A 288358-nucleotide genomic window follows, 5' to 3' on the forward strand; every position below is an offset into this window, starting at 1 on the left:
TATATCATTCCTGCCTTCTGGTTTGGGGTATTAATATTAAATGTCATTTTAGATATCAATTCCATTTGCCCTAACACTAGTGGAGAGAGATTTCCACTGACTTCAGAGCTTTACTGATGCTGAGAATTTCTCCAAATTCTACTATTTTAGGTAAGACTTTCTAGGGAAAAAAATCCTAGGTATACATTCTTAAGTAATAGATTTTCTGTTGGGGTAGAACACTTTTCCCTCAGTATTGAAAAATCAGGAGACAAACATGCTTTGAAAAAGAATGTACTGCAAAAACTTAGTTTTGTATTTTGAGGTGAGGATGGTTTTTGCTGTTGTGTTTGGTTTTTTTGGTTTTGTGGTTTGGTTGGGTTTTTTTGGTGTCTTATTTTTTTAATATATAGCTGATCATGTTCACTGGAAACTGAAGTGAGGTATATTCAATGTGCTCAGACTGCAATTTGATCTAATCAGGGTTTGGACTAAGAATGTAATAAATTGTCAATGCAGGACTTTTGCATTCATTTACACTAATATAGAGTGTCTCATTTCTGAGAAGTAAATCACAGTGGCTTCAGTACTTTATTTTCCATCTTGCGTGTAAGTAAACTGCAGGATCAACTGGGAGGTTGAATCAATCTGCTATTTATTACCTCGAAATGTGACACCCTATTTTAAGTGCCTTATTCCCTTATGATTTAGACTGAGTAGTGCATTATGTTTAAACAATATAGAAACCAGCTTTACTGTTAGTGGATTTTTCACTTTAGATGTGATGGATTTACATTTGTAGAAAACTTTCAGTGCATCATTATGTTATTACATAAAATGGAGTTTCAGACTGATACAGAGAAAACAAGGAAAGTAATTTCGATTACTTTTTCCTGTCATCTAGTAAGTATTAATAATTCTATAGGGGTGGGATTTTTAGGACTTTATTTAAATACACTTGAAAAATATGCTATTGATCAGTTGTTTCCTTTTCATTTTTTGTCTGGAATAGTTTGACATTTCTTAAGAAAATATTTTCCAAGAAAGCTGTGGCTTCTTGCAGAGCATAGGGAATTTCAAACCCTTTGCCCCAACAGATTCTTTTGTTTTAATACAACTTTTCTTCATTAATTTATGCAAGTATAAAGGTAAGGTTTATTTTTTTTGTAGTAATTATTGTGTTTCGTGGAGATTATGGGATGAGAAGCAGCATTTTCCTCTTCTTCCAACATTATGTTCTGGGGCCATACACCACAGTGATATCTAACAATGTTAACTTACGTCATTGATTTTCATCATATCTTTAAACTGAATTTTCATATGTTGACCTACTTTTTAAGGTACTGATGGCAACAGATAGTAAACTTATTATCACATTAAAAATCTTACAGATTCAGTTGAATTAAAAGAGAGCAACACCCATAGTAATGAATGTTTGGAGAATTTTGACTTCTTGGTCTTATTGCACATGACTTAGTTGGGATAAAAGTCTCTCTGATTTGTTTTATATCTCTGCTGATTTTTCCAGTAGCAAATTCTAGTTAAGTTCCATCAACTCCTGCTTACAAAATGAGTGTTATATTTTTGAAAATATTAGACTGATCAAATTAAGGAAAGATGTTAAGATTTTTCTCATGCAAATGGAAAAGTAACCCATTTTTTCAAGTTAAGCCTTTGGACCCTAAGTCAGAAAAAACCTTGAACGTACACTTTTTACTACAGCATGTTAATGTGAGGTTTTAGTGAAGTTTTGTCAAGTCACAATGACTTTTTTTACTATATACTAAAATGGAAAGTGTTTAAAAAATAGTTACTCTTATAAACTTTAAGAAAGTTCTTATGCATGCACTTTTTGCAGCTATGATCTTTGGTCTGTGTTGTCTTCGAAGTATATCTTATATTCAGAGTAGAAAATTTGATGTAAGGAGGAAATATACCCACATTACCAATTTCTTCCATTTATTTAGTAATTGAGAAATACCTGCTATATGGGAATAGTGGCAAAGGACTAACTATTGTATTCCACGAATGACCACAGCTGATTAAAATTTTAGCACAGAGGTCAAATGACTAGATAAACTATATTCAGGCACACAAAATTGTAAAGATATCTTGAATCATTACCTGGTACTTGAGTCAGTTTGCTTTGACTAGCTTTTTTTCCCCTCCCTGTTTTATTACAGGCATACTGTATGCTCAATAGTAAAGACGGGGAAAGCATATGGCCTCCTGTTTGAACTTCTGTAATTAATCCTTCCAAATACTATTTCCTTGGAAAGTTATTTTTAATTTTATTACAGTCTGTTCTTGTATTCTCCCACACAATCACTTGAGCAACATTTGTATCGATGAAAACAACATAAAGCAGCTCTTAACTAAAAGGAGACTGCTGTTTTACACAACATGTAAATGATTAAGTGATAGATTTTTATTACTGTTTGTGTGCAGAGTGCACTACAGCATTTGAACATTAACCCTCCCCCCACCCCAAAACTGCAGTCCTGCAGGGTGTGTTTAGGTTTTTTTGGTGTTTACATTCTTATGGCTTATTTAGATAGCTTTTTAAAATGCTAGTTATTCCCTTAGAATTATATTGATGTTTCTGTATATGTTGTGTGGATTCTTACACTCATGCAAAATAAATACCTGCACTGTAGAATTGGTAAGGAAGAAGCTAAATTAAGAATAAAGATACAAGTCATGGCAACACTGGCAAAATGTCATAATAAAAACTGATCAGGTTGGTCCCGTCCCAGTCAGCAGCTTGTATGAGAAAAAGAAAAAAGAAAAAAAAAAAAAAAGTCCGTCCATTCTTAAAGCTTCCTTTGTTGCTTGCCTACGTACAGGATTGCAGATGTGTGCAGTGAGTATGGCTCTCTGTTTATGGGCAAGATATTGGATGCTGCAACCCGTTAAGGCAAATAAGATGATATGATGATAGAGAGCAGCAAGGATTATGCTTCTGAATATCTTAAAATATTTTCCAGAAGTCCATGCAGTGCAACCAAGATGAATTCTATGGTGTCTTTCATGTAACAGAGAATATGTTAAATAGTCCTGATTACAGTTGCCTACAACGTATGGAATGGTGACAATTTAATAATTTACCTCACAGTGCTTTCTAGATATTTTCTGAGTTTGTCTTGAAATGTAGGTTGAGAGGATACCTTTCCCTATTTTAGTCTTGGAAAGAATTAGCGTTATTCTAAATTTCATGCTTTTGGAAAGCTTATAGTAAAATCCACCCATTTAAGATATCCCACTGAATGTTTCTTTTGTCTCTTCCATCCTCATCCCTACTCATTTCTCATAAGATTAAGTGAGAGAGCTTTCTACAGCTATATTAGCCTGAATGCTGTTGATTTTAAAGGTTGTAATTGGGAGCATAATTTCAGTTAAGAGGCCTACTGGCAAGAAATAAGACTGACTAGAAACAGTGGACATAAAATATGGTTTTATTCAAATAAACTAAAGGGTGAAAGCAATGTTTAAAAGATATCTCTTAGCAACTTAATTCCTATTCAAGGATCACAGTAAGATCACACTTCCAGAAGCCTGATCAAGGTCTGCCTCTTAGGAATGTTCAGTTGTTGGTTTTGTTCCTTGAAACTGAAGTTGCTGCGTTGTACCAGAGAGGACAACACAGGCTTGATTTACATAGACACAGCCCTCATTAATTCAAGTGGAGTATTAGGTCAGCAGCTCTGCAAAACCAGGATTAGATAGTGCCATGTCTGCAAATTCGGCTGCTGTTTTTCTTTGAAGATATGCTTTTCAGTTCTGTCACATATAAACACAAGATTTAAATGGAGCACTTCTTTGCGGCTAAATGAAGTCATGGTTTTGCTGAATAGTAACGCTTTTTCCTAGGCTACATATATGAATTATATATGTGAAATGGAGCTGTCTAAATGTCAACTTTAAATTCAGGTCCTTAAATAATGTTAGTTAGTGTGATTAGTTCATGTATTTTTAAGTAACTGACTAGAAGGTATAATATTTTTAGGAAATTATAACTACTTTATTATAAAATATGCATGTATTATTATGTTCCTTAATTATGGAAAAATCATACTTTTAGCTTTACTCTAGTTTTGTGTCTTGTTTCAAAAGATTGTCATGTCCTTGCAAAAGTTTGTAAAATCTCTGCCATAATATAAAGCTTCACAGCATTTCAAAGCAATATTCCATTTATTTAGGATACACAGACACCCCTGATTACCACACTTGTTGAGAGCCTTAGTCTTTCATGTCATTAACATCAAAGCACACGATGGTCTGTATTTGAACCAGAAGTAGATATCAAGTTAGCTTCTGGAATTGTTAGGAAACAGTAAGATTATGTAAGATTACATAGTAACAGCAAACAGTAAGATTATTAATACTCTAAACTGTCTAAATTTTTTTTCATTTTCATTGCATTTTATTAATATTCCCTTGAAATAGGATTCCTTATAGCTGTAAGTGTTATAGATTTATGGTAAATTTGCTTGTCAAATAGCAAGCTTGGTCTCATTGCCCCAAGTGAGGTGATCTGAAGGGCCTGATGGAGAAAAGTTCCTGAGCTTATGTGTTATCAACTACTTGTTGTCCTAGACAAATGAAGCACTGCTAATTATGTGCATTATTAAATAAGCGACAGTCTCAAACCTTTAGACAGTGCAAAGTGTGACTGTGGACTTCCATTACTGCAGGGTCGCTGTGGATGCTAAAACTTTACAAAAACTCAAAAAGCAAATACATAAATTTGCAAAATTAAAAACACTCCCTCATCAGGGAGTGCTGATGGCATGAAATTGATTTTGAAGATTACTGGAGTTAAGAATATGTATCATTTTATGCTTTTCAAAGGAGTCCTCATTGAATGTTTTCTGCTGGTAACCGTTGCAGAAGGGATCACTCATTTCGTGTGTAGTAGCTGATTTGTTTGCATGGAAACAAAAAGCAAACAAACAAAATTTGTGGCTCTTCAACTTATATCAGATCAGTGCTTTTGAGTTAGCTGCTTATCTTTCAGTGAAATAAAAGTATGTACATAAAACCAGAAAAGTGTTTCTTAGCATTAGCATTTCCTTTGTGTTTGAAGTGCGGATGGGTAAATATTCCTCAACTCTGAGGCCTGACCTCAAAACTGTCGTTTAATAACTAACTATAGCTTTAGTAAATTCCGTCCCAGTGATCTCTCTCACCTGCTATGTCACAGAAGCAAGTCTAGTGTTTCTTTACTATCTGTCCTTCGGGATAACATTGTCATTGCTCTCCATGATAGTTCTTTTTCTTGAAAAGTTCTTTTCTTTTTTCTTGTGCTTGGATTCAGTTTAACTCGCGCCTAGTGTTCACACTGCAAGAGTAAGAAAGAGATAATCCAAATACATTAGTTACCTTCTGTGACTTTTAATTTGCTAGAGAAATTAGATGAAGGGAAATAAGTCTTTAGAATCAGATCTTGAGAAACCGTATGCCCTATTCCTAACATTCGCCAAGAAGATTTTTATCTAACAGCAGGAATGGAAGACAAACCCGCCTAACATGTATTCATGTTTGGCTTGTGCTTTCACAAATTCAATCTGCTACAAAATAGATGATGAGTCTGGCTCTAGTTACAAGCAGTGGGAGGCTTTACCTTTTAGCAGGTGAGTCGTTAGAACAGAACATTCCATTTTAATGCTGTTATGCAAAATCTTTTTTGATGTTTTCTTATGATGTATAGATTGTGCAGAATTTATGAAAGGAGCGATCAATTGGGTGGTGCCTCTGAATCAGGATTGTGTTTAAAAGTATGCTCGTTTACTGGAGTAGTACTATAACTGGAGTAGTACTTGTGAGCTAACAGCCTTACAGGAGATAAGACATAGGCGTATACTGAATGCACAAATATAATCCTGTATTAAAGCTTTCTGGAGACAGGATTCTTGAGAGTGTGGATTGGTTTTCATTGTTTTGCTTTTAAAAGACTTCCTCCAGCCCACCTAACACAGTTTGAGTTCTTCTGTATTGGAAGACTGTTTTCAGTAAACTGTGGGCTGTACTATGCCATCTTGAAATGAGCTGTCAACTGTATGATATATAAACTTAGTCATTCGGGGAATAGTGCTTAACTTCTTCAATAAAAATGACCATCATTGTTTACCGAGCACAATATATTTGTTAATCATTTATTCTAAAATATTTAGTTATAATTTGTAGCTCTAGTCTGCAGTGCAGTTGGAAGATTTGCATTATAAAGTAAAACATTCCAGTTAAAATAAGATTTGCTCATAAATGATTCATTTGGCAGTTATTAAATCACATTCTAACTGCCACCTGCCGTAAGGAGTTTATCAGAGTACTTTAATGGCATGGCAAACAGCTGGCTGTCTATTAGCCATTTAAAGTTGGAAAGCCACTGGCCAGTTTACTATGTTAGATTTGTTCTTTACAGGGAGTTATTTTACAAGCTGGATGGTGTTGGAAGGCATTTTGTTTTTAGTTTATGAATACTTTATTTCTGTGGTAAAGGAAGGATAAACGAGGTTTGCATACCAGGAAAAGTTTTAGTACCACATAACTAGATGAAGTGGCAGTTAGATGGCCAAAGGCCACTTCAGAATTAATGTGCCATTTGCTCTTGCTGTAAATGAAACCCAAATCTGCTTGCCCTTCCAAAGCTAAGAAAATGAGCTTTTTACCTGGGAGTACAGCATGGAATGGGAAGATGACTCTGAAGCAATCAGACTTGAATTCCTTCAGAACTATGCTTTGTCCTCCCCTGTTCTGGTGTGCGTGGAACATAGTCGTGTCTACACTACCACTATGTCGTCTTTTTTTTTTTTTTTTTTTTACATGTCTGAGTACAAGCAGAATGTCAGCCACAATTTTGAGAAGACCATGAAGCATGTGCAGTAGTGTGCCTGTATAGTGGATATAGACAGTAGTATCTTTGTCACTGAAACAAAGAGGAAAAGTAATTGCCCTAAAAAGTAGTCGATAGCTGAATAATGCAGTATCTTTTGGTTTAGGAGTTGTTCCTTGCCTGGATAAAAGACAGATAGGAGCATATAATCTAAATGTTGGTTCTGATCAGTACTAGGGTTGTTATATGGTTAAACACAGCAAAGATATAAAGCATTTCATAAGACTTCGGCTCTTGGTTGGCTTGTAACTGGATGTTTTCTCTCTCTTTTTGCATAATGTCTGTGTTTGTTATGGATTGTCAGAAAATTGGTGGGTTTGTATGCCACCAAGGTAGTCCATAGAGCCCTGGGATTGTAACTGTACTGCTTGTAATTTTGCAAGTGTTTAAGAAATAGAGTTGACTTCAGTGTAGTTTGCAGTTAATTTGTATTGGCCTGGAGTTCAGAATAACCCATAAATAAGAGATTGAGTTTATCGGTTAATTTAATTCCTCAGATAGTATCTGCACATGTGACTCGCACTGTTGGTCCCCTGGTCCCAGGCAGAGTCCCTAAAGAAATTGCTAGGGCTGTGCAGGGATGCAGTATGCTATCTGTAGAGATCTAGATTCAAAAGTAGATTCCAGACTGAAGAAAACAGGTGCTTGATAAAGTTGGAGATAGTTCATAGATAATACAGATTTTCAAGTGTTACAGAAATACAGGCATTTGTGTTTGCATTCCTGGGACAATTCTTCAATCCTGCTCTGAACTGAGAGTTTTTCAGAGCAGCAGGAGGGCTTGTATATATGACCAACTTTTAACATTTCTTCCTTGATGAAATTCTTTGCTATCGGGAAGAACACGTTCCTGCTTTTCCCTGTCCCTGTATACAGATACTGTGCTTCATTCCATTCTGGCTTATTTTCACCTTTTTTTGTGCTCAGGCAAGAATTTTTTGACTCTTTGCCTTTTGGGTTTGCTGGTTTAGGTTTTTTATATTCTGGAGGGAAACTAGATCTGAATTCTGTACTGCTGTTTATATATGCATGCAGACAAAACTACGTACCTGTGTGGCAGTATGTAGTGTGGCTTTTAAGTACATGCTAGGTAATAAGTAGCATGAATACAATAAACAATTTGGGATAGATTATGAGATACTTTTTAATCATGATCCTTTCCAGATGTAATCCTTAGATCCGTGACTTCCACTGATAAGATAATAAGGAGAATTACACTCAAAGAGCCTTCCAATGTCACTTAAATCAGTCACTTGTTTTTAGCATAAGCTCTGTGGAAAGAGAAGCAGAAGGACTCTTACGTAAGACTCATTGCTAAACACGGTATTTAGTTATACATGAGACACATTCAGGGAAAATCTCAGGTGACAAAGGAAGATGCTTCAGAGCATTAATCCCAATATAGTAACATGCTGTATACTGACAAATATATCCAAGCTTAAGTAATTAAATCTTTTTTTGAATACACACTATGATAAGGAGTAAGTGTCCTGAGCAGATTAAATTTCTTTTTCCTCTCACATACTACAGTTCAGCAGTGATCGTTTGAAAGCTGTTTCTCCTTTCCCCCTTCTGCTGCTTTTTTGTTTTGAGACCACTGGAGATTGCTTGAACACTTATAGTGCCCTAGGTATAAAAAGTAGATACTACTTTCTCTGGTCTCTTAAATACGAATTTAGCACCTCCCATTATTTATGTGCCATGTTATCACCGTAATTTAATCTTGTTATCTTGTTTTCCTTTCAGTATATCCAGCTTCTTCAGAATGACAGTCTAACTGTACCTTTATTTACAGCAATAGTATCCTGTCCTTTATATCAAAAATGTTTAGTTCAAAGAAATTATCACTCAAACTGTTGAATGCCTCTGTCTCACCAGTGCAATAATTCCATCAATATTTATATTTAAAAGAATACTGAGACTAGTTTAAAACTCTAGAAGTTCTGTTTCATTTCATTTAATTCATTTACTGATTCATTCATTCTGTGATTTTTGGTTTACTCTTGTACAAGTCAAAAGATCAAGCCCAGATCAGTGTCAGTGGAGCTCTGATGTTTTGCCTCTAGCTGTGTCCATGCATTTATTACAGGACAGAATTTCAGTTGAGCTGAGCAGCCTCTGGAGAATTCTTGTTGCATTAACAGTGTGAGAAGGAGAGTTAGCTATGGGGGTTTTGGATTTTTCTTCCTTTTCCCCCCCGCTACTTCAGTGTAATGGCTGCTTCTCCTCTGCCTCAAAAAGTAGTTGCTTCCATTTTTTTTAAGAGGCGCTTAAGGGCAAAACTCTGCATCTGATTGCGCGTACACATTTAGTGGTCCTTGTCTTCTATGTCCTGTATTAGGTGAAGGAATGCTGAAAGGCAAGGATTCTGTATTGTTAAAACAAATCTGATTTTTTACATAGTCATAGGCATCTATATGGAAAAATAGCCAATAGTTAAGATTCTTTCCTTTTACAAAGATTTTGAAATGATTGTGTCAAAAATTGTAATTTTAGCATGTTTCTATAGCTTTCCCAGAACAAGATAAATACTGGAGATTGTGGAGTCTCCCTCCCTTGGTATATTCAAAAGCAGTCTAGACATGGTCCTGGGCAACCAGCTCTGTGTGATCCTACTTGAGACAGGGATATTGGAGCAGATGACCTCCTGAGGTCCCTTCCAAACTCAGCCATTCTGTGATTCATGTCATTTACCTTGAAAGTTAGTTAGATGGAGCTAGAGTATACAACAATAAGCTGCTGTATATAGGTACACAGCTGTTTACAGTATGGCTTTATTGTTTCTGTGCACTTGGGGTGTGGGGGGAAAGTAATGTTCAGTGTCATAAAGAAGCACATAAAAGGCGGTATGAGGTTGATCCTCAATACAATTGAATGATTTCATACTACTATGAGTTTCTCCTACTGACAAGTAGGAGAAAAGAAGATATTGATTTTTTTAAAGATGGAATAGCGTGATTAGAGCTGTTACAGGTAAGAGTTCAAAAATAGCCTCAGTTGAAGATGTTCCACTGGATGCATGAAACTGTTTTTCTTCTGTTTTAATAGGATGGAACATAGATTGTCAAAAAAGATCTCAATCCAAGAAGTAGTAATGTATTTTCATGTTTTGAAACAGGACATTAGACAGGGCTGATAATTCTGATATGTGTAACGCTATTTTCAAATGCATCCTTTTTTTTTCCCTTTCTTCCCCTAGCTGAGATCTTGTGTCTCCTAATAATTTCCCATGATGTAGTTAAACAACAGATTTCATCCAAAAATCATAGCCAGCACAAATAATTTCTCAATTTGAAACAAGTACATTACTAGCGTGGAATGGAAAAAGAAAATGTCTAATTGAATTAATGTAGACGCTGTGTCAATGATACGGGCATTGTGATTAATGAAGATTAATTTCCTTCAGAATGAATATTCTGTGTAAGGGCCTACTCTTGTCAAAGATGAAAAATATCAATGAATTTAGATTTAGTAGAGTAATACACAATCTGAGTAAATTACTTGAAAGTGCGAATCGCCATTTGTTATTTGTATTTTTGCTACTTGGGTTAGGTTGTAGTTTAAATGTCCTGCCTAGACTGCTGTAACTGTGGTTCTAGGTATGCAAGACTGAATTAAGCTACTACCCAAATTATTCCATTGTAATTGAAGGAAATGGCTGATGAAAATGACTGATGGAATGGGGAGGATGTTGGCTTCATCTCTTCCTCTTTGTGAACACAAATGTATGCTCCGTGTTAGAAAACTCTACTTGCTCTTGGGAAGCAGCCAACAGTGAGTTCCTCTGGTAAAAAGAGCTATTCTACCACCGTGGAATGATTTCAAAGTGTATTATCGGTTAGGCTGAAATGTTGTTGAGAAAGGAGTGAGAAGAGTGATTTATGTTTCACGTGTAATATAAATGGTAGGAAATGGACAGAAGTTATTTGCATCAGGGTATTGGGCCATGAAGGTATTTGAGGAAATGTACCTATCAAATACATGTTTGTGCCAAGTAAAAGGCAGCAAATATATATAATAAGAACTTTATATATACTTTTTTTATTTTAATTTCACATTGTAGTTTATCATATAATTATACAGTAACAAAATTCTTCTGTAAGGGTCTTACAAACTTTTTGAGTCAATGATATTAACCTTTAATTAGGAAAACCCAACAGATTACTAGATTAGGTAGAAAATACTGAAGGCTTACTGTGTTTATTTATGATCCCTTTTATAAACATTTTGAGATTATTTTTTTTTTTGAAGAGACGGTTGTACTACCCAGGGTGGTGGTACTCAAACGATACCTTTTTTATTTATCTTTTACCACTATTAATAGCTGCAAGAAGAAGATTATGTCTAATAAGATGACCCACTTCCCATTCTTGCACAACAGTACTCTCTAGAATTTCACAACAAAAATCAGTCAATGTATTACTGAGTTTGTTTTACTACATTAAAGAAATCATGAGTATGTTAAGGAGCTTAAAGATTTAGGACTGGTATCTTGAAATGTTTTGTTTTCCATCGAAGATTTCTTAATCAAATATGAAGCTGCTCTCTGCAGCTCACTAGATCTAGGTTGCTAGTTGCTGAAGAGCCGTTAAAGGAAAACAACTTTGGTATCAAGTTTAACTTCCTGGGTTTATGAAAGGTGAGGAAGCAGTACCTGTTCTTCCCCCTAGTTTCAGCAAGAATAAGCAATTATCTTTTCTGCACTAAGAGTATTATTAAATCCATTGATCCTCTTTGTGATTCAGTAATCTGGATAATCATTTTAAATTTAATCTTTCATGTCATAAGGAGATGTCTAGGCTTTCCAGGTAATATCAGTATACAAGTTTTTCTTTGATATGCTGACATAAAATGCAAAGGGAGATGGATGTTGATCTCGCATAACCAAAAGGATTACTTTGCAAAAAATAAAACAAAAAAAGCAAACACCTTGGAAAATAATTAGGACTTGCTGATGGGTATTTATAGGATTTTTTTCCTTTCCCCTCATCCCCCTACATAATGTTCAAAAAAACCTTTGAAATTTAAAATACAAATAAAACAGTCAACAACAACAAAGCCCCCTGCTGTGCTATACGTTTACCCTATGCAGTTTTAGTTATGGAGATGAAAAAAACCCACCTGCTTATCTTTCTGTAAATACTTCATTGTTATTAAAGGACTTTTATAAAAAGCTGCAATTAGGAAATATTTTTTTAAAATAGTCAATTTATATTTAATGTAGGAGATTGATTTCATCTAAAATATGCTTTTTGGTTTGTATCTTTAGCTGAGAGGAATACCCAGAATACTCCTACTGTATCTTCTAGCCTACAGATTGTCCAGTTTGAATAAATTAATTAATTAGTAATAATAGTAAAAGACGATGTATTATTCATAGCAGTTTCCATTGTTCTTCTATGATACCAGAAATTATAGATGTTTGAAAATTACTTGGGGAAAAAAAAATCTAACAAGGATTACAATGTGATAAATTCTCTTGTCCTAGTTAATATTGTGAACATTAGGTATACGTACATGGACAAAATTGCTCTCTATGAATTTGTCTCTCTTGTGTTGGGAAACCTAAGTTTGTTTTGCACATCAAACAGCATATACTTACAGGGTTAAAAAGATGTTGAGGTTCCTAGTCCTGTTTTATTGCTTGTTAACTGTAAGAGTTAACGTGATTAGCTCAGGATTTTCCATCAGGATTCAGTGGTGACGGAGCTATTTTATTTATAGAACATTAGAAAATAATGTCCCACTTCTGCTAGTAAAAGGCCTAGGAGTAGAACAAAAGCTGTACTGTGAGACAAAGTATTGGGAAAATTGGAAGAGACTAAAGTTTATGCTGATAAATGTAGAAAAATTATATATACTAGACCAGATTTGAGCTATGGGTCCAGTTCTCATGTGCTGCTTTCAAGTGTGAAGGGGCTGCATCAGCATGGAGGTAGGGCCAGGTTAAGAATAAAAGAGTTGACTCTCTCCAGCAGTCCTAGAGCACAGGGTGAACTCAAAATAGACTGTTCTGAGACAAGGCATAGGAGCAAAGCCATTGGCAGTGGGAAAGGCTCACTGAATTCAATGGTATAGGAGTTCAGTACGCTGCTACTGAAGTATAATAAAATATTTGGTTAGGAAGCTCATCAATTAAAATTGTAAACCACTGAAAAAAGTTATAAAACCAGCAGTGAAAGCTGCTTTGTTCTTTTATCTGTACTTGAAACATGGATATGAAAGGAGAAGCTTTTCCCCTGTGCTTCAGGACTTCAGTACCACAATTGAACCTGGGTTGGATTGTTTTCCTCCAATAACCTATTGCAAGTACTGCTGGAAAAGAGCTTTAATTTTGGAATTCTCTTCTTGTGTTGTTCTGAGAAAGTATCTCCTTCTCAGAACATCAAAATGCACGGTGACTTTCCGATGGCCTCATTCTTGAGGCATGGCGTCTAGTTTGTTTTGTGGCGAATCTCACATTTGACTGTTTGTTTCACAGGCTGTACTTGTCTTTTTTAAAGTATGTCTTTTTTATTAAAAAGATAAAAAGCACAGATGAGATAGTGGTTATTTCATATGTAATTAGAGGAGGGATGAAAGGCCGGTGCTTTTATCTTGAAAAAATTTGGCAGATAAATTTTGGTTTTTCAGCTCTTGTGCAGATGCAACAAAATCCAGAGCTCAGTGAAGAGTTCATGTTACCTTATGGAGAAAATATCTTGCCTTCTTTCTCCAAGGAGTTAACTGGAAATATATTTTGTTGTGTGAACATCTTAGTATTCAAAGTATTGCTTTATTTTTCAATCCAAAACCAAGAATATGCTGTTGATATGGAAAACGTTATCCAAATTACAAAATACATACACCAAAATTTCAGTTTATTTCTAATTAAATTGTGGGTGAAGTAGCGAATAATACCATGAAAATGTCTGGAAGGCTAGAAAAGAATGATCACAGCTTCAGAAGGAGGGGGGGAGTGGAAAGAACGAAGAAGGGAAAGTCACAGAAGTTGCCTCAAAAAAGGCAAAAGTCCTTTCTGTACTAATTGTGTTTGGGTATTGAGGAGATGGAATTTTGTGACTCTCTGTTGACTTCCACTATTAGGTGAAAGGGAGCCAGGGATTTTTTTTAATAGAGACTCTCCTGTAAAGAAAGAGGGAAACAATAGCGAGCTGTCACAACAAGCTGATATATACCTTTGATCAGCCAAATGAATGTTGCAGGCATTTCTTATAGAAAGGAGATTGCTTATCGATCTATATCAAAATATGCATGCTAATCCCAGGCAGCAGAGAGTATTTTCAAGTGGAGTTAATAATCTGATTGCTGTCCTGTCTGGTGCAATTCACTGAACTCGGAGCTCTAATCAGTCTGGGGTCTTGCAGTCAAATGTATTTTGCTGTTTAAATTTGGATTTGTGACATTGATTGAGGAGTCCTTGTAAAGGTGTTGACAAATCAAATTGTTTGTTCCAGTAGTGTTTTGCTAGAGATCAAGTCCAAAGTAATAAGCAGTGAATTTGTTCATTACTAGTAGGGTGAAAGGAATGATAAAATTCACCTGCATCATTATCACAGACACAGTATCAATAAAAGATATGTTTTGAGGGAAGAAAATGCACTAGTATTTGTGGTTAAATGTGATGAGTGATGAAAACTAAAATACAACACTGTAATTCAAGAGTTAATAATAGCTTGGAGAAAAATAATAGGGTTTTTTTTATAACAGCTTTACAAAATGAGGAGAAGAGATAAGAAAAAAGCTAATTTTAAAAATTCTTTTGCTTGGGACTTAAATTAATTTCTCACATTAAAAAATGTTAGTGAAGATACACAGTTTACAATGCAAGTGTTCGCATCAGTGTTATTCAGGTAACTGTGGCTATTCTCCATGCATGTTAATTTTGGTTTAGTTAAAATACTGAGAGGTGTACACTGAGATTTGTACAGCATTCATTCAACATGCTAGGTTTTGCATGATATTCCTTGAAAAAGGAATTTGGAACAAAGGATAACAACCGTGTCTTTTTTGGTAAGTCTTTAAATGGGATTCTCGGATAATATATAATTCAGTTAATGTATATAGTATTAATTGTGCATTGTTACTTTATCATTTTCTTCAACAGTTCAACAGAAACATGTTAGCCTCAAATATTATTCCTGTGGCTATTAGATTTCCTTATACATTCTAGAACATGGAATTCTCTATAAAGAAGGGAAAACATTCAAGTTGCACACCTTCCACGTGCATGCGGCAAATACCTAATTAGTTTGGTTACTTTGACTCTTATTTTTGAGTAAAGTAAATTTAGACGTGACTCTTACTTCCATGTTGTTCTACGTAGGGTATCAAATAGGTGAATCCAGTCAGCACAATAAAATTTTTTGTAAACTTAAGCATCAGAACTCATGAGTATGAGAATAGCTTTGCATTTTCTGTATTCATCCCAACAAATGGTAATACCTCATGCATGGAAACTGAGTTTGTGTCTTCCTGCTTAGGTCTTGGCAAAAAGAATATCCAACCAAACATATTTTTTTTTTGGCACTGTTGTCTCCCAAACATGTCTCTTTTGTCTCCACCCAGAACTTCTGTCTGAGCAGGATTTAAGATGTGGTAACCTGGACGGGCTGGAGAGCTGGGCAGAGAAGAACCTAATAAGGTTCAACAAGGGCAAGTGTAGGGTCCTGCACCTGGGGAGGAAGAATTCCAGGCACCAGTACAGGTTAGGGGTGGACCTGCTGGGAAGCACTTCTGAGGAGAAGGATCTGGGGGTCCTGGTAGATAGTAAACTACCCATGAGCCAGTAATGTGCCCTTGTCGCCAAGAGGGCCGCATCCTGGGCTGCATAGGGAAGAGTGTGGCCAGTAGGTTGAGGGAGGTCATTCTCCCCCTCTACTTTGCACTGGTGAGGCCACAACTGGAATACTGCATCCAGTTCTGGGCTCCCCAATTCAAGAGGGATAGGGAACTGCTGGAAAGAGTCCAGCGTACGGCAACAAAGATGATTGAGGGATTGGAGCATCTCCCTTATGAGGAAAGGCTGAGAGAGCTGGGACTCTTTAGCCTGGAGAAGAGAAGGCTGAGGGGAGACCTTACCAATGCTTATAAGTATCTGAAGGGTGGGTTGAAGGAGGAGGGAGCCAGACTCTTTTCAGTGGTTGCCAGTGACAGGACGAGGGGCAACGGGCACAAGCTGGAACATAGGAGGTTCCACTCAAATATGAGAAGAAACTTCTTTCCGGTGAGGGTTCCAGAGCCCTGGAACAGGCTGCCCAGGGAGGTCGTGGAGTCCCCTTCTCTGGAGATCTTCAAGACCCGCCTGGATGCAGCCCTGAGTGATGTGCTCTGGGCAACCCTGCTTTAGCAGGGGAGTTGGACCAGATGGTATCTAGAGGGCCCTTCCAGCTCTGACAATTCCATGATTCCGTGAAGTGATCAAATCTAGAGCAGTCTAAAATCAGAGCTGAAGTAATAGATTTCACTACGTTCGGTCGGATGGATGGCCTCTGCCTGCGAATCCTGGCATGTGTGCATTTACATGGCCTTGGATGCCCTAAGCTTGCTATACCTTTGGGGTTTACTTGTGTGGAGCATGTCTCTATCGTAATACATTATAACTAAGATGTGTGGTGTGCAACAGCCTTACTGGAATGATGTATTTCTTTCTAGTACAGTCTAGACAAAAGAACAGCAGTGCTCTTTTCAGTGAAATAAAATATTTATAAAGCTTAGTGAAATGGTTAATTTTACCAAAGGAGAGAGGAAAAAAGGTAAATTTTGCTAGGAAATAATGTGAAAGTGTTTTACATTTTTTAAGAAGGATTTTTTTAATGGCTTTTTACATTTTTACTGACACCAGAATAAAACGTCATCTTATAACTCACTAGAATTTGCTAAAAAATCCTGATGCAAGGATTTTTTTATTTCATGTCATATCATCGATACAAAATTTTTTCTTAATCCTTATTTTGAAAGAAATTTTGGAACTAGAATTGTTCAGAAAACTTCCTTTGGAGAAGGTTTGGAGTGTTGAAATTTATCCATGTTCTGTGATAAAGGGAAAAATAAAAAGTCAAAACTTTTTTTTAATTAGGTTTATATACAGTAAAATAAAACCTAACCTTTTGAGAAAGTAAAGGATTTGTGCTTGTGGAAGCCAAGCTCAAGGTTTGCTTTTCTAGAGCAAAAGTGTGTGTTAAAGAATTGGATTGAAAAGGATTTAAATGTTGTTCATCTCTGACCAGCTTTTTGGTATGTCAGTCTGTTTCTCTGTGAACCTCTTTAGCTAAACATATTGTCAAAATATCTGCCAAATATTCATGCTCTGATTTAAAAAAAATATGTATTACTGTGTTTCAGTTTAATTTAATTTTCATCCCCATATTTGTTATCTGCCCAGTAGGCCATCCGCTGACAGTGTCTTGTAATGATCAGTCACAAAAATAAACTGACTTAAGAACTGACCGTGCTTGGGAACTCTCATGGTTTCGGAGTAATCATAGGATTATCCAGGTTGGAAGGGACCTCCAGGGTCTCTATTCCAACCTCCTGCTCAAAGGAGGATCAGCAACAAGATCAGGCCAGGTTACTCTTGGGCTTTGTCCTGTGAGTCTTAACCTTCGGAGGATGCAGGCTGCACAACCCCGCTAGGCAGCGTCCTCACGGGAACAATTGTTTTTCTTGTATTCAGTCAGAACCAACCCTGTTTCAATGCATGTTCACTGTCTCTCGTTTGTCCCCCACACGCCCTGGCTTCGTGCCCGGCTTGTAATCTCAGCAACTTCCAGTGTGTGACTTGGTACAAATTCCTGTCAGTGCCAGGTGGGTTGCTTGCAGCCAAGAAGCAGACTGTATAAGCAGGGGTATATCACGGGACTGGCAACTGGTTTGGGGAGGTGGGGAAGAAGTTTCTATAACCAGAATCCCCAGGAAAGGGAGAGCCAGGGAGGCATGCTGGGCTGTGGTTATAAAATAACACTGGCACCTGGCTTGCATGTCCCACTTACTAGGTGAGGAAGACTGGCCATCCAAATCCCAGAGTTCTCAATTGCCTCGTTCTAGTTGAAAATAATGTCCTAGGAATGAAATACTTTTTTTTTTTTTTTTCTTCTTCAAAACAAAAGGTTGTCATAGAAAATGGCATGATAAACAGCAAAAATACGAAATACCAGAGGCGGTCATGGATTTTTTTCTTGCAGTCCTTCCCATAATTGGTCTTTGAGTCCTTTTATATTTGTGCTTTCCTCCTACTGTGTATTGATTTAATGACTAGCCAAATGTTATTAAACATCTTTCCTTTTGGAATATGATTATGTTCTCAGTTTGATAGACTGACCTTTTTCTTTTTTTCCTCTTGACATGCATGTAATTCATCCCATCAAATATATTTCTTCTGATGTTTTGCTATTCTTTCTGTTCCCCTATTTAATTTGAGTGTCTAGGGCCCCCTTCTGTTTCAGAGAAAGGCAGTGAAATGCCTAAGACTGTGCAGTCGGGAAGCATTTTTTTTTTTTTCTTTATAGTGGTAACTTTTTTCCTTTGTAGCTGAAATGTTTCTCTTTTCCTACGAGAAGATCTCCTAAATTCAGTGACATGGATAATTTTACTTTCTTTTTGTATCCTCAAGTAGTCCCTCACTCTCCCACCCACATACCCCTTGGGTTTTTTTGCAGGAGTTTTGTGTCCGAGAACCATGCCACCTCCCACACAATCCTTTATGAAAAAGAAAAAATGTAAACTATATAACCCTTCCAGAACATGTTTCGAAACCACAGCAGCCATCTGGTTTTCCAGAAGGCCTGCTGTTCTTTTCATGTTTGGAGGAATAGTTTGATAACAAACTTGTCTAATAAATACAGAGCTGAAAGACAACAAATAAGTGTTCGCTGCCTTCTGACATTTTTGATGTTTTCCTAATTTATAACATTAAAAACTGTTAAAACAGATGGGGTTTAATATATTCTCCTGTACAAACACATGGCTTAAGTTGTGTACAATATCAGCGTGTTGGATTATGCATACTCTATCAGATTTCACTTCATCCGTTTATTCTGAGTTACTCTACAAGAACAATGTTTAACTGCTAGCAAGCATTTTTTGTAAAGGTAATCTGTTAACCATCATAAACAAAGTTGAATTTGCACACAGTGTAGCAAAATCATTAATTATCTGTGTAAACAGATTTTTTTTTTATTTGATTTTATGATTGAATTAATCCTAGAAGATAACTTTGCTGGTCAAGTTGCAAATATTTATTTGACCATATTTTGTATTAACTGGATTGCAGGAACTTCTCCTTAAACCCAACATGCCCGATCTGACTAAATGCTTAGCTGAAATTTGTCTTGAAATAAACAATAGTGTATCAGATTGAAAGCCCATATCCATCACTAGTAGGTAGGAATATGTTAGAAAGTGTGGCTAGTTCACAAAACTAACCTGGTGCAAATTCCATTTGTGCCTGTGCACCTTACCCTTCTCAGCTTCAGCTCATTGAATGCATAGTCTTCCCAACAGCTCAGAAATGTTGGAATGAGGAGAATCATCGTTTAATAGCCTGAGTGAAGGCTGCTGTCAGAGATAAGGGGAAAAGAGTAGATGTTATGAAATCAAATTAGAACAAATGATCTATCCAGTCATCGAGATAACAGCCATTCAATATATTTTTATGGAAAGTTCCACCCATATAATACTGTGGCTCATAATGTTGGAGACTTATTAAGATATTTAATATTTCTAAGCAAATTTTGAGATGTGGAACACAAGAAAAGGTGTCTATGCGTCTCTAGGGAAGTGGTTGAGGCACCATCCCTGGAGGTATTTAAAAGACAGGTTGACATAGTGCTTAGAGACATGGTTTGGTGATGGTTTTATCAGAGTTCGGTTGATGGTTGGACTAGATGATCTTGGAGAGGTCCCTTTCAACCTAGACAATTCTATGATTTTATGTTAAAACCTGGGGTAGATGCTCTCCTAATTTGAAAATATCAGTGTGTAGATCCATACCGTAGCTTATCTTGTCACTGAGTCTTGAATTTACCTTTTTTTTTTTTTTTTTTTAATTTTACCATGGTAGAACATTTTAAAGAACTGCTGCTTCCCAGAAGGTGATCTGTTAAGTTCTGTGAAGATGAAAGAAATTTTCCTACTTGGGGATGAGGGGGGAAATTCCTGTGGTGCTGAAAACTCTGGCTCTGATCCAGCAAGACGCTTAAACCACCTGCTTAACTGCTTGTACGATTAATGTTAATGAAATACTGAACAAGTTTGTGATCAGAGCAGTCAGCATCTATTGAAATCATCAGAAGCTTTATGTAATCTAAAATAGCAATTGTTCTAGTCTTATTTTTCAGAAAGATGTGTTCTGGATCGACTTCGCAAAAAAAAAAAAAAAAGGACTATAAAAAAATGGCTGTTTTCAGCCTGATTTATTTTGCTTAAAAATGAGGTTTTCAAACAATTCGCTATCTTAATTTTAGCAGTTTGACTCTTTTGTGTGCTAACAAAAAGAAATATGCAAATGAGCTACCACTTTGCTTTCTAGCAAAATATATTTCTGTGCAAACACTTGACTTTATAACATACTTCACAGTTCCTTCTTGTAATTAGATGTTAAATCTGCATTTCACTTTGACTTAATTGTTGGATTGTGTGAGGCTGCTTATATTGGCATTTCTATTTAATCTACCTCTGTCCTAAATATTCACTTACTGTACATTAGACTTGCTTAGTTTGGTTTATTTTACAGTAAGAAAAGTTTATATATATACACATTAAAAAGTCATCCTTCTTCCGGTATCCTTAAAAATCTGTAAGCACGTATATTATTCTGTTACTTAGAAGATAATTAAAGAAGGGTAGGTAAGAATTTTGCCTATATAGCCTAAAGAATCAGGTTATGTAACTTCTGTTATTCCTCATCTCGTGTTGGTTCAGGGAATTGACTTTGAATGCACCAAAATGCTTTTCAGAAGGAGAATACCCAGGACTGGACTTGTAACTTTCTTCTCTGAACTATTTTGTTTTTATTGAAAGCTTCTTTGGAAAGCCTTATTTAAGGAAAAGGCTTAAATATGTGTTACTAAATCTTAACTATAAAATAATTCCAAAGGAACTGTGTTTTATGGATATGTAGATGGCTTTTTTTTGGACCAAAACTGCATCAAGATTGTTCAGTCACGCAGGAGGCACCTCGTGTAGTTCACCCTGCCTGTCAGGAGTGTTTGAAAGTTTGTTATCAGCACTGACCTAATCTCTGCTACAGAGTTTCGAACTCTGGGGTGCTGGAGACAGGATTTTACATATGACACATTTAATGTGCTTAAGTATTTTGCTCAATTGTGGCTATAGTGTGATGGACAGAACTGAAATCTGTGAACTGAAAAGTGCCTAATTTTTGAAACTAAACTTTGCCATAATAATTTATGCAAGATGTAGTTCATATTGGAAATGAATTTTTCTTACGATGTTGGTGCACAGCTCAGTTATCTAGCTATGCTTATGCATCTTTTAAAAAGACTTGTCACTTCTGAGAACTTGGCCCTCAGCCTGTACCCGTGCAAAACTCCAGTAGGTATCAAAAGGAAGCTTCTCAGGACTGCAAGTTTTGTGATCTTAAATAACTTTATCTTCTCTCTTCTGCTATACTCTTAAAAAAACCAAACCAACCAACGAAACAGCACCATCCCCCCCCTCCCCCCCCCCCCCAAAAAAAAACCAAACAAATGAAAAACAAAAACCAACGAACCAAACAGAAAACCAAAAAAAAACCCCCAAAAAACCCCCTTAAAACTGATAAAAAGGGGCACATATTTAAATTTGTGCTTTGAGGTTGAAATAGATCAAGCTGTGTAATCTTTAAATGTTACGTGATGGGATGCCTATTTATATTCATGTATGGGAAACTGTGAATTGATATTAAATTTTGGATTCTGGATGTTTGGGAATAGATAATGCTTTCTTATGATTTCTGTGTGATGGGATGGATTTTAATTTTCTTGTGTGGCTTTTTTTCTCTTATGTTTTGAAATCCTGTCAACTGTGCAACCCAACGGATGCCTAAAGTTATGCTGTGGGTAGGAGTTTTGCTAGGTCTGTGTTTACCACGTTTGTACTTAATGTGACCATATCTTTTGGCTGCATGAAGGTCTTTTTTTGTGTGTTCTTTGCAGCTTTTATTATCTGTTGGAAAATGTGTAATTATCAATCCATAACTAGCAGAAAGAATATATTAATTCCTAAGCAGCGTAGCTTTGATTTTAAATTATTCTGCAAGTTTTCATAGTTTGCTTTCAAATAAAGTATGAGTATTTTTCTCAAATCTTACTCTTTACTTTCACTTGGGTACTAAACTGTAACTGTTCTTAATTGTTGTATGCGGAACAACAAATCTGTAAGCTGATTCAACTTGGGTCTACATTATAGACCACCAGCAAATGTAATTGTATGCTGTACACTTGATGAAAAGTACAATATATATCCTCTCAGTAAGGGTTCTTTATTATAAAAGGACTAGGTATTGCTTGGGTATTAACTATACTGTACTAAAACCCATAAACACCTTTTTACACATAGAGTGCACACTTCAATGCAACAATCAAATGCTTTTCTATAAATAACAAACTTATGGAAAAAAGAGGCCTTTGATTGCTTTCCAAGAATGCATTGAAACCTTAGAGGAGTTTTATTTGATTCCAGGAGTTGAGTGCTAGTTGGTGTGTATCAATATTACATCTCTCATAATTATTAAAAAATAAGCTTTTATTTTAGTATTGGAATCTGCAGTGCTTACAAATGGGAGTTTAGAATACTCTGTTAAATTTAAATAATTTTCACGTAATGCTCTAAATATTTTAACGTTGTTAGTGAAAAAGGCAAGTTTTTCTGAAAATGTAGTATACCTACTAAACATACAACTTGAAGTAGTGTCTCAAATACGAGGGTGAGGGTTGGAGGGCAACTTCAGTGGTTACTTCAAGTCACTTCTGTGCTGAGCTTTGGGTGAAGTCTCAGACTTTTTCTCTACAAATAATTACTGTGAAAAAAAGCCCATTTTATTTTATGCCTGGAACAGGTGACGCCTAAATGCTAAGTGCACATTTGGTTGAATGTTAGATGGGAGCTGCCCGTGACATCAATCATTTAATTTCATTGTCAGGCTGAGTAAACAGCAGTTGTTTTGTCTAAAGGTGGGACTGAGTTATGCGCGGCCTCACTGCACGGCAGATGGAATGGGGTTGCCTTCTATGTATGAATACTATCATCTAGCTATTAACATACATGGTACAGATGGTAATTTGTAACCGAGTACATAAAGCTGAAAACTACAGCAAAGTAGCGTAATCCATGAAAAGCAGTTTTCTTGCTCTGCACTGCCATATATATGCTCTTCGTGTTTATGTGAACGAATGAAAGGTGGCTAGCAATGATAGGCTTCTTTATAGGAATTCTTACTCATACCCAAATTCTAAAGCTAAAATGGTGCAATTATTTCTTTAAAGGAGATGTAGAAATCTTTTGTGCAGTAAAACATAAAGTATTTATTTATCCTTGAAAGCTCACATTTTTGAAAGAGCATCTGTTTTGCATTGAAAATATATTTTTGCCAAACTGTACATCTGGGAAGCTTGAGGCACAAGGAAGTTAGTAACTTGCACAAAATGACAGCTTGACTTACATCAGGAGTCTTGATTTCATATTCTTGATGGTTTTCTCTGGTTAGTCAATCACATTGCTTGCTTCTGGTTTTGTAAAGCATACAATTGAGAAATAAATCATATTTTTGTGTCTTATATCCTTATTAATGAGTACCACTTGCTGGAAGAACTGTTTGGCAGATTTGTATTTTATTGGAAACATGCTGGCTTCAAAGTACTTTTGTCTGGCTATAGGAAAACCTTTATGGTTTTCCAGCAGCTGATCTGGAGGGTGAAGGAAGCATCAGCTTCTCTGCCTTCTCCTTGAGGTGTGTCTTGGAGCATGGAAGCTGTGGGATTTCAGTTTTCTGTGTTCTCACGATGTCTTGGGTCCTTGCTTTAGTGTGTCAATACTCGGATAGGCTTTTGGGCATATATAGCTGTATCACTACTTGGGAATGTGCAGGTTTCCAAATTGCTTCAAGGTAACAATTAGTTTCTTAAGAGCTCCTATAGGAAGTCATTTTAAAGACCTAACTCCCCAGGGATGCCAGATGTTGTTGTCAAAACTAGAATCGAATTGTTTTGGTATAATGACAGTGATTTCACTTCAAATTCCTTTCTTATATGTATTGTGGCTTCATTTGTGAAGAGCTGACTGTAGTATTTATTTTAGTACACTAATCCATTCCTGAGAGAATTGGGGTTTTTAAGGTTTTTGTAGTTTCAACAGCTTTGCTAGATGTCTAACGCTACTTAAGATATTTTAATAGATGCTTCATTTTCAGAGAGTGACTCTGAATTATGGTATGACTTTGGTCAAATAACTTCCTCTCTGTCTCTTTCCTCTCGCTTATCATGTAACTTGTATGTTGAGATTATAAACTCCTTCAAGAGGCGTATAGATGTGGCACTTCAGGGAATGCTCTAGTGGCCGAGATTGTAGGGGTTGGGTTTTTTTGGTGTGTGTACGGTTGGACTCAGTGATCTCGGACGTCCTTTCCAACCATAACAATTCTGTGATTCAAGCCTGGCCAGCACATCAAAGGAGGTGATTCTCCCTCTCTACTCTGGTGGGACCCCACCTGGAGTCCTGCATCCAGCTCTGGGGCCCCCAACATAAGAAGGACATGGACCTGTTGGAACGGGTCCAAAGGAAGGCCAAAAAAGACGCTCAGAGGGCTGGAGCACCTTTCCTATGAGGACAGGCTGAGAGAGTTGGGGTTGTTCAGCCTGGAGAAGACAAGGCTCCAGGGAGACCTTAGGGACCCTTCCAGTACCTAAAGGGAGCCTACAGGAGAGGTGGGGAGGGACTCTTTATCAGGGAGTGTAGCGATAGGATGAGGCGTAACTGTTTTAAACTGAAAGAGGGGAGGTTTAGATTAGATATTAGAAAGAAATTCTTTAAGGGTGGTGAGACCCTGGCCCAGGTTTCCCAGAGAAGCTGTGGCTGCCCAATCCCTGGAGGGGTTCAAGGCCAGGCTGGATGGGGCTTTGAGCAACCTGGTCTGGTGGGAGGTGTCCCTGCCCAGGGCAAGGGGTTTGGAACTTGATGATCTTTAAGGTCCCTTCCAACTCTAACCATTCTATGATTCTATGAAGCAAAATAAGCTCATTCAAACCCTGTTCTTGTTAATTGTTCAGTCTACTTTTTGCATTATAAGAACTCTCCTAGAACCAGGATTCTGTTCTCACGTCTGTAGACTTCCATGGAAAAATCTTCTTACTAAGGCCATGTTGCTAAGGGGTGAGCACCTGAACGCTTTTTTAGAACCTGAAGTAATTTGAAAGCTATGCATGTGCTGTATTGGCTATTTGTAAGGAGGCAGCTGAGAAAAGCAAACTTTTTGTCTGAGGGGCTTACGCTCATTACCCTGAAGGACAATAAAAGAAAACTGACAATGTACAGAAAAGTGAAAATTCCTGATTGATAGGTAGATATCCAAAATAAGCCTTCATACACCAGAAGGAAATATTTGGGGAATTGGAGAAAAAAAGAGGTATCCTCTCTCAAATGCCTCAGTCTTTAAAATGTTTTAGTAAGCATATCTAGTCCTGTTTTTTTGCTTGATCAGTAGGTGGAAATATGCACACACACGATAAAGATTATAAAAATTTGTGTATCTGAATTTAGCTTTTGTATTTGTTTCTAATAATGGTAAAAATTGTTAGTTTTCCTAAGCTACCATAAACAAGAGCTGATGCAGTCAAGTCAGGGAGGAACTTTCTGATTTTTCAGTCTTATGCTACTGTAAATATTTAATCAAGTTTTAAACATTAAAGGAGCACTTGGGCTTTCCTTATACTGTTTTCCCGGTAGAGTTGTAGATCTTATTAAAAACATTCGTTATGTTGGTAGGGCACTCGTAAATGAATCAAGCTTAATACCCTAGCTCTTCATCTTTGGAGGAACGGGTTCAAAAGTCTAGCTCGGGTCACAAGGTAAATTAGCTCGGTAACCCCAGCATAGCCCCTTGTGGATGGACAAACTGCTCCTTGCAATTCTCCCCCTACTCCCAATAAAATAAAAAAAAGTCAGCATTTTCATCTTTACCCAGCACTTAAAATGACATTGGGTTTGCAAAGTCCAGGCATGTTTTGGCATTAAAGATAATTCTATAATTGTATGTTCTGTCTTAAGTAGTCTTAAGGATCCAATTTTTATACAGGCTTTTTTAAAAAAAAAAAACAAAAAACAAAAAACAACAGACTTGAAAGTTTTGCAAATTTCTGTAAGTAGTTATCCATGTTCTGCTCCTATCCTTATTTATTCTGATAGAATTCTCAGTCTTTATAGCAGACTGCAAATCTGTTCAGTCTGATGATAGCGTAGAGTAGCATTGCGGTCAACCTCTATTAGTTTTTAATTTTTTAAGTTTCCTATATTTCTGGGTAAACTCTAATTATTTAAATCTAAATTCATATTAAAATGCTGAATATGCAGAAAGCTATTGCTTTTATTTTCGGTACATTATTGCAGGTATTTTTTTTAATGGTTAAATGAAATGAAATGATTCCTATCATTTTCAAAACTTCAGTGTGATTTTTCCCATATTAGAATTCACTCTAAATGCATTCTTTTGGTTTATTTTAATCTTTCAGTCTTTATACTTTCTGCCCTGATGCTGTTTAAACCCTCTGATCAATTTTGTCATTTTTCATCTGATTATTTCCAGCAGTAATTTTTTTTTGCATATTGACTATATGTTGGTGTTGTCTGGTAAGTTCTTTTGGGTTTTATTCTGGGTGGGTTTTGTTGTTTCAGGTTTTTTCCCCCCAAAATACCTTTTTATAAGTACATATACATACACACAAGCGTACATGCCCACAAGCATGTAAATCCTTTATACGGGTTCTAATACTAACCAATGCTGACTAGCCAACCTCCTCCTGTGTGTGTGTGTGTGGTAAATCACAAATTGCTCTACTTCAGGTCGTACAAAATGCTGCTATAAGTAGCATCATCTTTCTGGCTCATAGCCTTAACAAGGTGTTTGCCTCCACTTCTGTTTAACTGTGCTCACACACCATTAACTATTGTGTCAACAGAAATTACTTATCTTTTCCTTTGAAGGACCCTTTGAGTTTTTCTGTTTTACCAGTTGTGTCTTGTAGAGTCGTCATCCCTGACTTTATTGTGGAATGGTGATGCCCAGCTTTGTTGCAGACTTGATGACAATAAGCTCTTTTGTCCTTTCTCTTAATTCTTCTTTTCATACTTTCTGTTTTTCTCACAAAAATCTCCAGATATTAGCCCATAGGTTGTCTGACTTTCTTCCTACCTGTAGAAAAGAGGAAGGTTTGAAGCTTTTTGCTTGGTGAGATTGAGGGGCAGTCAAAAGCGCACTCCTCAGTTTGAAATTAAATGAGTAGAGGAGGACATTAGGGAGGACTCATTTCAGTGAGCTGCACTGGAAAGTAAGTAACTATTTCTGCCTTTGGTACCACCTCTGAAAATGGCATTTTGAGGTAAATTTTAGTGATCATACTGTTACCCGTTGTGCTTTTTCACACAGTGCTTGACCCATCATCCTGAAGCTTAAAAGCCTTCCTAAGAAGGGGATATTCTCTTTGCTTGTTTGTAGGGTGCTAAGTGCATGTGAGCTCTTTCCTGTAGAGTCTGCTCTAATACTTCATACTAAGTTTTTATTCATTTGAAGTGTCTTTGTTGCAAAATGGCTATAAAATAAGCTATAATAAATGTGAATCATTTGGATGGATTCTTGATTTTAGCATCTAGTCATGTGCTCAAGAGAAAAATTATCTGGAGAAAATGTAGACATACCTGTAAAATTGCACCAAAAGCAGAAAATGAAACTGGTAGTATATTCTTTTGCAGTTTATTTCTAGCTTTGCTTGAAGTTCTTAATTTTATTTAGTTGATGTAAAGACTTTTTTTTTCCTTTTCAATTGTGTAACTCTTGAAAGAATGTAGAAGAAATAATTGGCTTCTATCTATTCTGTACTGTAAACCACAACAGGCTCTAATAATATTCACGGCCAATAAATAATGCAAGACTGGCGGGCCGTACAACCCTGTTTAACAGCAAAGACTTCGGGAAAGCACACAGAAACTTAAGTTCTTTCATCATTTTTGACATTGATTTGTCATTAAGAAAATATATTGGTTCAGGTTAAATTGATCCGAAACATCCATCAATATAGGTGATAGATTCCTTTTTGTTTGTTTGTTTAATTTCCTTGATATATCAAATTAAGCGATGGAGAAAAAGCTAATTGTACTGAATATTTTTCTTTGATAAATTTTCTTCTGAAAATAAGTCTGGAGATCTAAGGTGGTAGGTAGATACAACTCTGTATTAGGCTTGCTGCTAATAAGGTTAGGTATAGTTGACATCATCCATCTATAAAATGGATTAAACATTACTTACCAAAATGTACCAAAATATATTCACAACTACGTCGAGAGAATTAATGACCCCAAAGTGCAGAAAGGGGCTTGAATGGAAGGACATATTTCTTCTCACCCTTTTTGATATCCCACATAGATTTATTTCTTATGCTGTTGCTTATCCGTGTAATTTGTGCCAGCTAAAACTACTTAGTGTATTCCACATGGAAGAGAGTCTTCAAATACTCTCATTTTTACAGTTGAAAGCCATTTTTAAGTTCACCGTTTTCCCAGAGCAGATTTCTTTCTCTGTCCTTTCACTAAACTCCTCCTCTGCTCCTTACCTGCTTCCCTCAAAGAAACAATTCAAAACCTTCACGCTGGCCTGAGATAAAGACAGTAAGATGCTTAGCTCTTTCACAAGAGGATGCAGGTCTAACATTTCATATGCTATGTTTTGTTCTTTGCTAAATGGTTATTTTGGTTTCTTCTCTTTATTTTTTTAAAGCTGTATTAGTAATTTATTTTGCTCCATACAAGAAGTTTTATCAATGAAATGGCACAGAAAGATGGGACGGGAAATCATAGCGAGTTCTGTAAAATGTGTGGTATTAGAGTATTAGACACAGCTCATCTATATGCTCTCCAGCACGTCTGTATTTGAGGTAGACACTCCTAAAAAGTGATTCTTTGAACAACTCATTTTCAGGGTCTACTTTTATCTGTAATTTGCCTGTTCCAGGTTCAGTTCTGTAGGTGGCTTTGCGTTTTGCTGAATGTGAAACGGACCTGAGAAACTGAGAAATATTCTTAATAACTATCAGTCTTGGAAGAATTCTGTGCTAGCTCTGAACAAGAGCTCTGTCAATATCTGAAGAAAAAGCAGGTACAATGGAAGTGAAGTGAAGGAAATAATATTTGCCACTAAGGGTGTTTTTGTAATGATACCTTTAGCCCTGCTTGTCTTGATTGCAGTGTTATGGTTCAAGCATCAGTGGTAAAACACAAAGAGATACCGAAAGGGGGATTCTTCGCATCTTAATGACTGCCTTTGGGGTGGGAGGGGAGAGGTGGAAGTCAAGATGGGAGAAGGAAAATGCTTATAATCAACCCCAGGCAGGTTGTGCTTATCAGCCCTAGTGAAGTTCAAAATAGAATGTGGGGTGATCTTCGTTACTCTTAACTACTGTTCTTAGTAATCAGAGCGAGCACTTCTTTTAGAGTTAAGAGCTGTGTCTTATTCATATTCAGGAGCATGGTAAATAACATCACACTCAAACATTTATTGTCTTTCATTGGTTTATTGTTTGCTTGGTGTATTTCTAGGTATAAATCTTCTTTTGGTAGGAAACTTTTTGCTATATGTCCAATGGTTCTAAAGTAAATCTGTTGGCTCTATTTTATTCAAGTAAGGTAGACTTCCTGCAGAAAATATTCCTCCCTAAAACCGAAGACATAAATAAAAAGATCTCAGTTATACCAGGCTGATGTCTGCATGTTGAATTTAGGTGTAGGTTAAAAACAACTGCTTTTTACTCCACTCAGCTTACTGCGCTCTAGGAAGGCTCTAAGGAACAAAAGTAAGAAAGCTCTGTGTTTATGAATAACTTCCCTTAAGCTGTACCTGATTGTCTACAGGATACAGCCATACATTTTGAACTGGGAGAGTGAAGTGCTGTACTTGACATTTTGGACCATATTTTAAGCAGTTTTAACAGGACTTACGTACTATGGAGGCTATTTGTGCAATGTCAAAGTTTGGAGATGTTTCATTGCAATTCTTTAACATCTGGGTGTAAAAAGCTATCAGACTTTACAGTTTGTATTTCATGCTCATATTTCAAACTTCATAAGACATGGAGATGATCTAGATCTGCCTATTCAGATTCCTTGTAATTCTCCCAGGTAAGATGTGGGAGGAGGAACACTCAGGAAGTTTAGGGTTCTTTCTGACACTCATCAACTACAATTACAGAAAGCCTGTAAGCATGGTATGCCATCCACTAATGCATAGGCACTTAGTAACTTTGATTTAAAGTAATTTTGGTATCAGTAGGACTGTGTATGCATTAGGCATATGCTTAAGTTCCTCCCTGAATGAGTGTTTTTGATATTGCAAAGGTAGACAGGGAGTAACCAGTTACAGCAAGAAGTGGTCTGTCAAAATAATGTAGCTGTTTAATTTAGTATGGCAAAAATAGGCAATATGCACTATACTAATTTTCATTGGTGTACAAAGATGTAGAAGTTTGTTTAATGTTGACTAAACAGATCTTACTGTACCAATGCTGACTTTTTTTTTTTTTTTTTAATTTTAGTGTGATTAGCAAAAAAACCCCAAACACATACCAGGAAAATGACCATATTTCCTAATTATTTTTCTAGATGATGTATAGAGGACTTGTTGTGTTGGAAAAAAGTTTCCAGCAGGTTTTCAAGATGTTAGGAAATATCTGTAAAACCATCTATGGCACTGTAAATGCTATGGAAAACGTTTCCCAACATCAGCAAGCTTTCATAAAGCAGATTTTTCAAGTACACTTTTGAAATGAAATAATTAAAATGCATTTCTCCGTTCTGTTACCATTTTATTTTAAATCAAAGAATGTCATATTGACACTTCATGATTTTTTTTTTTAATAATCTACCATTTATAATGACCATGTTTAATTGCTCTAATTTAAAAAGGCGCTATCTGATTGCCTGCATGCATATAACAAAAAACGTAATTGTCTTGTGCAAACCACTGAATAGATTTAGGAATCTTCAATAACAAAATTACATTAATAGCATATGCTATTAAAGATGATTGATGGCAAAATTGGAAGCATACTGGTTTTACACCACACAAAAGCGTACGGTGCTTTGAAGATGGTTCTGAGAGTGTCAACAACAGTACAAAGAAGAAAAACAGTGTAATACTAAAAGTCTCACTTTACTAAAAAAATGGATTTGGTAGTGGGGTAGATCAAGTTCTATTTTACTTGAGATGACAATATTTCTCTACTTTTTTTCTGAATATCTCTTGTATATGTTAATACATATTTCAGTGTGTATTGTGTTTAAATCTGTTCAAATACATACTTTATCTCACAGAAGAGAAAGAAGCTTAACTTATGGCCAGGTTTTCAGAGAAAAAAAAAAATCTCAATTCCATATTAACCTGTCATTGGTTTAATCTGTCTTTTACTGCAGTTTTTCCTATGAATGTATAAGCGAACATCAGTTCCATTAATCAGTTTGCAACATTCTGTACTTTGCAAGTCTGATGAATTTAGAAGAAATCAAGACTCTACAGGAAAGAGTATGGGGAAAGTGATGAAGGATGTAGCATTCTTAATGTGCAAGTTGGTTTGAGAATAGCTTCTGGTTTTATTGGTAGCATGCTTGTAATGTGAAGATCTCTAAAAGTCCAAGGTTTTACAGCAGGCACATTTTTAATACATATATTACTTCTGCAAGGACATGAATATAAATTATATCTACCCTACTGCAGTTTCACATTATGCTTCTGGTTTTTATTTTTTAATAACTTTTAAAGTAGCACTTATTTTTCCGTGTCCTGAGATTTAGAGCACAAATTTTAAAGGACCTTTAATATTTATCATTTTTCTAAACATTAGCATGTTTTCCATTTATATACATATCTAAAGAAATTCTTGGAAGTGGAGATGGCTTATTTATCAGGTGCCTTAATCCCATTTTTTTAGTCACCTTGCTTAGTAACAGTGTAGTCAGGAACACCACAACTCTGAATGGATTCCTTCACAATCGCAATTATTCTTACTTTGCCCATTTTTCAAGGGAATAACTTTTGAAAATTATTTGACTGATGTTTTTTATTGTAAAAATATTTTGTAGGTACTGTACATAAACATATTTTCGTATGTAAAGAGTACGTGTGGAGGTGGAGCCATTTTAGAGAACGGCTGGAATGTTTTTCTTTTTTCTTCAAAAGCTGGATAAATACTTTAGCTTTCCCAGACGATACCTACACCAGTGAAACATCTCTTTGCCAGTTTAGCATTGGTATCTGCATCAACGGTGGCAGAACTATAAATCCAGTTCGAAAAAGAAGCACCATTGTAATAAAATATTTGTGTTAAAGTTTCTGAAGCCTTCTACAAACATTTTAGTTGCAAACTGTTGTTCATGATTATACTGGAGGAAAATTCTTATTGTTTCCAGTTCTGGCATATAAAAGTTGTGGGAAGAGCCACGCTAAGAACAACTTCTTCAGTACAACTGGCTCCCTAAAGCTGCCTCCGTGTTCTTCCTCTTGGAATTATAGCATCTCTCAACTTTGCAGGCATCTCTTCCTCTCCGCCCATCTTTTGTGTTTGGAGTTTATCCAGGGGACAGAAGTTACCTCGTAGCCTTGCTGCCCATTATATAATCCATCCCCAGCTTCTCTTTTTCTGCCTACTTGACTGGGTTAACAACTGTTTAACGGTATTCTGACACACACACAGTTTGGTTATTAAGGGTTATCTAATTCTTACTGTAGCACCGGCCATTTGTTATACTTTGTTGTCAAAACATTCATGTGTAAATGAACGCAGAAATTAGGTTGACTGAATTCAGATCACTTTTTGTACAATAATTTGCACGATGTATCATATTTTAAATGATATTTAAACCTAAAACTGAGTCAAAGTAAGTTTATTTTTTTTAATTTCCGGTGTCTCATATTGGCAATTTCAAGCTAATGAAATTCTGTTACAAACATCTAATTAAGAATGCTACTGTTTGTTCTTTGTATGTAGTGCATACCGTTACCGTATGTAAACAGACATTTGTGCCATTTGGAAAATAATGAGAATTAATAATTGGATTTACAGTGGTGGATGCTTCCAGGAGCAGATATTTAAAGTGACTCCTTTGTTTTTGTCTGGTTTATTGCTTTATTTTGTTTCTTATGTTCTTAGATAATTGCCTGTGTGTGAATCAAACATTTTGCATGTAATAGTGCATAATATTTCTGAATATGATAGTCCCTTATCAGAGCTCAGGCTGCTGCAGTTCTCCATTATAAGACTGCCTTTGTCCAATCTGGAGGAAGATGAGCAGGTATTCTTACTTTGGTCCACATGAGTTGAATTCTTTGTCTTAGTCTTTGTGGTTTATTTCTGCATTTTATAGTGTGCTTACAGTTTAATAAAAATTATTTGGGAGGATTCAGTTGATATTGTGACCTCACTTGTTACACATATTATTGATACATCTTCAAGAGAATTTTCCATCTGTAGTAATAACTGATGACAAATACTATTTTTGATTTCTTCAGAAAATTTTTTTGTACCTTAAAAGAATTACTAATGATCGCAAAGATGCACAGAATCCTTTCAGTTTACCTATACAGTTGTAGCTGTATTTTAATACCTCATTAAAAGATTTTTAAATATTTTGAAATAGAGGATTTTTCCTTTTCTGGCAGGCAGGTGGAGGGGTAGTGCCTGCAGGACCCACTTTGCCAGCATGAAACCAGTCTCATAAATTTTTATTGAAATGAGCTCATTACTTTTAATTTTTACCGGCTCTTTAGTGATTCAAGGAATAGTTTTCAGTTTTTGAACTACAACTACTCAATTGCTTCAAGATATGCATTATTATTAGATGTGCCAGTTCGCCTTTTCAGGGATGGTACTAAACAAAAATATATTGTTGCCATTTAGACTATTGTTGAAGTGTGGTTTCTGTGACTAATTAGGACTAAGAACATTTAGGCATATGTTTTGCCTGCTGATTGGCTGGCTGTTCCCTTCTCCACCCTGCTTCCTCCGTTAAGGTATAAACTTTATTCAGGACGTGCTGAGCATCCCTTACCTATAATTAGCATTTCTTTGAATGTAACAGATTCAGTTATCAACTTCGAGGAAATATCCCTTCAGGTGGTAGAGTTCATTAAATGTGTAACTTTTCTCGTAGCTGCATGGTACATAGCATTTTTTTCAGTGATATGGTGAGAAAAGTACTTTTATAATAGTAACTCGCTGACAACATTTGAAGTGAAAATTGCCAGAGTTCTTGAATCTTTACACATTTCCGTGACTGATCATCATTTCCTTAGAATTCCAGAGACTTGTGTGAATCATGCCTACAGGGTACATATGTTAGATGTTAACGAGAAAATACTTCCCAGAAATCAAATGTAAGATTCTTAAAGCTTTTGAAGTGCACCTACAAGGTTGAATGATTAGAGCCTTGGTAGAACAGAACGAAGAAATAATTCATTTGAGAACTAAAAAGTTGGAATTACATTAGTCATCAAAAAAGTACTTGTTATTTATCAAACAAAATAACTGTTATTGCTTAAGTGTAAATCTATTTTAGGTGATATGTACTCTAGAAATGCTTGGTCATTAATGTATAGAACTAAGGTCTGCTGATAAGTCCTTTCAGTAACTTATGTGGATACAACTATCATACGCTATTCACTGCAACTTAGAATAAAAAATATATATGTAATAGCTATACAGTCATAAGAAGCACAATATTAAGCGTTCATCTAAGTGCATCAGTGAAATAAAGGTCTAATTTTATATTCAGTGCAGATAATTCTTGTTGTATATATCATTAAGTTACTCACAGTTACAGGCAATCTTAAACTTCTCAGTTGTAAATATTTTTATTAATTTCTTTTTCGCCGTGTTCCAGTCTACAGTTAGGATTGCATAGGGCAGTGGTCTGTCCTATGTTAATGTTCAGCATCTTTGGGGTTTTTTGCACTAGGGTTCAGTATAATACATCTAGTGCAGTCTTTTAAACTTTCAAGCAGACCACTGAAATTAAAACAAAAAAATCCCATAGTAAAACATGCGTTCATATATGTATGTAAAATTAGATTTTATGATGCTGACAATTTGTGTATTATGTTAGACTTTAAAGTAGGTCTGGCCCTCACCCAGGGCTATATTGCTGCCCTTAATCATGCTATGTAGGACTTTTTTCCACAAGTGAACTAATTAAAATCAATACACAAAAGAATTTACCTCATTAGTGCGAGTGGTGGAATAGGGCGCTACCTCGTTATTCAAACAGGGGTATTTAACAGACTCACAAGATCTGACTGTGTTGCGCTTCTGGTGCGGTTACTCTAAGCATTGCTAGTATCTACGGCAGGACTGCATTAAGCTGTTTTGTCACTGCTTAGAAGAAAGGAAGAAAATATGACGTTAAGGATGTTACAGTCGCTTTAAAATGTACCTGTATGTTTCCTGGCTCCTACAAAATTCTTAATCCAGAGAACTATGTATTGCTTGTTTGAATGTTCTTCCATAAGTTTTGGGAACGCTTGAGAATGTATTAAGACAAGCTGTCAAAGAGTTAAGTTGATTTAAATATAGATGCAGTTGAAAACTGAAAAAATAACTGTAAGCTTGCTGAAATGACAGAGTTGGTTAAGATTTTCAAAACTTATTAGTCACTCTGTGTTTGTATTGGCAAATGAAGTTATATATAGCCTAAATTTTGGAAGAATGGTCAGCAGACACTTAAAGTCTATTCAGAACATCACTAAGAGAATTTGCTATGGTAAAGGACTTAGCTGAAGACTGAGGTCTGATTTATTTTAATTTTTTTTTATGTATAAAAGATGGCTACTGATCAGGACATGCCCCAAAATTGATGCTTTTTCCCTGTAATGTGAACAATTTGGGTGTCTTAGTGTTCACAGGACTCTGTTGGCTGTGAAAAGTGAAATCTTTGGATACGCTGAATATCTTTAACAGAAATTCTACAACACTAATAACTCAGAATTTCTGAATCTAAACAGTGGAGGAAAGCTACACGATTAATCTAAACTACTACTAACTCTCAATTTTTGTATTCATTGGGAACAGAAGATGACTTTGTACTGTTTGCTTAAGTCTTTTAAAATCTCAGTTTTCCTACATTATTTTCAAAGTGTTCTACAAAAGACTGGGGGGGGAGGTCGTGGGCAGCATTTATATACTTTTAAAAAATTTGTCTAAGTCTGGTTATAGATATCCAGTATACTGGATATGACTGGGTTATGATATGCTGTTACCTTTCACCTTGAGTGTTCCATCTTGAGACAGGTAACTGTTCTCCAGGGAGAATATGGGATGGTTTTGTTACTCAGGTTAAGGACACAAGCTGATGTTTTAGAAGTTCTCTGTCTCCAGCATTGGTGTTCTGAATGGGTGCAGAAGAGCAAGTTGTTCGAATAGGTGTATAATTGCCATCTGTTGTTCATGTTTCAACCAAAACTCCAAAACCAGTTTTGAATCACTTCAATTCATTGCCAACCTATTTTCTTAATGAATAAATTCCATGATCTTTTCTCCTGTTTTTAATATTCTCATGACAAGAAGCATCTGTAGCTTGCTTGCTACTACAAATTGTTAAACATGGTTAGGTGTCATGGGAATAGTAATTGCTACTAAAAAGTTGGATCAAATTTTAAGGCCTGTGGTAATATCTGGATTCTTTGTTTTTTTCCTGGCCACGCATAGAAGACTGTTGAACTAAATTAAGAACAGGAATCCAATATATATGTTTAGGCAGAAAAGATAAAGTAACATTGAAATAGTCCTGATTTTAATTTCTTATAGAAAAAAGATTAGTGCCTTGGCGTGCTCAAGTACTGTAGGATTGTGCTACAATTCACAAAGTCATTCCTTTTCTGTAAATGATTCAGAGTTTTGCTAAAATGTTTGGTGAAAATTCACTCACCGGCTTCCTTCACACCCTCTTCCCCCCCACCCCAATTTTTGGCACAATTAAAATGCTTTGTCAGATAAATTAGTTGAATGCGGTGTATATTAATTTAAAATAATAGTTGCTCCTACCAGAAAATGTAGAAATTAGCACTGACTTCTTCTGTCTTAACACTCCATATGATGTAAAGGTTTGTGCGGTACAGAGATGAATCTGGGCTCTCTCAGTCTTTGCACCAGCTCAGTTTTCCTTTTATGGAGTGGTGACAGGGGGAGATAGTTAATGCACTTTAATCTCACTGTTTTGAGGAAAATAAATATTTGTATGATATTGTTAAACTGGTTTCTTCCCTTGATTTGTTCAGGAGACTAGAATGTGAGATTGAATAATGGTGGTGTCTGAACATATTAGAGGAAGCCAACGACGTATAAGAAACTTTTGTCAGGACCTACCATGAAGATTTGTCTTTCAAAAAATAAAAACAATAATAAAGAAAGTCTCCTACTAAAAATCCTATACAAGGAGGTTAGGTGGTCTGCATTATGCAGGAGATCAAACCTTATCAAGAGGTTTTCTTTCTTAGAAATGTGAGACTTTGTATGTGACAGAGGCACCTGTACAGACAGTGGCAGCTCCCTTGAGAAGCGTTAGCAAACTTCTCAGTCTGTTTTACTTCAACAGTGATAATTCTTAGTCTGTCCTCGTCCTTTTAAAGGACTGGAAGTCTTACGCTGAGTTTACAAATAAGACAGTGTTGATAGATAACTGAAGCATTAGAACCTTTTGAAAAGTGAGATTTCTATCCTTAAAATAGGATCTAGCACTACCTTCTTCTGTTGATGTTTCAATAACTCCAATTTTAGATCTGAGATACAAATTTTGCTGTGTTCTTGACTATCATTTTTATGCATTTAAGACATTTTTCTTTATAGATGACAACATATACTTACATAAATAGTTATATGAATAAATTGTTGTTTTACAAATTATTTAAAATGATGATGCTGCAGTTCATGTGATCTTAGTATATTTAAACTCTGCCTCATGACTGTTGCACTGTTCTCTAGATATGTTCATATGTTTTGCAGGATGTAGTTGCTTATGATTTATGAGACAGCAGTTTAGAATCTGTCTTCAGTTTCAATAGCTGCTACTGCCTTCAAGGGACTTCTAAAAATGCTCAGAAATATTGAGCTTATTTCAGCATTTGTCCATATCAACAATTGCCTTGGATTAGGAGAGACATTGTAATGGTGGGTTTCTCTGGCTGGAGGTGGCCTGACTTATCTTTGAAATCCGGCTGGTGTACTGCATCTCTATTGGAAAATATTTCACATAGGTGTTGTGGTACTTCCAACAAAATCACCCAATGTGCAGCTATAGAAAAAAATAAAAAAAAAATTGGTTCCTTTTCCACAGTGTCTTTCCCACACACAAGAAAAGGAAAAAGTTTTGAACATCTTGGTGATTGTAAAACTGTTGAACACCTTAGTGATTGTGGAAAAATTACCAGGCAGGAACACGCTCATTTCACACCTTCTGTTAAGCACATATATCTGAAAAAGCCATGAGAGATTTGGCGGTGTGATCACTGTTGTTTAACACTGGGGTCACAGAGTGTAAGAAGAAAATAAATCTTAAATATACTTATTATTTGGCTCACAGATACATTTCAAATGTTAAGGAAGATGGTGCAACTGTTGATGCTCTGATCAAAGCAGATTCAAAAACATAGGGAGCTATAAGAAACACATATGCTTAAAGAGTCTGCAAAGTTGTTTAACTGAATAAATTCAACACAGTTTCACTACATTTAGGACCAGCTGTTAGGCACAGACAGGATGCCAATATAAAATCAACATATATAATCTTGGCCAAGTTGGGTTTTTTCCCCTCAAAGAGGATATTTGTGCCAACAGCATATGCTGCAAAAGGACTAAAGCGCAGTCCCATTACCACTGCAGGGCACATAATTACATGAATTTACCTAAATATGGAAAAATTGTAACAAATAGGGGAGGCTTGGCAGATATTTTGGTTTCACATTTGGTATTTGGCATAACACGGTGTCCTGTTTAATTCCCATTGCTGCTACTTAGTGTTTCCTTTAATTGTGGAGCACATGGCAGCTCTTATTCTATTTAATTTTCTCATAGCTGCTCTCACATTTTGGCTACAAGCACTTTACATGAAAAAGCACATAAGTATAGATTATACTGTACTACACCCCGAGGGTATAGCGTATAAAAATAGTCATTTCTGATACATAAAAGCTTCTCGCATATAGAAGTTAATCAGTATTTTAGAAAATAAGAACAAGACGCAATTTGTATGTATGCACATTTTGAGAATAGTTCTAGTGTCTCGTTGGTAGAGGGGAAGAAAGGAGGGAGAAGATCTATTCCAAACCTCAACTAGTAGCTTTTGGTCTATTTGGCATGCTTTTGCGTCTGCAGTGGGGACTAATGTTGCTTTCCTTTTCTAGAAAAAAATCCCTTATTGCTCTTCTTTACTACATATGACTTCCCATGTTTTAGAACATTAACTAAATATCCTAAAATATCTAAGATTTTCAGTGACCTTGGGGATAGAGTCAGGGACCTGGTACACATTTAAAGCAGAAAATTAGATATGCAGATCAGTGGTACATTGAATTTAAAACATGTGCGTTGTTACAAAGTCAGTTGTTTGTTTTGTTTACTATATAGATATATTTTGCGTGTTGCATTAAGCATGTGGCTTTTTTTGTCTGAAAGTTCTCACAGGTCTATAAACACTATTACATCTTTCTGAGTGTTTGATAGGGCAACGGAGCTGGTGAGGGGTCTGGAGAATAAGTCGTATGAGGAGAGGCTGAGGGAGCTGGGGGTGTTCAGCCTGGAGAAAAGGAGGCTGAGGGGAGACCTTATCCCTCTCTACAACTCCCTGAAAGGAGGGTGTAGCCAGGGGGGGTCGGTCTCTTCTCCCAAGTCACAGGCCATGGGACAAGAGGAAATGGCCTCAAGTTGTGCCAGGGGAGGTTCAGATTGGTGATTAGGAAAAATTTTTACACTGAAAGGGTTATTAAGCCTTGGAATGGGCTGCCCAGGGAAGTGGTTGAGGCCCCATCCCTGGAGGTATTTAAAAGATGGGTTGACATAGTGCTTAGAGACATGGTTTAGTGATGTTTTTTTATCAGCGTTAGGTTGATGGTTTGACTAGATGACCTTGGAGGTCCCTTCCAACCTAGACAATTCCATGATTCTATGATACAGAAAAGTATGCCATCTGGTTACCCCTTTGTTTTCATCTTCTTCTGTCTCCATATGTATATCTTCATGGAATCCTAGTAAAAAGTTGTGCTGTAGTACTTACGGAAATACAGTATGAAGGTCTTTATTCTCAGTTGTAGGGTTCTGTGAGCCCTTATTAACTGTGTTACCATTTCACTGGTGTGTTCAGTAGCACGGATCTGTTTTAAAGTAACGTTAAACTGTTGGGAACAATTTCTCACCGTTTCAGTTGCATGGAGAGGTTATCGTGAGTGATCTTTCAGCTCGTGTGGACAATGCTATGAGCCCCAAAGCAACCTGCTAATGAAGCTTGTTAATAACGTTCGAAACAGACTACATTGTAACTTGTTTGTTGTTGGGTTTTTTCTAATTACTTATAAAAAAAAAAATATAGTGCTTAATACAGTGATCAGCGCACTCTTCAAAAGTAACAGAAAGACACAGAATAGAAAATGTGGCCATTACTTAAACCTCCAGTGTTTGAAGCAATCTGAGCATTTATAAGTTGACAGAGCTCTGCAACAGTCTCGTATATTAGACTTCGTTTACTCGCATATGAGGAGGACGCCAGCAGGCTGCAGTGGCATGAGATTGCACTGCTCCTGAAATTAATGTCCAGTGGGCCCAGCTTATACATAGCCTTGAAAGAATGAATGTAAAATGAGCATAATAATTGAATAATTATGACATCTGTTACTCCAGCACCTCTTAGTGGGAAATTAACTGAAGAAATAGCAGGTTCAAAGATGTGTTAACACTTCAGTAGAATATATAACTGAAATATGAGGTGGAGGAAGGGTAATGGAGATGAAATTGAGCTCTCAGATAATCATTTGACACACAGGTAATTGAGCAGCTATCCAGTGCACTCATGAACACTTGTAAGGAAATGTATTCATTGCCATGTGAGATTTATGCGGATTTTTTTTTGGTAGCTATTTAGAATCTGCAGTCTCAAATTAATTAGGGTAATTTTGAAATGAAAGGACTATTTTTTAAAAATTGAGAAATAATTCTCAAATATAATGCCCCTTTTATTGATAAATGCAGAGAATCTTATCTACGTTTCATCCGATAAATAGCTTGACAGGGGTGTAGCGATATATAGGTAGTCACATTAACTTTGAGGTGGCTTGTCAATTTGGACATCTTGTGTGTTAAAAAAATTACCAGTCAAGTTCCCTATGTACTAATAGCAGCTTAATCCATAAAGATACCTTTTTCTTCTTCATTATTTATCTCTAAATAACTTGTAATCATATTTACTGATTTCACTTGGAGAACGTCTGCATGCGTATGTTTTCAGAGTGAGGGCTGTCAGAAATATGAAGGAATATGTAATCTGTGACAAAACAGTAAACCTCATTAACAAAGGTTATTGCACCTATAACTACTTCTCTCAGTGCTCATTGATTAGAGATTAAACATTATCCTTTGTGCTATTCAGATTGGGATTTTTAATTAGGATGTCATTATTACACAGATATACTAAATGCTAAATTGATTTTTGAGACCTTTTGAAATAATGGCACTACTTCTGCAAAATGAAAATCATAATAGATTATTGACTTATACTTGGCTTTCGGTTCAAGGGCACATCTCCAATGTCAACATTTTCAATATCTTTAGTTTTATGCAAAGAGACACTCATAATTAGGTTTATATTAAAAGTTTGTGCGTATTGATTCATTTTTTATTAATGACAATAGTATAGCATTGATTGTCCTTGAATTATAATAGCTAGCAATGATGCCTGTTGATGACTTGTAAATACAATATAAACTTTCGACTTGATTAGTTTATTTTATTTAAGAATTTTTTTGCATGCAAACAGTATTATGAAATCTAGTGACGTTTTTAAGCGGATGTTTACTTCAGTTGGAGGCTGCTCTTTGATAAAGAAATTCTTGTTCCCGTACAGAATGTCTTAGGTGCTTGGGTTTTAAAATGGGTACTTAAAGTAACTTTAAGGGTAGACTTTCTAAACAGAAATGTAGCCTTTCTAAGCAGGCAAAAACCGTTGTGTATGACTGCCCACCTACTTAAATTAGGTCCAAATATAGTTCTTAATCCTACTTACATGATCAGACCCATTCAACCATTGGGTTTTAGTAGACTTCCAAACAGGCTTACCTGTCTTGCTAAAGCCTTTTGAATTGTAGCATTCATGATAGCTTTTGTTTGTAGACAGGCTGCAAATACGAAGAGTGCACCCTTTTCAGAATGTTTTGAAAAGTCCAGTTCAGCAACTGCCAAAAGTGTGCAGGAGTTGAGAGGGAACAGGAAAGGAAAAGGTGATATGTGGAAATGTTTGATTTCTTTAAACTAATCGTTATGACATTCAAAAATTTTATAGTAGTACATATTTTGCTTTTTGTGACCTATTTAATTAATCTCCATTGAGCTGTGAGAATGTTTTATGATGAATTTTGTCAGGATTGTTAGCATCTGATTAAACAGAGATAGACCGGACCCAGTTAACACTTGCTAGTTTCCCTAGATTTGGCTTATTGCATGAGCAGGTTTACTTTAGCAGGGAAAAACTTCTCTACATTCTTTCATATTTAGAATCAAAGAATCACTTTTAGAAAGCAAATTCTTTCTAGCAGTTTGTTTGCATTGTCAGAAAAGATGTTAAAGATATCCTAAAGAAAAGGCCCTAGCAATTCCTCACCGATGTCCTTTTAAAATATAAAAAATAAGGTACATTTTTATTTTAAGCTACACATCATATATACCATACTGCGTTTGAGTACTTCTGGTTAAATTGGTTAAATTCTTTTTTGTTACATTTATGTAACTTAGACTTTAGTCACTTCATGATTTTCTGAATATCTTAACAAAATCTTTTGTTTTGGAGAAATCTAGTTGAATATCATCAAACCTTTCACCCAATACTGAGCAGTCACAGGAAGCTAGCTTTAAAACATTCCAGAGCAACAAAAGCTTTTTGGGTTTTCTTTTTTTTTTTTTTTTTTTTTAAGTAGCAAAAGCCAAATGCGTCTTCATGTGCCAAAGGTAAATGAAAAATTTGAAAGGAAATATTTACTTTTCCTTTAACGATGCAAACAACCTTGGAGGATGGATTGAGCCATTACACGCTATAATGACAGGTATCCTACAAGAGGAAAAAGGGGGAGAGACATACTATTATAACTAAAGATACGTAGAGCAAACCAAAATCAGCACAACTATGTTTAATAAAGATCTCTGTCTTAATAAAGCTGTATTCCTTTTATATAAAGGAATCAGTAAAACCAGCGACAGACATAAGCATAGTAAGTATCAGAAGACATAAGCACAGTAAGTATTAACGACAAGGGAGAAAGGTAGCTGAGAGCAGAAGTTCTCAGGAACTCGGAGCTTTGTATTAAGACATAAAAGAACGCCATCTGCATGTTGTGTATGTACTAGAGGAAATAATGTCATTATTAAATATGACATCAGTGGCCATAGATGGCCAGATGCCATAGAATGGCGTCAGTGTTTTAAATTTCTCAATAGACTAAATTTGATTTCTTCTTGAACCTAGTCTGCCATTAAATGTTACCCAAATTTGGATGAACAAACATACGTTACTCGTCAAGTATTTATAAGTCCATTGAAGAGGTGGTGTTGAAAAATTTGTGTTTTAAGGTTGGAAATCATCAGAATATGGACTTTATTTCCTAGTAAGTTGCAGTGGTTGGCTGGTGCATTTTTAAGCTTCAAAACGCAGAGAAAAGTGTCCCTGAAGGCAAGGCTATCCAGTATCTGTCTTGAAAGGGACAATTAACCTGTGAGGTGGGACATGCCCATAAATTTAACTTCTCCATGGCTATCCAAATCTGTCTGCTTTGGTTTTCAAAGCTTTTAGCTAGGTAATATAGTTCATTGATCTCAAGGTATTCTTCTGTCCCTGGAAGAGCTTCAAAATGAGTTTGCCAAGAATCCATTTTCTATCTACCTTCTTTTGCCCTTTTCCACTTAAATTTCCTGGGGCCTACATTTTAGTCTTGGGATTGCCTATAACCTCTGTATGTCTGGGGGAGATTAAGCCATTCATTCTTTGAGGATGCATGTTGCAAGAATAGAAGGGGAGTTATCATGTGTGCTTGCCTTGTTTGTGTGCTTTTCCCCATGATCACATTCAGTGATCACTGTTAACTTATCAAGTGAAAGTGATGGATTTCTGATCTGACTCGATGCAAGTGTTCTTATGGAAATACCTTTAATTTAACTTGTTGCAGTCAGGTGTGAAAATGTCCAATGAAACCCTAAAATGCTTCAAACGTTATATAGCATGAAAGAAGTGTTTTCATATTCAATGGAGTCCTTGGTAGTTTAAATCCTAGTCATCCTTAGATTGTATGAATTGAGGCCACAGAATGGGCTCATCCCTGAGGCAGTTAATTTTCTCCTGTTGGTCTCATGGGTATCAATGGTTCCTGGCCAAGTGCTTCATTGGAATCCTGAAGTATTGGTCCTCATTGGCTACCACTATTCCATGTTGGTTCCCTATAAATTTTGACATCAGAAAAATACTATAAATTATTCAGATTATTCTTTTGGCAAGAAAGGTTGGACCAGATCATCCTCGAGGTCCCCTCCAACCCGGTATTCTATGATTATTCAATTACCTGTAAGGAAGACGAGGAGGGGGGTGGCGGCGGTGGTGACAGGGACAATAAGGAATTTTTGTTAATATTTAGCAGTTAAAGGCTCTCCCTCTCAATGTGTGATTGCTTAGATCATGCCAGGATGGATTAAAACAGTTTGCATGGTTACAGTTATCAATAACCAGATGTAAACCCCGCGATCAGGTCAATGGGAAGCTAGAAGAGAAACACATTAAATCTGAGTTTTAATTAAAATTTTTGAACTGCTTTCTTTCTGAAGTGAAAACGTGTTCAGACTCTTAGAGGTGTGGAAATCAAGGTTGAGGGGAAATGTCACTTCTGTCAGTTGTGCAGTTTCTGCCTCTGTCAAGGGCTAATAGTAACTATAACATCTAATGACGTACCTTGTTGCCTCAACAGCTCTTCTCGAAAAGTGATCTTTGTCCTCTTAGAAAGAGACAGGCATGTAGGAAAACAGCAATACCAGTTACTTTACTGTGTAAGATGGCTTTCTGCATATAAAATCTGTTGTTGCTACAGCCCTACATCTCAGCTTAGGTGGAATTCTGTGTATGCTGTCAGCATCTTACAGAATTGTAGAATGGTTTGGGTTGGAAGCGACCTTAAAGGTCATCTAGTTCCAACCCCCCTGCCATGGGCAGGGACACCTCCTGCTAGACCAGGTTGCTCAAAGCCCCATCCAGCTTGGTCTTGAACACTTCCCCCCAGGGGTGGGGCATCCCCCCGGGGATGGGGCATCCGCAACTTCTCTGGGCAACCTGTTCCAGTGTTTTTACCTATTCAAGAGCCAGGAAACATCTCTTCTACAACTAAGAATAAAATGCACTGCACTGAAAATGTATAGACATGCTTTCCTTCACATGGAACAATTTGTGTCTCCTCTTTGCTGGCCTCATGAAATCTAGCCTTCATGCACTGCTTGTCAGGGAGACTGTCTGGACTGAGACTCCTGGCTTTAAACCAGCATTAGCCAGAATCACCATAAACCAGTCTTCTGCACAAACCAGAACAAAAATTGAATCTGACTTGGAAACAAAGCCATGGAGAACATTTTCATCGTGAGTGTCTTCTACACTGGCCTTTCTGATTCAAATAGATGCACTATTAAAATTAATTTCTAACATGCACTTGAAGTTTGAATTTACAACCAAATAATTTCATATTTATGGTTGGACTCAATCTTAAAGGTCTTTTTCAAGCTGAAAGATTCTATGATTCTAGATATGTAGTGGTCTAAAATGTGAGTTCAGATCTACAGTTGAAGATATATACAACTGTGTTAATGGGGGAGAAACTGCACGTTTCCCCTTACTAATACAGAATCTATATTCTCTATTCCTTTTTTAAATAAAAGTGTACCAAAGTAAAATGGTAGTCTGGAAAAGGGGGCAAAGTTTTTTCTTTTCTTTTTTTTTTTTTCTATTAAACACTTAGCAAATAGCATAATTTTTATTGATAGTAATTTAATGTGTGATGTCTTCCCTGTGATTCAAGTACCAACAAATGGTTGGCATGTATTTTAGAAGGATTTATGATAACTTTGATTGTAGTGGACACGTATTCTTGAATAAGGCTGTTTCATTTCTCAGGGATGGATTAAACTTGGTTTAGACATAGGACTTTTAGGAAAGTTGCCTGTTTACTTATTCTTTTAGAACACACATTCCTTGAATTGATTTAATCATCTTTTGTATGGTATTCATCCTGAAATAACTACAAAAGCAGGAGACAGTTCTTTGCGAGTTTGTTAATGCGTCTCCCTATTTGGTAATGCGAGTTGATGCGATCACATGAGGCAAAAATGGAAAAAATCCTAAAATACAAACCACAGAATCATAAACTAAGATGAGGGCACTGTTTACAGTTCCCGGGCTCTCTTCATCTCAAACCAATAGTCATCTAGAAGAAAACTGGCAATGCTCGTTGATTGTCATTTACAGCATATTCTATAAACATAATTATGCCTAGTCTTCATCATAGGTCGCTAACATAACTGAAAGTACCCCACAGCAGGTGTATTTCTCTGCAACAAGAGCACATGAAGTCCATATGAATTCACTTGCCGACAAATAAAGGCATATATTACCTTGCTTCAGATTAAACCAATCTCTTTTCAGTTACGTAGCTGCAAACAATGGAGGGCTCTGTATTTTATTTTTCATAGTTCTAGTAGAGGGTGATTGCCTGAGCAATTTATGTACTTTCAAGCTGATCAATATTCAAGTTCTTGGCTGTCACCATTAATAATTAATTAGGTTTTATTTATATGTAAGTACACAAAATATGTCCATCTCAATACAGGTAGGCATCTATATAAGAGATAGGTATTTCTCAAAAGAAGTATCTATAACGTGATATTTCAATACCCACAACTCTGAAGAATTTAGCAATGATCCTGTGCGCATTCACAGCTATTACTTTTTTGTAATTATGTTGTGCTCATATAAAATTACAGAATGGGAGAGTGCTGATACCACAGTTGATGTATTTTTCCACTTTGTATATAGAGAACTCAAGCTAAGATAAAACAGCTTTTTTAGAAGGTGCTGAAGAAGAAAATTCTGCAATACTGTACTGGTACATAGACATCTCTTATTCTAAAGATATACACGGAGGGGAGAGGATGAAGAAGAGACTAATATAATTCAAGAAATATTCAAAAAGGTACCACTAACAATAGAAACAAAGGCATACAATAATTCTTCCCGTGCTGTAAATCCACCTCAAAGGTGCCTTGGCAGAGCAGATCAGCTGGTCGGAATGCTTCAAGTATTCTATAGAGACAAAAACTTTGGGAAAGGGAAGGTGATTCTTCCTGGTAGTGGATTATTACATAGAGTTCAAATCTGCTGGTTATCTTAGTAAAGATTTTCAAGTATTTCAATTTTTCACATTGGCCACTATCATAGCCTCTGAGGTCAAAAGGCTGTCGAGTATGAGCTGCTGCACATGTGCTTTTGTATACATTGTCGACTGTCAGTGAAAAGGAGCTCTTCAGTCATCTTATAGTCTACAGTAAAATCTTAGAGCAGTTTCACCAATTAAAAAAAATAAAAATAAAAATCAACCAACCAAACCAAAACCCCAACAACCAAAAAAAACCCCAAACAAATAAAAAATCTCCACCACAGCCCAAACTTAAACAATTAACTATCCAAGCACTAGAATGTGCCAATCTGTTGATAAAAGGTTAAAAGATTGAGATTAAGGTGAAAGTGACATCAATGACCTATTCATATTTAATGAAGAACATTCCCAAGTGCTTACCTGAACCAGTGTTCAGATTTTAAATAGCACCCAAAACCTTTCATGGGTGAGTGTTCATTTTTTATAATTATTGAACTTTGAAGGTGGAGGTGCAGCTTCATAAGGAATTATGAGATGTTATTGGTATATGAAAAGATTTTGTGGAAATGTTTCATTAATTCTTATAAAGAAGCCCTTTTCCTTAATTTTTTTATTAACATCAGCATTTACTTGCAATTACAGTTGTTCAGTGAATACAGTGGCAGAAATTAATAAATCATGGGTTTTGTCAAGGAACACACAAAGGGTTATTTATTCTATAAAATACAGATTTAAATACACCATCTATATTTGAACAAGTATAGAAGTGTAAGTAGTGAGGTCTGTTTACTACTTAATAGACTTTTTTTTTGTTTGCTTTATTGGATGACTGGTATACACATAAATTTTAATTATTTTTTTTTTATTCTCAGTAGACACCTAGTGCAGATCCACAAATGTATTTAGACATCAAACTCCTGCTTATGGGTGTTGCTGACAATCAAACATGTCTGCTTCCGTTTTCTTAAATAGTTCAGTGCATACCTACACAAAACAGTCTCTCGGAATCTATCATAATGGGAGTTTGTAGGCGCTTCGTGGAAGTATCAAAATACGTGTTTGTTGTCTGCCCAAAGTCTTACAATCTTTAACAGGATCTTTAACCGGATAATGGAGAAGTTTTTCCAAAGTGACTCATTTTATTTGGCCAATCTGACCAACCTGAATAGCAAATACTCTCAATTAGTCTTCAAATAATTATAATATACATTCTCATATAGAGAGTTTTGTCTCTAACTATATTCTCAGCTAATCTTGTTTTCTGTTTTTGTATAAAGTAATAATAAGCTTAGTTCATTGAAAGAATCTGCCACACTTTTGTCTTTCAGAAGAATCAATACACAGTATTATGGAAACTGCATATGTTTGAATTCTGAATTATTTATATTAGATATAGCCAATTTTCACTTTTTTTTTCCTCAATGTTTAAGCTAAAAGTTTAAGTGTAATTCATAAGCAGAGAGCCTATGTTTGAAATTTTAATGAAAATGTATCTGTAAATCCTTTTGAGATAAATTCAATTTTTTTAAACAAATATAATGTTAATTTTTCTCTGTGAATTGAAATAATAAATGAACTTGGAAGAGGGAAAAAAAAAGATAAATCTGTACCTGTTCTGTTTTAGAAAAAGTAAAGGAGGATATATCACATTTTGTTTCCCCGAAGTCTTTGGTAACATTTTTCCGCATTGTGCTGTATTTTGATTTAACTTCCTTTGGATCAACATAAAAATGTGTGAGTATAGAGAGGTACCCGAAGGATGAGGCTCTTAATTCAGCTGAAGTAAGCGTCCTTACCTACGGGACAGTCTGTGAAGAACCCACCATTAAAAATAAAGTGTAAAATTAAAATTCATGTATTGGAGAAGGTATAAGAAATTGTTCAGGAAGTCAATTTTACTAAAACTAGTTTTAAGTACTCAGAACAGGAAACCATTTACCATGGACGTTAGATCTTTCTAATGACTGTCTAACTAGAAACAGGCTATCTTAATTCTCAGCCCCGAGCAAGTACAAATGGCCTTGCTTCCAGACTTCATTACAATATTTATTGCGATTTGGATGGAAGACTTTTGACACCGTAGTCATAAAAATTACAGGGGACCACTTATCTGTGTTTGATATGAGACAGAACGTAGACCTGAAAGTTCCAGTCTCCAGCAGGCTTTAACATTACTCTTTAATGGTTTTGATGGCCAAAGGCCTCTCCAATTCAAAAGCTAGTGGTGGTCCAGTAAATTTCCTTCAAATGTATAATTTTTCCTCTCTTCTGCAGAAAACTGAATGTGTGTTGTTCCTATTGACAGCAAGGGATGTGTAGCTGAATCTAAGCATAACTAAAAGCAGGCAGTGAGTATAGTTTGTATTTTCAGTTTAAAAACATTTCTGTGATATTTATTACATTTTGTTATTTAGTCTCACAAAATGTTGATCATTATTATAACTTGTTCTACAAAACAGAATCACAATCATTAGCTTTAGAGGTTCGTAAATTTGTACGCCCTTTAGACATGACCATAATACTTTCTCTTGTAGGACTTAAGTGCAGTGAAATCTATCCAAATAATAATAAAAAAAATAAGTGTTCTGACTATAACATTTTATTTGACAACTTCCAATCAATATGAACTAAGACAAATTAATATATACATATGTTAATATACATTCTTCTTTTCTAGCTCAAGAGAATACATCCATCTTACTTCAGATCTATGTGTATAGCTATATACATGTGTTCTTTTTGCACATGTACATGTAATAGCAAGAGCAAAGAAGCCAGTTTTGGGGGGATGAGTAATACCTATAATGAGTTCTACCTATAATTCTGTAAGTCATGGCAAATTGTTTCCATTCTGCTAGTTTTAAGGAGTCAAAGGCATCGTAAACCAGGAGGATGTTACTTTCAAAGCTCTTGTACACAGAATATTTTCAATTTTGTCTTCTAGGCATCCTCCTTATTTTCTTTCTATGTACCTCAAGATATGTGTTTTGTGAATTAGTGTGTTCTTTTAAATATCTGGACTACTTGGACAAATATATGGTCATGATCTTTTGCTGCTGCCACCATGAATCTCCATGATAGTTGATGTAATGCTGTGATGCAAACAGAGAGAAAGTATTTTCAAGGCAGGCCTGTGTTTTTTGCTTTCAAATTCAGATTCCTGAGTGGTGTTTGGGAAATTATTGTCAATCACCTAAAGGACCATTGCTAAAGATCTACTAGATAGTTCATAATTTTTGGACAAAACTGGTATTTTTACGAAATGTGATAATTAAAGAAACTGAAAAGGAAATTAATAACCACTTTCATCCTTAGAGCTTTGAAGTTTGCATTAATTTGGTTTTTTTTGCAAGTGTAAAAGTTAGTTTTCTTGGGTAACTTGTCTGCAGTTTGATCTGTGCTCCAAATTCTGAAAGGTTTTTTACAAGTAGCTCCATTAAACTTCCATGGGAACATTTTTTTAATTTTTTTTTTTTTGTATAAACGTAGGCCGGATCTTGCATGATATACTGTATAAAGTGAAGACATTATGCTTTATTGGACTTGTCATACCTGATCATCAGTGGAAATGGTGATTCTGTTGTTAAAATTCACTTACATGAGAATTAGGACAGCTATGTGTCATTTAAGCTACAAAAATAAGTTACTTATTTTGGCCTGTCGCATGTCCTATTTCAAGCTGGGTTTATACTGACTAAGTACAGAGGTGGTATCTGCTCAATATTCTACAATCGTCAGTGTTTCAAATATTAAAAAGAGGAAGGCTCCTCTAAGCAATCTGCTTTTCTACTGCTTTAGGCTATTCTTTTGGGCTACTTTGGACCAATTGTCACGTTGTTCCTCAAACCACAAGATACTAGTTCTGGGGGTCGTTCTATGAAGAAAGGTGGGGGGGGGGAAATCCTCATTATTGGAGTAGCTCAAAAAGTAATAAACCTTTAATAAACAATAAAGTCAGTAGAGAAAGCACAAGCAACTATGTTAACAGAAAGCAATGAATTACCTTTCCTTTTGTTTTTTTCTCTCACATTTTCCTCCATCTTTCTATTACTTCATGTCTTTTAGGTAAAGTGTTTAAGTTCCTTATACCTATGTAACATTAATGATAGTTTAACATGAGATAACCAGGGGCAGTTCAGTCAATTTCAGAAAAATGTTTTGTTTAGATGCCCAGACTCTAAAAGCAATACACTTACTGTTCATGTATAAATTCAAATTAATGTTTTTCATTATTAGGATGACCTATACTAACAACAACTACAAACTTGGTTAAGAGCGTATGTGATCAATTTCTAGTTTACGGCTGTAAGTCACCAGTATATGTTCCACATATACATAGGACAATAAATATTTATTCACTTATACAAATAGCTATTCAATAGCAGAGCCAGAACACTATGACCGCTGGTGTGCTGAGGTTAAAAGTTTAAAGTTAACTTTTTTGACTGTACCGGATTAGTATCACAGAGTTTGGAGTTGTCAGACTTGGTATTTGACATTGATCTATCTCAGGTTTATCCAAACATGTTTCATAACACAGTGACCAGTTTTAGGTTATTGAACAATGGAAACAGAATTATTTCATAGTTAATCTCTGACTGGGATCCCTTGCTGTTTGTTTACTCAAATTCCTGAGTTAATTCTCATCTTAGAAACAAACTAGCTAGGCAGTTGATATTATGTAAACTAGGCCTAGTCTCTATTCCATAAGCATCTTTGGAAGCTTGTTATGCTTCATTTATACTCTGAATTTGATGTTTACATATCCCAAATGTCCTGTTTTGCTGTTTCTGTTTTTTAAATCTACCACAAATGCCTTAACCTTACTCTACCAAGCATTTTATTTAATAACTAAAGCTGATTTTTATTTCTGAATATAAGGAGCTCTTCTGTAATGTTTTCTTTTAATAGATCTCAGACTGCTCTATAAAGGAAAGTACGTAAACTTTCTTCTTCCATGTGGAGCAACTGAAGGGAGAGGAAGTGGTATTAAAGGAATTTGGGAGTAGAGCTGAGATCTAATTAATTCCCATAGTTAAATTAGGAACTTAGAAATACTGTAGGAAGTTTAATTAGTAGCAAGAAATGCTCTTTAAACTGGGCATAAACAAGATAGATATTTCAACCAAGTTAAACATGCTTATAGTGATTTTGATAAATCGAGTGCATGGCATCTATTTTAGACAAGCTCTGGAATTTCGGAGATTTTAATGAAGAGTCTAAGTTAGTATAATTTATAGTTTTAGAAGGAAATAAGGCCACATAGTATCCAACATAAGAATACTTTTGTTCAGAAATAGACAGCAAAATCAACAATGGAGTTTTTCTTGAAATAAATCTACTAATTTGGCTTGACTGGGATTTTAAAATTTAATATTCAGATTGCTCTGTTTTGGCCGGGTCTGCTCATTCTTCTTTCCTCTAATGTGATTTGAAGAAGCATTCAAGAATTTGTCACTAAAGAAATATTTTCATCAAGTTATTTACCAATTAATGGGGACATTTCATGGCATTTGCCATATCTGTTATTACAGTCAGCAACAGGACTGTTACATTTACTTGCTCCGAAATGCCTTTTACTTAATTGGTCAGTAGGATTAAAAACATTCTGATGTAGTGAATGCATTTAACGGCCTCACACCTCACTTCCCATAAAGCTGTATTTCTATTCCTGTTCTGCGTCCTTTTAAAGCACTCACCCAGCAATTTACTGATGTAACCAATTAGACTACAAAAGAGGTGAGATTTCAGAAGCTGTTTGAGAATTACTGGCCCCTTTCAGATCTACAGCAAAGGAAGCTTATTTACAATTTTAATTATTATTACTTTTATATGTTGTTTAAAAGTTTGGTTAAAATTAATTTCATTTGCAGTAATTTATTTCAAGATGAGAGTTTAAGTGGAGCTCAGGATGTACACAGATGTTTTGCCTGGACTTTTTGAGAACTGAATTTCACTCACGCTAGCATTTGTCTTAAACCAGTAAATAATTATGTAGATTCTCTCTACAGCTACATGGTAGGAAGGTATTTTGTTGATGGAATAGTTGGTTGGATGACACATCTGGGTTAGGATTATTTAATTCCAGCAATCATTTTCCATTTTTTCCTTTATATCGTTGCCTACTGATTGTCAACTTCTTGAAGGAAATGTGTATGTCACTTGTGTTAAAATCTTCCAGTGTATCTTTCAGCTATATCACATTTAAAAATGTATAAAGGTACCAGAAGGTAGTATCAGTGTTACCCCTAACAAGTGAGCAAGGGGAACTCCGTTGCCTAAAAGTGACAGTTTCTTCTCTCTAGGCTTTGCATTTATAAGAGAATTTACCTTTGACTATTTCAGTCCCTTTATTCAATTTTTAGTGATAAAGTACCGTGAAGTACCTGTTGTTTTATAGAATAAGCATTATAATAGTGTTTAGAATTAATGGCTAGACAAGTAACAGAGCAGATTCTTCATGGTACTTACGCATCACTGCTGAGATACAGTCATTGCAATGTACTTTTCTTTAGGTACATAATTGTTAAATTGTCTAATCTTCCATATAAATTAGATTTCCTCAGAGATTTGAGATACATTTTTAGTAATATATTTCCCTCCACACTTTCCTCTGCACAGCTCTCACGTGTATCTTAATTTTGCAATAAACTGTAATGCTTTTTCTCCGCTAAATCAGGAAAATATTTCTGGAAAAAATACCTGATACATACAAACACCAGCAGAAATGGTTTAATAGCTGTATTTTTCCCTTGTTGCTTATGTTTAAAATGAAAACCTAGTATTAATTACACTTAAGCTGATGCTAGGATTATATTTGAGAAGAATTTTAAGGACTAACAGAAAAAAAAGATCCTTTCTAATAGCCTGGGAAAGTAAAGGAAATGCAGGTGATTGAGTGATCATATTTCGCCAATTCAGTGAAAAGTATTGAATATTATACTATGAAGAAAATTGTTTTCTCTAAAGAGAATTTTGAATGAAATATGAACATTCAATTTCATGTGCAAACAAATGAACCTGAGATGCTCTAAATTATGTAATCTACACCTTCTTACCTTTCTGCTTATTCATTGAAGGTCATTGATTCACAAGGGGGATAAAATCAGGTGGTTTCACACTGCGATAGGCTGTTTATTTGTTTAATTTTAACTGACAAATCTAGTTAAAAAATTATAACATTTCATTAATAAGAGAAGGCTGTAAAGGGTACCTAGTTATAGTCAGATGTTCAAAAAGTTTCTGATTACTAAGCCCCCAGCTGTCTCTCGTCTTATGCCTGCAGCAGTCCTTCTTACTGCCCATGCAGCCTTTTGTCAGTATGTACAATATCAGAGGCATCAGCTTACTGAAACTACGCATAACCAACATTGTGTTAACTACCCATTTTGTTTTCAGCAAGAGTAAAACTGGGATTTCAGTAGCAACTTTCTGTGGAGCTCTCAGAATGAGCAACAGGCAGAATTGCCTTAATTGATAATATATTTTGTTTCTAGTTAATTATAAGGTGTGTATTACACCCAGACACTATGCTTCATCTGACTTGTGGTCTTGCTCTGTGCATTGCATTTATATCATGTACTTTTCTTTCAGATCGCATGAAATACATTGTGAATTTTTGATGGGATAGAGTGAAAACAAGCGTAAGGGCAACGAAGCTGGTGAGGGGTCTGGAGCACAAGTCTTACGAGGAGAGGCTGAGGGAGCTGGGGCTGTTCAGCCTGGGGAAGAGAAGGCTGAGGGGAGACCTTATTGCTCTCTACAAGTACCTGAAAGGAGGCTGTAGAGAGGCGGGGGTCGGTCTCTTCTCCCAAGTTACAGATGATAGGACAAGAGGCAATGGCCTCAAGTTACGCCAGGGGAAGTTCAGGTTAGATATTAGGAAATATTTCTTTACTGAAAGGGTTGTCAGGCATTGGAATGGGCTGCCCAGGGAGGTGGTTGAGGCACCATCCCTGGAGGTATTCAAGAGAGGAGTTGACATAGTGCTTGGGAATATGGATTAGTGTTGGGTGATGTGGTGGTGTGTGTGTGGGTTGCGTGTGTGGTGGTTTTGTTTTTGTTTTTTTGTGTTGTGTGGTTTTTTTTTTTGTTTTTTGTTTTTTTTTTTTTTCCATTGGTTGGACTAGATGATCTTAAAAGGTCCCTTCCAACCTCTGTGATTCTGTGATTCTGTAATCTTAGTAAGGATTTTAAAAAGATACGTGTTTTTATGGGGTATGGTTCGGCATAGGTACAAGATGTGTGACATCTTCCTAATGTGTAATGAAGACCCAACGGTATTCTGTCTGCATAAGTGTCTCCTTTGGTTCGCTGGTTCTAAATGGAGCCATCTTTTTTGATGCTGTTGCTTATACCAGGGACTTGAATGGTCTCTGGCTGTTCTCCGCATCTGCCTTTCTTCTGGTGTGCCTTCTATCAAATGCAGTTGTGTGAAGTCCAGTAATATTTCAGTTTTTAATTTAACTGAAGTCCCGCATAGACAAAACTGCCATTTAATGGGCTGAGACTGTAGATAGTCTATTTTTTCAGTCCCAAGTTGTGAAGTGTGTCTTAAAAAGTTGCCCTGACGGACTTAAAGAATCTATATAGTGTTTATCTTTATTGAAGGTGAAAGATCACTTTGTACTTGGATTGTTTTATACAGGAGTATTTTGTTGTTGTTGTCATTTTGTTTACTTCTGTCATTTGCTACAGGCCAGTGTTGAGACATGATATTGTGTCTGGGTGATATGGATTGTGACCTGTGTTGTGATCTGGATTAGTAAAACATTTTCCATATTGACAGTATTAAAAAGGTATTCTCCTTTGTGCGCCATACGTGATATTTTCCCCATCCGATCTCTACCACATTTTGTATCATTTTGTATTTTTCCTGTCAGTTTTAGGTGTCTCCGAGCCTGTGTTTGGAAGGTGTTGATCGAAGTGTTCATGCAGGAACCTAAGCAGATGCTTTACTGCTTTTATTATATCTAATACCAATCAAGTTCATCACAAAAATATTCTAACCCCTTCATAAACAAAATGTGGAGAGAAGGCTAATTTTGTAAATAGGAGTGTTTGCTGTGAGTGAATCAGTATTTCTAAACCTGTGAATTACTTCATATTTCTAAAGCCATATATACTTAATTGTATATTATGTCTGTACAATACATTGCCATGGTAAACAGTCTAGTCCTCAAGAGAAATTTTTCTCAAGTTAGGTCATAAGCCAACAGTCTGACTTTTGAAAATGTGCCAAATTCAAAGAATAAATGTCATCTCTGATGTGATAGTTAAGGTCTGTCATGAAGCAGAAACCTGCAAGTAGTGATTCAGTTCCGTGTTTTCTTTTCTTTTCATTCTCCAAACAGCCTCTGTTTCTAGTGGCAGATTTAATGGTATGATTTACAGCTCCAAAAGACTTTTATCAGGGCCAGAAAAATGACAAACAATAAATATATGGAGCATTATGTTAACAGCCACCACACAATACCTTGTCAGTTACAGCTTGATAGTGATACATTTTAATTTTGTCTTTCATAAAAAATCTTGGCATGTATGCCTCATTTGAACACAGACTTGGAAGTCAAGTGTGTCATCCAACCATGCAGTTTATCACCCTCTATATTTTTTGTCCTTTTCACTTAATGTCATCTCTATGGCAACAGGCATCGCCCTGGAAATAATTTTCAAAACAGCTTATTTGTTTGAGGGGGACTGACTGAAGTTCAAAGATGTTTGGTTTAGAGGAGCAGGTTTAGTTTATGTTTAATAATAATTCTGAAGAGTTTCATGTAAGCAATACCACACTGGATACAGAGACAGGGTTAGGAAGATATCCTTGCTAATACGCTTGATGTTTTTGCATGCTGCGGAAACTAATAGTAAGAAGAACAATTTGACCTTTGAACTTCCATTTACCCCAAAATAGCTATCCCTCTGAATAGACTAACATGTGGGCCCTTTATGGGCAGAACCTGGAGCCGTTGCGGTTGTGCTTGCAGAGTGGTACAAGAGCTACTGTTGCCTCAGAAAGGAACCCGCTTCAGTCCTTCTGTGGTTCAGTACATGGTCCCTGACCAGAGGTTTACTAAGAGCTAAATACAGAGGAAGGATTTACGGTTTGGTCCCTTTTACTTAGGAATGTGGTTAGGATTTAGCTCAGTTGGTGTTAGTTATTTTGATTGGTATGGATCTAAATGTGTGTTTCAATAGAAACCATCAATACAAGTAATAGCAAAATTGAATCTTTCATGGATTCTGTTTGAATCTCCTAGCAGCCATATTTAGATGGCATGAGTTAAAGTCCTAGCTAGATGATCCTAACAGTGTTAGGGGTTTTTTTTCATAGATAAATAGTACGTTATAATTTTGTTGGTCTTTTAAATACCATGAGTATTTAACTGGGTGAATCCTGCAAATAGCATCTGCAAATGCTCAGTTACCTACAAAGATACGAAGGTGTTTGCAGAAAATAAAGTGAAGAATATCTTGAAGGGAACAGTGGTTTTTAGAAATTAGTAAGTAAAAGACAGCATGTAATTGGAAGATAGATAAATAAATCACAATAATTCATATAATACTTGCTGAACTTCACAACTTACTTCTAAGGTCACACTGTTTTTACCAGACAAGGGTTGTACCAAGTTATGCCAGGTTTGGTAGATTAAGGTGATAGTGGTTTGCTTGTGGCAAGTACACTGCCTATATGGGCAAGGGCTGGGAAACTGGGGTTCCTCTGCTCCCATGGCCACACAGCCAGTACACCCCAGTGCTGTGGCACACCACGGGCTGCTCCTCTGCTCACAGCAATTGTAGTAGGAGCTGTAGTGGAGAAGAGGTCTTTGCTGTGTAGGTGTGTAGTTCTAGCTCATAGGAGCCAGCAATGAGCCATGTACACATCCATGTTCTGTAGAAAACAGAATTTCATGAACTGTTCCAAGCTGCAGATTGAGTTGGAGATAAGGATGAAGAGGTCTTCATGCTTTTAAATGCCCTTCTTCCTAAAAGCTTCCTCATGTAAGTAGGAGTCTAAGACAATTTTAAGGACAGATAAGCAGGTTCTTACCTACAAATTCTGCTTTGTTTCCTGTCTTCTTTAGTGTTCTGCTGTGAACCAAAGTTAATTAGGAATATAAAGCTTGGGGAGGTGGCTGTTGGTTTGGGGTTTTGTTTTGTTTGTTTGTTTGTTTGTTTTTACAGAAGAGGTAATTTTGCAAGTATTGGTTTAAGTTATATCCCAACTTGGGATATTCTCTTGGTTTAGATTATATCCCAACTCTGAGCATAGAAATATATGAATATATGTGATTTTTAGTTGAATTCTGTAAAACAGCAGATTAATTATATTGCTTTTTATTATTGGTTTATTAAAATTTTTTTCACTTTAAGGTAAATTACACTTTTTCCTCTCAGACTTATCTAAATTGCATGACGAGTTTAGTTGCATTGTATGATTTTTACTATTCCACGGGCCAGGCTAATTTATTTGTAAAACCTCTTCAAATAAGGAAATTCCATTTTAGGCATAGGGTGGGTTTCTGTTTGCTCTAAGTAGTGGTGAGCATATAACAGGTTTGCTTTATGTTTAGAAGTTATGGAGGAGCCTTAATTTTTTTTTTAATCCTTTTTCTTTCACTGTGATCTTCTGCAGCTCACAGGACAGTCCAATGTGAGCAAGGTTTGCCATCTGCAATTTAGCATCCTTGTCTTGTAAAGTATCATATGTGCACAGTCATGGTTATGAGCACCTGAAGTAACCATTAAATCAGCCCCCAAACTTCTAAATGTTATATCAAAACCAAAAATTTAAAAAACAAGCCCAGTTTCATTGTTGATAGAGGAAAGGTTTGTTTCTTTTAACTGTCTCTAGGATGAGCTGTCATTTTCCACTCTAACCTTGGGGCTCTGACTCTCCCCAGGGCTGGGATCAAAACTAGCAATTGCCCGGATCTTGCTCCCACATGGAAGGTGCTGGGAGTTAAATGTTGTGGTTGTTCTCACTGTCTCTGGGAACCACTTTCATAGCACCGTCACCAATGAGGCTTTAACGCTCCATAGGCCAGGGCTCAAAGCTAGCAATTGTCTGGAGTTTTCTTCTACGTGGAGGGAGCTGGGAGGCTAACGTGGTGCTTATTCTCACTGTCTCTGGGAACCGCTTTCAGAACCTTTAATACATAATTAAATAAAAATTTAAAAAACTAGCACAGCCCCATGCATGCATTTGTTTCATTGATGTTCTGCACTGGAAAGATACAGAAGAAAGGTTGGTCTTAAAAACTCATTCTTAGTGATGATGCTCAAAGGCTTAGAGGGAGGGAGTCTGTAATTCCCCTTCCAGTGCCGAGCAGGTGAGCGCTCACAAATGCAGGCACAAGTCTCCGTTTCTTAGCACCTGGTAAAGGGAACTTCCCTTCAAACCATACAGCGCGTGAATTCAGGAAAGGAGCAGATGAAAGAAATTATAGCAACTTTCCACATCATCTGGGTTGATGGCTGTTACCACTAGCAGCTTGCTGTAGAGAACTCCTGCAAGAAGGGGATTATATGGAAAATGGACTAGTGAAAGATAGGGGATAAAAAACAACCCCAAGGGAAGACCTCTTTTTTGGTATGTTGCCATTACATTAACTAATGGAGTTTAGCAGTTTCCTTCCTTCACCGTAAACAGACACACACACATAAACACACATGGATATTCAGACTTCTAAAGGAGGGGGAGGAGAAGTAACAGTTTTCTTTGCAATAATTCAGAGCATATGGTAAAAAAATATTGTTTGTTATAGCTCATGGGCTTACGATGTTTAAATTAAAATAGATTTTCCTAAATAAAAATAGTCTTTATGACATATGGCTATTAAAATGGTACCATTCTGTTTCTCAGCATTGTTAAAAAGTAATGTTTTTTAAATGTTTTATACCACCTTGGATTTTTGGCTGGCATTCAACAGAACTGAAACTTGCCATTCAGAAAATGAAAAAAAAAAAAAAAAAGGCAACATAGATAATAGGGTATCTCTATAGCCCAATTACAGCTTCTCGGTATTCCCATTTTGAGGATTTTTTCCTTCCTTTGTAATTTCTTAGACTCTTTTCTCTTTTTTTTTTTTTAAATTTTTCTTTGCATAAAAATATTAAGTCAATACTTTAAAAGAAGAAAAATCAGCGAAGAACAGCTAGTTGTGAAATGATGGCAGAGAATGTTCTGATGATGTCAACTCTTGTTAAAATGGAGCAGATTGTTTCCACAGCAAGCATCTAACAAAGCAGAAATCCAGGTGCTTTCCTACTTTCCGCTCAGCTCTCTTTTTTTCACTAAGTTGGATTTTACTTTCCCTTGAAAAATTAATTATTCCTTCATTAATTTGGGGAAAGCAAAAGTGCTATGCACTTAAGAATATAGTAAGTAAAAATAATTCTGTAAGATTTTTGTGTCGCTGTAAACAACAGTATGTGCTATAAAAGTACAATAAATAATGACTCTAACCTCTTTCAATGTTCTCAAGGCCAGAATTTTCAAATGGGCTGAAAATCTGAAGTTCCCACCGATTTTAACAAGTGTTGAATGCGAAGCGTTTCTGTTAAACAGATGCAGCTTCTAAATTTTTGCATTAATCAATTTTTTTCTATCCAATTTATTTTCTCTTTATGAGTATTAAAAGTAATAACTGATTTTATACCTTTATTTGAATGGTAGGAAGATACTTCATCTTACTTTTTATATGCAATGTGCACATAGACAAAAGTTTTAATGCTTTGCAGTCTTAGGTTTACTAACAGTAACACTGAAACTGTACAGCCAAAAAAGAGCTGCTACGTTGTTTTAATAAAAAATTTTGAAGTTTGCGTTTATGATGCTGGGACACAACTCTACCTAGATACTGTAACGCTAGGACTCTAGGACTCTACCTAGATACTGTAACGCTTGTGAAATGTTCTGTTATTAGAATAAGGCAGAAAAAAGAATGGATGTTAGGAGATTTAGATTAGATATTAGGAGGAAATTCTTTCCTGTGAGGGTGGTGAGGCACTGGAACAGGTTGCCCGGGAAGTTGTGGCTGCCCCATCCCTGGAGGGGTTCAAGGCCAGGCTGGATGGGGCTTTGAGCAACCTGCTCTAGTGGAGGTGTCCCTGCCCAGGGCAGGGGGGTTGGAACTGGATGATCTTTAAGGTCCCTTCCAACTCTAACCATTCTACGATTCTATGATTACCAAGTAGTCATTCATCCTCTTTCATTTGACTAATCGAAGAACAACACCTCCTTTCCTGAGCAAAACGTATCAGCACGGGAGTGCTGAAACAGTAGTTTACAATGCATTTACCTCTCAAGTTAGAAATCCTGCTAAAACATGGGCTCACCTTTTTGTAGTATAGTATTTTAAATCACCTGAAAACCGTTCAGGTGACCTAAAGCCTTGCATTACGGGGAGCTTTTTGGATCATGGTTTTTTCCCAGAAGCCTTCTGTGTGAGAGCTAGGTGGCACGGAACAAGTCTCACAGAGATGTTGTTACTTTCTGTCTTTATTCAGCCAGATGGAAGCTCAGATAAAGGGACAGACTGACACATTGGCCAAATATAGCCTTGGGAAAACTCTGTCTTCATCTGACAGGCAAGGTATTAGAGTTTCTCAGGCACAGATTTGGCAGGCATATTGGCCTATATAAAATCTAATGTTCATTCAGATGGATTTACAGTAAATTTTTACTCTGCACCTGCCTTCCTGGTTCTTCAATGTGGAAAACCATTTTAAGAAGTTAAAGTAGGTTGGTCTTCAAAGCTAATTATTAGCATGCCACTCTAAGCATTGTAATTAGTTTGCTATAGACAGGTGATTTTTGAAGACTAATCCCAAAAACTGTCTCTGGCAAATTTTCATTGAGTCTTTGATATTTTCTTGAAGTGTGAGTGCAAACAGATCTGTTCTTCAATTTTGCAAATGCAGAACCTAATGGCTACAATTTGCCTAAGCAGAAAGCAGTGCAGCAAAACTGTACCAGTAAATGGGGAGCTGGGGTATGGCCATGCTGAAAAAGACGTGGACCTGTTGGAATGGGTCCAGCGGAGGGCCACAAAGATGATCAGAGGGCTGCAGCACCTCTCCTGTGAACAAAGGCGGAGAGAGTTGGCGTTGTTCAGCCTGGAGAAAAGAAGGCTCCGGGGAGACCTTATAATGACCTTCCAGTACCTGAAGGGGGATACAGGAGAGATGGGGAGGGACTCTTTATCAGGGAGTGTAGCGATGAGGGATAATGGTTTTAAACTGAAAGAGGAGAGATTTAGATTAGGTACTAAAAAGAAATTCTTTACTGTTGAGGGTGGTGAGACCCTGGCCCAAGTTGCCCAGAGAAGCTGTGGCTGCCCCATCCCTGGAGGGGTTCAAGGCCAGGCTGGATGGGGCTTTGAGCAACCTGCTCTGGTGGGAGGTGTCCCTGCCCAGGGCAGGGGGTTTGGAACTTGATGATCTTTAAGGTCCCTTCCAACCCGAACCATTCTATGATTCTATGAAAAGGTAGAGTGAGGTGCCTGGTCAGTGGTGAAACTCTCAGCATGTACTTTTACCTTTCTTTTTTTCATGAGAATAAAGAGTCTTTGAGACAGACTGCTTTGTGCGCTGTACGAAAACACGTAGAAGGGATGCTAAACTCTAACAATGCTAGATGATAACCTGCCGGAGAGGAGACAAAATGGGAGGAGATAAACTGGATGGGCTTTCAGAATGAATCCCCCTTTTTCCAGGGGACAGGTTCGGAACATCAACTGTTGGTGAGGAATTTAGAAAAATTTAAAAGTTTGGAATCTTGCTGGTAAACTGAGAAACCTGCAAAAACAATTTCCACTTTGACTACTTTCTTTAATCATCTCTCTTTTTTTTGAGCCACTTAAGGTATATCCTTTCTAAAAATGCTGTTTGAATGGGTTTCAAGTTTTGAAATTTGTTTACCTTTGGTACGGTACATTTTCCATAATTTTTAAAAGCTGCTTAGGTTCGCTGGAGAAGATACCTACAAAGTGAGAAGAGTCTGTTATATAGGAAAAAAAAGAGGAGAGGGAGGTACATGGTGGTTTTTTAAGTGACTACTAACATACCCTAACCTAAAACAGTTTACATTGTAGGTTTAAAAAAAGTTGCTAGTAACATAGAGAAATAAGATTTTATGATAAGATTTTCACTTAAAAGCAAACTGTATTCTTAAGATTAATATAATTTTGTAGAGCAATATATACACAACATAAATTGTATTTCAGAACCCTTCATTGTAGAGCTTTTTTTTAATTTTATTTCAGCCTCAATTGCTGTAGGGGCTATTTTCATACAGAATCACAGTCAGCTGGAAGTAAGCACAGCTCTTTAAATAGCATGTGTCTTGGATCAAGATATTCAAGTAGTTAACTGTGGTTTTAATCACAATGAGCTTGAATCGTCATTTATTGTGTTTTTATGGTAATAATTTTGCTCCCTTAAAAAAGCAGCCTGCATTTCCATGAAATAGTGCTAAATAGTTACCATTTTTCCTTCATTGAAAAATGATATCTTCTTGAAGATATGGCATGCATCAGGGATACTGATAGGAAAGAAAAGGTTAATTTGGCTCTAGTTTTGTTTACATAGAAATCAAGAAATTTTGTCTATTTTGACAGGAAAAGAATACTTTGTTTGTTTAAATGCTTTCTAAGTAAATAATCCTGTCTTAATTAGGTTTAGTTTGAATTTAGTTACTAATATTGGACTTGTACACCAACTTCTATTTTTTGATTCTCATAGTATTATACCAGTGTAGTCTATTGATAAAAATTGCTTTACTGGTAAGAACATTTCATGCATCTCATATTGCTTGAATTTATATTAATACTGGTATTAAGTTCTGTTAAAGGAGCACAACAGAAATAACAATAACAAATTGTTCTATTAATGCCTTAAACCCCCAAAGTATTAGGATTAAAAATTCAGTCAGGTGAAAGGGCTAAGCAAACATTCCTATATAAGAGACCAGACCCTGTTTTAGCAGATGGCTAGGGTTTGTTGTTTGGGGTGGGTTTTTTTCTATGTTTGTAATTCTAACATTATAATGTTGTAAAATAATTTTTCAAGTATTTTGTATGTCAAAAGTCAGTTTGAGCCTTAATCCATAACCAACCTGGATTAGTTTATAACATCTAGATTAGTGCTTCCATTTATATTTTACAGCTAAGAACCTGGCTGTGGTCATGTAATTAAGGACATCGCTATATTATAAGTGGAAACTGGGTTTTTAAGAAAGAACTACACTTGCACATCTGCTTTAATAAAAAAAATAAATTAGCATTTTCAAGAAGATTATAACTTCATTAATAGTTAGCCTGCAAGATTTCTGTTTCACAGAATGTTCTTTACTTTTTGTATATGATGTGTGTGTACTCATTCTTTGTGTGCACATATAAGTACATAAAAGTAGTCTTGGCATAAAAATAAAACCAGTATGGAAATTTTTATAGAACAAGCTGTAGGGATTTTGTTGTGTGTCTGAACAACAGCTCTTCTTTACATAGCTTAAAGAAAAACATACATTTACGTAGATGTAAATCATAGGAACAGATTTACACTAATGTCTTAATTCTCCGCTAAGTCAAAGCTGCTTTGCACAGCTTTACTTCCTACTGTTGCTGTAACTGAATGATTAAAACAATTTACCTCCCACTATAGCCAGTGAGGAGCACTCCTGTGCCTAATGCACGTGGTGATGGCCCAGACAGTGCAACTACTGGGGAAAAGATGTGACAAGACCCTCCCTGCATCTCAACCACGGTAGCCTGCTGCAATGGCACTGTGATTGATGGTTTCGCTGGTATTCACTGGGAACTAGCCCAAATTTGTGGGCAAAGTAGTGAACAATGGGCATCTTTGTGCATTTTTTTTTTTCCTTTCTTGTTGAGCCATGTTTAACTTTTCCTCGTGTAGTGAGTGGGCCTGGGAAGTGCTGGACAGATTTAGACGAAACACAGTCTTTAAATAGAATCATCTTGGATTTTTTTTTTTCTCTCTCATAATAAAATCAAAGCTAAAATCCACATATTCGTTTGGAGCGGGGTGGGGAGGGAGGGAGCAAAGCATTCCCTTGACTTAATTGTTTGTGCTTTCCCTGGATTTTGCGCGCCAGTAATACTACTTGAAATATTGTGCAAGAATTTAGTTTGTCTTTAGATTGTCTTCTGACAATCTTGAACAATTGTAATTCAGCAAACTGCTTGATAAAAGGCCATGAATAAGTTGTTCCCATGGCCATTTTTTTCTTTTGTTTATTTCTGTCTGTAAAACAAATTTACAAAATTGCATCAGAATATTATTTCATAATGCACTGTACTGGTTGTAACCTTCCTGTTTGTTTCGTGGTTTTCATTGTTTAATTCACTGCAGTGAAACATCATTAACCTAAAGACTTTGGGATCCTATGAGTGTTTGGACTCATGGAAGTTTCTGTCGTTGCAGTATGACTATTAATAGTGGAAGTCTGGAATATTTTTCAGATAAACAAGCGGAATCTCTCACTGTCATTTAAGTGTTTCAATATAAAACAAAGTGTAAAGCAGCAGATGCGGTAAGAGATTTGTATTCAGCCATCAAAGTTTTTCAGTAAAGAGAGTTTCAGAATAGTATGGTTAGATTATATTTCTAATGCCAATGTCGTAGCAAATTCCTCTAGCGATAACGAAAGAGGAAAAAATTTCTCTTTGTCAATTTATCCATAGGATTTGGATCTACTGCATAGTAGGAAGGAAATAAAATACAGTACGTGTGTAATGTAGAGTTCTGAATAAGCAAGCTTAGGTGTGGAGACCAATTGCGGTACATTGTAGCAGTGTCTTTTTCTTGGGGATAAAAGCACATGCAGTGTGGTTTATACTGCTTCTCGTGTCCAGGCTAGCTCAAGTATCTCTGCTTAGTACTGTCTTGTACTTGATAGACATAACCATTCCAAGGAAATGTAGAGCTCCTCTAAATATTTGGGTAGTTTGTGATCAGAGGGATCTAGAGCCTAGTTGGAAATACTCTTTAATGGTTTGAAGGACTTTTGAAAGTCACTAGGGTTTACTTCAAAATAAATAAATCAAAAATCAGATTAATGAGAAGTATTTCATCTTCTATTTTCCATGGAAAAGGAAGGGCAAAATAATTTCAAAACATAATTTTATTGTACTTTTTTCACTGTAGCCAAGTTTTACTACCAACATAACCAACAGGGCTCTTCAATCATGGTATCACTGTCTATGGTAAAGTCCCAGGAGACTGCTGAACACAGGCTGGTCTAGCTGCTTTCTGCTCTTTATTTAGAGCATATCTGTGTATGATTATTTTGCAGTGACTGCCATCTAATTTGTGGTTCAGAAAGGAAAATTCTTTTTAACATTGAAATATTAATAGTGCAGCAATGGCTGTAACTCAACTTGCAAGCATTTCCTGCTTTTTTCTTGGATTTTTCTGAATGTATCGTACATAGAGGAGAAAATCACGGTATCTTTTAGTGTCTTTATAATGCTCTTTATAATGCTAACCGTATACTTTCCTATCTTCATCCCTGCCAGATGATTGCCAACATACCTTAGAACTGTAAATTTAGCAAGCGGAGAATTGTCAAAAATGTTAGTAATTACACTGTCTTGCATTTCATTTTTGTATGTGCTTTCTGTTCTATTCCTCTTTTTCCTGCACATTCTTTTTTTTTTTTTTGTCTAGCATGAACTTTCAGATGAGGGTAGTAGGTTATGATTTAGTTTGTTTCACTAAAATATGGATATATTCTAAAATTCTGTGGGCTCAGCAGGCTTGTGGGAGTTGCAACAAATAGTAGCCAATTTGGATACATACTTGTAGCAGGCTTTTGGTTACTGGTATGAAAAATATATTTCATGTGCATAGATTTTTTTCAATCACTGTTTTGTTCCACAAACCTGTAATTTTCCACCATAACATTTTGCTCTATACTGTATTTCCTTTATGCTGGGTAATCTGGGTGATCTACATGAAATGTCTCTTCCTGTCCTAGACTTAGCAAAATTTAGACCCAAATTAGAGATTTTGAGGCAGGTTCTACTGAGTTGAACTTGTATGGTGCTACTCACTTCTGAAATTTCCTGAAAGACGTCACCTTAGAATCTTACCCACAGAAATCTGCATTACTTAGGGAATTGTGCTGCATGGAAAGGCAATGGGCAGGTGTGTATATGTTCATGGCACATATCAATGTGTTGAGTCATCAATGCTGCTCTTTTGCAGGGGAGGCAAATGTCATGTTTCTTTAAAAGTGCATTTCTTAAAATGCGTGTTATTTTGGGGCATTCTGGTGAGCCTTGAACAGAGATGGGTTCCTGCTCTTTTAAGTGTGTTTGCAGAGAAAAGGGTAGAGAAGACACAGGACACCGTAGTTCAGTAATTTGGTTGAACATCTACTATATAAATGATAATGAAGCCAAATAATTTTTTCAGGTTCATTCAATATAACATTGAAAAGAGTGTCAGAGTGGAACACGCTGTCGGTGTATTTCTTTCATGGTGCTAGATCCTTTACAGCTTGACATGATCACCCTTATATGTGCGTGCTTCCTTCCTGTAGGAGGATGAAGAATATAAAAGAGAAAAGTGTTTAGAATTTATAAATATGAGGGTGGGTGGAGGTGGAACTGATTTTTTTTTTTTAATATGGATATTTTTTTGGAATCACAAATATATGAAAAGGTAACAGTATGAAACGAAATTGCTGAAAACTCTCATTAAGTTCTTATTCTCTGCACTTTTAGTCCATTTCTAGTACTGTAGCACTTTGCTGAAAGGCTTGTTTTGTTCTATTGAGAAAGGTAGATGGTGCTGAAAAGAGCCTGTGGGTGTTTAATAAACCTTCACTATGAATTAAAATTAGACCTTGAGATAAATTATTCATTGCTTTTTAATTATGATTTCTATTTACATAAATTTTTGTCTCTTCAGAAAACATTGGCGTGTTTAGACTACTGTCTGTGCGGCCTTCTGAGTATATTGTTAACGTGCCGAGTGGAGGCACACACACAGTCCATGAACTGAAGTTTGCTTTGAAATACCTGAAATTAACCCAATCAAGTTCCAGTACTCTGGGAATTATTGAAATTGAAAAAATAGACATTTATTTTGGTTTTAGATGATTCATCAATCCCTCCCCTTTCAACCCTGGATATCTAAATTTCAGGTTTTTTTTTAAAAAAAACTCCATAATGGAAACTGGCATAAACAGGTTTAGGCCAAGAGTTAATGTATGATGCTGCCAGTGCTTCCAGTGGGACAGCAATCGTACCCCTCCTCCCGGTAAGTGTGCTGTTAACAGTTGTTCCTGCCCTGATTTGCAAGAAAAGAGATGAAAAGGTGGAGGAGAAAATTTCAACCACCTCAAATACAATTGTTCTTCTGAAGTACGTATCTGAAAAGCTCATTTGTCTTTCTGAGGAGCTCAAGTGGAGGAAACAAAGGTATTTCATCTTCCATTCCTTAGTTGAAATAGTTAATTGTAACACTAAGGATTCAATCCTGCTGATATTGACAAAACTCGTAATTTATCCATACCAAATAATCAGTATTCACTGTGAAGTCTCTCACCTTCTCCACCATTAAGGATATAAAAAAATTCCTTTTTTCATAGGCAGAAGCGACCCACCTTACTGTGTTTAATAGGAAATTTCCAAGTAATGGTATGTTGTCGGTGAATATAGTAGTCTTCATAACCTGATTTCTTACGCGTCTCATTTTTTGACCATTTAAGTATTTTACCAATTAAACTACTATAATTCCTTTTTATCTTTCTTTATAATTCCAACTATAATGTGGTGATGAGATTTTTTTTTTATATAGATCTCAAAAGGCTATTGAAGCTTCTGTGTTTAGAAGGTTAGGGTCCTGAGCGTTAGAAAAATGCAGAAGTATCCCCAGTAGACATTTGCGACTGCTGCGTGTGCTCATGTGCTTGAAATTCAGACATTAAAAATAATTCTATTTCACTGTTGGATTTAAAATCTGTTGTGTTCCTTTGGACTGAAATGCAACAAAAATATATTTGATCTGCATATTAATTTCTTACTAATGGATGTTTATGAATGGCAGATTGACAGCTGGAAATTTAATTTCTTTTTCTTTATAGAAGTGTTGTTGAAATTTGAAGAGTGCGATTTTTTATTAATTTCTGAATTATGTTTTTTTGAATTTTTTTCTTTGCATCTGTCAGATTCTAAGCTCTTTTTCAGATAAAGCATTTTTTACTGCCTCCTCTGTCTTTTGTTTTCTGTGTTGAAATAATACCTTGAAGAGCTTACAGAAGAAACTTTTACACCTGGCAGAATGAATTATTGACAATTAGCCGTGGATATGTGGCCCAATTGAACCAAGGGATGCTGGTGCTCAGTGCAATACAATGACCAAATAGCACATTGCTAGGCAATACTGCCATGATCACCTGAGGAAGGCATTTGGAGATTCATGAAAAAAAAAACCAAACAGGTCTCTCGGTAGCCTTTTGACTGAAAGAAAGGGAAGAACAACTGAAGAGGTCAGAAGCAGAAAGCTGAAATCTCTTTCTTCCAGGGCAGGAGGGTATACAGAAGGGAATCTCTGAGGTCCCTTCCAACCACTACGATTCTGATTCTGATTCTGACAAGGGCTCCTTAGTGATGCTGAGGGGAAGTCAAGAAATTATGAAAATTGCTGGTGAAAAACTGATTCAGGGAATTGGGTTTTGGCTTCAAATACTTACTCAGGTTCTGTGTATTCTGCTAGCTAGATAGGATGATCATCTGGAAACCTTTAAATACTATTTTATATTACTGCCAAGTGTAAAAAAAAAAAAAAAAAAAAAAACACAAAACCAAATTTTAAAAATCCTTGCTTTCCTTGAGGAGAGGGTTTTGAAGGATCCTCTATTTTTCGAGGCAGAGATAATCTGTTTCTGTGAATTGGCAGCAGGAGAGACTTTATGGTCAGGATGTAAACCAATGAGACCAAGGAAAGAGGGATTTGATTGTCATCTTTGCTGATTAGGGTGAGAGACAAATGAGCTTTGGGACTCAGTTACAACAGGGATATTAATATTTGGGCTATAGAAGTAATGGTTTCTTAATATCACTGGCACCTGGTTTGGAGAGTCCTTTAATTTCTCACCTAGAAGACCATGTGGATGTTTTTTTTCATGTGACGCTGTCTCCATAAGCACTGGATTCTTCATCAGAGGCAGAACAGAGTCTCCTTAAATTACTGTAACTCAGACTGGAATCAAACCAGCAACTCTTGGGGTAGACAAAAAGTTGCTGGCCAGTCAGGCATTACAGTATATAATATGTTAGTGTGCAAGTGAAGGTGGTGTTGAGTCTCAGAGCATTGATTCGCTATTTTCCAGTACCCGAGCAAAGCCAGTCTCAGCTGGCCGTTTACATTTTGTTTTACAAAATGCCACCCCAAACTGTCTACTCCAATCTCCTGCTTGAGATTACTCATATCTCAAGGTGCAAGGGAAATGAAAAGTATAAAGGCAGGAAGGAAATGCGTACAGGTGTAAAACACCAGTTTTGGGTTGCACCAATGTTGCAGTTTGCATACTGGGAAATGTCCATTTATTTCTTCTTGCTGTACCACAGACCAGAGGTAGGCTGTTTAGCTGGGCTGGTAAATTCAAAAGCGTCCAGCACAGCTTACTGGAATTCGCCTGACAACGCTGTTTGAGGAATCAAGACTTCCATAACATCTGCTTTTGCCACATATTTCTTGTATTGCACAATATAACTGGGCAAAAAAGGTTCTTGCTGGCTCAAACCAGTAATTTAAGGTTGTGTGTTGTCATGCTATGGTTCTATACTGGTACATCTTCAAAAAACTACACTGTGTGAACTTGCTGGCTTTTGTGGCCAGTAGCTTTGGCATCTGTGTTAACAGGCATAGTTTAATATAAAGAATGCACTGGAGATATAACTGCTGATAGAAACAGAGAAGCAGTGATCCTTCTTCCATGCTTGTAGGAGGAAGCATAAGAGGTATTTTTATGACTCCTCTCATCGCCACCCTACTAGGCTTTTAATAAGAGGGTGTAATTATTTCTTTTAAAATATTGTTTAATTCTATTTCCATTGAACCTTTTTATCACATAATGTCTGCTGTTCCTCTATTATTTCATTTACATTCCTTTAGATTCTAGTACAATTCTAGAATATCTAATAGCAAGTAAACATCGGTCACATCATAAAATAGGATTTGAGCCATTAGCTTATTGTTTGGCAGCACAATATATTGTTATTCATAGCAGCTTATAGGTGCATATAGTAAAATTCAGCTTTATCTGTTGGCTGCAAGTTGATTCTTAAAAATAAGGACATTTGGTACTGGGTGTCTCAAGGCAATATGTTTTCAAGTTGACTGACTCATCAAGAGAAGATGAGCAAGTGTGATCATTGTGAATTCCTTTTATCACTGTCAGTTTAATGAATGCAGATGAAACCTTCATCATTGATGCTGACATTGAACTTGAGAGATGAATCCAAGTCCATTTCAGATGACTACTCACAACTGTGCTTTGTCAAGACTCACTGCATCTGAAAACCATTGTACAAGTATACAAGTCTTGCTGCTTTAATATAACTTATTCTCTAATTTGTGGTATTACAGAGAAGACAGTGATAGGTTTTAAAAGGTTGTAGGTTTTCAGTATGTATATCATTTTCATTAATACCATGTTAGACTAGATGATCAATATACCAGATAAAGTCACTATTTACTCATGCACTCAACATTCTTCCCTCTGTGTACGCATTCTCCATACACAGAGGGAAGAATCGCACTAGGAAGAGTTTTCCGAATTCTGCAGTATCCATATCTAAATTCTGCTGGATGTCCTAAGACACACCTGGCTGGACGTTTCTGTGCAGAATGTATGATTATGACTGGGAGACCTTCTTGCTCTCTACAACTCCCTGAAAGGAGGGTGTAGAGAGGTGGGGGTCGGTCTCTTCTCCCAAGTCACAGGTAATAGGACAAGAGGAAATGGCCTCAAGCTGCACCAGAGGAGGTTCAGATTGGATATTAGGAAAAATTTTTACACTGAAAGGGTTATTAAGCCTTGGAATGGGCTGCCCAGGGAAGTGGTTGAGACACCATCCCTGGGTGTATTCAAAAGCCGGGTTGACATAGTGCTGAGTGACATGGTTTAGTGATGGGTTTTATCAGAGTTACGTTGATTGTTGGACTAGATGATCTTAAAGGTTTCTTCCAACCTAGACAATTCCATGATTCTATGCAAAAATCATATACTGTCATCCACTGTGGTTTTTATTATGTTGCTGTTAATTGGGGTTTTATTTATTCCTGGAGCCTAGACGGTGACATCTGTAAGTCCTATTTCTAGCTAAAGCTTAGAAAAAGAGACATTGAGAACATCTTTACGTATTAATCGTTTTACATGCACAGAGTTAGCAAAGGAGTTCAAACAACAAAGGAAAGTTTAGTTATATGTCAGTAACATCAGTTACTGTGGCTCTGTCCAAGGGTATTTGGGGGTTTTTGGCTTTGTTTTGTTTGCAAATGGCATTTTGAAGCTATGTTAACTCATCAGAAAAGATCCTGTGGTAAAAGCAGTGCATATGTTGCTATCTATATTGAGACCTAGGTAAGCCCATTGTACTAAATCTGACCTTTATTTGCATAAATGCAATCTAACTGAAGCCAATCTTGCAGTTTTAGTGTGTCCCATGTAAACTGATGTGCCTCTTAAATTCCAGTTTAATAAGGTAAGTGTTCATAGGATCTTACAAGCTTTCACATAAAGAGAAACAAAGAGCTGTCTGGTTGATCCACATGATTAGGAAGAGCTAGTTGTGACCTGAATGTACCCTGAGTGCTCAAATATAGAAAGCAAACTAATAAAACAATTTATAACAGATTTCATAATTTGGGAGGTCTGATTAATTATTATCTTTTGAGTTGACTGTAGTATGTCTTTTACATAGCAGTTAAACAAAATTCCTGTATAAACAAAAGATGTAGCTCTCTGGTTCGGTAAGAGAAGCAGCAGGCTGTGAACAAATAGAAATTTAAGCCATTTTTATTTTTTGTTGAAACATATCACAAAAAAAAACTTTTATACAGAAGGGTTTGGGGACCTTTCTCTATGTTACATACCAACTGTATATAAAAGTTCAGATTTTCCTCCAGAGGTTTGTTTTGAACTGGGCTGTTGGAAATTCTTCAGTGGGATTACATGTGCTTGTTTACTAAAGGTTTAGTAAAATTAGACAACATTTTGGGGCATGCCAGTTTAGGGCCAAGAGGGTTTTTTTTCATGTGCGGTGGCTGACTTTGTGCATTATCAGCGGCATCTGGTGACAAATCTGTGTGCACAATGGGATGTTCACGTTTTGGAGGCACAGCTAGAGCAGGTTTCAAAGCATGTACGAGATAGGACAGCACATTGATTAAAGCAAAGTAACAACGTTCTTATTGTTTGTTTCAAGTATAGTTCTGAATGAAATGATCTGTTGACGTTAGCAGGCTGAGGAATTTATAGTAAGTCTCATAAAAAATCAGTAGCAGGTTTGGGCCAGTTCAGATTTTTTTGGGCAGGAGGGATGGTCTCAGGATGATTAATATAGCTGAGAAAAGTGGGGAGCAAGAGGACTTCACAAATACTTATTTGGAAATATTTCTCTGGACTGAAAGAATAAGATGGGGTGGGTGGGGGTGGAATTGGAGGCTCCGGGAGAAACCCCTGAGTGCAAGCTGTAATTATCCTGGCCAACTTCAACTTTTCTGGATCCTCTCCAGGATAAGTTTTAGCTCATATTTAAGCTATAGTGCTTAAGGACATTTTGAGTTAGTTCTGAGTTACTGTTGCTGCAGTGGAAACAAACAGTTGTTCGGTATATTTGGAAGGCTGTATTTTCTGTAAGAATTGGTAGAAGAATATCCTCTACTTGGAATTGTTAGTTTGCTTTTATTTTGCATTATGTTAACCACTTTGCTTTTTGAAATGCTGCAGTACATTTAGTTTAAATACTAATGCAATTTCAACTTGTTGGTTGTTTTTTTTTTCTATTTGAGGATAAGGAATGTTTGAATAAAAAAGAAGAAAAGAGTAAGCAACAACTTTTTTTTTTTTTTTTAGTACAGGTTTTTTTCCAAGAGCTAAGCTCCCTGTCATATCCTCCTGCCAAGAGTTAGAAAACTAAAACTATTTATTACCTTTTTCTGTTTGTTGCCCAGGTTCTATGGCTTTTGAACTAACCATGTCTCCTTATCTTATGGTGAATTTTTAATGATTGTAAAGTACCAGATTGTGAGCAGTAGAATATTACTTCTCAAGCACAATAGAAAAGAACTCTAATGATTCAAATTTGAAGTCTAAGAGAAATCACAATTAACGGTGCTTATATTAAATATTTATATAATTTCAAAATGACACTTCATCTCAAAATGAGATGAGCACATTAGGCAAGAAAGGCGTTCAAAACAATAGACAAAAAAGAGACTTTTATTAAAATTTTCAAAGTTTCAACATCACTCTTATCAGAGTCCTTTTCTTTTCAACAGTGCTCCTAAGAACATCATCATATCCTCTGTATTTGATACATAATGTTACACATTTCTTTAGAACCCACTTATATGTTGGAAATTCATGGCAAGCTCTACACCCTTCGTTGGTGAAACAATATCACTATGATTAGGCTCAGATACTTTGCATTTTTTTATATTGAGTAAAAATATATATTATAGCATTCAAAGTTTAATGGCAGCCGCTTCTTACAGTTGTACCATCATTTGCCAGTACAAGAAATCATCATCGTATCACGGCAAAGAACAAGTGACCTTTGTAATCTTACTTCTAAGAATGCACCTACCTTTGGTGCTCAAATAATTCCAGTGACTTCATGTTATTTACTGACTTTAAGTATGTGAATACATGCTTTTTTCCCTGCAATATAGTAGTAAGAGTGTATTGTGTGCCCCCCATAGTTTTTTCATGTACCTTATGCACATTTCCAGCCACAGGGACAGGACGAAAACATGACAGCTGTTTAGGGTTTGTCTGACAGTTGGAATGGTTTGTTTTATCTGAAAATGGGTACCCCCTCTGACGCTTCTTCCTGTCGAGATTCAAGTGACTCTTATTTTCCAAAATAAGCTTGATTAAATATTATTTGACAACTAATGCTTTTGCAAAGAGTTGGTGTTGTGTGGTGATAAGTGGTATTTTGGATATTTTAAAAAGTGAGCTCTGTAATTTGTTTTAATATTCTCTTCAAGGATTTGTAAGAGTAATTCTGCAAAAACAGATTTTATACTTTTAGGCTATAATGTGTAGCTGAAAGAAACGTATATCTTAATTTCAAAAGAATCTAATTAATAAAACATTTTTAAAACAAAAAATATAACTAATCAAAATAATTAGAATGTACAATAGCAAAGTGCGGTTGTTCATGGGTACATATTAGCTGGAAAAAGAATAATTATGTTTTTTCTGAAACTAACTGGCAAAACCCAACTGCACTCATGTTTTATTAAAAGCCACTTTCATTGCACTGGCTGTTTTGTCTGAAATGTAATTTACATTTCCATCTGCAAGTACTTACTTATAAAATTCTGTAGATAACTTCCAGTTGTCAGTACTTTTATGCTATAAACTTTTCCTCGGTATATGCTGAGAAATTGAATGTCGATTAAACATGCTTTAAATATCTGTCTTTGTTAACTTACAAGATTGTAGCACAATGTGTTAATGAGATTTGCTAAATTATTTTCTGCCAACTTACTTTATTTTGGCACTCCCTCTATGCCCTTTTACAACTAGATTCTTTGCATTTCTAATATACTGGTTATTTATAGTTCCAGCTACAACATAGCTTCCAGTCAATGGGTGAAGTACGTAAATACAAGTTCTAAATCAGAAATACCAAATAGCAAAGCTGGGTCCACTCCTGACCTGTGCTGAATTTCAGCACAGTTTAACAGCAACAAACTGTTCAGCAAGCAGATACAAAAATGGTGAAGTACCAGAATGGATTACCCAGAGAAGCTGTGGAGTATCCAACTCTGCAGACTTGTGGCAAAAAAGTTCTTGGTCTCATCTCCGTTTTGCAACAGTTGACCTGAATAAGCCCTGCTGAGCTCACCCTCCATGAGGTTTTGGCAAAGATGAATTTTCTACCTCCTCTGATGTAGTAATTGGTTTGGGAAATCCCAGCATCCCTGGGATATGACTGTATGATGTGTAATTTTAATTTGGGACTGGAATCTAGCTCATTGTAGGACGTTTAGATATTTCCAGTGGTGTTTGTAGTTAGGCAAGCTGACTCTCTCTCACAAACTTTATCCCTTGCACAGAGCACAAATATTGAGGGGTTTACCTGAAATCCCGTAAGAGTTGATGGGTGTGCTTACCTTAGGTGGCACCTGGCTTAGTTTCTTTATTTCTCCTGAGAGGCTGGCGAAAAGAAGGAGGGTCATTTTTTTTACAGTTTATATCCAGAAGATGTTGCTCCCTTCGTTTTCCAAAAAATATTTTGCTCAGGTAACTCGCTGAATAGACTCAAGATGAGGCTGTTAAATGGAAACACTTCCAGACATTTATCTCTGAAATTAAGACAAGATTTTAAGTCATTCATTCAGAAACAATTCATGAAGTAGGGTCATTGAGGCATGAAAATGCCTCCAAAAAATCTTACGTTGTTACATCATTGCTGGAGGTTTTCAAAGTCTGTGGCTTAGAGCATAACTGATCCTTGTCTAGGCAGCAGGACAGATTCGGTTAACTTGTAGAGACCTTCCAAGTTCCTGTTTTCTGCAAAAATGCATAGAGGAGTTATCTGGACCCAGAGGACATTTCAGGAACATGGTATGATCATACATGATCCCCCATGATCAAGGGAGGGATTAGGTTAATTTATTTAAGCATGGAAAGCAAGAGACTGATGGTTCCTGTTATACATTTAAAAGTGTGTGGTGGTAAAGGGAGATATCTTTCTCTGTGGGCTCTAGATGACGAAGTGTACACTTATATATGTTAAATGGAATCTTAATTTTTTCTACGAAGGGTAGACAGTATTATTACTGTTACGAATTCTTACATGATGAGCAGTTTTTTAATCTAAGTGATGTTCCAGTAATTTAAACTACTTACATTGGGAAACAGATAACTAGAAAGTGCTTAATTATTTACAAAAATAAATTTATGAAATTAAATTTTGAAATGCTCTCTAAGGCACAAGATCAAATAAGCACAGGTGCCTTGAGCTTGTTTCCTGTTCAGCAGTATCCATTTGTGTAGATCACTGCTACCCAGAAGGGAATAATTTGCAACGTGCGGCTCATCTGTGAGATTTCAGGTAAAGATTGGCACGGAAGCATCCCTTAACAGATTGAGGTCTTTGGGATCTTGAGGAGTTTTCCAGATCTGTGTTTACTGTTCACAAATGTCACTGAAAACAATTGTGATCTAATTATTAACCTGACACACTTCTCAGTGCGAACCGTACATTTGTGAATTGTACATAATGAACCATCTAATATGACCTAAAGAGATTTTTTTACTTTTTTTTTTTTCATTTGGCTTTACATAAATACCACCGATTTTAAAAAAGGAAATGTAATAAGGGGTTTTCAAGTGCCCTGTCTCTCACTGGAGAGTGAGGGAGAAGAAAAGCCATCTTCTCGCTCAAGTTGGTTTGAAAATCTCACCTTAAAATAGAAGGCATAATAATGAACTCGCTGACTGTAGAACAAGCATTTGTTTTTGTCACGTTGAAGTTTTCTGGGTTAACAGTTGCTGCTTTTTTTTTCTTTTTCTTCCTGCCCCTCCCCACCCCGCCCCCCCATGAAGCAGCTCTAAGAATCCACATTCTGTGAAATGCCTGGTTATACATCCTGAAAGTTTAAAGTTTGTTGTATTTGTACATACTTAGCATTGAGCTCTTTAATTTGGACAAGGTTTCTTTGCATTTTGGTGATACAGATGTTTGCTTCTGATACTACTACTATAGCCAGAAAAAATATGACTACTTCGTCCCCATATTGTTGTTATCAGACAGGGATACATTTTTTTTTATGTTTACTTACACTGAATTTTTTTGCCCAGAATAGCATCCTCGTGGTTTTTAGTCATGCAGATACTATGTCATGTAGGGAGAATGAACGTTTGGAAAAATCCCTAGAAACAAGATTTGTATCATTTCACTGGTGATAAATATTCTCAGTTCATTCGGCCTCTGTCTGGCTCCTAAATGTGACAGGATTAAAGATTACAAAGATACTGGTTTAGTGAAAATTGGGAGGTTGGTGAATTAGCAGCCCCACAAAAGGAAAGGTGGGCAGACTGTGAGCAGCCTACCATTTCCGAGCCTGAGTACTTTGGTCATTCCTTGAGCATTTACTGGCCAACTCATCAGCACGTGTATCGCTTTTGGTTAAGTACAGTATGTGCTGCCACTGGCCCAGACAAATAAGTAATAGGTCTGTGGGAGGATGCTGGGCTGGGGATGAGGACTACAGAAAGGAAAGTAGTAAAAATCAGACTATGGATTTTAGCTGGGAGTAGCAGGAGCAGGCAAGGGACTGATCAGAAAATGGGAATACAAATTCAATCCATCTCTCTGTTTAAGTGAAAAGTAACTCTGTGAAACTAGAGATAACATACTGCAGACTAAAAGCTCAGTCGTATTCACAGTGAGCCAGAATGAGGTTGTTTTAGCCAAATAGGGCTGAATTAAATGTTCGCTTAATTTCTTCAATATAGTGCGATCTTTGGACGGCAAGAAGCTCACCTTCCATTCATCGTCTATGTATCGTCTCTGATATTTCAGCAGCCTTTCAAAAGGGAATAGTGGCATCTCAGAGCATGCTACTGGTTTGAGTTCATTAGTTGTATAGAAATATTTGTTTCAGGTCTTCGTATGCAGCTATATTGTAGATTAGTTGCAGAAAAATAACTTGGGGGAACAGCGTATACTTTTGGGTAGCCTTTCTTCAGGTAAAAGTAATCTATTCTGTATGCAGACACATTCTTTTGCATTAAGTGACTAAACATACTCATACAATGAATAATTTTCCCTATTAGGGTTTAGGAAGTCAAAGGATATAGAATCTAATTTTACCAAATGAGAAAACATAAACCTGAATAAGCAACTGAAGAAAACCCAAAAAACTGTTTTGAGAAGGGTACTGTACGTATGCTTTTGATAACTCCATCAAACTGCATTTTTTGTGGTTTCATCTCTGTATTTTATGGATATGGTTTGCTGGTGGGCTGTTCATTTATACCATGAAACAGCTTATAAACTAGCTTTTCATTTTATTGCCTTAAGTGAGCTGGGTTTCAAACTCCACAGATAATTAGATGATCACTAGCAAAATAGGTTGTTTCTTTTCTGAGTTTTTAGTCACTTTTAAGATGTGTAGTGTATACTCAGAAGTAAACACGTATCAATGTAGAAGAAGCACAGCTGCACTTTGTAGGTATCATACATTAAAATAAAATCTTTAACTGGCTTTGAACCAGTATCCCTGTTTGCTTTACTCCCATCCATCATGGGACTAGTATTTCTTCCCAAGAAATAAGATAATTTTAGAACCTATTTTCCTTTCACAATGGGAAATCAAAAACACAGGTTGTCCCGGTTTGAGGGGGCACAGGTGTTTCTATAGTTTGGATGAAAGAGAGGAACATATATACGTATATATATATAGCCTTGAAAACAGTAGTTCCATCTGCTTACAATGTAGCTTTGGGATACGATATAAAATAGTTAAGTTGCCTGGCTTAAGCTGTTCTAAAATGTTGAGGGTTTTTTCTGATATTATTGGTGCTCCTTTGTTCATGTACGTTTCTGGATTCTCTTTCCCTGTGTTGTAAAAATAACTACATAATTAATCGAAAGCTGGTGGAAAATTTAGAAAAGCTGTCTCCCGAGATAGACTGCAGTAAAGGCAAGACTCCGTAAGATGAGTATGGGTCAGGTAAACACGTTTTAAAAGTTGTGTAAGTTGTAAGATTCGTTTTTATATAATTTTCCATAAGGAACCTGCACATTAATTTTTGTTTAAGAATACAAATGTCAAGCAAGGGTACCTTTGCAGATTCATGTCATCTACATCAATATATATTTATTTTATGAAGATATAGAAATGCATAACAGTAAACTTACATAAACCTTTTGTATGATTGAAGAAAAAAGGAAGAAAATTTTCATTATGTTGTTTTGCTCTAAGTACTGTAGAATTTGGTAAACATTTCTGTGGAATTATTAAACTGACGTAATTAATTCCATGGCATGAATTAGGTTTTGTGTATTTGCAAATAATTACTGCAGAATAGATCTGTTTTCCTCTCCACCTGCATCTACAGATACATAACAAAGTATATCCTCTTCTGAATTCTTTTAGTGAAGCAGCTCCATCCTGAAGTCAGATTAGGTACACAAGTATTTTACTTTTGATTTGAGATGATACCAAATTTAGAAGGTCATTAAACATGTAAGTTTATGCAAGTTGGAGGTTTTTCTTTATGAAGTTTGTGACTTGCTCCTACCATGTGGGGACTTTCAAGCGTGCGTTTCTCTGGGTATTTGAGGGCAGTCAGTAAATGAAATAGTTGTCCTATTAATGGCATGGTTGTGATATTAATGGCAGTTATACAAGCCTCTCTAAAGCCTAAATGCAACTTTTAAAATCCAATTTAAAAAATGTAGTTGTCTTTCAAACAACAGTGTTTGGTTTTGGTTTTTTTTTTTCCCTTCCAAGGATATCAAGTACAGGATGGCACTGGCAGACTTCTGATGAGTATTACTCTCATCTGTCATTTCTGCAAAAATACTTGTATGGCCTCTTGCAATAGAAGTGACTTCTGGTTACAGGTCAGTTCCAGTGTATTTCCAACTTGTGAAAAGTGGATTTCCTGATATCAGCTAGATCATGTGCTTTGTGCTGCAGCAGGATTACACATGTGCTGCTGTGAAATGTGAAATCAGAGCAGAGCTAGACCTCCCCTGAGAAACACAGGCTATAAATTGTAAAACCTTTAAATGAAGGGCTAGAAGAAAAAGGCTTGCCTTAGGTTAGGGTTAATTGGTTTTGGTACAAAGAGTTTTATGTCCATAACTTACTGTCTGTCTATCTATCCTCTTCCTGATTTCTCTAATGTTGTTTTGCTTTGGGGCAAGTTTGTATTTGTTTTTCCTGACAATGATACGGTTGAAGTCGAACTGTTCTTCAACTGCTATGAACTTGAACTTATTTACTCAATATTTATCAGATCTCTGCCATGAATGCAGATTCAGTTTTTTCTAAAAAGTTTTTCTGAATTAAATTTCTTCCCCTCTTTTTCTGTTTCAAAGAATAGTACTTCCTCCTATCACATTAACAAGTCACATTGTTTCATTAATTTCTTGCAAAGTTCAAGTACTGCAAATGTTCCTACCATAAATCTTAAAATGACAGAAAATTGCTTGAAAAATAGCAGTTCACCCAAATATTGGTTAACACAAATAACTTTTAGGGTCAAATCTGCTGTTAGTGTGAATCAGGACAGCTCTGTTTTCTTCAGTGTGGTAATACTTGATAATTGACTCTAAAAGTATGGTTGGGTTAAGTCTTTCCATGAACCCAAGAAACCTAGAAGTGTTTTTCAATCTAAAGCATTCAACCGTTCTGAAACAAACAACAAATAGCTTTTTTTTTTTCCTGAAAACTTTAGTTGCCTTGGCAAAACTCTGCCCTCTGACAGGTCCACTTAAAAGCAATTCAAGTTTGCTGAGAAACATGAGCTCTTCTGTGTAAATTAGCAGGCTATCCCACAACTTTTAGATGAAATGATGCCAAAGAGGTCAGATCTCTCTCAGTACTGTACTGACAGTCCAATAATTTGTTAGAAAAGCACCAAAATGTAACATTTGGGAAATGTTACTGATAGGGCAGAAATCAGGTAAGTCACCATTACTTTGTGCTATGAGTCAGAATTATCCATTATCATCCCTTGAAGAAAAAGTCTGTTTACTTTACACTAATTGAAATTGGCCCAACATATTAAAACTACAGCATGTTAAAAATGTAAAACGTTCCTGAACACTGCTCCATATACAATGAAAATATATTTATAATTGCCCTGGATCTGATACCTCACAGCTATTTCACTTTGAGATGGCCCATGTAGTCATGAGAGTCACTTCTGCTTAATACAGATGAGACTGAGATCAGAAAGAGACTAAGTGAGCTGACAGCAAAGGGGGAATAAAATGCAGCAGGCTTGAGTAAACTGGTTACAAAGGCTAAAAATTAGATGCATCACCTGTGGGAAGAAAATGGTTTTACGTTGCCCTGGAGAATTGGGATATATTTGTTCATCTGCCATATAGACTACATGGCCATGTCCATATAATCCCATCAGATTACGTTCAACACCAAAATCATTGATTATTCCCTGAGTTTGTATACATTCACTTTCTCTCTCTTGTGTGTCCAGATGAAGAAAATTAGATGTGGATTTGGGGACTGACTTAAGTTTAAATATCTGTTCATACAGGTATTTTGAAGGCAGTTAACTAGAACTAGATGAGGTGGTGCATTCAAGTTCTTCCTTGGCATAACTAATACTCATTCTGTAGACATACCCAGCAATGCCACAGAACTACACTATGATGCTAGAAAAATCAATTTATGATCATTTATTGTTTAGTGTAAGCATCTTGCCATAGGATTTCACAGTGCGTTCGAATGCTGAATGTCGTTGTTGTTGCTTAGAGCCTATGGGCGCACATGGTACCATATACCATGTGTTAAGGAGTTAAGTCTCTGGGTTCCCAAAGCAGGCAGTTGGAATTACTGGAAACTTTTCACCTTAACTTTCTCTGCTGCAGTTTTCTATCTTTAAAAGAGATGTGATTGTTCTGATGTATTTGCAACCATCATTATAAAAAGAAACGCATGAAGGCTCTGGGAAGGACTCAAAAATACAGTGGGGATGGTCACAGAAAAGCTGTTGAGAAATCAGCAGCTCACTTGTCAAGTAGGAATTACAGAGCGCATAGTAAATAAAGCATCAATTCATAATTTGAAAGAGGAGGTAGAAGGAGTATAAGCCAATGTTTCATTTGGTGATCTTCTTCCACTGTCCTGATGGGAAAAAAAGAAAAAACATCAAAACATTGAAACCAGTAAAGACTGTAGATATGGTTTAGATATTAAAGGTCTGTCTTCAGCCTACCGGGACTATTCATCTGTCCTGTGCATCAATTCCCCATAGTCATTTCTGGTGGAGGCATCTTCCCTTCATTTCTGTTCCCTAGGATCAAACATAACTTTGCTTAGAGCAAGCTCGGGAGAGCTGATCTGCATCTCTGCAATGAATGTGATGCTTGTAGGAAGTGTGTGAGGTACTGTCAGGGGCAGAATAAGGAGATGAGGCGTGCGGTGTGTCTGGACAGGAAGCGAGCCACAACATAGGGTCCTTCCTTGCCATGGGCAGAAAGTACAGAGCCTGCTCTTGCATAAGGCTTAGCTCTGTTGGCATAACGTCTTGGAAATATGGACTTTCTAATTTTTTTATTTTGCTAATTTCACTGAAATTTTTATAAGTAATATGCCTTTAAAGATAAATCTTTGCCTGTAAGAAAACTGCAAATGAAATGATGGAAAGAACAGAAAAAAAGTTTTGAAAGCTGCAGATACTCTAATTCCCTCTGGGTTGTTATTACTGAATACTGTAATGTCTGTATTCTTTCATATTTGCTGCAGCAGATTGGATTTATAAATACTCCCACTGTCTTTGATTGCAGTTAGATTGTTGTGTTGATTAGATGAATTTGGCAGGCACACAGCAATAAGCAAAGTACAAGCTGAGCAATAAAATGGATAGCAGCATTTAATTTAAAAGATGTTTTTGACTAAAATCAGTAAATTAAACTTACGAAACATACGTGGATTGTGTGCTGTGTAATTTGAACCATGTTGGCAATAGGAAAATTTAAAAAAAAAAAAAGTAATAATTTGTTGTAGATAACTAGTAACATTACAAATTAAATTTATGTTGATGACAGAGAGGCTTAGAATTATTTCCAGGAAAGGATTTATTCTTTATCTCAGATTACAAGTAGGGAAACTGAGGCATAAACTGCAGCATGAAATATTCCTAATGCTCACTTGATGAATCCAGCAGTTGAGAGAGACCATGAATCCTAAGAAATTTGATTTTTTTCCCCTTTTTCTTTTTAGCCTTATGTTTAGTGTCCAATGCAAATTATAGAGAGTGAGGCTGTTATTGCTCGTTGAACACTTAGCAGCAAAATCCTTATTAAGACAGTTGCATTATTACTTTCTATTTGTATGAATATTTCTCAATTCTAAGGTTTATTTTAATGGGGCTTTTTGGTAGAGGGTTTACCCTGCTTATTACAGCAAAAGGGTTAAATTCTGACCTCTAGTTTTATATTTACCATTTCCAAAATTAGCGCACTGTGTTTGCACCACATGAATGAAGACTGAAGCTCTCCTGTGATCAAATCCTCTGTCAGTAAAAGCATTAGACATTTCATACCAACTGAGATGAGAATTAGGTCTCGTGCATATATTAAACACTATAAATTGCTCATCTGTTCATCATGATTTTGGAAATGTTTGGGGAATTGCTGCTGTCTTGAAACACAACGTGTCTGTCCATTTTGCAGTTTGACGAGTCTTTTTGGCTTGATCCTGGAAGGGATGTGCTGATACTGCCCTAGGCTGCGGTTCTGTCTCCAACAGCAATCTCTTGCAGGAAAAAGGCTTTGGCTAATGTAACGCTACCTAGAAACTGTTAAATATTTAGGACAAGTTCTTTTAATGTGATACTGGGTTTTTGTATTTCCTTTCCTGCAAACACTTACTGGAGAGTTGATATAACAAACATGAGACAGACAGAAACACTATAGTGTGAAGAGAACTGAGAGGAAATCAAAAGGTGTCTTCAATTTGTTATCAAAACATATTGCACATGTGGAGAAGAGGAAAGGAAGGGGACAGAATATCAGTCTTCTGGAACCATTATCAGCTAGTATTTAACAGGCTTTTTTTTCTGCTATATATTGGTCTTCCATAGAGTGACCTCAAGACTAAGGAAGTGGTGGGGTAGTTGATGACATCTTTGTTACATCTTGCTTTCCACTTCAGCTTTAGCGTTTGAAAAGTCTGCAAAAGCTTGTGAAGGCCAAATTAAATTTAGAAGAAGAGTAATTTTGCATCAAAATCATGTTATCTCTTCACGTGTGAGATGTTTTACAAACAACTGTTGGAAATATTAAAACATATGACAAAGTGAACGGAATCTAAAAAATCCTATCAAACGTCAGACATCTGTGCCGTGGTTTCCATCTGCAGTCTGTCTGATTTAGCTATTGATTGCTCCGGTGGTGACTGAAGCGGGAGCTTCCAGATCTGTTAATGTGTGCATATCTCTTAGTAGAGACTCAGCTTGTATCAGATTCACATCCTCTGTGGATTTGACATAAAACGTGCATCAAACAATAGGTTGAATTTGTCTGACAAAGCCTCCCATTTTGAAAATAATAGACTTGTGCAGCGCAAGTTTAAGCAAATGAAAAATCTGAAGAGCACAGGTTATGGTGAAGTTAAGTACCTTTCCTCGTGTCGTCATTGCCTTAAGGAGAATGTCAACCATTGACTCTAGCGAGCCTGAGTTTACAGCATCAAAATACAGAATTTCAAGCTGTTGATATCATCTGCCATAAGCATTAATTTCACTTGGAAAAAATGTATCGGTATTTTCTTATCAGTAACTGGAAATTTTATTATGTAGAAATGTCCAGTTAGTTCTCAGATGTTTAATAATTAAGGGAAGCTGTGCTAACTTGGAATGTAGGTGAGACGTGCCCTTCTTGGAGCATGAGCCAAAGCCTGTTAAAGTAAATGGAAATGTTCCTGTTTATGTAAGTGGGCTTTGGATCAGAGCCTGCACAATCACCTGAGAAGCAATTTGCTACCTGGCTTTTCCTCTGTATACTGAGAAGACTGTTAAAAATGCAGCATGCTGGTGTGCTCAGCTGGCTACGTGACTGCACTGAAGGGATGCTTACAAGCGTTGCAGTTTTATGTTCAGGGCCCATTATTTAAAGTCATTTTAATTATAAAGGAATGTGAAATAACTTTGTTTTGGGGGGAATAGACACTACTTTCAGTATTTAAAATACCGCTTGATGGAATTAGAGCTCTATGAAGCGCGCTACCATAAAAGTGATCATTAATTTCTGAGCTGATTCTTGATTACTAAGGCATTATAGTGCACATTCTTAAATCACTGTTTAAAATTGCACTTTATAAATCATTAGAGTATCTTGATAAAATTGCTCTAACTAGCACTTCAGAGGAGCATCAATTAACTCATTTTCTGTGACACCTTTACGTAACCTTTAGTTCATATGCTCATGGAGTAGCATATATTTCACAAATACTTGCCCTAAAATGAATGTGTATGTTCACGTAGCAAGGTTGCATGCAAAGTTTTCCTATATTCCAAGAAATCTATGGTTTTAAGATCCCTTTAAGAATATAACTTAAAGGTGGACCTAAAAATGCGTATACGGAACCTTAAGACTTAGTTTTAATATCGTATCATTGGTTTTATAATCAGAGCAGTTCAGTCTAGATTGGTGGGGGAGTCTGCTATGGGAAAGGGATTCACCTTTTGACTTTCAAAATTGGTCTCATTTATCCCTATCAAAAATGTATAGATAAAACTTGTGACCTAGGCAGTTTGAAAACGCTTCATGTGGCACTGGGTTTTCTGCCCTTCTAGTCTTTCAGTGAAGCTTATTGTAAGAAATTATGCTGGAATCCTCAGTATGTTCTATCCTAAAGGGCTGCAGCCCCCTCAAACCTTTTGAACTTTTCCAGGTGAAGATATTTCCCTTGAAGCTCTTATCAGTGCTCAATTTAGCTATTATACTACTTCCACCAAAATATAATCATAAACGTATCAGGGAATTCTCATGACAATTCAAAACGCCAAATTAATTCTTAATTAATTCAGAGAATCTGCCAAGGACAAACAATATATTTTAGCACCAGCTAGTTTCTTCTTTCCTGACACTATATTTAGAGTCTGTTGTAAGGCAGAGTCCTTGCTTGGGCAATTGGCCAGCTCAGAGTTTTGAAGTACAGTTTTTCATTAAAATTTGCTTTTATTGTGAGGCTTATTTGGGGGGGGGGAGGGGGAATTCCTTTTTTTAATCACTTTTTCTTATTAGCACATCAGATACTGACTATTGGAATAAATATTAAGCTGAAGGATCACATGCTGGATCCTACAAAGTGAGAAGACTTTTAAGATTTAAGTACTTTGTTTGCCTAAGCGATACTGAAATCTAAATGTTCATCTCATTTTGGGCTAGTAGCAATGAGGAAGGCTGTGCAAGTCATAGAAGAAAGTAACTGAAGGCAGACTTTTTTCACTCTCCCCCTCCCCAGTATTTTAGTTTAAGGTCTTCAGGTCATGGTGTAGATTTATGATTGCTTTCATAGTGTGGCTTTCAATTGTTTTACTGTAGAAATGCAATTGTGTTAGTCTATTGCCTTTAGTCACCTTTAGCAGTAATCCTTCTGAATGCATAACTGAATCCCACCACTTACCATTTCACAGAATTAATGATTTATATTCATATTCAAGGAAAAAAAATCACCAACCGTGCAACCTGATTGCAATCCAGAAAGAGCAGGCATGCTGTTAAAATTTCATTGGAAATCTAGACTCTTGTCTGTCTACATCCCTTCCACTGTGTCGCTACTGATCTCGTGTGCTATCATTGTACTCTAGGTAATGCCAAGGTACAAATTTGCTGAGAAGAGTAGGTTTAATCAGTGAGTTACCGAGCTCTCGTGAAATCTCTGGCTGCTCATGATAATCTAATTCATGTCTTCAGTGACTTAAATTAAAATGCAATTGCAACCAAGTATTATGCACAGTCGCCCTTAAGTTAGTATTTTACTTAAAAGGTTTGGCTCAGGAGAAGTCAGATGAAGTACTCTCACTTACGTTGAGGGGAAAGTTCCCATTGACTTCAATGAAAGCCCCAAGAACTATGCTACCTACGTGCACTGCACTTCTGAAAACGCCGCATGAAATCCGACACAGTGTCAAACTCTTATTTTTAAGATCTGGCGGTCTTTTAATGAACTAAAACCTTTCCACTGCAAAAAATGTTGATGACTTCTTTTGGAGAGTAAGGAATAGAATGGATTAGTAAACGTCATTAAGGCAGCGCAAGCACAGTATGTCTGAAAATAGTTGGTGCTTGTGGAGTAATTATAAAATATTTAGGACCATGCAAACAAAGCAAATCGCTTTTGGCCTTTCCTTGAAAGCATCTGACTGATTTGCATTGATGTCATGATAACATACTTCAAAGGTTGATGCCTGTGAAAAGTCCAAGGACACATACCTTGTGACTACTACATATTGCTGGAGGCCATTCCAATTGTTCCCATTGTGATGTGGGGAGTCTTCTACTTCATTTATTTTTTAACTGTTGATCTCCAAAGACTGTTGTTTGCATCTGTTTATTAAATTACAAACTCAGCTGTGAAAATGGTTTTTATGGTGTCGTTTTATTACGGTCCCATTTAGAATTGGAGCTGAGCACAAACATGATAAATATTTTTCTTTGTGGAGGCACACATTGTTGGAGGGCCATTGAAATAACATGAAACTGGAATTGTTTGTTTACGAGATCAGATTCATTCATTACTTTGGTGAGGAGCTGTGAAATGTAAATCTCACATTCCACTGGACAATAACAGCACCAGCTTGAACTCATTTAGAGGTGTGATATTCCATTCAAAGGACGGCTGTTAATTTTATTGACCAAATTTTGGAATTGGGGTAGCATTGATATTCAGGAATGCTTCTGAATCGCTTTACTTCTATACCGTTTTGCTTATCTTTGGGAAGGAGAAGTGGTTCAAACTTTATCTGAGAGTATTTCTGTTTTGAAAAATATGTAGGTTTATTGTTCTTTGTCAGCATTCTTCTGTTTCACGTTTTCCCATCTTTCTCAGAAAGTGTGTGAATGTGTTCGGGGACATAAAGAATGGATATAATCATATTCTTTAGAACCAATGTTCGGTTTCTTACACAGACCTGTGCTTGTGTACATTTTACACCGGTGGAATTTAATTATTTTTATCAAGGTTTTGATCAATTGGAGACAATAGATTTAGTACTGGTCTATAGATTTTGTAAAATGACAATTTAAACCATTTGAAGTAACATTTAGGAAATATTTTTAACTTAGTGACTGAAACTTTTTTAAGGAATGTTACGGAATTGAGTAAATTCTTTAGGTAAGACTATTTAGAGCCAAGCGTATGCATGAATAAGATTAGAAGCCAAATATGCATGAATAAAATTCAAAGCAACCAAAAACCGGAGACTGACCTTATAAAAATGGTTACCAATTTCAGCTAAAATTACTCAATGGGACTAATGATTTGGTATGAAACGTTTTAAATGTATGGGTTATTTAACAAGTGGCCACTCAGCACTTTTCTAAAACTGCCTGGTTTATTTTTGCTGGTTTTGATTTGGCACCTAAAAACCAGGTACACAAAGCCTCTAGTTAGATAAAACAAGATCTGTAATAGTGTCTATATACCTATGTGTTGCCACTTCCAACTATTTTACTTTATGAAGAAAGAGAATAAACGTCACTGTGACCCCAGAGCTGACTTGTCAGATCTTAAATAGGAAACCCCTCAGGTTCATTTTGTGACTGCTGAATTTCCTTTCCTTCGTTTTCTTACTGTGTACGAAACATGCTGCTCTTTGGATGTGATATTGATAGAAGCAAAGTAAAATCAAAGAAATGCTCTCAACTGCTACTGCCCAAGTAGCCAATAGCGGCCTGAGTTTATCAAGGGATTTGACACAGTGCTAACCTTGATGTATTCCAGATAATATGTGTCTTAAAGAGAAACACTAGTAGCCTGGATCCCTGATTATTTGGAGAAAATGGTTGCAACTGGATCTACCTTAGTGTGTGTGGATCCTTATTGTTAAGTTTTTCTATTTATTTTTTCTTTTTTTTCTTGAGAAAGAATATTTGCTACGATGTTCTTGGGGAAAAGAATGTGAGTTTGAAGTATTGAAGAGTGGCGTATAAAAATATCAGTGATGTCACAAAAGCTCTGTCATGAAGACATTTTATTGTTGATGAATTGTAAGAACCATCTGGGTACTATTCTAATGATTCAGAGGGGTCTGTATGGATGGTACAGATGCTTCTTTTGTTATTGGTGTGATCTTGTAAATAGTTAAAATATTTACCAAGGCACCTCTGAGCCAAAGCTATACCATTTTATTATTTATACCTTTTCAGAGGGACAAAAATGGAGGTGTCCACTAAATGTGATGGATTAGGCTTATAAACAGCTATTATTGCCATCAAACCTCACATGTCAGCTCCCCCTTTTGTGTCTGTGCATTTCTAAGCTAACCAGTGATCCATGCATAAGATAGAAGGTTAAGAATGTGCAGAGAGAAAGGGGGTTGACTCCAAGCAAGATGTATCTTCTGCTGATTAGAAATACAGCTGTAGAAAGGGGAGAGAAAAGAGTTTTTGCAACATGACACTCCCCCTTTCATTTCACACAACTCACTGTTTAGAACCTGCAAATCACTAACTAGCAGAGTCACTTTGCTGTTGCATGTAACTTAGTGCAGCTGCCTTTTGTTTTCCCAAGATAAAAATCAGGAAATGCAAAAAATTAAACAGGACCGGGGAAGAGGAATAGCAGAGGGAATGAGAGGAAAAAGGTTGAGCAAGTGACTTCTCAACTTGTTGACAGAGCAAAGTACCATTTTGTTATAATTAAGTATGCTTTAAAAGCGAGACAGAAGGGAAAGCTAACAGAGCTTATTCAATATAATCCCCGTCAATACCTTAAAGCTGAAAAAGTTATTCCTACTCCTAAAGATTTCTGAAACTAGTAACTTATCTTTTAAAAATGTTTTAATTCTCTCTGAAAACGTAGAGCTCGTCATAGCAGCCTTTCCAAATGTGCCTACCCTGTCGCATGACTTTGTTTTCCCTTTTCCTCATGAAAAATTATTTTTATGCTAAAAGCTTTATGAATATGGAAATTCTTTTTAACCTTCAAATAAACGTTGAATACAGTGGGTTTGTTAATTTTTGGTGTGATACTGAGCAGTAATGTGCTACAGTCCCATAGCTTGTGATTTATTTCTTGTTGTTGTTAAAATTAAGTTGTTTAATGTGGCAGTGTGTAACTCCTGAAAGAGGAGAACTGATTTAAAAAATCAGATTTGCAGTTTCGGAGGAATTGCATAAGTGCAATGGTGATTTGTTTAGGCTTGGGTTTATGTTACTACATAGATAATTTCTCTTTTGTCTTAACCAGAAACTGATTATAGCAAACTACTAGGTAATTCTTATGCACGATTGCAAACCAGAGTTGTATACTCATGGGCTACAGGAAAAAAAAAAAAAAAAAAGAAATACAGGATAGAAAATGTTTGTCTTCTTTCTGATATATTGTTTGAGAACTTTAAATTTAATGCCACTGTTAGAACAGCTGAAAACTTTCAACAGTGCGTTTACAAAACTGTTCCTTAGAAATAGGTGGTGAGACTGGAAGTTATGTTTCAATCATGAAATTACGTGCAATGCGATTTTCTGACATTGAACGGTGGTTTTACTTTAATTTATAAAATGCTCACAATGGCCAGTTTAGTAGTCAGATACATTAGTATGCTGGTGCACTGGCCATCTCGTCTCTATAAGTACTGTGAGCTGAATTGCACAACCAATGTGGCAAAGGTCCAGATTTCAGTTGCCACTCCCACTGGGAAAGAAAAAAAAAAAAAAACACCCCCCCCCCCCCCCCAAAAAAAACCAACAAAAAAACCACAACAAACCCCAAGCTTGTATGCAATTTATGTCTGCAGTTGGTTCACTGTATACATTGAAAAAAAATCTTGTCAAGAGAATGGCATTCAACCGCGTTTTGATCAAATGTAGTCTGTATCAACAGCATTCAGAAATGCTTCAAGGAAAAGAAAAAAGGGGTTTTTCTCAAACTTACCATTGCAGTGAAGTGGATGTACAAACGTAGATGCTTTTGCATGCAATAAGCCAGGTCTAGTCTTCTGTCTTGCTGTTACCTAGCATCTCCCACAAGAGAAAAATAACAGTAAAATGAGAAATGCCCAATAAACTTGCATCTAAAGTAAAGGAATATTCTCATCTCTGACCTTACAGTTTATAGACATTTCTGCAGGCTTTGATGTAACTCTCCGGAATTAGCACTTGGGAATGTGAAATGAAATTACTCAAAGCAGTGAGTATGGGAAGAATTTCAAGTCCCAGTTAGTCTTAATTAGTGTTTTTATTTTTCTGAGAGTTCTGCTGGATAGCCTGATAGCTAAATAGTAAAGGTAAGTGCTTTGCCCCTTTAATCAGATTTTAATTTAGGATACAGTCAGATTGCAAGAATCACAACTATGTAATACTGTATTACTAGTAAAGCTTTAACTTTACTGTGTACTCATTTTGGTTCTGCAAAACATGTAAAGATGTTCTTGAACACCCTTCAGAAGGCCCCGGAACCGTGGTGAATACCTGCAGGTAGTTCCGTGCAGACTGTCTCCTGTTAGAATCAGCGATGGGATATGAAAATCCTGCCTGCATGTTGTTTTGCAGGATTAGGTCGTGAGGGGCTATTGGATTTTTAGCCTTTTTAGCTTCAAGGAATTGAGATATACGTTTAGCTTCTGTGTGTGAGAAGTGTTTTCATTAACATCTCCTAATGGCTAGAATGTTCAATTATAAAGAAAAAGTGAAGTACAAAACAAAAGTCTAGGAATGTGCATTGTGGTGGTATTTTCATATTTTATTGTGTTTTGTGAATGAAGTGGGGGGTTGTTTGGGGTTTGTTTTTCGTCAGGTAAAAGGCATACATCACTGCACTGATTTGTAGCTGTGCTCTTTCTGAGAGCTTGAAAAATGTTAAAACAAATCCTTCACCATTGTCTGTTTACGGCCTACAGAGCGAATGTTGGGTTATTCAGTGTCTTAGACCTCCCATTAGCTGGGCAGAATCTGGAATTCTTCTTGGTTATGATTCAGTGATCATACAGGCAAAGCGTATGTTTAACTGAAAAGAGAATTTTATATACTTCTCAGCCCTGGTGCATTCTGAATATATGAAGGGGAAGAGGAAAGAGTTTTTTAAAAAAGAAGCCCGAATTCAGACTTTCTTGTAATCCTGTAGGTACCAGTGACTAATATCTCATGCAGACAAAAGCTAGTTAAAACTGACTTGAGATAAGCATTCTTCTGCAATGACTCATCTTCCCTAACAATAATGGAAATGTAGCCCCTGTTTATGAGATAGCTGAAGTGCAAATAGTAGTGTCCATGAAGCTGAGGTTAATTACAGGAAGGACTTTCATGGTAATTGCTAATAAACAACACTTGTCCTCCTTTGAATCTGTATTATTCTCTGCAGAGGAAGTTAGCTTCTGCAATTTGAATAGAATTTTGAACATTTGCTCAGGAGGTGTAGGCAGTAAGAGGCAGGAGTGAATAATAAAGGTCAGCCATAAAAGGGTAGGAAGCTTGACCACATCTGACATTTTCTCTCTTATAAAATGTAGAATTCTGGACGGGTTACTAAATTCCCACAGATCGTCACTGTCTCAGCATGTAATGTGGTATGACCAAAAAGAAACAAATGCCTGCATCCATTCAGAGATTAAAACTGAAAACTAGTCAGTTTGGGAGTGATCGTTTCCGCAAACGGACAGTAAAATATTCTTTTAAAGGCTTTAAAATATTCTTTTAAAGACACCCCACGTTCTTGGGGTGTCTCGAAAGCTGATTTCAGCTTTAAAGGGTGTGTTCTATGAGAGATTAAAATGGATTATAAATCCACATAGAAGTGAAATTGTAGCAATTAAGCTTGGAAACATTCTGCTAGTATTATTTTAAACTGTGAAGAAAGCAACTATGGAAGTGTTTTGAAAGTTGTATGATTGTGATATTAACTTTATAAAAGAACTTAAACTGAAACCTCTCTCTCTTGTATATCATCCTTCTTAAATTCCTACATACGAGCTGTAAAATCTGCTCCTCTCACAAGAGGTGCCCACAAAGGTCTGTACTGGGAAGCTGCAGAAGGTGACCAGGTCTTAGTCTGTGCTTTTTACAATACCACATAAGTATCTTTATCTTATCTATATTTGTTAAATCAATTAAAAGAACATATGGAAGTTAATCCATGGCTGACTTACTTTTGTAGTGTGACACAGGACGAACACATGGGATTTCTTGTCAGTACAGAAAATACAAAGTAGCTTTTTTGGTAAATGTCAGCAGGTCAGATTTGTAGCTGTGTGGAAAACAAATGTCCGTTCTCTTTGATAAAGTTATTCAACATTTATTTTAGGTGGTTAATGATTTAAATTCCTTTTCACCACAAGTATTACAACAGTAAAACAAGAATGGTATGCAGCCTTTTTGAGAGATGCAGAGTTCAACTGGCTTAGTGACAGAGCTCTTGGAACTTATTGGAATGTTACAGTAACTGGAAAAAACATAGAATCGGTGGTCAAAAATTAATCTGCTATAATTCTTATTTCTTATCAGTTTGTTATTTTCTCAAAAGATTGAAAATTCAGATTGCTTTTGTTTAGGCGGATTTGAACATGCACCTCTTAGCTCCAAGGGGTTGCCCTGGGCTGGAGATATGGGACCCTCTTTTATTTAATCGAAATAAACATTTGCTGGAGCAGGCACCAAAATCTGCAAGAGGGTGGAGCTAAACACCACAACCGGATAATTAGGGCATTCTCAGGAAGTGGGAGATTTGGGCATGTGTTCTTCCAGGGAGAAGGGAAAAAGAAATAAGAAAAGATGACAACTTTCTTTTTTGCCATCTTTGTGGATGTAGTTTGTCCTGTCCCTTGTTTTCCTTAGAAATATCTCAAAATGAAGTGTTTGGCTTGGGTTTAAATAAAGAATTTGATATCAAATATTTACTATTTCTGTCATTGAGAAAATGTAATTTGATCCAATATTTCAGGGTGAGTTCAGTGTATCTTCTAGGGGGTTTTATGGCCTGACTTTTCATAGTGATGGTAAAGTAATAAATGAATTTTTGTAAAAGTATTAAGCAATGCAGAGCACCTCTATCAGGAGGAAATTAGACTGCTGAGCGCTTTGAAGTCTGGCATACTCCTAAGAAACAAGTTTTGCTGCAAGCCATAGATCTTGTTACATAAAGATCATAAACATAAACCATAGGTGTGTGTATGACAGGAGCTGTGATAATTGGTGGGGAAAACCAGGGCTATATATGCAACGAAGTACACAGGATTCAGTATTGGTTTGGATCCTCTATGTGCCTGGATGCTCGGTGGATGGAGGAAAAGGAACCTAACTTTATCTACATTAAATTCAACAAATGGCTGATGTTTTGGTAGTTGTCCTCCTCAGATTCCCAGAGGTGTGTGCAAGGGTGAGCAGATATTGGATAAAAGACAGGGAGAAGCTTCCTGCCTTTGCCTCTGCCTGGCCCGCTGCTGGCAGTGCTTCCCTGGGTGCATCAGGCACCCCACGGTACAGGGGACATGGCTCCCAGCATGTGCCCACAGGGCTGTACTATTACCAAGGCATGGAGGCAGAGAGAATCTCAAGTATATTGTATTAATTACCTCTATAATTGTAAATTACCCTCCAACAGGCTTTCAATTTTCGAATCATAGATAAATCTTTTCATTTAGTGAAGGCATCCGTCTTATGCTAAACACTAACATACCGTACCCCTGATTACTTTAGATTTTGTAATAATATTTAGTTGTTCAGGAGCGATCGTATAATTGGCCTGTAATATGCAAAACTTTGGCTTCCTAAGCCATCAAGAAGTTTCAGTGTGTTCTGCCTAAACATGTATTAAAAGTGATTCACAAAATTACAGCTACACAATTGGCTAGAGCTGCAGAGTCTAAGCAAAAAAACCAAGATCAAGAATAATGTGCAAATATTTATTTTTATTGTTGCCTCCTTAACACTACTCTATTTCAAATATTTTCTCAGGTTTTTGAAAGGAAAATTTTTTCATTAAATTTACATTATGTGGCTATCTTAATGAAATAATTCCTGTTTCATAGAACTGAAATGAAGTGCACGCAGCTCTGTAAAAGATCTAAGTGGAAGCTTCAGCGTGAAGCTTGGAAAAACAGATGTTTGTGAAGCTGTTGCTCACAACTGATGGCATGTATCTTTGAGAGAGACATGCAGAGCGTGTCAGAGTCCTGAGCAGGCAGTTCTAATGGAGTTTGAGACAATAAACTATTTTTATCCCTTGAAACAGGTCTATAATCATCTTGTTAACATAGTTTTACTTAAGAGAAATGGAGAGTGGGCAGAACAAAAGGGTAATTAATAGTGACCTTGTAGAAAAAGCTTCGGTTTGTCTTTGCCCTAGTCGCATACTGGACCTGTGTCACACAGCAGGCCAAAACTCCAGGTGGCAGAATACTGGTTTCATACAACTTAGGTGACCGAAACATTCACACACTTGAAAAAAAATCAGACTTCCTCAGAGCATAAATCTGGAAAGAACCTGAATGTAAAATTTCCTGGTACATTTTATGATGCAAACACAGAATTGTCTCCTCCAGTAATACAAACACCATTTTTTTATCTCTTTTGAATGGAGTGAATTGTTTGGTACCTGAATAATGCACCAACAGGGCCAAAATTAACTCCTGTTTCACCAGAAAACTTGTTGCTAAGAAGTTGTCATATGACATTTGACTGTCAAATAAAATGTTTTGGGAATTGCTTTTTCCTTTTCCATTTATAACATACATTGCTATAAAAAAGGAAAAGATTCTGTTAGACCAACAGACTCGAGAAAACCCAGTTCCTACTGGTTCCATAACAATTGGATTCCATTATCGTTGATTTCAATAGGTCAGTGTACCTGCATCTCCTGGTTGAAAAACCTAGAGGGACTGTTTGGGAAATGAGTTAGAATTCTAAGTGAATTAGAACCTTTAATTTAACCGTCAAGTTTATAATTTAAGCAAATGCGCGAATTGGGTAAAGTGAAATTACAGGGAAGTTCAAGGTTAAACATTTCAAAATAATTGGAAATCATTTCAGAGGTATCAGTTTCACTTTGTAAAATATCAATATTTTTATTAAAGTAGTTATTTTTATGAAATGTTGGATTCTATGATATTTTTAATAATTATGGCAGAGATTGCAATTATGAGGCTAGCTTGCACCTCTTTCTTATATTCCTTTGAATCCCTTTTTCACCTTTCTGTGACTGAGGTTTGATATTTACCAAGAATTTTAGGTAGTATAGAAAAGCCAAGCTGCTCACATCCGTGCTTTTCAGTAGAGGATCTCATTAGCCAGAGTTCTAGTTGGCCATGCATTATTACCACACTGTAAGTGCTTAGTAAACCTATTCTCCTCTACATATGCCCTAAATTAATTTATTTATTATGAAGGTTCTGAAACTACTTGAAATTTAAGTGCAAAACCACACGATGAAATAGTCCATCCTCCCATGTTTTTCTTGGCGGTGATTGTCTCGGTCACGGCAATGCAATCTAAAGATGCTGTTTCTACCACTGCTGCCGTCCTGATGAAATATAATTTTCTGTACATGATAACTGAAGCTGAAAAATGTGAGTCTTGGAACCCAGAGTCTGATTTCTTCATTCAGCTTTTCAGAAACTGTTTTTTATAACTGAGTTATGAACATCTCTTAATGTTGACCACCACACTGGGTGTGCAAATATCCAGGCAAGCGTATAAACAATATAAAAATACCCAAAAACATGTACTCACCACTTACATGAAAGCATAGATGTAAACACATTTTTTTTCTTTTTTTCCAAGCATTTAACATGTATCTTGTCTTCATTGTAGTCTCTAATCCCTTTTGAATTCTCTATTACACTGATGTACTTTCATTTCTAAATGGCTTCCATTGCTCACAACCTTCTTGTTTTCCTAATTTTTCTTCACTACTTACTTTTTCTAACTTGTAATATTCATATGTTTTCTTTTAGGTAGGTACCTAGCTTCTTTCCTCTTTCTACTAATTATTGCTTTCATTCTCACTAGTGGAGGTAGGTAGAGGAAGGAATGTTCACAGGAATGTTCATTTTTGCTTAGCAAATATGTATTCAACTATATCTGTAGCCTCTCCCCACTGTCTCTCATAAAGAATAGAATACGTTTATTTCATTTATTTGTGCAAAGCTGCATAGAATTGAAGGGGAAAGAAACCTTACTCAAAGAAAAACACGAGACCATGGTGTGCAGAAAGAGAATAAAATTTGATCATGTTTTCTCCACCTACCTAAACACGACATATAATCTCTAGTAGAATAAAGCCTCACATGGAGCTACTAATGCAAATTTCTTCTGCTATAGCTACTATTATTTCTTCTTTTAAATTGTGGTCTCAGCTTGTTTGAGACTATCCAGTATGAATAATCCATTGATAATTTTAATGCTGTGGCCGGTGTATATATATTAGATTCATAATCAATCAATAAGAAAAAAAATCTGCACTGTTAAAAATAGTTTATTTGTTTAAACTAATCATCATTTAAATAAGCAATAAAAGGTAGTTCTAATGTCAGGGAAAGCTATTAAGCACCAGTTGGGAGCCCTTCTAAATTTTAAGATGGCCATGAGGCCTGGATAAATTATCAGTGCTTTGGTTTCCCCTCCTGACATTTCATCTGTGTGGTCTTCAGGGCAAAAGAGTACTTGTTTGTTCAAACTGTGCCTGAAGTGATGGGATGTTGCTTATTTACCGTAATGCAAACAAAACAAAACAAAAAATTATAAACAATTAAAAAGATCAAAATATAGCTGTTTAGTTTCACATGCTTAGGCATACTGAAGGTTTTAGGGCAGCAGAATGGGTGTGGAGCGGGAATTTCCTGAGTTTCAGTCCTGAGCTTCTCATTGCTTTGGCTGATAGCCCTAATACAAATGACATTAGAAACCAAAGCGAGCAAGCCCCTGTGTTATGAGAACGCGAGGCAGGCAGAATTCCACGTTGGGATGGAGCTTCACTAAAGGGCAATCAGGCAACCTGCATTCTGAATTTATTTTTTTTCACATACTTACGCCAGACTCTAATCTAATTAAATTTTTCCCTGTTTTTCTGCAGGACTTTGAAACTTTTAGGGTTTTTTTGAAAGGATTAGTAAGAACTTTCTACAGTAAGTCAAGAGATAATTTAATTTGTGTTACGAGATTTTTATGAATTAATATATTTAAACCTAAAAAATACAGTTTCCATTTAAATCTGGGATGCTCACATTAGACATTTGGTAATGCCTTGAAAACAGTTGCCTTTGATTATTTAGAGAGTAGTGGTGATTCTTGAGGTCTGTGAGAGATGCAAGGGCACATCTAAACTGTTTCTCATGAGTGGCTGTACACTTTTTTAAGATCAGTCTTTGCTATTCTGTGCAGTGTTATTTCCTTAGCTTTAGACTGGCTTGATCTTCAGGTGCCGCTTTTCTGTGCCGCTCTAAAAATAAAATAAATAAATAAATAAATAAAAAAGAAATGGTTCCATCCGTATTTGGTTTTGTTGGCCTCTTTCTGAGCTGTTTAATGGACAACTGGTTTGTTTTATTTATCTGACAGGGTTTCTTCATATTGTTTCGGGTTATCAGCACTCTTGCAGATCATATTACAGCTTGTGCTCGTATTTGACCCTCGCTAGGGTTCACTTTAAATCAGATCCTTATCATTAATGCAGTGATAAATAGAGATGCTTTGGAAGCAGTATACAGATTATTTATTTAGTGCCTCTCTGTATCATGTTTTATACAACCAGGGATCAATGTCAGACCTTTATGGATATAGCTTAGATTGCATTCAGCAACTACAACCTAAAGCCCTTTAAATAATGCTAACTTAATAGCTGACATTTTTATGAAATAAGTCTGCAAGGGGGGGAAATGTAATATTGCTCTACAGTGAGGAAGATTTTGTTTTTTAGTTTCATCCCAAACCTAGAGGGATGTTTTTGGTTTAACAACTGCCTCTGAAGTCCCCACTTTAAAAAATAAATAAAAAGGGAGACAAATGCTTTTAAGGAAAAAATTGAGCGCTCTACCACAGGGGTGACCCTGGGTTATTGCTTTTGTAATGATACTTTTTGGGAGGCTCTAAATAATTTTGTGTTTTAAGGTCTCTCATTCCTGCGTTTTTCCCCTTGTAAGTCCTGCTGGTCCTCTTATGTCGCAAGTGATTTTCTTTTTTTGTTTGATAAGTTTAGGCTGAATTAAAACATATTTTCCCGGTTTCAGTGTTAATTTGTTCGTAGTATTATAATTTTCTGAAATACTTGTTTTCAAGTGTCCCTGCAGATTTGTTGTCTGGGTACTTTCTGTCTAGGTTGGATTTGCATTAAAGTCTTCTTCTAAGCAGATAGCCTGTAAACTTAAGAATGAAGAAAACAAGTTTTTCTATTAGAATTATCAAAAATTTATTCTGTGTAACAAGCAAATTGAACTATTGCTAGATAAATGAAATCATTTACTTAAGCTTTTCTATTGTTACAGACCAATTTTAACAGAAGACTTTTAAAAGCCATTTACAAGGCATATAAATAGAGGAGAGGTACCCAGTGGGGAGATGTTTAGGTACAAATTTATGTTTTGCCAAAAATCAGATACTTAGATTTGAAGATGTATCATGGGTAAAATTGGATTCAGGTTTGGGCATAAATACAGAAATCTCAAGAGTTATTTCGATAAATTTTCAGCCTATTCAGTAGAAATTCTTAGTATTCAGTGCATTGTTGAATATGTTCTTCTTGTTCTTGTGATATTTTTTCCTACTTGGAAATAAAATCCGTGTTTTGTAGTTTCAGTCTATCTTGAAAAGGATGAAGTTATCCCTTTCAAAGGGATCCAAGGAAATATAGGAATATTTTACAATATAATTTTTGAAATCCATGAAATACATTTCCTTATAAATGAAAAAAGAACGGCTGGAATTGTGCTGATCCATTCAGATACTGGGGATTTAGTTGATATACTTTATTCCTCCTAAATAAGAAAACTGGAGGTACATGATTGATATGAGGTGTTTAAAGACAATGTAAACAGGATGCATTCCTATTAAGCAAAGTGTTAATTCATTTATCTGGAAGTCATTCAAAAGAAACAGCTCTCAAGTTTGGTCTGATACTGTAAACTGTGTTGTTGCATGTTTGTGAATGAGTTTAGTAGCTTACTTAGCTGGATCCCGAAAATATTGAAATTACTGACTTGAAATTTCAAAATCTCTTAAATTGTGGTGTTTTGGGGGTGGTAGTGGGTTTGGAGTTTGTGAGGTGTTGTGTTTGAGGGGTTTTTTGTGGCTTGTTGTTTTGGTTTGGTGTAGTTTTTGGGGCTTTTTTGGGGTTTTTTTTTAGAACTTCAGTTTTCAGAAGTACTCCCTTGCCTCTTCCCATCTATATTGACCCCTCTAATTAATTAAGGTATTAATTAATTCACTGTGGTTCGTCTTGCTTGCGTCCTTTAAAATTATGGTTAAAACAAGACTGCAGCACTTACTTTTAGTCATCAATGGTTTTATATTATGTTGTTCACCTTCATACATCTCCACGTAAAGCTAAGAATTATTCCAGCGATTGATAATCCAAATTTCAAATACTGCCTTGTATAAACGTCACTTCCAGGTCATTATTAATAAAGCATGTACCTCCGTGGAAGTACATGTGCCTGTCTCTGCTGCTGGCTTCTGTGCAAGTATGAAAGGGCTTTAGATGGATATTTAACTGTATTATCTATACTTGTTGACATGTTAATTGGTCTTAATGGGTCTTGACAAATACTAAGTTAATGATAACTGAGTGCAACAGATGGATAATAAAGGAGTCTAAAAACCTAAACCCAGATATTCTCAGTAAAGACTGTTTCTGTTACAGCTCATTATTAGATGAAATGTTACTGTTCGCAAAACTGCTTTGTTCTATTTTTCTTATCATATTTTGTTCATTTGGAGGTGAAAAGGATCATACATTTTATATAAGGCAAGATATTTTAAAATTCAGGGGAAGGTATAAATTCAGACAAGGGTCTTGTGAACGTTTTGGGTTTGAGTATGTTTCTTGTGAATATTTGAGAACAGTAAGTTTGCACAAAGAGCTTATTATGATGTGTCAGTTGAAGTCTTACACAGTGAAATGAGAGAACATCCTTAAACTTTCTTGTTTCCAGTCACCAGGAGTTGTGAAACTGCTACAACATTAAGAAGTGGGAGATACAGTCCCAGCATGCAGGGTAGGCCTGTCTGTAAGGTGAAAGATGTATTGAAGGGCTTTAAATCCCACTGTAAAGAGGATGATGTATTTAAATCTGGATGCAAGGGGGAAGGGCAAGAACTTCCCCTGAATGACAGTTACTGATATTCTCTCAATGTTATTAGTGATTACTTTTACTCACCCACCCCTGTGAGAATGTTAATATCGCTCTGTTGGCTTGCAACTGAAATACCCATAAATCTCTGTTTAAAGGAAAATTTCTGAACAACAAAATAGAAAAAGCTAACATTTCATGGTGTCTAGCATGTTGTTTACAGCGCGGAGCTAAACGCTGAAACGCTTCACAAATTCACCTTATGGGCTCTTATGATTTGGGGATTGGAATTAAGTGCCAGAAATCCACGTTTAAATAGAATTAGGGATTTGACGGTGGTTGACAACAGCCAGGCAATTCCACATTATCCTACGTGCTGGCCCACATCGTGCAGTCCTTGTGCCATCAAAACTCTTCCTCAGCTCCACAGAGAGCCTGTCTCCTTAAAGCCCAGCCTGTCAGACCGTCTCGGGCTGGGATTTTTACAGGACTGTATAAGACTTGATTAAAACCTTTGAATCTGTTCATGTTTCTGCTGACATTGGTACTTACTTAAAGTGTCAATATAAAAGGTCAGCGCAGATTAAAGATAACGCAATATAGCATATGTGGAGGGTGTTTGTTGATACGTCTGCAGAAATTTTAGAGCGCTTATCCAGCGTGCTAAATTAAACCTAGTGTATTTCTGATCCATTATCTTCTGTCTGACCAGAGGCTTCAGAAGTAGGTGAATGAAAGGCACAAGCCCTCTTACATCATGACAGTGGCATAATCTCCATATGGAAAAAGGGAAAATCTTTCCTAAACCCTAAAAGCCAGTTAGATTCTACCTTGATGATTATCTGATGACCCAGATCTTACATTCTCAGCTTACACCATATGAATTCCAAGCAGGTCTTTTGGCTTTAAGTTACTCTTGGGCATACTTACAGTGTTGTGTCTGGGTTTTATCAGCATCTCTGGTACATTTTTTGTTTCCTAGTCCCTATTGTTATCTCTTCTGGAAGCAAGATCTGCAAATTCAGCTTCCCAAGGTAGCCAGAATTTGGTCCTGAGTGTTACATTCCTCTACAATTCACAAATCCACAGTATCTTTGGCCAGTGTTGGCTGTGAACATACTGATTTATGGTTTATCTCCTGCACTGTGAGGGTGGTTACAATATAGACTCAACCTTAGCAAAAGCATTTCTAAGAGCAGTCACTTGATCACCAGCCCACAAAAAGGGGTCTTTAAGGTGATTGATTCTGAGCAGAACATTGCTGAAGTTCAGTGATTTTTAATCTGATGAATTTAAGAAATATTAGGCTACGGCTAAATAAAATGATGGCAGATAAAGACAGCAGAACAAAATTTAATTTTACAGCTGAATTCTATTTGAATAGATGCACAGAATTTTTATAAACTACCCATGGATTTCTAGGATGTCATAATCCTAGTAGTGCCCTTCGTGTTTTCAGTTTACAAAAAAATTTGTAGGAATCTCACTTTCTTTTTCTGTGAATGTGACGCTTTTAGAAATACAAATTCTGAACTTTTTCCCCTTTCCCTAAACTTATTGCTAAAGAAACCCCAAACAATTAATAAATTTCAGGGTGTTTTGGGGTTTTTTTTTTGCCAATAAGGATACAGTAAATCTTTTTCTATCTATAGGTTTTCTTTTAAAAAATATTAAAATTAAAACTCAAACTTTAATGGGCTTTCTTGCCTGTTTCATGAAACCAAAGTTTAAGAAAAAATGCAACTGCTTTATTGGGATGAAATGAAACCTTTCAGTGTCTCGTGTATGTATGTATGTACATTCTCTGCTCCATCACTCACTGGATTTGCAGGGTAAACACAGTCAAGCCTCCGTTCTGAACCAAGCAAAGTAATTATTCAAAGGTATTCCTCCAAAAGCGTGTGATTATCCAGTCCTAGCTGGTTTGGAGGTTGTTTGCATCTGACTGGACGCCGGTGCATGCTGAGAGATTTTCCTTGATTAAAATTTTATTTGGTCTGAATAGGCAAGAATCTTCAGGTTTTCACTTTCCTTTGGAAAAAAAAATATGTTCTCAAGGAAATTATTGAGAAATTAAAGCTGAAAGTAGTATCTCATTTTAAAGACATAGTAATTCCTCCTTTAAAGTGGCTATTAATGAAAGGATTGATCTTTCTAGTTCCAGCTGGCATTCATGGATATTGTTGCAAAACAAGTTAGGTGCATAATATTTGGGGTGTTATTTCAGCCTTTCTCTGAACAGTGTATGAAACTAATCTGGAAACCAATTAATTGCCTAAATGATCAATTTTACATTGATATCAGTTTTGATATGAAAAATTGTACTTTGTTGCATCTTTTCTAGATGCTTTTGTTTGCATTGTTAGTTAGTGTTAGATTTTTGTATCTCTAGGAACAGATCTAACCAATACATAAACGTTAACTTATTTTATGGAAGGGAAATATTACATATTACTTTAACAGCTGTATATTGTTGACTCAATCTTCATATTTTTAATCATGGTTTGTATTTTATATTTACATAATAATAACAACTTTTTTCTTAATAATTCCTTATCTTCCTTTAAACATTTCTCAAACACAATTGTGCTACATACATATACTTTATTTTACCAAATCGCCTGGTTTTTTATTTTACATTTTTAATTATTTCCAACCTTAATTTTTTCTTTCTTATTCTCTTCTTTCATATTCTTTCAGTTTCTCTAAATGAGGCCACCTATGAAACTGCTGGCAGGTAGTGAGAAAATAAGTGTTTAATGAGTAAGGAAACTATTATAGCAGTCAGGAAAGGGAAATTACAGCATATGTAATAGGACAATCATTACTTTTATAAAATACAGTATGAAATTGTAAATGTCTCTTGACAGTTCTTTAGTAATTAAGATTTCATCTTGATTGTCTTTCTGTTAACATGAAATGATATGATGGTTAATATTGTTTAAATCACAATGTTAAGTGAATGAAAAATCATAGTGTATAATCCTCTGGATAGTATTTGTTAGAGGCTTTAATGTTATACTCAACCCAATTTAGAAAAATGGTTTTTCATTAAATTGTGAATGTAAGTTTATAAAATTTAACTTTCCTCTTGGTAATATTGCAGTTATATAAAATATATATATGAACACACATTTATATACTTTTGTAGCTTTTGAAAAATATATGAACTGTATAAATTAAGGGTAATTATGAGGTATGACTAAAAGCTAGAATTTCAGACTAATTGATAATCCAGTGAATCTCAGTATGTGTTAAAAACTTTTGTAACAAATGTCATTGCTCAAAAACATATTTATGAGACAAGTAGACAGTTATTTTATCATTATTGTAGCTGAGATAGCGTTTCACATTAGATATAATCTAGATAAACATCAAGGCAATAATCAGGCTAAGCAGGTGCTTACTCGGAGGATAAAGGATGTCATGAAAATCAACCTCCCACAGAGCTAGAAGAGAAGGGTTTACAACTATTGGGTCTTTTCATAATGATGCATGACAGAAAGACACTGCCCTCCAAGCTAGAAAATAAAATGGAAATTTACCACTGCCCAGAGAACTATGAAGGGCCCATTAACAGAAACAATCCTAAAATATGAAAATGAGCTAACATCAACAGAGGAAATTGATTCAATTCATTTCATAAAGAACAAGACAAGCAAGGTCTCTTGGCAAGCATACTGTGCTTAGATTTATCCAATGAAAGTTAAATTTCTGACGGTTGTAAAATTCTAACATCATTTAAGAAAGGGAGAAGAAAAAGTCAGTATGGCAAACTGAAAGCATTCCTAAAAGAAAACTCATGATTATCTGATTCAATAACTTTATTCCTAGGATTATTTAGTGTTATCGTATCTGAGGCGACCCACCTGTCACGAATCACACTGTTGAATGCTGGTTTATGTTCTGCTCGAGCACTTTTCAAACATCGCTGCCGTGTTCTCTCCAGCAATACCAGAGTATACAAATTATTTTAAAAAACCAACCCCCTAATCTTGATATTTTGCATTTCATTGCAAGGTTTTTAAGAAACTTTTCCATGACCTCATCCAAACACTCTGTTACACAACAGCGAACGCATAAAAAGTGGAACAGATAAAAAGTGGAAAGCTATGAATATTTACAGTATGTAAGGTACATATGTATAAAAATCAGCAGGGTTACTACCAGGAACGTACAGACTATCGCTATCAACCATTTAAAATCAATTTGAAGGCATTTGGAAAGCATTTTAAAGAGCAACTAGGCATCAATAAAATTTAATTAATTGGGTCTATGGATGCACACGTAAATTGAGTGTTAATTGTGCTAGCAATGCTTTTCCATTAAAAATTAAACTCATGATTAGTAACAAAGAAAAAAACAAGCCAATGTTGTTCCATAAACAAATCTCATTTTCTTTAATTGTGCCCCTACTGTAGATAACAGTCATAATTCTCCATTTGCGTTTTTAAATGTGAGCATCACTACAGGGTGGGAAATCATATCGATTGCCAGTTGTTTGAAGATAGCACAGAAGTATCATTCAAAACTTTTGATGTAATGTTTTTGTTTCATTTGCCTTATCCCTCCTTTGAGCAAGAATGGAAAGTTCTTTTAATATCAGGCAGACTACTTAGCGTATTAAGGAGAAAAATGTTTGTCAACCATATTTTTATAAAGAAGGATTTAATGGTAATGTGGGGATTATTGGGGTAATCTACTTTATTTACCTGTAGGTCTGAGTACACACAGATGGGAATTAATATGAGTGTTAATTCCATCCAGGATGTAGGTATTTAAAGCTTCAGTTCCACTCCTGCTTCTTCCACGAGATCTGCTCCTGTAACTATTCTTAATACAAGAATTATTCTTATTACAATATTTGTAATACAAATCATGGAGGGAGGGGGGAAGAATGTGCTCAGTTCTTGGAAGAACGTCAGTAGATTTCAGGAGTGCCTGATGGCATCTAGTGCTTGTCCAACAGAAACGAACTGAACCGTCAAACAGTTGGGCTGAGATTTCTGCAGCGCAAGTTTTAAAAGCAGGTCCTCTCCTTGTGCAGTGCTGTAATATCTCCATGGTTCTGGATTCTGTTCCGAGGCAGGCAGCTGGGAATTAGGAATTGGAGACCCTGAGTTTCATTAGCCACGTCCTCTGAATGGTTTAGGCACTCATTCTCCAGTTCCTCCACCAGCAAAATGAATATGTCACTTCATTATCTCACTGTTGTAAAGATAAAACTGCAAAGTACTCGGGGATGAGGTAGGCATGCTATATAAGTAGAGAGCAATGGTATTATTGTCTTTGGTTATTATATGGAGGACAATTATAAAAAGAAATATTAAAAAGACTGGAAGCATCCATTTATTCATACTAGCTTGACTGGCAGAGCATCACTTGCCTGCGGAAAAGCTATTCTTAGTTCGCTTTGTCCTTCCGTATGAAGAAAAAACGTTAGGACAAATCAGCTCGTGACCTCACATTTTTTGTATTACTTGTTAACTCATGCATTTTATCTAGAGCTTGGATTGCATGTGGACTTTAAGATGATACTATCCTAAAACGAAAGTCCAAATAAACTAAACCAAAGTAATGTCTCAGTAGAACGTAAGCAGATAACAGTGAGGAGTCTGTCATGTTCTAGGTTTGCAGATAATCAGTCAAAAATATTTAAGTAGCAGCAGAAAAAAGGACATGAATAAAAGGCTTAGGAGTAGCAGGAGAGTATTTTACAGATAATGCAAAATCAATCCAAAAATGAAGAGAGTATTTTATAGATTCCACAGTGAGCCTTGAAATTCCTCATTGTCTGTTGGACTTGGGAAGTGCATCTCTCTGTGTAGCACTCTCATTCCTCAGGAGCTTCTTTGACAGCGTGGAGTAGAATAACAGGAAAAAGAAATTTTGAGAAATATCACAGCCTTCCTTCTGTGGCCTTGTGTGCCTTCTCACTGGTCTTAACAACATAGTCTGACAGCTGGGAAACAGGGGTGTTCCATGCTTACATGCTAAACAAGGCAAATCCGGTTCAAATTCTTCGTAGCCTCGGGCTGAAAAGCAAGAAAACTTTGTTAGAAGCAAATTTTCAAAGGCAGAGAATTGATTTTCTCTCTTGTTCTTGAAAAATCAGGAAAAAATGTATACTGGTGGTGACAAAGCCTCTATTGCCTAAATCTCACTGTCTTAAAAGATAAGTATGTGCTTGAATTATTGATCAGCTTCTGTCACCTTATGCGAAACTTTTGCCACTCGTATGTGAAACTTGGAATTTTGATAGGTGAGTGCAAATATCCTACCAAATGAAATTTGTGCTCCGAGGATTTGTGGGTTTCTTCTTTCTCCACACTGTGTGAAGGTGCCCTTCCCTTCCACCACCAGCCTCCCTCCTCCCTCCCCTCAAACACTCGTGCCCCTTTGGTTGAAGTGCTCTGTGGTGCCTGTGCTTAGGTTGTGACTCACATATTGGAGATGCTGTTTACTATCTCCGGTGACAGAAACAATAACATGGAGCAGTGTTCCAGTTCCATAATTGCTTCAGGACTAATTCAGCATGGATTGATTTGCTTTTCCCAACTGCTGTGTCCTACTCTTCCCAACAACGTCTTCAGACCAAACCAAGGAGGTCGTTGCACAGATTTAGTGGAGTAAGCAGCCAAATCACGGTCATTTTGTATTTATCCATACATTTTATTTAAAACAGTTATAACAGTGTACTTCTCTGAAGCACATAGAGAACTATAAATTGCTGGGTCTGATAGATTTTATACGTTGAAACGTGACCAAAGTGCTTAAAGGTAGTATAGTGATTATGTATTTCATGCAGACAACGAGTCTAGGAAATTTGTGTATCTGGCTGTTAGACGTGGTTTGTGCCTTTTCACTGCAGTTTGAAGGACAGAGCTCACAAATTCCATATGAATTATTAGAAAACAACACAGGAGGCAGCGTCAAGAATAAAGTGAGCTACTTGAAATCCTGGCAATCAAGTCAGCCCTGATCATTTGTCTGATCCCAGAAGTGTCTGTCCGCTAGAAGATGTTCGGTGCACACAGATGTTCAAGCAGGACTGGACTGTGTCTCTGTCGTACCTGCTCAGCCGGGAAAGTAAAGGCTCTCCATACTGCGCGCTGCCTTGCACCTAAGGGTGCAGAGCAGGTCCTGCTCATTTCCCACTCTCCTGTGATTTAATGCTGTCGTCTGCCGTTAGGTGGAAAAGAAAGTGACTTTTGGAAGGTAGTCATAGCTGACTTTGTTAGGCCTGGGGTGAGCAAAGAAGGCATTTCAGAACAGGCTGAAGAATACTGGGATCCTCTAAAGAATCCTGCTTGTAACTGCCCCCTGCTCCCATGTCAGATGAAGTTTGTGAGTGTGCCTTCAAGCAGCTTAAGTCCTCTCCTAATCTTATAAGAGAAATGGGACTATTTGCTGTTGCTTATACCTACAGTGCTTTCTGTCTCTTCTGTCTCTCATGTGACCCAGATCTTAAACCTCTTTGTAAACTTTAATTGAATGTTTAGCCACAGATTTTGGGAGGTTGGGGGGGTGTTTCATACAAGCTCTGGTCAGTGTACTGGGTTTTGAAGAACAGTAATTTGAGATGATAAAGAAACTAGACAAATTTTTTTTTCTGTTGGACTTTCAGCTCACGTGATAAGTTCCTGTTTTCACACACTGACTGTATTTTTATGAGTTCAAATGATTATACGCTCAAAGCTCAGAACACAAACTTAAGTTTCCTTTTTTGTGAATGTGAGCCTCATACTCATTAGCATTCAATCAGAATGGATTAAGAGGTGGGGAAAGAAAGTGGGACTTCTGATTGTGCTAAATAGCAAGAAAGAGATGAGTAACTACAGCTTTGGCTTTGGGTTTTGAAGTTTTGGGGATTTGGTTGGTTTTGGTTTTGGGGGGGGATTTTTGGTGTCCCCCTGTTCCCCCCCGCAGTCTTTGAGTTGAAGTATCGTTTCCCTGGGACCTTGCTGTCCTGCCTGGCATTTGTCCATTTAGAGCAGATTTACAGCACAGGGAAAGGCTTGTGTTTGAACTGTCAGGTAGCTGTTAGCTCTGCTGCAACTTCTTCAGCTTGAACAAGTTCTTGCCAAAACCAGTTGTATTGATTCTTAGACAGCTGTGGATAAGCAGTAGTTTCTCTTTCCTGCAGACCTTGACTGTTTGTTTTTTTTTTTAATTATTTTAAAATGCTGGTAACTGTGTACAACTAGATTTGGCAGAATGTTGTGAACGGAGATCTGTTCTCTTCTCTTGGATGTTAGGCAAGCAGTTTTACACAAGTTGCTCTGCTTTTTCATGGTTATTTTTACTTTCCATTAATTGTGAGGGCCCTTATTAAACTAGTAGTGATAGATAAATAAATCTTCTGTTTCCATTTCACTTTCAAAGTGCTTTTTTTTAGCAGAAATTAAAATGCCAATTGTAAAATTTTACACTTTGTAAAATGCAAATATTAGTGCATATTGTGAAGTTAAAAAATAGTTTTCCTATGGCAATAATTACTTTGTTTGGAGTATATACTATCCCATTCTTACTTCCATCATAGTAATAACTAAAGTTAGTTAATCTCAAGATAGTAATTTTCTGTTAGCAAAAGCTGTTTCCACAAACTCATTTCTTCAAACATGGTATTAATTTTAGACCCATAAATATGAAAAAGGCAAAATCAAAGTATTGTGTTTTGAGAAAAAGTTCCTTAGACTGTGAAAAATTTGTTTCCTTTGTTTTGTTACTCTATTGAGTTTTAAATTTCATAACAGGCCAAAGTTATGATGCATAATGGATGTGAAGATGAGAAGTTATTTCACTAGGGCAGACAAAAGGGTGCTTTTCATCTAAAAAGGTTGATAAGGTGCTAAATAAATAAATTTTCAAAATAGATTAAACGTCACAAATTGTAATCTATTGTCGTACTGTAACATTTCACTAGCAGTAGCATTATGGCAGGCTAATATTACATAATATAACACATTTTAATGCATGTCAAATGACATATTCAGCTATAATGTGCCAATAGTAGTATTGTATAATATACATGACTCCAGCAAAGATATATAACAGAAAAGGAATGATAAATCTATACAATGAAAGTATCCATTACTGCTCTCTGAAAGAGAACACCAGTATATGATTGATTATAAACCAGATATTTTTGAAAATTCATTTAATGGGAAATCAAAAAAATAATTATTTTTATTGGGAATAGAATTCCTCATGGGAAATGAATACATTTCAATAAACTGAGTGCTTAATTTAAAACAGAAATTCCAAGATTGAAACTGGCTGTGGTGGGAACTGTCATTAGGATGGGAATTTCATTTTTATATTAGATTAATAAATGCAAAGATAGACCAACTATGTGCGACAGTTGCCACAGTCTCTTTTCAAACTCACCTACTGTATTTGTTCAAGACATCAGGCAAAATCTCATTTTGTTAGCAACTGAACATACAGGAAGGATGTTGCTATTCTTGCTGTCTAAAAATACATGAAGGAAAGACCAGGGAAGAGTTGAAAATGTTGAAGCAGTTTTCCTAGATAGCAAAGTGGGAAAAAGCAAAGTGGTAAAATCTAAAGCTTTATTTATTCTCAGGATAATAGCCCATTATATGAGGCTGGTTTTAATTTATTTTTGCCATTTTTATTATGTTTATTTACTGGCTAATAGACAATATAAAAAGGCCCGTCATGAGAAATACATTTTTACCCCTTATCAACTAACTCACAAGCTGAGTTTCAACATTCATCATCATTTCCTTGATAACTGCACTATGCTGATGGTTGGGTGATGCTGTTCTGCAGGTGGTATCCTGTGCTGGTGACTCCTCTCATCTGACTTAGTTCTGTATCATACTGTGAGTTTGGGTAGTGTTAAAATTGATAACGATTTCACACTATCCTCTGACCTAGAAGGCATACTACCTTCAAGAGGAAACATCGGAGCTTTATGAAATCTAGTAAGAGAAAAATGAGAGGGAGGAAAAGTTTCTGATGTTTGTTTTTCTCATGCTGCTTTGCTTGTGTCAGGTTTCAAGCCTTGAATGCCTTTTGGTTTGTCCATGTTCTTTTTGTTTGTTAAACTTCATGTGCTTATCTGACTTCCTAATCTCCTGCGGGGATTTGATAACCTTAGTGGGTTTTTTCATGCTGTTTCTAGTGCCTCTGCCATGATTAATGGGATAGACCACTAAACTGGCCACCTCCAAAATTATGGAATGTGTTAATCGGATGGGCAGATGACCTCAGGGAGTGCAATGACCCCTAGGATCAAAGGTCAGATTTAAACAATATGACAAATACAAGGATGTTGTCATTTCAGACTAAAAAAGGGTAAATAGGTAAAGGGTAACTTGTGGGTGACGTACATATTTCTTGCAGTTTTTACGTATAAAAATTGACTTTTACTGTTAAATAGCAGGTGATGTATCTTCTATGGTTTGCTACATGAGGTCAAAGTTACAAGGGGAAGATTATTGGTATGGTACAAGATTTGGTTTAAATTTCAGTGTTTGGTGTAAAACAACCTGTTATTTCTGTGCCTTCACTTTCCTCTCCATAAATATTACAGGGTATGATCCTTTGTAAAGCTGTTCAAAAATCACACATTCATGATACTACAGAAGGGCAATGCGGTTTTGCTACCAGTGCTGCTGTTGAGTAGCTGTTTCATGTATTATCCATTTAACTAGAAACATGACACCGTATGGTATAGGTAGTTTTAGTATGGAATTTTATTTCTCTTTCTTAATTGTTAAAGTAAAGTGATCTCTGTGGAGTTGTATTATAGAGGGAAGAAAAGGCTCAGTCTTCAGCCTGGTACAGCTGAGAAGGAAAAGGATTTAAGACAAATTTGTGCTTCCCTTACACTGACTGGCCAGATACCAAAACAGACTTCATCATAATTTAAGACAGCTCTACATTACACTGGCTGAATAAGCTGGGAACCTGTCAGAACATTGTATGATTTTTCCTGAACGTAGCATGAGTTCTGCCCAGTGCTTTCTAACCCAACCTGCTACTAGGTCTAGGAAATAATTAGCATAGAAACGCGTTATGTCAAGGAGAATCATCTGTTGCCCTTCATGGCAGCTTTTTTAGTCACAGCTATACAAAGCAGTTTGGTGCGGGACAGGAGTTTGGAGCTTAAGTTTGTTGAGCCACTGAACCATCAAGCAGACAGTGCTGTATCTTCCATAAAGCTTCTATTTAACAGGATTTCTAGTGGACAATATAGTCTACGGTACTGATGTCTTGGTCCACTTATTTAGCATTTTTTCCTATCTGCGGTCCCAAGTATTTCACAAATGATATAAAAAACAATATAAAACCCCCTCATCTCTAAATAAAGCAAATTTCAGAAGTATTTTATAAATTTGTTTCTTTCATAATGTTACTGCTGTCCTAGTAATGGTGCTAATAGGAATTGATGGTCCAAGGACATCACTAAGCCAAGTTTTGTGCTGGATCATAGTATCTTTTGGTACGATTAACGTGTCTATTTAGGCTTATTCTCAGCTTTTACATTCTTTCAAAGTTTGTTTCTTCTGTTTCAAACTTAAGAACTAGTCAAAAGCATCCCTGCTGATATACACCCCCCTCCCCAGTTATGTGTTGGGTGGTTCAATAAAAAAAATTATTCTCGCCAGAAGCCTAGACTTGCCTTAGGAAATTGTCACGAGTGCCCGGATGCTCTGCTATGTGTTGGTTGTATTGACATTAAAGGAGACAAAGCAGTGAGGAATAACTCGTAAACCACTAATTCACCTTTATTACCCAGATAGAGCTCTAACTTGGTTGTGGCAGTGTGATTCATTAAAGAATGTAACTCAGCGTAGAAACTAAAAAGGGTAAGGCAGGCTGGAAAGGTAACACTTTTGATATTTTCAGTTAATATTCAGCATTAATTATAAAATAAATAAAAAAAAAGAGCAACCTGCCTCCTTGAGAAATGTGTCCTTATTAAGTCTTCAGATTACTTTCAGTTTGTAGGCAATAACTGAAATGAGTTCTACTGAATATGGTCAATTGAGATTTGGGATGAAATGAAGTATTGCATTCTGAGGGCAAATGTATTTATATCCTGTGTTCACAAAAAAAAAAAAAAAGGAGATAAATCTTTTATAACAATAATAAAAAAGAAAAGAAACCATTTTTCATGAAAACATGTTTTAACTGTATTTGTAACACTCAGTAAATAAATTACAGGTTTTATATCATTCAGAAAGAGCTGCGAGTGATTTATTCAGTTATTAACTTCACACGCTTGGAAGAATGAATTAAATACCAGTCCTTGTTGAAGGCTTTTGGATTATTCTGCCAGAATATACCACTTAAAAGTTTTGGCAGCTCAGCATGTGTTGCGTGACGAGCAGGAAGATTTTGGTGGAAGCTAAAGCAGATGAGTCTGTATCCTGACAGTTTACAGCATCTTATAAATTCCATAAAATGAAAATGAATTATGTATTATTGGGTTTACATAAGGTCACCAGATGAACTCTGACCCTTCTCTTTTCTCATTTGGCTCAATTATTAGATGAAATGACAGATCTGATCTCTTTTCAAATTGTATTAGAAGGGGCCTCTTTATTTTGCCCTCTAGCAGCAATTCTCTGACAGAACTAGGCAAGTGCATTAATTATGATTGATTTAGTGGGTCTATAAGGTGATTATTTCTCAAATTCTACTTCTGTGCGAAAACCTTTTGACCTCTCTCAGGCCACACAGCAAATGAAATCCATAAGAAGATTTAAGAGGGGACTGACCAGCGCTGCAGTTTCCTTCTGCTGTTTGAACTCAAAACACTTTGGGACACCCAAGCAAATCCAAGGGATTGAATTACCGGGACACACTGTGGTTAAAATGTTTAACAATTTGATATCTCTGTTTAAAGAAAATGGCATGAAATTGATCACAAGGGGAAAAAAGTCCCCTTTTCAGAGGGGGGGGGAATGGCAAAAAAAAGATTTTTTGCTTTGTAAATTAGACACAATAAAAAGATCAAGATGCCTCATATCAAGACTCTGCTGAAGTGTGTTACTTTGCAGTGAGAATAGAATTTCAGCCATATTCTTTTGATAAAATTGGAAAATAACTTCAGAAATCAGTTTAAGGGTCTACTTTTTCTTGGTGTGACTATAAATGTTATGGATGACATGTGTGTATGCATATGTTTATACACACATATATATAAGCATAGTAAAGAATACAGTTTGAAACCAAATCTGAGATCAAACAGAGAAACTATACGTTTCTCTTACGTATAGTGTATAAACACTATACGTTTATTCCCAAGTAACATTGATGCTTTGTTTATAGGCTAATAGAAATGCGAATCCTGTTTCCAGATAAACCACTCTCATTTTTGACAAGCTTAATTCTCTGGGAGGCCTGCAGTAATATACCGTACAAGTGCAATAATTCTCAATATGAGTATTGTGTAGTAGTGCCTTTTACAACTCTGGTGTTATTACCCAGTTAGAGGATATGTGAACTGAGAGAAGTTTCTTGGGCGCAAAGCTGAGTGGCCCTCAACTGCCAGCTCAGATACGCACGTGTCTGCTCTGCCTTTTCCATTTTGCCTGATGCAAACTTTTCCTGAGTTGCTTCTTCCAGTAACTGATCTCTAGAAATAGAGGTAGGGGGTGTAAAGGGAGGGGAACAGAAACAGGGTTAAATATACTTTTCCTTAATAACCCAGAGCTCTAGCTCTATTATTGGAAGAGTCAATGTCTTGGAAATATGAAGTAAATGCGTTTCTTCTTTTGAAAATCAGATCTTTGTAAGATGGTAAATGTGAATAGTAATCCTGTTAACGCTCAACAGTTGATCAAATCTGTATTTATTGACCATATCTGTTGCAAGATATTAATTAGGAGTACTGTGAATTTTCTGGGGAGTTTTTTTTTCATATAATTCATAGAGAGGGCTGTTGTTATGCAAGTAGATCTTTCAGGAACTCCTGAGTGAAAGTTTGAGAATTCGCCTAATCCAGATAAGGTTTTGACAGTTGATTTTAAATTTCTAAATGTAAAACTAAACAAAAAAATAATGAAAATAGAATTAGAAGAGAATTTCAGGCAGATTTCAGTACCCCACAGTTAAGGAAACTTTGACTGCAGTTTTACATACTGCAATGAAATTATTTCCTACTACCAAAGGATGATGAATTCAAATAACAGCAGATTAGTTAATTCAGCTTCATATTGTTTTCCTTTGATTTACCTTAAAACTCTAGTTTTGAGTTGCCAATATAAGTAGCTGGATAGTGCATAGAGGTGTTATGGATGGAGAATTAATTGAGAAGATAAACTTCTAAAAGTTTACTTTATGCTCATTTTAGATTACTGTGATAACACTTCAACGCTTCTTTGTCCCCAGATGTAATAGAAGATAACTTTGAATTTTAAGACTTACACCTAGTGAAATCCATTTTGCGAGCATTTCAGATTAGCAGAAGCATGCCCTTCTGTTGGAATACATACATTTCAACAAAGTATTCATGAAGCACAGGGTGAACAGAAAAAATGTCTTAGCTTTTTAATGTGGAACAATTTAGGATGTAGAAGGTGTGTTCACGTCTCTTCTCTGCTTGAGGTAGGGTGATCTGAGATGAAAATCTCTGCTTTGAATCAGGCAGAAAAAGAACACGACCTGGCTCTTGCAATCCAGGAAGCGTCCCTGCTGTTCAGTGCATGCATTCATGCATATACAATAAAAACGGGAACCATGAAACAATTCTTTTTCCATGGAACTGTTCAAAGCAGCATCTGCAATACCTTGAACGCTAGAACATACTCCAGTCAGATCTGCTAGTGACACTGTTTCAGGGAAACAAAAACGTTGGGCAAAGTCTTCAGCTGCCCTATGCCACGTTACACCAGGGGGTGGCCTTGCTTCTTTTGGTAGCTGTTTTCCTTAAAACTGTTGCTGCTGATCAGCATTTATTTTTAAGTCCCTTTATCACAAGTAAATTGCACAAGGTGTACCTCACCGGGAATTTTGGGATTGTTACTTTACTGGCAGAAATGAGAACACTGCCAACAGCTTCATTAGCATCCTTCGCAGTGGGCGCAAAATATTTAAATAGTAAAGTGTGTGTCGAACAATTATTTGGGAGAAAAGTGCCTGTTGAACATTTATTACTGAATTTTCTGGGGAATTCCTTACTGTCTGAATTAATCTCTTCAGCTATGCAAATTCCTGTGCCTGGAGCATGTGCAGAAGGAAGAAAAGCACAGCAGTTTTCTTGGTGTTACCTATCAGCCGTTCTCCCAGCTCCCTGCAGGAGATCTTAGCACAAATCCCGTTGTGTTGAGAGGTTTGGCTAGTTTATCGCTCTGCTTTGCCAGTAACCCTGATAAAGGCCTAACACCTGCATTAGCCAATGCTTGTGCCTCTGTTCCTTTCTAATGACGCTACTTGTATTGAACTTAATAAGGATATAACTTTACACCTGCTCTCAGAGACTTGCTGACGTAGTGTTTCTGATGCTTGGATTTTGGTCTTGCATTAAAAATTAGATAAAAGTCATAATCAGTTTTTGACACTGGAAAAATATAGTGTGTCCAGTGAAAATAAGCTGATAACTGAAGTTATGCTAATGAAATAAAGTGCCATAATACGGACTGATGTTCAAAATACTGGCTTAGAGCCACATTGTGTGTCCTAGTGTTGTGTGGGAAGCCATAGCAATGCCTTAGTTGTGCTTCTTACTGGTAGCAACCATTTGCTTTATAGGTAAGTGAACCTCAATAAATGGAAATAGTAGGATGTAGCAGTGGGTCACGTCAATCATCTTCCTTCATTTTGAGTTTTTTCGTGCACTCTAATGCTTCAAGTATAAGACGCTTTGAAATGCATAAGTATTTCAAATAATTCTCAGCTGTTGATGAACTTCACTGCTTTTCAGAAGGAAGAATATGATTAGTAGGAGATATTTCCAAACCCTGGACAAGGTTGGGCACTGAGCTGGAAAATAAGTCTGTGTTCCTTTTTCCCATTATTTACTAAAAATATTTAAAGACATCAGTATTTTGAAAGCTGAATGCTTTAGAATATCTGACCCTGAGGTTCCTGAATTATTTTAGACTTTGGCTCAAAAAAAATTTTTACATCATTTGGGTCATATAGCTTTGTGAGGAGCATAGGAGGTTCAGATTGGATATTAGGAAAATTTTTTACGCTGAAAGGGTTATTAAGCCTTGGAATGGGCTGCCCAAGGAAGTGGTTGAGGCACCATCCCTGGAGGTATTCAAAAGATGGGTTGACATAGTGCTTAGTGACATGGTTTAGTGATGGTTTTTATCAGTTAGGTTGATGGTTGGACTAGATGATCTTAAAGGTCCCTTCCAACCTACATAATTCTATGATTCTATAGTATAGGGTAGAGTATAATAGAGAGGTTGTTCATTCTCAGAACTGATAATTCAGACATTCAGTGTGATCATTAGAATCTTTCAAAAGAGCATTTTTTCTTTTTACTGTAGTAGAATATGAGTCAGCTTTTTTCCCAAGTTATACAAAATCAAACCCAGAGGCATTCTAGTTTTTTTTTTTTTTAATGGTAATTAGTTTGGCTGCATCTTTTCCTTGCTCTAGCTAGAGCTGTGGCAATCAAACATGTAAGCTTGCTTATTGATCTTTCATTAAATAAAGAAGAGGTCTCAGGCACTGAAGTTACCATCTTCACACATTTGTAAACAACACTAGTGCTTTTCTTCTTGTTCTGTACCTGTTCTGCCGGTAGATGACAAACGTTCACAAATAAGAACTCTATAGGAAGAAGATATCTAGTCAATTTTTTAGACACTGGGAAATTCTCGTAGGATATTTATGACTATTACACTCCTTGAGACATAAAATAAAGGAGATGGAAACATGGGGAAGTCTGCTCCCATATTGAAGGCCATGTATAAAGGCTATATGTATAGCCATTATGAAATTAAATGATGTTTCCAGACATGGTATATTATTGGTTTCTCTAGAATTCTTAATGAGAATATGCTCCTGGGTTACCCCATTTTTGACTTAGTTGTTTGGTTCTTTTATGGTCTGAAAGTTCTAAAATGCACACAAACTTTACCGGTGATTTCTGCAAGGATGTGATGAAAGTCTTCTTCCAGACGTGATTGTATTCATTTTAGAACAACGTAGTATGTTTGATTCCTCTCCAGGTTTTTGCTGCTCTGGTTGCTATGTATTATAGATACATTCTAAAAATATCTGCATAGTAAAAATAGCCTTTGAGTATTGCATCTCAGGAGGCCTGTGGCAGTTTCATATCCCATGTCCTATCTGTAACCAACCATTTGCCTGATGCTGCTCTATCTTAGGGTGAAGTCCTGCAGGGGTGCTTAAATTTTGAGATGTCCCATGATCAGCTTCCTTTGCACTCACTCAACAAAACTGTGCACGTTCAGTCTAGTAGCTTAAGTTACCTTTTTTTCCTGTAACTTTATGCTTGTCATTCTTCTGTCCATAAATAGGCACTAATGTTTGATGTATGGATAGAAGGTTACTAATGTGGGCTTTATACAGGATTAAGCTGTCCAGGTAGACAGGCTCGAGAACTGTTTATATGGATTCTGCATAGCTCAGTACTCATTTCTGTCTCACCATGCTGATAAATCAACTTAGATTTCTTTTTGAGAAATAGATGTTAATAATTCTAGTGTCTGATTTTGTCAGACTAGGCCCCTAAAAGCCTTGGTTTTACAGTTTATAACTCCCTTGCAAATAGGAACTTTATTTATGATAATGAGTATTATTTGTGAGCAACTTGATCTTAGATCTGAGCTGAGACCGTTGTTCTCAATGCACCTCAGAGCTGATGCAAATTGGAAATGACATTCAAAGGTTACATTTTAATCTCACAAGTTCCTTGTGCCTTGTTTAGAGATAACTTTCCGCTCGGAAAGCTCTCGTCACTTGGCTTGAATCTGAGAAGAAAATGTATTACATTTTAATACTGACACAAACGAATGAGTTGGTTTTAGTTTCTGTCATCTACAAACCGCTATGTTTATAATACCACGAGTATATTAATGGACAGATTTAATGATATATATATATTATTTCTGTCAGGATCCTCTAAATTACTTTTGCTACCACAAGGCACAAAATGATGATGTATTTCAGTGAACAAAGGAAGGTAGGTTACACTTCCAGTGCCCATAAATTCTTTGTTTTAAAAACATCAAGGCCTTTGATACAGTACAGTGCTTTTCAAGAGATTTGCTAGTAAAAATTAACCAGTGGGGTGGAAGAAGGTTTCCTGATGTGCCTACCTGTATCACGTTTCTCCAGCCCATTTTCTTCTGTTCTAAAGATGGCATCGCCTGACGTCCTGCTTCGTTACGGTTTCACAGTTCTGGTGGATGCTGGCACAGCTAATGTATTAGCATAAAAAACATGCTAAACTGTAGAATGTCTTTATGTTTTGGCACCAAAAGCACCTTACCATAATCTTGGAGAGCTTTTTATGTCAAGTGATTTTTTTTTTTTTCTTTATATACTTCCCTTCTTAAAATGCCCATTGTAGAGGTTTGTGATCCGTATTGTAGTTGATTCCCATTTTCACTTCTGAGAGTTGGCTACTATTTTGGGTTTTGTTTATTTCTGGAAGAGTTTTGAGGGAAGGGGATTTGAGGGTAGAGGTAAGACAGAGGTTTATGTTTGTATTTATTATTATTAGCTCTGTAAGAGACTTGATCACTTCAGCATTTAGCCATCAGTTTGCAGCTCTGTTGCCATCCAAAAGCTGGGGGCGTTGCTAGAGATTGACGGTAATTTCAGAGGCTGTAAATCGTAAGAAGAGGAGAAATATTTAATCTACTTTTAAGACTTTCAACCTGAACACCTATGTAAAAAGTATGTAGTGTTACCAAATCAAGCTTTCAGAAACTAGGAATGAGCAGTTACTCTTTACCGTGCTGCCTCAACTTAGTTGCTTGGGAGAAAAATAGAATCATAGATAGAATCATAGAATGGTTGGAGTTGGAAAGGACCTTAAAGATCATCGAGTTCCAACCCCCCTGCCCTGGGCAGGGACACCTCCACTAGAGCAGGTTGCTCAAAGCCCCATCCAGCCTGGCCTTGAACCCCTCCAGGGATGGGGCAAATAGTATGCACTCCTGAAATTAATATATATAAAGAGAGTCAATTTAAGGTTACGAGGGCAACTTGGTCTTGCACAACTATTTAGCTTTCAAAAGTGAATACTTGGCATTTCAAAAATATATTTTAGTTTAGTTTTAAAACAGAAGTTGCTTTTTAATTGTATCTCAAAAATATATCTACGCCTTCATTACTTCCTGTGTTGTTGTCATGAGCAAGATTGAAATCTTCTCTCCATAGCAAAGATCTTTCCTTTGCGACTCAATGGTAAGTAGATGGAAGTAATAGGCAGCTTATTTAGATGAAGCTAAAACCAAAGGTAGCCTTTACAGCAGTCAGCGTAACGGTTTGCTATCACTGAAAAAGAAAAATTCTGATCCTCCTTTCTCTAAAGTTAGACTGAAAAAAATTAATGTACCTGTGGTAAACGTGTGCTTACTGCTGCACTCCATTGTGTAATTGTTACCTGCAAAGGTTTGGTTTGTTTAGTTTAGCTTTTTAGGTCGTGGATTGGTACAAAGAGATTCTGGTTTAAAGAATTAAATATGTTTCGCTGATACTGTGCTGTATTTACTGTCAGAAATTTAGAAAGGTGATTTGGAAACAGAATGAGCCTTCATAATTTATCAAGCAAAATAGAATCGGTCTCTTGAGGGAATATCACAGCAAGTAGATGCCTCAATCTTTAAAAAAAACCAACAAAAATTAAATTTCCAGGTATCCTATATACATGCTTTTGCCATCAGAAATATGTACAAAATCAAATCTCTAACTTCTTAAAGGTATCTTTACTCCAGTCTTTTAGCAAAGATTCGGGCTGTTTGATCTTCTCAAAGGACCTTGGTTTCTTTTCTTAGACCTTGCTGCAAGTAAAAATCCTGGAAAGAAAACGGTCTCCCGTGAATGTATTGCAAATAGTTTCCTCTTTCTATTTTGAGCCCTACATCAAGTATTCTTACACTGTAGTTTGTCAGTACTTTTTAATTATTCTCACCAGCATTTTCTAATCTAACCTGAGAGCCTTTTGGAGAAGCGAGGGACGTCAGATGTCTTGTATTGCTTTGGTTTATATTTGGTATTTGTTACGGTTGAACTTAAATCTTTGGTATGTTTATTTGGTTTTGATTGTGGTATGCGTAAGAATGCATTGGTTGTGTTTTCAGCTTGATACATTTTTAATTTATGGCAAAGACAAGGAGAATTAAGTTTAGCCTTCTGTTTGTGAGTTGTTAATCTGAGTAAATAAAATTCCAAATAGTAAATAACAGTTAGTTGAAGATTACAGACTGTGTGCAAATGGAATAAATTTGTCAAAGTGTTTTAAAAATTTAAATAATCAGACAATTTGTAAAAGTAACAAAAAAATTTACGGGTGGGGATGAGAGTTGCGTGTACTGAATTATTTCCTGCAAGCTGTTTCCTTGTGTTTCTTCACAACATAGTCTAGTGTTGCAGACCAGATGCCATTTTTCAGAAAATGAGTTAGATATGAGGAAGATTATTTGGATTTAAGTTGTACAATGGGGTGACAATTACAATTGACTACATGATTAAAAAGAAAAAAGAAATCTTTGAATCTAAACAAACAAGATAATGCAACTCTTTAACTGAAAGGGTGTTGAACTGTTCCCACAGTCTTGACTGACTCTAGAGAATAATTTGCCTCACAGATTCAGTAATTTCGCATGGATCTTCTTTACTCTCTCCTGCAACATTTTGCTTGTTTAGAAGTGAAGGAATCTTAATAAAAGAGTAGAAACACCACAGTAATATAATGCAAACGGGGACTTGGGAAAAGAAGCTGGGCAGTTTTATATTCAATAGAGAAATATAAATCCAAAGCAAGATTTTGAGAAGGGGGAGGGAGGGAGTAGGAAAAGGGGATAAAAAAGCCTGCAGCACAGATGCTCAAGTGTTCATTACCCAAATCTTTGCAGGAAGTGACTGAATAGAATTACCTACAAAGAGAATGTGGCATTTTAACATTATACAATCGTGTTCCTCATGGCAGGTGACATCTATCTCCTTGACGGAGACTGTATCTCAAAAATACATTCACCGAGCTGTCTATAAATTCAAATAAACCCTGCAATTTAATTTTCAACATATCCATATGTTTGAGAATCAAGCTTTCAGCAGTTGAGTACAGTTTGTGTTGATACTACTGTACCCAATGAATAAGGAGGGAACAATGCAGTGCCACTACAGCTATAGCCAGGTTTGGCAGGGGGCTGCAGGAGAGAAAGGATTCGTCCCAGTGTTCTGGGTCTAATTCAAGATCCAGTGAATAGAATTTCCCAGAAGTTCATCCTTTCTTGTTTGGTCAAACGCAACATTTTTCATGGTTTAGAGGAACTATGCCATTGCTTAGTTAGAAACACAAAGAACCAAATGCGTCATTGTGTGGCATGGAAATGCAGCCAAGAATCTTTTAAGATAAAATAAAACCTTTAATTCTTTAAGAAAAATAATACAGTAGAATGCGCATTCATTTAACTTCTTAAGGATATATTTTCGGAATATCTGATCAGTTATATTATGTGCAAGAAAGAGAACACCTGAGACAGCTGCCGTAACAAAAGGAAAAATGCAGTAGTTATTTTTTGGCATTTCCAAAATAAGTCTCGTTCCTTTGTGCATGTCTGTTGTATTTTTGCTGATGGAAAATGATATCTTCTTATAAGCTATATGAAGGCTGAAGGAAGAGATTGCAATAATGAACAAATGAGTAAAGATTTTAGTTGAGGACTTGCTCTTACTCTTGTTCTTTAGTTGAGGATATTTGCTCTTCTGGAATGTGACAGATACTGTAGGTTGAGAAATGTAGCCTTATCACGGTAGGTCTGTTCACACAGTCAGTAGGTCCATGAGGGTATGTTGGGATCAGCCATAAAATCCCTAGTATCTTAAAGTGTTCGAAGATGCTTCTGATAGTAATCACCAGCAGAGCTACAGGATATTGATTGGGGTATGAAGCGCTCAGTGGTTTCATTCCAAGTTTTTGGTGCAACCGGTGGCTTTATAGCGGCAATGTGAAATTTTGCTTTGAAGCAAAAAAGCTGTTAACTCTTGACTATTAGTTCTGGATTGGGCCTGACACTGCGAACCAAAAAGGGGAAGGCAAAAACTCACCCTACGCGTCTTGCTCTACCAAGTGTTGGGAGGATGTGTGAGTTCACAGAATCACAGAATTCTGTGTTCGATTCTTGAACTCAGAATTCTGAGTTCAAATCAGTTCACCCACTTGTGTGCTGCCCGAGATGGGTAACCATAGGCAGGGGTTTGACTACATTGTGTGAATAAACAAGGAGCAAGGAACATCCTCCGTTCAGTGAGGTGGACTGACCTCACTAGATCTCAAACTTTATTGAGATAGTCTGGAAATACCAGATTCTGTTAAACTCGGCAGTCGGGGACCTAACCTGTGAGATACTATCGCAGAAGTATTTTTGGTGACATATTTAGCTTTTATAGAGCTGACAGAGTATTGTCTCACTTTTGCCACTGGTGTTTAAGGTTTCTGCCTTCAGTTGCATACTTCAAACTTCTAAGGGCCAAAGTTGGGATGTGTCAGACTTCTGGACCAATGAACACTTGTACAACACAGAGTGAACTAAAATAAGTAAAATTCAGCACTCGGGTTCTCCAGGGTCAGCTCTTTTCATTGGGGAGAACGTGATGATCTCTTATCAGGCCATTAGTTGTTTGTTACGTGATAGGTAAGAAGATATTACTTTTTAATGTCTTGAATCATATTATACTATTTCTGTTCTTTAGTAACAAATTTTCTGAGCTGTCCAAAAGGGCCAAAAGTTACTGATAACCGTTAAGACTATAACGGTCAGTATGTTCAATAAATTTTCCCTGCCAGCTCTATATTTGATCCTTATTCTTTTTTTTTTAAACAAAGGATAATTTGGTGTTGAATATTTTGGTGCATCTAACATGAAGAAGTTAGACGTGTAGAGCTAGCTAATAAATTATGAAAATACATCTTTAGATGATCTGATGTTAAATTACATGTTTTCATGTCATCTTCATACTCTTATTGTGAGGCTTTCAGATTTGAACCCTGGCCACTGATATTTTTTGAGATAATAGAACTATGTTGACATATCTTGCCTAGCATATAGTCCTTGGGTTTGTGGAAGTTTCTGCGTAATGCTTCAGTAAACTTTCCATTGATGTTAGACAGAAGGATTTTGTTGTGGAACAACTACATGGGATACTTTATCTTCTTTAGAGCTAACACAGAGCCTTCTTAGATTTTTATTTTTTTTAAAAAAAAAAGGTGCTAAATTATTTTAGGAGACACTAATTAATTGTGGTCATTGAAAACAGTCCTGTAATGTGTGGTTACATACTAATCAGCTGCAATTTTCTAATATTTGAATTTTCATCAGCCAGGATCATTGATATGTATAGGAATTTTCTTAAGTCTTCTTTTATTGTTGTCTGTTCTTTTTTCAAATATATTTTAACTAAAAAACAAGGGAGCAAACTTTAAAAAAAATGCAGTTGTGTAGCTTTGAAAATTTATTGCACAGCTGGGGGCATTTAAAGAACTTAATTAACAAGCTCCAGCCTTAACATTCTCTCTCTTTAAGGGGAAAAAAAAATCAGTTAAGGTTTGTCCAATTAAATTTTAGGAGAGTTTGTTGATAAAAAAAAAAAAAAAAGCTGTGATTGTGAGCTTACAGTTTAAAAAGAGAAGCTCCAGAATAATGAAAACTTGCAAGCTGATTAATTCAGTGGAAAGCTGTTCTGTGCATAGTTTCCACAAACTCATAAGCACTTGGGCATTTTTAGCCCAAATTTAATTATAGCCTTTGATAATCAGGCTTCGCTCAAAAGAAATCCCCTTCTTCCCATAATACTTGATGATGTAATGCTCTATTATAACTCAGAACTCTTCCCCCAGCACCAAAAACAAGCCGTCTTCATGTCAATGGAAAAAAAAAAAAAGGTGACCTCTCCTCTCGGAGTTTTACATTTCATGTTCTGCAAACTGATATAGATCATCCAAGGCTGTGTTGGGTTTTGGGGTTGGTTTTTTTTGTGTTGTGGGTTGGGTTTTTGTTTTTTTTTTTTAATTTGCTACTGGCTGAAAACAGCTAATAAAGGCTCAGTTCAAAGCCGTCTATTTCTTAGTGGGGGGGAAAAGATGTTATTCTGACATCATTGCTCTGAATGAGCAGCCTGCGGTTCATACAGTATACGCTCCCCTGGAATGACAAATTTTCTGCCTTTTTCTTGGGGGGAATGTTCAGGCAAAAGGAAAAAATGCATAAGAGAAGCAAAGAAAATTCATTTGTATAAGCTGGCCCCCCTACTGTGGAATTTTCAATTATATATATCTAATTATGGCTGTCAGTTGATGAATTGAGAAAAGACATTTTTTGTCCCCCCTCCTTTTTTTTGTCTCTTCGTCATCTCTTCTGTTAGAATGATTATAGCACACTTACACAACTAATTGCCTTACTGCTTATTAGTGATACAATTATGCAGGCCAGACTCCTTGTGTGAACAACCATCTGCAGAGAAAAAAAAAGTGACACTATTCAAAACTATCCATAATTTAACCAATGTTATTCCAATGCACTGAGCTCAGACAATTGTTGGGCCTTCATATTTCATACCCACCCTGGAAAAAGGGGGTTGTGGGGTTTTTTTTCTTTTTTCCCCCTCTCTTTCTCTGTGCACTGATTCACCTCTTTAGACCCACTGTGAATTGGAAAGAAAGGAAGAGAAAAAAAAGTGCTTCGTATGTCAACAAAAAGGAGGGAAGTGAAGCATGGCTAATGCCCATTCCTCCTGTGGGCAATTTTTCTTCAAATTTTATACTAATAGGCATTTTTTCCTGCTTTAGAAACAGTTGAGAAAGTGCAGATGTCCTGACCACAGAAATCTGTGTGTGTACATTTGTTGGCTTTTAAATGGTTTTAAAGCAACTGATGTACAACACAGAGCGGAGTAGAAAGTTTGCAGCGCATGTAATTGGTTCTTGGGAAGAATGTGAAATGAACGTCTTTATATTGCAGCTCCCAGAGCGGTAGGTGTTAGAAACCAAACAGGTGAAAACGCAGGAGTCAAAACAAAGCTTTGTGTGTTGCTGATTAAGCTAATGTGGAATATTTAAATGTCTAAAAGATACTACTTTTAAGTAGTAGCTTAGAGATAATGTCAAAATGGCTGCTGAGGAAGGGGGGCGGAGGGTAGCTTTATTTTTGTCATTTCCCTTAGTTTCTCTGTACGGTTGTATTTGTCAAGTCTCTGAAATGTCAGTCTACTGTTACTGAATTTTCAGAATAAGTAGGAAGAAAGTAAGTTGTTGTGGAAACCGGAATTTCTTTTTCTTTTTAAGTCACAAGGAGAATCCAGAAACATATATAGGAAGAAAGAGCAAATCCTTGGTGTCAGTCCCTCTCGACGTGTGTTGCAGAAGGCCCATAAATCTTTTGGTTCACTAGAATGTAGTCTGACTGTAAAATAAGGAAGAATGGAGACATTTACAATCAGTCTTGGAGGTACAGTTACGTTTGTCTTGGAGATACAGTTAAAAATGTGCAGTTCTTATATTTCCAGGCTTTTATAAATATCGATGTCTGTGCCAAGGAGAAGCCATCAGATGGCTTGAAAGAGGAAACTTGCCATTCTCTCATCATTCTTCCCACTCTTTCTAGTGCTGTTTGACTGTCATACCTATAGCAAACAGAGACTGAAGTATACATGTTTATGTTTTCGCTTGTACTCCTAGAACTTTTTGGCTCTGTGGGTGAGTGTTCTGATACAAGCTTTGGCCTAGACTTGGACCTCTGGATCTTGGAGACATAGGATTTAGAAATTTGGTTCTTCATCCTGATCCGTTCAGAATAAGTGTAGTGTCATTTGTCTGTAACAATTTTAATGCAGTGCCCTGTTATTGTGAGCATGCCTATTAGAACAAGAATAAGCTCTATTTGTCTTCAAATGGGATTCCTGCAGTTTTGTTCATGGAGTCTCTGAGGGGGCTCCTTTAATCTCAGTGATTTAAATGCGCGTTCAAAACTGGGAACTCTGAATTCCGTAAAAATGCCATACTTCTAACATCCAATTTATATGAGGGGAGAGTTACAAATCCAGCTTCTAACGATTCTAGTCCTGAACTTCTCAACCTTGAGCCATGTCGGCTGTGACAGGAAGGAAGAGAAGCACTGCCTTGCAAAGTCATGTGTTACTTATGCCTCAGTTTCTTGACCATTTTTTGACCATTGGAAACTTGACCGTTTCCACTTTCAAATATTTTTCTTTTTCAGGACACGCAACTGAGTGGCACAGTGAAGGACTGTGTTTTTTCAATTTCTTTGGTGGTGACGTTACGTGCTGTGTGATTTCTTTCATCTTCAGTGTATCAATATGAGACTTCCTGATAGTGCTAATAAGACTCTTGCATTGCAAAAGTTTGCAGGCTGGAAATGAATGTGTTCTTGAGGGTATTCAAGTTTACCTCACCAATACTATCTGTGATACAAAAGCAAAGTAACTCCATGTTGGTCTTTCCTTTCTGTTCTGGAGAGTAAAACCTATTTTTCTGCATTCTGAAATTACAGCCTAAATCACACAGATAATAGTGGTTATGGTTAATTGTTCAGTACCTCATAAAATACTTTCATACCAAAACACCCCGTGTTTCTGACTGTAAAATGTACTATTAATACTTCAGGCAACCTGACCTTCTAAGAGGCTTTACAGATTTGCCTCTTCGCTTAAGTACGGATGACAAAATATCTTTGAACTGCTCAGCTCTGTAATAACCGGTGCCCTGCTCCCAGCAGTTAAGAGTTGCCATACCTTATGTTTCTCTCAAAGCACGTATTTTTGGTACTCTGTAGAGAGAATAACTGAAAATCCAATTGCGCAGATTGAGAGGGGGGAGAAAAAAAAAAGCTTCTGATCAACATGGTATGACGAAACGTCTGGAAATCATCTGGACATCACATACCTGAACACTGGAGATCCCAAAAGGCAGATTAAGACTTTCTGATGTTAGAGCCTATTTCATAGTTCCTGGAACCTTCCCCATGATGTGATTGTGGCAATAAAAACTGCATTGAACAACAAGAACAACAAAACTGCTGGTAGTATTTAAAAATTGTATCATCATGCATGCATGCGAGGCAGCTGAAGTATCAGAGACGGCTTTAATGCTGGCATATCCCACACTTTGTGTGCCTCACTTAGCGTAATACAGAATTTTGGGGGGTAATTTCTTGCTTGCGGGTAATTTCTTGCAAAACGGTCAAGACCATCTTGGAGCAATCTGAGCACAGTGCAACGTGTCACTTCACGTAAGCATGTTTATCTGCCAAAAGCATTCTCTGCAGTTAGATTATTTTCTCTTTACTGGCTTTCTCTCTCTCCTTTACCCACTCCTAAAGACGGCAGGAAGCATGCATGGCCTTAACAGGTGCCAACTATGGGGGGGTGTTAAAAAGTACTGCTGAAGTATTTCTTTGCACTTTGTGAAGACTCACAGAAAATGGTTCCACAAAGGGGGCTGGAGGTGTGACAGTGACTGAATGACAGTTATTTAAACACTATTCTTTCCCACCAGAAGCTAACTTTTAAACTTATTAAGTATCTGTGCTGCTAAAATAATTATTGAATTGAATTACATGGAGATGGTTGGGAAGAATTAGCCGTAGGTACCTTCTCATTTACAAAGAACTGGAACCAATAAAAAGCAAACAAAAAGCAAGAGTGAGAGAGGAAACAGAAGCATGGAGGTGCATATATGACCAGTGTCATTTTAGATAGGTCAAGGTTTTCTGGAGGGGTTCTCTGTGTATTTTAGAAACAGTTGAGCTAGAAAGAGTGGGTAGGGCATGCCCTCATGCCATGGGAAATCTTGGGAAGTTTGGTTTGTTTTTCAGTCTAGGACATGAACTTCCAAAGTTTCTAAAATTTTGATGAATACCTCTGATCACCGAGCTGTTGAGTAGGCCGGATGTTGTACTTTGGCATTTTTTTCATGGTAAATGACAGAAGGTGTTAGTTTTGTTTCTCATCGAAAAGCAGAATCATGCAAGGTCTTAATTTTTCATGAAACAGCTGTCTTCTTCCCTCCTGAGCCCCACTGTTAAGGAGGTGTGCTGCCTTTATGAGTTCCATTATCATCCAAATGCCTCTTCTTGGGTATCCAATTATTTCAGGGATGCATCCTTATGTTTTTGTGTTTTGAAGAAATCTAGTGGATATGCATGGAATTCATCAGCTGTTCTTGCAAACCATATGATTTTAACATCTTTTAGAGGTTGTTCGGGTATTTCCTTTGCAATCATAGAATCGTTTAGGTTGGAAAAGACTTTTAAGATCAGTCGTTAAACTTGCACTGCCAAATCCAACTTCCATGTACAACCAACAAATCCGCTTTAGTGCACAGAAACTTTCACAGGAAACCATGGATTGTAAGGGACTTCCATTCTCTTTAACTTCAGCTGGTGAGTTGGGAACATACAGGAATAATCACAAGCTGATATTTTTCTTGCCATTTTCTCCTTCTCTGTAGATAATAAATTAATTATCTTTAAACAATGTTTCGCAGTCCTCGTAGTTTGTGGCGTTACACTGGGAAGCAGCCTTGCAAACGTATACACGTTTGCTGTCTGCTGTTTTGAACTTTTCCCTGTGGATTTAGTGCTTCTCCTGTGGAGCTCCATGTGCACTGGGTAGTAACTCGGTTGCATCAATGGGAAACGTGTTTGTCTCTGCAGGGTTTTCTTCCCCATACTGCTTCTCTGGGCTTCCCGTGGGGATGGATCGTCACGTTGGGGATGGGAAAGTCCGCTTTGCCACTTTACTATGAAACGCTGCTGTCAGGGTTTATGATCTGGTCCCACATAAGATATTAGAATAATTGAGAAGTAGAAAAACAATATATTTGATTTTGTGCAAGGGGAAAAAAAAATGGATTTGGAGCTAAAATAAATTGCTGAACCAAACAAAAAACTCCATCCCGTTTTATTCAAAATCACTAAGATGACATAAAATGTGAGAGGCTTAAGTTTTCTCTGGTGAGAAAAAAAACTTTCAGGTGTTTACTTAGCTGTATGGAAAGGATTCTAAAAAGCTGCTAAATTTGTACTTATGTTCTGAGGTGAAATTTTGCATTTCTCTGAACTAGATCTTGCGAGCATATTTATTGAATTTGTTTTTCTTGATTTCTTTTCCTCTCTTGGCTTTGAAGAGAGTAAAACAAATACATGAAGCAAACAGATTAAACAAATTTTTTTTTCACTGAAAATGAGAACTTTCTGCACAATTCTTATGCAAGAAGTGTTCGAGAATGTTTCCCATAAATAATGTCAAAGAGGCTTGAGGTAGGCATAAAGTAAATAAAGTAGCTGACAAAAGACTGAATATTAGCATTTGGGCAAGAAAATTCCAGTCGTGACTTCTCCTAGCAGAAGAATTAAGTCTCCCTTCAGCAATCTTTATTTTGAAGATTTTAAAAAAAGTAAAAAGGAAACTGAAAAAATAGTCATTGCCAAGTGTCTATCCCTCAGAGTTTCAGTAGGAGCCTGAACCTTAGAGGGGAGGCACAGAATGTTGATCGCCTTAACTTTTTCTAAGAAAAAAAACTTACTGTTACCCGCAACTTTTTCATGTATCTCAATATCTGTCAACTCTTCTAATATAAGTTTAAAACAACTCTTACGAAAACCTTTATTATTGTATTCTTTACAGATATTCTTCTCAATAAAGCAACTTAATGTAGGGCTAGAAAAAATTAAATTGTACAATTTTATGTGTACTACCCAGTGTCAGAGGATTTAAATGAGGATGTATTTTGCTTGTAATTTTTTGTACTGCTGCAGTAATTCCGCAAAAGTCTCTGGAGTATGACATTCAAAACTAAATTACAGTAAGATCATTATTTTTGCCATTAAGAGTTGTAAGAATTTACATAACCTTTGAAACAAATGGTATAAAAAATATAAGAATAAACATATTCCAGACCTATTTTGAGTGCTACATTACCTAGATGAAAGAAGACATTTCTGATGTTTGGTTTTATGAGACCTTACCAAAGATCCACTGGTTGGATATTAATCTAAACTGAAGTTAAATGAAAATTACCTGTAAATATATATACTTACCAGCAAGATTAAGTGCTGAAGCATATTTAGCTGTTGACATGGCAGGTTTGTCGTCACTTCTTCGAAGTAGATGGTTATGATAGTTCATTTCTGACTTATAAATGTATTAATGCACCTTTTGTAGGAAAGATCTCCAAAAGTAGCAGCATGACAAGATTAAATATTAAAGGGTAGGAGGGGAGTGAGATATAAGTTTGTGTGTGTATGTATGTACACGTTGTCTGTATATGCATTTACATTTATATGCACAACCATCTCTACAGTATTCCCTGTATGCTGCCTTTAGCTTTTCACTTGTGTTCTGTTTTTAAGCTGGGAGTCCGTAAACCAGATCAACCCTGAGTGAATTTGTATGACCCTGTGTTAAAGCTTTGAAAGCATTTAATAAAAAAAAAAAAACCCAACACTCCATACCCTCCTCCCAGAATCTCTGATATTAGATCATGTACAACATGATGCCATAGTTACTTTTGATAAGTCAGACATTGCATTTCTTTTTCCCCTGATGTTGTTGATTTTCATGTTGACCAGATCTAATCTGAGGACTGACATGATTATGCCAACACAGGGACCTTGAAGAAGTCATGTGCTGTCACCAGGATTGAAGTGGGGGCGGAAAAAAAAATCATGGCAAGTGAAATAACTTGCTTTGGTTGAGAAATCACTTAGCCTGTCATTATTTTACACAACCAAATACAGTGCTGGCCATAATCTGCTGCCTTTCAAGTAGGAAAAAATACATTACTTATGCAGTGAATGTTTCTAATGTAACAAAGAGAAGGAATAAAAATGCCTTACAACAGTTTTATTAAAAACAAATTCCCACAGTAAATACATATACACTCTGGTACCATGGTGAAACAGCCAAAGACATCACTGTTAAGTGCTATGGGAAGTACTTATAAATTACTTGAAATAAAAAACATTGTTGCCTGGACATCAGGGTTGAAATGCTGCAGTTTGTAATAAATTAACACAGAACTTCACTTCCCCTCCTCTAACAAAGCAGCCATTTGTCTGAATAACCCACATTCAGCTGTGAGTTATATTTTCACAACTGCAACTGCATTCATTTGCAAATCATTCTCCAGTTTTAATGCTCAAGTTTTAAATACCTTAAGAACTAATAAATAAAGCAAAGTAGAGCAAACAGTTGGCTTGTAGCCTAAAAAGTGGCCTAATTTCTGGGGGGTTTTCTTTCTTCTTTTTCCTTTTTCACAGTAATTTTGTACGTCTGACATTTCTTTAAGCTGTGTTTTGTTTTTTGTCTGAATGTTTTTTCACAATATTTAAATTTAGTGAGAACATTTCATGTTAGCAGCAAAAATAAAGACTACAGTTATTCACTTTTGAATTTTAAAATACTTGTAAGGATTTCATTCCTTGACTAGTTTAGAATAATCTTTGAGTTACCTTAAAATTTTTCTGTTGTAAATCACTTTTATCTCTTGCAAACAGGTTTTTATTTTTATTGATCCTGAGTTTTATGCGGAAGTTTTACTCTTGAGAATGAGTGTCTCATTTTCCTAGATTAATTTTAAATATAAATCAAAGAGCTGTTCTCTGTAAGGGAATCTGCTTTCATTACCTATTGGGTAAAAAATGAAATGCAATACTTTATGGATATTTAAATAAACTCTTCAAAGCAGTATGATAGAAACATTTATTTGCAAAAGTTGAGTTTTGAGGTTATTTTCCTGGCATAATAGAAGGCTGGTTTCTATAGATAGAATCTTGGGCTTTGTTCCACTTACTCACTTTGTTTTGAATAAATTCCTGTGGGCATGCCTGAAAGGGTTGGTAGTCATTTTCAGGAAGTGAAATTTAGGGAACAAAGTTCCTTGCAGAGACTACTTTGGTTTAGAATTGATCAAGTTTTCATAAAGGAGGATTTGAAACACTTCTAAAATCTCTTTTTCTCCTTTTGTGAGGGTAGCCCATCTGCATGGCGAAGGGCTTCTTAGTGTAAACAGCGTCCCGTGAATAGGAGTATGCAATTTTAACGCAAAACCTTAATTTACAAATCTATCTTGCATTCATATTAGTGAGCATTGTACTCACTCACTACTTTAGAACTAAGCGTATCGAGGTCAGTTATTTGAAACTATTTCTTTTAACTGGAACTTCTTGTTGGCAAAAGATTACTGCAGGTTTGGAAGAAAAAGCATTCTGATCCCAGTTCCTTTCTGCGCATCCTCCCCCCGACTCCCCATGCCCCCGACTAAATGCATGTAAACCAGCTGTACATAAACCAAACACCTATGTGCTTGAAACTTTGAAATAATCTCCTCTCTCTGTGGGTTTAGGCGGATAGGCTACGGTGTCTTTTTCCACGTAACATCTATGCTAATCTGAGAATGAAGAAGGGATTCTACGTACCTCTTCCCTCCTACCCTCCATTTAATTTAGAGATAAACGTGTCTTCTTGCTGACCCAGTTTAAAGCTATCCTATTTTTTCCCCTCTGCAATAGAAAATTATCTGTGTTCTACTAGATCTCTCCTGTTGAACCAAATGGAGAAGGAAAAAATGAAAATACCCAGTTGACAAGATGGGAAGGGAAGAAACTGCCACTTTTGAGGTTAGATTACTTTGATTGCTTTAGCTGTGACGTGAAACTGCTCCTGGTGAGCTACATTGTGGAATTGAAGATGGGTTGAGAAAGTAAAATTCATCTTTGAAACTGGGTTTATAGATATGATGCTATAATTCCCCAGGCATTTCTGTAATCCCTCTATTGAAGAAACTGGCTGCAACTCTTCAACTAATGGATTATTTATTTATTTTTAGGGAAATGCGTTCTGTTTAACCATCCTTTCTATGGCCTTGCCTATGGTAAGTTCCAATTATACTCAAGGCAATCTTAAGCAGCCAGCATTTTCTTACTAAAGAAAATCAAGGGTATGCAGGTATCCTGCTACATCCCCATAGTGCAGATCTTGTGAAGTGGAACAGGCTGCCATGCGTACCGAGAATCATTTTAACCTGCGCAGCAGTAATGAGTAATACAATTTTTATGTGTATACTACAGAGTCAAGCCTTGCTCACCTAATAAAACCAAGTTATTCCTTCAATTTAAACAGAATTATTGAAAATAAGTAAAGCAGGACTTGTCTATGAAATTTGCAAGGAGCTTTTCTGTTGCATACTATCAGTTACTGAAAGGATTAAAAGCCTTCGTGTGCACCTTTTGTAAATTCTTAGCAATAAATAATGTAGAGTTATCAAATTGCAAGTACATTTTTATTACGCACATGAATGTTCATAACAACCAAAAACAGTTCCTTTGATTTGAGAGAGATGTGTATGAGGATAAAAAAGATTGGGGTTAAGATTAAGACGTAATGATGTGACAGGCTTTAGCTAAGACAAAATCACTTCTCTAGTTAGCAGAGTAATTTCAGCAATACATCTTCTGTAATTTTTTTTTAATCACTTAGTGATTACTTGTGTGGTGCTATTTGATTCATTGGCCATCAGTACCTGATTAAGATGCTATGCTTAGGCCATCATTACTTTTCAACAGGCCACCCATATGGTGTTAGTGTTGAGCCAGTGCAAATCCCTCAGCTTAGCACTGTATATTCTGTTAAAGAAGACTACATGAAATGCTGACATTAGCATATGTTCTGCTCTTATTCTGTTGACCTTTATCCATGGCATTACACTAACACTGGCTCTTTGGAGTTGGTCCAGTAAGAAATTGGGTTGAAATTATAAAATTAGCCATCTGTCTATTAAAAACTTTACTGAGCCAGCAAGGTGGAAGAAACGAGCACAATGATGCAATGAAATGTAACTATCAGATATTAGGTGGAATTTGATTTTTCTGTATGTTTTTTTGTCTTTCAGTTATGAATGGACTTTTTTTCTATAAGTCTTCCATTGTCATTTCTTATGGGAATACATACATGGCTGATGAGAACCTGTGTCTTTAGATTTATTAGATATTAATTTTTCTTCCTGTATGTTATTCCCATTTGGTATTCTGAAAATCTCCCTCTGATCATTAATAATAAAAGTCTTTCTTAAAATTAAATGAATTATATAAACTTGATATTCCTGGCATCTCTCTTAAGGATGGGTGAGTTTTTTCCTTTCAGTCTGGTTTTCTTTTCAGTCTAGTTTCTGTGATTTTGATTCTAGAAGTACTGCAGAAATACATAATAACATAAAACATGGTTGCAATAGTGATAATTAGTTGTTCAAGAGCTACAATTTCAAAGAGCTTGAAAACTTTTCCCTCTTTGATTGCAAGGTCTCTATTAAAAATAGGAACTACAGTAGCTTGGGCTATAAATAGCCTAGTGGAGCATTTTTGAAAAATAATTCATTTATTAATTAACAAAATAGTGTTTATTTACAGTACATGTTTCTATCAAGAAACAGCTTGCTGAAACTCTGCAGCTCACTTGCTGTGCTGACAGCACAACATCTGCAGGTTAATTTAATACATTTACTAAATGAAGTGGGTAAATAAAGGGATGTTAAACAGCTACTTCCCAGCCTCTGATATTTTTACTTTTCTCCAGAGGTCAGAAGCACTGATGAACGATTCGCCTTCTTTCTGTTTGCCTCGTTTACAGGAGGCTTCCATCTACCAGCATTGTTTCAAAGGCTGCCATGTTGCAATTGTGATTGATGAAATTACATTGGCCCGTCATACCTCACTTTATCTGCTCATCTATCTCTTTAAATGCTCTGTATGTTACTGTCAGGGATTATTTTACTCAGAGTATTACTTTATGCCTTTCTGAACACGTTTTTTCAGTGTGGTAGGTGGTCACCAGTCACAGCAAATGGAATAGCTGAAGGATGAGGACTATGTGTCTTTTGCTCAAATTCTGGACTAGTGAAATCTGATTTCAGTTGGTCAACAATTCAGTCCCAGCCAAAAATATTATTACTTTTTCTTTCATAAAACATCTTATTGATTTTGGTTTTTTCTCAGAAACGATCGTGTATAAAGTCAGGATCACATTATCCTTCTTGTGTTAGGAAAGTATTTTCATTTTCTAATAAAGTGGCTGCAAGGGATAATTTGACCCTTTTTTCAGGCAGTGGTGCTCACTCTTGGTTCCTGATCCTGTTCCAGGCTTTGTGCAAATAGATGATAAACCCAGAGGAAGAAAAAGATTTAGGGTTAATAATATACCCAAAGGTGGATATTTTACCAAATATGGTACTTAAACCAAAGGTGACTTTAAAATGCTCATCTTCGCCTCATTGTTTTTAACCCAAATCCTGTTTGCCAGGTGAATCTCAGGAAAAGCTGTAACCGTAGTGGAAGATTGAACTCAGTAGTAAGAAGTGCTTAAGACACTGCTTCTTGCCAGAAAAAAACTCGTGAATTTATGGCTTGAATCACAGATTTATACAACGTTATACATGAGCTCTAGGACAAAGCAGACAAGAGAACACAGTTTTCCTCCTTTTCAGCCGTGTACCTTAACCAGAAATCCAGTCCTGTTATTAAGTGTTCAAGTGTTTTTCATGGAAGGGTTAAAATGTCCATTTGTCTAAGGCTCGGCTCTTTCTGTTATACCGCATGAGTCTTGGTCATTCCAAAGATGACTACTTATAAACTTTGCCTGTTTTCTATTTGGAGTTCAATTCTATATCCACAGGTTATACAGGTAGAATCCAGGTGCTTCAGTTAAACCTGGTAACGGACCGGTGTGTATTAGAATGATACTCATTCAGATGAAGTTGTGGTGACTGATTTGGTTAGCGCGTACGTCACTGCATGGCTCTAATTTGTGGACTTCACGACTAGGAGTCTAGTTAGGAGAGGAATCCTTGCCACAAATAGCACTTTACTGCCCTGCGGCTGAATCGTGATACTTTGATGTTAGTTCCGCATTTTAATGGCTAGAGTCAGCAAAATAAAACTTACAGGTTTGTAAATTCATAAAATAACTCGGAAGCTTTAGCAGCATACCTTAAATGGATGCTGAAAGTACTGTTCTGTAGATACGAGGTGGATTAAGCCAATCATGTAAGAGTTTACAATAACGGCGATTAAAAAAAAAAAAAATATAGGAATACACAAAATCTGATTCTCTTGTAGTGAAAGAGTGAGTTAGCATGTTAAGGCCTCTTTCCTCTCCCTCCTATTACTCAAGGAATTTAAAAGGCTTATGAAAAAGGCCTGTTCCTGATAGATGGTGAGCAGGATGAAAAGGAAGTATTTTTTCATCAACTGATACTAATCTATTTCAATGTCATAAGTAGTATGAGAATAATTAAAGTGTATATATTATGTCAAAAAAAATATCGGATCTTACCAACAGCTTGTGATTAATCCTCATATGCCTCTCGAGGTACATGTGTTTCACTGGTGAGGTTGAGCTGAGGAGAAGAGACACACAGCAACACTTTCACTGCTGCTTCTTTGAGATTCCACTACCAGGACTCACCTTTGCATTCAATATATAAAGGTCTCATGAACAGATATATTCTGGGAGGTCTAATGAATCAGAACTCACACATGGCCTTTTCCCCACACCCTTACCCCAGGCAGTTTGATCCCTTGGTACAAAGGGGTGGTTCTACCAAGTTTGCTACTCGGTCGGTACCCTATATTGGCTTGTTACATATGGAACTCCCCAGAAAATGAGCTGCACCATGAATCAAGTAGAGAGTGCTTAATAAGTGTATCTATTCTGTTGCTGGAGCATCTGTTTGTCAGAGCAAAAATAAAAGTTATTTATTAGCAAAAACTGACGTTTACATATTCTTACAGAAAAAAACTATTTAATTCAGACTCTTACATGCACACACATACCTATATCAAAGATTCTCCAAAACATGCATATGCATTCTTTTTTATTTTAAGGGAGTGCATAAAAGTTTTCTAACCATGCTTTGAACTTATTCATAAGATTTTATGTGTCTACCTGGAGCAGATTTGAAATTGCTTTTTATAAAATATGCTGCATTTATAAAATGCTTTTCTGGATGCCTTTTTATTTTTCAGTGGTTTTATCAGCCCCAACTCTAGATTTCATAGAGCCTGGGGAATTTAAAAAGGAGCCAACTCAGAGTAAACTTAAGTCACAGATATTATACATACAATAGTCGGTCTGCTGACGCCAAACCTCACTTTCCTCCTCCGCTAATAAAAGCCAGTAACAGTTGTCTGATCTTTTGCATCAAAGACAGTGTTTATGAAGTGGCCTGTATCGTTATCTTAAAATATACATATAATTCCTGCATTAAAAGCTCGAGAAGAATTATGAATCAACATTTCATAGTAAATTGTACACAGATTTGAGGACTGAAATAATATGTTTCATTCATGAGTGCTGGACCTTCAAAATAGGAGCACCCATGAAACAGGCTGCCCTCTGAGTGATGGTGTTTACTTACCTGAATGATCTTTTTTTTTGTGAGTGTCCAGTATTTTTAAAATGTAAATAATAATAACAACCCTTGGTTTCCCTGTTCACAGACTTTGGAATATTGGATTCAAATTTAAGTGTGGTCCAGCTCTTTACATAAACAGCTTTCAGCTCAACATCCTCTGACTATGGATAGAGAAATACAGACCAGCCTGCGGGACTGCTATTCCAGCAGTGTTTTTCCCAGGCTCAGGGATTCTTTAGACCACCTAGAAAAAGGAGAGCTCTTGGCCGGTTGGGATTGTTCAAGCTGGCCAGCAGTTTACTTTACCATGAAGTCCTCAAGAGTGTGGGCTCTGTAGGCAAATTGTCTCAGTGGCAGGAGTCACCTCCTAGCCTAACTCTTGAGTCCCTCCTGCCCCTAGTTACATGGACAATGTACATGGTCCATGTTTGCTGTAGGAGGGAATTTTGGAAGGAGAACATCAGGGAGCACCCAGCCAGCCTAATCACACCTCCAACTGCGGGGTCCCGAGGAGAAGGGAGCTAGGAGTGGTTGTCATCAGTGCCCTCTCTCTGTCTACGTGTTTCTAGGCACAACTTGCGTTGGAGCAGCTCAATGTCAGGAGGAGGGGCTAGAAGTAAAGCCTGTCCTGTGAAGTGAAGCATGCGTTGCCAGGGGCTTTCTGTCCCCATGCAGATGGCTTACCTGTGGGTATATAACAGATCAGGTACTTTGGAGACACCTGCATGAACAGTAGGTTTGAAGACGATTCTGTGGATGACAGAAAAATTCTGTAGTTTATTTCAATTAGTATTTTTTGTTCTTCCACGATGAATCTTTAAAATACACAGTCCAAGGGGCTTTACTCAGGATCCTTTAAGTAACAGTAGATCTCGGTGACTTTTCTCTGTATTTTTTTTTTCTGGCAAATACCATTTCACTGGGCACCGTGATTCTTGGCACCTAAAAGTAACGATGAATTTAGGTTGAATTTGGTGAACGTGTTCAAGTAAAAAAATATATTGAAATATCAAAATGTTGAGTAAATTCCCTGGTACGTTCAAAAATTCTAATGGGATCTGTTTGGGTGTGACAAAATACGTGAGAACAGGTTGTAACGTTGTCGGGTTTTTTCTGTATTGAAGTGGGTAGCTGGCGTTACGGTACGTATAGGAGCAGTATTTGTGAGGAACTGAAGTAAATGGCAAGGAGGCATTGCAGGTCTAGACATCCTGTTGGCCTCATCTAGAATACAGGCTTTGAACTTTCACCTCCCACCTTTCTAGATTGTCTGGGGTTCTTGAACTTTATAAGACTTCCTCCCTCCCTTTCTTCATGGATCTAGCCCCTTATTTCCAACCTGCAGAAACATTTATTTTTAATAAGTAATTAAAATGTTTCAAACACGATGTTTAATTTTGTACCAAAGAGACATTTGGGAATTTTTTTAGTGTGCTGAAGAAAGAACTTTTTTTTTAACCTGGATAGTCTGAAGAATTGACACAATTCCTGAACTTTGTTTCTGGAATTTAATTTTTTTTTTTAAATGTCAGGCAGGACAGCTGCAGCTAAGAGAATCCAAAATTTATTTGTTTGAAATTGTAATTTGAATTGAAGGTGGAATAAAATTAATGTTTTGGAAAGCTTGATCTTTATTTACTTTGGTGATCGCACTGTATAAATAAGGTACTTTGAATAGGCTGCAATGTAGATCCATTATGAAATTGTATACTCATTTATCATCACAAATACGATAACTGCTGAACAAGTTTGGCAGTGCTCTCACAAAAATCTTCCAGAAACAGTAGTGTTTTTGCCAAAGTTCTGCAAGATCTCTAAGCACTTGCTGTAGCCAGAAGAATGTATTAAGCAGCACAGGGCAAAACAAAATAAGAGAATCTAATGTGCATGGGGGAAAAAGAAATATCTCTCTTGCTTTCCCATTTGCTAAATATTGAATTGGGTAATTTCTTTATAAACAAGGGATAATGGGGAGCAGAGGGATAAATCTCAGAAATCTATGTTGCTCCCTGTAGTATCGCAAAATAGCTGTCCTAGAGTATATTTCCCAACTTATTTCTAGGCTACAGAGTTTTTGGCTATCTGCATGTATGTAATCAACTATTTCTGTTTCAGTGTATGAACTGTCTTAGGTCTTTGATTTTTGTCACGCTAAATGCAGTAATTTTCATTAGAAAGATTTAAAAAATCCTCTTATATGTAGAGAGGATAACTTTGATCATTTACTAGTATATATTTATTATAAAAATTCACAAAGTACTATAAATTCGCATGCATCTGTTATTCTTGTTTCATAGCTCATGTTATAGTTTACTTATGTCTTAGTCATTTGCATCAATTAAATTGAATTGAATATTTTTCTCCTCCTACTTTAGCCCTTCATCTTCAGCTGTCAACATGCACATGCCAGTCAGCAGTGTAGCTGTCAAAGCTGACATCAACATCTAGAGTTGTATTTTTCTGGTGTCTGTATCTGTCTTATTCTGAGTATTTCTTAATGTTTGTCTTGCTGCTAATAAAAGGATTTGCAAAGAATTAGGTTTCTACTATCCCCATCCTTAAGGGCTAGTGGAAAATGGGATTTCACTGTGGAAATCTGACTTCAGCAGTTACTCTCTTCCCATCATTAGGGTCAAATTTTGGAGGGTTATAAGCTTTCAGTAGTTTTATCTTTGCCATCAAGAAATCCTAGCTTCACTGAGGTTAATAAAAAATATTTCTTTCAACTAAACCAGTTATCCCATAATTTCATATTCCCAGTACTTCAGCTAACATAAAAACCTGTGATATTTCTTCTGGAAACTAAAATTGGAGAGCATATTGCTAGGCAAAGCCATCTATGGAAACATTCATAGTAGCGTATAGTGCTGAAACCGAGTTCTGAGAACATTACTGCTCAAAATATATCCAAGTGATAGTCTTTCATTGAAATGGAAAACTTTATCATTTGCTTGGATGGGTGCAGTATTTGTGTGCTTTACAGGTCACTGGATAAAAAATGAAACATTACAAACTTAGGAATTTTCTTTACAGATTAGGAGAAAATATTAGAAGAGGCTCAGCAATTAAGCTTTTAAAAATAAATAAAAAGCACCTCATTTTCAGAGCATTTTCAAATGAGAGTGTATGATGAGTGATGTGCTCCTCAGGAGTATTGAAAAGCTTCCAGTGTAAATAAGCAGATGGTAAAAATACTTAAGTTACAAATTTTTCAAACCACAAATACCTAAGTCTCAGGTCTGTGCTACAGATTTCGAAGGCAAACTTTGCATCCAGCTTTTCCACAATGTAAACATTTTCTTCCTCTTCACTGGGAGATAATAAATTGGTACTTCCCTCACAGGAAGGCTGTGAAGTTTATTGAGAATTTAAATTTTTCAAACCTGAAAGGTGCTCTGGTATAGCAGGTATTGGTAATGTAGGAAGAAAGGAAGCTTGATGTGATCATTTGTCAGAAGAAATTATCTTTAAATTTAATAGCTGCAAAAGCAAATTGTGTCCATGTGAGCTCTGGCTGCAGTGATTGTCTTGTTGGCCACCAGAGACATACAATTGCTGTAGAAAAGTGTTGGGAGCCTGCTTTAAAAACTAGATATTTGTGTGAAATGTGTCTTTATGTATTAATCTCTGAGTTACTGGATGGCTTCGTGCTAAAGATAGCTCATAGACATATGCTTCAGAAAATAAAGGCAACATCTGTAAGACATAGTTACGTTCTGTGCTATAATTAGATCTATATTGATCCTCAGTGCAAAGGGAAAATTGAAAGGATTTTTATTATTGTGACCTGGGGATCGAGTTACAGCTTACACACAGAGCTATCTCTAAATGTCAGGAGTAGTTCAGAAAACTTTTTCACTTTTAGTGAGTTTGTAGAAATCAAATCCCAGTCTAAGAGGATAATATTTCTTAATGATAACTTAAAATATGGATGTATAGATTAGCTTAATAATTTCATCAAAATCTGTTGCAGGTAGGAAAGAATTTAACAGAGACTATCTTTTTCTGTCAGGCAGCTTCCCCTTAAAAATACTACAATAAAACTATATCGATCAGTCCAAATATCTACATAAGCTCTGGGCCCCTGGGACAGGAGAATTATGCATCAGAAAGGAACCATGAGATGTCACCGATGCCATTCCTCTGCTCGGAGACAGTGTCAGCTAATCCTGGGTGGGTGTCTATTGTATTCCTATGGTTTAGTGACAGAGGTCACACAGCTTGTCTCGGCACTCCGGCGCATCGTTAACTGCGGTTGTTCTTTCGTAGAGCTTTGTCCCAATGTCTGTCCTAACTCTTCCTTATTACATAAATTCCTGACTTTTCTCCTATTTCCCATTAAACCAATTGTCTCCGTTTCCTGATATCACCATCTACTTTGCAGTGAACTTTTATATTTTGAAAGCTGTTATGATTTGAGAAAACCCATAACAATCTATTGTCGTTAGACAATTATTCTATCACCCGATGACCCCTCCCCACCCGGAAAGGGGAATCGGGGAACACAAAGAAACACAAGGGTTGAAATATAAATAGATTTAATAGACTAAGACTAAATAATTAACAATAATACTAAAGAACCAGTATTAATCCCGATACTGATATACAGGAATTATACTCAGCCAATTCTCTCAGCAGAAGCTGTGCGCTCCCAGCAGTGGACAGCAAATATCGGACACTGGGAGCGCAATGGCTTCAGGAGGAAGGGAAGGGCTCAGGGTTCCAGCACCGAGGCAAGGAGTTGTCTGGACCCGCCGCCATCAAGGGAGAGAGAGCTCCGCAGCAAACTTTTCTAATTTATATTGGGTGTGACGTTCATGGTATGAAATACTCCTGTTGACCAGCCTGGGTCAGATGCCCAGGCCTTGCTCCTCCTTGTCCCAGCCCCTGGCAAGGCTCGAAAACACTAAAACCTTGAATCCCACAGAGCCTGGCTGGCTATAAAGTAAATATTTTCACAAATTCAGACGCTAGAGTCTTCTAAAAGTGCAATTTTCCCCAGCATTAGAAGAAAAGTTAGTCCTGTGTCTCTCAACCGAGGACAAAAGCTCTTAACCTCTCTCTGCTACTCTTATCTAGAATGAATAACCCCCAACTCCTTCAGTTCTTCCTCTTGACTCTCTTAGATGTCTGATTATTTTTGTTGTTATGCTCTGGGCTGTTTGCATCAAATTGTTCCATGTATTTAGTAAATTATGATGCCCAAATGAAAACTGAGCTGAAGTCTTCCACCTCATTTCTGTTGCACATGATGTGTCTATGTGTTCAAGTATGTCCATAATGTTTACATAGTAATACCATATGTTCTGCTTTGTTATTTCTGGGTTTTAGCAAGTTTCAAATTTGGATCAAGAAAGAAATATGGGGAAGTCAAATAGGATTTTGTTTCTGTTTCCAGGACTGAGCCCTCAGTCGGATGCTCTGGTGGATCAGCAAACGCTGTTTTACTCCTTTTCATATCAGAAACTGAGTCCCCCTCAATTAGGGGAAAGGACTGATTGTTTAATTTGGGTCTAACCGAGGGTGGTTTCTCAAGAAATCTTTCTCATGTGTTTTTGCGACGTCTTGTATTTGACATGTTCCAGTAGGAAAAATGGGAGTAGGAAGCAGTTTCGGTCACTCGGTTGTTAAGATTTCTGGTCTCAATCAGTTGTTGTATACACAAGATTAAATTTGTACCTACTCCTTTCGCTAAAATCAGAAATGGGTGACACGTGTATCTAATAGAGCTGCTATTTGTCTTGATTTGTTGAGCTGATCTCAACAGAGCTTAGTTTCAGAAGAGTCCAAATGACTCCCAAGGTGTAAAAGTAAATTCCTTTTGTGGCGAGTAGCACATGAATGCCTTTTTCTCTTCCCAGCTGGCTGAGGTGTTAGTATGAAAGCCTTTTCCTAGTTTTATGGAAGTGGCAGAGTTTAGCTACTTTGAGTTTACATGATGGGTATCCTGAATGGGTCAGGTCCTGTCTGCATCCGAATCCTCTTCCAGAGTTTCCGATCTACTCTTGATGCTGATGAATTTCCCTCACTGCACTTCAGAAACATTGGCAGAGTACGATTAACAAAATGAGATGAGGAAAACTTAACCTCTTTTGTAGTTACCTGTGAGCAAACAGAAGACTAGAAGCTTGCATTACCTGAAGTACAGCTTTTTGCTTCACTCTCTGATGAGCAGATGCTCCAGACAGCCAGACAGTTGTAAATGATTCAGTAGCATCTTTGGCTCCCAGCAGGAAAACGCTCTGAATTGCTCTTGGTAATAGCTTCAAACCTGCAGCTCCGACAGGTATTTTTAGGTCTGTCTTGAAGACATATCAGCTTCCATACACTTCGCTTCTTTGTCTGGAGTCACTACAGCTCCAGACATATCATTGAAATGGGGTATAATTGTGGTCTCATGTCTTCTCAACCCACCCACCAATCTCAACTGCTTTAAAGGAGCCTCCTGCTGTGCTACAGGGAGTATTTAGAGCCTTTCTAAGCAAAGCAAACTTGAACTGTGGGTTGTGCCTGAATTTAAAGACTACTTTGGATGGAGGAGGAGTGAAGATGCGTTGTGAAATCTCTCCTTTAGAACAATATGATTTATAGCGGTGGAACACTTCAAGCTATGAATTTCATCGGAAGTGTAAGATTTACACTACTTACCGTTCTGGCTCACTGAGTTTTCAGCGAGTATTTTCTGTCATTATAGGAAAAATGGTAAGACGTTATAAGGCTGATTAATAGGATAATAGAGGTCTGCTCCACACTGTTGTAAAAGCGACTATGATATGGTGAGAAGTAGGGAAATAATCCAGTAAGCAGCACATAAATGTTCAAAGAGAAATTTACCAAAAAGGGCAAGAGAGAGGAGGAGCAACGACCCTTTCACTGCTCCATTTAGGTCAGGATTGTGTCCACGCTAGAACACTAGAACATTTATTCACAGAAATAATCCCTTTGAACTCAATAAGGCTAGTAATTGAACTTTTGTGTACAGGCTGCCTGCAGCTTCACCGGGCAGCTGCTGTCTATCTCATGCGGTTTCAGTTTTTTCCTTTCAACAACTTCTGGATGCTTTATAGATGATTCCCAATAAAATGGGAAAGAAGAAGAAAGGAAAGGGTTAATAAGGGAGTTGGGAAGTCTAGAAAGGAGACTGAGATAGGAAGGTTTTTTCTTATTTTTACTACTTTTGTGCAGCCCAAAGGATAAAATCAGCAAGACTGGAAACTTTTTCAACTGGTGCTGTATTCTCACATTTAAAATATAACTTTTAATCTTCTATAGCTGTTGAAAGATGTGGCGCTGGCTGGCTGCTTGCTTCTAATCAGTGAGAAAGTACAAATACCACCAAGTCTGTCTTTCATCATGCAAGTGAGAAATCTGTATGGTCACTCTAACACATCTTACCAAAGAGCAGATGGGATAAGATCCGTGCTTTGGCAAACCGAAGGTTTTTTTAACTGCTGGAATATAGCTGGTTGAATTGTTGGCTTTTTGCAATACAAGGTTTTATGACTTCTTCTAATATAAAACAGAGGATAAAGGGGAAACAATGCAAAATAGTATATCTACAGCAGATAACGTTAACCTGATAGTATATTCTATTGCATAGTTTCAAGAAATATTTCAGACTAGTCGAAAAGCCTTTTCCATCCATTTAAATTAATAGTTGAACAAAGCAGTATTAAAAGTCAGAAAAAAATAACAAATAGAAGTCAGTGAGTCGGAAGAGAGCAAACAGACAATAATGCGGATAAAGTTTTCTGGAGAATTTAAGGTATAGAAGTTAATCTCATAATTTATATCAACTCTGTTTCAGTCAAATAAGGCTAATTGTCGGAACAGTATATTAAAAGAGGTACAGAAGACAAGATGAACGTAAGCTGGTAACCTAAAAGTGTAAAAGGACAATATGTATTTCTCCAATATGGAAAATTTAATTAAATTTTTCTCTTTAGATCTTTTTTAGAACTACAGCCATGAACAAAACCAAAAAACAGCAGTAGCAACCGTGAGAATGTCTTACATAGATTGGAATTAGTTTGTTAGAACTAAAACTGAACAATTTTGTTCAGGAAGTATTCTGTAGAAACAAAAACATACAAAAACAATAGAAAGAAAATATTTACTCCAGTAAATGAGTTCACATTCATTGTATGAACAATTGAGTTATTTAGCTTAATTGACACAAGTGCACGTAGGGAATTAAAATTATGTCTATCAAAATTTTCCACAGAAATAATAACAAATGAGCAAAACTGGAAAAAAATTATCAAGTAATTTTGTGGCAAATAATATGTTCAGTAATAGAGGCACCTAAAAAAGAAAATGCTTTTCTTATTTGAAGATAAGGTAATATCTGCTTCCTACTGAGGTAAATTGCCTCCACGCAGAAGCCCACTGTGCTCAATGTTAATCCTTCCATATGTTTCAATGGGCTTTAATTAGGCCATAATTTTCAGTTCGCCTGTCTGCATCCCTTTGTCAGCAACTGGTCCTTTTTAGAACCTTCTGGGCTTAGCTTATAAAGGTTTTCCAAATTTAAATTGAAAAGATAGCATTTGTTTAGATCACCCATGGCATTAATGACAGTTCAGCTCGAAACACAGATTCAGCTTTAATTCTGAACTTCCCCAGTCGTTTCTGGGCTGATTTCTGGATCAGGGGAGCCTGGACTCCCGGCTTTCATCTACCGTGACCTTAGCTCGCCGAGTTCCAAGTTCAGCCAGAATATAAACGTTAAGGAACCCTCTCAGTGGACTTGTATTTAAGGCTAACAAAAATGTCAGCATCACATCAGTCAGAATCTGTTTCTTTCTTGTCCCTCTAATATCTTCACTTTGTAAGGTCTCCCAGGCAGTGATTTCTTCTTTGTATGGCTGTATTGAGGTTGGAGGGGGTAGTCACTACAATAATGCCAATAATATTAACGCCAAATTTAAAATAGAAAACTATGCTGTTGTATGAATTTGGGAAATTTAAAAATAAACAACAATTCCAAAAGAATACATTTAAATTACTTCTCTAATAATACATCAGTGGTTATATGCAATATAGACTGGGTAAATGCACACTCTGTTCTCCCTTGCATGAATTTAAATCTAATGCAAAACGGACAGATCCATTCATGCCTATGAAATTAAATCCAAATAGGTTTGCATAAGCATTAGGTTTAATGATCACTGCACAATATAATTAAAAGATGATGTTACCTGAATATCAAATTTTCTGTATGCGTGTTTATTTGTAGTTTTAATTGAAAATAAACAAAATCAGAAGTGCAAAAAAAAAAAAAAAGTAGAAAAGATGTGTGAAATGTAATGATAATGGTTGACTTCTAAACAGCCAAGGAAATTATAGTCATCTTATGTGTGGGACAGGAACAAACACCTCTTAATTGCACTTCATTATAACGTACCTTTCTCTTCTCAGTTGTATATATTAATTATAAAAATCATGTTTCAGAGACGAAAAGCTGTACAATAGGGTTTTTTTTCTTTTCCCTCCCTCCCTTATGCTGTCTGCAGCAGGATGGAAGAACAATATCAACTGTCATCCACAGAAAGAGCTTAAGAGCTTTCAAAGACAAATCATAAAAAGAATGAAAGGCTATTATAAAAAAAGGAGGAAAATGCTTTGATTTCAGATTTGCTACTTATTAATGTTTAAGGTTCTCTCTTCTTTTTAAAAGTATCTTCTCATATTGTTTTGTATGTGTTATGTGCAGGTACATCACTTTTTGATGACTATATCACATGACATGTGGATTACGTAGCTCATTATTAACGGATGGAGGTTGAGGGGATAAGATATGGGAAACGATACGATAGCAGCCCTCCGGGCCTTGTGTCGGTTCTTCAGATAAGTTGTGAAAAACTTGAACGTGAATTTCATGACGCAATGTGACACTGTCTTTTGAGGGTGGTTTTTTTTTTCCCCACATCATTCGTGTTACTCTGGAGCAATACTTAAAGACCCTTGAAAAGTAAGGACGTGGTTGTCTTACCTGCATTGTGTTTATCCGGGACCAAACTTTTTTGTGGCTGCAGTTCTCTTTCTTGATTTGGATTTTCAGTTGTCCGGTTTCCTATGTCGTTAGCCGTCACATTTCCTTAAAACACATATCCTACCTGACAAAACTGAACGGTGTCACTGGCTTTGTTGAATGCAGGAGCTACCTTACTGATGGAGATGTTGTGACTGCTGGATGTAGCCCTGCAGTGTAACCATCTGCATGAAACTTGGTGTGTTAATCCATGAACCATAAGGCAGTGAGCCATTGTCTGGTTATACGGACTTTTAGTATCTATCCTCTTGAAGTTTTTACCATTTCTTCCATTTTTTTCATTTCACTGTAGATGAAATATGGTTGGAATATGGTTTCCTGAAGTAGGCATCTGTGATGCTAGGGGTCTCGTATGCTTCCTTAAGGCTAAACATTTTCTTTCACCTGAGCCTTACAGCTTCTCCTGCAGCCTCTGTGGATCTTACAGATGCAGTGTCTCTGTCAGACTTACAGCCAACCATTTCTTTGTCGCACCCATGGCCTATTGATAGCAAGTAAAGACCTGCTGTTGTATGTATTGTGTGTATAACGTATATATTCTTGAGGGGGAAAAAGAAATATCAGTGAACTGTTTCATTAGTGACTATGACTGTCAATGATTCCTGGAAGGGTAGGTGCTTACAGAGATTATGCTGTATGATTTTGGACTGCAAACTTTTGAACTGCATCTCCTTCGGAAAATAAAAGGAAAAACCCTCATATTCAAATGGCAAGTTAGTTACTTTGGCGTGTTCCTGAAAGGCAGGTGCTGACTGTATCAGTTAAAGTCTCCCTGCTCAAGCATTCAGATTTAAGTTGTTATTTCTCAGATAGATCAGGTAACTCCTCCCGAAGCCTTTTACTAGACCTTATGTTTGTTCTGGTGGGAGGGAAATCCTGCATTTGCGAGAACATGAGGCTTATTAAATTTAAAGTGGATATAAAATATGTATGAAGGAGATAGGCACTATCTATAGGTACTAAGTTCAAAATACAAACTATCACTTTAATGCTTGTCGTACTGATGAGTTCCTTTTTTTTTCCCCTCCCCCCCCCAAAAAAACCCAGTTATTAATGAAAACTGTGATAAGTATCAAAGGTATGACCCCTTTTCCTCTCTCATGAACAGTTGCAGCTTGCATATTATTCCAACGGATTGGTCAATTTATTAAAAAGAAAATAAACAGTAGAAAAGGAAAGAGGAGTTCTTCACAGAACTGCTCTGATTTGCAAGAAGGGGCTAGACTGGCCTGCAGATTGTCCAGAGATCTAAGGGTAGCAAATATGTTATCTTTGAGTTTCTCTTCTGTGTTATGTGTAGTTCCATAAAAGCAGCATATGCTCCTCTGAACATATTTTATTCATTCTCCCTATTATAAACTTTGTTCCATATTATATGTCAGAGTAATTCAAAGACACAACACAGTCAGTAGAATCTCTCTGCACTCCTGTCTATTTTAATGCTATCTGTGAAGTAGTTTAACCATTAACATGTATAAAGCTATCTAACTACATGAAGAATAATCACATGATACAATTTTTTTCTGAGGAAATATTAACTTTAAGCTGGAATAACGAACTTCCCAGAATTCACAGAAAAACATACTTAAGTTAATATTAAATAAAAGGCTTGTGCAAGCTTTTATTTTTACAATACGTGCTGATGTGTCCTTGATTTAATCACGTTTTGTTTATGATTAATGAACAATTCACCTTAAATACCAAACTTTGGTTCACATTTCATTGAGAATTTAAAGAAATAATTTATTTAGAAGATAAAAGAAAGCTGCTTTGTGTGTTACATGGTATTAAAGTGTAGCAAAATACAGTCTCAGCAATAACACGGGGAACTGACACTGACAGGACATGGGAAAGTTTCAGTTATGACACAAGTGTTCCCAAACCTCAGACTGTTCAGGATATCTTCAAGTATAAATTGTGTAAATTCAAAGCATGAAAAATTCTACTTTTTTTTGAATCCTCTGTGATGTTTTATTCATAAATGTAGATTTATGCAGCTGAACTCAAAATGTAAGCATGTGAAATATTTTTATTTGTTTATTTTCAGCATTTCTATTTATTTATAAGGCAAAAATAAATATACTCATAAAGAAAAACAGCTGGAAATATGACCGAGTTGCTTTTGTTAAAGAAGATGCAGAATTGTGCAAGTTCAGAGTTTATATTTCACTAGGGGGTATAGCCATTTCTGTGACACTTCACCTACATAAAATATTATTAGGTAACAGATCTGAGGAAAGATATGAAGCAAACCACAATAGTAATCAAAGTGTCTGTGTATAATTCTAGGGCACAAACTTATTTGGCTGTATAATATATGTCTGTCAATCTTAACATTTTCTGATCATGAAATAAGGATGATTTTGAAAAGATCCATGTATGGAATGGGAGCAGGTAAATTTACAGGGAGCATTGTTTATAAATAATCCTTGATATAATGGGAATGCTTTCATGTGCCAATGACCCGAGATCTACAATGCTGTATGTTTTAATTTTTAGAGGAGAAACACAGTTTGAAGATTGTCTGGGGTGGATAGATAATAGTTAATGTGATAGCCTAGGCATTCATTGTGTGATATCTAACAACGTTTTCCGACAAAATAGTTTTCTTACAATGATAGATGGATGACCATTCTGGTGTTATCAATGGATGACAGAAAATTGTTTATGTCCTAGCCTAGTGATACAACAAAATTATAGTCCAAGAATTAATGCAAAATTCATGGCAAAATTCATGGCAAAATCTTTATACAGAAACACATATTTATCTTTAATTCTGCACTGAAGACTGGGGAGCAGGTTTTACGTAGTGTTCTAGCCTGTGCTACGTTTAACTTTCTCAGAATAATTCTTCAGTGGGGGTGATGCATGAGCTACAGGATGAGCAGTTGAAAAACACGGTACAAAATAGGACTGTCAGGTGAGTTGCAGTTTATACGACAGTTCAAAATTTGTCTCTCCAGAGAAGTGTCTTCCTGTTTTCCTGGTGGAAGAAATCCTTCTCTCTTTGTTTTCTCCATTTACTCATAGATAAGTTAACAATCAGTTTATTTTAGGTAAAGTCTTACAAGCAGAGGATTATACAATTCAAGTTGATTCCCATGGTTTTAACGTATTACAGTAACATGAGAATAACAGAATTTTATAGTTGATTTGCTTTCCTATGAAATTTTCTTTGATTATTTAATGTATAACTTGGCATTATGCTCTCCAACTTGAAGGAGTTTAATTGAGAACTTTTGAAAAAATGTCCATTTTCCGGTTCAGTGAGTTCAGTGCTGTTCGTTTAAACTCCACATGCTTTACTTGGCCTTTACATTTCATAACTCTTTGTGGCGTGTATGATTCAGGCTGATTCACCTTGATATTGACATCACAGCGTTCAATGACTTATGTGTGGTTTGTGTCACCACTTAAAAATAATATAGCTCTGAGAATTTAGAGCGGTCTTTGTCCTCTGGTTTGCTTAATATTGTGGTTTTTATGTTTTTTTTATTTGTTCAGAACTATTTGTACTTTGGATTATTAATCTATAACTAAATGTTGTCCTCTGTGTTCATCCTGCTGACGATATTTGGAACCAGACCAAAGCTATTATCTTTTCCTTAAAATAGTGCAGAGCATTTATGTCAGTGTTTAATGTGAGTTTCTTCTTCACTTACGATCTTTTTGGAAGCATGTCAGAAGGGGACAAAATTAGAACGGAGCAGTATTAGTACCTGTGTTAGTTTTATGTTTTTACAGACAGAAGACTTGGATATCGTGCCTAAACAAAACCTTAAATGACATTCCGTCTGTCTGTCTCGGTAGCAATGTGTCAAGCAGAGAATATGTACTGTCACTTAAACAATTACAGTTTGAAATGAACTATGGCCAGTCACTATCTGAACTTGTTGTGTAAATATTAACAAAAATTGGTAGGGAAATGTCCTATATCGCAGGGAACTGGTAAGGAAATTAAGCCCAAGGCTCTGTGCTATGTCCAGGCTGTCTCCGTCTTTTTCTCCTCCAGGATCCCTCAGAGAGGCCGCTTCAGCGTGATCATGCACCTTCGAGCACATTGCCTTTCAGTGGACTATCTGTAGGGGGGAAAGGTCCTTCTTCCAGTGGGACCTGCCAAGCCTCACTCAGAGCCTCTGCTAGAGTCTGAGTTGTGCATAGTTAGGATCAGAGTTTTTACCCACTCAAGTTGTGTAAAAGATTTCGAGCCCAGAAGTTGTTTGAAAGCTTGTACCATGTTAAGCTAAGAAGGAATGAACTAAGCGGGACACCATAAGGAAGCTTTTGTTTGGGTTAAAACTTCAGATTTAGATGTCTTTTGTTCTGAAAAGTTGAACAAATGAAAGAATTTCATATTCATCCCAGGTAGACTGAGAGTGAGTTCCTTATCCGCTGCGTAACAGGAGGGTTGCAGGGCTTCTGTGCCTCTACTGCCACTGTAACTTGTGTCGTCGTTAAACGCAGCCTTAAATGAGAGTTAGAAGATACTTGTGTAGAAGTAGAGATCTATATGATTCTTACAGAGCATGTAACGGTTTGATGTGAGTCATATAATGTGTTTTCCTTTTCTTTTTCTCTATAGTACTCTGTAACAGATGGTATAAAACAGAGCACCTCAGCTTCCTAAAAATTAAAAAATTAATCCAGTTGTGAACGTCTGGAAGCACAGAATGCTGAGAGGCTGTGTGCAGAGTTTCCAAACAAATATTGGAAGGGGGGAGAGAGGTGAGGGGGGCAGGTAGAAACCTCTTGTAAGTCTGCTTCATTTGGATGCAAGTGTGCCCCATTATTGGTAAACCTTTTAACTCAGGCAAAATTTCAACTGCCATCAGAGTTTTTCTGAGAAATCTGTATTGCTTAGTCTTTAAAGATGCTCCATTGATTTCAAGGGAAGAGAGAAACTTCTGATGCTACAGTTCAGATACCCATCTTATAAATTAAATATAAGTGAACATTAATCTCTGATAGCTTAAATGTTGGAAGTTCTTTATAAGTGGAGATTCTGCATGCTCTTTTTCCTGACTGCTGTCACTGTGAAAGAGTATGCCAACTATGGACCAGAACTTTCTGCCCGTGTATTTATCTTTAAGTGTGCAAGTAATTTGTTTTAAAAATATGTTCCCATTCGCATCCTATCACAAATTTGAGTGAAACTGAAGAAAATTTATTTGCTCACATTAAAAATAATTAAGTTGGAGAAGTTCATCGTAGATTCTGTTATCAAGAAAATATTTTGAAATGTGAAGGGAGTATGATGAATGTTTCAAAATCCTTATGATTATAACTGGCATCTTTAAAAGAGTAGATTCCTGCTAAATGGCATGTATTACCACAGATGTACAAAAGAACAAGAAACAAAAAGGCCAGGGTTTCTCTTCCTCTCATTCTTCATGATAAGTGGTCCCTCTGTCATACCTGCAGAATGTTTAAGTAAGGTTTAGTTCTGAAACCCATCGCAGACAGATCAGTTCAGCATTTTTGAAGAACCCTGTATTTGATGTCTGGCAAAATGTATACTTCTGCTAATATTCACCAGCGTGTACGCACTAGGTGAAATCCCTTAGTGTTACAAAACGTGCTATAAATGGTAATTTTTTATTGCAATACTAGAATAAAGAAGTTACTCCAGAAATGGGGGGGATGACTGTATGAAAAGAGATGAAGTTTAGATTAGTTAGTACTTTTTATTGTAAACTTTTTAATGCGAGTCTGCAAATTGCATCAGCCATCAAACAGAGAATTAAACAGAATCTATCTCATGAACAATAGCTATTTTAGATCAACTTATGCCAGATTTATAAATTAATTGCATGCATTAAAAATGTGGGAGAGGGCACAAACCCGAGATGGCTATGTCATATTGTGATTTTATATTCTCTGCTGACCTGGACCAAGTAAATTTCCATCTACTAACGATTCTGGTAACCATTTGTCCTGCTTTAAAGCAAATGCAGAGTAATTCCACTAGAAGAAATGCATCAGATTTGAGCTGCATAAATATAATTCAGAATATGGTTCGTTATGTAATAATGCAATAAAGAGCATGAAGGTGAATCAATATGCCTCAAAAACATTACAAAATAACTTAGCTTGTAAACAGAAATAGCTGCCATAAATTGCACTGAAAATAGGCCTGCACAAACCTTTTCAGTTCATTTTGGTTCCCTGAAAGAGTTAATTTCTAATGATTTTATTAGCAATGCAACGAGCTAATAAAAATGGAAGCTTGTACTGTTTCATAGACAGGGCCTTCATAACGTGTTTAGAGCCCTTTAGTTCTGCTGTTGTTTCTATGTAAGAATCAATACCGCAGGCAGCAATTATGTGGTGTTGTTTTTTGGCTAAAATTCCCACACATCTGGGATAAACAGATATTCTATTCGAACTTCCTCTGTTAACTCCACCAGTTTCCATGGAATGACTCTCTCTATGCTTGTTAAGTAAATGATTGTTATAAGACTATGGAGACATGGTCGATCAAATTAACCCCTTTTGTCCGGCCTCCAAAATGGTTCCCTTCATTTGCCTAAATTCAGCTGCTTTGGGGAATTTTTTCAAGCTTGAAGGACTCTCTGGATTCATCACATTAGCAAACTGTAACCTGAGAAGAGGGTCTTTGGAGCAGCAGGACTTCTTTGGCCCCCAATTGTTTTGCTAATCAAGATTATTGCCACTATTGAGATGTGGAAAGATAGCCTAGCTGACAAAATTTGTCAGCTTCCCATGAAATAGTTCTGTCAGTTTAGTCAGGGTGCCGGCTAATATTAACATATAAATGAAGTCTCTCCCCCTCACCCCTTAATAGATGCAGAGAAAATATAAACACACACACAAAAAACCCTTCTGTGCTTAAATCAAACAAGCTTCTTTTCTCAGCTCTAGCCCATGTCCCTGGAAATCCTGTGAGTAGTGGAGCTAAAGGGGGGGGGGGGGGGGGGGGAGGGAGGGAAGCAGAATTTGCACAAAACTACTTTTAAGCCATAAAGCAGCAAAGCTCCACTCCCCTGCTGATAGCAACAGGAGATTGATTACGCCTGCAAAAGTACAAATGGTTGCCTGAATGCGAGTGGCAGACCTCCAAAGCAGTATGTTCTATGTGCTGGTTTTACATTTTATAGCGGAGGGCTTGGATACAAAGTGGAAAAGTGGAACAGGGGGTATGAAAGAGTTATCTTTGCCCAGAGGTCAAACCTATGAGAACCGCCCCCCCCCCCCAGTTTGGGAGTCTGAGCCCGGGGAGACGAGAGCCGGGGGAAATCCGGGAATCCGGCCTCCGCGCCGCCGTCCTCCCCTATCTGGGGCTCCGCAGCCCCAATCGCCCGGCACCTGTTTTTTGCCTTTCTCATAATCAGAATACATATTGTATTTTCCAGCTGACCTACAAGGTGACATAATCTAGTGCTCTTTCACCCGCTTACACAAATTTTGCATTATTTTGTGGAAGGCAAATGCTTTGCAGCATTCTGGCGGCAACTCTTTCAAATCCCAGCTGTACCAAACCATAAAAAAGTAATTCAAACTTCAGCTCATTTTAATTGTAAATGGATCTGCTGAAAGTTCTCTTAATCTTTTAGCCTGATTTAAATATAAATAAATTAATATCTCGTGATATTTGTAATCTGCAAGTCAGCAATATTGGCCTTTTGGTACTAAATTAGCTCTTGAATGGCAACTGTGCAGCGGCTTTGTGTAGTTAGTGTACGCATCAGAGATGACTCTTCTAACAAGTTCAATAGGCTTTGCAAAGCATAGCTTTAAATAGAAGAAATCCTTCAATCATGATTTGTTCTTGCTTTACGAGAAACAATCAGATTATTCCTTTGTGCTGAACTGTGACAATGCTCCAAAGCATGAATGAAAACTAGAATATATGTTCCCCCAGTGGATTACATCAGCCTTCTTGTTCATTAGGCTAACATGAAAAATAGATTTAATGTGTAAAATATCTGTCACTGAAGAGAATATTAAGAAAATTACTTGGAAGCAGTTTGTGGGAACTTCCGAGATAACGAGTTAATGACAAAGCACAGTATTTGTTCAGTAGTTCAAAGCAGATCATTCCTTAAGTGTTCTAGAGAAGCTAAGCTCCCTACTTCAGGACTTTCAGAGGTTGTCAGAGTTGATTTCAACTTCTCCAAAAATGTTGTGGAAAATACTGCGTTAGTTGCCCAGAATGTGGAGCTAAAGAAGCATAATCCAAACAATACCGCTGTTACCTGCCGTCCCGAGTTTAACGGTACATGCAGTGCTCGTGCTCACACCTTTGATCTCAACTTCACTTTTCAATATTCTGAGAAAATTAATTAAGCCGTGTTAGACTTACTTTCCCAACTGAGAAAAATAACCGGGAGACACAATATTAAGCGTTGCTGGCGGTAGGATAGAGTTAATAGTCATCATCATAATATAAATTGCCGTATGGTTAAAGTCACAGTCTGCTTAGAAGTTCAGAGCTCAGAAACTTGGTGAATTTCCTCGATTTCCCTTCTGGCTCAGTAAAGTTTCACTGCATTCATTCCTCCTCCCTGCTCCGCTCTTGCCCCCCTCCTGCAGGGTATGAGAAGGGGAAAGGCTGAGGGATACCGTACTTACTGCCCAATATGCAGCGTGTTGATGTTTTTGTACAAATAAATGAGTAGGTTTTGCTCCGGGGAGTTTACTATGGGGAGTAGCTTTTGGTTATCTGTTACAGCGTCAGTTTATCAAAACATATATATTCTTAATTTTATGTTCATCCAGCTCTAGACCTTCTCACAGTCTGACTTCTTATAAGCATCAAATCTAAAACTTCTTAGACACCTTTCGATAGCTAAAGGAGTAATACCGACAGTAAGAGGTCAGTCTGCCACTGAAGAGCTGTCTTTCAGGTCAGTGTCATCCAGAACTCGCATAAAGTCTCCAGGAGTCAGCGAGATACACTTGACCGTGTGCGTTAAAACCTCCATTTACCCTGCGTGACTTTTTCTCGCATTTGTTCCTGGTGACACTCCCTCGTTTTGCATCTGCAGGACTTGTCAGGTATATATAGTTCCACTAAAAAAAAAGAAGTCCTGCCGAAGGGAAGGGTGTGGAGCTTTCCTCCGCCGCGGCAATCGCCCGGCTTGCAAACTCGCTTGGGAAGGGGAGCGGAGTGGGGCTTATAATGGAGCCCTTCATACCTCAGAGGGAACAGCTGCCTCACACTTCAGTGCACACAAACAAAACACCTGCTTAAACCCAGAAAAACCAGTAAGCAACGAGACTGGCTGTATGTTGGACGTTGTCTGGACTTTCTCTTTTATCTTTTTTTTTTTTAAATATTTTAACATATTTTTCTGCATTTTGGACATTTTGAAAAATTGCAGGGATTTGTTTATAGAAACATGTTTTTTCTTCTCTTTATATGGAACACGAAAAACTGGTGCCAGTATTTTGCTTTCCATCATTAGTAAAGATAAGCCTCCCTAAGTTTGGTTTGGACGAGCATCCTGCAAGTTTGGCTAGCCAGCTTTTAGACTTACTTCAAATTACACTGCATTACTTAAATACAAGCAGCCCTTCATTCTTATCTATCCATTTATAAAATATTGGACTGATACTGAATAATGCCTAATTTGGGATTTGGGGATTTTTCCTCTCATATCTTGTTAGATACATGGGTGTATTTCTTGCACAAAATAACTGTAGAGTTTCATCCACGCTATTGAAGGGTTTTTTTAGTGTAGCTTCAAGGGTATAGCAAGGATCTGTGTAAGGAAACTGGCATTTTGACACTTTAATTTTAAGCTGTACTTTTCAGTGTATGGGGTTGGGAGATAGAAATGGCTCTTCAGGAATGGCAGAGAGATAAGTTAACTCCACTGAAAATTAGTATATAACATTGATTAAAAGATGGTGAACTTATGTCTTAGGATCACCAATAACGTATTGTAACTCCTCACTCCTGAGATCTGTTTCACGCGGCTTGATCGTCGTTTCTGAGAGATTTCCCTCATTTTCAGCTGAAGTGCCAGTCAGTGCAGGGGAGTTGTCCGTACTGGTCAGACTCTGTAGCTCATGTCACTGTCTGTTATCATATGGTAGCTATTATCATCTAGTCTTTGTGATACAAATTTGTCATCTCCACCAGTTCGTAATGAGCCTGACTGATACCGTAAAGCCCTATACTGCCACCAACAATAATTGTCATTCTATTTGGAAGTCGCAGAGGAGAGATTAAGGACTTAATGTTTAAATTTTAAATGAAATATTCTCTCACCATTATGGGTGGTCTCCTTCCCAAACGTTGGTAGGACAGTATAGTAACACTACCCGATGCTATTGCCTGAACTATGCATAAAAAATAATAAAAAAAATTTTTCCTTCAGTGCTGTCAACCTTTTAATCTTCCAAGTTGAATGTGCACACAGCGTCTACATTAATCAAAATAAGTTTGAACTTCCTTTTTTATTTTTAGTCTTGCCCTGAATTTTATTGGACTGACTAACTCTAAACAATAAGCATAACTATTTTATTTAACCAAGGGAAAAGAGTGGGAACAAGTTCCGACTGACAATGGCTCTCTGCTGGAACCCAGAGAAGCAAATGCAAGCAATGCAGTAAGGAAGATCAAACTTGTTACACTGCTGATATTCTAAGAGTTTGAACTCAGACTCCCTGCTGGCCTCAATTTTACAATGATAATCATTTCCTAAAATGTCTTCATTTTGTAAATGAAGCTGTACCTCCCTCTGAAGCAGGGGTTTGCAAAGATTAAATCATTTACATTTCAAAGTGTTCATTTTTTGCCAGTGTGAGAAATACTCAAGCAGGAAAATGAGTGCTCCTTTTAATTTTTGAAAGCTGGGGGAGCATTCATAGTGAAAATAATCACAGCCTATTACAGCAGCCTGGCTTGCCTATTCCCACTTCAAAAGGATGAGCCTATCTTTTCCCCGCCCAGCAGTGAATGACCACTTAAATGAGTGATGGCTTATTAATACTATGACTCAGCCACTTCTCGATAAGGAGAACAATAAAGGGTCAAAGCTTGAGCATCCCTTACAGGAATTAATGAGAACATGTTGCTGGTAATTTGGTCTTTTGGAGATTACGTTTAAATTAAAAGGTTCTTGTGTCAGGCTTAATGGTGTGACCAATGTCGCCACTGTTTGAAATCCAGAGACTGCATTTTTGTCCTTTCCACCTGTATAATTTCATTGACTTTATTAAGGTTGCCTTGGGGATTGGACACCATTTAAAGAAAAAAAAATCAAAGAAACTCACAAAACAAAACTTTAAGGAAGTTCTCCAGAAAGAACCCTAAAAAATTACATGTATTTAAGGTCTCTTAAATTAAACATTTGGGTATAACGTTTTCGGAATGAGGATTTATTATTACAAAAACAATGAAATGCACATATTTGGGATAAGTTACATTAACATTTCTGCATAAGACCTGGAACTGATTCATTTTCAAAGAACACTTACTCTGAAGTTGTGTGCTATTCCCTTTTGAAGAACAGTTTAACCAGCCGGAGTTGACAGTGTTTGTGCAAGTGTGTGGGCCTTTTCTTTCATTCCTCATCCTTCTTTCCATTAGAGACTTAGCTCCTGGGATGTTTGGTTTTATTCTTAACTTTTATTTTTACATTTTATTATTGATATTGAAATTGCTCTTGACACTTTGAAACAAAGGCATAAAATACAATGGTGAGATCAGGGTTATTTAAAGGAGTTAGCATTTATTTATATTGTTGTATATGTTATTAATTACAGCAGGGAAATCCAACCTACAGCTTTCTTATTTTCTTTTTTTTATAGTTATGAAAATACTGCATGTAATGTCTTTTCCTATCTGAAGCCAATGCAATGATGATCTGGATGGGATTCCAAACATAGAACAGCGTTCGTTGTGCTAACTAGCTTAAATTGTTCTTACACAAATGTACATTGCATTTTCAAGGCACTTGGAAAAGGTGTGAATCAAATATTTATAAACATTTCAGACATAATTTCAAGGGAAGGTATAGGTGGTTCAATTCAGCTGTTTTCTCATTGGGCAGTGGTGATAAAAATTCAGAAAAAAAATCCTACATTACTATAAAAATAAGTAAACAATAAGGTTAAGAATTTCTTAATGGTCTTGATATGTTATTTCTGATGTATCTAGAGGCCATATAATAATTTTCCTTTGCTTTATTTATTTTCTGTCAAGATGATATTGGTAAATTTGTTGGAGAACTCATATAAATCTTAAAAGATATAAAACCAATACAGTGCCATAAGAAAAGCAAACATGGTTGTGCTGCGATTAGTTGAAAAACTCAAAAAAAAGAAGAATATTCTTATACAAAACCAAGCTAGAGATAAGATTCTTTGTTCCAGGCAAAAAAGATTCAGAGATTCACTGGAAAATAGAAGAACAGGTTCCAATGCAACACAAAATGTTGACTATTGCTCCAGTGAACGCTCCTCATTAGGCATTAGTACAACGTTTGTGTGATTCTTGGGTAAACTGCTAAACTGTCATTTTGAGCAACAGTGTGATCAAATTAGGAATTCAGAAGGTGGAGGGAGGCTAAGTCTATATGGTGGTGGTGTTGATGGCAAGTGACACTGGATTGTTTTACTCCTTTCCTTGTCTGTAAAGATACGTAAAAACATATTGGGGAATGCCTGCTGGAAATGATCTCTTCTATGGCTTGTTCTTCCATTTGTCATTAAAACAAAGTTTCTGAGTAGCTGAAATTTTTTCTTGTTCCCCAGATGAACAAGATCTCTTTATTTTATGATCAGTCTTTGCTGACATCCGTGGAATGTTCAAAATATACTAGTTGAGCGCTTACAAGAACTATACAACTTGCTTCTTATAGGAGCCCTAAGCCTTGTATGCTCTTAAGGAATTAGAACCCATCCAGATCTTTTATTCTGATCCTTGCTTGGGCCCCAGTGATAGTTTTTGTCCTTTATTTAGTCAGTTAACCATTGATTAGTCTGTGCCTACTCGTGATGCAATAGGCTTGTACACATTGCTCTTGCCAGAGGCAATGAAATCTGGTACCATTCTGAAACGTAAAATATGACTACTCCATAATCAGGAGAATATTTCATGACTTGGAGTCTTAAAGGGCCTCTCTTGGCTATGCAACAGCCTTTAAAAGGAAGGTGATCCAGAGCAATGAGGAAGAGAGGTAAAAAGAGGGGACAGCTGGGGAAGCCCGGTTTAGTTGGTGCCAAGGAGAAGGGCTGGCAGCCCCCAGTGCTGGGAACTGGGAAGCTGGAGCTGCCTGGAACTGCTGCCAGCCAGAGCCTCCCTGGGGGGTGGCTGGCTTCATCCAGGGGACTCTTGTTTTGCCACTAGTGACTTACTTTCTGTTGCTGAGAAAAGTGGCAACAAGCCAAGTAAGAGCCCTTTTTGTCCTTCACTCCCAACAGGGGACTTGGTAGCGGTTTGTCATGTGCCTGGGTATAATCCAGGCAAAGTCCCCATTTGCAATTAAAACAGATTTTGCTGCTGTAGGAAGTGCTAGTCCAAGTTAGTGGTACTGTTCATTCTTTTATTTAATGTTTTGATCTGATTTCAATGCTTCATTTTCTTGGTGATTGTTTTTGTCCTTTAATCAATACTCATTTCTCAATGTGAGAATTCCTTCAAATAATTCTGGTAGTGTATACATACATAAAACGGATATCATTTATAAATAGTAATGTGTATGAGTAGCTATCTCTCCTTAATGTAAATTCCAATATGTTTCATGATCGGAAATCTCCAATGTATAGTTTTACCATTTAATAAAATTATTAGCAGCAGAGACTTAAATCTCACATCCCTTTTCAACTGTCATCACAGTGGTCTATCCTCATTATTTTTATGCTATTGTAGCCTTAGTTAGGATTTTATTTGTAATTTTAAGAAATTATTATTGTTATTCAATGTTAAGGTACTTGAATGTAGTAAACCTAATGGTATTAGAAAATCAATCTTAGTTGTTGTTGCTATTGTAAGGTTTGTGCTATTTTACACAGTTTGGGTATTCTGTGAGAAGGCTGCAGTGGAATATATTGTCCCAAATATCAGTTAACTTAGATGATCCTGACAGATATATGGTAGGCAGAGTCTCACGATTACTCATGCTGAGTAATAGTTCTCCGGTAAAGTATTTCTATTAAATTCAGTGGAACATTCCGGAAGTAAGGGGCTGTGCAGCACACTTTAACGGATAATTTGCTTTAGCTACCTTTTATATGACAAATCTGTTTTGTGGAGCAATATTAAGAATAATTTGAGAAAAATGTCTTTCATCAGAAAATATAATCTCATTAAAAACAGAAAGGTTCATACAGTGGTCTTAGTTTCCTTAAAAATAAACCTTTCCTGAAAAAAAGGTAATTGTATCCAGATTACACTGATTGCTCTCAGTAAGAGAGCTGCCTCTGCACTAGAATTAAAATTTTTAGGATTATCCCCTCCTATGTGAAAGCAAGTCTTGAATCTCTGTTCCAGTAAATATTTCTGCGATAGTTCTATATTATCTCTACGTAATTGTAGAAATTACAAATTAAAAACTTAATAGGAGAAGTTGAGAGAGTTGATACAGAAGATATCTAGGAGGTGGCTAGAATATTCACCTGGGATGTGCAGGCGGGGAGAACGCTGCCACATCCGAGTGGCTGATTAGCCCAGGTTGGATGCCTACTTTTCCATTAAAACCTTACACATTTTTCCTTCTCTTCTTGTGCAGGTATAAGGGCAGAACTGGTTGGACTGCGATTCGGGGGATAAGAAGTATGTGGTGCTCAATTCTGCTTTTTAAACAGTATCCTAATTGTAAGTACCTTCAAGAGTTGTTTCTTTCTTGTGATTTTAATCTATCGAGTAGCCTTATCTTGTTAGGTAATATCCTTATTACAAGAGGTATTGCTTTTTCTTAGGGGTGAACACTTTGGATATAATGCAGATTGCTTAACAGAACACTTTCATTAACGGAAATGGCACAAATCATACTTAAAGTCAAATTCCTACATGTTTTCATTATTGTAGCTCTCAAAACGCTTCATGTTGATTCAGGATTGGTTCTTTCCTCATGATTCTGGAAGTAGCACAGTTCCCAAAAAGACATTTTAGCATTTCTCTTCTGAGTATCTATGAAACACTGAAATGATTTCTGTTGTGTTGACTCAGATTTTGTATCTCACGGGTCCTGATCCCTCAACTGAAGTATTTAATAGGCAAATGTCTGGGAGTGGTGGTTTTTTAAACAAAGTATGAATGAAATGTATATATTCTAGAATGAAGTGTACTATTGCCAGATTCAGTAGGAATCCCAGTCTGACCTGGGGCACTTTAAAAAAAATTGCAATATAAAAGCACTCTTAGAGCAAGGCCAAGGTTAAAGTGGACTAAGGTATGACCATCCCCTGAGGTAAAACTGTTTCATAACTGGTTTTGTTTCCCTTGATGCAAAGAGAAATGCAACATACTTTCAATTGCCATCTGAGAGTGAACCATCTTCTGGAACACACCGACAGTTTGATCCAGGTGGAATTTTTCCAACTTGTGGAGTTAAATTGTTGCCAGGATTGTGTCCTGTATATAAATAGAGGAAAGAGATAGTCCTTCTGGAGACTTGATTCTCAAAAAGGGGTTTTTAAACAAATGGTATTTCTGAGAAATTAAGCAAAATGTTTCAAGATAAAAGAATGTTAAATATAGCTAGAAATAAGAGAGCCATATGTTCAAAGCATATCAGCTTTGAAACCATGCACTTAACCCTGGGACTCAACAAGATTTCACATTTTAAATAAAAATTTTAACTTCCTGAAAAGATAAAGTTCATTCATCTTGAGGGTAGCCTAGAAAGAAAAGAAGGAAAATATAATCCATGGAGAAGCCTTTCACTAAGATAAGCATCTTTGACATTAGGAACAAAAAAAAAAAAAGAATATAACATTTAAAAATAAGATGGGTCATATCCCTTCCTAAAGAAGTCTCTTGTTACATTTGTACATCAAAGTAGGAGTAAGGTTATTTTCTGAATGGATTTTTTGGCTAACAAGTACATTACCTTCCAAAACTGTTGCCAGATTCATAAAATCTTAGTTCAATGGGATAGAAATGCACCCTTTTAGCACTCTTATTTGAAACGTTATACAGAGCCCAGACTGTTCTGAGTTGGATGCAAATGTTACATAAATATACCCATTAGAAATTTGGTCCACTAGAAGGAGTTTTGGTTGCTGCTAAATGATACTGATAAACGTCAGCATTTGTGTGTAACACTTTATACGTGTGTTTGTGCAACAGTCATCTATGTTAAATTGAATTGATTTTATTTCTTACACAAACTCAGCTTTCATCCTGGAATAAGTTTTTCGGTAACACAAGGGCAGATCAGGAAATGTGTAAAATGGATCAGTGCCCAAACACTAAGTTATACATCTATTCTTGGAAAAACATGAGGACATATTGTCTTAAAAAGAAATGCATAAATTACAGAAGAACACAAGTTCACTTGAACTTGCATATTGAGCTCCCCCATCTTTACAAATCCGCACCACATTACTAGCTGTAGCATGTAGGTTCTTTTTTGAGGGTAGTTACCTAAATGTACATACACAGACACCACTGAATTTCACTTAGTTATCTGAGCATATGGACATACTGATTTTACTATGAAGTCAGCTTTGGCTTTTTGTAATATCGTATTTTTATATTAATTTATAGGTATATTACCCCACAAGGAAAAAAACAAGAATGTGAAATCAAGTGAATTTTTTTTGCTTTGTTTCAAATACATTGAAATGAAGTTTGGAAAGTCTAAAATACTACACAACCTGATCATTTTCTAGATAGAACTTACTTAAAAGTATGTCAGATGAAAGTCATTCATGAAAATAGTTTCGACTTACTCCATGACTGTTGTCTTGAATATAAAGTAGGCTCCCTTGACTGCATTAAACGTGTATTACAGAATATATGAGGATCTGTTTGAACGGTAGACTTTGCTGATGCTCCTTTTGCACTTCTCCATCATTGCACAGTGTCAAACAGACGTTTACATTTTTTCTACAGGTAAAAAGTACAATCAGCAATCTCAGTAAAAATATAATGCAAAAATGGAAAGTGAGAGAATACATAACCTTATACTCCATTAAGTGACTAACAATTGAAAAACTAATGGCAATTCTGCAGAACCATTGAGATATTAACACTGTGTATCAGAAGAAAACCACCCAAACCAAATCCAGAGCATCAAGAACCTGGTCACGCTCTTTCTGCAGGAGTGTTCCCCTCTCTGTAGACATAGCAGAGACACTTTGCCAGAGAGACATAGAATGAGATAGTAAATAAATATAGACTGTCAGTAAGTTTTCAAACTTTTAGTGCTTATTTAGACTGAGGAACTGTTTCTTTATGTGAGCAAAATGGACAAAAGTTTTCAGATGGAACTCTTACATTTGTAAACTGGATTATTTAACAGAATTGCTTCCAATAGCAACGGACTGGGCTCTTTGTGGAGCAAGTACCTTGTGGTGCTGTGTCTCAGGCCCTATGTTCCTGGGAATCCTGTTGGGTCCATTTGTGTTCCAGCAGTGCCTGTTTCCATCTCCTGCCCTCGCAAACTCTCAGCTTCTCTGCATCTCTGAAGACCTTTCAGGGCCAGTGAGCACCATTGGAATAGAGTAGCCATAAAGCGGCCAGCTTCCCTAGGGATTTTATTGATTTTCATGGAGATCTCAATTAATAGTGCCATAGGTCTCAGTGGGTTGACAGAATAGGGTGTTCCTTCTTCAGTGGAGCTTTCTTGCACATAAGAGGCATCAGTTCTTGTCATTTTGGACTGTTCAGATACATAAATGCTTTCCAAGTTGAAGTCAACACAGTCAATGGGACTTGTTCTAAACTTGAAAACAGGTGCCCCCATGATGTACCTTAAAGTCCTGGCCTGTTGACCATCCAGGCTGTGATAGCACCACGGCTCTCTCTGCTCAAATGCCAAGGTCACCTTCTAGTGGGAACACTGGAAGTATGTGTAGCCAGACACAGACCCTGAGAAATGCTTTTGAGTTCCGGCCCTTTAGATGTACCCAGGTAAAAGCCGTTGAGTTTACATTCCTTATTTCAAAGAACTTAACAGCCAAGCTGTTGTCACATTAACTGTGCCTGCATACGAGCCAGTCTGATGTCCTTTTAGAAATCAAGTTTACCTTTTCCCTTTTGTACTTGACACCTCCTAAACCCTAATAAAATTGCAGTCATAGTGGAGAAACTGCACACAGCACCATTGACAACGGTCTCTGAGAAACGAGGAAAATTTAAGGAATTAAGGGTACAACAATCCCCAATAAAACTTGCCCAGCTACTTAGTACCACAAATGTGCCATGATCATTATATACATTAAAAGAGGTGAATAGACATTTGATATTCGTAGGAGCAAAAGTAGTATTTTTCAAGAATGTACTAAGGCATTGGTTTCAAACTGTTGGATAATCACTGTTTGAATAAATACAATATGTTTACATGATGAATGCTTTCTCTAGAGGTTGCCCTACCTTCTGATTATTGAGTCTAACCCTGTTTAACTACTTTTGACAAGATTCTTGCCTGCAGTAACATTTTTAATTAGCATTCTTGTTTGTTTACGTCTAGAGATTGAGGGGAAAAATAACTAAAAGCTTTGGAACAACTATTGAGTCTGCACTTGCTCTAAGATGGAAGAAAATAATTTTTAGTATATGTTTAAAATTATATAACACATTTCAGATGTTGGTTCAGATTACTGTTAAAATGGCATTCAAATCTGGGAGTGTTTCTTGCTGGTTTTGTCCTTTTAAAAATTTCCACTGTGCTTTTTTTCATCTTTAATTAAATTTCAATTCATTTTATAATACTAATTAAAGTATTTACAGCAAGAAATTCTATCCATTTGCAAAACTGCAATAAATTGTAACATTTTCACAAACAAGCAAACTTTTCAGAAGTTTTGCAAAATCTTTATCCTGTATTTGTAAGACACTGACGGGTAGATCATCAGCTGGTATAAGTCACTGTCATTCACTGGAGTCAGAAGAGCAATTTTGATTTACAACAGTTTAGAATTTGGCCAATAATCTAATTAATATAATCAAAACCATGTACAGACACCAGAATAAACAATACCAAACAGTAAGGCAAGTAACCTATCTTACAATGAAAATAAAATTAATGTCCCAGGCTTCTTAAATCACTGTTTCATTACATAGCTTTGCTTTCTATCAGCTTTGATCTCCTTCATTTCATTAGAGAAAACTTCTCATTAGAGGCATGAATTTCTTCCTATGAAATTGATCTCACATTCAGCACTGATATCTAGTGACTTTTTCCAGTTTCAGCTTTAGTCTTTTTATACAGCACTTTAAAAAAAAAAAATCCAAACAAATTATTACATCATAAGTAGAGGAACATATGGCACATCCAAAAGTGAGTACACAGTAAATATGTTTCTAATAAATACTTTGGTGCTGAGTAAATTACAGAAGAGAGAAGACAATAAACTACCATTCTGCTATTAATTCCTTTTCTAGCATGGTAGCAGTTATTAAATTAGTTTAATCATAGCCAAGCAATTGAGGTGCAGTAGCACTGCTTATTACACCAGCCATTATCATCTCACTGTTACCTTGGGCTTTCCTCATCTGTTTTGTATTCACCTTATCTCTCAGATGCATAACTTGCAAGCTTTCTTCTTTTATATAAAAAGATGGGTGTATTTTACATGTCACAACTGGGCCTTGATATATGATTCTGGCCTTCAAGTTTTGCCAAAAATAAATACTGATTATAATAATTTCAGAGCAATGGACAAAACTCTTTTAGCCTCAGGATAGAACCTTGTGCAAAAGTTTCGCTTTGTTTAGCTTGCGTTGGTTCATAGATGTAGAGAGAAACAGAGAAGGCAAAACTGAGGAGAGTGTGCCCACTTACATACCAGTAGTTGTACCCAAAGTTAATTCGACAAGTTTGTGCAATTTTTTCATGAAGTATACCACTTTATTTTTGATATTCATGTGTTCTGAGTATTTGGACAAATCAGGACATTTTCAGTGAGCTTCCTTATGTGTAATAAAAGTTATGGAAGGCCTGTGTTTTGGCATCTGACAAACTCTGTATTTAGGGGGGAATTCTTATATCTGTAGGCTGGACAAGTGGGGCTCCTGCAAATACACTGTCCCATTACAGCTTTCTAATTAAAGATCAGCTGCAGGAAACAGTAAATTTAAATAGTGATGACAATATTAAAACTTCCTGAGGAAGAAGGAGACTATTGAAGATAAGGAGACAAATATCCTATTAGAAGAAATAGAACTAAATGCTCTATGGTGACTCTAAAGCATTGTGCAAGTATTCACAGTGGGCTATAGATGAGAATATGAAAAAGATGAGTGTTATAACATCAAGGGGTATGAATGACAAACAGATGCTAAACAGACAAATGAGCTATGGCTGAAGGAGGCCAGTGCTGTTGTACGCTGAGGGAAGAGAGAGGAGAGGAAGAGGTGGATAAAAAAAAATATAGCCCCAGAGAAAACTGAAAACCATGCTGAGAAGTAGTCTGGAGAAGATCACAGGAAACAGCTTATGGAATTAAAAACATTTGGGAAATTACAGCACTTAGGAGGAATTAAATATAAGAAAGTAATGGTCATCTATGAAAATAGAAACTTCAAAAAGGAAGGGACTGCAGCACAGAACCTGGAGGAGAAGAGCTAGAAAATCAGTAGATATGATCTCAGCATGAATAAAGAGAGACGTTAAGGACCCCATGCAACATATCAGTCTCTAGGAAGACCTTTTATGAACAGTTAACAACAGACTTTGGCAACAGAGAGCAAGGAAATGTCTCAGAGAAATATCTGACTGAAGTGATGGTCTTACATCAGTCCCATCATGACTGGGAAGAATGTGTATCAGATATAAATAGCATCTTAACTTATTTCAAGTGGATAGAACTTGCTTTTCACTGATACTCCTTACTGTTAATTTGTTAAAGATGCTGAGATTATATAGATAAATATTAGCATAATTTACAAAGTAATGTAAAATTTCATTGGAAGCAGAAGCACTAAAATAGTGCAAATGTATTTTTTATTTTCCTAATGAATTAACCATATTGAAAGTATTATTTTCAGACTTTGATTATCCATGTAAGTCAGTGGAAATATTTGTCAAGTATTCAGATTTAAGAACTGGACCCAAGCACAGATAAGAAAATGAGTTCATAATGAGAACAGATGCTACAGAGACAAAAGAGATCTTCAAAAACTGTATATGGCCTAATCCTGTAGCCCTTTTCTGTATGTATTCAGAGTCTGACTTTTAAAAGTATTTAACAGTTGTTCTGCTCAGCAGTGTGATTGTGGCTGATTTGGGAGCCGCATACTTAATGCCTACCTCCCTGCTTATGCCAGTCAGGTAGCTTTTTGTGTGTGCTTGCCAAGTCATTTCCATATCTAAGATGACATGAAGTTGCTTGAGAGCCCAAGTTTCATCTCATTTCTTTTGTGCAAATATTTCCGAGGTGCAGACTGTAGGAATTAAAAAGTGAAACCTCATTGAATTGGACAAGAATTAGGCACCTCGGTACCTCTGTAGATCTTGGCCTAGCCCAGAGTTTCATACACAGGGCCTAGGTCAGTCACTGTTTAATACGGTGTCTTCTACCACCATCAATATGGTACCCAGTTTTAAGTACTTAGTTCATAGATTCATAGATTGGTCCAGGCCGGAAGGGACCTCCAAAGGTCATCTAGTCCGACCTCCCCGCAGTCAGCAGGGACACTCCCAACCAGACCAGGTTGCCCAGGGCCTCGTCAAGCTTCACCTTGAATATCTCAAGGGAAGGGGCCTCAACCACCTCCCTGGGCAACCTGTTCCAGTGTTCCACCACCCTCATGGTAAAGAACTTTTTCCTAATATCCAATCTAAATCTCCCCTTCTCCAACTTAAAACCATTGCCCCTAATGGTAAAACTTGCTTGTTAATTTGTCAAAAGATCTGTGAGATATAATCCCAAAGCTGGTTAGGCTAATATAGAGTAGCCTCAGTAGAAGACAATTTTTCCTTCCAAAATTACCCAGAAGGTGGGAAAAGTAGGTTAAAATGACTTCAGGAATGGCTTCCAGCTCCTTCATATGCTGGGCAAAAGAGGTGAAACCCATGGGGGGAAAGGAGGAGTGATGAGCTGTGCTTGCAGAATGCAAGGTTGTTCAAAGCATGGGGGGAAATAATGCTTTAATTGTGGGTTCTGTGAATGATGGTCCAAGTGTGCCCAAGAGCAGAACCTCGAATTTCTAGTGAAAATTCTTGTTGAGCAGGTGTGTGTGTTTGATCTTCTACATGCCTCTGAGGTTGGTTGCCAAGAGAGAGCTTTTGAACTTTCAGGTTTGTACTTTCTTGCCTGAGACTGGGTATGGGTCTTACCATAACAGCTTGTTTTAAAGTTACAAAAAATTATTAAATGCTTCTGTAATCATAGTCACGGTTATATTTTTAGGTGGTATAGCAAAATGGCTTTGTAAACTGAGCACCAGCATGAAATACATGAATGAATTCAAGAAATGCAACAAATGTCACAGTAATGAGAAAGTTTGGGGAAAAAGATAGAAAAATCACATAAGCTATTTGATTCTCATCAGCCTCCAATTTAGAAAGAGGAGATGTAGCAAGTTCGTCAGGGAGACTGTTACAGTAATTGGTTTGAAGCTGACCCCAGATGTACTGTTGCTACAGTAAGCACAGAGTTTGGAAATGTGTATTAAATGCAGTTGACAAGTGGAAATTGTAGGATCAGAATATGAAAGAGAGAAGAAACCAGAGTCAAAGGCTACTCTGAATTGCATATGGCAGTAACAAGCGTGAGGCAAGCTAAGCTTACCTCGCACGACAGAAGGCTCAAGTGTAGAATGCCAAGTTGGAGCCAAAAAATAGCGTTTCTTCCTCATCCGCTTTAGCAAGTTTAGTAACTGTGCAGCTGGGGGGGCAAGAGGAAACAAACCAGCAAAATTTCTTAGAAAATTTAAAGATAGGATACATGCATGCTGATCAGTCAATGTTTATATCCTCCTCCTTTTTTTTTCCCTGACCACTTTGCCAAATTAGAAGGATACCCAGCTCTCTCCTAATTCCCTTTCAGGGCTCTGGTAGCAGCACTATTCCAAGGAGAGGTATTAACTGCTTTCTTTAGACGTTCAGCCAACTTTAGTGCAGCTAGAGCCCTTGCAGAGCAGCATCTACCTACCCTAAGGAAGCTGAAGGTGGTTTTACTCCAAGAACGTGCTGTTCCACCGTATGTTTGTTCACTATTTTTCTCAAACCGTTACTACTTGAAATTTTGCTTCTGGGTAATAAGAGCTCATTGTAGTACTTTTATCCTAATAATTCCAAAACCTGAAATTAAGATAACTTGGGCTCTAGGATTTCTACAAGCTTGCTGAGCGTGTGGTTCTTTTTTCTTTCTTAAAGATGTCCTTGAGTCAGCAGTAGTTAACTGAAATACTCTACTTGTTCCAGTTTTGGGAGACCTAAAAGTCATACTGACCTACAACTCTAGAACTGTGAACACTCTTATCTCTAGTTAACCTGCAAAAATATCAGATATTTCTAGTCAGAGAACAGGAGGCTACATGGGCCAGCAACATGACAAACGGTCTAATATGTTAATTGCATCAGCATAATACAGTACCATTTTGCTCCTAGGTGGCCTTTTTCATTCCGAGTGCCTCAAGTTATACTCCAGATTTTTATGCAACCTACAGCTTAATTCTGTATTGATAATATTGAAAGTATTATTTTTACAAATTTTACAGAAAGGTTCACACTTAAGTGCTGTTAAGTAGAAAAGAGGTAAAGCGTGAGGATTTCTAAGCATTTCAAATGAAGCTTGTTTTGATAACTGCCTCTAGTTACGATATTGTTCTGTACAGATTTCACATGATTTAAATTCTCCGTGGCGATGGATTCTGTGCATGTGATACAGTACTGCTTCTAAAAGTAGTTGACATTATGAGCCATTAAAGTATAGCGAATGCAATAGCTATCCTATAAAGTCTGGGATTCGTGAGACTACAAAATAATTATTAAGATAATAATGTAAAAAAATGGACAAAACCACTTTATATAACATTAGCTTTGCTAAATTTTGTTACATAAAATTAGTTTTTGAAGTACAAAGTTTACTAGGTTGGTCATATAAGTATCTGTCCTGCAAAAGTATATTTTCTCAAATTAAAAAATGTCTTTCTTACAGAATTGGCTACAAGTGCCTTTTCTTATCTCTTACTCTTTCCAGTACTATGTAAATGCATAGCTCAGAGGAATGCTGTAATCTCACATAATGAGTTGCATGATATATTGAGGCAGCTTTAATGTATTTTAGTTTGAGAGGATTATATTACTTTTCCCAAATATTATTTTGGGGCTTTTTTTTCCAACGTTGTCATAAAACCTCCTTCAGATAACATTAAATATCTTCTTTAAAGCTTACACAGGCACCAGGCTGAGGGGATGTGGATACAATGCAATCCTTAACTCACCCCTATTGTGCGGGAACAGAACGGGAGCTTCAAAGCTGCCGGGGGTCTTACATATCTCATATGTGCTGCGACAACGAAACAAATTATGAACAGGGCTTAAGGCTCAGCTCTGAATTCTTGCCTTTTGTGTGTTCGTGTCTCATGCGTGGAGAGCATGGTACTCGGAGCTGTGGCCTGTCTGTCTTTGAATAGGACCAGATGGATTATTTTCTGAAGTTTGACACTGAGACAGGGGTATCTCCTTTTTTTGGTCTGGCGCTTCTATTAAGTTTGCACAAGGATATTGACTAATATTGGGGTTTTTAATATATGAATTAATTTCAATAATAATATATTTATACTGATAAAAAACCCATAAACGTTAATCTCGCACAATGCAATGCCATTCTGTTCTGCTTTAAAATACGCTAGTATAGAAAATGCAATTATGTTAATGTGCAGAATCTAAACCCACCCCAGTTTTAGGCTGTACTGAAGAGCTGATCGTAAGGTCAAAGATGCGTGTTCAATGTCATGTCACAGAAAGAGTCTGAAGCGGTAGCCAGTTTTGTGAAATTTTTCAAATGTACTGAATTGGCTGGGAAAAAGAAATTCTATCATGTGACAAAGGATATATGAGTTTTCACAGCCCTCGCGCTGCAGTCCCATGGGTAACACCGAGCCAGGTTACATTTGCTGCCACTGAGCTGAATCTGCTTTTGGATGAACTCCATGGGTTTACTCCAGGAGGAAAATACTATTCAGTGTAACAAGCTAAGCCTTTAGCTGCTCAGAAAACAAATGCTGTATTAAGTTTAATTATTTTAGCCACCCACTGATGATTTTAAAAAACCTTTTAAGAAACCAAGTATTCTTAGCTAGGTTGTTGCCTTGGCTATATGATCTTTCGCTGTATAGCCATATGGAAGTGCTGTGATCAGAGCTTAAATCCTTCATTCTTTAGGCAGAGGTAATGAAACACAGAAGCAATTTCTCTTTACCCTCCCACCTTAAATTTTGATTTGGTGGCATTATCGGATTTCTAGAGATGAGCTGAATCTGTCTCTGCCAATACAGAGAAGTGAACAGAGGGAGAAGGTGACATTACAAACACGAGAGGTCAATGATTATGGACCAAATGCTGCTTTGACTGAAGTGGCACAAATGGCAGGAATAGTTGCCATTATAGTAAAGTCTAGTCTGATAATAAAGCCTATATTATAGCCTATAGTATAGTCCAGTCTAGTCTGATAGTAAAGCCTAATAAAATATCCTTTCTATTCATAAGGCTGTTCCCAGTTCATATTTGTATTCTGTAAAACAAATTTGAAAAATCTTTAGAATATATTTTATAGGAATGGCACACTTTTCAGACTACAGTGAAGGAAAACCTGGTGTATTTAAAAGAACAACTGTTGGCATTCGAGTAGGTATATATGTCATACAGGAATATGCATCTTAGCATAAGCATCAACAACTGGATGTTGTTCTTGTAAAAGTCAGTGGAAATCTTATCCCCGATTTACAGTTCTGAGATTTTGAAATGCAAATTTCTTATAGAGTAAAAAATCAGTGTGGAGAACTTAACCCCTTCTCTTTCTGAAGTAGAAAGATTGACCATCATGAGTTTTGTTATGAAGTTGATCTTGAAATGTAGTTAAGTGTGAATCTTAAGGATACCATAGCCTTTCTCCTAAGAAGTAGGTGCAGGAAACCTGCTTATACCGTACAGGGCTGTGCTTTGCCGCCCTCCTGGCTGTTCTTTCAGTCTGCTTTAGGGCACATATGTGGAACCAACTTTGAACCTTTCAGATTGCAAGGTCTGTACAGTGGGATGTTATTAACTACATAATGAAATTATTTTCAATTTTTTGTAGAACTACTGCATTTCAGAAAAGCAAAGGAAAGCTCTTTTAGATTTGTTATAATTACAGCTACATGGCAACGTTTTCTCAACTTGTTAATAGGGCTTGAAACAAAATCACTGGCCTGCTCACAGAAAAAAAAAAAATTCTTTGGTCTCAAGGCTTTTGTATTCAGTAGGGAGGTTGGACTGTGCTCCAACAAACAGAATTATTCAGCAAGTCATTGCCTTCAAGAAGTAATGTGTAACACCTTGTTTTGTTCCTTGGTTCAAAAGGCACTGTCACTGTTGTACACCAGTGTTTTTAAAAAAAAGACTATAATTCATATGCAAACTAAGGGGGGATTCATGATTTCATAATAAAATGTTGAAACGCTTTGATCATGAGCTGGAAGGAGGTGTGAAACACTGCTTCAGAAACAGACAGATATTTGTGTAATCAGCCTTTATGTATTGCCAGTTCAGAATAATAACATATAAAAAGCCCCAACTTACCTCATCTGCCTGGTACAGCCAAGGCATAAATAAAAGAGAACAATGGAATTACTATTACTCACTCACTGAGCCCCAGCTACATCACTGTATTCTTTATAATTGCTGGCAAGAAGATTAATGTTTTGTTAAATATCAGAGTAAGGTCACAAGGGGGCTTGCAGGGCTGTCTAAACATCTAGGCTTTAAACTCCTTCCTTCCTCCTTTTCCTTTTTGATTTTTTTTTTTTTTTTTAATTTTAATTTCACGGAAATGAACTTGTAGCAATTCTTTAATTATGGTGACTTTTACATTTTTGCATTTCAAAGGCAGCTTCCGTTTTTGACAATGCAAAAAATAAACAAAGGCAACAATTGTGGAATGGCTGATAAAGCTTACTCACCATATTGGTAGGAAGATGGTAGTTTTTCTGTGTGTTAGAAATAGACCCGAGTTCCATTTAATCTGTCATATTTCTGTCCTTCATGTCTGTTAGTTCTGTATTCAAATTCAGAATCTTTTCTAATCATAGTAATGTCAGTCACGCTAAGTAATCATATATTCCGTTTAAAAACAAGGTTTATAAATGTCCATTAACTTATAGCTCATGAACACTAGGACAATAACAGTTCAGGAGAAAGCCTCATCGTTTTGCAGAATGAGGAGACTTATACCTCGTGTACCTTCCGAGTGTACGTACCACCAGACTGAGCTTGCTAGCTCCAATTTCAGATCTTTTGCAGCAAAAAAATACCGACTTTTTTTGTATAGATAGAACCTTACAGTTATCTCCCCCATCATTCTTGGCCTAAATGGACTATAGAAATAGTCAAAGAAATATTCCATCGGAAATTAACTTTTTTTTTTTTTAGGGAAACTAAAACATTTGATACATACGGTAAAAGAGCTTCACTTGGGAATGAATGCTAATGTAGATTTCTGGTAAATATAAACACAGTTGTTTCTGGTGAAGGAGCAAAGAAATTATATAGTCATCTTAATCTCTTGTTTAGACTATTGCCAGTCATTTGCAAAATGCAAATATCTTCCTCATTTGGCTAAGATTATCCCCTAAATTATACAGGAGCAGTCTGGGCAGCAGCAACCACTCTCAGACAAAGTTGGTAAATGTGTTTTACAGGTCTCTATGTGTTCTCACTTTTTAGAGGTGACTGGTCCCAGATCCATGCAGCGTATCTGTACTTTGTAGAAGGATTCTCTGAGACGGTGCTCCGTGTGGGGCCAACATGGCAAGTGCCACAGGAATATGATATGGCCCCTCTTTCCCTCTCATGGTGCTCAATAAGCTCCCTGAGCAATCACTTCTGTGAGCACTGAGTGAGGCATTAATGGGACCGATAAAGCAGAGAAAGGTTTGTATTAAAGAATACATGTTTCTTGGTGTCATTTGCATGCTAAAACACCCTGAAGTTAAGAATTGAGAGGGCTCCTTAACAAAATGGTGTCATTAGGATTCCGTTAGTGTCTTTTAGTGGAATAGGTCTTTTCTTGAAGAGGGGTAATTTTATGTGGTGTTACTGACTTTTATTAACATTATCTAATATTAAACAAAACTAAGGACCTTAAAGAACAGTATATGGACAGCAGTGGTTGAAGTCATAGATTTAAATTCTACCGTTTCACATAGAAATAGTAGTGCAGAAGAGCAAGAGCTTTATAAGCAGTCCACAATCACAGAATCACAGAATCTTCATGGTTGGAAGGGACCTTTACCTGGACTCAAAATGGTTTCAGAAAAAGAAAAAAAAGTTTAGTGATCCACATTAAAGGAGATAAGAGGTTCATGATCCCCTGTTCATAGAATCATAGAATTGTCTAGGTTGGAAGGGACCTTTAAGATCATCTAGTCCAACCAATGATGCAGATTAATCTATGACTCTTGGGAGAAGTTTGTATTCTGTCTTTACTCAGTTTGCCTGTTAGAAATGAAAGATAATGAAAAGTCTGTTCCTGTTTCCCTAGAGGGCTGGTGCGAAAATATTGTGTCAGTAATTATATACCAACAGGTGTTGCATCTTTATAAGAATCCTGTTCTCTACATTCTTGGATGTGAAACTGAAAATTGGCTATAGAAAATACAATTTGAGACCTAGATTGACTAATCCTGAAAATATTCTTCAGTTTCATCATTTCTGGTTATCACCATTAGGTGTACCAAGTGGTATTACCACACGACAATTATTAAATACTGGAGTTTTTCTCTTATGGTTACAATCCACTAGAGTCTTAAGGAGCAGGAAAGGAGCCTGGAAGGAATAGGAGTGAATGGGATTTGTTAACATTAAAATTAAAAATTAAAAAAAAAAAGTAAAGCCACTTGCAGTTTACTTAGTTTGTAAGAATTTTTTATGAATCATCACAATATAGTGAACAAATTACTCCGTAATTTCAGTTTGTACATGAAAGCTGGAGACGTGAATGCGATTCCTATTTATATCAACTTAGGATCTGGCACAGTTTTCTCTTCTGGGTGACATGTGCAGTGAAAGGTACGGACCGGAGGACTTGGCAGTCTTGCACCTATTTTTGCAACAGAAAAATTACTAAATATCGATCAATAAATGTTAAACAAAAATCTGTCCCCTCTGATGTTGCAGCTTCAGCAGGGCTTGCAAAAAGCCAGAATGTCCAATCAGAAGATGTTTCGAGTTTTAACACCGAGCTTGGTTGGCTACTCGGTTCTCTTCACAGAGAGAAGTTATTTGCACATTCTGATGTTGCAATTACGTATTACCCCATCTGTTCTCGATACGCTTTATCTTGAGAGGGGAGCTGAAGCCCAAGCCTCTGCAGGGAAAATAGATGAAGTAGGAAAACAACAGGGGGAATAGTTTTAGGGAGCAGGTCCAGTTCTTTACTTCTTTGTTAGCACTGGAAATGAAGACCTTGCCAAGATTTTCAGTCTACTTTCAGAATGTTCAACCCGGTATCATAAATCTTCTCAGATACGGGGTTTCTTACAGCTTCCTCTCTCAGAGATACCAGAGATTACCAACTTTTGTCAGTCCAGGTCACTTAAGTCTTAAAACTCCCCGTTATTACTTGCATATGCTTGATCATGAAGCTCATCTGTCAAAAGCCCTTTACCTTTCCTCACATTTTCTTCCTTGTGCATGCTTCTTTGATGATGTTTCTCTAAGAATCATGTCTCTGGAATTGTTAATGAGATTTAAATGAAGAGACAGAACCTAGGTTTTGCCAAAAGTCAGAGTGGTTTTGGGCTAAGCCAAAGCCCTGGACAATCAGCTGAGACCTACAATCTGGAGTTACTGCAGTTCTTTTAATCCTGGCTCTCATCCAGCTAAATCCTTAACCCAACCCCTAGAAAACATGCTTTGTAACCATCCTTGGTGGCTCTTTTCCATTGGATGGATAAATTTATTTTCTACTTCCTCTAGGGTGGCAGGAGGCAAGCCAAGCTGCCACTGTAAGGTCACTGCGCTAAGGGTCTCCTAAGGGCAACTTCAGTCCGTCATACAGTGTGTCAGAATCAAACATTAAGCAACTTTGAAGGCAAAGGTTTAGCCTGAGTTTTGTTTTATATGGTCAAGATCAGAAGGGAAGTTGGTGGCAAAGTCGAGTGGGAGTTATTTTTCCAGACTCTTGTTTCTCAGCTCTAAACATGATGCATACCAAAAAAAAAAAAAAAAAAAAGTCTTCATTGTACATGTTAAAATGAAAGGAAAGATTATTGTTGTTTAGTTTTGAGCATTTTTACATTGGTTGAAACCAAGAGAGTTGGTTAAAACTATTTTTACAAAGTCAGTGAATGAAAGTATTAATCAGTGAAATTTAAAAAAAAATAGAACATCTTTCATATGGACAGTCCTTAATAACTTATAGACACAGTAGGCACAGCATTTGTAATAACTGTAAATATGTAGGAGTACATATGGTGTGAACAGGAGAAAAATAAGGTAGAAGAAACAACCCTAGCAGTTACTTATTAAAGACATATGACACATTAAGACTTAAAAAGTCAAAAGACTGTTCAGGTTAATGACCTATAAAAGCTATTAACGTACCAACAACAAGAATGTGAAATTAATTAGTCTTGCTTTAAAGGAGAGTTTTCCAAAGACTGGAATTCCTGTGATTTCTGTTAGGCAGCTATAGGAAAACATAGTTCTACCTCTTTGTTGATCCATTCAGCTGGACTTGCTGTACTTATTTATCACCTTGTTAATTCAGGCAGATGTGATGTCATCTCTCACTGCTCTCATCCAGCCTCTCTCTGCTGCAGTTAAGTTAAATCACTGGAAAAGAGCAGTCAGAAGCATAGAAGAGTGCCATAATTGAAAATAGGTGCACTTTCCAGTTGAACATTCCTGCGATTAGGAATTGAAAACAAAAGTGAATATCCAGCTTTTTTCCTGGGAGGACAAGAATGGGAATTATGTCCGTCCTATACAGTTCAAGTCAGTGATCATATTTTAGTAAGCACCGTCTCGACATTATTTCCATTACTTTGAAGTACAAAAATGTTACTATATAAACTTTTTTTCTCAAGTAACTTGTAAACAAATAAGTTGTTAAATGCGTAGAAGAGAGAGAGACACTATAAATATCAAAGGTAAGACTGAGTAAACTCAGCAATACAGTGTGCCAGTGACAGACATCAGAATGGAATCTACTGGTGATATCATGGCCCTGTAAAAATTATTTTTTTAATCAGAAGACAATAGTGGCTTCTGGGTTTCTATTTTGCCCATCACTTTATGATAGCTGCGGTTGTTTATTAGTAAATATCAAAGAAAACAAGAAAGACATTGACAAACTGGAGTCAGTGCAGTGGAGGGCCACCACGATGGGCAGGGCTGGAGAATTCGCCCTGCAAGGAGCGTCTCAGGAGTTGGGGCTTGTCCAACCTGGAGAAGAGAAGGCTTTGGGGGGACCTCGCAGCAGCCCCTAGTGCCTGTGAGAGGCTTATTGCGGACTGGAGCCAGACTCTTCACAGTGATGCACGGTGGGAGGGGAAGTGGCAGCCAGCACAAGCAGATACAAGAGAGGTTCAGACTGGAGATGCTGAGAAGCCTTTTTCCCCCCAAGGCCAGCCAGGCAGGGGCACAGGTTACCCAGAGAGGTTGTGCAGTCTTCATCCTTAGGGATTTTCAAGATCAAACTGGATAGAGCCCTGACTGGTCTTCAAAGACCGTAGCTGACCCTGCTTTGAGCAGGAGGTGGAGCTAGAAACCTCCCGAGGCCCCTTCCAACCTGAATTATCCCCTGATCCTAAAAAGAGAATGAAATTACACTGACGTTACTCATGAGTAAAGAAGGCTGAGGTTTTAAAATTCTGGAAACAGATCAAAATTCCAGAGTTAAAAGAAAGCTGAGTTTTTCATTTGAAAATATGATAAGACATGGTCATTCAAACAGTTTTCATTATATTGTAAAACAGTCAAGGAATTTGGCTCCCTCTTCTGCAATGCCATGTCAGGACATGAATTAGCAAGGAGGGTACTTTGGTTAGAGACGATATTCATGTAAATTGTACAATTGAAAAATATAACTTTGAAGCTTATGTGCCTGATAATAAACAGTATTGGCTCTTAGGTTATTCATAAATCTAAATATAGAAGACAGGTTGCAAAACCTGTTAGTAAGTTCCCTGGGACTATTTTCTTATTATGTTTTTGCGTGATGTTATTGATTTATATATAGCTGATTTATCTTCAGAGATGCATGGGTATCTCTCAGATTCACCTCCAGGGCCTGATGTGGCTATAAAGTGTGGTCAACACGTTGCGTCATCGTTCTTGATCAAGTACATGGCATACCAAAGATACAGATTTCAAAAGCAGCTATATTACTTCAGACACTGTGTATGAAAACTAATCTGCTAATACAAATCATGTGAGATTTCTATCTACATCCTGAAAGACATTGTGTGGCTACTTTGCAGTAAATCATTACAATTTGGGCACCTTTGAAGATCTTCAGTACTTACTTGAGGATATCTCTGGGTTTAGCACATTGGAAAATGCTACTGGTAAAATCTGTAGTGATAGAAATCAGACATTTAGATGAGACGTATATTCTCTTAATTATAAACAAACTTACAATAAAATATTTGATTTCTTGTTAAGCCTTAGATTTAAAGAGAAATTCTGAAATGGAAAAGAGGTAGATCTCTTTTACATAGATCTCTTACATACTCTTTTACATAGATCTCTTCCACAAAGATTAATATGGCCCTGATTTTTTTAAGTGACAGCTGCCCTTAGAGTCTGATGCTGTGAGTAGATTAGTAGGAATAAACTATAATTTTAGTTGCAAGACAGGTTAGACAGATTTTATATCTCCGAGGAGCATTCAGAGGGACACTGTGGCAGGCCCTGAAATACTATAGACCTCCAGCGGTCTAGTTTCCAATGGTCATCACATTACTTGTTTCATAAGGTCAAACTTTACAATCCAGTTACTACCATATATAATTCCTTCAGAGATATTTTATCTGTTTCATCTTTCCTGTATGTGAATTTGAGAAATACTTTTGCAGAACTACAGTTTGGAAAGATAGACCGTATGAAATTTAATTTCTTAAAATGCCACAAAAATATACTATTACATGTAGGTAGAAATCAATGATAACTCAAATTTTTTTTTTTTTAAAAAAAGACATAATAAAAATAAATAAAAAATAAGCTAACTGTTGAGAGAGAAAGATAAGTATGACTAAGGATGGCAAAAGAGAAAAGGAAACAGAAACCCCTGGATTATTAACTACCCAAGGAGAAACAGTCTCTTAGCATTATGAACATTACAATTTTTTCCCATCCTTCCATATACTCAAAATCCAAAATAGCAACAAGTATCAAAACTATATGGCAATAAGAGGCACAGGAATGAACTAAAATTGGTTATATGGGACATAACCTTCTGAGTCTTACCATACTTCAAATTCACCCACTGTAATGGATACATTCTTTTGTATCTGGGGGGGGAGGAAAAAAAAAAAAAAAACCTTTTGTCCTTTTTTCCTCACAATAAGGAATTACGGGGAAATGCCTGCCTTCCGTGTGATGAAAGGCTTCGGGCTCACCATGTGACTCACCATGGTAAAAATTACAAAGTCAAAAGGAAAAGAATCAAGTAAGTTACATTGAGTCAAGGTGGTCTGGGACCTTCACTCACGTAAAGCTGGTTGGAAATGTGTAAAGAAATAGCAGGTGGAAGAAATTAATGAGGCTAGGAAACCTAGTGGAGTTAGAAAGGGTGGATCTGAAGGTAAGTGTCCAAATTTTCACAGTAATTTCTCATCCGAATTATTCTGTCAGAATTACCAGATCTTTATATACTTCCATCGTTCCTTGGACACTGCAATTCGGAATCGTGCAATCTGGGGTTTCTATCAAAATCTCTGGTACTTCCCATCTGATCGGCGTTCCTGCTCGGAGGGCTCCAGCCCTTGCCCTGGGAAGCTGACTGAGCAGCAAGGGGTGGGTGTATGTTACTGGGTGTGCACACTGGAGGGTGCTAGTATTTAGAAAAGAGTCTACTAATTGTGATGGGGTCTTCCCACACGGGGGAATCGAAATGGAAGATGTGAGGTTTTGTCATCTGGTTGCTGTAGGAGAGCAAGCTGTGACTGCATGTCAGCACCCTGACTTTCCTTATCATCCAAGCTAGACAAACATTGAGTAATGTTTTATGCTTATTCAAAATTTGGACTCAGATTATGATTTCCACTGCTTATATTACACATGCTTAACACACCTATGTGTAAGTCTGTGTCTTATATCATTTTCCTATTAGTGTATTTGTCCTTCTTTATATGTGTATTTATTTGTGTTTTCCTCAGGCTATTTTGAATGTCATTGGAGAGTTAAAGAAGATGTATGGCATGTTCTAAAGAAATGCAATAAAAGACAATATAGCATATTTCTTCCATGCCCGAGTATATTAATTCTACCTTACATAAGAAAATACACAAAACAAATTGTAAACAAGGAATCATTTGGAATCAGATTATGCATGAATAATGATACGCAGCCTCATCTCAGATATAAACTCAGAAAAAAATCTAGTTTAACTGCTAAAGGTTTTAGGAAACATTTTTCTTTTTCAAAGGAAATTACTCAATGTAATAAAAACATGGTTTTTAAAAATAAATGGATTAATTTACCTTTTGTTTCAAGAGAAACAAATAATCATAAATACCGTACTTCGCCCTAAAGGAGATAGAAGTCTTTCACACGCACTTGTCTTGGTGATGGAGTTTGACCCTGGCTTTATGACACTCATGTCTGTTTTCTTTGAAACCTCTTTCTGGCTCACATGGCTGCTGCTTTGCCTGCAGTTATGCCGTTCTGTTGGTCACTCTGCAGCTGATTCAAAGCTTATCAATGGGGAAATTCTTAGTAGCTGCACCGGGCTCTTGTATCAGGCTCCGTAGGTTTGATCCTTTTGCCAGTAGAGTTTATTGCAAAACTTCTACAGGCTTCAGTGTCCCTTCTGACCAGGAGTTTTGTGTATCGTTATGTGCGCGTGCTCATAGTTCATTTGTTCTTTGACTTTTCCAAGTCTGTTGCACCAGCGATTTTTTTTCCACATAATGATAATTTTTAAAAAGATGCAATTTCAAAAAAGTTGGGGAGTTGTTTGCTCTATTTGTGCACTAGGAGCATGTAATTTCTTCCTTGACTATATGTTTTTAAGTTTAATACCTGAGGATAAAAAAAATATAGCATTGTATTTAGGTTATAGATTCAGTTTAAGTGTGAGAGTATAGAAAAAAATTTTTTTTTTTTCCCTCACATGAATAAAGCTCCTTAAGTGTTTGCAGGATTGAGGTTTTAATTTGTAACCCTGATCTGGCTGCACGTACAATTCTAATAAAGTTTAATGAACATTATTAAAAGTTTATATGCAGGCAAATAGGGTTGCACATTTGGAGTAGTCATTACTACCCTCCAAAAGAGAAGTAGCTTGAGGTTGCTCCAATTTTCCATTCACAGAAATAGGGGCATCAGGACACTAAGAAGGAGAACAGAATCCCCTCATCTTCCAGACAAAAACTGACAGGATCTTGGGTTTTTTAACGGGAATGGGAAGTGGTTCTTTTGCAAAGTAAAATAAGAAAGAACATTCCCATACAATATCAGGTCGGGTTTACACCTGAAATATAATACACGTGCTGTAATAATGTTCAAATTCAGTAGTTTTAGAATCCAGACAGAGACATCTGGCCAGTCGTCCCTGAAGAAACAGCTCGTTAACGCCAGTGTACAGTAAGAAGGAACACAACCAGAAGGCAGCTTCCCCATCTTGCGCTAAGCCACGTCATGGAGCTGTTTCTCAATCACTGACTAACTTCGCTGCTCCAATTGAGAAAATATTACAAATACTGTAAAAGACTTTCAGTGAAGCCAACGTAGCAGTAGAGAAAGAGTTTAGCTTCACCCCTGTGCTGCTTTGGCTTATCCTTATCATACGTAACTTGGAACAAAATAGTAGTGTGAGATTTGCTCAATGGAAGTTACGGGAACTCAAATAGTCCGCACCTGTGACTGGGTCTGCACCTGTGACTTAGGACTGGATGGCTGGGAGCAGAGGCTCTGGTATGGAAGAGATAATCGTGTCAATAAGTTGATTTTTTTAAAAGAAAATCTCATTGGTTTCATGGGAGTTTACTCCTGCAAATGAAGTTACTCCTGTACTTAACTCTTTTGTGGATCAGGTATTGTAAACTCTCTGGGGGAGGACCCATGTTTTTTTTTATTTGTCTGTAAAGTGCCATGTATACCTATGGCACTGTATAAATAAATAATAATAATAGAAACAATAAAAACCATCTAGGGATTAAGCAGGCCTTTTAAAGAGGCCAAATGTTCTTCACATAAATCTTGGATCTAATTTGAGCTCTAATAAGCTCCATTTCCTGCTTTTCCAATATTTTTAAGCCGCATTGCAATAGCTATCTTTTTTTTTTTTTTTAACAGTTGTTTTAAGAGGGCCCTAAGGCAAGTATCTAATCAACCTAATGGAATTTTCCATGCAGTTAAGTGTTTTATTCAGCTCAAAACGTTGTCTTTGATTAGACTTACCACCTTCCCTTTTGCCCTTTTACATTATTTTGGCAGGCTCTGCAGGTGTAAAAGCTCCATCTCCGCTGCAGCTCCATCATGTGTGGAACAGCCTCGCCGCGTGTGCCTGCTTGGTTGCCTCCGAGCTGTGGGAGAACGCTTCGGAGCCAGCTCTACGCTTCCAGTCCCAGCTTTGGATCCGCCTGTGCTACGTTCTAGGTGTATGACAGCCCTTTGTACAAGGTACTCAGGTCAGCTTTTAATTAGCTAACTTGTATCCTGCTGGTGACCGCATAGAACTGACTGCAGTCCGGGCTACACTATTTGCCTGGAGTCTGGGATTATCTTGTAGTCTTGTTGAACCCTAGTCGCCGTGCTTGTGCTGAGTCCGTACCAGATTAATTAACACTAACTCATGCGTGTCTGTGAGAATTACAGTCCTCTTAAATGGCAGTGTAGGGTTCTTTCTGTAGAATGTGGCCAGCTCAGGTGCTTTAAACAAACCCTTTTAGCCTTCCAACTTTTTTTCTTTTTCTTGGTTTTCTAGAATGAAAATTGGTTTACATCATATGAGGGTATAACTTATTATATTATGCTTAATATTTACCCACCTCATGAGGTGTTGTGAGGATTTTTAAAGTAATATTTATACAGCATTTTGAAGATGAAAAGCATTGCGTAAGTCATAATTATCTACATTTATTTTCATGCATCAGTTGAAACATCTTTTTCTCTTTGTCTAAGATAGTTAATTTTTCTTTTTCTCCTTTTTTTTTTAATTACTGTGTTATTTAACGTTTTATGAGATTTTGGGATATAGCTTTGGAGAAGAAAGCTGCTGTACAGGTTATATTATACTGTGTCAGATGGTTGTTCTCTTTTTTGTTTTTCATCCCATGATGAACTGATGCTTTCACCAATTCAATTTGCAACCAGAGATTTATTCATGCCAGAACAGAAGAATAGTTTGATTGTTCAGGAATTCAGCCAAGACTCAGAAGGCCTAGATTTTCTCCATTCTGATACAGGTTTCTTGTTTGACATTGGAAAAATCACTTAATTTCTTCGTGTTTCAGCTGGCCATCTGTAAAGCAGAAATGGCGTTTCCCTACTGTGTACTTGGGTTATAATATTACTTTTCTATATTAGGCAGTGTTCATAAGTGTGATAGGGGAACCAATATACTTCAAAAGGCATTGTTAATCTCCTGTGTGCAGGTCACTCGTAGGATCCAGTGACCCACAAAATGGATATGGGGCCTGTATTTCAGAAATACATACTAATTTAACTCTCAATTAACTAAAGAAGGCGGTTTCTATCTTCCTTAGAGAGAATCAGGAAACAGTCTTTTGAAGATAATAGGCACATCTCCAAGGTCTCTGTCAATGTCTGCTTACAAAAAAGAAGTTATATACAGTACTTATATTTTGGCCCCCAGAAAAACTATGATAAAGTTGTTTCTGTGAATTTTACTTTGGATACACATTTCTGTGATTTTCTGTCAGATACAGGCAGTGATTTTATTCTGTTATCTGGAGTCCACCTGTTCTTCCATGGTATGGAAAGGCGTATCTTCTGGGGAATGATACGTAATACCGATTGCTACTGATGGGCTGTATATTGGTAATTAGATATGGGAACATACGTGCCCATCCACCTTTCTAGGAGGTGGCTGTTATAATCAGGTTATTCCCTACTATAAGTAGTAGGGGGAAAATATGAAGGCATTCTAAATGTAAACTTATGCTTTTATTAGTTTCTTGATCAGGATGCAATGCTGAAAATGCGGGTAAGATGGAGATCAAAATTTATCATATTTTAATTGAACTCAGTTATGCTTTTCATACGGTTCCTCTATCCCAGTGGGAATGATCCATGGCAAGATAATGTTACTTAATAGTTTTATTTCTAAAATGCACCTTCTTTTCTCTGCGCATGCAAGTGCTTTACAGCTCAATAAAAACCATTGTGAAACAGACACTAAAACATTATCCTAAAAATCATTTCACTTTCCGCCTTAAATGTAGCCATTAAAGTAATAAAAGGAGGTCTACTACACAGGGAAAAAAATGAAAAACAGAAAAGTTTATATGTAGGGATAACAGATCATTCTAATCATGCTGAAGTTTCTATCAGTTGCAGTTTCGCTATCTTGAAATTGTACTAGATAGACTCAGATTCTACATTCCCCGCTGAAATCAGGTTGGTTGCTTGAAAAGACAGCCTTTTTCTGAATGTATTACTTCGGAAGAATGAAGATGAAGTTGTAACCTATGAAAAGCCATGAACTCTTTATACTTTGGCAGGTGTTAATGTTAAAAAAATTAAATTGATTATTATTAGAAGCTGATCCAGTAGCATCATTGTATTCCTGTCCAGTTTTGATGGTCTTCCCCTCTACATCCAATACTGGAGGCGAAATGTGTGCGTCAACATAGTTAAGGGAATTTCCTTATGTAAAGGCAGGAATTTATCCTAACTTTTCCAATTTACCATGCTTTTGGTTAATATGAAGGAGGTCTGGACGGTTAGCAGGAGACAGGAAGATGTCAGGAAGTTATTTCCAGTAGGTTAATGGTCATGTGGTTAAGTTGCTCAGTTTCAGTACGTTGGTAAGTAGTTTGATGACTTTGCCATCCATGAGTCCAGAACAGCCATGTGGAACTCCTGATAAAAAATTCTTTGAGCTGAGATCAAGCTAAAGTAATGAACCCACCCACTGAAGGATCGCATTGGTCTTTGGTCCCAGAAGCCCCAGGAGCTGTGTGTAGTCACTGCCAGGAGTAATACCTCACTCAAATGGTTCAAAACTTAGAATGCTTTCCTAGTGGGAAAAATCTTCACACATAACTCTAAATTTGTTTTCTCCCCTTCATTGGTGGAAGTCTTCCATTGGCTTCCACTCTGTCACCTTGGCATCACTTGTGCCCACACCCTTTTTTCGTACTTCCCCAGGTATCCTCTTTTTCATTACAGAAACGCACTCTGCTCAAGGAATTCAAGTCAAGCGCTCCCAAACATTAAAGGTATTTGAAAGCCAAACCCAACTCTGCTTCTAAATTTTACAGTGCTCAAAGAGAACAGAAACAAAATGCGTGGGTGACGCATTGGCTCAGTAACACGATTAGCAAATTTCTGGTTGAGTTCAGCAGGGCAGGTTTGCGTCTGAAATATCAATAGCTCTTAGCCATCAGCAGGTTTTGAAATAAGAGGCTGGATGTGAATCCTGCTTTATTAATTTCTGTTGACAAGTGAATTTAACTTTGCAGAGTGTTTTCTGCTACATTTTATTTTGTTACTGTCCCAACTAAATTTAGCTTTCCTAAAACAATCTGAGAATTTAAATGAGTTTCCTGTCCATGCACATTGGTAATTTTTGTACTACTCATTTCTTTTTTGATAGCACATTGTTTTATTCTTTCAGTCTTTAAAAAAAAAAAAAAAGAAAAGAAAAACCTGCCACAAAAGTGAAATTTTTTTTATTGCATTTCATTTTAAGTCGTCTTTTTAAAGATCTGTCATTTATACAATGACAAGAAAACTTTCTAAATTGGAACTAATTTATGAATTCCTTCTTTTTGGCATAATGTCACTTTGCAAGTTAAAATGATAATGACTGGAAAGATCAAATATGTTTATCTAAAAAAAGAAGAGGGGTTTTAAGAGTTTGCTCTCATTAGAAATCTTTGCAAACTCTGTACACACCAAGCATTATAGATTTTTTGAGTGCAAAAATCTTTAGGTTAAGAAGAAGCTGTAGCTGAAAAAGGTAAAGTTTGAGCACAGCTCAGAATCCCTTTGTCTAACTCTAGATGGGTGAAATAGCTGTTTTTACGTATGTGACTATTAGAAGGAAACTTGGTTTTGTTGCCAAACCAACCCTTCGGCATACTCCATATATGTGAGTGGATCCTTCCTACTCACCCTTCCGTTCACGTACATTCCTTTGATTGAACAAATATCCTGGCACTGATACCTGGCACTCTACATGGTAAGAGCTTACAGCACCGAGATGCACAAGAGAGTCTTTGCAACCAGTAAAGTAAAATTATGTGTTGCTTTTTAATAATTTCTCTCTTGTAACAGAGCGATTTAGGAATATGCATCTAAATGGCTTACAGTGGAACTTCAGTACACTGGAAGACTTTCTGACCTCTGTCTTTTCATTGCAAGGATTGTGATGCTAAGGAAACGACTAAGCTGTAGCAAATGTAGTAGAATTAATACCATTATGCTCACAATATGCCCATTGCCTGGGGGGAATGCTGTTGACTGATCTATTAATACCAGAATCGCATCCTCACACCGATGTAAAATGCATCCATATGTTTCTTATCAAGACCACTGGTGGCACAAGTCCTTGATCCAGGCAAGTAATAGTCTTTAAAGCTGTACAGAAGAAAAGTTTCATTTGGTGCTGTTGCTGTGCCCTGTACTGCTGCTTCCTCTTACGATTCTGAATTTCTTGTTACTACCAGTAATGTTGGCATTTCAGCATCTGTTCTCTCTTCCAAGATGTCAGTTTGAGTTTGTATTTTTATCCTGTTTTAATCTCTTGTGATGTGCTCTTCACCAATGAAGTGTTTAAAAGTAGTATGAAGAAGGCATTAGTCTGTGATATAAAAAGGAAGAAATACGTTTCACTCATTTTCTTTCAGTGAAGGTGTAAGTATTTTTAAAGCAAGTGCTTTAAAATAATTATGAAAGAATTTTGAAAATACTATAAAAATGTCATATGAGATTTTCTAGTGTTTTGTCTAGGCACACTGGATTCAGTGCAGATTTCAGACTGCAAGTGAATAAGGAAACAATTTCTACCTTAGGTGTAAATGTTGAATGGGCTAGTAGTTTCAGTGTAATCTCATTTTAACTATAGCTTTCACACTAAAAAAAAAAAAATCCTTCTAATATCTGATGCAAAAGCATACAAAGGTTTGAAACAAAAATATAAATATGAATAAGATAAAAAAATATTCAGACTACTTTGTTTCCTATTTAAATCACTCTGAGGATTGTTTTTCTCCTTTGAGGCTATGAAGGAAGTTCCTACCCAGGGTTTTCCTTTGACACCTCATACAGCTGATCATTGTGGTACTGGAGGAGATCTCACAGTTGAGTGGTGATCTCCAAATGTCTGTCTCGTTCTCAGAAGCTTCCACTGTTGTGCCCTGATTGTGCTACTTTCATTGACTAAACACAACTTTTGAGGTTCAGTTGTTTCAGACATGCTGAAAAAAGATTAGTGTCTTATTCACAATATAGTCCAGAGACAAATAAGTATGCTTTCTCTCTTTTTCTTTATAATAATTGGGGTTTTTTTCATCCTTTATATGCAAAATTTTGAAGACGGTCCAAGCGTGATATGTGACAAAAGCCTTCATTTCCATGTGATACTCAAACTGATACTACCGCATCGCACGATTCAGTACTGCTCTCCATTTTATACTCAGTGCCTTGAAGACGAAAGCATCAGTAGGAAGGCTACAATTAGAGAACATGCCCAGGAGCTGTTACACAAAGCTTCAAATCACTAGTGAAGTAAGAAAAGTGAACCCAAGAGCAGGTGCTGCAACTGGCTGATTCATAAAAAAAGAAATTTCATTTCTGCCATGTATTTGAAGCACAAGAAGATGGGAATGTCTATGATCAACAACATATTAAAAGCGTTTTCAAAGAAAATAAGTGATCCCAAGCTATCTGGATGCCATCCAGATTTCTTTGGAAGTGCTCTAATGTGAGGATAATTGAAAGCCTATCTCTGGATAAAGATTTAATGTTAATCTTTATTTTGAGATCAGAAATCTATCCTATCACTGTACATTAGCTGTCACATTTATTGGATCATGTCCTTGACTTGTTTGCTTTACTTTCAGTTCTTTTATTTGGAACATAATTTGAGAAATGAGGTGCACTGAGGTGTATGCAACTAAAAATCCAGTGTTTGTGCAGCATATTCAGGAAAGTTTTCATGAACCAGAGCAACCATAAGAGATGACTGAGTATCATTATACAAAATATTCCTCAACTAGATTGTGTCAGTCCATTATCCGTAGATGTGCGTAAAGATGTCCTTGAAATGTTGTATTTAAAACTAAGTCATTTGCAGGTGGTGGTAGGGTAGCGTTTAGCTTTTTTATGAAATCCAACAAAAATACAAGTTACACCAGCTTTATGAGATAATTTTTGATTAATCTTTCCCATTTGATTTAAAAAAAATGTATTAAGCTAGTTAAAAACATGACATATAGGACTGTGAAAATTCTGTTGTAGCTCCACTTTTAGAACCAAATCCTGTTCCCTCTGCTTTCTGCCTCTCTCCATACAGTGAGAGCTGGAGCATTATTTAAGGACAAGGACCGTGCTAGTTACAAGCATTCCATTTGTAGAGGCATGACAGGATGCAAGAAGAATTAGTTCATGGTTGTTTCTCCTTCCTTACTTGTAAGAAGGAAATTTGGTAGAAAAGTAATGACACTGTTCTAGAAAGATTATCTTGGTGTATTTTTTCTGGTTTTCAAGAAGGAGGAGGAAGAATAATGGAGATCTGAAGTCTTGAACGGTTCCTCCTTGCTAAAAGAATTATCTTTGTATTTGTTACACTTCCTTCACATAAAGTCCGGTATCTGACTATAAGTGAGGCCAGAAAAATGTTTTGGCTGAAGACATACCTGGATGTTGCTTGGTACGAGTGTTGAGTCGCAATGATGCTGTCAGGGTGGAGTCACACCGACGTGTCTGAGGAAATGGGTTTGGCCCATTTTTTTCTTTAGGTACATGAGTATAGTTTTCAGGGAAAGCTCTAGAATTTTTCATTGTTGTGACCAGTCCTTTTATTTTGGATGCAGTGTGTCTGTCAGGCAAGTGTTAAATATCATAATTTTGGAATGTTCTGCCCCCAAGTTGTAGTATTGCTGCTGTACAGTGATATTGCCGTATTGCAGTATTGTAATATTGACCATTTAGCTGGTTTTCCCTCTTTCTTTCTTCTGTTTAACCTGCATATTTGTCTTGACAAATCTTTGAGTACGGACACCAAGGGGAGAGGGTCCGGATATTATTTTGATACGAGGTCTTCAGATTTAGCATGAATACAATTTCGTTCCGCAGCATCAGCGTATAAGTGCCTACTGTGGTCAAGGGCCGTTTTGACTAGATTTCCAAAGGAAACCCTGCCAGAGTCGTAGCTTGTTGGATACAGTTACAATAATTGCAAAAGGACTTCCAGTGGAATCGCCCAGCTGGTTAAAAAGCCTCGCTCAAGCTGCCAAACCCTGGCATTTAACAGCACAGATTTTTAAGATTCTTTTTCTTCTGTTCCTTTTTGCTTTTAAAGTAGTGTAGCTTAGCAAAAGTCCATCATAGCCTGGAAGGTTTGTGCAGACAGAAAGTAGTTAGCAAATGGAATTATGTGCAGAAAGGCTTTAATCCCTGCAGCCCTTATATAAGAACATCTGCTTGAATTACAGGCCATACATAAATTGTGTGTGTGCTTGGTTTTGTTACAGATCCTTCCCCTCCACCCTCTTCTCCCCACATCTTATATGCTACAATGCAAAAAAAAAAAAAAAAAAAAGAAAAGAAAAAAAAAAAAGAGCTAATTAGTACTTCCAGCCCCCCCATTAGTGAAACTTGATATGTTTACTAAAAAAATAATTACGACATTCCATTCATAAATCTTTAGCAATGTCAGCATTATACTGATGGAATTATGATGTCCCAGTACAAATTGTCTGACCTGCTTTATGTTCCCCAGCACATAATTAAGGTGGCGGTGTGTTAAAGGAAGTAATTTTGTTCAAAGCTTTGGCACCAGCCGTGCAATGTCTTTTGCTCGTACTGCTAACAGTTACCAGTCAGTGTAAGGAGCTGCACCATGTTGGACTCCGAGACGAGGCACATCCTTGTAGCTCTGAGCACAAGGCTTTGAGCAACACATGTAAAATTCAAAATAACGTTCTGTGCAGTGACTTTGCCAGGATTTGGGTCTTACTCTCTTGAGGACTCGAGTGAGCAAATAAATTAATGAATGATGACAAGGAAAGCTTAAAAACAACAAGCTTTAATTTTTTTTCACAGATATTTTGAAACATAGCTTGTTTCCTTTCTTTGTAATCTTTGAACTTTCTTGCTCTGGTCTTTGAAGATAGAAGTTTTAAGAGAGTCTCTAGCAGGCTTTTGAAACTTTGTTAGCAAATTTAATTTTATTGTCACAACGCATCTTCTGAACTTTGATTCTGATGGTTGTAGTGTACATTTCTGGAGAAAATACCGGTGGCAATTTAGGCTCCTGATGCCACAGAGAGATGAGAATGTGCGCCTCACTGGAGTTCCTGAGAAATCCCTTTCTCCCATTGAGAAACACAGTATTTCTTTACAATTCAGTCATACAAATGTCTTCCTCACCATTTGCAGTCACCGATGAGGTCTCCAAGCCTGTCGACTGTAAGTTGGGTCTGAGCCTTTGTAAAATCATACTTTGTGACTGTTTCTCATTTCCAGGTGCAACCCATATTTACAAAATTTCCTTGCATGTTAGATTGTAGGAATTGGTTGAGCGTTATAAAGTTTATAAAGTGCATAATTACTAACAAGGTAAATGTGATTACATGTATTTTCTTTCTTTCGCACCCATGCCCTGTGAAGCACACAGGCTTGGGTAGATGATAGGGAAATCGCTACTGTTAGTTTAATTTAGGAATTGAAATAACTAGTACCTTGAAGACTCTGAAATTGCTTCTTGACTTCACTGGGCTTTAGACCATACTTGTAATGAAGACTTTTTTTTTTTTTTTTTTTAAATTTTATTCAGTAGAAAAAACTCCTGCTTTATTTAATTTATTTTTTTGACGTGTCAAATGAAGTGATACTGATGATGATTACTGTAGAATCAGCAAAATAACTCCAGTGCAAGGGATTAATAATAGTAGCATTGGTAAGGCTGATTATAAACTGCAGCAGTTTATTGCTTGAAAAAACTTTTGGTTTAAAATTAAAAATAGTTAAAAATTTTTAACTTTTAAATTTTTAAAAATTTAAACTTTAAACTTTAAAAATTTAATTTTAAAATTAAAAATAGTCATAGTTTTACATAGGTTATGTCTTTAGACAGCTACAGATTCCATTTCTATTTATAAGACAAAATTACACATACTCTAATTCCTAACACAGTTAGTACACGGTATAATATTTACATTTGTCGAAAGGAAGAAAGAGTCAGCTATGTGGCTAGAAACACGTGCTCATATTTGAGCATGGCTGAAACATTCCTCCTAAAGTCAGAAGAACATTTAATCCAAGGCTGGCTTTAAACTGTCTTTCCAGCTAGTTACGTAGCCTGTGTGTACACTCCCATGCCATCACTTACATGGAGTCTGCCATTTTTTTATATAACATTCTCTTAAGATTTCAGTAAAGCTTGTAAGATATATTTTGGTATCATTGGATCTTGAACACATTCAAAACAGACTAATAACCCAAAATATGCATTTTAAAGCGATTTCCCTGATGTGAGATAGTACAATACTGGCCTTTCTGCTCTGTTCTCTAAATGAAAACACACTGACTAAGAGACCTTAGAGATTCCTTGAAACTTGTATTGTTTATTTCAGTTGAAATAAACTGAAAGTACTCTCAGCATGCTTTTCTACTGGTGGTTCAAACCTATAGCAAAGGCTCCTAAATAAATCACACATCTAAACGTGTAGAAATGAATTCTTGAAAATTCTGGGTTTTAATCATCTTATACCAATGTCAACCTGGTTTTTTTAAGTCTGTTGCTTCTGAGGTCTAGGAAATATGTCACCACATTGTCCTGTGAGGCCAAAATTAGCTGTTACTTTTTCCTATAAAATATTAATTGCTGAATAATTTCCATGCAAATACATTGGCAATTATTAATTGCATTGCAATGACTTGGCTGTTTATAGCCTGTAAATTGGAGCATTAGGTGTATGTAAATATCTTGACTATAGTGAGAAATAGAAAGACACTGCTTAGTAATAAAAGCTGTCTTATTTAATTAGCAGAATGTTATATATCCTGTTTCCTTCTAAACACCATAGGGTCTCCTAAACATTCACAGGGTTGGTGTTGACTAAGCAGTCTGTTGCGTTGCAGATACAGCAAACCTTGTATTTAAAATTGTCATTTGAAATAAAATAGAACAAAAATTTTACCAAGTATAAACAAAGATGATCAAAGGGCTGAAGCACCTCTCCTGTAAGGACAGGCTGAGGGAGCTGAGGTTGTTCAGCCTGGAGAAGAGAAGGCTCCAGGGAGACCTTATAGCCCCTTCCAGTACCTAAAGGAGGCCTACACGAGAGATGGGGAGGGACTCTTTTTCAGGGAGTGTAGTGATAGGACAAGGGCTTACGGCTTTAAACCATTGGAACTAGATGATCTTTAAGGTCCCTTCCAACCCAAACCATTCTATGATAAGTAGGCCTGTGGCTAAGCTATTCCAAAATCAAAGTTAAGGGGGAGAGAAAAATCAGGGTAACATTTATTTCTAAACAAAGAAGTTTCAGAGTGGCTGAAACTATTTGACAAATAGTCTGAGTAGAAACAAAACTGACAAAAACGTTTCAGCACAATGTTGAGATGCTTCATTTTGAAAATGTCAAAAAGAACTGTTTTGACATTTTGAAATGTTTTGGGTTTGTGCATTGTAATGAGAGCCAAGGAAATAAAAGGCTAAGTTCACAGAACTACTTGAGGGCTGTGTCCTCTTCCCAAATAAATGCTGTGAGATGCCTTGGCTCAAGCACATCTCAGTCTTCCTGGCTTCCAAGGGAGTGCCCTCACCCTTCCACAAGATAGTGTCTACTCTGATTCTCATCTTCCGGACGATGATCCACATTGCATGGTCAACGTCTATATCGTTGAGCAGAGAAGGAATCATTCTCACATCCTAGTAGTTTGAACATGTGCTAGGAAGACAGAAAAGCCTGAATTTCTGCCCATGCACTGAATCCAGCAGAGATTCAATTTTAGCCAAGGACTCTGATGTCTCAAGGAACTGTATTACCCTCACGGCATCATCGACTTTATAGTGAAACATCCTTAGTCTTCTCCTTTGTATGGAAAATTTAAATGTTACTTGCTGAAGGGAACGGAATTCATCGTAAACTATATTTGGAGTATCTTCGGGTAATAATCCTTGGGTATACAATATTTTTTTCCGTCTTCTTCTTAGTTACCCCAAATTAAACTTCCTTTATGAGATTTTTTAATAACTTATTCCTCTTCTTTTTTTTTTTTTTTTTTTTAACTGGTCATCTGACAAGAAAGAATAATCAGTATTTTCGCTTTTATCTTTACATCTATTAGGTTGCTCTGTCAAAAGGTGTAAATCAGCATTCCTGTCAGTAAGTTGTGCTGTTTTATACTAAGCAGGGATTGACACACTGTATTTTGATTTATACTAGGTAAATTACAAATAGATGTGCTAAAGGGTTTGCTTTTTCCCCACTAATTTTAGTAAGTCCTTACATGGATGTAGTGACAGGACAAGGGGTAATGGTTTTAAATTGGAAGAGGGGAGTTTTAGATTAGATATTAGGAGGAAATTCTTTACTGTGAGGGTGGTGAAGCACTGGAACAGGTTGCCCAGAGAAGCTGTGGATGCCCCATCCCTGGAGGGGTTCAAGGCCAGGCTGGATGGGGCTTTGAGCAACCTGCTCTAGTGGAGGTGTCCCTGCCCAGGGCAGGGGGGTTGGAACTCGATGATCTTTAAGGTCCCTTCCGACTCTGACCATTCTATGATTCTATGATTCTATGCTGTTATGTATCTGCGTATCTAAAGACACATAAGTAGTTTCATTGACTTAAATGACATATTCACAAATGTAAAGTAATTCATTACATAAGTTTCTGGAAGACTCAGATCTAGGGTTGTAAATCTGATACATTTTGAGAACTAATAATATCTGTGCTATATGTATCTCTGTGTGTGTTGTGTGTTTGTGTACACATGCAAGTATATATTGTTAAAATCCGTCATTTCCATTCCTTTCTTTCCACCTCACAAATGAACAAGACCAAAAAAGCAAGTTTAGCTTAAAGCAATTCCATTGTTCTCCATTCAAACAGTAGTATAAACCTTTCACACCACTAGTTCCTGTGGGCATAAGGAAACAGCTGTAAGGATCTTATTTATCTTTTTTCAGAGTATTGTTGTCATCTACAATTGCATAACTGAAGATGGTGACTCAGAACTGTTACAGATCAATATTATATGGACTTTATTAAAAATGAGGAGCATACGTATGTAACAGAGGATTTCATAATATTGTCAATCTGCCATGTCTTCCCGTTCTGTTTTAAAAACCTCCCCCACCGCAAAGCACGTTATTGTGACAGTTTCATGAAAAAACGAGAGCGTATTTATTTTCCAAAGTGTTCTTCAAGAGTTTCATAAGGTTAATTCATAAGATGTTAGACTGTGCCCTTTGCCTTTTCCTCTCATCATTTCCATCTGCTGAAAAAGATCGGTGTGAAATACAATGAAATCAGAGTTAACACGGTGCATAAAGCCATGGAGAGCAGGCCTGACCCCTGGTATAATGCCGAGTCCTAAATCCTCCTGTTTTCAAGCCCATGGATGATAGCGTTGTACACATGCCTGATTAAAGCTTAAATATGTCACGTTTCAGATTAAGATAAAAATGGGCTTTTCTGAATCAGGTCCTCTTAACTGCTCCTCCAAAGTCCAATAAATTCAGGATGGTTTGGGTTGCTTTCACTGTGCTTAAAGGTCAGGCCTTTAAATATATGTTTAGGGAAAACTGGTTTTTATTCAACCAAAATGATATGAGACCTTTTCATACTGAGATAGACCTGTTAAGTTATGTCCCGTTACAAGGTTACACAATTAAAGCACAGGCTCTGACCTCTTTCAGTAATACAAACAGGGAGTCAGATTTAGGGGCGTGAAGATGTAGGTTAGTATTTCCAAGGATTGTCACAGGAATCGAGTTAAACCCTTCTCAAACGTCACTAGATGTGCCTTTCAAGCCTAGACAGTCTTGTAATTTTGGGTCCCACCCTCTATAAATCTACTGAATAAATTAGTTTAATTGGTAAGATATGTATGTATATATCCAGGGCATATATTGTGGATCATACATTTTTCTTAAGGTACAGAAGATTCCTGGCAGCACATATATAAAAAAAATTAATGAGTGGTCGGTCCAATAAAAACAAATGGGGAACTCCAACTGATCCCAGTTTGAAGTCCTTTGCTGGTATATTTATAATATCCAGGTGTTTTAATAGAAATTGAGATATTTATATAGTAAATGGTTTCATAGCTTTTTCCTTTTTGACTCAGCACATTTATGCATGAGAAGTTAATTTATGTTCTGAACAAGTTTGCACGCATAGAAATACTTTTTGTATATAAAATAAAATGCCTCTTTAAGAAGTGTAGTCAAGCCTTTGCTTCTAGTACAATTTTTTTCTTCGGTACAGTTTTGTATTAATTGTAAATATTATGCATAAATATATAAGCCAATTATGAGATTTTATGTGAAGATAACATACAATTCCTAGTCAAATTATTAATTTATATTTCTCTTGGTTTTTGTTACTGAATCGATAGTTGCTTTTTAGTGGGGTTTGTGACAAACGTTTATTTATATACTTCAAAAATACCATGTGATTGAAATCAGCGGTACTGTTGAAATGAGGATATATCTAGAGGAGCATGGTATTACATTCATATTTCTTCTTCTTCCACTTGAAGTCAGAAATCAGTGTATAAGATATTTGAATTATTTTTTTTTTTTTTTGAGAAGAGAAAGGCATGTCCCTGGGAGAATTTAATGTGCTAAATTAAACAGTAGTCAGAAATGTAAGTGTATGGGCTTTTTTTCCTTCAAAATATAATATAAAGTAAATACTTAGTTTTGATTCTAAAGACTGTCCCAGTACTGCATAACATGTGTGAATAAGATCTGAATTTTCATATCCTAATTTCATCAACATGCTTTCTATTCAATATTTGACGGGTATTGCTGCCTCGTACAGTGGTACAAAGCCCACTAAGCCCAGTGGAAAGATTTCTGTCAACTTCAGGCCAAATCATATTTTGGCAAAAGTAGTCTATCACGTGCCATTAGCAGTAATGTTCACACATACGAAATTTTAGACTATTTCAGTAAGACGTATGGGGCTGATGTAAGGACAATGCCATATTCGGGTTTTGGTATGTGATGGTTCATGTACAGACTTTATTTGAAAAGGCAGAACAGACCTCAGTTTCAGCTTCCATATAGATGTGTCCTTGAAAAAATGCACGTCTTGATGCTCACAGCCTGCTCTGACGTCCAGTTCGGTGTTATTTTTTTTAATTCTGTTTTCCGTGGACCTTTGTGCACTGTCTGCTACTGCCTGTTGCCAGCTGCTTTGTGAAAACTGAATGCAGCCAAACGGGTGCAGGCGGCGTATTGTGAAAAACCTGTCCGTGGGGGTTCTGGTCAGCCTTTGAGCCAGACCTGGTGTGAGCTGGAGCACCGGGACTCCTGCTGTTTGTAGGACGCTGGGCTGCCACAGGGTTTCATTCCCGGCTCATCCAGCGTGTCGGTGGCAGATCACTTTGGTGACTGTGAGCTTCCCCCCACGAGCCGGCAGCAGGGACTGTCCTGTCTCTCAGCAGGGTTGCGAAGACAAAAATCAGTTCATGATCGTTAAGATGTTTAATTTCTACTCTACCGAGGGACTTAAACACATGTCACGTAGGTAACTCAGCCTCTTCTTACCTGTCAAAGGGCACTGATAGGTTGGTGTTTGAACTTTCCCCCTTTTTTCTGTGTCCAAATTTGGGAAAATGCTGTAACAGTTTTGTATGTTTACTCTTAACTTTAGGCCACTGAAGCAGCGCATCGACAGGAGGCTGAGACGGGCAAAATGTCACAAATCCATGCGCCTTTAAAGCAATAACCTGGACAAAACAGAGAGGGTGTTGAACTTTGTGTAGACCATTAATGTTTAGTTTTAAGCCAATTCAGATCAATATCTTGGTTTTTTCTGCATATAGGAAGAAATCATATTTTTGTGTGACATTATAAAATATAAAGCATCTTACAGCTTCCGGGATCTTGTGGATCAGTTTGGAAATGTTGCAGATGATCAGCAAACTGACACAGTGTTTCTGGTAATTTTCTTTTGAATCCATATTTCAGAAAAGCTCAGCAAGCGTACGTGGCACGTATGCATGGGAAAATATTCCATGAGGTTCTTTGGGCTGTGATTTTGGAGGAATGCAGACTAGCTAATGAGCACGGGTCTCTCTGGCAGGAAAATCTCTAAAGCTCGTTATAAGTTAGTGTGTACATCTTTGAAAAGGCAAGTGCCAGCGTAAGCGTCTTTCAGATGCGCTTTCCACGCAGCAGAGCTCTGAAACGTGTTGCACTGTCCCTGTCTACCTTCTCTCTCAGGGTCTGTCAGCATGGCATTGTCCATAACCAGACTCTATACAGTTTTTGGATAAACTTTGGTCCCACTCCCCCCCAGCCCCTGGCCAGGTGCAGAATTTATATACAACCTCCTGGCCTTGAGGCAGGAATGCTCCCCGGTGAGCTATCCTGACACCATAGTACATCCTGCCATGACTTTTAACATCACTAGAGACGTTTTTTTCCCCCAAAGGAAATAATGACTTGCAGTAACACAGCTTGTTGTGAGATCTTGCTGGAAATCCAAACATGTGGCAATTTACGAGTGTCAGCAGATTTTTTTAGACTTGTGTGGCAATACGTGCTGTGCGTTAGATGTTGGAATCTGACCCTTCGGCTTTGCCACAGTGGTGTCCCAGGAAAACCATGTAGAGTTGCTTCTACTCTCTTTTCTATTTACTTTCTTTCCCTTAATATACTGCAATATAGTTTACCTATCAAGCAATCTGTCTGTGTTCTTCCTGTGGATTGTTTTTCACAATCTGAAATCCTTCCTAAGGTCTTTTTATTTTATCTGGTCAATAAATTTTGCTCTATTTTTTTTAATACCATTCATGCTTTCTTTTTATGGAATTCTTGACTAACTCTGAATTAGAGTGTAAAGAATTAAGTAAGAGGCAGAAAATGGTAAAGGCCATAAATTTATTTTCATCTTTCTCCCACCAATCTTGTAATAATTAGTATTTTTAAAGAAGATGAGAAATCTTTTTTTCCTACAAAAGATTAAACCCAAATTCTAAAATCCAGTTTGAATACCTGCATTCTGCCTAGCTGGAAATGAAAGCAGGATAGATCTCATACTCTTTCATGACAAAACAGTCTTTGCATTCATCCTTGAAAAAGTGAAACAGGGGTTTCTGGTTATTACTATTAAGAACAGCATAAATAAACCTGAGCACGCTGCTGTGTAATGTTCAAGTAGAAAATAATCTTGTAACAGACTGCCTCGTCTGAAACTTGGGTTTGGCACGTTTAGCGTGTTTTACATCATCAGTTTCTGTTCCAGCTGTTGGCACTAGCCTGCAACATGATTGAGAGGTTTTGATGACCTCAGCTTCTGCAGTTTATTAAGTCATTCAAACAAATAAAGAAGCTCTGTCAAGTAGCTCGCTCCCAACATCTGCCTTACCTGTATGTTGTTATGGTCTGGTATCATTGTGATTTTGAATTTTAAGTGTGTATCAGTGAGGGAGGGAGAAGAGAAAGCTACTATTCCGTGGCCGAAAGGAAAGGGAAAAAGATAGGAAGCTTGGCTACCATCTCTACTGAATACACAATGAAGGGCTAAGAAAAGAGTCTTTTAATGGCCTCAAGATTTGGTCGCATTAATAAAATAAGCTAGTTTTCATTCTGAAGGTCAGTAGCAATCTATTACTATTATTCCAGGTATTGCTAAATCTGCATAGAGAGACAGGAACACATCTGTATTGTGTCTGCTGAAAGAAACAGTGAGAAAGAAAGTAATGTATTCGTCTGAAGGAAGCAAATTGGGTTTTTGAAAATACATTTCCTTGGGCCAGTGGTGTATCTAGTCACTCCTAGTTCTCTGCTAGTATCCAGATGGTTCTGCGTTGCAGAGAGAATGATGCCCATTTTAAAACAGTTGGTTATTGCTTCAGAATTGGAGATTTTCAGAGAGCTTTTTCATCAGTTCTCTGTTGAGATAGAACTGATAGGGCTAGGACACATATGATAAATGACAAAACTTGACAATCCAAAAGCTTTATTTTTTCCAAATTAAATGAAATTATTTGGCTTTTATATGGAAATCCGTGTGGTGTGGTGGTAAAACTGATGGTTTAAGCCAGGTTGAAATTAGAATGAAAACAGCTTTCCCGTTGGTATTTCAAAACATCTGTTCAGGCAAGTGGACTTCGGCACAATGGGAAAAAGAGAATACCAAAGCAACATTAAGCAACTCTGGTGATCCCCAAAACCCTATTAAAGCAGAAGTCAGTAAGATTTACCACAGTGGAAAGTCTGTACCCAGTATCCATTCCCCCACTCGTGTGTTGCTTGGAAGTGACTGTAGGTGGTTGTGCCATCCTGGGATGGTCCGATGGTCCCCTGCGCCTGGCTCTCAGGCCTAACTCTGCCATTTGAAATTGGACAATGATGAAGATTAGCTTCAGTTGGTTCAGTTGGAAGGAAAATATTTGGAGACTAAATGCTCCTATTTTCTTTTTTTTTTTTTTTTTTTTTTTGAAGTATAACAAAGCACATAATGTCTTGTAGGTGCTAGTACAAGTAGACTCTTATATTTTCAGAGGAAAAATACCTAGTCGGCAGCAAGAACTTCATAAAGCCTATGGAGATGGCGAGTGAAGGCAAAAGCAGGCTAGAACTTAGGACAGCCTCTAACCTTGTGTGACTGGTCTGTGATGGCGTCACTACCTGAAGTACACAATGTCATGTCTTCTTTGGAGAAGGTCCAGCTTGCCTGGATTATCAGATGTTGGCCCTAGGAGGCTATGGTAAACATGTCTTCCTGGCAAGCATAGCTATGACGAGATACCGCAGATACGAGATGTGGCTAAAGCTAACTAAATTTTCAGATAAAACCTTGTAATCCCTGTGCCATGCCTTAGAGTTCATCCAGGGACTTTGACCTTTTTGTGTGTGTAAATCCAAACAGATGATCTTGAATGGGCAGTAAATGACTTTGGGTTTCAGTACCAGCACAAAAAACACACCGTAGAGTTCAGTGAGACGGGATTAGATCACATATGGAAATGCAGCTTACAGAGCTGTTTTCTTACAGAGCAAACGGGAGGGCCAGAGTATTCTGAGTCATGACAGAAAAAGCTCTTTTTACTCTTAAGTTAGGAATTTGGTATGTAGTAGTTAGGACTATCCTGTCACCATTAAGAAAATGCTGGCACGGGCCATTAAAATGACAGTCTGTTTGGCTGGATCTCATTCTGGGGGAGTTTGCAGCAATGCCAACAACTCAGGAGTGCACCAGAAGTTGTTTTAAAGTACTGAAAAGCAACATGTAAACAGTGAGCAAAACACGAGTAAATGGAGAATGAAGTTGTCATCAGCTGTCCTTCTGTGGAAGCAGGAAAGTGCATGTTGTAAAACGTGGCTCAAAGCAGAACTCCCTTTTATTTGCTGCCTCAGTGAGTTCCCAGCTTTCAGCAATACAAAGCTGGTGATTGTCAAATCCACCTGCACAGTCTGTCTGGTTAAGCTGCCGCAGGAATAATACTTATGGAAAATGATGAAAAAAAGCAGTCATACTGTCCTTCAAGTCAATATTTTTCTTGTAGTTTTAACTCAGGTCCTGGTCAGAAGCTAAGGGGATTTATTTTCCTTTGACTTCCAGAGTCTTTGAATCCAGTCTTTAACATGCACAAATTCATGAAAAGCTGGGGAGCATGTTTATTCCCAAAGTGAAGCAGTTTTACAGACATTTCTCCTTTTCTTATAAGGCTGCCCTTTTCTCTTTGGAATAAAGGTATGGGCAATAGGCCCATGCTTCAATGTCTGGGACCATCTGCCAACGCAAACAGAAAAAAATTAATTATGAATGGTGTCTTCCCATGCTAATCATTTATTGTAAAGGAGTTTTTCAGCTTGTTTGTAATGGCTGTAGCCTAAGGGTGCACACTGTATAAATTGCCTGATTACAGGATACAGAACACTTCTTAATAGGCCTCAGATGATTAGGAGAGGGGAAAGAAATTAAAAAGGCCATTTCCCTTTAGGTATGCAAATGGATTGCAGAACAATAGACAAAGATATGATAGGCCATGATAAAACATACCCTCTTTTCTTTTACCTTAAATTATGTACTAGGCAAGTAGCAAGCTTCATTACATGTGTCAGCCGAGATGTGAATTGTTTCATAATTGAAACAATGCCGTTGCCAGATAGTGCATGTTAGATTTCAAGATAAACTAGCAGTTTTTGTGTCCTCAAGCAATTTGGGGTTTTCTGCCTAAATCTGTCTTAGCATTGGTTACATTCTGACCTTGGTTTAATTTAACTCTGCCTACTTTAGCCTGTTTGAGCTGCCTATTCAAACAGCAAAAACTAAATTTCCTTTTGTCACACTAGACCCTCCTCTGGAGTCATAGTTTACTCGTCTGCATCTCCTAAACAGCTAGTGTTTTACTGCCTGTTTGAAAGTAGTAGAGTGTTTAAACAGTTAAGTGAACAGCAGGAGTCATGTCCTAGTTGACTGTCATGCTCTTATACATATATATATATATATATATATTCCTTCTTTCCCATACACTTACACGTGTACACATCTGCGTGGGTCAAGCATCTGCTGTTTCCTGCAAGCTAGAATATTTGGGGAGATACAAATTCATGTTTCCTGGTACTAAAGTAACTTGACTGTCTTAATAGTCAAAAGCAGCTCCTAGGGAATTGGAAGGTGAGAGGTGATAGATAATATTGCCTTTAAGGATTGCTCTTCAATGACACATGGGGCTCCTTGGAGTCTAAATCACTACGGAAGTCAGTCAGAAGTGGGTGCTTAACAACTACAACCCTTTGAAAAATCACCCACCCCGCGATGAAGGAAGGTTTTCACAACACATGGTGAAGTGCAGTGGAGGTAGCGACTAAAAGCTCTCGAGTGCTAACAGCAGGACAGACTGAAGCAAAGTTTCCCCTCGTATCTGACTGGAGGGGTGGTTCTGACAGCCACGCTGCTGTGTCACCACTGTTCAGCAGACAGGATGCTGAGAATCACCAGATGGGCTTTAAAAATCATAGATTTTTTAAAACTATGAAACTTTTGAAATCCTTTTATTTTAATATATAAGCATTTGAGCTTATGTACTTAAAATTTTCTTTACAAGTACGATGTGTCAAAAGTAGCAGGAATTGGGACCTCAAGTCCAGTCTGTGCTGAATTTTTTGAATAACCAAAGTTGGAATTCTCCCATAATTATAAAAAGCCAGGACCTGAACATAAACTATAAAGCTTGTTCTAAAGCTATCAGATTTGAAAATTGCCTCCAGTTCAAACTGCCTGCATTTTGGGGTATTTCTTACAACGGCACAGGAACAGACAGTAAGTCTGCAAGTTTAAGCAGGGGAAGCTTGAGAGCAGAAGGGACTGAACTGTGTGTTACAGCTATGAGAAACAGTGATGATGTAGTGTGTCTCCCAAAATAAATCAAAATCGAGATTCAGGAAGTAATCAGGTCTACTTTTTTTTTTTTTTTAAGATAAATATTTTGTTTCCCATATGATAAGTAAGCACACGAGGAAGTGAAAAAAATCTCCAAGTATGTGAACTGTGTCCGTATGGCGTACTTTCTGACAGTTCACCCTTCCTTACTTTCTCAACCCAGGCTTTCTGCAGAGAAGAAATGTATTTGCAGGTGCATCTTACACGTAGAGCCTGATCTCTGATCCAGGCTGGGGGGGTTAAGTACAGGACTGTCCTTCCTCCCACCTGGAAACTGTTGGTGGTTGTAAGAAACTCCCCTGGTCAGGTAAGGCCGCCAGGTCAGTCTTTAGCTCCTTGCAGTGGGCGATTATTCTCTCGATCGGATGCAAGGCAGAAGAGAGTGGAGGGGAGGAGGGTAAGGAGAATTTTATGATACAGTCATCTGGGGCTTCCAAGAGCTGTAAATTGGGATTGAGTGATATCGCTGTTCTTTCCTTTATTTCACCAAGTAACAAGGGAAACAGCACTTTGAATGTAGTACTAATGAATAAATAATGCACTCATTTGAAAGCTGGAGTTGAGAATGAGAAATATATCCAGTATTTTTTAGTGGCCCTGAAGTTCCGTTAATGTCCTGTGTCGGAGAGAGGAGCCACGCAGAGAGGCATACACAGTGCAAGTGTGGCCCTGCCACCTGCCCTGGCCAACGGGGAGGCAAGCGCGTGATGTTCTTTCCATGTCTTTGCTGGGGCCTAGGTTCCCCATGCATTGTTGAAGTTTTTTCGCTTAAAGGATGTGAAAAAAAAAGAGAATTTTAGGTTAAATGTTGTTTAAATCTGTAGTTCCTTTTATTTAGCATCCACACACCACTTGCCTGCAGACTTGGGCTTGGTTGTATCCTGTGAGGTCCATGGCCTGCTGGAACAAAGCACAGTGAGGGATCATCAGTCCCTCTAGGGAAGCTCCAATCACTTCTCTCGGTGCTCTGTGACCATGCACTCGGGCTGTTTGATGAACTTTATGTGGATATTTCTGGTCCATTTAGTTGCCAGCCAACCAACTTTCTGGGTTAGATGAAGCACTACCTGGTCCCTTACGATATCAAAGGTGATCAGAGAGCAAAGCACTTTCAAGTTATCTGTTCTCCAAATAATTTCTCATTACTTCACTCTGTGTATTTTCCTTTGCAGTTCTTTCTAAATAGTTGCCCTGTAAGGGATTGTGTCGACCTGCTTACAACTATCCCTTGGTTGCCCAGTAGGTCCTTTCTGTGATGTTTCTCTCTTGGTTTGATTACAGCAAGAACAAAGTATAATTTGTGGCATTTTAAGATTGGTCTTGCTTGGCAGATCACCTGCTGGAATCAGTGGTTCTCTATGGATGCAGGCATTCCAGGATCTCTGTCATCATTCAGACATGAAAAATTGTTTTTAAATGGATAGTAATAGACTATTAATTTTTATAAAATGAATATTTGCAGTTAGCATCAACAAATACATTTCATTTCATTTGATGTTTGTGTTTTTCCTTGTTCTTAACTATTAGATAGATGAAAAGCTTTGAATCCAGTTTGAAATATGGTATTATATATCCTACATTAGGTATCTTTGAAATAGCATGTGTGGGTGTTTATGACATTTTTGAAGATTGATGATTGACAGTCACTCCCATAAAAAGTAGTAATATGAAGAATCACTTGTTCCAAGAATGCTGAGAACATTCCTTACTTTGATTTTTATTCCTTCATTTCTGAAACCTGAAAAACAGTTTTATTTTTTAAGAATAGGAAAATATGAACAAAAAGGCACTCTATTAGGCTAATCTACTTTTTTTTTTTTATTTGACTGCACAATCTGAAAAAATCAGTTTATATTCTGCCTCCTAATGTCACACAGAGTATATTTTTCAGGTCCCAATACTGTATGTTCCTTATACTCCACAAAACCTCAGAAAGAGAAAAACAATTAAAAAACCAATGTGAGGAAAAGGTGATTTTGTGAGGCAATCCCTTCCACAATGAGTGTGAAAACCAGCAGAAAATAGCACTATCAGAAGTGAAATACAGCTTTAGCTTCTAACTGCACTTCACTCTTGCTTGGGATAAATGTCAAACAGCATTTGGGACTCTAAGGAAGCCGCTCCAGCAGAGAAGCTGCCCAGAGAGCGACCTCCTCTCGGACCGCAGCTCTTGGAGCAAAGCTGATCCCTGCGTCGTTCTCCTCTCCCCGTTCGTTTTTCATGGGATCAATCCTGTTTCGACTCTAAATGTTGTGTGGGATTATACAAAGTATCATATTGCGGTGATATCGTTTAAGAATGATTCCAATCTTAAAATGCTTTTTCATTTATTTAATTTTCAGTTTGTGGCAGCAGTTACACACACACAGAGTTTGCTGTTTTGAAGGTTTCAGGTTTGTAGGCAAGGAAGAGTCTGTAAAGGATCAAAGCCAAAACTGATGATGATGAGTGCATTACATTGATTTTCTCATTAATTTTTACAGGTGAAATGAGTTTTTATCATAAAATTTAAATTTCAGTCTCTCTAACGTTTAGACTAAGAGTTTTTGTTTACTCCTTAAGTCTCTAGTGGATTCAGCTGGCTTTGATACAAAGCAGTCATAAGTTTTATCTTGTCTATTCCAGGTCACTCTTCACTATAGACAGCTTATATTAACTAGTATTAAATCATATAACTAGAAAAATACCATATAACTTATCGAAAATGCTAAATGAAATGTTTTCGTTTATAAAAATAAGTTCCTTCCTTGTGGGCTTTTCTGCCAAAAGGGTGTTTATCTTAAATTACATTGTAAAGCATTCGTGATACTTAAGTAGTTTTTGAATTTTTGGCCTGTCTCTTTCCACAGCAATGGTGCAGTACGTGGTCGCTGGGAGAAGTGCCATTTTAGCCTTCAACATACCAGATTTTAAAAAAGAATCAAGTCACATTCCAGGGCTTGAAAACTATTCATGAGTGAATCATATGTTCAGCAATTAGAGATCTGCTACATCTTTAAAGATAGTATACTTACATAAATAGACAGAGGACAGTATATTTAGTTTACAGGAAGGGGGAATAGAAATGTAGGTAAACTTCTAGCTGTGCCTTTGCCCTGCTGGGTGAACTGCTTAAACTGCAGTGGATCAAGTCATATTCAACCTTTAAGAAGGGGATTGGAACATTTACCTTCCTCAGAAAGTGCTCTAATGTCTGATGACAAAAGAGGATCTCTAGGATTAAAAAAAAAAAAAAAATTGTTATCATAAAAATAACAAAGGTATTTTCTTTTTGTTTTAAAGGACAGATGACTTCTCAAACTATGAGTCCATGCAGAGAAGTAAAAGGTAAGATCCCCTTTGTATATCTGTGTTTGTTAACCTAATCTTTTCACGTTCAAGATGGTGGGAATAACAACACTGCAAAGAATATGTTATTTTTTAAGGCTTTTTAAGTCTAACTTCTCATTTGTCTTGGACATACGTACTTGCTAATTAGAAGGAAATTCTATGTAAGGCTCCTCACATTAGACAGCATACAAATAATATCCAGGCTCTGCAGAACTGGAACATTTCTTTTCATTGTGTAATGAAGCAATTGTGCATCTTGCAGCGTGCAGCCCTTTGTGCCTACTATATACAATAAAATGTATTTGTAGGTTACCAGTGCTTTTGCCTATATTTTGTGAACAGGAGCAAAATACCACAGTTTCCACTAGCTCCTGGGTGACAGCTCTGGCTGTTTTAATAGAAAAAAATACGGTTATCAGTTGAAAGATTGATAAATAGCTTTTTTCACAAGTTAGTTACCAGCATTACTGTGAAATGCCTGCTGTCCCCCATCATAGTATGAGTTCATCATAGTATGAATCACTCAGCAATCCTGAAACAACGTATCACAGGTAGCATATACCTTTAGATTCCAGAAGAGTGACAAACATGGTATTTAACAGTGCTGTGGATGACTGATGATGCAGGAATAAGTAGGAGTAGGAAGTACACTGGAGTTATAAAGAACTCTTTTAAACAAAGCCTAAAAATCCATTAAGTAGCGAATTTTATTTTGTGATTTTTTTTGTGCTTGAGATAATGGGAGCAAACCCAGGCATCATTTCAGACCCTTTAGCGTGATTGTACTTTCCTGACATGAATGTGCAGGGGGACATGATCTAACCTTGTTTCTGTATTTGAAAACTGGGGGTTTCTTAGGTTTACCTGGGACATTCTGCGTATATTTTTGCAAACCAGTGCCAGTGTAAGGGTTCCTCTTGGAAAGGTTGTTCACTGGTGAGTCTCAAGCTCTGCAGTTTTTTTCCCTGTCAGCTTCTGTGACCTGTTTGTGAATTTAGTGGCATAAGACACACAAAAGTTGCCAGGGAAAAGATAACCTTAGATATGGTTCCACTATTTCTTGTGTAGCACAGCTGATTTAGGAGACTGTTGCCAACCTCACATCTCCTACCGCCAGCAATTCACAACAGCTTTTGAACCCAGATCAGTTTACAACCTGCTTTATAGCGTGACTTCATAAACAGTTGGAGTGGTATAACTCAGAATGAAAGAAATTGCGGCAGGAGATGGGAACAAGCGTACCAATGCAGGAGACTTCCTTCTGGGAAGCTGAACCGAGGTGTGCTCACACCCATCCTGGCTGTTAACTTCCACCGACAGCAGAAACAAATGGTGGGAGGGTGTTGGAGCTGTTTCTGCAGACAGTGTCTGAGCATAGGTTGATGTGTGAGAGCACCCACCTATAGGCTAAATATGGTTTATCTTACGCACATTGATCTTTAGTTGATTTGTTTTAATTTTTTTTGCAGTCTCCATGCATACCAATCCTAAGTGTGTTAAGAACATTTATGTGTTTGGTAATAGACCTAAACATATATGTAGGTGTATACAAATAGGTGATCGGATATTGGCAAAGAGGGAGAGAATCATTGACGCAAGGAAATTCTCCTAGGCACGCTGGTTTAATACTGATGGGACCGATGCTCATGTAAAACATCTCAATCCAATTCCAAGAGAGGCATCAGTAAATGCCCCCAGCTTAATTTCTTAGACTATTTTACTTGATAAGATAGACTTAGCAGGCTTTGAAACAGAGAGTTTTACTAAAGTAGCCGTTAGGGCTTTGCCTGCGTTCAAACTAAAACCAGTTTAGAATTTGATCAGAAATGAAGTCTGTTACTGATGCAGTTCTAGGATCGATTTTCTTCAGTGGTGAAGTCAACTTCAGCGGTTCCCACTTTGCTGTGCTACTGCAGATTTTTGTGAGGCCATTGCTGTAATTTCAGCACAGCAAAGAGGATTATCTGCAGCACAGGAACAGAAATGAACGGTCAGAGGGAAATATAAGAATATCTGTGCCTTACTGTCAGAGAAAAATGTCAGGTAATTACACCTTGAGCAGCACCAAGATTGCATTTCAGCGATTATTAAGACAACAGATATCTTTTCACTTGTTTCGCAAACATCTCTTGCCTCCGAAAGGGCGAGTTTATTGTCAGATTCACTAATAAATTTAAACAGCCTTTATGCTGTTTTATAGATTAACCATAACTGTAGGAAAACTATGACCTGAACCGCTGTGCAAGTGCGTGCTATTTGAATTGGGGATCAGGGGTGCGTGGACAGAGAACTTAAAAATATTTGTGTGTGAGAGCTAAGGAAGAGGCAGGGTTGGAAGGTCTGCAGGGGAGTTTTGGAGCTTTGTGGCGTGTTTGGTGTGATGCATGGGCAAGTGTTAGTGGTCTGTCCTTCAGAGAAATCACTCTCTGAAACAGTGTGAGCAACCCACACGTGTGCTGGGAACACATAAGCTACGTTTGGAGTGCTTGAAGAGTTTTGGGTTGGGGTAGGGCGGTGGGTTTGGGCGGGTTTTTTTGCTAACAAACGTCCAGTTCAAGTTAATGTGCCTGAGCTAAAATATCTTGTGACTGTGTAACGATTTTTTCTCTAAAACAAAGGAAGACCCAAATCCTAGAGTCTCTTAGAAATCAGAAAACACAATTGATACCTACTAGTGGCTGTTATGATTACTCTTTTTAAATAAATTAAGCAAACAAAACATTTTTCCTCCCTTTTAACTAGTAAGTTCTGGCATCAGCCACAGGTGAGTAACACAAACTACAGCAAAGGATTTCTTAGGAGCTGCCCTTTTTTCATTTATATGTATGTATATCTGCACAGTTGTACCTTGGCTTTCAAGCGTCATGTGTTTGTTTAAAAGAAAAGGACACACACCTTGAATGTCAGTTGTCAAACAAAGTGCTTGAATTCCAGCTGAGTAGGATTCCCAAAAGAGCAATCCTTGCCAGTTTGTATTATGGAAAAGCCTAATGCCGACACGCTGTTCTGTGGAGCCTTGTCCACGCACTAAAGCAGCCTGAATTAATTCTCATGTTACAGTCAATCAGCTTGAGAGTTTTCCTGAAGGCAGGTGTTTGAAAGCGCGTGCGGTTTTAATGAAAAGCGAAGATAGCTGTTCTCAAGCATGTAGGCCTAGAAAGAGAATTTCCCAGAGGTTGCTGTAGATATACCAACCCATTAACAGTTAAATAAGTAAGATTCTCTCCAGTGTCAAGCATGTCTGGTAAACCAGCTCTGCGAAGGCAAGAAGCCTGTCTCTCAGATCTCCTTTCCCCTTTGTCTGATGCTGTTATGCAGGCCCAATACTAGAATATCGTACTTTGTGGTTTTGCTGTGACATCATTTACCATTTTGATGTTATCTTGTTATTTCTTGACTCCTTGTTCTCCGTGAACGTTGTTTCTTATTGTGATTCTTCTTCGTTAAGAAATTAGGAAAGACTTTTAACGGTATTGGACTGCCAACCGTAAAACAAAGAATTTTCAAATCCTAGAAACTCGGTATACACGAGACGAAGGTTCACTGACACTGAGTATCTGCATTGTGCTTGTTTAACTAAGGCAGCAAGGAGGAAATGTTAAGAGAGGTAAGCTTATATGGGGACAGACTGTTCTTAGACTGTTTATATTTATTTCCTTAATAAACTCACATAGTAAATTAATTTCAGACTGTATAAACTGTTTCCAAAAATTATTTTAAGAATATCCATGTAAGGTGAATTTGGGTGTAGATGAGGACAAATCACTCTCTCAAGCGTGCCGTGTATATTCTAAGATTAATAGGAAAATCTTTCAGTGTGGTCCGATTGCATCATCAATGCACCCTCCCTATTGAGGCAACTTGCTTTTGCAGCTGTTTGATATAAATTCCTCGCATATGTCTTAGTCCAGTTGGTTTATTTTTATAAACAATAAATAGCCCAACATTCCTGCAGTGTTTCCCTTCCCTCGGACAATCTCATGGAGCCATTTGCCATGAAGACGGTGGCTGAGATTAGTGGCGTTTGCACAGATGGCGGCCATCATTTTGGAAATCTCATAAATAGTGGAACACGTGGACTTTTTCCTCCCCCTTCAACATGATCACAATAGATTATCAGGGCCTACAAATCACTACCAGATGATATTAAGTTGCTTTGATAACACTCTGGGTCCCTTCCGGTGTGATATTTTTCTTCATTAGAAAGGATAGCTCAAGCACACCAAATCCTCTTACTCTTTTCTCAAAATTTATAGATCTCAGTCTCTAAACTAATTGTTAGTTGCACAGCATGCCTTAAGCTGTGCCCAGACAGAGCAATTACATCCCCCGGCCCTGATTAAAGGCACAGAGGAAACAGAAGTGCAAAGAAAATGAAACACTCTTGGCTGTTTGGGCAGGATGTCATTGCTGTTGTTTGCCTTTTTTGACATTTGTTGATAAAAGTGAGAAAGGAGGTCAGTTATCCATCACTGACCCTTGTTCAAAGCCAAAGATGTGACAGGCTTGTCTCAGGCTACTGACTCCGTTTATGAAATTATAAACAAAAAGGGTTTTCTAGGCCAATACGCTTCTTTTCAGTTAGCAGCTCAAGAATTTCTTCATTTTCCCCGTACTAAATTATATTGCTTTCTGTGTCTTTTAAACTCATTTACTTCCCCGTGTATGCCTAAAACCACAAAATGTCTTTGTTTGTGGATGACCGGTGCTGTACTATCATACAAGCTCTGCAAATTACCTGCAACAAGGAAAAACTGATATAGAGATGTTTTTGCATATTCAGGCATTTCTTATTGAATGTTTCTCCCCTGTAAACTACAGCTTTCTAAAAGATGTGTTTTCCTTTTGTGATTTACAGTAACTTTATGGCTGAGTATTCGTACACTTTAACAGTACGATCAAGTTTTTCAAAGAAAAATGGGAAAGCACTATTTGCTTTCACCCAATATCTTTCTGAAATCATCGTGTCTAAGTTTGTAAATTTAAAGCAGAAAGACTTATTTTTGAAGTACGGAAGTGGCTTTAAAGTCAATCGTATAGAAGCATTTAAAAATTAGATGACGGAGAGCAACTACTTTCTTGCATTAAATCTAAGCTTATGTTTTCAGTGACATCTCTGCTAATGTTTCCAGTCTACTGGGAGTTATCTATTTCATAGAGTAGTTTGTAGAAAAGGCACAGTGTTGTGTTTTAAATATGTTAGACAGGACTACCAGAGACTTCACATTTTGAAGTCTTTGTTTAACCATTTTCTCTAATTGCTTTACATGATATACTAACACTGCCTCGTGCTAGACAGATGGGTTGTACGAAGGATCAAACCTGTAATCTCATGGTGTCTATAATGAGACAGAAACAAACAGCTTAAATATTTTTGAAAGTAATAATAGATTTATGCCCCTAATTTTTTTCACTTCTTCATATTCTGTTTTCTCACTTTTTAAGACGCAGAGAGATTTTCTATTAAACTGTCATACCCAGTCCTAACGTTTAAAATGTCTGATAAACTCAGATGTACAAGATAGTTCATAACTAATAGTGATAGTTGTTCTCCTTTGTGTCACTTGCACCGTGACTGAACGGAAGTTTTTAGCGGTCACTGTCTCTTAAAATGACCAAACATCAAAGAAGTTCAGTGAACTTGAAATTATATCAGGAAGTAGATCAGACAAAACCTGACTTGGGTGCATCTGTAGTTTCCCCAGTTTTGTGCTTTTAAGTGGATTTAGTTTCAGATATTCCGCCTGTGGAAACTGTACACTTGCAAAAGTAGAGGTCACTCCCCCATGCGCCTTGGTCCCATGGACAGTTTTATTATTGCTGTTGAAGGCTGACTGATCTGGTATTAGTAGAATAATACAGTAAACAAACGGCATGTAATAAATTAGAGCTTCACACTTTGAAGTCTTTGTTTAACCAGTTTTTTAATTGCTTTATGTGATAGACTAACACAGACTCCTTCATGGTAGGAAGATTGGTTGCACCATGGGTCAAATCTATAATCTCATGGTGTCTGTAAAAAAAAACCAAACCACACCACCAAACAAACAAAAACAAACTAACAAACTCTTAGACAAAATGCTTATGGCCCCACAAAACTGCTGTAATTGATGATGGAACGTTGTCAGTATGGGAGTCTGTGTTCAGACTCTACAGATGAAAGAAGGCATGAAACCTCCCGTTATATTTCCACAAGAAGCAGTTATGAGCAAAAACCTATTTCCAGGTGCAGTCAGTTTCTGTCCTTCTGAAATAATCAGAGGTATAAAGACTGGCTTCAGATCATGTTTGCTAAATGCAAATTGCCTTGCTTCAATTCAAAACCTTGAAGTGATTCTTTAGCTATATCCCTTACAGAAAAGTTATGTCCCCTGTCCCACTACCTTTTACCAGTCTGACTGCAGACCCTAACCAGTATTGCCAGAGAAGCACTGCAAAAAAATTCTATTAGCCTTACTTCCAACAGATGCAGCTGACAGACAGAGCTGTTGAGAGACATACTTGTGATGAGGGGGCGATTCCTCTTTTCTTGGCAAAAGCCAACACAGATTTTCCCTGTATTCCTTTTTATGGCATGCCTGTTTAGGTATTTACCCGTGGAATTCAGAAATCAGAGGAAGAGTCGGCTGGGGGTGGGTTTTGGGTGGAAGACAGAGGGAGTGAAAAACTCTGGGTTTTCTGTTTCCTTATTATTTAAGAACCTTGCAAGGAAAAGGAAATCTACTCTGATGTTCTATTTTCAGGCTCTCTATAAATTATTTTCTGATACATTTTCTGGAATAGAATGCGCAAGATCTGCCAGCTCTGCTTGTGTGCTGTTGGTGCGATGGCTGAATATAACCACTGTTCCTGTAAGACAAGGCAGAAGTGAGACATTACATGCCATGTGGGAGAGGCTGTTAACAAATTGGTGGAAATGGTTACGGTTTTCAACTTGTCAAGCATCATTTTCTTAGCTTGATGACACCTTGTAAGACCAATAAATAATTTATGGGGTATCTAAATGTTTCAAATAGGAGTTTAAGGACTGGAGGAAAGAGGTCTAGGGTCTCATAGTTAATCCTATTCGAGCAGCTTCTTATTAAAACAGCCCTCCACAAATTGATTACAGCTGCAATCCCTTTTAAGAAGGATTATTTAAAAATCCCAATTATAAAGACTATTTGTAAAGAGTAAAATACTTAGTGTCAGTTTTGCGTGGAGACTGTGGCTTGACTCAGTTGGCAGAAGTGGGTTATCCTTTTCCTGCCTTTCTTTTCAGGAGAATCTGTTCTTAGCGATCATTTCAAACAGTGGCTTTAACACAGTTGATGCAAAGGAGGTTAGCTGCTTTTCTTGCCATTTGAATTCCTTGGCTACCTCTGCTAGCCCACCTCTGCCAGCCCCTAGGTTGACCTTTGCCTCCCTTTGGCCCTTCCACTCAACTTCATCTGACATAAAGAACCGATATTTAAAGTCCAACCTAATTCGGGACTTGGTCCTGAGATCCTTTAATAGTGTTTCCCCAAAAGGGCACCTCTGCCATTCTTACAATTCATATATACAACCCCCAGTGAATGTGAGTGGATGGGACAGAAACGAGAGGCTAATATGGCAATGTTTTGCCTCGTTTTAGGTGCCTAAGACCACATATAAAAGGCTGCTTTGGGCCATTCTGGTGACATAAGCAGTAATAAACTGGCTGATGAGGACAGTTTTACAACTGTTTTATATCACTGGAGCCATGCAAAAGAACCGGGGCAGGCCAGGGGATTCGATTCTGTGGTCTTCATCCAGAAACATTCCTAACAATCTGATTATGCCATTATATTCTAAAATATTCTAGTGAGCTCAGAGGGATTCATATAATATACTTTTACTCCTCTGCTAGGCAATGTAACGCATCATGTTTGCATTTTCAAAGAAGACGACCTCAGTTGTACTCACTCAAACAAGTAACGCACCTTCTAAAGCTTCAGTCACTGGAGACTGTTGCTTGAACTGCTGCGACAAAGCTTATTTTCTTATGGCAGGAATGTTTGAAATAGTGCATATTAAATAAATATTGAAGAACAGTCTTAGAAAGAGAGTTGGAAATTTGTAAACATGAGTGCTTAATCAAGAAACTGAACACTTAGGGATTCTGTCAGGGACCGAAACATACCCTATAGCCATTTATCTAGTCAAAATTAACCGAGTACTTAAAGAGTGAACACTTGTAATGAGCTGCTTGTGAATAAGCTGGCAACCACCAATACAAATACACTTTCAAGGAAAAGCTAAACTGCTTCTGAGCAGTTATTGAATAGAAAAACAAAAAACAGGTGGCATTTACCAAATAAATTATGTGTTTCACCCAGTTTTGCTGACCATGACAAGAGTGATAAAGACAAACAGTGCTTTCTTTCATAGATAAAGAAAAAGGATAGCTGCGTAAGAAAGATGGTAGATTGGGCAATTTTTATTCAGGTCTCCGTTTAATCTCATGCTCACTATTTTGTTCTAGTCTCACAGCTTTACCCTCATGTTTTATTCTGAGTATTTAGGGTCACATTTTTCAAGGCTGAAACCAACTCCGGTTAATTTTAGCAAGAGTTAAATGCAGGCCTTAGCATTCCTGTGCCTGCTTATATATACACATTTGTTAATGTACATAGTAGCAGTTCCCGACTTCAGGCAGGCGTTGGGAGGGTACGTGTATTGATGGTAGTGAAGCACGTGAGTAAAATATTTAAGATATCTGGCTAGATAGGCTGGTATCATGGGGTACAGACATCTCTCCTACTAGGCATGTGTGATAAGTAAGTACTAGATCAGGTTGTTCATGCTTGTGTTTACGCTCTCTTTTATGTTTAATGACTGTATGAATTCAGCAACATCTTTTTCGTCAAACTATAAAAAGGTCTGACTATTGGAAGTCTTTTGAAGTGTGCATTTTACTTTGCTGTCATTTTCCAAGTAGGGTTAGGGGAAGGAACCCATTAAAAAAGGTTATTTGTATTTATTCTTTTTCTGAGGTTTCGTCTGTTAGTTTATGAGAAGACAGACTGCTAATAAAGCTTTTAGTCTAACATCTCACCCCTGTGTGGACTGCTCTGTGGGCTTCTTTCTACATAGACATATACATATCTGCACACGTGCATGTATCTATTTCACAGGAGTATCTAGTCATCGTTCCTTTTACAGTAGTTTTAACTTTCTGCTACATGTGCTGAGCTGCAAAGTATTAAGCCTTATAATCCCTCAACCCCTTAGATGTGGTTTGCTGGTGGGGGGGAGGGCTGTAAATCCATGGTGGCAAACAAGAAAAGCCTGAAGCTGTGAGCAAACAGGAAACAAATGATCTCAATCCCAGAATGTAAACTGCCATTGACAGAGATGCATGAAAGAATCATAACAGGGAAACCTGCTGCAATTTTTCATCCAGTTACCAGCTGAACCACTGCCATTACACAGAAGAAGCGAGCTGCCAGCCCAGCACTGACATGGCAGAGTTCTTTAGATGTTGTTGTGTGCACAAAGCAACCATATACCCTGACTGGCATTTACTCCTTTTCATGCTTGCAGACTGATAATTATTGTGCACTGCCTCAAGCTTGCAATTAGAGGCCACCAAGAAACAAAAAATAGCTGAATTTCAAGATTAAGCCTTTTCCATGACTAGTCATATTTTCCCAGCAGGGAATATGTTGTTGCCAGTAAAAACAGAAATCACCTATGCCATACTGTTACCAGATTAAGGGACATATTAGCTGCAGGAACAAATGGAGAATTTACATATAATAAAAGTAATAATAACTGTCATTGTTACTGGTGGCACAATTAGAGTTGATACTGACTCCCGTGTCACAATGCGGCTTTTAAGGGGGTTGAGATAAAACACTGAGCTCCCAAGGACTTGTAATTATATATTCTATAGTGATTTTGCAGTATGGATATTCACTCTGTGTTTTGAGCACATTCTGGTTCCACTTTCCCAGCCTCCTCTCGGGTCTCCCAAAGCTTTGCAGTTTAAGTTCATAGGAGATATTTCACTTCCTTTATTGCATAAAAAATGTGCCCTGCTAAGCGCTCGCCCTGTTTGGCTCGGTTTCAGTGGTAGGCAGAGTGTATAAAGTTAGTAAAGCGTTAGAGAAACACTTAGGACAGAGTGGAATACATAAAGAAGTTGTTGTCAATGAGGAATGTTAAAGAGAAGGTTTTGAGTTTCTTTTTTACTTTCTCGTTTTACGACTTTTTCTATGTTGCGTAGTGATGACTAAGATAAGTTGCTTTGGAAAATCAGAGCTGCTCTGCAATAATAATCAAATCAGTCTATATATGGATGTGTTTAGTGGAACGTTAATTGTAAAAATATATTGTTTTCACTTAATGGAGGATTTGCAGAGCGGAAAGTAGAAGGAGAAGGAATGGCCCCAGTTGAAACTTCTCAGCACACCATTGAGAACCATTTGGGAAAGTTCTATCAACTCTGAGGGTTCCCCTTCAGCTGTTTGAACCAGAGCAGGAAAAGTCCCACAAACATAGGAGAAGAAAAAAAAAAATAAAATGGTAGCTTTCAAAGGATGATCTGTTGAGAGATGGGTGGTTCAGGAGAATCTGACTGAGGGTAGAACTACTGTCTGGGAAGAATCAGAGGAAGCAACCCTGCTGAGGCTGTCAGATATGACTGGCCTGATGTGAGAGCAAACATCTAACTACTATTAATAAATAATATTTTTGTTTTCAGAAGGCTGCGTGATCACTCTTCATTGCTGGACACAGTCTGGAAAGATGAATTATGACTACCTGGGCTCACTGGACTTGCTGAACAAGAGAGGTAGGTTTTTGGACTTTGATGTAAGTCCAGTTCCAGTCTGAGGGTGTTGTTTCTGCCTTGAGGATCATTTACAGAAATTAATAGCTTGCAGAAAACTAAACCATCTTATTGAGAGGTTTGATTAAGTGTCTGAGCTAATGCTCAGGTGAGATCAGTTAGGTGGGATGGAGGAGAAACAAGAGTGAGGCCACCCTTCTGTAGCTGGTAACTATGACATTGGTTCAGCTGCCTCACAAAACCTCCCAAGAGTGAAGGGAGCTGCAGAGAGTAAAGAACAAAGTTCTAAAACTTAAGAGGTGCCATAAAGGTATTCTTTACTGCAGTTGCTTCTGTGACTGTAACATAGCATAGAAATCATCATCAGCCAGCCACAAGACTGTTACCCAGGTTTTCAGATGGGTTTTGTAGCTACTCTGAGGGTCCGTGAGGGATGAACATGTGGTTCAATCACAATGTGGGTACTACCAAGAAACTAGATAGAGGCACAAATACCTGTGTGCTATGATATTTGTTCCCCGCATCTTTTCGTCATGCTTGCTTTAATAATTTTATGAGAGTACTCCCACATCATAAGTCTTACAAGTAGGAAAATAAATATGGATGGTCAATCTGGAATTTGGGGCAGGAGGGGAACTGTATATGTATGTAGATAGGTGGGTATGAAAGGAAGCCGAGTTCGGTCCTCAAGGGTAATCTTAACTCTATCATGTCTACACGCTAAGCCTTGTAGGATAGCTTTAGTTATTTAGAGAGCTTATGTGTATATATTTTGTCTATCATCTGGTATTTTAATATCTGATTATTAAAACATTAGAAAAGCAGCTGTATCTGGGGAAAAGTAGACAACGATGCACTTTAGCTGAAGCAACTGTTGCATATTTGCAGAGTCCTTGCTTTCCACTCCCTGATGACTTACATTCTCCTTGCATCCTGACTGGGTGCTGCTTTTCCCATTTAATTGCAGGAATCCAACCAAGCATTGTCCTTTAAAATACCAGCTTGGGAGAGGGTTCATCTACTCTGTTGGCTCAATAGGGATGCCTCATGTTCAGCTTGCTGAAGTTTTTTGCCCTTGTCCCCCAGGGGCAGCAGAGCACTCAATTTCCTTCAAGGTCATTCTCTATGCTCAATGAAAAGTTTTGCTGCTCCTCATCTTCAATTTAGTGTATTATTTCTTATTTTAAACTCATTGAAGTTACCTTTGCAGTCATGAGTTTGAGTCATGTGCAACTCACCGTAATGCTTAACATCTCTTGCCATAAAATCCATAAGTGCACTTAGTAAATCTAAATGTACTCTATAATAAAAAACCTGACATGGAGTTTGATCAGATGGACACACGAGGCAGGATTAATTCCTTGCATAGCTACCTATACACATGGAGATGTGCAATAATATCTACCTATACAAATGAATGTGTTATTCACAAATGATCCTAGACTCAAAGCGTGAATATAATAGCTCAAATAAAATTTTTTTTATAGATTTTCTCTTTGGCTCTCAAAATATTCAGCAAGCTTTTCCCAGAGCTTCTTCCTATCTCTTGCGAGGCACTTTTTGCTCATCTCCTGTTCTCACGAAGACAGTGTATAGCAGAGTCAGCTATTACAAGACTCATCGGCTTCCTGTCTCGACATCAGGCTTTTCCTTCTCCCTTTAGTCTTAAAAATGCACATTTCACTGTCATCCTGAAACTGCTTAGGGTATGCTCACACTTATAGCATCTTAGCACTCAGCAGCAGATGGGAAACTGTCTCTCAGAGTGAGGAAAATCCAGCAGATTTTCTATATGGAAGAGACATGGGAATAAAATTGCCGTTTCCCACTTGAGAGTGCTGTCCAGAAGATCCTGCTATCGTGAGCCTTTCAAAACCAGGTGATGGCTTTCTTCAAAGATCCTGTGTAACCTGGTAAAAAAAGGCCTCTTTTTCTTGATGGACTTGGAGACCTGCTCTGAGGGAAGACAGGACATGGCTCATAGTCGTGCCCTGTACTGTATAAGCAATTTGGGAAGCCAGTGGTGTGAAACCAGTAATACAGGCCTGCATGTGGCTCAGCAGACTTCTCAGAAGCATCAAATAGTGGAACTGCCAACTTTGAATTGGTTGATGAAATGATACCCGTTAGAGTAGCAATTTTTCAGGTGACAATGACCACACAGCTTTCCCAGTTGGGAAGAATTCGTGCTGAGGATTCCTTGCTGCCCATCACAGATGCCCGTGCTTTACTAGCAGTATTGTGTGCAATCACAGCTGAGCCGTGGAACAGGTTCACATAAAAAGCACAAGTTTCAAGCTTTAAGGAGAGATGAGAATGATGGTAGCACAACACTTTGCTTTGAGATGCTTGAATGGAAGTGGTACAGATCACAATAAAAACTTTCAGAGTAGAATACTCTTTGATGTATTACTCCTTAATGTATTTATTACATTAAGAATAGTGATTTATAAGATAGCAAATGGATTCGACTCTGTCCGTCCCCCCCACTACCCTGCGAGTAGTGACTGATGCATTGTTTGTCATTAATGCTAAATTTAGTCAATAAAAAATATCTCAAGGCGTGGTCCCTAAAGGAATCCATTTGTAATTCAGTATCTGTGCAAATAAAATTATAAACGTGTAATATTTACACACGTGGAGACCTAATTTTCATTTCAGTTTGTACTAAGATGGGTCCCACTGGAGCTGTAAAGTGAAGTTGGTTTGGGCCTGAATGTTTACTGGAAAAAGATCCATTTTATGTGAGAGCCGTCTTACTGCAATTCAGTGGGATTTTGCATGTGATTTTAATAGGATTAAAATTTCACCCATGCCACAATGTGAAATGGCTTTGGTATGAAAAAGAATCAGGCATATACAGTTATTTATGTATTATTGTGTACTTGTATAGTCAGACTTACCTTTGGCATGATAGTGTTTCAGTTCTACTGGGTTTGAATTGCTGTATCTCTAAACTGATTTTTTGCATAGTGTTTGGAGTAAATTGCAAGGTTCTTATCCATGGCACTGACTTTATTGTTCTGCCAGGATGTCTTCTTTTGTCATAAAAACAATAACTTAGTGTAAGTAGTACTTTTTAGGTTTACTAATCAGACAGACTAATTGTATCTTTTAATCTGGGTCAATCTGCTCTTGCTTATTATAATTTGGCTCCAAGTCCCCCCAAAAGAGGAACATTTGCAAATAATTCCATGGCAGAATCACCCTCATCTAAATACCACAAGAAATACTGAAAGGCCCGACAAAAACTCTCTAGAATTTTGAATCCAAGTGTCCGATATATTTCCTAAAAGGAATATACTGCTTTTCTTAAACGTTGGAGTGAACTTGAATGTCTTCAGGTGAACACATAAAAGGACTGGATAAACAGTTAGGGAATGGGGTCTTTCCTTTATTTACAAAGCTGAGACTGTCTAGACAGGGCACTTTTCCTGATTCAATCTACCAACTAAACTCAGAAACACCATACTAATATTCAATTTTAGCTCAGTCACCATGTCTATACAATCCCTGCTTAGATTGCTAACCAGGGTGATTATTGCTGACTGAAACTGTTAATGTTTTGGTTGGATGTTTGTCTTCTCGAAAATGGACTGAAAGATTTTTCCCTATAGGCTACTGAATTTTCATTGCATGTTAACTGTTTAGGTTATTTTCCAACTCCACCACAATCCAGTAGTGAGAGAAAGTAGCTACCACAGGAAAAAAAAAAAAAAGAATATTCAAATTTGTCAGGGAAACTTTGAAATTTACTTGATACCTACAGTATTTTTTTCCACATACTCATAGCGGGGCACTCCGTTTATATCCTTGGGTCTGAAACTGGATATTCATTATGACCAGTACATGGCAGCTGCCCTCAGGAAGCAGTAACTTTGTAGTATCAACATAAGAAAGCTTCAAAATAAGTTTGTAAAAGTATCCGGTCTTCTCACCTGTTTGGAAGTGCAGTTGTATCTGCAGGAAGTAATTTTTTTTCTTCAGATTGAAGGGGGTTTTTACTGTTCACCTCCATAAAGAAGTGCTTCAGAAACACAGACTAGACTGTCTGTTATCAAGAAGGCAAAAGATAGTCCAAAATGCCCACAGTTTCAGGTATGTCCTCTCAGGAAGGGACGGTCTTGAGAAAATGTGCTTTACCATAAATTATGCCTATATAAAGGAAAAGAATAACAAAAGAGGGGGCTTTTGACAAATACAATATAAGAGATTAGTTCATTTGAGTAGAGCGAGTGCTTAAAAATGCAGCTGCTTGCAGATTCCTTAAGAAACTGCAACTGACAATTGAAGAGGAAACCTTAAACAAGATTACAAAAATTAATCAGATGGCACAGAACGGTTGACATTAATGTGTGTACTTCTTTGTTTTGAAACTAGACTGTGGAGGAGTTTTCTTATACGGAAAATTTCATCTACTTGTACTTGTCTCCTCACATAGTCAAATATTTTGTGAGACAGATCAAAAACCCTCTTTGACAAGCTCATTCCCACGCTTCTCCTTTTTAACCTGCTTTTTTTATTGGGTTTCTCCTCTCTTCCCGCAGGCTTGTTCAGATAAAGAAAACTTTGCTGGAAATCTATTTCAGTAGCATGTATCTCTTGGGCAATCAGTGTTTAAATGAAATATGGAAATGGAGTTTAAAAAATAATAAGGGATGGAATAAGGCAAGTTCCACTAGCCTGTCAAATAAGTTTGGGAGCACGGAAGGAGTGCTGAAGTTGGTTTTGGGCAAAGCAGTCGGGAGAAGGAGGTTCTTTGATGAACTATTGCTGTATAAACTCTGAGCTGTACCCTGAAATGCTGTCAGCGATTTCTGTCATGCTCCAGGTTCTTTTTTTTTTTTTTACTTTATGAGGAATGTGATATTTGTTGGAAAAGCTTTTGGTCACTGTACAAAAAATGTAATGTGGCCGCATGTGCTGTAGTCTTCCTTCCACAAGAGAATGAGAAAAAAGGCTATGATCGAGCATAAAATCTAAATGGATAGGCATGATTTCACTATATGCGTGTATAGACCCAAATGATGTGGTGGTGTGTGTAGAGTAAGAATTTTTCCCTTAGACACTAATAATCTTCATCATGTCTTACTGTCATAAAACAGTTATGCTGTAAACACGTTCTCCATTCTGACATATTTTTTTATTACCCTGGTAATGAGCCAGTAATGGAACATGCTTATAAACTGAGTCCTGAAATAATGTCCCCGTCGTCATGGTCTGTGGAAAACCCCTGTGATCAGAGGTAGAGCATTTGGAACATGGTAGTGAGAATGAAACTATACTATTTAATTGTTCACAACAAAGTTGATAGCACATTAGGTACTAAATTCAGTAGTGGCTACTAAGGCCTGTTTATCCCAAGAGTACTATCCATGCCAAGTCTTGTTTCAGAAGGAAAGAGGAGATATCAAGCCCCTCTATCAACACAGACAAATTCAGAAATTATAAGTGCAAATAAAAAGAAGTGCATGCCAAAGGAAGGTAATTTAGACTGCAAGGACTGGAAGATTGCTGCACTAGTTTGCCTTTTTCTGCTGTCATCCTTGCAATTTATGCATCTCCACAGAGATATTAATTGGATATCCAAGACATCACGTATGTGTCAAATCTCTATGTTCTTTGTGAGAGAATCTGGGGACTGCAAGCGCGTAATAGTGTGAGTACAATTTAGGACAGGTCAGACAGAAGCTTTGTTAACTCTGCGCATAGTGAGAGGACATGGGGAGAGCATCTCCTCCTCTGCTCCCCTGTCCTCTGCCAAGGGATTGCACAGGCCTAACCTATATACCGTTTCAGAAAAGAAAAGGAAAGAGGTGAAGAAAAATGGTCATTTCTATATTAACAAAGCTGGAAGGGATGGACTCCTTAAGTAGCTTGCTAACTGCAACAATGCTAAGGAATCAAAGAGTAAATACCATGACGATATGGAGAGAGAGCATTTGGTGGAACCTATAGGAGCGGCACACTCAGTATCATCTGAACTCAGAAGTCAGGAGTTGGTAACAATCACAGACTGTTAGCTTTTAGTCAGAGGGATGTTCTTCCAGTAAAGATTACTTCTTAGCCAGACCTCTCAATCTTAAATATTAATAATTTTACCACCACATCAGCGAGTCTTCTCTTTCACATGTGCACACTCCTGTGATTTTCCTCTTTACACTTACAGAAGAAATAACAGCTTGTTACAATTAAATGTGGTAGCTTTAATGTGCTAATCACTTTCCTTAATGGGGAATGTTTGCCCTATCTAAAGATTAGCCATTTCCACACCACTTCCAATCACGCTCTTCAAAGGCTTGTGTATCAGAGAATATCTGTTCTTTCCTTCTACTGAACTATTCCTCTATAATCTGAATTTAGACAATATTTGGAAAATTTCAACGGATTCTGTTTTTTCATCACTTCATAAACAGATACCCAACTTAAATGGCCATTAGATACCATCATCATATATTTAACAAATATTTCTTTTTTCATGGAAGTGTACATACACAAATAGTGTAGAGACACTACAAACAATCAGCCTGATATCACTAATGAAGGAAACTGAGACTCCGGACAATTGACTGACTTCTCCATCTCTTCCAAAAAATGTTGGAGTTTGTGGAATAACACTGGTTTCTCCTCTCCTGTTTCATTCTCCTGTCCCAGCCTCAAGCTCTAGCTTATCTGTTGTCATTTCTCTTACACTGACACAAGAAATTATGCAGCCCTATTTGTTGTAAACACATTGACAAACTGTTATTTTACAGAATAGTTCGAATCGTCCTGCTTTGCTGTTAATGGTGTTTAAATGAATTAGAAAACACTGAGTTTCTGAACTTTGTTTGATATATTCCATAAAGCTGAGCATGCTGCATCTTTAATTTATGCATCTGTACTGTGTAAACATCCATTTTGTAAAGAGGTAAATACATATGTTGTATATATACACATGTTCTTTTGGAAGAGTCTTATCAGTAAAGTCATGGCCTCATTTTGAAAATAAACACCTGGTTTATCATGAGTACTTATTAAAAACTAGTTATTTGAGACAAAAAACTAATTATATCATAACTAGGGGCTGCTGTAGTTTTTAAACAAAACTCCCATAGATCTCTGCAGAGTTCCACTTTTTAAAATGTCATTTTATGTCCCATCATGGTTATTTATTATCCTTAGGACCTCAGAAGGAAAGATGAAACCAAGTGATTCAAAGTAAAATCAGATAAATATTCCATAGAAAATGCTTCTAAACCTTAAAGAATTTCTTTAAAAATGTATCTTGTCTACTTGACTTTCAAAATACCAAATATAATATAAAATTATAATCCTGTTACAGATTTCTATAGTTTGAATTTATATGTACATTTGCAAAGCACCTACTGCTGGCAAGGTAACAATACTTGGTATTACCTGCATTTAAAAAATTGGGCCTGTAATAATTGTCTGAGTATCAGTACTTTGGGCAGGAGAACACTGCTAATATCTTGCTAGCGATAGCACGGTGTAATAAGACCAGCTGGAGCACTTCTGCGTATGATTAGGATCATTTTTCTACCCAGAGGAATCTCATTCCAGTTACTGTATTTCCTCTATTCAAATTACATCTCTATGATCTGTAGAGGTGTCATTTTGTTCCGCCTGGGCTGTACTCTTGAATTTGCTTCTTAACTGTAGATATAATCAATCCAATGCAACTTCTGAGTCATTTCTGAAGTTATTTTGGCTCTTTGTGAAGTCCTGGCATCTCTCTCTCTCACCCAAAACTTTGGCTTTTGGCTTATAACGTGCTGCAGCTGGGATTGTCAGGAGGTTTGGAGACTGCCCTGGATTATGGTCATTTCTTCATGGTGGAGAACAGTCTTCATGGTAAAGATCTTACCTGCTTTCAACAGCAGCAGGTGAGTTCCTCTCATCCCTTTGCATGATTAAAATTATTTCTACTGAAGCAGGGTACCCTCGAGTATTACAGGTTTCTTTTCAATTGATAACTTCCACGATTCCCAAATACTTGCGAAGTATGTCCCAGTTACATCAAATGTATTGCTACACTATCCTAGTTCTGGATCCTTTGTGCAATTTATTTCTTTACCCCAAAAATTCTAGAAAGGGTATATGAACTTTTTGAAACATACCCTCTGGAAGGGCCTATTGGAAAGGATCAGTTTCCTTTCTTCCGTTCAGACCGTCACCATGAGCGTACTGAGAGTGTTATAAGGCTTATCACTTACAGGAGTCAATGGTGATCCAAAGGAAGGTACACATTTAATCGCAGTTCTTTCCAGGAGTGTCATCTTAGAACAACGAAACAAATTTCTAGGGGATGCAGCCGTTTTCAGACTTGCCCCAAATACCTCTTCTTGAATTAGGTGTTAAATTATTTGCCTATTGCTTGACAAACATACCCATTATAGGCACAGCATCTGCTATAACTATGAATGGAAGAATGTATCTGAGGAGTTTGTGAGTTTGGCTTTAGAACGAACAAATTTGAAATTAAAAAAAAGCTAACTAAAGTCTTTCCTTTATAGGTATGTTTTGAATTGATTCCATAATTCCTTTGAGGCTAGGCATGAGTGAATATAAAGTTCAGACATAAGGCACACTCCTCTTCACGGATCCATTTTCAAACTCTCTTGCCTAACTGGGCTTTTACTCACAAGCACGCATACTGAAAAGAGAGCATAACCTAGACGGGAAAGGCTGAAGTGAGCTACACATCATAGCGATGAGGTATGCCTTTTCCTCTGAAGCCTGGGGTTTTTTCCGCTAAGGGGCAAAATACTCTGGTGATTACACAATAATGTCATCTTTAACATAGGATTGTTTTTTCTTCTTGTGATCCTGTTCATCTTTCCTTTTTTTTTTTTTTTTTTTTTTTTACTTTCTGTCTACACATGCTGCACTGTGGACCTGTGTTTTTCATCCCAGAGTATTCTCATTTGCTTTTAAGATAAGGAAATCTGGGTTTCTTTAAAGAGAAGTTTATGCTGATAGAATCTCAGGGTGGCATAAATCTGCCAGGTGTATCAGCTCCTCTTACAATAGTACAAGTGTGTATAAAGCAAATACAGAAGTTGTACATTTTTCATCAAAGCTTGTAGAAAAAAATATTCTCAGGATCTTTAATTTCTGTAGCGCTCCCACCTAACATCTCCTCCAGAGGTTTGATTATTGCACTGTGATAGACGCCTTAGAAAAACCCAAGACAGATAAGATAGATCTAATTTCTAACCCTGACATCTCTGCCACCCATTCATTACTCTTTTTTAGAGTTCTTGCTGTGCCCTGTGAAAGCAAATGTGTCAGTTACATCTGCAATTTCTATCAGAGGGGGAAAAACTGTTGCCTATTAACATCAGAGCTATTAAAAAGTGGAGCAAATTGTGTACAGTTCAGAATCTCCTCACTTCAGGTGAATAATCAGTCTGGCAGGAGAGGATCATTCTACCTGTTTGTCAGCGAGTGCAGGCTTTGTTAAGTAACATTTGTCACCACAGAAGAACAATCAGCCTTGGATCAATAAACCCCAGAATGGATTTACAATATCCACTTGGAATAGATTTTGGCTGCATCTGTTCTTGGTGTCTCAGTTACAGTCACATAGCCGCATAGCCATCTCCTTATTACTAATCAAGTCATCTTTCCTTTCCTGGTTCTTTTTCTTTCATCAACTTTCTACGGTAAAGTTAATTTTAAAAAAGAAAGAAGGGTGATATCTGTTCCACCGCTGTTATTTGTTTTAAACGCCTATTTCATAACTATTGTGTGAAGAGGCGTCCTTCGCCTCTTTGGCCAGCTTAGGGAATGTTTGAAATCAAGCAACATTTGTTTTATAATATAAAAACTGTGTCTCCCTGTGCTTTTGCACCACTCCTAATCTCCACAGTGACTCTCAGTGGGTAGCTTATAAATGTACAAGAACGTCTCAAAACACATTTTGAAGAAAGGAGAGAGCAAGAGAGCGAGAGAGAGAGAGAGAAAAGAGAAGAGAAAGAGCGACTCATCTAAAGTTACACCATCATCTTTAACAGCTGTGCACATATTAAAGGAAGTAATGGGGGAGTGAAGGTACTGCATATTTCAAAGCTGAACTGTTGCAGTAACAATAAGAAAGGGGGGATGTTGTGCAGAGTTAGCCAAGTGTTTGAAGTACATTACCGTAAGCCAAACCAATGAAGTGGACAAGATTTCTAGCATGCTGCAGTGGTGCCTCTGCGTACTTAATAACAGATGTTTGGTCTCTCTAGGCAGATAATTGTCCTGCTGTAAGGTTGGCTTGACCTGTGTGAGCAATACTGTGTACAGCACTGAAGCAGTAACAAATGATCATAGCTTTTCTCTTTTTACTGGTAGAATGCTTAGCCACGCTTCCTTTTAAGCACATAATTACTCCAAAGCAACTGGAGCCCATACATCCTCCTTGCCTAATGGCTCTGAAGCCATTTTGCTATAATTTATGGGGACAGGGTTCAAAGTTTTAATAATATTTGGATAATATCATTGCCAAAATGTCTTTGAGCTGTGATGAATAGAATGAGAGTGGGCACATTTCGATTCTGTGCATGACAGTGCGAGTGTTAACAGCACCATACTTTGTTCAACCTTTATGGAAACATTCACGAGCCAGTTTGCTCATGAATTATAGATATGAGCATGAAGAATTATAAACAGCAGTGGAAAACATACAGGGTTGCTTGTTCATAAGGCACTGTCCTGTTAGTGGCTCTTCTTTATGCAGATAAATGAATTGCAGGGAATACAAAAATGGTTTAAATAAACCCTTAGCAGATAATGTATTAGCACATCAACATAAAATACGCATGCACTGTGGCATGCTTTTGGATATTTATGTTTATACTCTCTGCTCAAGTGGCTCACTGATTTTTTGGCTTCCTATCATTCACCTAATAATTTCAGCATCCTAACTGCACCTCTGGGTATGTTTATCTGACAATCCAAGCTGTTCTTTGCTTTATGTTGCTTGCTGAAATTGGCTTACCAATTTGCTCTGCAAGTCGCTTCAGTGTATGATAAGTTAATGATGTTAATCAAAGCTAAATAAGAGTAGACATGATCCTTTCATTGAAGTCATGGACCAGCCTAGGCCAGAAAGTGCTAACATTGATGGAGCAAACAAGCCTATTGGGTAGGTGGTATGAAATCACAAAAATAATGTCAAAATAACGTGTCACTAAAGTTAATGTACACTCAGAGCTTCACCCAAAGCCTACTGAGGTCCGTAGGGTCTCTACTGATTTCAGTAAGATTTAGATGAGGCACATAAAATTCTGCATCATTTGGCTAAGAATATTTTTTTCCAGTTTGTTTGATAGGATACAAAACTTACCATGAACAAACTGTGGCTAAATTCTGCAGATAATTCATCAGTGAGAGGTTAAGGATCTGTTAAGTAAAGAGCACAAGTATTTTTCATTACGCAAAGGACATAGAAATGCTGTCTTTCTCCATGCGTGACAGCTGCTCTCAATGATAAACAAAAATAAATACAAATATGAAGAAGAATTATTTAAAATGTTCCCAACAGTGATGGTAGCTAGAAACAATTTAATAAATACTCTCTGCTTAATTCCATTCAGTGATATTCAAGCGATGCTCCGTTTAATCAAAGGGGCGTTTGATTACAGAAATAATCAGCTGACAGAGTCCCAATTCACTCTGGCCACTAAGTATGCACATAGATAGCTGGATGTGACATATGTGAGGTTTGGCAATTATTTCTGAAAACCTATTAGGATGGCCTTAATTACGGTGGTCTGATTTTGTATTTGATAGCCTTACTTGAAAATCTTAATGTTTATTATGAAATTTTAATGTTCATTTCTTTAAAATTATTTTAAATATAAATCTTAATTGGCTTGTTGTGTAAACAGGTTTTTTTTCTCAGTGAGTTGAACAGTGTTCACCAACTAAAATTATTTCCTCTGGTTATGGTGAGGTCTAAAGACACCATGAACTGTTAAAAAAATAACAACAACAACAACAAAAGAACTAATATATGTGGGATTCAATTAATCTTCCAATCTTCAAAGAATATAATGTAATCATATAAAAATTTGATTGGTAGCTCCTATAGTTATCTTAAAATAATATGTGGACTATTTCAATTCTGTATTAAGTTGTTGACTAAGTCTTTAAAAATAGTTATATTTCTGTATTGGGTTATCACTAGAAGATGAAATATAGACTTTATTCTTCCTCCTCCTAATTCTTTTCCTCCTTCAACTACAAAGAGAGTCTGGAAACCTTCAGCCTCAGAAGTTAAAAATACAACATCTCTCTGTTTTTCTTAATTGATTTCTGGAAAAACTATGATCTCTAAGAATGAATTGAGAGACAGGAGTGATAAAGGCAGAAGTAGTTTTACATTTTGAACAATTCCAACAAGGGGCTGAATATTCAACATCTGATAGGCCAAATAACAAGTTGTTAACTTCACAATGCACAGTCACAGAGTACATATGTGTCACTTTGAGCAAAGATTGAAAAGACGTTAGAATTAGAGATTTAACAGCCAGTTTTGATTAAATCAAAACAATCAGAGTAGTTGCATTTGCAACAGAATTAGGTTTAAAAAATCCAGACTTGGAATACTTTTCCAGACCTCACAGTTCAAGCTTATTCAAGGATAAATTTTTCAGGTGATACCTTTGAAAAAAATATGTATTGCAGAATACTTGAGGACTCTTCTGGCAAACGACAATGTATGTTCAATTATTTTGACTCCTGTCCATGACTTAGAACAGTGAAGAGAGCAACATAAATGCTGCTGTTTGCTTTGCTGGGGAGAGAATTCTGTCATATTTAAACTCAGGTCATAGGAAATCCTGATTTTTTTAGGTCATGTTTGATGATTATGCTCAATGGAATAAAAAGGAACCACAGATAAAGCCATTATCCATTTCCATAAACTGAAAATATTGAAATCAGTAGAAACCAGCTCCAAATCTGTCTTTCTTCCTCCCTTTTTATGAATTCACATACAGTTTGTCAGTACTTGCTTTGATCAAAAATGTCCACTCCTCATATACACCACAAAGCACAGTGATCCATCCCAGGACAGTGTATCACAAATAGAGGACATGTCAGTGTAGGAACCTGAAAGCCTCAAAAATTGCATCATGCCACAGGTAGAGAACAGGTTTATTCCCAAGTAACTGTCATTTCTACCTATAATTGGACAGTGACACTTCCAATTTATCTGCAACCCTTTTATCCCTGGAACAATTGCATTATCGGTCTTTGGAGAACTGCTGATCTGTTTTCAAATCACATCTTATTGAATGTCCCAGTGATGTACTTTGATATCATCACATCAAGAGAAATTAAGTCAGACATAGATATGATACCAATCCTTTATGCTTCAATCTGTGTTGTTCTGTCAAGGAAAGGTGCGCTCCACACACCGTAGAGGCATTTCTTAGTACCTACATCAAATAAAAAGCCTGAGGGAAGTCACTAGAGTGCACAAGACGTGGTCCGTAAGCTTCCATGACAGGTGTAACCACTAATTTAACTCAGGAGCTCACATAATTCAGTAAATTATGGGCCAAAGTGTATCCTCCCCCTGAACCTGCCTAGAAGACCAGCGTATGCTATTACCCCCAGATCCCACGGAGTTTAGGGAAAGCTGATGAATAATGAAGAATGCCTGGCAAACCCTCAAGAGCTCTGTGGACCATGGTATGTGACCCTTTTGGATTCACATGCAAAGTTTATTCAAAACCTCCACACCCAACGAGGTTTTGGCTTGAAATCTTACTACAATGGTCATTCTTACAGAGTTTGAGAAACCTGCTATTTTTTATTTCATAGGAAATGCACCTAAATACAGCCAAGTGAATGATTCTTAGTGATATCCCTTGTTGGGAAAGATCCCAGCACCTAAATACAGCCAAGTGAATGATTCTTAGTGATATCCCTTGTTGGGAAAGATCCCAGCATATGTGATAGGCTGAAAGTTCTACAGAGTCAAACTTCTCCCCATACTTAAAGAATTTATGAAATGGCAACCCAGTTTGGCGGTGTGTCATGAACATGCTGAAGATTATTGCAAAGCAACACACAAAAAATGTTCAAGGTGATTTTTTTTCATTCATTCCCATTGATCTCTTTTCATCTTCCCATTGTGCTACAGTTCTACCCCTGAAAAGTGGTGCTGTAAGCTCACGGCAAAAGGAGAATTCCAGGGATCTCCATTGTTTAGTGCTGGCAGGTGTTGAACCTTTGGGAAGCCTACAAAGTATTTCCATTTAGCCTTAGTTAAAATAAAGCTGTTGTGCCTACTTCTAAATGATACACCTCTCCAGGTACGCTTCTAATTCCTGATTATCACCTCCTTGTGCGGTGGAATTTGAAGTGACCTGCTTCCTCTAATTGAATGGGAGCTCTATTCGATCACCCTGTCCTTTAATTTAGCTCTCCCACCTAGAACAATGGGTGATTAACACAAGTCAAAACAAGAGCAGAAAGGAAAAAGGCAGCACAACCCGCCTTGGTGCAGCTGCTCAGCTCCAATGTTTGCCTGCTGTGTAGCAGCATGTTACGGTCACTGCCAAGCCTTGATCTTCTCTCTCTCTGTGTCAGTACTCCAAGGATCCATCCTTTAAGCAGCACCGATCACACAATTACACATTGTTGGAGAACTTCAGTGTCACTTCTAAGCAGTACAGATTCTGCAACTTGAAACAAAAGTGAATTAAACAGAAACACGTAAACGATGTTTAAAGTATTGTTGTTGTTGTTTTTGTTCATACTGCTGCTTCTATTACCACCAATGGTTTTTTTTTTCCCCCCTGAATTATTGAAAGGCTTGTCTTTCTATTTGTCAGACATTTCAGTTTTAAGGCTTTGGGTTTTTTCATTTTCATCTTGATCCTAATGCTGGCGTAATGTCTCGTCAAGCTGTACCTTCCTTAGATCAGAATGTGTTTGAATTCTTGCTTTAAAATAGTTGCACTTTGATTCTGGAAATTATCCCATACTTGTCAGCATATAATTCCTAGAAAGTTGTTTCGATGCAGTTCATTTTGGTGCTGGCCCAAAGGCACATAACAACAGTGAAATGAAACTCAATGATCTACACTACTTCGAATCAGGCTTAGTGCATGTGAAATATTAGCATTAATAGTGACCTTTTCAAAACCGAATGGAAAAAAATATATGATTTAAGAGTGGTGAGGCCATTAAGCTGTGTAGAATTTAGTTTTAAAAACTTAGAGAACGTATTAGAAAGCAAGAACATTTCTGTTGATTCTAACTACAAAATGCTGCAGACAGATGAGTTGTCCAGGTGCCTACACAGATTTCTGTCCCAGAAATTTTACTGTCCCAATCCTGCGAAGATTTAACCGCTACTATTTAACTACTGCACTTCTGAATACCAAGGTATTAAATCTTTCTACTTTTAAAGTTTTATAGATAAATGTCACGGTTTTCCTTTCCAGTTTCTGAGAGAGCATATAACACCACTTACTCAGGCCCAAACCGAAGACCACTAACAGCACTATATGTCTTTTCCTTATATTAGTAATCTTTGCATCGAGCCCTTGATTTTTCCTTCAAAACCTGACAGGCGTGTATTCAGTTTCGTACGTACATCATATGATTCTTTGGAAAAAAAAAAAAAAAGTCTTTCACCTCTGGAGACAAATAACCACATCTCTAAAAGGAAAAAGGACAGGGTTACTTGATAGTCACCAGTTAAAATTAGACTCTGCATACCTGCTATGATTCAGTGTTTAGAAAACAAACAGATAGGGTTAGATCCAAACAAAGGATTCATTTTAATAGTAAACATATTTAAGAGGGTGCCTCTGTAAATGTGAATTGTTTAGGGGATGGATTACCATTTTGCATACATTTTAGAGCTCTGAGAGAAGCCATTAAGGGATTAACACCTCCGATTTATGAAAATGCAAGGATGATAAAGAAACAATAGGGGTGACAGCATTGTGTAAACGACATTGATTCATTTCAGAACAGGGCTGTTAACTGCTGGAAATGAAGAAATAAATGGAACAATGGATAGATGCTTTTACCAGCTTGTCATTAATTAGCAGTGAGCACAATTCTTTTATTGTCCTTTTTGAAAAATACAAAATTGGTAGGAAAATACAAGCACTGAGCAAATAGATTACTCTGTGTCACTAGGCTGACATCTGCATTTCCTTTCTTCTCTAATATATTTTGTTTTTCAAATGATATCGAACTTTTAGCCTGGCAGCAAGCCCAAATTTCGCTTCCTTTGAAATTCCTAAAAGGACGTGTTTTCATCCTTGAAACCTTTCTGCTTTATAAAAGCGTTAACAAAAGCTGTGATTTGAGAAAGGGTTAATAAATGTTAGTGAATCCTCCGTAACGCAGCTTGGAAGCACAAACAACAGTTCAATGCACTATTCTGCTGACCTATTGCATCCGATCAACTGCGGTTTTATTTCTAGCAATGCCAGCAGGTGGGAACTGACAACATGTTTCTTTGGAATCGTAAAGAAAGATCGTCTCTGATGGAGAATTAGCTGGAAGTAAGCGAGGTTGTTTGGCACAGATCTAAGCAGGGACAATGCTTGATTATGGCTATCACTCTCCAGCTGCTGTCAGAATGTTAAGTTTGCTTTCTTGAGGCCTGACATCTAACACATTTCTTTTTCTAATTAGTATCTGGTACTGTAAGATGCTGATATTTTACTGCGTGTCAGATGTGCAGGGCTGAAATACATCACTGAACTCAGAGGTAGGTGTGGGTGCTAGGAATTAGGGTTTTTTACCTCTCGTGGTGAATTTAAAGCATCTCTCTGTTTTTAAAAAAAGCTACGTGGATGGAGAAGTTAGTGTGTATAAACCTCCAGTGTTGTTGCCCGAGAAAGGATGCAGAGTGAAGCTGACAAATCAAACATCGGCTAGGCAAAATACCCTGAAGACTGGTTTCATTTTCATCAGCATACCCAGGCAATATTCTGTTCATGAATATTTCCTCATGCTGGCAGCAAAGCAGTCTGTTTCCCAGCTGCAGATGCAAGGGCACGGGGGTATTGCCACCACGCTAAAGAAGCAGCAGCCCTGCCCACCAGATTCAGGTAAATTAATTAAGCTCAGCATCGTTAAAGACTTGCCATTTTTCACCTGTGTAATGACATTGTAGGTAAGGAGGAGTCAGGGCTTTCACCTGAAGCAAGCATTAAGCACAGCTGGAGAGGAGCTGTGGAGGAACAAATGTGTGGATGCAGGTGCGACTGAAAAATGAGATCTAGGTAGAAATTCAGCCAATGCTCAGCAGAAGCGCGCTCACTTCTTTACTGTGAAGCTCCATGAAATTTTGCTGTATGTCTAAGTGTGGGGGGGGTGTTTTGGTTTGGTTTTTTTATTTTTCGGGCTGAGAGCACAAGCATTATTTCATAAACCACTCTAAGCATCCTGAGGTAAAGGTGAGAGTGGTTGGTTTTCATCCAGGGTGAAGGCGATAGTTTCTCACCTTAAATAGATTTAATCATAATAGATTATGTCAGAAACTATGGTTGTTTATGAGAGAGGGCTCTTCAGCCAGCAACAAGTAGGTGAGCTGAATCTTTATTTTTTTTATTGCACAAAAAAAAAAGATGGATTGGTGTTCAGAAGACCAGGGCTAATTTTTCTTACTAAAGTGATACCATTTATTAGATGGTGCCTGGACAAGTCACAAATATATTTACGAAAAAGTTGCCAATTTAATCTGTTTCTTGTTCAGAAGTTCTTCACAAGTTTGTGCTTTTTAGATGGAGTCTATCCAAATTTCAATAATATTGTCCTAGAGAGAGTAGGCATAATTATTTTTTAAAGCTATCAACCTTGGTGGTATAACTCCTGGTGTTCCAAAGGTGTTTACACTAATTTGGGGCACTTGCACTATTTCAAGTAAAAATATTATTAACCAGTCCTCATGCAGTCAGGCCACACCTTGCTCCAAGCTTTCGGCAGTACTGGATCTCTGACATTTTTATGCTTTGCAGAAAAAAGTGTTCAATGCAATTTTTATAAATGAAATTCTGTACCCCAAATAGTCTCTCTTTTGCTCCTTGGGGGGGTGGGTGGTGGAAACAAACCCCAAACCTTTTTTCAGCATCAGAGCTATAAGAACCCTCTATTTGTTGCACATGTAGTTTATATATCTACAGTTATTTTACTATATATGTCTATCCTTTCCTTGTTTTCCAGGAAGGGCCTCCTTTATATATATGTATTTAACTCCCTCTGCTTATAACTAATCTGTGTCTCCAACAAGGTTTAAATTCTGGTATCAGGTTGACAAAGAAACGGGACACAAGGCTATAAAGCTGTAAAAAGAGGTGTTTAGCAAGGTTTCATCCTACCTATAGTAGAGATTCTTCATCGTATGTGAAAGTCATTGAGGCTCTGTGAGGGTTCCTGGAATTATCTGTACAGAAGAAAACAATTGTAAAGGTCCTATTGTGGTAGAGCAGTGAAGCACATGATTTACTCTCAGGCTGCAAGCAGTCCCATTGATTTCAGAAACTAGTGACATGCGGAAGGTTAAACATGTGCTTTGCTGGGTTGAGGCCAAACCTGGTATCATTCTTCTGAATAGTTTACAAAAACTTTTCATGTTATTTAAAAAAAAAAAAAAAAAAACCAAAGAAAAAAAAAAACCCAAACAAACCGTTATAAAGATACGTTGTATTTTAAGTCAGGATATAAAAGAACCAGCTCTGGTTCAAAAATAAGCTAGTTATTTTTGCAAACACAGTAGGATTTTTTGGCTCTGTTGCTGCGGTAAGCACAGCAGGCCCCCTGTGCATCATCCCTTGCAAGGCCAGACATGTACTGTGGTTATATTAACTTTCCTTCACAGGTTGCCTATTCAGTGGAATTTACCCTTCAAAGACCAGTTGTAGAAAAATCTGCAAGCACATGGAGCTGTACTGTTAAATACAGGATGGAGGTTTTAAAGACATTTCAATTAACTTGGAATTCTGAGCAGGTGCAGTTCGGTATCTTCCATAAGATTCATGTTAAACTCAGGTTTGAGGAATATATTAATTCTGGACTCTATTCTCTGCTACATTCTCAGAGGCAAACTGCCTCGTGCCAGTGGAATAATATGTCACATATTTAATGTGTGTAACTCTGAAGATTTCTACACAATAAAAATTCTGGGTCTAGGTGAGTTATAAAACTTATGCTCTGATGGGGAAAAACGAACAACACCAGAACTCCTAAAAGTGTAAAATCTAATCCACAAAAGAGAAAAATGCAGTAAGATAATGAGCTCTCTTTGTGTCTCTCTTCAATTTCTGTTTCAGTGTGATCTTTGATTTATAACTCATGAGCTCTAATAGTCTTTATAGTTAATTCACCATCTTTAATTTCTTTCATATTGATTTTGATGAGATTTCAGATGTCTCCCATACTGACTCACTCTCTCCTAATCTTCTGAAAGGAGAAATATAATATATAAAGACAGAATGGCGTTCTTATTCTGCACTTCATCACTATGCATTCATCAGCTATATGTCAGCAATTCTTCAGCAGTATGAGATTCTTAAGTTTCCAGAAACTGTATAGCACGACTTCACTAATTCCTCTATATGTTCTCTTCCCTTGACAGGTTATTGAGAAATTAATTTTGTATAACTAACGCAAATACAGTAACCATAGCAGGGTTAGCCAGGATGTTGGACCATTCACTTCCTCAGCTCTATATTAAGAGCAAAATTCTTGTTTAGAGTGATGCTTTGGAGCTACTTCAGGCTGTGAAATCTGTTTGAGAAGGCTATCCCAAAATAAAGGGATCTGAATGATGGAGTGATCCGTAGTCACTCCCCGAGTTGTCATTCTTACTGTACAGTGCAAGTGGATTAAAAGCATTCATGGGTGAAGTTACTGAGGAATAGCTCTTCTGAAGCAATTGCTTTCAGAAGCTACTGGTAATGTCTATACTGGGATTTAAGGGCTGAGGAGACCTGTTCGTTCTGGTGAGAATCACACGTGTCTTATCTAGCAGAGTGCATGTTTCAGTAATATGAAAGTGCTGGGTGAATGCCAGAGCACTGCAAATTTTGGAGGAGCCTCTCTTCCACTCGCTTTGGAAGTTCTGTTCTGTAATGAGAAAATCGATGTCATATCCAGCTGATAAAGGGATGGGGAAAAACGTAAGGGGAGGGAAAACATTCAAAGGGCCCTGTTGAATCTTTCATGATGGAAAATGGAAAAAATCCATGCTTTGATGCCTAATGTTCTCCCATCTATGAAATAATGGAAAAGAGTTCTGAAAGTTTGGGCCATATTTACATTCGCACACTTAGAGTTTTATTCATGTCCTCATAAATAAGTTATCTTTAACTGCAACCAAAAAAGGATCTTGTACAGTTTAGTACCCCTTTATGGTTGACATTGATTTAAAACACTCCATAAGGGGCAGAGTACCGCAGGATCAATTAAAAGTAAATGCAGTCATGAAAGTTACATGAAGTACTGTCTGCCAGAGCCTTGCAGACACCGTTCCTCATGTGGCTGTTTGCCACCTTAGCTAAACTGAAAAAAAACAACTATATATGTAGTTTATTTCATACTAGTTGGTGGCCTTATGACAGGAAGGCCTGACCAAATCAAGTCTTCCCAGATAAAAATCTTAAGCAGTTTTTAAAAGTTCTTAACTTAGTCTGTTAAAACATTCAGTCAGGTTTCTTTCAAAATAGCCACCAAGTAGATATGCTGACTGGAGGGTCTCACCGAGGCAGGTCATAAAACATTATTGTTAATCACTACATTTGTGCGAAGAAAATCAACAAAAACAAAACAAAAACCCAGACAAACTTACACTGGTGTTTTGAGCTCTTCTGAGTTCCAATGGCTTCTGTTCATGACCTTAAATACAAAAAGAGAGATGAGCGTAGAATAAAGCGTGTATCAGATGGGACCCAGCCTTCCCGTAACCTTCTGTGAGGAACAGAAGTCATGATGGGTTTTCTGTTGTGATACAAATATACACCAAACCGTACGTTTTTACAGTGGGTTTTGTCCCTAAGGGCTGCCTGAGTGCAAAAAGGACATAACTTGCTATCGCAGAGTTACTGTTGGGAAGGTACTGGAAGGGAACGTTCAGCAATGGTAGAGTCTGGTCCATAGGGCCTCCTACGGCCCCTGTAATCCTAATTTTTGTGTATATATTAACATTTGAATGAAACAGGAAATCTAAATTAGAGAGTGCAAGTTGCTGTCGGTTTTTGAAATACGAACTTTTAGAATGTGTCCGAGATGTCAAATTTATATACTCCTTACCCTGACCTTGCATTTTTTTTTTCTAATCTGTCAAAGATAAAGACGTATCTGTGCAGAAAGTGGAGACCAATTTGCATCATTCCTATGTAGATGCTGCTTTGTCCAAACTTTTAAATTGGTATCTGTTTTTTAGATACAGGAAAGTATTTTTTTACTTAACCTCTCCGATAACATTTTGTTCATTAATAAAAATCTTTCTTTTAGTCCTCCCAATGGTAGATGAAAGGGATAAGTGGATTTCTGAAGAGTTAATGCTTACTAACACAAATATAATTTCTTGCTTATTTACTTGCACAGCTCTGACCAACCAATATTTCTACTGATATTTCATCACAACTGTTTTACCCGTTTTTTGAGAACATGGGAGAATCATCTGTGAAATGCCAGTTTGTTGGCAAGCTGTTTATTTATACTGCAAGACTGAAGTTTTTGTAGCTGAATTCATTGCAGGGGTCTCTAGGTAGTGGCTGGTTACTAAATCCCTGGTAAAAGAATGCTAATAAAGTAGATGGGCCAGGATTTGTCCGTTTAATCTTACGTCGAGTCCCAGTAATTTCAGTTACACGTGACATAGCTAGAATCAAAGTGAGAGTTTCAACACAGCTTATTATCTATATCTGTAAACAGTTGTTTATTGTATTACAGAAAACAAGCCACTGGATAGCTATAAGATAAACACATTTAAATCTGTTTTCCAGACAAGATGGTACTGTAACTTATATGATAATTAGAGGATGCATATACTTAGGTTAATTGCCAGCTAACAATATTAAGTTGTTGCAGTGTGGTACAGTATGTGCCAAGAAAATATTCTGCATTTGTGTTTTTTGCTGCTAACACAAATACCTGTGCACTAAAACATAACAAAAGCATGTTTGAAATATTTCCGTTCTCCTTCTGAGGGACTGTATTTCAACCTATGGTGTCAATAATGGAAAGATAGACTGTGCAAGAGTGCCTTCCCTCTGTACTGCCATCGTGTTCTCTTTAGGTTGTCTGTGTTTATGGATAATGTGTTCCTATGGAAAACACGTTCACGTCACTTTTATTTGCTTGCTCTTCTTTGACTCGTCAAAACAGTTACATCTATGTCAGTCTATCAATTTAACATCGCTTTTTCCAAGGAAAGATAGTCCAAGTTTGGACATCTTTTGGCAAGACGGAGGACTTTTGTCCTGCCAGGTGCTGGGTAAACAGGCCTGGCTGTAAATAACAATTGTGGTATGCTGTTTTCAGTCACTGAGTGATGGAGTTACTCCTCTTAGAAGTCATTATAGTTATATATTTGTGCACTGTTACAGAGATATTTATTCAGTCAATACTTGCTCAGAATCTTAGTATCATAAATATAAGACTTTTGGAAGTTTACTTTGATAGTTTGGCCACTCCAATAACATAATGCAATAACTGACCACAGTACATTCTCTGGAAATTTGTCCAGATTTTATTTAAAAGCATAATAACATAAGAAGCTCTGCGTGTGGTACTTTAACAGCTTTTATGAGAACAGAAAGAGAACTTTTTTACTTCAACTTTGTAAACAAGAACTCATTTCCTAAATATTTTGCTTTTGGCCTCTTTCACTTATAGTTGGGGGAGGGGGCAAAATTCTCAAATTATTTTAGATAATTCAAACCTCCTGAGAAAACTAAACCAAAAATAATTCTAATAGTTTGTACCAATCCGATTTAGGGGAAAAGCTTCATTGACCTCACATCTGAAGCTTGATTTAATATGAGGAAGACACCCCAGCTGGGCACTCTGGTAGAATAAGAGCAACTGCATATCAGTCTGACATCCTCTACCAGCTCCAGTCATGGTCAGTCGTCAGTGCTTTAAGGAAAGCAAAACAAAAACCAGAAGCCAAATTATACATCAAAAGGGAAGCAGTTTCTTCTCCTGCACTGCAGGCAACCAGCAGACCACCTCAGAATGGGATTCATATACTATGTCAGAAAGAAACAGTCAACAAACAGTCCTTTCAGTCTATACCACCCCGTATCTACAACAACAATCTCTATCCCCAAGAACTCATATTACAAATTTATTTTTTAAATTCCAGGATTACCCCGATTTCAGGCATAGAGTCCTTTCCAGAAATCATACTAAACTTATAAATGCTCTTTACATTTTTTAACCAAGTGATATATATATATATAAAATTGCTCCTCTCGATGAGATTTTGTACATTAGTTGAGTGATGCACTATATAGCCAAAGCACAAGCTGAGCTGAAGACTTTACAGATTTTTTTTTTTTTTTTTTTTTTTTTTTCAATTGGGAGGAAGGGAAAGGCTGATGGCTTGAGATCTTACAATAGAATTTTGATGCTGGGAGAGAGCAGTCCCAAAAGGAAAGATCTCATATAGATCTCATATAGACAACCTCAGGCCACATTAAGAGTGTTGAAATGCTCTAGATATTGTCTTGTAAGGAATTTTTTCCCACCCATCTTGATCAAACAACACAGCATCATCTTGGATATGGGCATCTCTGGAAAAAATAAAAGTGCCCTTTAATTAGTATTGATATAGTTGAAGCTTGTGGTCTCCTAATGCCACCTTGCCACCTGAGAACATAAAAAAATTGGAAATATTTTCTATTCGGATGTATTTCTACTAAGCCAGCATGAACATAGGGTTTCGTTCTAAAAAGACTGCATTTAACAGAGAAATTGAGTTTCTGGGTAAATCAGGGGTTACAAAGAGTTACTACAAATATGGAATAATATTATTAAGGAGCAGTTATGGAGTGATGCTCTCACATTCTTAAATTAGTGTTATGCTTCCTGGTGTTTAGAGAGACCCAGCACGAGTTTTGTGATCCACTAAAGGGCTGGTGCAGCATAGATCAAATAACATATTTTATAGTCTGCTATTCAGTAGATCCAACTTTGTGAACCAGATACTTAAATTGTCTCTGATTTCAATATTGTTCTGAAAGACTAATGGTGAAGAAATAACAGGACTTTTGTAGTAGTGAAGGTATTAGAAATATTATAAGTATTTGGAAGTAGTAATAGTATTTTTGTTCGTGTCTGTTTGTAGAACAAATGGATGGAAAAAAGGAGCGATCCGTGGTGCTGGAGAAGGTTTCATGTTGTGTGCTGAGCAGCACTCTGAATGATGATTCTGATGGTGTTTCCTATTCAAAGGTAATTCATAGCACAGTACGGATTTATGCTCAGTTATAGTGTGAATTTAGCTGGATAATGTGGAGCTTTATGCGAGTATAGTTTTATTTTTCAGTCTAATTTTGTTTGTTTGCTTTCAGCTTTGCATAATTAATTAAAAAGTCTGGTTAATGCAAGAGAAACAGCATGTCCAACTGTTTCTCACAGATGTCAATTGAAATGAGCTATCAAATTAATGCCATATGACAATGACAGTTTTGTAAATCATCCTTTGACCTGATTTGCCTCCAAAAGAGTTTATGCCAAAAATATTTATTCTAATACAGGCACATACCAACCATTTTTATCCCACCCACAAGCAATTTATCCTCGAGTCTTAATGCAGAAAAAATATTTGGAATTAATTGGAAGTTTTGCTTGATAAAGAAGTTTTGACTGCTAAACCAGCCAGTTCCAGAATCAAATTTTTACTGTTGGTATAATATATTACTATATATTCCCTCTACTACTACTATCAGCAATCTGATTACCTTCTGTGTTATTAGGAATAGGGAATATTTCTAATTGTTTTCAACAAGCAGAAGCTTGAGGCCAGGGATCAACCAGTGTACAGCGATGAAATTGCATTAACTCATGGGCCAATATTCTCATTTAATAGCAAAAAGGCTCTATAATATTTTTTTTTCAGTGAAATTTCCATGTTTCTCTCAGAGTACTTCATTCCTACTAAAGGAAAACATTTTTTAATTAAGCAGAAGGAATGTAATAATAAAACCGTTCCATTTCTTTTATAGAAGCTAAAAAATACATAGTATAATCAAAAATAACATATGATCATTAATGAAAAAGTCATTGTCTGTCCCTAATGCCAGACTTCTTGCTTGACAAGAAAGAGGGAGGAATTGGCATATTAAAAGAAGCTGTTTATTGAAGAACATTAAATTATACTAGAAGTTTCATTTTCATGCATTGTATGATTTAATATTGTCCTACCAAAGAAAAGTAAAAATGTGTTTGTACCTTTTTTGAGTCTTTATGGTGAACAAAGAAAGCAGGAATTGTTTGGCAGATATTTTAGATTGTTTGCTTTAAAGTTGGTTTTTGTGCTTGTTTTTAACTTAGAACTATGATGAATAAGAAACAGTTGTTTCTCTGTTTTTTTTCCTGGAGGATCCCTTTGTCTCAAGAGGACTAGAAAGGAATCTTTCACAAAGATTTTCTCTCAGTTGTGGTATTGCTGATGTCAAGCATGCAAAAATCGTGAGTCAGCACTCCAAAAGTCACGAGACTGCATTAAAAAAAAAAAAAAAACAAACCTGATCTTTTAAAATATATATGCGGCACTCTTCTGAGCCTTCATAGTAAGTGTATGGCATATTTTTATACTTCTTCTGCGAATGAAAATCTTATTTTTCAAAACAAAAGAAGAAAAAAGAAGAAACAGATGAGCCTTCTCAAAAATTCGCATGACTCCCAGAAATGGGTTTTTGAAGAAAGTTTGAAACGTTACAAACATTGCAACGTAATTGCAGGTGCTGGCAACATGGCAATTATTTGTGAGAACTTTGATCTAAGTTGAGGTCAATAAAAACAAATGAAAAAACTGATTGAAAGAAAAGCAAAGAAACCTTCCTTTGCATTTCAGAAGCTCAGGCTGCTGTAATACCATTTGTTCTGCAGTCCTCCCAAGAAATCCTCAAGCACAAATTCAGAAGAATAGGCCTCGTGTCTTTAAGGTTAAATAAAGAGACATACACACATCTGATTACCAGATACAAGATATAGTCAGATAATGACAAATAACACTTTGATTTTGGCAAAAAAATAGTAGGCAAACTAATGCAGATGCTGCTGTTAGAAAGATATAAGACCTTTACCACAGTTTAAAAGACAAAGACTATTTGAATCTAACAACATGGGTTCTGGCCAGAAAAAGCTACAATTCTTTTTAAAAATGTCACCTCATTCACATTCAATGATCACAGAAAATGGAAACATTTTAAGGAGTAATTGTAAACATCTGCTAAAGAAAAAACGAAAACATGACTAAGACAGAAATGAGCTGCCAACATAAAGTATTGTGTGAACAGATCCACCGGAAAAACACCATTTCTGCGGATGGGTTCTATTTGGAATGTGAAAAAATTGATGATTATAAAAAAGATTAGAATCCACCTAAAAACATTTTACTTTAAGACAGTCTGGCCGTCTACTCAAATATCAAGGAATGTGGCTACACTTGTGTTTCTGCAGCAGCTTCGGCCCCTGCTGCTTCTCCTGCCTTGTTCCAACAGAAGCGTTTGCCCAGGCACAGTGAACTGGACTCGAACTAATCTAACCATTTTCTCCTTTCTTTTTCAGCTGGGTTATTTTTCAACTGCATTAGTTAAGAAAAAGTCAATGGCAGCGCAGATGGCGATGACAGCTCATACAGGAATGCTGCTAGATTTCTAACCATTGCCTCCAAATACTGATTTTCAACTTCAGTGCTGTAATGACAACATAAATGAAGGTAAATCAGATCCTTCTGTTTCTTAGAAAGTGTTCTCTCAATCTGAGGGCAAGAAACAAGTGGAAGGCATCTATAGATCTACACCTCAGCACAGCGTTTAAAGTTGTCAAGCGGCTTGCAGGACACAGGGCTGCTTTGTAAGATCTATTGACTCCAGCACAGAGAAACAGACTGACTGAGTTAACACAGAAGAGAAAGTAAAGGTGTGAATTGCCCGGTTTTCCAGGTATAACTGTGCCAGTTAAAGATGTTTCCATGAACAGCTCATAATGCTGATTGTAGACACACAACGCCACGTGTCCTCTGGCGCTAGTGATCACATGCACATTTTCTAAAATACTGCCGGCAGCCTGGCTTTGCTCAAGTCATCTTTCCTTAATGCCAAACATTACATCTATAAGCAGCTGTTCTGACTGAAAATGTTTTATCACCATCCATTGGTAGAAGCTTGCAATTCCCCCAGTTCTGATGGCTGGCCATTTGAATTATTCCTAATCTATCCCTTTCTGTAATTGGGGAAAATCAGCCAGGTTCCATGCGGCCGTGCTGGGTTAAAAGGTTAGTGAGCACACGTGTCTTGCCTTGTCTTCCCATGCTGCAGCTTTCCCTGCCCGGAGTCTGCTGACTGTCCAGTCTCTGATCAAACAGCTGATATTTAATAATTTTTTTTCTTTCACTTTCTTTTTTTTTCTCTTTTTTTAACTGGATCGACGTGCTGTTTGAATTCACTACATTACCATAGGAATGCCTGCCCTTCTGCAGCACAGGGGGCATCTCCGGGGAAATAAATACCTGCTGGCAAGGTCGGTGTTATTCGTTGCTCCAGTGGCAATGCCAGTTTGAATACAAGGCCAAATATATCAATTTAAAAAAAAAACAGGCCCCCAATCTTCGGAATTGACCAGAATTGAAAATGTGAAAAGGAACTTCCAGGAAATGGGAATTCTAGAAGATTCCTAGAGACATTGCTGATTAGCTTTCTAAAACAGCTTCTGAAGTTATAAGAACAACAAAGTACTTTGATGTCCATGACTTACTATGCTTCCTCCTTGGGCGATGTGCTTGTTACATCGTTAAGTTATAGGAGCTTGGAACCCTGAAGAAAGACTGTGATGGTGGAGGGTAGGTGGGTGGTGTTTAATGTTATGTTTATCATAACATTATGATAATGCTCTTAAATCTCAAAATCTTTATATAGGTGGTGTTTGGGGAGGTATATTTTTGCTGCTGGAGGTCTAGAAATTAGGTATGTGGAGACCTGAGGACTCTGAGCAGGTTGCCTCCATTTGGATGTCAATTGAGTCTGTGCTCTAGAAATGTAGCAGGAAGCCCAATTTCCTTGAACTCCTGAGCAATCAAAGCCAAATACTCATGAAAAGCATCTTTCTAAGGGATTTCCTTGGAATATGGCACAGAATTTCAGAAGATCTATGGCAAGTCTTTTTGAAGATCTTAAAAATCTATGAAATATTGAATATGTACTTTTAAACTGCATTTTTTTTTGGTAGTTTGGTAATGGAGAATTGGCTGCTGGTTTTAGCCTGTGGCCAGGAAGACAGTAACAGCAGTTCTATAATAAATTAGCAAAGAACCAGCGTTTGACATTCTCACAATGAACTGCAAGCAAGCTAGTATTTCCTGAGACAGTTATTCCATTCTTTTTATCTAGGTTGAAGAACCCAAAACAAAACCTACTTCCCAGCTCTGGAATCACCACTATTATTAAGATGATTCTGCATAAAGAATACAGGTAAAAACATTTTGCTTACCTTTAAGGAAATAAGAACTTCCAGAGGTGTCTAAGATTAGTAAATCTAATTAAATTGGGATTATCATCCTGAATACTTAATTCAGTACATAATTACAGTACAGTACTTAATTAAGTACCTAATAGGAAAAGAAATGGGGTTCAAACCTACCATCTTAATTAAGTACCAGCCCTCCAAGTTCATGGTGTGCTGCCTTCGTTAAAGCCATAGGTCACAAGCCATGATACATTAAGCCTGGCTTTAGGCTTCTATTACTGGATAAAAATGGTGCAAGGAAATGATGCAAAATGTTGAAGTGGACCAAAGCCACCCTGTTGGTTCAAAACTTGTTAAAAAAAAAAAATGAGTTTTTACTTGCAGGCTTTAGACATGGCTGGAAACCATCTTTCCAACATCTATTTTTATTCCTGATTAAGTATTACTCATAATTTTTATCATAGAATGAAAACTGTAGAGCTGGCAAAAAAAAAATACATATATGGTATGCTTTGGCTATTTTCCTAGGGTTGCCATTGTAAGCTTCTGACTAAGAAATACTGATCGTACATACTGAGGAAGTATTAATCATATCAGATCTGTTATTAACAGTTGTGGTAACACAACTGTCTAAAGATTTAAGTCTTTGTTTTTCCTCTGAGTCAATTATACCAGCCTAAAACTTCGTCCACTGCTCTCTCTCCTCCTGATATATTTGATTATCCTACGTAAAACACCAGAAACTAGAAAAAGAAAGTGTAAGCATCAAGATTAATATTCTCCCTTGGTCTGTGTATTTTGAATATAACATGTCTCAAAGCATGATTACAGGCTTTTTTCCCAGCTTAAAAACATTTGCATTGTTGAAGCTCGTTTAAAGAAAAATGGCTAGTTAAATAAAAGTTGAATCTCTCAGTGCTATTTTGTGTTTCTCCATTGTCTCGCCACTTTGAGCTCTGCTCTTATCAGATGGAAAGCTGAAGAATGTTGGTTTTAATCACTGATTGTAAATGTGACAACCTGTTCTTTCAGCAGTGGTATTTGTTAGTTTTAGGGAACAGAGATATGGAGAAGTTAGAGGACAAAGCAAGATACCTGTTTTCCTGCATGGACTTCGGTGGGAGGCCCAGAAACTGCCTGAGGGTAAAAGCTTTTTATTTTCTAATCATTAAATTTATCTGAGTTTTATGAGTCAACTGCTTTTTTTTTTTGGTTAAACCAAAATTAATCTGGAAAAACTTCGTGTGCATCAGTGGTGGTGTTCAGATACACACTAGCCCAATTAATGTGGAATTGTGCCTGCTGGACAGTGTTGTTACTAGGGCATTGCCACCTTTTAGACACAGTTTAGGAATTTAGCTCAGTAAAACACACAGTGCAGATATCATACTGACTTCACATGCAGACACTTTGCTTAAAATACACAAAATTAATGAGATGGAAATTTTTTTCTTCAGGGCCATGATGCACTTTTTTTTCAGTAGGAGGGAAACAAAACTGGCATGAGTTTGATGAGTCAGAAGGACAACAGTCTTTGTTACTGGCTCAAAAAGCTTGGAAATAGGAAAAGTGACAGCGGAATACAACCTCTTTATTTTCAGTACTGCAACATACTTCATATCTGAAGATAGAAATTTTGGGTTTCCTTTTTCTGTCTTGCTTCATCTGCACTGGGCTGCAAAACAGATTAATTCAACTAGTAAATTGTTGAATTAACAACTCGAGTAACACTGGTTACAGGGCTGTGTGTGGCACCTCAGTGTCTTCCCAAGGGCTCCTCTGCTGCACACGGGGCTCCCAAGGTTTCTAATGCTCCTGTTATTCATATCCAACCTCAGCATAAACACAACATCGATATTAACGGCAGGAACCCATCAGCCTAGTTTTGCTTTCGAAAAAAAATGGATAAAGGAAAATGACATTTCATACATAAAGCTGACATCCAGAGACTGCATATAGACCTGAAAAGTCTCCTTAGGTTTGCTTAGGAACAAGATTAGGACTGGAGTTGGACTCTTCGTCCTGATGATGCGGAGCTGTTTGTTTGAGATTTAGCTTTAGTTTGTTTTGGTTGGGTTTTTTTCTTTCTTTCTTTCTTTTTTTTTTTTTAAACGGTTGACTTTAAGGGGAAATAATTATAAAAAGTCTACATGTTTACTTTTAAACACAGCATTTTTTCCACTCTGCCCCAAGTCTGACATTTTAATGACCTGCTTTGCCTTGGTTTTTACTGGCAGCATATATTGAAGGGGTATTTTATGTACAGTTTTAACATTTGAACAACACAGCTCCGTGTTCTGTCACTCTTTTATGTTGTGGAAAATGTCTTTTAAGTTTTTATTTCTTTTAATTGCTTACTAATTTGAGGGCATTTTTGCAGATGTCTTTTGAAACTTTCAAATTTATCATTGGTAAGGGTTATTAATTTAAGAAGAGCAAGCAAAGTAAAGGCTGCATATATTTTCACTCAAATTACTATCCTAAATGACTCCATGGGGGGTTTCTTATAGGGGTCACTGAAAGGCAGAAAGGAATGTTTTTACTTCTTTGCTTTGTCACAAAAATTAGGTTACAGGGCTATAAATGCAGGTAATACTTTTTATTACTAGATTTTCCTCTGTAATGAATATAACATTTCTTCTTTTCATATAACGATACCCACTGAATGTCTTGGTACTTAGCATGTTTACTCTTACCTTTAACAAGGGTCTAAAGTAATTCCCCTTTAAAAGGCTCACAAGCAATCTGAAGGCAAGAAAGAAACCCTGTATGGCAGGATCACTGCTGAAAGTGGGAGGCTGAAGGGGGACAGTCTTGCCCACTGCCAACAAGCTCATCCTTGAGCTTGTATGGGTGTATTCAACACCCGTCCTTGAGAGCGAGAAGGAAAAACTAAAATTGGCGAAGTCACAAGTTTGAATCAGAAAGACCAGAAAAATTTTGCAATGCAAAATACAAAATTGGTCACGCGTTTTCCTGCTGTAAAAGCACGTTGCTCTGTGCCAGTCTGCCAGGATCCACATTTACGCCATTCTCTAGTTCTCAAAAAGACTTAAACCTCGCTGTTGCTTTGAGATTTGGGCCACATTGTTCAACCGGGAGAAGCAGCTCCACCTCAGCGAGGCCGCGCTCTTTACCAGCTGATCCCGCGAGCGTGCTACAGTGGGTCAGTGTGACTGGGCTCCCGCTCTTCAGGGGATTACACCTCCTTCCCAGCTTTGCTCTTCAAGAGGGCATTAATATTCTCTGAAAGGCGGCCACTCATCTGTAGCTCTGTAAGGCCAATCTACTTTGATCTTAGCCTCAGAAATAGAATGATGAGGGATAAGAGTTCAAAGTATAAGAAGAAACTCAATATGCAAAGAATGTACCACATCTTAATAAGTAATGAGAATTCCCTCCATTTGTTGCTGTTGTAAGGAAAAATAGTTTAATATCTTTATGGGATTAGGACTCCACAGTACTTCGCTAATGAGTGGCCAGAGCTATTAAGATTTTCCTTATGTCTCCAGATAGGCTGGCAAACAAACATCAATAAACAATGGCAAGTCTAGGACTGGCTATTAAGATTTTGCTCTGGCAAGTGTTTTATTAATATGGCTAACATGTTGAGTTATTTTGACTGTAGACCCAATAGAGGAAATATATAACACAGAATTTCAATCTCTTCCTTACAAGCAACTTGAGGATTAAGGAAATTACCAGAAATGAATGGCAGCTTTTTAACAAAGTTTATCACAAATGACCCTGGATTGTGAAGTGTTTGCTATTCAAGCAGCCATAGATGGACAGGAGATTCAGAAAATTACCAGTGAGAACAAAATTCCTTGTTTTTTACTGGTTTGCTCAGAACTGAGGAGATATCACTCACATGAACACTTAGCCTGCATAACAATAACAAATACCAGCAAATTTAGCTTTCATAAGTGTATTTGAGGAAGATTAGCACACACCATTCAGTTCAAGTTTTAGTTTTTAGGTTAGCTGCCTTTCATATTAATCAGCTTTGTTTTTTTCAGGGCTGCCTTTTCTGTGTAAGAGCAGTGGGTGAATGCCATGTTTAATAACCCCTTACACCGACTAATTCCTTTTTCCAGCAATTGTGTGGTTTCCAAAAAAATTAAATTTGTATAATTGGAAGAAGAAATGTAGAAATGAATGTTGTTTGTCCTTAAAGTGGTAGAGGAGCTTATGTTTCAAGGAGTCACGTAGCCCTTTCAGGACCATTCACTTTTCCTCAAATTCCTTTCTATTTATTTTTCCAAGTCCTGTAAGTATAGTAGGATTTAAGGTCAGCACAAGATACTTTTTCACTTGATCAGCTCAGATGCTAATTGTCACAATGAAGAATAGCATGCTAAGGAGAGCGAGATATTTCACATGCAAATTCTGATTTCCTGAGTGTGATGGCAGGGATTACTAGAAAGGATTTTCATCAGGTCAGTGTCGAAACCTTGTTTCCTTATTCACTTTTCATGGCTGATAAACAGCCATTTCCATCTCTCTCTAGCGTCAGTCCAGCTACCTAGAAGCAGGTTACTAAATTATCTGCTTTAGAGACAGACGACAATTTCATTTTCCTTCCAGAAAATGTTTGAGAAGTATCAGTAACTTGTACAATAGAGCCAAGCATGAAAAACTTGTCAGTCAAGAGAACGTCACCCCATAAATGTTCTTAACAGCTCTTTCCTCTTTTCTGATTTGAAAGGAGAGTAGCTTTAATTAATTTATTGGTCGGCATCTGTTTAACAGGCATATGTGTGATGGGTTTCTGAACACACCTGGTCTATTTTTTAATGTAACCTCCAAAAAGATTTTGATCTTATTTTTAGCTTTAACCTTATAAAAATGTAACAGCACAAAGAATTCTTACAGTGACTAAACTTTTTTTTTTTTTTTTTTTTAATTTAAATCCCAGTTTCAAAGGAATTTAGCTATGACCTGGATTTTAATTTTCTTGGGGATTTTACTAATGCTGGAGGGGGAAAATCTGGTACATTTTCAGCATATTAAATACCTGTTTGTGTCAAAGCAGTCATTAGATTTCTAATTCATTTGATTACAGTACAGTGATACAGCAAGGGGTATGTCTGGATGTTTATCATCTTTAGCTATGCTATCATTAGAATATGATTTCTTTATTTTCATTATCAGGGCATGCTACAGTAAATGTACCTAAATATTGCTCGATTTTGAAACCACTTAATTATCCTGTCATTGGTGCAACATTATTCAATTTTACATTAAAGTTGTTTTCCTGGAGACCTAAGCTAGATTCAAATAAACTGTTCTTTTTTGGCAACCAGAAAGAAATGGAGTCCTTGTAAAAATCAGACTTTGGAGTGAGGAAGTTGGCGATTTTTTTCATTAGTTTCATAGGGCTCATTGTTCCTATTCTGGAAACTTTATAGCTGCAATCACCTACGGCTAGAATCTGATTTTTACTGAGGTGCTATAATAATTACACTAAGTACTTTCTGTTTGTCACTGACAAACAGCAATCCTTGAATGTCACTTAAGGAAAATAGAGACTTTTATATTGTGGGTTAGTTTCCAAAACTTCATGGTTTGAGTTCTCAAGAATAAGTGCAGGCTTTTCGTTAAATACAAACAAAAAAACCCCCGCTACCCTAGATTTTGCATGTAACCAAGAAATCTCTCAACCTTTTGGACATATTCATTGAGATGTCCAGGGCAGTGGGGAGGAATATATGAAAAAGAACAAGAACTTGCAGAAACTTTGAGTTCCTTAAATAAAATATTTTGCTAAGAAACTTAAATATGACTTACTGAAACTGAAGGTTGACAAGTTTAACTAAATACTGTAATAGCAAAACAAACAAACAAAAACCTTTCAGTTCACTTGTGGATTAGCAGTTAATACTCTGAAATCCACAAGCTACGGCTATCTGTGCTGTTATAATCCAAAAGAAGAACTCTACATTTTGTGTTTTTCAAAGGAAGATCTTAATCACCTCTTTGTAAGCCACCAAACCCCTTATTAAAAGTCTGGGCCCAATCCTTCCTTGAAAGAGTGGCCCCAGCGAACTATGGTCTTTGATCCTAAATTGGGAACAACTTCTACTGAAGGTAACGGTATGTGATTAAGGACTGCAGAATTTGGGCCACTGACATTAGTGAGACTGGCTGCTGCCGCGAGTAAGGAACAATTTCCTAAGACTAAGGACCATTCTTACGTTTGCTGTCTGTATTCTTATTAACTCTGCTTCATTATTTATTCAGCTTAAATAAGATGAACAATGTTACCTTGTTGTCAATATCAACATTAATCAGTGGAAACCAGAGTGAAAATGACTGCAGTGATTTTTTTTTTATTAACTTATGTTTATAACGTAAAAATGATTAATGATACAGTTGCTAGTCTTGCTCTTTGATATCATTTTTTTTGAATAAGTTACTGACAATCTGAATCATTAAATGTAATTTTCTGTTAACATTAACTCGGTCCCACACGCATATGAATTTTTTTTCTGTTGTACCAAATGTGTCCAAGTACGTGCATTCAGCAAGGGGACCTGGGGAGCTGGGACCAGCTGCCTGCTTGGGCCTGGCACAGGGTGCCGTGTCCTCCAGTCGAGAGGGAGGGGAATAATGGAATATTCTCCCCCAGTTCTTAGGTACAAACAAGGGCAAGTACAGTATAACCTTAACAGCTGGGCTGTTCAGTTAACTTCTACAACCAAACCAGGGTAGAAGTCTCTCTCCTAAACGGCTTAGGATTTTCTCCATCCTTAGGTGCTGGGGAGATCCCTCAGCTGACCTGCGCATTCTCTCTATAAGAATGTAGGTAGAACTACTACCCCGCAAGCTTAGAGATGGTAATTTTTCTCGGGTGGGGATGATGCCTGAACTGGGTTGGTTTGCTTGTGTTTAATTTCAGTTTATCTGCAAAACCAGGCACGGGGAGAGCTGTGATACTGAGGTACCAGAAATATTGCTTGGGGATTGAAAAAAAAAAAGACAAGACAGACATTTAACTTGCTCTACATGAACTTTGTAAGAGTCTTGCAGTGGTACATCGCCGATTTTAGATTTTGTGTTTGTCGCAAATAGGAAGTGTTGAAAGAACCTGGAGCTTAACAGCTTAACTCTTTCCTTTGAGAGGAAGTAGAATTAGAACCTGCATGTGCTTGGCTTATACTTCATAATACATTTTATTATTAGAATTATAAATTAGGCCCCTGGGCACCAAAATACAGCATAACTAAAAACGTAACTAACCAAGGTAAATTGATGCCTGCCCTAATATATTTTACCATCACAGAATACCAGAGACTGCCTCTCGCTCTGGGCCCTCCGCTCTTATGTGGGTCTGCTGGCACCAGTATTATACCGCTGTAACTAGTCTAGGACTTGAACCTGAGCCACACTCTCGGTTTCCATCCGTTCGTTGCAACTGGAGAGTCTTGTAGGCTTTTGGCCGACTTTCACCTTCTACAGGTGGTGGAAGGCCAGCTGCAAGTGTGCTTGTTCTCATTAGCTGTACAATAAGCCCTGAGCTTTTCGGTGCTGGTGATGGAAGAGAGAAATTATCTTGTGTGTGTGTGTGTGTGTGTGCCGATGCACATCTTTCCATGCTGGCATTTAGCAGTGTTATGATTCAGTGGTGCAGCAGTCAGTCTTTTGCTTAGCATTTTCCATAGGAGCAGCAGTCAGAAAAGCTGTGAGAGTGATACAGTCCCGTTTCTTTAATATTATGCAGTTATCCAAAGCTGTGAAAACGGGGGTAGTAACACTACCCCACCAACTTGTGCTTGATGACTGTAATCATGAATGTTTCTGAGGAGAGACAGTTATTTGAATCAAATTGGTTGCCTTCTTTGTAACTTCAGTTTATCTTGTGAAAATACTGTCAGAATAATATATGCTTCCTTTATAACCAAGAAGTTCTACTCTTGATCGATAGGACTTACATTTCATTTGTCAGGTTAATGAATTATTAGTCTTCCAGGTTTTTTTAGTACATTTCAGTCTCTTTTTATGCAGCAGACAGCTGTGACAAGGCTGAGGTGGAAAAGTAGCCTAAGCCCCGGTGCTAAATAGGGACCGGTACTCTTAGATCTCTCTGGGTGCTCCTTATAGAACTAAGGTGGAAGTACTGAGGCTAATGCCAACAACTGTAGCCAGAAGTGATGCTGGGAGAGTGCCCTGGTGCCTGGACGTGACAATTTGAGACAGTGATAAGACCTGGGAACTCACCGTAGCCCTGATAAGGAGGGTCCAGGGCTGGGAAACGTATCCTTTGCTGGCTGAAATGTTTTGACTATACAGCAAAGAACCTTAGGGACTTGTGTTCTCAGAAGGTCAACTGGTGGGGTTTTAAAACCACAGTACGGGACCTATCTCCCTGCATGTCAGGATGGCTGCTGCAGATCAAACCATGCAGCTGTCTGGAGCTCCAAAGAAACTGAAGTTCACAGGGGCTGGGATTTGGGTTTCCACATTGAACTGCTATTCCAGTTGTGTGCAGGAAGATGTACACAATATTAAGGGGTTTGCATTGCCCCCTCAGGATTTTATCAAGCAAGTAATACTTTTATTTTTTGTTGTTAATTTGCTTTTACTTTGGGTGCATATGAGGAAAATGAAGATTTCACATTCAGTAACGTAGTTGTGTTCCATAAACATTAACTGTGCATGCTAAAGCTGTCCTAGGGCAATCCTGATGTGCACACAGTAGTGTTTCCATCTTTTCTATAAATATTTGCAGTTGATCATGCATTACAATAGAGCATTCCTCTCTTTTGACTTTGCCCTTTTTTTTAGCTTGTTCAACTGATTTTCACAGAAGGGGGAAGAAGTTTTTATGGAAAAGATAAACTGCAGACTCGACTCTTTGTGTGGATATGTGTGTGTATGTTAGTAAATCTGCTGAAAAGCTATTTATGGATTTTGTGAGAAGGCACTGTCTCCATTTTTATGGAGCTAATGGAATCTTTGGGGGTTTGTTTATTTAAATACAAAGTTCTGTGGAAAAAAATTTAAGTAGGAATGACAAGTAAACATCAGAAGTAAAAAGTCAGCTGAAGTTCTATTATTGCATTTTAAATGTCATATTCATCTTCTTTCATTTCCTCTATGAACACTTCCTCCAATTTTTGTATGCTACTATATTTCAAAACTTTTTGACCGATAAATGGAAGTCTTCTGATGTCATTCATGCTTTAAATACTTTGCTGCTCTTGGTATCCAAAAATGTTAGCAGTCTTAGGAGTGTGTTTCCCAGCACCTTAGGCTTTTGGAATAGCCAGAAAAAATTTGTGAATCACAGATGATGATCATCCAGTCTCAGTGAAACAAAAAGGATTGAGGATTAATATTTTCAAATTATATTTTCACGTTCCTTCTAGTATATGACTTTATATCATAATATTATTTCTGATTTTGTTCAAACATTGCCTAAGGCAGCAATCAGAGCACCCTAAACTAGGCCTAGTTCCGAATCTGGGAAGGCATCTCGGCAACGTGTTGCCACTAAGTAGAATCCTCCTATTTGTTTTGTAATTATTTTTTAATTAGTAGCAGGTCTAAAAACGTAAAATGATTTGACATTTGCATAGGTCCTTTGCATGATCCTAACTTCATGAAAGGCTTTGCAAAATAATGTAAATGTGAGGTACAAAATACAGTAAAATTTCTCAGGGTTCCACCCTCTGTAAGGTTATGGCAATTTTGTATCTGGATTCAGATCACTAAAAAGCCTATACATTTCAAACAATAATTTTAGAAATAAGCATAGGAAAGCTTTAGTTATGTATGAATAACATACTGCTGTAGTTTTCCTTTTTAAAAGAATAATTGAACATTACCGGTCTAGTATCACTGTCTTTTCATTTGTCTTTCATCACTATGCCTTTCAATACCATTCATCTATGGACTAATGCAATGCCCGCTGAAGTCAATAGAAGTCATTCAGTTGACATCAATGAACAATGAATCAGGCCCCTTAAAAAGAAGAAGAAACTAGAGTTTACAAGGGTTAAACAGAGCACTGAGGAAAAACACTCCGAGGCAGGAATTGTGACTTCTCTGTCCATACAGCTCCTGCCACTTCGCTGCCCTACAGAATAGCGACAAAATAAACCCATCGTCAGTCTCCACTGGTACCCCTGATAAGGGAAGGCAGTTTGCCAGTCAACATCTGAATTGTTTTTCTATACAAAACCTTAGCAGGTATCAATAATTGTGATACACGGTAGAAATCTGTTCAGATAGGTGTCATCGACACAGATGTTGAAAATCTTTTATGTTATTTGCGCCTGCCCAGTCTTTTCAAAGAACTCATACTTTGCCATCAGTCTTTCTTTGTTCTGATTAAGTTGTAATCACTCAAAAGCAGATTCAGAAGCTCCCCCTCCTTCCTTCACAGAGACTGTGTTTGTTTTATACCCAAATGTGACATTGCACACTGGTGCAATCGAAAAAGGCTGTGATGATCAATTGAGGGCCCAATCAAAGCCTAACAGATAGGCAGCCGTTCGTCGCTGTTTGATATAAAAGGTGTTTTATTTCTCATCACTTTTTTGTCACTGAAAGAATGCTTCCTATGTGCAGATTAATTAAAGTGTAAACATTAAATATTGATTGATGCATTATCAGCATGGAGCAGTTGCCTCCACTCAGATTGATTCCTGCAGTGATTTATTGTCATATTTGTGGAGTCATTTCACTCGATAACAAAGAGAAATAGCCTGCTCCCTCTACCTTTCAGGCTTGCTTTCTGGCTCTTGCACTGCACCTCCTCATCCTCAGTGACTCCCATTCTTCACCTGCTAGAACTGACACGGCCTCACCATATTTTCAGGAGGAAAGTTTAGGGCTTTTTATTTTGGCATTTGCGTAGCAAGTTTATAGTTCAGCGGGAAGCTGGCAGACCTGTGCTCTCAGCTGGAACATCTCTGGTGAACGCTTTCACCCCCTGTCCCACGCGGCTGCTTTCCCTGACCCTGCTCGGGCACAACTTTGCAAGCACAGGTTCAAATCACTCAAATTAACTCACTGCCAACTTGACAGAAAGGTGAACTTTCAACAGAGTAACATTGTTTAGGTCAGTTTTATGGTTAAATTATCCGATTAGTTACTCTGAGTAGGAGCACAGCCACACAATAGCATATCAATTTAAAGAATTTCAGTTTTTTACTCTTGTCTTTGGACAAAGAGGCCTTCATTCAAGTCTTGTGGAGTATTTAAAGTAAAGCAAAGTTTTGTGGGATATTATTGAGCATCTGGATTAGAAAATCCTTTAAAATATTGTATTCAATTTCGGCAGCTTTTGGAAGTGGATTCAAACAAGATAGGAATCCAAATCTCTTCACTCTTGTCCCTGAAAGTCTTTTTCCTCTGTGTTCATCTGCATCAGAGATGGCTGTTACACAGGACCATGTGTTCTCAGATCTGCTGCCCGCAGCCATCTGCGCCAAAAGGCGATGTAGCCCCGATGCCATGTATTCGCTCAAGACTGCTGTGTTCCCTCCTTCTTCGTGTTTTCACTGGGAGGACGGTCACTCAGCGTGTTTGCAGCCAGAAACTGCCCGTGCTGGCTGGGTGTACCCTCACTGACTCAATCAGCTCCAAAAGAATATTATTTGTGAAATTGCTTTATTCTGAAGTGACAAAACTTAATCTCTTACATACATGGCTTTCACTTAACATTCAGAGAATTGGGTTACTCAAAATCTACTGAAATCAAATGTGTGAGTAAAGGCCACAAAAATATGTAATGGGCAAGTGGTGATCTTGATTCAGTCAAGCAATGAAACATTAACCTTTGGTCACAGTAGCAACAAATGCTAAACTTGTGAATTTACTGCAGAAGATAATTTCAGTCCTAGACCTGCAGGGAACGATGGGAATGGTTTCCTACATAAGCAGCAGCTGTGCCAAACGGGCTGTCTGAGAACTGTGTGCTAGGATTTCTCTAAAAGGCTGTTTCAGAAATTGTAGGAGACTTCATTAGGATAGGTGTTCACTTGTACTGCTGCAATTCCTGACCATCCCTCTCACTCCCAAGCACTTGCCCAACAGTACTTCGTTTAGGATGTTTTGATATTTTACAGATCTACCCGAACCTGGGAGAAATTGCTGCTATTCTAGGTCCTGCCTCCCCATGCGTTTTCTGCCAGACGCTCTTCCTATACGCCTTCTGCTCTGTCATTATATCCATTCTAAGCCAAAATCCCTCCTTTTTGCATCAGCTTGCTGGTATCTGGGCGGTCACACCTGAATTTGGCACTCCTGAAATTAAAAAGCAAACAAGCCAACCCTCAGGTATTGCAACAGTGCGCTCATCCGGATTCCTTCAAAACGGTGCTCTCGCAAGCTCACTTTTCCCCTTCTCTTTGTTTGCCGTTGCCCTTCCTACCCACTGGACACCACCGCTGTCACTTTTGGTTAGATTGTCAGCCTTATTGAAATTGTCAGCTTCGCCGGTCAAGGGCCTCCCTTTCCTGTGTCTCTGAACGGCTGTGCATGGCTGTACAACCACCGCTGCTACAAACGCAGTGCTGTAACCCCACGTGCTTGCAAGACTGCTCTAAACAAAATCCGTTGTCGCTGTAATTTTTTGTAGAGTACATTTACATTTTTATAAAGCCTTTTATTCAAAGATTCCGATGCGTTTTGTGTAGAAATACTGAAACGTTCTTAAATATCTCTAGGTATTTTTAGATGAAAACATATCATCTATGAAAATAAAGTTTCTTTTAACACTTCTTTGTATGGCAGATAAAGAATTGAATTATCAGTCTGAATTGAATTATCATTGTTTAGGTAGGGCCACACAAGAATAAATTAAGAGAGATCTCAGTTGCAAAGGATCTGTTGTGCAGGTCAAAAGTGGACCTGAGAAGCACGTACAGAACTGTTCCCTCTGGGTGACATTAGAGCAGCTTCGAAAACAATTGGAAAGCTTCTGTTGACTTTAATGGGCCCAGGCTTTCCTCCTTGTGTCCAGTGGAAGACACGTAGAGGTGCTTATACAAAGCTTGGACCTAAGTGTGATTTAGTGTGGAAACACGACCAGTTCCCAGAAGGCAGCAGTCCCGCAGAATGCCTCAGTTTTCATAGATTCATAGATTCATAGGTTGGTCCAGGCCGGAAGGGACCTCCAAAGGTCATCTAGTCCGACCTCCCCGCAGTCAGCAGGGACACCCCCAACTAGACGAGGCTGCCCAGGGCCTCGTCGAGCTTCACCTTGAATATCTCAAGGGAAGGGGCCTCAACCACCTCCCTGGGCAACCTGTTCCAGTGTTCCACCACCCTCATGGTAAAGAACTTTTAATAATATCCAATCTAAATCTCCCCTTCTCCAACTTAAAACCATTGCCCCTCGTCCTGTCACTGTAGGCCTTTGTAAACAGACCCTCCCCAGCCTTCCTGTAGGCCCCCCTCAGGTACTGGAAGGCCGCTATGAGGTCTCCCCGGAGCCTCCTTTTCTCCAGGGTGAACAACCCCAGCTCCCTCAGTCTGTCCTCACAGGAGAGGTGCTCCAGCCCCCTGATCATTTTGGTGGCCCTCCTCTGGACCTGCTCCATCAGGTCCCTGTCCTTTCTATATTGAGGGCTCCAGACCTGCACACAGTACTGCAGGTGACGTCTCACCAGAGCAGAGTAAAGTGGCAGAATCACCTCTCTAAGAATTTCAAAGAATCGAAGATTTCAAAGAATCGAAGACTGTGACTCTGTTGTGGTTTGTCCTGGTGGAAGTTAGCCAGAAGGGATCAGTAGCCACAGGTGGCTTCCCAACTGCTCCTGTTGGTCTTCGCTGTAGGTGTTTTCCAGTAAGGTATGTAGCTGAGCTTGGTATTAGTGTGGTAAACTACTTTAACGGAGTTAAGCTAGTTGGGTTTCTACTCAGAAGGAGCAGTGCGAGTCAGTGCACAGCAAGTCTGTATCCTTAATTTTTTTCTCTCTGAGCGCCCACAAACATTCCTAACTGACTGTGATGGGCAAATAAGTAGAATGAAGAGATATGAGGAATATGGGGGGGGGAAACCCAGAACAGAGAGCAGAAAACAGATCTTTTTGGTAGGTTGTAAAATCATTTTGTAGAAGTAGCGCGTGGTTTAATACTATGTGTCAAATATCATCCTCCAGGGCCTGATTCTGAAAGGAATGAGGTATTTGTGAACTGAGCTCTTCCCTCAGTGTGCCTCATTGCACCTCACTGTTACACAGCTGTTGTGTAAAAGCCATACGGTAGTTAAGAATGAGAATTTTAAACTATTGAATTTGTTTTGGTGTTTCAAATAAGATGAAAACTTGCTTTTTCCCTTATATGCTTTCACAGGATCACTGGATAGTTCAGGTTGGAAAGATAAATGTCTCAGAGTACTTCTCTTGAATTCTGATTAGGGTTTCCTTTCACCATGGACAATTAAATCTGACATGAAGGGATACAAAAAGATGTTTGTTAAGGATTTAGAAAGCTCAGTACTGACCTAGATGCTGGAATTTTAGTTATGTTCATATACGTAGGGATTGCAAACCTGTACTAAGGACTCAGACTCACAAGAAGTTCCCCCCTCAAATAAAAAAAAAAAAAGAAAAAGGTTATGATGATGAAAATCTATAGAAGGCTGCAGCCCTTTCCGTTTTACTGAAGGGAGTGTCTGAGCTGCAGTAGGAGTTGGATATTAAGTCAAACCAGTCTGCTGGTTTTCCGTATGAAGTTACAGCTCTACGGCCTTTTTAACTGAGTAGACTCTATATATAAATCTAGATCACCCTATCGATGCAAATTACCCTACTGTTTTCTTGTATCTCTGTAAGACCTGACAGCTGAATACTGTTGCCCTAAATTGTGATATTTCCCCTCCAAAAATGAGTTTACCATTTTTGCAACAGCAATTACAAGTTGCATGAGAATGGTGTGTTATTTCCTGAAATTGTATGTAATTTATTTTCAAGAGCTTGAAACATAGTTTTGAAGTTAAATGCATATCATCTTTGTAACTGCTCAGATCATGTTATTTTACATTTCCTGAAATACCTTTAAGGTTAAATGCAAATTAGGGGAAAATAAATTACAACTTGTGGAGTGACCAGTGTCTGATTATATGTAATATAATTAACTCCATCCTTCACATAATGTTTATCTTAATAATTTTCCAGTGTACCTTAGAATCATTGAAATTATTCTTTCCTTGGGGGGAGTATTTAGATTTTTTGGTAAGGTGCATTTTTTATTCACTTTCTGGGTCGCCAGAACTGAACTTTTTAAAAATATATTGTACTAATTAAAAAGTTATTTAATATTAATTATAAGCAGGTACAACTGCTATTGCTCAAATAGTCTCTTATGATCATTGTCTCTAATTCTTTTATACCTTATATATACCTTATACCTTTATACTTTGCCTTGCCAAAAATTGATTGGTTTTATTATTTGAATTTGATTATTATTATATATAGGACCATGAAATAGATTGATAAGGCACATTTAACTTTTCTTTGCCTATTCTGTAGTCTACAAATATGAGTTGGGATTTCAAATTATCAGAGTTCTATTAAGAAAAAACATTTCAGTCCAAAAATAAGCTTTTTAATTCTTAGACTATAACTTGTATTATGACAGAAATTAACATTTTTGTGACTTGTAATTAGCTGTGTCTTCTCATGCTATAAATAAGATTTGGCAGATATAGCTGGAGTCAACTGTATCTTGAGGTCTAGTTATCTGTAGCTGTTTTTTTATTTATAGGTTTTTCAGGGATGCAGACAATAAAGAGCACAAATAAAATCTGTGGCTGGTGTCGGCAGCCCTGTTCCATTTCATTCCTGCAGTGGCATCACAGTTTCCTCAAATTCTTCCTGTGCTTGGAAATCTCCAGGGTTGGTGTTTAAGTCTTTGATGCTGCTGGTAATTCCAGTCTGAACCATTAAAGCTGTATTTTCTAACCGTCCCTTGGTAATTGTTGCAAGGACTTAGACAAGTAAGACTATCCAAAGGCATCACTAAGGTCAAACTGTGGTAGAAAGTGCTCTGATTTTATCCTGGAGATTGATGCTTGTATCACCTTTTTTTCGATTCAGCAGCTGGGGTTATAAAATGTACTTGCAATCACTGATAACATGTTAGATCAGACTACAAGTGGAGTAACACAGTATTTTATACACTGTGTGTAGTTTTACCTAATGCAACAATAAATCAGCAAAGGCAGAGGTCTTTTGTAAATTTTAATGATAATTCAACTGCAAAAAATACAGTTATTTCTGGCTTAAGTTCTAGAAATATGAATTCAGTTCTTTAAAGCTGTAAAAATTGTTTTAACTACAAACTTTCTGAGAAGGCTGTAAAGAAACAAGCAATAAAATAAGTGACAGTGCATTCAATATATTATAATTATTTTGTCATTGGCTATAAGCAAACTGAGGGGAGGGGACCAGGTGATAAAATGTACTTCAAGTAAGCTGTAAAAAAAATTCCCATTACTGAACACAATCTAAAAACATCTCTACATGAGAGTGAGACAGAAGTTGGAAGAATGGGCCCATTTTACCATTTCATGGAACTAAAATAATAATATTATTTAAAAATATTTACCAGCTGATCAATAAACCACATTTTTATGCAAGTCCAGAAGGTCTAGTGGAGAGCTTTTTATGCCACAGATTGTTATTATAAGTACTGAAAAATATGCTTTTTTCCTTGCATTGTATTGTTATGTTGTAAAATAGCGGTTATACATAGTAAATCTAATTCATGTTTATTAAATGGGTGGCACAAGAGGGAGCTGGGGGTATAGAAATAAAGAATATTAAAGAATATACTGATATACTGCTGAACTTCTACAGCATCTTTCTTCTAAGTTTTAAAGCACTGTTTCTGTGAAATTAGCATTATTCTTTCCTAAAACCTACGTACCTATAGAAATAGACCCAAAGTTGATACCAAGTGACAATGCTCATTAGAACACTGAAGATTTGAACCGCTTTAGGGAGAATTTACACTTGTTTTTTCTCTAGAAGTCAAGCAGAAATACAGTTTATTCAGGTTTTCACTTCCCCAAGATGGATTTTTGCTTAGTTGTTTTTTTACAAATTACGTCCAGTTCATGCATGTATATGATTTTTATTTTTTTTAAACAACATAAACCAAGAGATGGTATTCATTAGTCTTTGTAGTTTGCTTGTTTTTTCTACTGTGTTTCAGATTTTTTTCTTGAATTTTGTCCGTTCTGGAGTACGTTGTCTGGTTAATGGAGAGTTGGTTGAATTTTGACTTTGATACTTTCGTGACTGATTGAGAGCAGAACTAGTAAGATGAAAATGAATAATAAAAAAAACCAACAGCTATAACATAAAATTGGAATTGAAACATCTGTAAAAGGCTTAAAAAATTATACTCCTTTTTTTACTCCTTAAAAAATTATACTCTTTTTCATACATAGTGCTTAGAGATATGGTTTAGTGGTGGTTTTTGTCAGTGTTAGTTTGATGGTTGGACTAGATGATCTGAAAGGTCCCTTCCAACCTAGAAAATTCTAGACAATTCTATAATTCTGTGATAATTCATAATTTCAGTGTGGAAACAATGATAATAATCACATTGGGTTGTTTCTTGTAGCCTGCTCACGAACTTAAAATGATTGTCAGAAATGCACAGGAAAAGATTTTAAATCTGATTCTTTGATCTCATTTATATGGTTCTCCATGTACAGTTTCTTTGGCTTCAAGGAGTTGTTTCCAAAGTATATTGGTGTCAGGCTGGAATCAGATAATCCCAGTTCAAACACCAAACACACCACTCAACCAAAAAACATCACTGGCTTTCACAAACTTAAAAGGTACAAGTGGTGAGCTGCAATGCCTTATCTGCAGGTTCAAGGAAACAGATTTTATTCCGTTGCCTTTGGTGGCTCCATACCAGCATGTATAAACAGTATTTTTAGCTCAAAGTATTATAGCCAGCTCAAATGTATTTCTTAATATTTTTTCTCTTATGGAAACTGCATGACATGAACTAATCTCTCATCTCCGCTTCGACAATACCTAAGTAGATACCAATTTACTGTCTAGTTGTCATCTCCCACCACGTAAATTCTTTTATTAAAATAATAACAGCAACAGCAATGGCCAAGAGATTTCTGTTTAGGCAGTGAACGGGAGCCTTGTGAAAGCCTGTAGTAGTTCTGAAAAATGTTCTGTCTAGAGTGACAAAAGTGAAAACTGTTTAGAAGCTACCATCCAGGGGAGGAATGCTGTGTATCCTTTAGAAACTGTTGGCTTTCACAGACTGCTTGGGAAAAGTTAGCAGAAGTTCTGGGAAAGCGTATTCCCTCCTGCGTTGTGATGTATTTCTGCAAAGCACACTTACTATCAAGCAAAACAAGTTTTCCTATGATTCCGCATCTGTTTCTGCTCTGTCAAGGTGCATCTGGGAATATATTTCCCCTTGCAGCAGCAGGTGGCGTTGAATAGCTCACGTTATTCTCATACTCATAACCATTTCGCCTTACATGTAGTAAAATCTTCTCTCCCAAAAGAGATAAACCACAAGAGAAATTCAACAAGTTTTTATAGATGTAGCAAACTTTCTACATGACAAAAGTAGGGGTCAGATTCTTCCAACTTAAATCACACAGAGAAATAAGGCCATAAATAATATATGTAAGGAACCTCAAAAACAGGAGTGATACAATAATATCTTAATTACATTTTTATTTTTATTTTTTTGCTGAAAAATCTCTTTAAGCACCTCAGAGTTCATGTTGTGGTAAGGTCATGTTTACCACGGATCAGCACCCTTCGCTTTGCAGCAAATTCACAAACGTGAGCTAGTTTTTTGTCTTTCTTTGCACACTCTACCTCCTTAAAGGAGCTGATTCTCGTCCCAATACTCTATCAGTGTGTCTTCACTGACTATAGAGCAGCACATCAGATTTATGCTGTGGTGAGAACAGAATGAGAATGAGCATCTTCTGGACTTCTTTCTGAACCTATTTCTAAAAATCACGGGGCATTGCAGAAGCAGTTCAAAACAGAACTCCAATTACTTCTTGAGTTTATTTTTAAAATATGACACACTCGTGAAACAAAAAATAACTTCTTTGTACCTGCACACAGGTAAAATTTAAGAACAGAAATCTTTTACAAGCAAATGAGTATACATCAGTCTTAGCACTGATTATGAGTATTTAAGAAATCCATCCATCTTTCTTTCATCAACAGTCAGAGTTTTTCATTTGCATATCTAATAATTTATGGCATGTCCTGACCCCAAGCAGTAATTGAACCAATAGATCTTCAGACCAGATTTACTCCAGTCTGGCTGCCTCAGTAATGTAACTCTGCAGGAGTTTTGGATTACTCCAAATGCCATCTCCTCTTCTGAGAGGTTGACAGTCACAGGCAAAATTTAACCTCCCAAATGTCAAGGAAAAAACTCCATTGCCTAATTTAGACTATAAAATTCTCCTTGTGAAATACTTCAGATAAAAACAGGAGGCACCATGATTATTCCTAACATTAGCACCCTGGAAAACTGGTTTTAATGTAAGACTCTGTAATGATAAATGAATTCTCCTAAGAGTTTAAAAGCATAGAAGAGCCTTAAGCTCAGAGTGAAAGGAGAAAAGGTAATGTAAAAATTAAAAAACAATATATTTAAAAAAAATATATAGAAGCTGTTGTATTAGGGAGGAATATCGTAATCGGAGACAGACTGGTGAGAATTGAACTGAGAGGAGGTGTGGAGGGGGGAGAAGGGATGCTTTTCTGCCTCGAGCAAGCCATGGCACAGGGCAGAAAGACCCAGCCAAGTGCCTGTGTTTCTTCTTCTCAAAATGTGGTTTAGAGGCCAATTTCAAGGCAGCATTATATGCTTCAGTAAAGTGTTCTCAAAAGCTTTGAACAAGAAAAATACCAGCAAACACACAGCTCTGCGCTGTTGCAGTCTCTTTGCTGAATACTAACTATAGAGAAACCGCAGCCATGGAAGTTGTGGGTTTACAGCAGGTATTGCTCGGGAAACTCCCTCTGCTCTTCAGCCACCTCTGACTGCGGGGGAAGCAGCAGGTGCAGAGACTGGTCACGCTGCTGCCGCTTCCAAATCATATCCTAGATATTATGAAAAAGCCCCGAGTTTGACATTTTATAACAACTCTCATCGGTTGGCTATTTTGTTTTCCTGGAAAGGAGCTCAATTGAATAAGCTCTGGCAGCCACACAGAGCGATGCTGTCGCCGCTGACCCAAGTCCCAAAACAACACATACAGGCTGTGAGAAAATGCTACTGTCTCACAACTGCAGAGGAAAAAAAAAAGAGCAGTAAAGGTACAAACAAGGAAAATCTGAGCCAATCCCCAATTAATGGCATAAACAGTATTTATCTATTGATGATTAAGTGCTGCTATTGTTCCTTGGTAGCTAAATTCAATGATGATAGACATCTTGGAAAACAGGTAGATAGACAGAAAGACAGATATCCTCAGCTCCTTCAACCATCCATAATATTCTACGTGCTGCCATCAGGTCTTCGGCCTGACCAATTGCCTCAGTAACATGTTCCATCTTGTCCAATCAATATTAGCACTTCAGTAACTCTTTGCAGAGTTACAGCTATCTGCGAGCACAGGAAGAACCTCGTCTTGCCTTATTGCACGGAGAGATAGTCATATGGAAGAAGAAACGCCATTATCTATTTACATACTTTCATTTAATTGCTTTCATTGACTTGTTTTTGGCTCTGATGCCTTTTTGTACCCGTTATGCAAATACTTGAGAGCAAAAAGAAAAAATTGAAGTATCAGAAAAGGAATGAACATTGAAGAGTTTAACAGGAAACCTGGGTTTGGTGCCCAGCCTCATGTCCAAGCAGTTACTGTGTGCCTTGGTTCTCTAGATTTAAAATGGGATTAACGATACCATTAAATCACCTGTTGTAAGACTAAGGATATTCATGTGATTAGCAGAGCTATATAAAAACAAGATCCAGAGGCAGAATTGCTGCTGTTTCCTCCCAAGCTTAGGAGCTGACTGAGATACTGAAGGATGATACGACACAGTAGTGCAGGATCAAAAGGAGGGGAAAGCAGGTCCACGTGCAGTATGGGGATAGCAGCATTGGAAGAAAAACATCCCTGGCTTTACCACCCAAATTCTCTCATTAACTGACAAAGGGAGGATGAGGACAGCGTAGCATAAAATGTGTCTTATCCCACACAGCTGCTGCTGAAAGAGTGGGTGTTCCTGGTGAGTGTCAGGGAAAACCAGCAAATACCAGTGAGAGACAGAAATTGTGACATCTCCCTTGGCACCCTGAGGACATACAGAATGGTGGGAAGTTTCCTGTGTTATCTGTGTGGTCGCTGAAAGTTCTCCTTGCTATAATGCACAGAGCAATACGGGATAAATCCTCTTTTGTTAAAGTGAAATGCAGCTCAGCTGAAATGATCTGCGAAAATGTAAGGAGAACAAAACCATCCCTTCCCTATAAATTGTTCATCTCTCATGTTTCTGGCTCCTCTGTCAACATTGGCCAGTCACCATTTCTATTCTTTTCTCCCTTTTTTTTTTTTATTTTTTTATTTTTTCCTGACAGGTTTCTTCAACTGTGCTTCTTTTCCAGATCAGAGATGAAAGGTACAGGTGGAGAATCGACTGCCTAATTGGCATAACGCTAAATATTTGTTCATTTGCTTAAGATGTAATAAGTCCTGGAGAGCTCTCTGCTTACACAAGATTATTTCAGCATAGAGGCATGCTCCAGAAAGGTATTGCTGTAGAAAAGGGAAAAATTCTGCAGGTCAGTGTAATCTCTGTTACTCTAAGAGTTAATGAGAATTACTGAGTGATGTGATGTGGGTTGTTGGGTTTTTCTCCCTTTAATGAAGCGGTGGCTTGTGGGAAAGATTAAGGGCTATAAAATCTGCATCCGAATAGAGTCAGAACTGCAATATCAAATGTCAGAAGCTCTGAAGCTTTTCAATTCGTATTTTAAGTTGTTGCTGAGCGAACTTTTCATTTAAGTCAACAAAATGGGTTTGATCTTTTGGCCTTTCCCCTTAAAATTTCCAGACTAGGACACTAGTCATATGATGGGGTCAAAATCCCATTGTGTTCTTCAGGACAAATGCCTGTTACTGAGATGGGGGAGCAAAGGCAAGGGTGCTGAGAGCTTACTTGCTCATGAACAAGTCTGAATTTTGCTCTATAGAGGGATCATATTGCAGAATATTACTCAGGTTTTACCATTGTGAGGGCAGTAGAGCACAACAGAGGTGGTACAAGAAAACCTGCCTTTAGAAGGAGGATAAAAATGTAAGTAAGCTCATGTAAGGAATAGGTATGTTTCAGGTTGAAAGTTAGTTTTCCTTTTTTCTTCCTGTTTTTTCAGGTTAAAGTCACTAAATGAAAACCAGGTGTGTTTGGTGGGCATTTACTCTCTAACGCTGAGCGACAGAGGAACCCATTTACGAAAAGGAAACAATAGAAGTACAGCATCATGACAGCAGCAGAAACCAACTCACTGGAGATGGCAGATGGACAGAATACTAGTAATTATGGTTAATATTTAGTGTTTCTCAATAATAGCTGTCCCAGCATGGGGAGGAGCTGGAGAATACCCATGAGTGCTCTCGTGAACTGTGATTAGCTCAACAGAGGCCTCTGCTGAGCAAATAGTAACTGTGAGCATCTGATCTTTATATACCCTTATAAGGACCATGTATTACTCCTCTTAACAGGCAATGTTGTGAGGAAAGAAAATTCCAAAGGAACAGATAAGTGTAAAAAGATAGGTCTTATTTCTAAGGAAAAAAAATCAAGAGCTGTGTCTTACGAAATAAGAGTGTTCACACATAGTTTGCAATTAGAGAGCATTTTATATATTTTGCCGTAATTTTGTTTATTAAAGGCTCAAATACCATTTGAGCAATCGTAGCAGAGAGACTGTGATTTGCCATAAGGTTTAAAGTATACCTTTGGATCATTTCAAACTGTTTTCTGTCTTTGTTTAACTGAATTTGCCACACTGAAACTGAATCAAGCCGTTGATTTATCAGAAGTGCTTTATTCTTCACTCTAGATCTGTGCAGATCTAAGCTATAAACCAGGAAAGCAGTAAAAAGTTGCACTTGTAAATATTTTGGAAAAAGTCTGCTGTTCTGTGAAGCTTTATTGTTTTCTCTGGTGCTATTGAGTGCTTTCTAGAAGCTCATTTGGGAAATGTATTCTTTGATTTTGGTAATCAATTGATCAACATTTGAAGCTTTGCTCAGACACGCAGTTATTGTGAGGAGCAGTACTTTCAAATATCCATTTGATTGTGTTTGTGAAGCTTGCTTTATTCAAGACTGCTCCAGGCAAATTAAAATGTACTGCTATATAATAAGTATGGGAAGGTTAGCATTCACACTTTAGGGATAAAACATTTTGACAGTTCTATTCTACATTTGCATTTTAAAATGGTAACACTTTTAATTAGACCCTATGTTTATCATAGGATCTCTTGTAGGCATTACTACTGTGAGATTGTTACCTTCCAGGATTTGTTCTGGACTGCTTGTCTGTGGGGAAGCACAAAAGCCTGCTGGTTCCACATACGTTTCGTTTTCTGGTCCATGGTATGTCTCATTTTCTTTAATTTCTCATGGGGGCTCCACCTGTACCACTGCTGCTGAGGCATTTGCGTTTGTTTTTGAGATCTCTTTAATGTGCAGAGTAAGGGAGGTACATATGCATAGCTCTCTCTTTCATGCTTGGTATATTTTTCCACTGGTCTCCAAATTCTCAATTTTTGGTGCACAGTAGAATCCCCGAGGGGATAAAGGCAGACACTGTCTGGAGAGAGTCGAGATACTGCCATGATATCCACTGTCTTTTTAGCTGGTGGACAGGTGATGCTTAAACACAGCATAAGCACAGACAACGGTCAACATTCTGAGCTCATGAAAACCATCACTGACACAGGCTGATGTCTGAAGGACCGTATCTGTCCGTATCGTTTGCCCCCCTTTTATTTTATCCATCGTCTTTCTGTATTAGTAACATTCAGGAGGGATTCGAGTAACTTGATATAACACCTGCAACGTTGCTATCACCAAGAAAACATTCATTGAGATAATGAGGGAAATGTACACTGTCTGAAGAGGCTTGCGTGTAAATTAGACCAAGCGATAAAAAAAAAACCCCAAAACTAACAAATAAACTGGCTAGATACTTCAGACTTTCCAGAAGAGCAGAGGGGAACAAGAAAACACTTCAGGTTTTACCACTGACGTGTATTTTACCTGATAAAAGGCCTTCTCCCTGAAAGTTTAGCCAGTCCCTAGAGACTTTGTGTAATTATTATTGGATTTACCTTGGGAAGGATTTGGACTTAGGTGGTACCAGAAATCCTGTGCACCGGATTCTCCAGGAACTCCTTGCGATAGGCCCCATTATTCTGGCCCGGGAAACTCAAACACCCTCATGGACTGCTGTGAGCTGCTCTTTTCCATACCTACCTTCACTTTTGGGAGCTGTTACTTCTGACTTAGCAATAAATAGAAGGGAAGTACTCTGGGAATTCAGATACACGATACGTACAAAATCATGCTTTCTGATTGTGAAGGAGACCACAAGTAAATCCTCCTTGTGCATCCAGATTGGATATTGCATTGAAAAACATCAAAATCTGAATTATACAGAGGCTATGCAGCACTATGGGTAAGTACATTGGCCTTTCATGTCTTATTATGTTGTTAATTAGTTAATGTTTGTAAAGCACTTTGAAGATGAAAAGCCCTATATAAGTTCTAAGTGTTATTATCTCTAGAGACCTGGGTTCAATTCAAAGGTGCTTAATTACATATGCCATAAATTAGACTTAATGAGTTGTGGAATCATACGCTTTATGTGATGCATGCAGGTTTCTCAGCTAGATCTAGGGCCTATGGCCTGCTGCAGTACTACGTTAGGAATTCGGAGCTGTTAGGAAAAATTACACAAAAATAGAACAGATAATTTCTAAAAATAACAGGATTGCATTTCAGTACTATTTAGGACTTGGTGAAGCATATTACCAGGAGCTTTGCTCTGCTGTATCTAGGGATTTTCCAGTAACCAGCTTCAAATTGCTGAAGGTAACATTATTGGTTTTTAAGTTGTGGCATAGATATAATTATAATTCTTACTTCTGTTCCGTATTTTGGCTTAGCAGAAGGGAGCTGAGAGGTATTAGTGTGACTGCCGTCCTTCCAGTAATGCCCTGAAATGTCCCACCGGGGCTGGGGACCCCGCGGTGCTGGGTTGCGTTCACAAGCCTGAGAGAAGAAGTTCCCATCTCTAGAGATACTATCGTATAATTTACAACAAGCCATTACAAGCGGGGAACATGCAAAAAGGGGAAGTAATGGTTATAGGAAAATGTGGCTTCATGGGCTTTGCAGAGCTGAGAGTTTCCATGTTATGTAACTTATATATTTTGTGGCCAGAAAGCTACCGAATTTGTCCCGCTCAAGCCCGGGCACCGGGGCGGCTGTCTGGCAGCGAGTGCAGACAGCTTCTCCTGGCTGTTCCTCAACCAGCAGAGTTCAGAGACACAGAAAACCAGCAGGATCGTTCACCTGCCCCCAAAGTGGCTCTCCTGTTCCTGCAGCAGAATATCTCCCTTTTACCTTGGGCCCTTCACAGGCGCAGAGAGAGAGGCAGGATTTATCCTGCGAATAAATATGTTAGAAGTGATTGTGTTCATTAGTACAACCTAAGTAGATTGGAAAAACTAATTAATAGCAATTTACTATATAAGTGTCTCTAACAGACTTACTTGAAAGTATTTATCCTGAAGTGAAAGTCATTTGATTTCGTTAATGTTCATTGTAAGCATATGCAGACTGTCTTCCAGGGGAAAATGTATTTTTGAGTCCTCCAGACAATTGAAACTAGTGAGCACTGTCTGGAGAAAGCATCTGTAACCACAGCCAAAAGAGGAACGAGATTTCCGACATTCTTTCAAGACATGTGTTTGAAGCATGAGTTCCCATCACTTTCAGAGTGACTTGCAGGCCATTGTCTTTATATAGATTTAGACAAGTCAGTGTGGTCCTAGATTCATTCATCTTGATAAAGACCTTTATGATTTCTCCCTTGTCCGTTCTCTCCTGTTTTATTTTATTGCTTATTTTGAATAAGAGTATGTTCTCGAGAAACTTTAAATGGGACAAAGTATAGTTTTGGACTGTTTTTATCCCTTGCACTTTTGTATTCCTAAAAATGGATCTAGTCTTACACCTTAATTACTAGGGTACGTCTCCTTCAAAAACAAGATCACAGAATGGTAGATACGCTTTTGCTGAATACTTTTCAGATACTCTAATAAATAGGAACTTCACATGAATGCCGATTTGAGCTCCAGGCTGTGGTTAAACGTTTTAAGAGTGTAGCAAAGTTATCAACAAACCTTTCCTTCCCCACCCTACACCCTTCCCTTTTTAGAAAGAAGAGATTTTTATCTGACTGGCTCGTGACTTGGGGATTTTTACCAGCAAGTGTGGGAACTTGTCAATTAATTTGAAATTTGAGTCTGAAAACAAAACAAAAAATCTTTAAAAAATGGTGTTTTAAACAGCATCCATCAACTGGGTAAAATTTTTACTTGCTGAAATACATACAGGTTTCTATTCTCTGACCCGATTATCACTACTTAACCAGAAGCTACCAGTCTGATGCCTTTTTTTAATACTCCGGGACACCATATGTGCTTGCGTAACTCCATTGAGGTACTGAATCAATGGCGTTCGTTTCTGAACTATTATAGCCTTTTGTCAAAAGGTGATAAGAATATTCATATTGTTATTATTTCATCTGGGCATTTTAAGTCTGTCTCTTTTCCTTCTCTGTTTCCAAGATGTTAGTGACTGACATACTCCAGCAGTGATATCACTATAGCTTAAACATCAGTGAAGAAGCTGTCCAAGGAAATGAGAAAGTTGTAAGCTCAAGCAGCTGCACTGAAGTGCCTGTTCCAGAGACATCGGGCAGGAGGAACAACTGTACAACATTGCGAAAGCACTTTTTTACAGCCAGGTCTCCAACTCTGACCAAGGATGGCTGGTAAGGGTGCTCTTTGAGAAAACAATTCATGGGTTACAAGAAGCATTAAATGTGCGTGGAGAAACATCTCAGTGAGTTAATAGCCAGTAAAGAGCTCTGGTCACTTGGTGGTTGTGTTTGGGTGAACCAGGTAGGACTTTTACAAAAACAGTCACCATCCGTTTGATTTGTGGCTTCCCAAGTCATTTTCCTGTTTTAAATCCCTAATTTAGCAAAGCACTGGTCTATCTCTGAAAGTCTTTGACCGTGGAAGCACTGCTCGACAGATCTGGAAGACTTCTTGATCATTCCTGCCGCCAGCTTCCTCTCCCTGTCTGCAAGCAAGGGGTTATCAGGGGTCAGCTGCAGAACGGAAGGTGTGGTAGTAAATTGGTGGATTTCATATTGATGTCTCTGAGTTTTACACCAGGGTGGATAAAGAGCATCCATCCCTTCTGACAGAACATGGTGCAGATACACGTGAATCATCATGAACACGTTGATACCTGTTGTTTATTTCAGTGGACCAGTGGGTTTTGTTTCTTTTTTTGAAAAGTTTATTGATGATTTGGTGCATGATTCTTGAATTCCTTTCTCTCTATAGTCAAGATGTGGTGCAGAGAGGAACAAAATCACAAGCAAAATGCAAAAAAAAAAAAAAGATTGTTTGATTGAACTGTTGGTCTTAGCAGAGGAAGGGTGAGAAGCACAAAGGGCCTTCAAAATTACTAGAATCACTGGTATGATAGAGTTTAAATTTTAAACACATGTAAAGCTTTTAAAAATCATACTAATTAATTTCTGTTGTTCGGTATTACTGTAATACCTAATACAGTGCTGGGAGGAACAGTTCAATGCGAAAGCATTAAGAATAAGGTCCATAGATATTCTATTCCAGAAGTTGTTACGACACCAAATATTTTAGTTTCTTGCACAGGCCTGTTTTCACCTACATATTCCACCAGCAAGAAGCTCCGTGTTCTGTGGCTGAACAAAAGCATGCCTCAGTTTAACTCTCAGTTCAGTAAAGCATTTCTATTCTGAACGTATCTTAAGCTTGAGGGTAGGCACGTCTGTAAGCTCATCGTATTTGATGACCAAGGTGAATAGGCCTGGAGTTAACAGCGGCAGGCTGAAGTGTTATTGTGAACCGGGGTTTGATTGGACAATATGTAACAAAGTACACGTGCGCACCAACACTTCCATTTTTTTTCAAGTTTCCTCAGGAAATAGACAATTAAATTATTTCATAAGTATTCGTGAGGAAAGCAGCTTTATTATACCTAAGTGTTTACAGTTAAGCCTAAACTTAGTTCTGCACTGGGTGTTGATCGAAATCTTGACTTAAGTAAGAGCACGGTCCATGGCTATATGCATCTGGCGAGAGAGATTGATGAATTGAGGTGGCCAAGGCACATTGTTGCCTGACAAAGGATATCAGAAAGCTTTTAAGCTTAAAAATGAACAACTCCATAAAGCTGGAGTTTGTCATGGAAACATCAACACACCAACTAATTGGCGTTATTTGTTCTACCCATTAGAGTAATTATTTGTAAGTGTTATTATTGTAGCATATGTCCAGCACTTAAACAGTGCATATTACTGGGAAAAGCTGGATTATTCGTCAGAAGAAACTGAGAAATTGAGTTGAAAATGCCAAATCAGGCAGGCAGATGGAATTACCTCATGTGGCATTCATTCTTAAAAGAATTTATATCTTTTTCTCTCACTTCCTCATACATGCAAACAAGGAAGCAAGCACACGCTATCTCCCAGTTTCACAAGAAGAGAGTAAGAAGTCAGAAATACCATAACCACTGAAAGACAGCTTGATTGTAGAAACCCGTTGGTGGACCCAGTCTTCAAGAGTGCATTCGTTTTCACTGATATCGAGAGGTACTTCTGACCTACCAAGATGTGCTTCCGTGAGCAGTGAGCTCTGACCCAGATTATATACAGTGTATATACAGAAAATCCATCACCTTTTTTTTTTTTTTTTCAGATACCCCAAATCCTGCAGATTTGTTCTGGATTAAGAGGGAGGAAAAGGATGGGACTTTTGTCTAAATGCCAGGTAGATTGTTTTATCTCCTTCCATTAAAATAGTGATAATTAATGCGGAATCTGATTCTAAAATTGTTCTTAATAAATCGTATCTGCGGTATATTTCCATTTATGATTTCCCTCGCATTGATAATGTGATTCATGCTAGTGTGTTTTAAGAGTCAGAATTCAAAAATACTCAAAACCTGCAATTGTTTCATCCAGATTCCTGGGAGGAACCTGAGGTCCTTTGAAACTTTGCTAAGAATTACCCAGGATTATGAAAAAATGCCCGCTTGTTTTTACATTAATTTGCTTACAGTTGTATGTGTAATATCCCTCAAAAAAGTTGATGTTACACCCATCTGCATGCACTTAAGCTCGGTCTGCTAACATGTAATGCTTGAGCTCATGGTGAAAGCTGCAACAATTGTTTGCCCTCACAATACAAAAGGAAATGAAATGAAGGGTTCATAATGGACTAACTGTTTGAAATCAAGACTTCAAAATCTCTGTTAAACTACTTTTTGTTCAGTATCTTTTATTACAAGAAGAAGTGCTTATCACAGATGAAGATATCTGGGAGCAAAGCCATAATACTGTATGTTCATATTATGATGAAGATGAAGCAGTATTATTGTCTTTCCAGTGCCACTAAAGTGAAAGTTTCCATTTACATCAATTTTTTAAAATCAGGGGGTTTAGGTCTTGTTTGACAAAGATCTCAAACAGATGAGTTAAGCCTATTAGCCTGAATGTGACAGTTAATATGCTGATGTTAAGAATGTGCTTAAAGTCAAGAGCTCTTGGCTAGGCGTTTTGACTCATTAAAGGGGAAATAAATGTCAAAGTGAAGAAGATAAAATTGTAATGCAAAATGTATTAATATAATAAAGCTCACTGAAGATATTGCCTCTCTCTGTTATTTGTTGATAAAGGAGACAGTATCCATTTCTGTAATGGATAAAAAGGTTATTTATAAGAAAATGTTCTGTTCCCTGTCTTACACTGAAAGCATTTTATATAAAACAGATAGAAAGTTGCTCATTGTTTTAATATCTAGGATCAGTGTCCACTGAATGGCAATTCATGTAGTCCTATGGTCTGCCATCTTATGTCCAAGCAACTTGTGGAAAATAATGGAAAGAGCTTGTTAAAGGCTGCAGAGAGGGGACAGTCTAGAAAAAGCTAATTAAAGTACGTTTAAAAAATTGTGCGTCTTAAGATCTTTCATTAAAAAACAAGCTCAATGTAAAATAAAATAAAATTAAGAGCATGCTGATGTCACTGTGGCAGCAGTAGACCAAGTGCAGACTGTATATGCTTAATTAAGTGATTCGGATATCTTGATCTGGTTTGGCAAATGAAAACCTTGTCTTACTATAAGTCATTTTTACCATCTGAATTTGCATATACATATGATATCTGTTATATTAATTATATCTATTTTCACAGGTATAGACAGACATACCCCGGAGTTGTGGCACCCATTAATAGATCAAGCAAGCCCATGCAGCTGTGTTTTGATCAGTGGAAAGGTTTCCTGGCACCCGAGAACTGAAATCACCTTTTGGGTATGACAAGTGCATCTAAGTATCTAGCGAATGAAAATCAAGGGTTTCTGTATGGAAGGAGAAAGAACACCTACCACAAAAAATTAAAAGTAAAATAACCTTTAATAATCGCAACAATGCAAACTCAATTGTATGTACTGCTCTCAGTTGGCATTTAGCCATCCATCATTTGCTAGCTCGTAAAGCTGATTTGTGCTCTTCCCTCCCGTCCCTGTTTCCCGGAGCTGTTGGCCTCTCTTCACCACTCCTTTCCCATAGGCACATACGACTGGGACCCAAACACTCTTTTGTCTCTTCCTCTGGAACGCTGCTTTTTATCACATGGGGAAAGGGGGAGTTTTGTGAGCAGCTTGCTTTCTTCTACGTTGTTGAATACCACTTATAAACTCTGTCGACAGACACTTGGAAGGTATCTAAAATGCTAGACAAAGAAACAGGTATAATTCAGAGGAAAACTGACCTTGATTGAATGGGGTCAAAATGCTTCAGCCACCTCTTTCATTTGAAACTCCTCATTTACAGACTCACACTTCTTTCATTGCAGCTTAGGGTCGACATAAATATATGTGGGATCTGTGTTAGTCTTAAAGATAAGAAGTTCAGCTAGATTCAGTGAATTCCATGACTAATCAAACTCCTTGTGAAGAGCACACAACAATTTCTCCCCTCAAAAACCTGTAACGCCAAAATTGTTGAGAGCACCCAAACTTATTTTCAGAAATCTTGTTTGCATATTCCCTGAGTATTAGCATCTAGCAGACAAGCTAAAGCTTTAACTTCCTAACTCTCAGATCTAATCATATATGTTAATTAAGCTCCCGGGAAAACACAAAAAGTAGTGACCTCTATATTATGTTTCTAAGAATTTGAACTTTCATCTTGTGGTTGAGAAATTTAAGGCTGTTCTTAGAAAATGTAAAGCCTGTAAGCCACCAAAGGCTTTTGAACAGAATTCTTGTAGTCACTTCCAGACCTGGTCAGTACAGATGCTTCTTGAGCTTTCTGGTGCTGTCTGTTATCCCAGGCCATTTTTTGGGGGTAGGCTAAGAATGGAGGTTTACCAAAATATTTGACAAAGGTTTATCTAGACTGTGTCCCAAGAATGTATTTGCATTATGCTCTTCTTTTAACCTAATGTTGTTTGTAGTTATGGAAACCCATTCTAACGAGAGAGCTCTCTGGCCCATGAAAACATTAGCCAACAGCAAAGTTTGCAGCTTTCAAGAAATTCTCATATTCTTTAAACGGCATCTTTCGCGTTGTCCAAAACCGCAGATGGCACAGGCATGACTTTCTTTCTCATCACTAAGGATGATTTATATCACACCAGTAGTAAAAAAGGACCTGCAAAAAGTGGAGATGTAATTAGAAAGATTTTAATATCCTTTTACACTATTGGAGTAGCAGAGAGGAATCTTAAACCTGTGTCTTTCTGTTTCTTTGCAGGGAAGCGCTTCAGCTGGGACTGACGTGGACTGGGAACTGGGAATTCCCCCTCTCTGGTTCTGAACTGCTGAAGAATGGCTACACCAACACACTCAGCACAGGCACGCGTCTTCACATTTGTCTTAGGTTAGCACATTCCTTTATTTAACTGTCTCTGATCTGACTATATCTGATCATTCCTTCATCTCATTTTCACTTAACCTTGTGCCCTCTACACAGACTAAGCATCCTATCAGATATCTCCCAAGGGAGCTTCTTTCCCCTCCGCTCCCCCTTCCTCCACGCTTTCTCCGATTTAGGTGCTTTATGCTACTCCTGGTAATTTACCTGATTACATGGAAGGAGCTGTAGATCTTTTTATAATTGCTGTTTTACTTAAAACATTGATTCTTTAGCTCCTCTCTGTTTTCAGGTCATCACACCTCACTGAAGGTTTCCCTGGTTTAATGAGCAACTGGGAAATCACAGAGAGGGCCAGAGGATGGGAGGTGTACATTCTTACATCTGAAAGCTGCTCCATAGCATCCACAAGAGGATTCTTGGCACCTGCCTAGTTAAACTGGATGTCCAATGTTATCTCTTCAGGCAAGTAAGATTCTGGCAATCACTGTAGTCCTATTTCACTTGTTCTCAGTCTTTTTGACACGAACACATTAATTTTCCCAAGCTCCTTTGGCAGCTGTAAGAAGTTCCTTTTTTTTTTTTTAATATGATTGATAATATTGAATATTTCTTTTAACCTTTTACTGCAATTCCTGGGCTATGTGATAGTTTCTCTATTCGGATGTTAATCTCCAGCATGCAGTAGCACATCCTCCAATAACCTACTCATTATAGAGCTCATTTGTAAAATGCTGGTGTTTAATTTACGACTGCTTAAAAAGCTCCGCCTAGCACTAGCCCTACAACACATAATGTCATTCTCCTAACACTCCCACTGTCAAAGGTCACATAAAGCAAACCATTGCTTTATACAGAAACTCCTTCTAGTTTAACACAAAAGGAATGGCAACCCTTGGGCAAAATTTGACTATATAGTTTCTTATGATGCACTGGAAAGAAATACATTCTGGAAAGGGTGCCAACAACACAGGTTCTCTGGTTCAATGCAGGAAATGACCGAACTAAAATGTACTGGCAAAAAATGCCATCATTTTCTTCACTTCCAATTTCTCAGGGGAAAAAAAAAAAAGGTTGTCTGAGGAGACACAAATATATAAAAACAAAAAGACCTCCCAGGCTGACTTGAAATATATTCAAACTACACATCCACTCCCTGCTCCCTAGAACCCAGTAAATATTTCTTTGGCCCCGCAAAGTATTTTAGTCTGAACCCAGGAAACCTCAGACTGACCTTGGAAATAAGATTCCTAATTTTCAAAGTAAATGTCTCAGCCACATTACTGGAGGAGTTGCACTTTTCTGATTGAAACGTATAAAACTTGTCTCTTTTGGCAAATGGGGTAGATTATGCTGTGGGGAACTGGTTGTTTTCCCAATTAACTGACCATAGGCACTTTCAAACTCTTTTTCTCAACTTTGGTACCCTAGCACAATGCTGGTGGCAAGGTTAAAATATCTATTTAGGCCATTAGGGGCAGGGTTAAGCCCGTGTAAAGCACTAGAACCTTTCTCAGTGAAGATTCACTGACCTACCTTGCTGCGCATCCGGCACATGTCTCTACAGAGATTTTGTTCTGCCTTCTCTTCAGGTCGTATTGGATGGTTTAACAGCATTTGATGCTACAGTGTCCTTTTAGCTTACCTTGAACCCCGTTTGAGATTTTGGATTGCATATGTCTGGATTTTATTAGCTTTGTCAATTTGTTTTCTTCTGATGTCTTTCTCCTCTGCCAGCTGCGTTAACTCCCCGATGGGATATAACGAAAACATGCTTTTGAAACAGTTTTTGACATCATCTTCTGACAACGTCCGACTCATATTCGGGTATAAATTTCTCAAGTCTGGTTATCAGTTTTCTATAGAAAAGTATAAGCGCATGTTCCACGTGGAATGTTAAGGACAAGAAAGGTCTCAAATTCCTCTTCTGATAACTGGCTGATGTCTATCAGCTGACGCTGAAGACTACTGTGACCACAACATTTCTTTTAATATCATAGCTGCTCCCAGGACCTCAGACAGACTGCCTTTTTTCCAACAGTCTTGTTTAAAATAGACCAAAACAATGAAGATGGACACTTTGATTGGCATTTACCGTATCAACTGAAATAAACTTGGCTTTAATTCTAACAAAAAAAGCAAATGCAGTATTGGGTGTTAAATAAAATAAGGTGATGCTTTTTTTAAATGAGCCTTTCCATTTTTGCTTTAGCTTGAGTTTCTCCCTTGAGGCAAACCAGAGGTCCAGAGCACCAGTGCAGACATCCATCTGCCCAAGGTGTGGTCCTTGCACCCTCGCCACGTCCTGCTGAATCCTGTGTGTGCTCAGGGATTCACTGGGTTGCAGGTTGTAGCCACGTGGTGCAGCTTTAAGAGCTCCGCGGGGCTCAGGTAATATTCATACATCTGAAAAGGACAATGCTATCCAAACAGAATGAACCTTTGAACTTTGTTGGGGTTTTTTTGATATGACGTTAAGCCTCAGATTTATAAAACCAAAACAGAACAAAACAAAAGCATGCTTTCTTTCATTCTGTTTTCTGATTTTGCACTAAATTGTCAGCAAAGCAGACCTTTTACCTATAAACAGATGGCACGCAATTCCGTGGGATTTTCCCACATTTGATGAACACACATCAAGTCCATTTACTTGAGCATGGAAAATATTAAAATGACTACCAGGTCTGTGTAGTGTAAGACACCTGGAGCACATTGCTGCCAGCAAGCTTCTGAGGTGGGGATATTCTGGCACACAGTCACGGTTCTGGGGACTGGGCCATTTTTGACTCAGGTTATTGCATCTTTTGACACCTAAAGACATGTTCACCTCTGACCCAGAAACATCTGCAACGTCAAACTATAAAAACGGGAATGGAAATGTAGCCTTTTTTTTCCCCTTACTGTTATTTTTATTTTCTATTGAAAAGGGTTTTAAAAGGCCTATGAAATGTAAAATTGCTTTTTTGCTATAGTTGCAAAACTCATTTCAGTTTTTATCTGAGATGCGCTTGTAGCAAATTTCCAGAGTTGAAAAACGAATACAATAACCCACTTTGAGGACCACAGTCCGATGCACTGAGCACAGCACAGCCTGCACCTCTCGGTGCTTGAGGCAAAGGGGGGAACCACCACCGTGGCCAGCCTTGTCCTCACTCCCACCATTCACCCTGACTTTTTCTCACCAGTTTATATTGCCTGCAAAGTTCTTGCACATTTTGACTTTCCTTCCTAAAGTAAGACTGACTGATTTTTCGCTCACCGAGCCCTAGCGTTTGCTCCTTCTGTGCAGGGAAAATTTATAAATGTCTGGGCTGTTACTGCTGCTCCTCTGACATGGCCCATCATCAGAATATCAGCTCTACTGGTGACTGCACGGGTGACTGTAGTTTCGTATATGAGATATTGGTATACGAATACCAGTTCAAGTGTTTCTTTCACCTTTCTTGTTACGATTTGCTCCTGCAATTTATATGCATGCAGATTTATTATTTTATACTTAATTTTGCCTACTAACTTTTGGACAAAAAAAAGAGCTGGAACCTTTCTGTGTGTCAGTTTGCCCTCCTTTAGAATTAATTTTAACGGTTTGCAGTAGAATGTGACTATCTTTGGATGAATGGCACTATAGAAACCCCCAGAATTATTATTTTGAGTTTTATCTATGGTATAATGTAGTCAATCTTTTGTTTCATTTACCATGAGAGGTAGTATATGGGACAGAGCGACATACTGTGTTGATAGATGTGGGGTATTGCTGTGGTTGAGTTTGCCAAAATTAACACATTTCCCATTGGAAAAAAAAACTTTGGAAAAGTTTCTCTTTTCTGAGTACAGGCTTTTTATGTTAGAGCCTTAGAGCTGATTCTGTCTCTTCTAAGTTATAAACCCTTATGGATGTACCATAAAGATGTCCACCTAATGCAGAGAAAAGCAGATTAATTGATCACAGTAATATATTCTTATCCACTGAATAAGAGCATTCCACACATTGTTTCTTGTTTTGTTTCTGGCTTGTAAATCTTCATTGTAGAATACAAATGAAAATGACCCAAATATGTATTATTTATGAATAGGACTCTCAGATATTATGCTTTAGATTGATTGTGTTAGACAGGATATAACAGAAGCACAATAAGTCAATGAAAAAAAAAAAGCAGCAAAAATGTTTCATGCTAAAAATGTAGTTCTAGTGACACCTCTTATATAAAGGACATTTCCAACACATTGACATTTATATTTATCATGGCTCTGCATGTGATTTACAGTTGTCTGAGGCACTGAATATCAGGAATATCCATGCACATACACACCCCTTTTGAATGATGGTAAGTCATAGACTGCTGCCTTGCCCCTTATACAGCAAGCTTTTCCTCCCCTTTTTATTTTTCTTCTCTAGCTTCAGGGAGGCAAAGGAAGCAGTAGATCAATAGGGTGTCTTGACTGAAGTTGCCTGCAGCACTTCCATTTCTCAGACTGGACACTGATGCTAACTATCAATAGCAATAAGAGGCTGTCTCAGACAGAATTAAGGCTCCTTCTTCTGCATGGCTGTCTGGTGCTTACTGATAAACATCTTGTGCGCAGGATTGCAACAAATAAACCATTTCAAGTGTGCAAACTAGCCACTGTCATTCTTCCTATTGATACTTGCTGTGGGGTGAAGGGACTGATGGTTATTTTCATACAGCTGATAACACATTAGATAAGGGTGCAGATGGATAACAGTACAAAGGCATAATGCTATAAAGTGTGGAAAGATCATTGATGAAATTCTCTCTGCTCCTGTAGAAACCCAGAGACAACAAAAGACAAAAATATTGACTTACATTTAAACTACTTAAGAGAAGCTACAGCTAAATTTAACTATTTATTACCCTCTGATTTTTAGGTAATGCTAAAGATATCCTGCCAAGCTATTTTATTCAGATGTTAGTCATTTTTACCAGTCCTTTGGATTTGCAAGCTTAGTCTGCAAATAAAAGCTAGCAGGGGC

Source organism: Numenius arquata, chromosome 13 (assembly GCF_964106895.1).
Source record: "Numenius arquata chromosome 13, bNumArq3.hap1.1, whole genome shotgun sequence".
NCBI classification, from domain to species: Eukaryota; Metazoa; Chordata; class Aves; order Charadriiformes; family Scolopacidae; genus Numenius; species Numenius arquata.